The sequence below is a fragment of the Adiantum capillus-veneris genome, chromosome 12, assembly GCF_014529385.1.
Source record: "Adiantum capillus-veneris isolate H3 chromosome 12, ASM1452938v2, whole genome shotgun sequence".
Taxonomy (NCBI): Eukaryota; Viridiplantae; Streptophyta; class Polypodiopsida; order Polypodiales; family Pteridaceae; genus Adiantum; species Adiantum capillus-veneris.
In genome coordinates, this window is record NC_140942.1 from 142,035,645 (window position 1) to 142,324,002 (window position 288,358).

Consider the following 288,358-nt stretch of genomic DNA (forward strand, 5'->3'; position numbering starts at 1 on the left):
AAAATTTTGGAATTTGAACTGATTAAAAATACATCAAACCTTGTTTTCTTACAAACACTCTGCCGATGTGTGTGTTTGGGGGGGTAGGGGTGTGTGTGTGTGTGTGTGTGTGTGTGTGTGTGTGTGTGTGTGTGAGAGAGAGAGAGAGAGAGAGAGAGAAGACCGCATGACAATTTACATATTTTCTTTAAGGCAAGCTCAAAATCTATCCAAGATTTTGTAATTTTACTCTGTGTTGTGTGTGTGTGTGTGTGTGTGTGTGTGTGTGTGTGTGTGTGTGTGTGTGTGTGTGTGTGTGAGAGAGAGAGAGAGAGAGAGAGAGAGAGAGAGAGAGAGAAGAGAAAGAACACAACTTTTTGTATGCATCTGTGAGTATGCATTGGTCTCTGTTTGTAATGAGAGAGAGAGAGAGAGAACACAACTTTTTTATGCATTGGTCTCTGTTTGTAATGAGAGAGAGAGAGAGAGAGAGAGAGAGAGAGCGAGAGAGAGATTGTGTGTGTATTGGTTTGTGTGTGTGTGTGTGTGTGTGTGAGAGAGAGAGAGAGAGAGAGAGAGAAAGAGAGAGAGAGAGAGAGAGAGATTCTATTATCATCCTCAAAGGTACATATGACATATGGGACCGAGTGGTGGGAGAGGAAAGTTTGTAAGTCTAAGCCATGGTTGAAAGTATGAGGGAAGCAAGTTCAAATGTGAGCAAATTTTGATCACTCTAGTAGCATGCGGTACAAATACTCTCGAGCTTATAGTGCACATAATGTACATAATCGAGATGAATCTTCTCCATTGCCCCAATGCCCCATCCTGCATTGAACAAAGTGGGAGCTAATCCAAATGTTGCGATAGTGCATTTTGTCGACAAGGGGATAGGCTTAAGCATATAACGGTGAGTACGGTTTCCTTTTCTAGCAAAGAATATGGTTGTGTAGTTGGGGGAAATATGGGTGGTGTAATGCATGAAGTGTGAGCCATCGGATTCTTTCAAAGCTGGAATGCATTTGCAGGTGTGTGTGTGTGTGTGTGTGTGTGTGTGCGTGCGTGTGCCTGTTTTAACTTATATAATAAGACATAATTGAACTTTTACATTCAAAAGATAGCTGGCTTCAAAGAAAAGGCAAAAATTAGTACAAAAATAACTCAGTCTTAGAATTTTCTTTGTACATGGCATATGAGAGTGAAGCATCATTCTAGTATACAATGATAGTGATCCAATCTAGAATTACTTCCCAAGTGGTAATAGCAGGTGTATTATCTTGACTGACAATAGCTTTAAGACAAAAAAAAATCCAAGAAAGGATAGATTCCTCACCTGCATTCATCCAAACAAGACAACAAATTCGTTAGCCTTGGATGTGTATTACAGGTGTCAATGGACTATATCAGTTATTATCCATGTCCAACTTACAACCTTTTTAACCTAAAACCACTGTCAAAAAATGTTCATGTTTTTTAGTTCTATTCAAAATAACTTCTCAGAATTGTATGTCCTCTTTATATTCCAATGTTTCAAGAAAGATCCCATAAGTTAGTTTGTTTTTAGAAAATTGTTATGCCAATTTGTTTTTAGAACATTGTTATGCCAATTTGGTTTTAGGCCCAAAATTCCCAAGTATCATAAAGCATAAAGTAACATAATTATCAACTTGAGATATGTACCAATTCCAAAACATCCTTTGCCAATTTTGTCAAGCTCCGATTATACTAGCTTAAGTAACTACCATGAAGCCATAAAGTGTTTCTTAAAACCAACTCTGGATATCTTCAAAAAACCCTTTTAGCTTTTGTCGAGCCTTCTTAACAATCACATATTCATTTTCGACCGTCAACCTACCATAGTTTTTTTCATAAAAAACCCCACTAAAAGAGCCCAACTTAAGAGTATTAGTAAGGAGAAGAAACCCATATATGTTTCCAATATTGTCAACTTCATGCTATATAACTTACCATGCGGAATCCTTTGTAAGTGTATCCCAAGGAGAAAAAACCCATATATGTTACTAGTAATGTCAACTTTAAGCAATAGAACTTACTACACGGGATCCTTTGTAAGTGTAACAGACCCAAACGTGGCCTAAGGGAAAGAAACCCCTTTACACTACGTAGTAGTATGAAAAACTTTCTATGCATCTGATATAGAGTCTCAATAGTCCTAACTGCACGACAAAAAAAAAGACAGTATCAAGTAGAAGATCCCCCATTTCCCATTGTCCGAGTACTACCACATTGAAGCACCACTATACTGGTTGTGCATTGGTTACCATATCATCTAAGATAACTTATAGGTGTTGTTCAAGATGAAAAAACACCAACCTTTTGCTCAAAATAGACCAAACTCCTTTGCACTACCCAGTAGTATGCAAAAATTTCCATGTATCTGATACAGAGTCTTTACTAGCCTCGACTCTAGGCCAAAAAAAAAATGATAGTTTCAAGTATAAGGTCCCCCATTTTTTACTGCCCGAGTACTACCACATTAAAGCACCACTATACTAGTACTGCATTGGTTACCATACCATCTAAAAAGAGTTAATGGTGTTTGATTAAGCACAAAAAACCAACTTTTTGCTCAAAAGGAACCAAGCCCTTTCTTACTGCACAGTAATATTGCAAAAATTTCCATAAATCTAATAAAGTGACAAATAGCCTTGATACCGACAGTATCTCGTATAAGATACCCCATTTCCTTATCCAAAAATGCACCATCTATATATATAGGTTTAAACAAATACCCTTATCAAAAAAACGAATTATAGGTGCTTATACAAAGGTAGAAAGTAATTCCCCTTCCATGGTCAAGAAACCAAATAATACACAGGATGATCATTATGTATTTCAGGTCATCTTTTAATTACCTAGTTATGTAATCGCAAAAAAAATAAAAAAACCCAGGTGTCGTTAGTTGGTAACTACCTGTTTTAGCAAAAAAACACTAATGTATCTCATCAAGGTATCAAGGTGAGTACCAACCTGAGATGGTAGCTCAACAACTTCCATATCTTCTTAGTAAAAAAACACCCTCACACCTCTTCTTGGAAAACACATACAGAGGAGAATAAACCCATACGCTAAGTGAGGGGCTAGAGCACCCTCACCTTATATAGCACCTTCGGGAAATTTTAAGGTGAAGACACCCACGATCATGTACTTAGTAGCTATTGCTTCCCAAGCCACCTATGCGGCCACTCCTGCTTATATTCGGGGAGCTGAGAGGGAGAGAGAGACCCCGTGTAGGGGGTATCATATGCATTACAGTTTAGTTAAATGAGACAAACAGAGCCAGCGGGCATGAGGTTCAAGGTACTGAAAGACACTATCTCAAAATATCCCCCAAGGGGTGGGTTCCCATGTTGCGTTAAGGAGGAAGAAGGTTAACCCCCCGTTTTTATTTAAATCCTTTTCCAACAAGTACTACCATAAGGGAAAGAATACCTGCTTTTTTTGTTTCTATATAATCAAACTATTGTATAGGTAAACATGTGTGTGTGTGTGTGTGTGTGTGTGTGTGTGTGTGTGTGTGTGTGTGTGTGTGTGTGTGTGTGTGTGTGTGTGTGAGAGAGAGAGAGAGAGAGAGTTAAAATGTAAAGATTAAGGAAAGGGAGCTTTTGAATCTAAATGAGAACTTTTGAAGCTACTTTTAAAATAAAAAGTGAAAACTTTTGACATAGCACTAGTAGTAGCACACATAGCACTAGCAATAGCGCTAGTGCTATATCAAAAGATAACCACACAGCTTCATTGTTGGAACTAGAAACTACAACATATTCTGCCTTAGTGGTGGAAGACGAAGTGCAATTTTGGATACATGATTTCCAAGAAACTGTCGCTCCAGAAAACAAGAAAACTTAACCAGATGTGGATCTCCTAGTGTCCACACAACCCGCATAATCCGAATCAGTGTATCCAACTATGGATGCATCATTGTTCCCAAAGTGTAAGCACTTGCTAGCTGAGCCCTTGATGTATCTCAGGATGTGCTTCACTACTTCCCATGCTTTCTGCCTAGATTTACCGTGAACCTACTGACCACTCCCACTGCATATGCAATTTCTGGTCGTGTGCTAACCATGGCAAATATAAGACTGCCAACTGCCGAAGAATACGGCACCTATTCCATCTCTACCTTTTCAGCATCTGATATGGGACAATCATGCTTGCTAAGTTTTTCGTATGCTGCCATTGGGGTATTCAATGATTTCTCCCCTTGCATATTAAAACGTTGCAAGACCTTGTGAATATACTCTTCATGTGAAAGTTCAAGTATACCACGTTTGTGATTTCTCTTGATAAGCATACCAAAAAAGTGATGTGCATCACCCAAATCTTTTATAGCAAACTGCTTGCTTAAGGCATCTTTAAGAAGTGTAATCTCATATTTTGAATTCGTAGATATGCAGTGATCCCCTTGGCTCTGTATGTAACCCTGGGACTGAATGTACTTATCAAACTTGATGTATCATTGCCTTGAGCCTTGCTTTAATCCATAGAAAGCTTTCTTAAGTCTACACACCCGTTCTACCCGTGTTGGCTTCTCAGGCTTTATCGCAAAACCCTCTGGTTGTTTCATGTAAACATCCTCTTCAAGATCCCCATGAAGAAACAATGTCTTCACATCCATTTGGACCAATTCCAAGTCCTCGATGGCTACTATACCAAGCACAAGACACAATGTGGTCATCTTGAGCACTGGAGAAAAGATTTCATCAAAATTCACGCCTTTCATTTGCCAATATTACCTTATCCTTAGGCTCAAGATCATCTGTGATTATTCTTCTTGTACACCCATTTGCACAACAATGCCTGTTTACCCACTGGTAACTCTATCCATTCCCAAGTTTCAATTGCTAAGGTCGAGTTATACTCAGATTGCATAGCCTCCTCCCACTTCACGCTATCATCCATTTGAATGGCCTCTTTGTAGCAAGTGGGTTCACCGCAATCAGTGAGTAGCAAGTAGTCTAATCTTGGCTCAAAACACTCGGGTGCTTGAGATATACGAGTAGATGTATGAAATGCATGAGTGATGGGTTTCCCTCTCTCTCGAGCAACACGTGTGTGTGTGTGTGTGTGTGTGTGTGTGTGTGTGTGTGTGTGTGTGTGTGTGTGTGTGTGTGTACTTGTGGAAGGTGCATCACTAGCACGTCCAACATTCTCTGTAAACTGGTGGTGAGGAAACATCCTCAAACCGTACTCTGCAATACTCAATGTCTTTCACTGGCTTTTCATGCATCATAGACTCTTTGAATATCACCTATGAGCTGCGTATGACCTTGTTAGATTCCAGGTGCTAGAGATGATATCCCATCTCTCCATCTACACCATATCCAATGAAGATGCAGGGGTCCAGCTTTTGTCTAAGCGCTTTTGGCACATGTGAGAATCCCTCACACCCAAATACACATAATTTGTCATAATCGGGCTCTTTGCCTGTCCACATCTCCTGCAAAACCTTGTACTTTAGTGGTGTACTAGGTGACCGATTGATCAATTAAGCAGTCATCGTAACAGCTTCTCCCAAAAAGATTTGAGGTAAGTTGGTCGTAGACAACATAGAAGTGACCCGTTCCTGAATGGCTCTATTCATTCTCTCAGCCACACCATTGTGGGTGGGTGTGTAAGGCATGGTAAACTGTCTTCTAATGCCTCTTTTACTACAAAAGTCCTTGAACTATGAGGAAATGTACTTGTCTCCATTGTCACTGCGCAAAGCTTTGAGCTTTCTACCCAATTGGTTCTCTACCAATGCTAAGAACTTCTGAAAGACACTAAAGACGTCGCTCTGATGCTTCAAGATATAAACCCACACCTTTCTAGTAAAGTCATTTATGAATGTTACAAAGTATAACGCCCCCCCTAGAGACTTGACTGCCATGAATGAGACCTAGAGGACCCCCTAACTCCTTGTCCAAAGGCGTTGATGTCGACCTAGTCTGTTTTCCATAGATACAATGCTCACATAAAGAGAAGTTAGAGTAATCTAACACAGGGATATAACCAGAATGCTGCAAGACTTTCATTCCCTTTTGACTCATGTCCTAGTCCTGGGGGATTCACCATGGAAAACTTACTGCATCACGTAAGTGCAGGGGAGGGGGGGTTTTTTACAAGTTACATAAGCATATAAGTTAGGGGAAGGTCCCCAATATTTTATCTCCCAAGCTTAAAAATAAGGGAGGGGATATTATTTATTGGTTTGGGGGGGGGGGGGGGGAGTGAGAAAGAGAAAAAATGAGAGGAAGTTTTTGTGTTTCAAAATCATGGCTTTCCAAAAGAGTCTTCCCTCAAACTTGTGAGTCAATAGCTACAAAGATACATGAAAGAAATAACACTGCTTTGTATCGATTTCTTGTTTATAGTTCATTTGTTGAGGGATGAAAGCTATAAAGAGTTTGTATAGATGCAAACTTACATGCAGAACCTAGCACAACTTTCTAACCGTGTTTTTTGAGTAATTTAGATGGGTCAAAATTGGACAAGTAGCTAGATGGGCACATAGTTTGAAAGTCAAACTATGACACATTGAGGGTACATCTAGTTATATAAAAAAATTGGTTCCTTAGTACGTAACCAGTCACTATGCTACACGCTCTTTGACTAGTTTTACTTAGTTAGATCATGTGAGACCTAAATTTTATATGTAAGATAGGGGTATGATAGTTTTCTGCATTGATTGTCGTATAAGCATAGAAAGGGGGGTCATATTGTCCAATATGAGTTGTATATAGGGGTTTTATCAAATTTGTCTACTCACAAGTGGCGTCCCATTTTACATATAGAGTGAATCCCCGGGGTCCTAGTCGGCTATGCCACAACTCTGTAGACGGCAGCTTGGCTACACAAATAGAATTCTCTTTCAAAGGAGACATATAGTGAGTACAATGAGCAAAATTTTTGGCCTTTAAGCATGACTAGATTTCCCTTCTTGATAATCCAAGAACCATGAGCAAATATGGTAGTGAAACCCAAATCATCCAACTGTTCCCAGCTGACATCAAACTCTTTGTCAATTTGGGTACATGTCTGACATTGTGCAACATAAACTCAGTGCCATTACACATAGAAAACTTGATGTTGCCCACACCGCTAATATCACGCTCATAAGAATTGCATAGCTTCAATGTGCCATGTGTGGAAGTGTATGTAGAAAACCACTTTTTGTCACATGAAAGCTAGCACCTGAGTCCACAATCCAATTCTACTCATAACACTCATCATGAACTAACAATGCATCAAGACTCAAACCCGATGTGAAAATCAACACATCATTTGACACTTCAGAAAATTTTTCAATGGTTGGAGACTCAACCACATTACGCTCTTCAATGTTCACGTTGCTTTTAGGTTTGTCAGACTTCGCTTTCTTTTTGCCCTTATCACACTGCATTGTGCGGCAATCTTTCTTCAAGTGTCCCTTTTTATGGGAGTAGTAGCACTCTACATTTCACATGTCTTTTCCACAACTCTTGCTATGACCTTGCCTGCGATCCTGTGAACATCCGCGGTTATGACCACGTTGCCTTTGTTTGTCATGATTTCCACTATCCACATACACATCACCATGCCCACTCGTATCAAGAGATTGACATTGAATCTCCTCAGTGAGCAATGCACCAGCAACACTGCTGAAATCTAGCTTGCCATTGGGTGAAAAATTACTTATGGCTGTGTTGAAGGTATCCCATGGCAATGGTAGCGAGCATAGCAAGAAAATGGCCTTCATTTCATCATCAAAATTGAGACCTTCAATGAAGTAAGCTGTGAAAATACATTGTTGGACTTGTGCAAGTGAGAACTAACATTACTGCCTTCTTTCATGTTCATGCACATCAATTTCTTCATCAAGAAAACCTTCTTCGAGGCGTTGTTGCCATCCCAAGCCTGACATAGAGCATCCAAAAATCTTTAGCATACGTCTTATCCATTATGATAAAGTAAATGGATTCACCAAGGTGCAAGCAAATGGTCTCCATAGCACACTCATTGTAATGGGAATGGCCTATGAACTTTGAGAGTAGCGGAATTAAGAGAATTAGAGTGATCATTTTTGTGAGATTACTTTGAGAACATAGAGGGTGAACTTAATTGATAGTAGCAACATCAACATAGTACTTAATTAACTTGGCATGAACAATACTTTTACAAGAGAGAGAGAGAGTATTAGAGAACATGACAATAGTTGAGGACCCGATTTACTTAGAGCCAGTCCCCTCTCCAAAACTATTTGTATTATAGATTCTCTTATCAAGAGAGACTTTGTTACAATACAATCTTTGTGTTCTTTGTGACCTTGGTGATGCTATGAAGATGGAAAGCTTCATGCATCACAACCTTAACATAAACTTTGCAAAAAGCATTAACTATCCCAAGACTTGGTCCCAAGGCCTCAAACACCTTCGAAGGTGGAGAGAACTAGCGGGGAATGAGGGTAGGCAAGAGGAAGAAGAAACATTCCATAGGAGAAAGAAATAGTTCCTCACTTATCATCACTCTTCTTGCTTAGCATAGCATAATAGCATAGTAATGAAGATGAAGAAGATAGCAAGCTTAAGCATCGAAGCATGGCTCTTGGTTGGATTTGCATTCGTGTTGGTGTAGGCTCTCCACTTCTCAACGAGCTTAGAGAAGGAGATGGAGCTCTTGCACTTCACACTCCACACAATGAGAGAATGTGTGTGTGTGTGTGTGTGTGTGTATGAGAGAGAGAGAGAGAGTATACCCCACCTCTCTCTCTCTCTCTCTCTCTCTCTCTCTCTCTCTCTCTCTCTCTCTCTCTCTCTCTCTCTCTCTCTCTCTCTTATATTATTTTATTATTTCATTTGGACATGTGTCCTCTTTTTCCTCTTTGAGAGAAAGAACTTAATTATTTATTTTTATGTATCTAAATTCTCATTGGACCCCTTTAAAGCCTAACCAATAGCATTCAAGCACATCATGAGGGCCACATTTGGAGGATCATTTGAACATGTGTCTTTTATGCTTATTAAGTCATATGGTTGAATTGACTACTGCAAGGACTTAGTCAATCAAGCAAGCATGTGTCTTTTATGCTTCTTAACTCATTAATGTTGAATTCAATATCTCAAGCCTTAGTCAATCAAGCATGTACGTTCATTCCTCTTCAGAATTTATCTTTGAATTTTTAAGATTTCAAAAACCTTAGTCATTTAAGCATAAAAATCACCTCAAGCTTTGGGCAAGGTTTCCACAACCACTTTAAGTGTCTTAGCACCTCATGCTTGGGTACAATTTCCACCTTGAGATTATCCCTAGCTTGCGTAAGGTCAAAGGACTTTTTAACACTAACTTTTGGACGTCTTTAATGAAGCTAACCCTAAGGTCTTTTAAGCTCCATTAGATGCACGTTGCTCTTTGATATACTACCTCCATTTGGACCCCTTTTGAGATGTAACCATCTCTCATGTTGGTCCCTTGTTGAGGTAAATCTAGAAGTACTTATTGCACATTGCTCTTTTGGTAGACTGTCTCCTTTTGGACCCCTATTGAGATGCAACCATTTCTTCTATATATATATATATATATATATATATATATATATACTAACTCTTGTTCCCCTTTTATCTTCCCTTATTAAGTGATCAGTTTAATATGAGAAAATCATTTGGTAAAGTTAGACATTATATTTTATGACATTACCTCTCTCTTGAAATCATAGTCGTCCTCGACTATGAGGTAGAGAAGATAAAGCCTAGTCATTAGTCCATGTGTCTTAGCGGGTAGAGGATCCTTTTTACCCAACGACATCATTCCAGAATGGATGACTAATCCATTTGGTGCTCAAGAGACTTAGCTTCCGCAAACATGTCTACTCTTTTGTCCATGTCATACTTCCAAAGTAGAGTGACAAGTTCTACTTGGTGTTTGGGAGACGTCGTCACCACAAACATGATCCTAAGCATACATACTTCTTAAATTTTGTGCACAATAAAAGAAAGAGAATGAGTCTTATAAGACAAAAACATTGTTCATTTAAAACGCATTTTCATTTTCTTACTCTAGTTCAGCATTAAGCATTGACAAGGTTCATATTATGCTTAAGCTAGGTTCCTTGCATCCATCTAGCATCTTTAAAAGGATAATTCTTAAACTTAACAAGATATCATTGGATAATCTTACCGTCTCTTAGTACCTTGTCTTCGTGTGTCAAAGAATCGATTCAGGCTGCAACACCTCATCTTCATCCTCGATCTCTAGCGGGTCCTCCATTATTGGTTCTTTTTTTGGCTCTCCTTTGTAAGGCTTGAGTAGGCTCATATGGTTAACATTGTGAATGATCCAATGGTTGAAAAACTTTAATTGATAATCCATCTCATTGATTGGCTTAAGAATTGAAAAAGGACCATAGTATCTTTTTGCTAGTTTAGCAAAATACTCTTGGTGGCCCGTAAGAATCTTACCCCGTAGCATGCTGTTGGAATTAGGGTTGCAGAGAAACACACACAGCTTGGAGAAGACGAAGAAAGCTCAAGGCACACAATAGAGAGTGTATTACTTGGTGTGCAATGGAAAGATAGATAGCCCTAGAGTGATGGGCGTATATACAATGCACGGGAGAAAAAACCTCCTAAAGAGGAAAAAAATGCTCCGGCAGTCCTAGTGTGTTCACACACATCACTACCACATGTATATGGTAACAAATCCCCCCTGGAGTGATGCGGTGAACGAGAGTTGGCACATGAGTAAAGGGAAGTGCCATGCCCTGAGGACATGATCAGTCCACAAAGGGGAGTAAGCCCAAAGCTTTGCGAAATGCTTCAAGCTTTTCACAGACAATGCCTTTGTGAAAAGATCTGCAAGGTTGTCTTGTGTTGGCACATAAGCCAAGCTGATCTCTCCTGTTGAGAGCCTCTCCCTGACATAGTGGTAATGCACCTCAATATACTTTGTGCGAGCATGAAAAACTGGGTTTCTCGCAACTGCCAATGTGCTCTAATTTTCAGTGTAGATAGTGTTGGCATTGTCCTGTCCAACACCCAAATCAGCCATAAGGCGTCTGAGCCATACACACTCAACCGTAGCTGTGAAGACTGCCATGTACTCAGCCTCAGAACTCGAAGTGGCCACAGTAGGTTGCTTCTTGCTCAACCATGATATACATGAACTGCCAAGCATGAAACAAAAACCACTTGTGGACACTCGCGTGTCAAAACAACCAGCCCAATCTGAGTCCGAAAAAGCATGTAAGTCTGGTGGCAATGATCCCCCCTTGGGATAAAACAAGCGAAGATGTAAAGTGCCACTAAGGTAGCGGAAAATCTTCTTGACAGCCTGCCAATGCTTAGACCCTGGGCTATGCATAAATCTGTTGACCTGTGAGAATGCAAACTAAATATCTGGCCTCGTGTTCCATATATAAATGAGGTAGCCAATAGCAGTTTGGTAAAGAGTGACATCAGCAGGATCACCAGCATCATGTAGACTCAACTTCAAACCTGTTTCCATGGGAGTGGCAATAGGTTTGCAATCCTCAAGTCCAAAATTACATAGCAATGTCTCTATGTAACTTTTCTGACACAAGGCAATACCACCATCACACTGCTTAAACTGTATACCCAAGTAATGATGCAACATCCCCAAATCTTTCATCTTGAAAGTAGCATTCAAATCAGCCTTAAATTCAGCAATATGCCTCTCATTTGGTCCACTGATCAGCAAATCATCAACATAAAGAACCACAATGAGAAATACATCACCCTCACGCTTTACATACAATGTGCTTTCTGTTGGACTGTTAGGAAAGCCTTGTTTGACCAAATGAGTGTCAGCTTTCTCATACCAAGCACGAGGACATTGCTTCAACCCATACAAAGCCTTGTTACATTTGCACACTTTGTCTTCTTGTCCTTTTATGACAAAACCGCGAGGCTGCATTACATAAACTTCCTCAAATATGTCACCATTCAAGAAAGCAGTAACAATGTCTGATTGATGTACATCCCAACCAAAATGAGCTGCCAATGCACATAGACAACGCACAGTAGTCATAGGACAAGTAGGAGCAAAAGTCTCTTCATAATCTATGCCTTCTTGTTGTGCATAACCCTTTGCAACAAGTCTAGCCTTATGGCGATCGATCTAACCATCCGGCTTGCGTTTCAACTTGTAAACCCACTTCGTACCAATGGCCTTTTTGCCAGGAGGCAAATCACATAAATTCCATGTGTCATTTTCTATAAGTGCATCATATTCTGATTGCATGGCAGCCATCCAATTTTTTGAATTCTGTGCTTCATCAAAAGACAGAGGCTCCTCAACATCATGTAAGCTAGACACAACCAAAGCATAACAATCTGATGCATAAGATGCATGGCGAGAGCATGGACGAGTAGGACTAGACAAAGGTGCATCCAATTTACTGTCACGCAAAGTGTGCACCAACCATTTTGGCATACCTCTAGCCTGCTCATTTTCAGCCCTTTCCTCATTAAGTACATCATGTACATCTCCATCAGTAATAAGCTGATCTAGAACATTTTCAGAAACCCCCATAGGCTATACATTTGCCTCATTGGAACATACATTCGTATTTACACCACTGAAAAGAGGCAACAAAGTGTCATAAATGTCCTGTGAGCTTACATTACTGTCTCTAGTACATGACAGCAAGGGCTGAACAGAATCTTCCACAAACACTACATCCCGAGAAACTAAAATACGTTTTGTTTGCAGATGATACAACCTGTAACCTTTGCTTTCAGCACTATAACCAACAAAAATACATTGTACAGCCACATCATCCAATTTTCTACGTTGCACTTGTGGCACCAAAGCATATGCCAAACAGCCAAAAACACGCATGTGCTCAATAGAAGGCTTTCTATCATGCCATGCTTCATATGGAGTAATAGACTGCAAAGCTTTAGTAGGACACATGTTAAGTACATAAGTGGCACACATGATGGCCTCAAGCCAAAAAGAATGCAGCAAAGCTTGACTTTTGACCATACATCGTGCCATTTCCGTCAGTGACCTATTTTTCCTCTCAGCAACACCATTTTGTTGAGTTGTATAAGGCACTGTACATTGGTGTTTTATCCCACGACTAGCCAGAAATGCATTAAATTCATGAGACATATACTCCCCCCCTCGATCGGAACGGAGGGTGCCCATAGTACATTTCGAGACTTTTTCAGCCATAGCCAGAAATTGTTTGAAGCACATAAAAACTTCGGACTTCGCTTTAAGCGGAAATACCCATGCATGTCTGGAATAATCATCAATGAAAGTCACGAAGTACAGGTAATTGCCCAAGGACAGAGTTTGCATGGGCCCACAAACATCACTATGCACAAGCTGCAACCTGCATGTGGCCCGAACTGAACCATCCTTTGGAAACTTAGAACACTGCATCTTACCCAAAATACAGCCTTCACAAAAATGTTTGACAGGTGCTTCAAGAGGCGTCAAAGAAGCAACCATATCAGATTTTTGCAAACGCGGCAAACTGGAAAAATTGAGATGACCAAAACGTGCATGCCAAAGTTCTGCATCTAAAATAGCCCTTGAATCTGCAACAGTATTTGCAAAATTTTGTCCACACTTGCCATACAAATGGAGATTATACAGCCCACGGCACAAAAGGCCCGATGCAACAATTTCATCACCAAAACTGAGATCATGAATTGTACATCTATCATCCACAAATTTGACTACAAGTCCAAGTCTAGCAAGTGCGGATACAGACAAGAGATTCTTCTTGATCCTAGGTACATAAAGTGCATCAACAAGTGTGAAGGAACTGCCATTTGCAGCAGTAAGCACAATCTTTCCAACTCCCTGAACTGGATAAGAGGCATTGTTGGCACAAGTGACCAAATTCCCATGAGGGACAGACGAGAGAGAGGTAAATAATTCACGATGTGAGGTAATGTGCTTTGTAGCACCACTATCAAAATACCACACATGTGAATCTGCAACAACAACTGACAAGCATGCATCATGGACAGCAGGATTGTAAGTGCACTCTGTGCTAAAAACCTATTCTGCATCAACATCAGCATCACAGTCTTCTTTCACAGAAGACTCAACAATGGCTGCATTTGTAGTGGAACCATCATTTGCAGTGGAACCACCCTCTTTCTTCTTAGCCTCTTTTGCCTTCAACTTAGGACACTGCTTGATCAAGTGATCATTAGCTTTACAATAATGGCAACGCATCTTCTTTTTGCCCTTATCACCAGAATTTCCAGACGAAGTGTTGCCAGCAGAAGCATTAGGAACAGTATTTTTGCCACTCAAAGCAGAACCATAAGATGTGGCTGCATTGCTGTTACCACCCTTTCTTTGAGAAGCAATAAAAGCATGTTCAACTGCACGCTACCTAGTCCTGTTTTTTCTAGAAAGTGACTCTTGCAACAGAAATGTGCATGATGCATCAAACTTGACAACTTTTGGATTTCCTTGGGTCATAAGTCTCCAAGTACTAGCAAAAGTCTGGTAAGAATCTCGTAAGGCATCAAGAACAGTTTGCACAAGGGAACTATCTGAAATGACTTCTCCTGCAGAAATAAGTTGCTCATTGATATCCTTGACACTAGCAAGGAAAGTGTCCATATCATCTTCCTCATGCATAATCTTCGACTCGAGCTCTTTTCGTAGCAAAGCAATTTTAGCCTCATTGCGGCTTGCATAAAGACCTGCTAGAATATCCCAAGCCTGTTTTGCAGATTTTGCTGAACGGATGTGAGGAACAATGGTGCGTGCTTCACCAACAACGCAATCAATGCATGAGCCTGCGCATCCTTTACATCCCAACGAGCTTGTTCTGTCGTAGGCAAAACAACTCTAAGAGCAGTAATCCTTGCATTAAGACCTGCAACATCCTCAACATCGCCTACATCTTCAGAACCAAGACGTACATCAATGCCCTGCACAATGTTCCAGACGCCCTTGGACACAAGGACATGTTGCATCATATAAGCCCACATAGGGTAGTTGTCCCCATCCAACCTGTCCTCAGCAGAAAACATCTTGAACACATCTGTGTTGTTGTTGTTGTCAGCCATGGTAAAGGCTACACCTGATGTGAAAACTGCCCAAAAATAGGAGAAATGGAGTGGGAACAACACGTGCTATATAGCACAAACCTTAGAAGACTGTAAGGAACCTATTATGTAGAAAACGGCACTGACAGAAATTCTGCACAAAATGACGAAATAGCATGTGTAGTACTGCCTGTTGTGGAAACGGAGGCCGAAATGAGCCCAAATCAAAAATCTGAGCAGACCGAGCTCAACGATCCTCTCAAAGTATTTGTCGACCTGCGGCGAACGCTCTCCAAAGCTCACAAAAATTGGAGAAAGTGAGCACGCGTGTACTGGAGCAACTGGCGACTAAGCCCGGGAGAACGCAACCTGCTCTAATACCAATTGTTGGAATTAGGGTTGCAGAGAAACACACACAGCTTGGAGAAGATGAAGGAAGCTCAAGGCACACAATAGAGAGTGTATTACTTGGTGTGAAATGGAAAGATAGATAGCTCTAGAGTGATGGGCGTATATACAATGCACGGGGGAAAAAACCTCCTAAAGAGGGAAAAAATGCCCCGACGGTCCTAGTGTGTTCACACACATCACTACCACATGTATATGGTAACACATGCCTTAGATGAGCCTTGAGAAACTTTAGCAAGACCCAATCATTTTTCTTAAAGGCTAGGGCTCCTCTGTGCTTATTAGCAGCAGCCCTTTTTGCCTTTGCTGTAAGATGGATATAACCCTTTTTACTCTTTGGAAAATATTCTTGTAAGTCTCGGATACATTTATCAGCAGTGAAGATCTTCCCATATACCTTAAGTAGTAGGGGACTTTTGGATCTTCCCTCTTTAACCTCGAAAGGTGCTTTCCCCATAGAAGTATGTACAATTTCATTGTATGCATACTCTATAAGAAGTAGGTACTTCTCTCATTGAGAACGTTAATCTACTTCCATGACATAGGCTTTTAGTAGATTCAAGAATCATTAGATTAGTTATTTCAATTTGGTCATCCGTTTGTGGATAATAGGCCAAGAGAGAAATTTAATCAACTTCGTAGATTTTCAAAGAGACCCTTCTAGAAATTACTGGTCATTCTAGGATCTTTGTCCGACACTATGGATGTTGGTAAGCCATGATACTTGAAAATTTGAGATCAAGAGAGGGTTACCGTTTGATGTGCCTTAATAGTCTCTTTGACAGGCATAGAGTGTGTTTTCTTGCTAAGCATGTCGACTGAAACAACCCAATTTTCTTCCCTCGATCAAATTTCAATTTTTGGTATACCACGCATTTCGTGGTAGACCAATAGAAATACATTTCTACTCCTTGAAGAGTAGATTATGGAATCCCTCTTTGCTCCTCATAAGGAGAAGCATAGGATTCATGCATGACTTTCTTATTTTATTGGTGAGTAACACATAGCCTATTGCCGTTTGGAAGATAACCATCCTTCAAGGTGAATGGTTCTTTTTTTTTTCTTCCCTAATGCAAAGGCTGTAATTACCTACTTAAAGTCTTCGTCAGTAGCATACTCATCTATCATAAAAGATAGATCATTGTGAGTTGCTATAGACACCACATTTACCCTTGGCTGTTGTGAAAGTGCATCTACCACTTGATTGTGCTTGCCAGCAATGTGAGAAATATGAAATTTAAATTGCGAAAGAAAATTTTCCCACCTCATTTGTTTGTCGAAGAGCTTGGTTTGCGTCATGAAGTTCTTGAGGCTTTGTGATCCATTCGTAGGATGAATGGAGCCCCCAAGAGATAGTGCTTCCATGTCTCTAGGGCATGTAGAACAGCTAAAAGCTCTTTTTCGTATATGCCCAACACCCATTCATCGACATTGCGCCTTTGGCTCTCATATGCTATGGCATGCCCTTCTTGCAGCAAAACTACTCTAAGGCAATCACCACAAGCATCACATTGGACCTCAAATGGCTTTGAGATATCCAGAAGCATGAGGACTAGTTGAGAGATAAGCTTCTCTTTGAGCTTGTCAAAAGCATTTTGTTCTTTAGCAGTCCATGAGTACTTAACGTTATTCTTTATTAAGTCATGCAATGGTCCTGCTATTTGAGAGAATTTTGCTATGAAGCATCTATAGTATGCACACATACCAATAAAGCTTCTCAGCTCATGTAGATTCCTTGGATTAGGCCATGCTGTTATTACCTCCAACTTTGATGGATCCATACGGATACCATCTTGAGAGATAATGTAACCTAAATATTGAATCTCTTGTAGGAAAAATTTACTTTTCTTTTGATTAATGAAAATCTTATTCTCTCTCACAACTTGAAAGATTACCTGGAGGTGTCAATTGTACTCCTCAAGAGAATTTGAGTGGCCTGAAGATTTTTTTCCATCGTGAGTTTGAACGTGGCTAGGGCATTTTCCAGGCCAAAACTTATAACTTATCAAATAGATCTTCTACCCGCGGCACAGGAAATCTTTTTTTTATAGTGATCCTATTTAGTGCTCTATAGTCGACACACATGTGATATGTGCCACATTTATTTCGCACTAAAAGTACTGGTGAACAGAATGGAGAGGAGCTAGGCCTCACATCCCTTTTTCCACCAATTCATGCAATTGCCTCATGATTTCCTTTTGTTGAGTTTGTGAAGCTCAATAAGGAGGTTTATTAGCCGGTGATCTTCCTAGTAGAAGCTCTATTGCATGGTCATCATCCCCTCGTTTTGGAGGTAGCTCACTAGGGATGTCATCAATGAAAACATCTTGGAATCCATTTAGGAAATTAGACAACTCTAATTCCTCTTGATTCCCTTTATTGCTACTTGTGAAAACATTATAATCATTTACAAATTCTCTAACAAAAATCATATACACAAAAGTAGAGCTTTTCATTGACTTATCAAAAGCAAGCATATTTACTAGGAATATGGTGTTCCCCGAATCATTAGCATATATGTATATGCTCTTTTCTATGTAGGTGAAATAGATTTTCCTTTCAGGGAACTTCATGTTGGCAGCCATGCAATTTAACCATGGTGCCCTTAGGATAACATCCTCATGTTGGAGAGGAGAGATTAAAAAAAAGTCTTCTTTGTCGACGTAGCTTTGGACATGAAGCCTCAACTTCCCAATCAAGGGAGTAACGAAGGCTTGCTATCCCTTGGAAGTTGTGTCAATAGTTACAGTATCTCCCATCTCAAAAGCTTGAATGTCCAACTTGGTGGCCAACTCCGTTGATAAGAAGTTATGAGTAGAGCCGGGGTCAAACAAGATGAAGGCATCATGCTCCCTTGCTTTCCCCCATCATGCAGCTAGGTAGAGAGCGAGAGAGCAGGCGAGTCTCTTTTGCTTGTGGGTTGCAGGATGCTTTGCAGAATGAGCCTTTGCAATGAGTATCCTATTTTGGAGCTTTAACCATGGAATCTCTAGGAGTGTCATTGCAAACATTTCTTTTGGGGCAACACTTAAAACATTTATGGTCTTTACAAAAAAAAACCTCTAATTCCTTGGGAGAGAGCTTATTTTTACCTTTGTAAGCTCCTTTCTCCTTGGCCTTGTTGTTGTTGGTATTGGTGTTGCCTTGGAAAGAGTTGTGAGCATTGCTCTTTCCCTTAGCTTCATTTAGATCCTTGTTTTCCATGGGTTTGAAGTTTCTTCTCGCCCCTTGTTGGAAATTGATCCTTGAAGCAACCCTAGTGTGGTGGATTACTTCGGTGATAGTGCTAGGCCATTGTGAGTTGACATGCTCGGACATTTCTTTAGGTAATACCACACAAAATTGTTTCTTTTGTTCAGCGAAGTCTATCCTTTGAAAGACTGTACCTTTGAGATGTAAATCCCAAAACTTGTCTACATATTTGTGGATAGATTCATTGAAGATCAGCTTCAAACTTCGCCATTCGGTGAGCACTTTGTCCTTGGCATCGCTTGCAACAAGGAATTGCTTCATGATGAAAACTCGTACAGTTTTCCATTCTTTGGGGCCTCGCCATTGCCACGAAGGCTAGCCTATTCCACCATTGACGAGTAGATTTTTGGAAGTGTATAGCTACATGGTCTAGCTTGGAGGACTCCGTTAAGCTCTCATCTCCGCATCAAATCATTGGATGAAGGCCAATAATTTGTTTGTGGCCCCAAAGGTGCCATCACATAGGTGAGAAAAGAGATACTCTTTCATCCCTCTTTGAACTTCTTGAGCTTTTGGGACCTTCACCATACTGGATAAGTTTTTCAATGTCCTCTCCTCTTGTATTATCTAAGAGAATAACTATTTCTTTCGTCGAAAGAGGAGGGAGGTGAAGAAGAAGGAGAAGAGGGTGACCTCTTTCTTGCCTTTTTCTTCCTTTGTTTCCTCTCTTCCCTCTCGGAGTGACAAGGAGAAGGACTATGGGTTGATCGTTTCCTCTTGGGAGGAGTTGGCGATAGTCTAGACTGCCGTATTCACGGAGCCACATCTTTAGAGGAACTTAAGGATTCACTTCTTTCTCGTTTTTTAGATTCCTCCTCTCTTATGGGAAAGAGTCTTCTTTTGGGAGTCTCATAAATAGTCCTCTTAAACTCTCTCTCCTCTTGGAGAGGAAGTGAAATCCCATAAGCATGAAGTTATTGGGTAACTCCGGCTTGCAAAGTAGGGTTGCCCATAGCTTGATGCATCCTAGTAACAAGATAATTGATAAACATAGGGGCATCATCAGTAGCACCTTCATGTGCAAAATCAAAGTTATCATTTTACTCTCTTGGTTATTGTCAGCCATGCTAATTATACTTATGTGTTTACTTAGTGTATTCTTTGGCAATTCAAAACCTTAGTTGCTACTCCTCTTAGCCTTCGAAAATAAGAACTTAAGTATCTACACCCACGGTTCGAATTGGTTAATTATAGAGAGTAGTGGAGTGGGTTTAACATAGCAGAATTGCTGAGGGATAGCTCCTTTTGGAATTCTTATGGCTCAATAATGGTAAAGCCGTAGGCAAGTTTAAAACTATCCCATTATTAAGAACAAAGCTCCCGAGGTGTGCACCATATCCCACATAGTGGGCTCAATAAAATCGATAATAGATCTGAGTCCCACTTACCCTAATATAATTAACAAAATCAACCATTAAAAGGCTACTTAAGCACCTCTCTTATTAAGCAAGAAAAGAGAAACCAAATGCTCTGATACCAATGTAATGGGAATGTCCTATGAACTTTGAGAGTAGCGGAATTAAGAATATTAGAGTGAGCATTTTTGTGAGGTTACTTTGAGAACATTGTAAAAGGGGGAACCTTGACCACAAGTTACCTAGTTAAGTTAGTAAAGAAGGATATTTATGTAATGGGCAATCAGTAAACTGTAGTGATCAGGATGCATTCAGGGAACTGATGGAATAATCAGAGTTCTGATTGATGTCTGAAACTTTAAACGGCATGTTTTAAGGGATGCGACTTTTGTCTTGTAACTACTCTCATTTTTGGACGCCTTGTTGGGGCAAAATGTTGTTCTGTAACACGGGAATGATGAGGAAGATGAAGCAGGATGTTGGTTAATGCCCTGAATATTTCCTGTGTGTTACCTGTAATTCTGTTTACATTCTAAATGAGCCTGAAAGCGTTTTGAACATTGTTATGGAGGTTATCTTCATGTTTCATGGATGTTGTGGGTGAAGAATGTAATTGCAATGCTTTTAGATAACCCCTATAACAAACATAGAGGGTGAACTTAATTGATGGTAGCAACATGAGCATAGTACTTAATTAACTTGGTATGAACAATACTTTTGCAAGAGAGAGAGTATTAGAGAACATGACAATAGTTGAGGACCGGATTTATTTGGAGCCGGTCCCCCCTCCAGAAGATGTTTGTATTATAGATTCTCCCATCAAGAGAGACTTTGTTACAATACAATCTTTGTGTTCTTTGTGACCTTGGTGATGCTATGAAGATGGAAAGCTTCATGCATCACGACCTTAATAGGAACTTTGCAAAAAGCATTAACTATCCCAAGCCTCAATCCCAAGGTCTCAAACACCTTCGAAGGTGGAGAGAGCTACCGGGGATGAGGGTAGGGAAGAGGAAGAAGAAACATTCCATAGGAGAAAGAAATAGTTCCTCATTTATCATCACTCTTCTTGCTTAGCATATCATAATAGCATAGTAATGAAGATGAAGAAGATGGTAAGGTTAAGCATTGAAGCATGGCTCTTGGTTGGATTTGCATTCCATAGCCAAGAGTGTTGGTGTAGGCTCTCCACTTCTCAACCAGCTTAGAGAAAGAGATGGAGCTCCTGCACTTTGCACTCCACACAATGAGAGAATATGTGTCTGTGTGTGTGGAAAAGTATACCCCCCTCTCATGCTTGGTCTCTCTCTCTCTCTCTCTCTCTCTCTCTCTCTCTCTCGTATTATTTTATTATTTCATTTGGACGTGTCCTCTTTTTCCTCTTTGAGAGAAAGAACTTAATTGTTTATTTTTATGTATCTAAATTCTTATTGAACCCCTTTAAAACCTAACCAATAGCATTCAAGCACATCATGAGGGCCACATGTGGAGGATCATTTGAACAAGTGTCTTTTATGCTTATTAAGTCATATGGTTGAATTGACTACTGCAAGGACTTAGTCAATCAAGCAAGCATGTGTCTTTTATGCTTCTTAAGTCATTTATTTGAATTGAATACATCAAGCCTTAGTCAATAAAGCATGGATGCTCATGCCACTTGAGAATTTATCTTTGAATTCAAGATTTCAAAAACCTTAGTCATGTAAGCGTAAAATCACATCAAGCTTTGGGCAAGGTTTCCACAACCACTTTAAGCGTCTTAGCACCTCATGCTTGGGTACGATTCCCACCTCGAGGTTAGTCCTAGCTTGCGTAAGGTCAAAGGACTTTTTAACACTAACTTTTGGAGGTTTTTAATGAAGCTAACCCTAAGGTCTTTTAAGTTCCATTAGATGCACATTGATGTTTGATAGACTACCTCCATTTGGACCACTTTTGATATGTCACCATCTCTCATGTTGGTCCCTTGCTGAGGTAAATCTAGAAGCACTTATTGCACATTGAGCCTTTGGTAGACTGTTTCCTTTTGGACCCCTATTGAGATGCAACTATTTCTTCTTTCGGTGCCCTGTTGAAATAGGTTTAGAATCACATATATATATATACTAACTCTTGTTCCCCTTTTATCTTCCCATATTAAGTGATCAATTTAATATGAGAAAATCATTTGATAAAGTTAGATATTATATTTTATGACAATCATTCAAGTCATCCCACTCATCATTAGTGTACGCATTCTCTCTTCTTGCACGCAAGGGTGCTATCAAGCCTTTGTTGATCAAAATATCTTGCATACGCTGCCGCTAAATGACAAAGTTTGAGCCATCAAACTTTTTGATGTAATTCTATTCTTACAGAAGCACTAGTGGCAGCCATGATTGGCCAAAAACATTATGGTGAATTGCGTGGGACAATTTCAGCAGAGCTTTCCTGAACAAGAGCAAAAACGAAAATCAAAATGTAGTACAGTCACTGTGTAAGAATAGCTAGAACTTAGAAGTGTTAAGAACGCATAAAACAAACTGGCAGGAAAAATCCGACAGAGTTCCCTTTGTATGAGGAGTCAAGATTCAATTAAAAAACACATAAACTACTCCAAAGAAGAATCATTGGGTATATATTGCTCAAAACCATTGTTGTGTAATATCCAACTTGGTGTCAAAGGCACAAAAAACCGTATAGATACATGTCCTATGGTTAGGCTACCGTAAAGGGAAACTCCAACTACCTGTATCACCAAATGTATCTCAACATTCGAGCATACCACAGCTCAAAGAAAACCTCACGCTATTGACCCTCCAAAGGCTAAAGCAAACACAAAAGGACTAGCCACAGTCTCAGAAAACAGTCCGTGTCTAAAAAACGACCGAGAAAACTACCAAAATAGCCAGAAAATGGCTCCACACGTAATACAATGGAGAGTTTCCGCAACTCAACATACATGAGTGACTGCGCTCAAATAGACGCCAAGAACTAATGCGTGTAGTAAAAGTGATTATTGGGAGATATCTGCTCTCAAAAGAGCTCGCCCACACAAAAAATGTATCTGTCACACATCTGTCCGCAGAGAATCTGCTGTCAAAACGACTGCCAAAATCGCCTAAAAAAGCGATGTGTGTAAATGTCTAGAAACCTGGACTTCACAATGATGATACCAAAAAAGAGCATTTTGCTGCTACCCTCGAAGGGAAGGCCATGACGTGGTTTATGCAGTATGGAATCAATGCATTTGCGGATTATGCAAATCTGCAGAACAGGTTCCTGACACGATTTTGAACCGAGAAGACACCTGAAGATGTCCTGATTAAGATCAGAAAGATGAAGCAGAAAAAATTATTAGTGGAAGACTATGCTCAGAAATTCAAAAATCTAAACAATCGACTTCTTCCTGCTCAGAGACCATCTTGGGAACAGATGGGTGATTATTTCTGTCGTGGACTGAATTCTGAACTAAGGAGTTCGGTGGCAGGACGAGGAGTAATTGCAGGGGAAGCTGACTTTAATGAGTTGGTAGAAGCAGCTACTGGAGCAGAGCGGAGATACGAAAGTCTAGATAAGAAAAAGAAGACATCCAAGAAGGATGATTCAAATTCAGACAGTGATCAGGAAGAGGATGAGACTGATGACTCCTCTAACGATGATGAGTCAGAATCAGAACAGGATTCTGATGATGAGGACAATGATTGGTCAGAGCCAAAGAAGAAAAAGAAGAAGATTAAGAAACAGAAGAAGAAGGACTCCAAGAAGGAGAAAGATAAAGCAAAGAAAAGAAAAGGAAAGGACAAAGTTGATGCTGAACAGGATGAAATTGATCGACGGATTTCTGCCCAATTGAAAACTATGGGTTTGACAAAGTTGGGGATGCCAGAAAGGCCTTATTGTACAATTTGTCAGATATTTGGACATTTGGATGATAGGTGTTGGTATAACCCTAATTTTAGAGGATGGATACCCGAGCATGTGAAGAAAAAAATGCAAGCACCGGCAGTGAATGAAGTGGGCACAGGTGGCAATCAACCAAGGCCGATTAATTTTAGGAACTGGAATAATAGAGGACAAAACCAAAGATTTAGAAACTAAGGCGGTTGGATGAATCAGGGAAATCAGAATTTTCAGGCAATTGATGCAAATTCCCCATGTACTTATTGTGGAGTTTCATTGCACAGACAGGGTCCTGATTGCTCTTTGTGGTGCAAACATCGTACCAAAAGAGGTATTCCAATTATTCGATACCCCAATAAAGCGGAGCCTTCACAACAACCTCCTGGGTAGCTGAATGCAGTGATTTTGGAGGAAATGGATGTGGGGACATCAAAGAAATGGATGAATGAAGCAATACCTGAACGGAGTTCTGATAGCAATCTGCAAGCAAAAATTCCACGGGAAGGTCAGGTATATGATGTTCATCATTTTCAATGTGACTGTACAAAGTGTGTGAATGCAAATAATACATACCAAAAGGATAAAGCACCTGAGTCAATGGTGGTGACAAGATCGGGAGTAAAAGGAGAGACAACAAAACAGAGTGAGAAAGGAAAGGAAAAATACCCTATTAATTGGGGAGAACAGGATCAAGTAAGAAAAGGAGTGATGAAAGAAATTAACAGGGTACAGCAAAAACAAGGCGGTCCCAAGGTCCAGAAGCAAGCGGACACGGTTCAGAAAACAGATGTGATTGGACAAGATTCAGGTTCCTGCCAAGCTCCTGAACAAAGCCATTTTGTACCTGCAAAGGCGACGATTACTTTGACAGATGAATTCTTTGAAACTTTAATGGATGCTCCAAATCAACTGAGTTTGAGGCAAATATTAAGCTTGGTTCCCAATTTTGCCCATCAGTTTATGCAAAGGCTAGCTCAAGAGTATGGATTCTCTGTGGAGCAGAAGAAATCTTGGGGAGAAGAAATTTTGAGTCAAGAGGCTTAAGTTATCTCTAATGAACCTGCTGATGTGGATTATAAAGTGCCAGTGATTGGTGTGACTATGGAGCAATGTTTTATGTCTCGAGGACTTGTTGATGGAGGATCAAGAGTAAATGTGCTACCTGAAGCTACTTGCAAGCAACTTGGAATTGTGAAATGGGACCCGGCTCCTTTTCAAGTCAAGATGGCAGATCGGGCGAGTTCAGCCATTAGAAATTGTTCGAAATAAACGAATTGAGATAGGAGGTCTTCAATTCCCTGTTAATTTTGTGGTGCTCAGGTTGGAGGCATCGACTCAAAGCTATCCTATGATTCTAGGACGACCTTGGCTAAGGGCGGCCAAAGTGAAGCAACATTTGGGAGCTGATAGTATTGTGTTAAAGCAAGGAAAGAAGAAAGTTCGAATGAAGATGGTTGCTAATGAAGTTTTACCACCTAATTGCAGACCGTTACATGCAGAGAGTATTAATATGGCAACTGAAGTGGAGGAAGATGAACCGCAAGAGTTTTTGAGGATTAATGCATCAGTTATTCCAATCTTTGAGGTGGATGTGCAGCATATTGCAGAGCAGTATGTCAGGGATCCACAGGTTAAAATCAGAAAGAAATCAGATAGCAGTCAGAAGGTGGATACTGCCCTGAAGCTGGAAGAGGAGCAAAAACATGCAGAAATGAAAGCTGAAAAGGATTTTGAGCATTATTTGTCCCAAAGTTCAAGGGTAAAGCAAGATGATTTGGAAGACATGAATCTTGGTACAGAAATGGATCCAAAAATAATCAAAGTCATTGTGAATTTGGATCAGGAGTTTCGTACTACAAGTTTTATTGGCGGAATACAAGGATGTTTTTGCATGGCATTACAGTGATCTGAAGGGAGTGGATCCATCATTTTGTGAGCATAAAATCAATCTCAAGGCTGATGCAATACCCATTATTCAGCAACGGTATCGTTTGAATCCAACTTATGCGAAACAAGTGAAGGAGGAGATAGATAAGCTACTTGTTGTGGGATTCATATATCCAGTTGACAAAAGTGACATGGTTATCTCCTATTGTGGTTGTCCCGAAAAAGAATGGCAAGATCAGAGTTTGTGTAGATTGGAGAAAATTGAATGCTGCAACAATTACAAATCCTTTTCCGTTACCTTACTGCGATACAATGTTGGATTCAGTGGCTGGACATGAGATGTATAGTTTTTTGGATGGCTTCAGTGGCTACAATCAGATCCGTATGGTGCCTGAAGACAGGGACAAGATAGCATTTATTATTGAATGGGGAGTTTTTGCTTATAATGTGATCGGGTTTGGTTTGAAGAATGCTCCACCTAGCTTTTAGAAGTGGGTCCAGGCTATATTTGCACCCTTCCTCAACTTTTATGAAGGTATTTCTGGATGATTTCAGTGTTTTTGGCAAAAAAGAGGATCATTTGAAGCATTTGAGGCTTTGTTTGGAGAAATGTAGAGAAGCTCATCTTTCTCTTAACCCTGAGAAATGTGCATTTGCTGTTGGTTCTGGAATTCTTTTGGGACACATTGTTTCAAAAGAAGGGATAGCAATTGACCCCAGGAAGGTGGAAGTTTTCCTGAAGGCACCAGTTCCGAAAAATTTGAAGCAGTTAATGAGATTCTTGGGGCAAGTCAAGTGGCACAACCGATTTCTCAGGTATTTGGCTTATGTGTGTGTTCCTCTTACACAATTAACAAGGAAGGATGCAGTATTCAGTTGGGGTCCTGATCAGCAGAGAGCTTTTGAATTGTTGAAGAAGATGTTAGTGGTTGCTCCAATTTTGATATCTCCTGATTGGGAGAAGCCTTTTCATATTTTTGTGGATGCAAGTCATATTGCTATTGGAGCAGTATTGATGCAAGAATCCAAAAAAGGTTGGTTTAGACCCGTGTATTATGCTAGCAGGGTGCTGTCAGATGCGGAACGGAATTATGCAGTTACAGAAAGAGAAGGCTTGGGCATAGTCTATGCTCTCAAGAAGTTTCACCATTATTTTCTTGCAAACAAAGTTATGTTTCATGTGGATCATCAAGCTTTGATTTACTTGGTGAAGAAATCGCAGTTGTCAGGCAGACTTGCGAGATGGATTCTTTTACTTCAAGAATTTGATTACAGTGTGGTGCATACACCGGGAAAAGAACATGCCATTGCTGATTATCTAAGCAGAATTGAAAATGGAGAGTTGCCCACTGAAATTGATGAGTTTCCAGATGCAGGACTGTTTCAGGCAATTGTTGGCTTTCTGACAGTGGACTGGTATGATAATATTCTGCAGTTTTTAACTGAAGGGTTATTTCCAGAAGAGATGAGTTCTGAAAGAAGGCAGAAACTTGTGTTAAGAAGCAGACCATTCACAGTTATTGCAGGAGTGTTGTATAAACAAGGGATTGATCAGATACTTCGGAGATGTGTACAGAATCATGAAACAGCTGTAGTTATTGCAGAAGCTCATTTGGGGAATGCTGGAGGACATTTTCTTCAGAATTGACTACTAGAAAATTTTTGCAAGCTGGATTGTGGTGGCCGACTGTCTTCAGGGATTGTTATCATTATTGCAGGCAATGTTTGGTGTGCCAAAGAGATGGAAGACCTTTGGGGGCTGATCGGATGCCATTGCAACCAGTGTTGGCTTTGGAACCATTTCAAAAATGGGGTTTAGATTTTATGGGACCCATTAATCCCATAAAATTAATGGGACCCATTAATTTATGGGGTTTAGATTTTATGGGACCCATTAATCCTCCTGCTAAGTTCACACAAAAAAAATATATTTTGGTTGCTACAAATTATGCGACGAAGTGGGTGGAAGCTGTTGCTCTGAAGGATAATACAGCAGCGAGTGTGGCAAAGTTTTTGTACAAGAATATTATGACCAGGTTTGGATGCCCGATTGAAATGGTTTCTGATCAGGGAAAGCATTTTATCAACAAAGTAATCAAACAGTTGACTGAATTGCACCTCATTATCCATAAGAAGTCTATTGTCTACTATCCTCAAGCAAACGGACAAGCGGAGAGTACCAACAAAACCCTGATCAAGATTTTGAAGAAGATTGTTGAGGAGAACAGGACGGATTGGGATACTAAATTGGATTCTGCATTATGGGCCTATCGTACTGCTTTTAAAGTGACAACAGGTCAGACACCTTTTAGGTTGGTGTACGGATTGGAGGCTATTGTCCCGATGGAGTTTGTTGTGCAAAGTTTGAGAATAGCTATTGACCATAAGTTGTCAGATGAAGAGTCTTTGCCAAACAGATTGGAGGCACTTTTGAAGTTGGATGAAGATAGACTTTTGAGTGCTTACATGGCGGAGGCTGTGCAAAGACGTCGTCAAGAGTGGATGCAGAGGAACATTAAATACAAAACTTTCATAGAAAAGGATTGGGTGATGGTGTATAACAACAAATTGGGTCTTCGACCAAGCAAACTTAAATTGAGATATGTTGGGCCCTATCAGATTGCACATGTGATTGGGCGGTCGACTTATATTTTGTAGGATGCAAACGGAGCTTTGATCCCCAAACCTTTTAATGGATTCAGACTCAAACTATTTCAAGGAAATCCACCAAGCGATGGTCAATTGAGTCAAATTGGGATTTTTTCAATAGATTGCCGACCTTCTATCATGACTAATACAAATGGGGGTGATTTGATTACTTCGACGTGTGAGAAAACTTTACACGCAATATCATTAACTTGTGCTTTGCGAGGAGAGGTGAAGGAAATAAGTGCAGCATTTTCACCACAGGCGACCAAAACGCAGTCTTTCATTCGAAGTCAAGCTTTCTTTAATGCTACCAGAATGCAGACACGTACCAGCAATCGGTCTTGTAAGTCTACAAGTTCCACCGATGCGGATGTTCGCACTGATCAGGATGTGGAGGTTCTTATGCAGTCACTGATTAGTAGATAGCAGGGAGAACGCGTTACCATCGAGCATCAGTTCATTGATTTTAAGGTGGAAATTCCGCATTCGAAGGGCTTTCATGCACAATGGCTGCAATCAATCAATTTGTTGGAGTATGCAAGGTAGCCTTGGAGTAGGTGGAGGCACACGACAGAAGTTGGAATGCATGTAAGCAATCTTGTGGAGAACAATGGATTGGTTGGCTATGGAGTGTATTTATCTGCAGAGTTAGTGTCCAAAGTGTTTGGTTTGCAGCAAGGGGAAGAATATCACGTTGACAGGGCATCGGAGCAGGTTATGGATAGAGAATTTGGCAAGTGTGAGGGCACAAGAGGATACTACTTGATTAAAAATGTGACTAACCCGGATAGAGCTTTGCAAATCAAATGGTTTCTCGAGAGATTTTTGCTGTTGGTCAAGTTGGAATATGTATCTAGGGAGAACTATGCGATTATATCTGCGGCAGAGCAGGGCAGAAATTTTGGTTGGGCAAATATGTTGTATGACAGGTTACATTCGGAGGTTTTTTGCAAAGATAAGAGGAAGACTCAGAGGTCCACGAAGATTCGTCCATTAATCACAGCTATTTTCAGTTATGTCACAATTAACGCAGTGCTAAGGAGTTTGTCAGAGCGGGATGTACAGTCAGATCATCTTCAAGGGGCTACTGCCAGTGTTCAGGCTACTGTCAGACACCCAGCAGGAAGTTCTGAAACAAGAAAGAAGAAAAGGGAGGACATTAAGGAGGATGATGCACTAGACAGGGTCAAACAAATTTATGATGACTTACTGGCTGCAGGTTATTCACATGAAGTTTGCAGGGATACACTAAATTTAAAGAAGCCTGACCCAACAGATTTGCCACCATCAGGCTCCAAATCAATGAAAAAGGTGCTTAGGATCAGAAAGAGAAAAGTTGCAGAAATGGATTCAGAAGCAGATCAGGAACCAGTTGGACAACAGTCATAGGGGTTTCAGGCTGCTAATAGTAATTTTGAGGACATTCCTTATGCAAGATGCTTGGAATCTGTGAAGCTGATTGGAGATTATGTTGGAGAGCAAAAAATTAACTCTAATCTTTTGATTAGTGATAATCAAAAGTTGAAGCAAGAAGTTGCATATTTGAAGTTTGAGATGAAAAATAAAACAATGTCTGATCAGGAGGTGGATGCAATCAAGGGAAAGTTGAGATCCACAGAGTCTGACTTGGAGTGTGCTCTCAAGCAAGTGAACTTCTACAGTGAACAGGTTCATAGAAGGGAGAGCAGTGCAAGGATATATAAAGAATGGATGATGGAATGGGACAGTATATTCCATCAACAACTTGAAGTGTTGTCCACTGTGAATGTGACATTGGAAGCAGAAAATAAAGTTTTACTTGAAAGAGTTTCAGCATGCAAAGAGGTGGAAAAGAAGATTAAGGAGTGTGCAGAGGATGAGCTGGAAATTGAAGGTTGTTTTATGCCAGGGACAGATGTTGACGCCATGAAGATGGAGCTGCAGAAGCATTTGGAACCTATATGGGCTGAAATGAAGGAAAAAATTTTGGAGGTGTCTTCTAAGCCCTATAAAGAGTTTGCTGAAGAGGAAAACAAAGAGGAGTATATGCTACTGCAGACTTGGTATACAGATTTGCAAGAAAAATATAATCTGTTGTTGAAGAAACAGTTGAAAGCTGATCAGAGCACTGAAGATTTCAAAGTGCAAGAGGATAAGGAGGAGCCCTGTGAGGAGATGGACACAACCCCTGACAATAAAAATTTAAATGTTTTGTTTGCAGGGATTGAGCATACCTATGCGGAGGAGCTGAAGAGTGTTGAAGATGTTGCTGAGGAAAGTGTTCAGAGCCCTGAAGAGGAGACTGATCCTGACAGTCCAGTCAAGCAGGATTTTCAACCACCAAAACTTAACTTTGAGGATCAGGTATCTGAGGAGGGAGTAAATGAAAGTGCTGTTGCAGAGTGTACTGACAATAAGTTGCAGATTATAGTGAAGAAATCTGAGATGACTACCCAGGAGTTCTTAGCAGACATTGCTAAGAAAACTGGATAAAGATGCAGTGCAAAGAGTCAAGGGAACTGTGGGTTCAGGTCCTCAAAAAGTAACTTTTTGATGCCACCGGGTGTGCCAGGTGTAAAAGGTGGGACCTTGACCACAAGTTACCTAGTTAAGTTAGTAAAGAAGGATATTTATGTAATGGACAATCAGTAAACTGTAGTGATCAGGATGCATTCAGGGAACTGAATGAATAATCAGAGTTCTGATTGATATCTGAAACTTTAAACGGCATGTTTTAAGGGATGCGACTTTTGTCTTGTAACTACTCTCATTTTTGGACGCCTTGTTGGGGCGAAATGTTGTTCTGTAACACGGGAATGATGATGAAGATGAAGCAGGATGTTGGTTAATGCCCTGAATATTTCCTGTGTGTTACCTGTAATTCTGTTTACATTCTAAATGAGCCTGAAAGCGTTTTGAACATTGTTATGGAGGTTATCTTCATGTTTCATGGATGTTGTGGGTGAAGAATGTAATTGCAATGCTTTTAGATAACCCCTATAACAAACATAGAGGGTGAACTTAATTGATGGTAGCAACATGAGCATAGTACTTAATTAACTTGGTATGAACAATACTTTTGCAAGAGAGAGAGTATTAGAGAACATGACAATAGTTGAGGACCGGATTTATTTGGAGCCGGTCCCCCCTCCAAAAGATGTTTGTATTATAGATTCTCCCATCAAGAGAGACTTTGTAAGAATACAATCTTTGTGTTCTTTGTGACCTTGGTGATGCTATGAAGATGGAAAGCTTCATGCATCACAACCTTAATAGGAACTTTGCAAAAAGCATTAACTATCCCAAGCCTCAATCCCAAGGTCTCAAACACCTTCGAAGGTGGAGAGAGCTACCGGGGATGAGGGTAGGGAAGAGGAAGAAGAAACATTCCATAGGAGAAAGAAATAGTTCCTCATTTATCATCACTCTTCTTGCTTAGCATATCATAATAGCATAGTAATGAAGATGAAGAAGATGGTAAGGTTAAGCATTGAAGCATGGCTCTTGGTTGGATTTGCATTCCATAGCCAAGAGTGTTGGTGTAGGCTCTCCACTTCTCAACCAGCTTAGAGAAAGAGATGGAGCTCCTGCACTTTGCACTCCACACAATGAGAGAATATGTGTCTGTGTGTGTGGAAAAGTATACCCCCCTCTCATGCTTGGTCTCTCTCTCTCTCTCTCTCTCTCTCTCTCTCTCTCTCTCTCTCTCTCTCTCTCTCTCTCTCTCTCTCTCTCTCTCGTATTATTTTATTATTTCATTTGGACGTGTCCTCTTTTTCCTCTTTGAGAGAAAGAACTTAATTGTTTATTTTTATGTATCTAAATTCTTATTGAACCCCTTTAAAACCTAACCAATAGCATTCAAGCACATCATGAGGGCCACATGTGGAGGATCATTTGAACATGTGTCTTTTATGCTTATTAAGTCATATGGTTGAATTGACTACTGCAAGGACTTAGTCAATCAAGCAAGCATGTGTCTTTTATGCTTCTTAAGTCATTTATTTGAATTGAATACATCAAGCCTTAGTCAATAAAGCATGGACGTTCATGCCACTTGAGAATTTATCTTTGAATTCAAGATTTCAAAAACCTTAGTCATGTAAGCGTAAAATCACATCAAGCTTTGGGCAAGGTTTCCACAACCACTTTAAGCGTCTTAGCACCTCATGCTTGGGTACGATTTCCACCTCGAGGTTAGTCCTAGCTTGCGTAAGGTCAAAGGACTTTTTAACACTAACTTTTGGAGGTTTTTAATGAAGCTAACCCTAAGGTCTTTTAAGTTCCATTAGATGCACATTGATGTTTGATAGACTACCTCCATTTGGACCACTTTTGATATGTCACCATCTCTCATGTTGATCCCTTGCTGAGGTAAATCTAGAAGCACTTATTGCACATTGAGTCTTTGGTAGACTGTCTCCTTTTGGACCCCTATTGAGATGCAACTATTTCTTCTTTCGGTGCCCTGTTGAAATAGGTTTAGAATCACATATATATATATATACTAACTCTTGTTCCCCTTTTATCTTCCCATATTAAGTGATCAATTTAATATGAGAAAATCATTTGATAAAGTTAGATATTATATTTTATGACAATCATTCAAGTCATCCCACTCATCATTAGTGTACGCATTCTCTCTTCTTGCACGCAAGGGTGCTATCAAGCCTTTGTTGATCAAAATATCTTGCATACGCTGCCGCTAAATGACAAAGTTTGAGCCATCAAACTTTTTGATGTAATTCTATTCTTACAGAAGCACTAGTGGCAGCCATGATTGGCCAAAAACATTATGGTGAATTGCGTGGGACAATTTCAGCAGAGCTTTCCTGAACAAGAGCAAAAACGAAAATCAAAATGTAGTACAGTCACTGTGTAAGAATAGCTAGAACTTAGAAGTGTTAAGAACGCATAAAACAAACTGGCAGGAAAAATCCGACAGAGTTCCCTTTGTATGAGGAGTCAAGATTCAATTAAAAAACACATAAACTACTCAAAAGAAGAATCATTGGGTATATATTGCTCAAAACCATTGTTGTGTAATATCCAACTTGGTGTCAAAAGAACAAAAAATCGTATAGATACATGTCCTATGGTTAGGCTACCGTAAAGGGAAACTCCAGCTACCTGTATCACCAAATGTATCTCAACATTCGAGCATACCACAGCTCAAAGAAAACCTCACGCTATTGACCCTCCAAAGGCTAAAGCAAACACAAAAGGACTATCCACAGTCTCAGAAAACAGTCCGTGTCTAAAAAACGACCGAGAAAACTACCAAAATAGCCAGAAAATGGCTCCACACGTAAACAATGGGGAGTTTCCGCAACTCAACATACCTGAGTGACTGCGCTCAAATAGGCGCCAAGAACTGATACATGTAGTAAAAGTGATTATTGGGAGATATCTGCTCTCAAAAGAGCTCGCTCACAAAAAAAATGTATCTGTCACACATCTATCTGCAGAGAATCTGCTGTCAAAACGACTGCCAAAATCGCCTAAAAAAGCGATGTGTGTAAATGTCTAGAAACCTGGAAGATCTGTTTTTAAACGGGCTGAAAAGCCCCGTGTAACCTGCATGTCGGTGTTGATATGTGCCAATTTCCGTCGCCTAACAAAAATACGCTAGTCGAATAGCTGTCAAAGGTGCACGGAGTCGAAACAATTCCGTAGAGCACGATCAGTGCGCTCGGTACCGATTACGGGTGTCACTCCTCTATGGTAGAATTAGCACCTCACTCGTACGTGTAGCAAGCACGATCGTGCGCGAGAAAGCACTCGTCCAAGGGAACAGTCGATATGGGGGCCGGATGTCGAAAATCCGCCCGTGTAAAGAGTGTCGCCGAAATCTGTGTCGAACCAAGTCGAATCGGTGCAAGACTCTGAAGTCGCTGTCGAAAACAAAAAAATTACCGATGTTGGTGTCAAAGTCGGGGAGCCGGATCTCTCTCTCTCTCTCTTAATGCCTAAGATTGGTGTCGATATCGGAGCATCGATGTCGAGAAATCCGGAAAACCCTTCACTCTCTCTCTCTCTCTCTCTCTCTCTCTCTCTCTCTCTCTCTTGCACTCTTAGTTGTCTCTCAAGCTCTCAAGCACACTCTCGCTCAGTCTCAGCTGCCTATCTCTCAACATCTCAAATACTGTCAAGCTCGGCGATGTGGGAGAGCAGGGAATCAGAGAGTCGGGATGCTTGGCGAGAACAATCTCTTGCACACACTATTGTGTGTGAGCTTAATTTAGAAACAAATTGATTTCTTGTTGCGCTGTCAAATGCTGCCAAAGCTGACGATTTTGCAGTTCTGTCGAGCCAGAGAAACGAGCAAGGGTGACTGTGGGTCCTGTGTGTGCGCTCCCGGTCCTGCTGCCCGATTCTGTTGCTCGTTGAATGGCCTCAAATTCCCTATTTTCCGTGCAACACTGCCCTGATGTCAGACTATTGCAATTGAAAGGCTTGCTTGCCTTTGAATCCTTTCAATTTTGTTCCTTTCCTGCTCAATTTTGAAATCCAACACCTTTCCTTAGCTTTTACATTTTAATGTGTGTGTGCGCGCACACACACACACGCGCGCGCACACACACACGCACCATATATCCCTCTCATCACCTCCCCCTCCCCTCAATTTTTGGCCCCCTCCTTACCCACTACCCTCTTTCTCTTTGCCCCCCTCCCACTCCATATCCCCCCCCCTCTCTCTCTCTCTCTCTCTCTCTCTCTCTCTCTCTCTCCATCTCACACACACACACACACATATGACCGCCAATGTATTTTGGCTTCTATTCGTACATTACACCACCCATATTTCTCCCAACTATAAAACCATGTTTTTTGCTAAAAACAAAATTGTACTCGCCTTTATATGTTTAAATCTATCCCTTTGTTGATGGTATACACTATATCACCTATTTGGCTTAGCTTCCACTTCCCTCGATGTGAGACGTGGCACTGAAGCAATGTAAACTATGCCAGATAGGGCACTAGGGAAATGAGAGAATGAGAGAGAGAGAGAGAGATCAATTTCTTTGTACAATGTACTTGCCAATTCAAGCCATTATTTGTTGTGTAATAATTTCGTAATCATATAGCTCTTATGCATGCCGCAAAATGAGGCCTTAACCATTTGATTAAGCCTCCCTCATAAAATACGTGTGTACACTATTGTATTAAGCCCTTGCATAACAAAAAATAAAATCTTCTTGTTAGGTCCCTAACAACAAGCAAGCCTACTTCACTTGGTGGCTAGCTCAGGGCTCTTGTAAAGGGGAGGTTGTGGTGTCAATTCCTATTTAAGGAAGAGAGGAATGTGGGTGGAACTGAATTTGGGGCTTAAATTCGGCGCATAATTCTAGTTGGTGGGCACGTTGACTAGAGGATTGTTAGGTTATGTGGGCTTTAACATAATGTTACATACTTCTTGGTATGTACCACTACTTGTCTAGATGTATCCCGATTGATAGTCATGTGTTTATCATGTGCCTAGTTCTAGGTGTATTAGAGGACAAATAGGTTTTACATACAACCATATTTAGGGTCCACTCTTCTAGGGTTGATCCCACACTGCAGGGGCTAATATGAAGGTGATTTTGGACTCGCATGAACTTGTACTACTTTCTCTAGCCCTATATTTATAAGTGCTCTCATGTAGTATTTTCACTAGTTCAATAATCAAGTTCACTTTGTGTCCACTCTCTTTACTTTGGTGCTTGCTTTGATAAAGTGTGTAACTACTTGCTTACTTTTGTTATACATATAACAAACGATCTCATCAAATATCTTTTAGGGCATGGAATATGCCTAATATGTTTATCAATATGTTCTTGTTACAAAGTTGACAATTAAAAACCCTTCCTTTCTATCCTTGGGACTTTATTGTGATATGATGTTCCTATTGGGTTTTGGTCTTTGTGTGCAAAATATGGTTCATCAATTGTATGATCGTGATCTCACTGGAGGAATTATTGTTGGTGATCTATTGATGCTTGACCTCCATGGGTGCATCAATGTTGTCCGTTGAGTGCACTATTATATGCAATTTCTTGTCGCCCGATATTACATTACTATAATCACTTGACTCCTACAAATCCATTAGACAGGTTGATTTTACCCTCTTGTACTAATTTCGTGTGATGAGACAAACCTATGTTCATAACTCTATGTTTATATAAGCCTTGTAATGATCTCATATGCTATGGCATGCCCTTCTTGCAGCAAAACTACTCTAAGGCAATCACCACAAGCATCACATTGGACCTCAAATGGCTTTGAGATATCCAGAAGCATGAGGACTGGTTGAAAGATAAGCTTCTCTTTGAGCTTGTCAAAAGCATTTTGTTCTTTAGCAGTCCATGAGTACTTAACGTTCTTCTTTATTAAGTCATGCAATGGTCCTGCTATTTGAGAGAATTTTGCTATGAAGCATCTATAGTATGCACACATACCAATAAATCTTCTTAGCTCATGTAGATTCCTTGGATTAGGCCATGCTTTTATTACCTCCAACTTTGATGGATCCATACGGATACCATCTTGAGAGATAATGTAACCTAAATATTGAATCTCTTGTAGGAAAAATTTACTTTTCTTTTGATTAATGAAAATCTTATTCTCTCTCACAACTTGAAAGATTACCTGGAGGTGTCAATTGTACTCCTCAAGAGAATTTGAGTGGCCTGAAGATTTTTTTCCATCGTGAGTTTGAACGTGGCTAGGGTATTTTCTAGGCCAAAACTTATAACTTATCAAATAGATCTTCTACCCGCGGCACGGGAAATCTTTTTTTTATAGTGATCCTATTTAGTGCTCTATAGTCGACACACATGTGATATGTGCCACATTTATTTCGCACTAAAAGTACTGGTGAACAGAATGGAGAGAAGCTAGGCCTCACATCCCTTTTTCCACCAATTCATGCAATTGCCTCATGATTTCCTTTTGTTGAGTTTGTGAAGCTCAATAAGGAGGTTTATTAGCCGGTGATCTTCCTAGTAGAAGCTCTATTGCATGGTCATCATCCCCTCGTTTTGGAGGTAGCTCACTAGGGATGTCATCAATGAAAACATCTTGGAATCCATTTAGGAAATTAGACAACTCTAATTCCTCTTGATTCCCTTTATTGCTACTTGTGAAAACATTATAATCATTTACAAATTCTCTAACAAAAATCATATACACAAAAATAGAGCTTTTCATTGACTTATCAAAAGCAAGCATATTTACTAGGAATATGGTGTTCCCCGAATCATTAGCATATATGTATATGCTCTTTTCTATGTGGGTGAAATAGATTCTCCTTTCAAGGAACTTCATGTTGGTGGCCAACTCCTCTTAGCCTTTGAAAATAAGCACTTAAGTATCTACACCCACGGCTCGAATTGGTTAATTATAGAGAGTAGTGGAGTGGGTTTAACATAGCAGAATTTCCGAGGAATAGCTCCTTTTGGAATTCTTATGGCTCAATAATGGTAAAGCCGTAGGCAAGTTTAAAACTATCCCATTATTAAGAACAAAGCTCCCGAGGTGTGCACCATATCCCACATAGTGGGCTCAATAAAATCGAATAATAGATCCCAGTCCAACTTACCCTAATATAATTAACAAAATCAACCATTAATAGGCTACTTAAGCACCTCTCTTATTAAGCAAGAAAAGAGAAACCAAATGCTCTGATACCAATGTAATGGGAATGGCCTATGAGCTTTGAGAGTAGCGGAATTAAGAGAATTAGAGTGAGCATTTTTGTGAGGTTACTTTGAGAACATAGTGGGTGAACTTAATTGATGGTAGAAACATGAGCATAATACTTAATTAACTTGGTATGAACAATAATTTTGCAAAAGAGAGAGTATTAGAGAACATGATAATAGTTGAGGACCGGATTTATTTGGAGCCGGTCCCCCCTCCAAAAGATGTTTGTATTATAGATTCTCCCATCAAGAGAGACTTTGTTACAATACAATCTTTGTGTTCTTTGTGACCTTGGTGATGCTATGAAGATGGAAAGCTTCATGCATAATGATCTTAATATAAACTTTGCAAAAAGCATTAACTATCCCAAGCCTCAATCCCAAGGTCTCAAACACCTTCGAAGGTGGAGAGAGCTACCGGGAATGAGGATAGGGAAGAGGAAGAAGAAACATTCCATAGTAGAAAGAAATAGTTCCTCACTTATCATCACTCTTCTTGCTTAGCATTTCATAATAGCATAGTAATGAAGATGAAGAAGATGGTAAGGTTAAGCATTGAAGCATGGCTCTTGGTTGGATTTGCATTCCATAGCCAAGAGTGTTGGTGTAGGCTCTCCACTTCTCAACCAGCTTAGAGAAGGAGATGGAGCTCTTGCACTTTGCACTCCACACAATGAGAGAATATGTGTCTGTGTGTGTGGAAAAGTATACCCCCCTCTCATGCTTGGTCTCTCTCTCTCTCTCTCTCTCTCTCTCTCTCTCTCTCTCTCTCTCTCTCTCTCTCATTATTTTATTATTTCATTTGGACGTGTCCTCTTTTTTCTCTTTCAGAGAAAGACCTTAATTATTTATTTTTATGTATCTAAATTCTTATTGGACCCCTTTAAAACCTAACCAATAGCATTCAAGAACATCATGAGGGCCACATGTGGAGGATCATTTGAACATGTATCTTTTATGCTTATTAATTCATATGGTTGAATTGACTACTGCAAGGACTTAGTCAATCCAGCAAGCATGTGTCTTTTATGCTTCTTAAGTCATTTATTTTGAATTGAATACTTCAAGCCTTAGTCAATCAAGCATGGACGTTCATGCCACTTGAGAATTTATCTTTGAATTCAAGATTTCAAAAACCTTAGTCATTTAAGCGTAAAATCACATCAAGCTTTGGGCAAGGTTTCCACAACCACTTTAAGCGCCTTAGCACCTCATGCTTGGGTACGATTCCCACCTCGAGGTTAGTCCTAGCTTGCGTAAGGTCAAAGGACTTTTTAACACTAACTTTTGGAGGTTTTTAATGAAGCTAACCCTAAGGTCTTTTAAGTTCCATTAGATGCACGTTGCTCTTTTATAGACTACCTCCATTTGGACCACTTTTGATATGTCACCATCTCTCATGTTGGTCCCTTGCTAAGGTAAATCTAGAAGCACTTATTGCACATTGAGTCTTTGGTAGACCGTCTCCTTTTGGACCCCTATTGAGATGCAACTATTTCTTCTTTCGGTGCCCTGTTGAGATAGGTTTAGAATCACATATATATATACTAACTCTTGTTCCCCTTTTATCTTCCCATATTAAGTGATCAATTTAATATGAGAAAATCATTTGATAAAGTTAGATATTATATTTTATGACAATCATTCAAGTCATCCCACTCATCATTAGTGTACGCATTCTCTCTTCTTGCACGTAAGGGTGCTATCAAACCTTTGTTGATCAAAATATCTTGCATACGCTGCCGCTAAATGACAAAGTTTAAGCCATCAAACTTTTTGATGTAGTACTATTCTTACAAAATCACTAGTGGCAGCCATGATTAAGAGAATGTAGCCAAAAACATTATGGTGAATTGCGTGGGACAATTTCAGCAAAGTTTTCCTGAACAAGAGCAAAAACGAAAATCAAAATGTAGTACAGTCACTGTGTAAGAATAGCTAGAACTTAGAAGTGTTCAGAACGCATAAAACAAACTTGCAGGAAAAATCCGACAGAGTTCCCTTTGTATGAGGAGTCAAGATTCAATTAAAAAACACATAAACTACTCAAAAGAAGAATCATTGGGTATATATTGCTCAAAACCATTGTTGTGTAATATCCAACTTGGTGTCAAAAAGCACAAAGAACTGTATAGATACATGTCCTATGGTTAGGCTACCGTAAAGGGAAACTCCAGCTACCTGTATCACCAAATGTATCTCAACATTCGAGCATACCACAGCTCAAAGAAAACCTCACGCTATTGACCCTCCAAAGGCTAAAGCGAACACAAAAGGACTAGCCACAGTCTCAGAAAACAGTCCGTGTCTAAAAAACGACCGAGAAAACTACCAAAATAGCCAAAAAATGGCTCCACACGTAATACAATGGGGTGTGTCCGCAACTCAACATACATGAGTGACTGCGCTCAAATAGGCGCCAAGAACTGATACATGTAGTAAAAGCGATTATTGGGAGATATCTGCTCTCAAAAGAGCTCGGTCACACAAAAAATGTATCTGTCAACACGTCTATCCCTAGAGAATCTGCTGTCAAAATGACTGTCAAAACCCCCAGAAAAGCGATGTGTGTAAATGTCTAGAAACCTGGAGGATCTATTTGTAAACGGGCTGAAAAGCCCCGTGTAACCTGCATGTCGGTGTTGATATGTGCCAATTTTCATCGCCTAACAAAAATACGCTAGTCGAATACGCTAGTAAACTATGCCAGATAGGGCACTAGGGAAATGAGAGAGAGAGAGAGAGAGAGAGAGAGAGAGAGAGATCAATTTCTTTGTACAATGTACTTGCCAATTCAAGCCATTATTTGTTGTGTAATAATTTCGTAATCATATAGCTCTTATGCATGCCTCAAAATGAGCCCTTAACCATTTGATTAAGCCTCCCTCATAAAATACTAAGGTTAGGTTTGTACACTATTGTATTAAGGCCTTGCATAACAAAAAATAAAATCTTCTTGTTAGGTCCCTAACAACAAGCAAGCCTACTTCACTTGGTGGCTAGCTCAAGGCTCTTGTAAAGGGGAGGTTGTGGTGTCAATTCCTATTTAAGGAAGAGAGGAATGTGGGTGGAACTGAATTTGGGGCTTAAATTCGGCGCATAATTCTAGTTGGTGGGCACGTTGACTAGAGGATTGTTAGGTTATGTGGGCTTTAACATAATGTTACATACTTCTTGGTATGTACCACTACTTGTCTACATGGATCCCAATTCATAGTCATGTGTTTATCATGTGCCTAGTTCTAGGTGTATTAGAGGACAAATAGGTTTTACATACAACCATATTTAGGGTCCACTCTTCTAGGGTTGATCCCACACTGCAGGGGCTAATATGAAGGTGATTTTGGACTCGCATGAACTTGTACTACCTTCTCTAGCCCTATATTTATAAGTGCTCTCATGTAGTATTTTCACTAGTTCAATAATCAAGTTCACTTTGTGTCCACTCTCTTTACTTTGGTGCTTGCTTTGATAAAGTGTGTAACTACTTGCTTACTTTTGTTATACATATAACAAACGATCTCATCAAATATCTTTTAGGGAATGGAATATGCCTAATATGTTTATCAATATGTTCTTGTTACAAAGTTGACAATTAAAAACCCTTCCTTTCTATCCTTGGGACTTTATTGTGATATGATGTTCCTATTGGGTTTTGGTCTTTGTGTGAAAAATATGGTTCATCAATTGTATGATCGTGATCTCACTGGAGGAATTATTGTTGGTGATCTATTGATGCTTGACCTCCATGGGTGCATCAATGTTGTCCGTTGAGTGCACTATTATATGCAATTTCTTGTCACCCGATATTACATTACTATAATCACTTGACTCCTACAAATCCATTAGACGGGTTGATTTTACCCTCTTGCACTAATTTCGTGTGATGAGACAAACCTATGTTCATAACTCTATGTTTATATAAGCCTTGTAATGATCTCATATGCTATGGCATGCCCTTCTTGCAGCAAAACTACTCTAAGGCAATCACCACAAGCATCACATTGGACCTCAAATGGCTTTGAGATATCCAGAAGCATGAGGACTGGTTGAGAGATAAGCTTCTCTTTGAGCTTGTCAAAAGCATTTTGTTCTTTAGCAGTCCATGAGTACTTAACGTTCTTCTTTATTAAGTCATGCAATGGTCCTGCTATTTGAGAGAATTTTGCTATGAAGCATCTATAGTATGCACACATACCAATAAAGCTTCTTAGCTCATGTAGATTCCTTGGATTAGGCCATGCTTTTATTACCTCCAACTTTGATGGATCCATACGGATACCATCTTGAGAGATAATGTAACCTAAATATTGAATCTCTTGTAGGAAAAATTTACTTTTCTTTTGATTAATGAAAATCTTATTCTCTCTCACAACTTGAAAGATTACCTGGAGGTGTCAATTGTAATCCTCAAGAGAATTTGAGTGGCTTGAAGATTTTTTTCCATCGTGAGTTTGAACGTGGCTAGGGCATTTTCTAGGCCAAAACTTATAACTTATCAAATAGATCTTCTACCCGCGGCACGGGAAATCTTTTTTTTATAGTGATCCTATTTAGTGCTCTATAGTCGACACACATGTGATATGTGCCACATTTATTTCGCACTAAAAGTACTGGTGAACAGAATGGAGAGAAGCTAGGCCTCACATCCCTTTTTCCACCAATTCATGCAATTGCCTCATGATTTCCTTTTGTTGAGTTTGTGATGCTCAATAAGGAGGTTTATTAGCCGGTGATCTTCCTAGTAGAAGCTCTATTGCATGGTCATCATCCCCTCGTTTTGGAGGTAGCTCACTAGGGATGTCATCAATGAAAACATCTTGGAATCCATTTAGGAAATTAGAAAAATCTAATTCCTCTTGATTCCCTTTATTGCTACTTGTGAAAACATTATAATCATTTACAAATTCTCTAACAAAAATCATATACACAAAAATAGAGCTTTTCATTGACTTATCAAAAGCAAGCATATTTACTAGGAATATGGTGTTCCCCGAATCATTAGCATATATGTATATGCTCTTTTCTATGTGGGTGAAATAGATTCTCCTTTCAGGGAACTTCATGTTGGCAGCCATGCAATTGAACCATGGTGCCCTTAGGATAATATCCTCATGTTGGAGAGGAGTGATTAAAAAAAAGTCTTCTTTGTCAACGTAGCTTTGGACATGAAGCCTCAACTTCCCAATCAAGGGAGTAACGAAGGCTTGCTATCCCTTGGAAGTTGTGTCAACAGTTACAGTATCTCCCATCTCAAAAGCTTGAATGTCCAACTTGGTGGCCAACTCTGTCCGTTGAGTGCAATTTCTTGTCGCCTGATATTACATTACTATAATCACTTGACTCCTATAAATCCATTAGACGGGTTTATTTTACCCTCTTGCACTAATTTCGTGTGATGAGACAAACCTATGTTCATAACTCTATGTTTATGCCTTGTAATGCTCTCCTTAACGCTTTGCAAGGTGGAATATTTTGGATTTGCATATTCATGTGTTAATAAAGGGTACGTTATTGATTGACTTTACTGCTCAAAAGAAACCTTTGACTCAAATGTCTGCATTTCTGTGGGATAGATTGCAGTCCTTTGGCCATCTAACACATGACTAATTTTTGAAGGCTTCGACCCCCTTCGGAGGCACTTTTATCCTTCAGTGAAGGGCAAAAATATTTTTACCTTTCGAAAAAAGGATAGAATATTGAAAAATCTTTGAGTAGCCCTTCTAATTTTTGCCTAAATATAGCCTAATGAAGGATATGTAAAAATTTACCCTTCAAATGAATGATTAGGATCACCCTTCAAAAATGAGCCATGATCTAACATACCTTCTTCGATGACGTTGACTTTGGTCGGTTGTTTGAGTCCATATTCGCTTAGCATATTTGTGTGGCAGATTGCATTCCACCACAGTTCGCTTTGGTGTACATCCATCTGCGATGTGTCTTTTGGTGATTTTTTGCCTCCTTATTTGGCAATCCATGTACAATTCAATTCAACTTAGCTTTCCATTTATTCTGCATCTTGGAATACCTTTGGTTGGTAAATCTTTTTGTTTGGAAGTTATATTGGGGCATGACTTTTGTATATACATCAATTGATATTGCACCTTGTGTATGTGAACACCCTCCACCTATGTGGCAGCATTTGTAGACTTAACCAATGTGTGTGAAATTCCTCTCATGCCGTGTGTAAAGCATACCCTTTGAATTTTGCATGGGCAACCGCATGCATGACTTATGTGTGCATAGCCTACCTCTTTGTGTTTACTTATATATAGAGGCACTTTATGCTTAATGAATGAAATTTATTTTTGCAACCGTATCCTTTGTATAGTGAGCCTTTAATTAGTCTCTAGATTAACAATACATTAACTATGTACAAGCTTTGAATGGTTCAGTTGTGTACAGACCATAGCTATCCCCTCAAAATGCATATTTCTTGGTACAAAACGAATTGATATGTTGAATGATCTTGTAGATGACAATAAGAAAATTTTACGTCATATAACTCAATCTTTGTCAGGGTACACATTATCACTCATTTTGGTATCAAATTGTCAATTGGCCCCACTAGTTTCCCCTTTGAATGCTCAAGTAAGATTGTTTGATTGGCACCTTTGTGAGGTGTTCTTTTCTACCGTTTCATCTAAGCACATATATAGGCATTTGCCCTTTGAATGCTCAAGTAAGATTGTGTGATCGGCACCTTTGTGAGCTGTCCTTTTCTACCATCTAATCTAAGCACATATATACACAGTTACAATCACATTTCGAGGTATGCAGTTGTGTAGCAGGGCTACAGTGTCACTTCACGGAACAGGCAGACAATTGGACAATTAGTCACAGTTGGTCTGGTTCACACTGGACGGACCCTCTGGGCTGGGGGTGACACGTGGCAGGGTACCGACGGTGGTCTAGTGGACATCGTGGCCAAGTCACCGCCACCACACAGTTTGGAGATAGACTTAGCTAACTGGACATTTATGAGCCGTTGGTGGCTCTTTATGGTGGTACATATGAGTAGTCATTGGAGCCAGTGACATTATCTTATACGTAGTTGTCTAGAGTGAGTCTATGCACAGAGCACTACTTCACCATCCCTGCACATCTGAGCCTCGACACCCCCATTGTACATGTGAGTCCTAGGCTGGAGCTGAGTGTGATGCCATGCCAGAGTCTGTATCAGTCTTTGAGAGAGTCGAGTCATAAATTCTGGTCTGCTGTTGTGTCTTTGTGAGCTCTTTTGACGTCTATTGTTTCCTTTCTGTTCAGTCTATTTGAGTGAGATTGTCACGCACATTGCATTGAAGACCACCCACTGTAGAGAGCACGACACATTATCGGCGCTACAGGTGCTCCCATTTTGGCGATCACGGTGGGACCTCAACAGAAATCTTACTCTGTGAGGTGCAATCTTGAAGCTAGTTAGGTTTATCTAGCTTCGTCTACCTTGCCTCACCTATTCCCCTTTGGCCTGGTCCAACTGGTCTAGTCCTCTCTCACCCTGGTCCAACCTGTCCTCGTCATTGTCTAGACCTACTCGACCCTGGTCTAGTCCTCCTCCTCCCTGGTCCAGCCCGGTCTAGTCACTTGCCTGGTCTAGTAGAGTCTAGACCAGCCTTCAGCTAGTTCAAGGTTTTCTTGCCCGAAGGTTGGTTGGATTGGCTGTCACTGCATGACACATACAAGGAAGTCACTCGAGCGTCAAAGCGCACTACTGAGCCCTTTGAAGTCGTATAACAGAAGATGACCTTTGGTACCGAGTAGAAGTCCATCAACCTCATCACCTATCCCTCCACATACATCACCCATTCCTTCATCCGCTTCCACATCTTCGAGATCTCCTTCTCCAGTAAAGCTCTCTCCTATTCTGCTTACAGGCTACTGAGCTACAGGCTCAGCAAGGGGCCATGGAGCCGTTGGCTAGCGTTTTGGCTAAGGTAAACATCAAGTTCCGTACATTCAAAGGACTCTCTTCAGAAGATGCTGACGACCATGGAAGGAGATTTGTATCTCTCTGTAGGGGTCGGGGTCTTAACAGGGAAGATGCCTACTTGGTACTCTTTCCATCCACCTTGGATGGCTTAGCAGACAAATGGTACAACCAGTTTGCAACTTGGGTAGCCTTAAGGCAACAGTTCTGTGCAGCTTTCAGGCCCAGTGAGGAGAAGGTGTTGGATGAGTTAGCCAACATGGTGCTCCAGCCAGAGGAGACTTTTGCAGAGCTTATGACTAAGACCAAGTCTCTGGTTGCCAAGCTTCCTCAGCAACCCGGTGAATTCATGGTGAAGAAGTGGGTGGAGAAGGCGCTTCCCAAAACTTCTCAACAAAAACTCCGAGACAGTCTCCGGCCCGATGCCACTTTGGACGAGTTCATCGCAGCTGCTACTAGGATAGAAGGGGGCTAGCAAGCTATTCAACAACTCCCCTCACATAGAGACCTCCTCTGTGTGTCCGGAAAGTCCTGCTAATCCATTGACTTATTTACGGAGAGAACTTGAAGCCCTAAAACTACAACGCGCTCTTCAAGAAGAGAAAAATATCTCTCTTCGCCAAGAGAAACCCCCACATCTTGAGGCTTTTGATAAAATCAAGAGAGAGCTAGAAGAGCTTTGGTCTCAACAAGAGACTAAGGCTATGGTATGGTGCAGCTCGTGTCGCTCTCCAGGGCATCCTCCACAAGACTATCCCCTTCGGGCTTATTCCCACTTCTGCGAAAAATCTGGGCACGAAGACAAGGATTGCTACTATATCAAAGGGTTGCGGCAAATACAACAAAGTCTAGGTCCTTCTCTCCAACAAGGGCTAGCACCTGCATCGAACATGGTCTCACCCTATGGCCATCAAAATCCGTTGCCACCTCTGCTGACAACACCTCCTATCCAACAAGGTATGCACAATAACTTTGCATCTCCCAGCTTTTATCATGCTAGTACTCCTTCAGTTCCCCAAAGCTTCTACACGTCAACCTCTGGTCCCATGCAGCAAGGGTAGAGACCACCTCGCCCCTCAAATAGGCCAATTTTGTGCTACAGGTGCGGGGAGTATGGACACTATCAGAGCAAATTTCCCTTACCAGAAGGGTCTCCTCCTTGCCGACATTGCCTTGAAGCTAAGGATCACTATCGTAAGGATTTCCCAACACAACGAGCGTCCACATCTGCAAGCACAAGCCAACAGGAGTTTACATTTCCAAAGCTTAACCTCATCACAGTAAGCTCCATTCCACAGGCACCGCCTTCCACTCTTGTAGTTGCCTCTCAAGAAGGGTTGAAGCATGTGGAAGAACTGGCTGGGGTGCTCACAGGGGCACAGAGAGCTGCTCTTGGCCTTAGCCTCCCTGGTGGTCCAATCTTTCCATCTCCTGTCACACAAATGAGTCAACCGCCAGTAGTAGCTGACAAACCAGCAGGTAGTGTCAAGAGCCAGCCTACCTCGCTTCTCTCAGATATTGATGGTGCTTTCATCGAACCAGTAAAGGACTTGCAAAAGTTTAGCATACCAGAGCAAGCTCTAATCAAAGGAAACAAGCACACAACAGAGTCTATCTTGAAAAATACTTTTCAACAGGTGTCACTGTACGACATGCTTCGACTTGATACAAATTTTAGAAGTGACACCCTTTCCATCATCCAGTCTCTCTATGCTGTGCAGGGCTTAGTGGTGGGCACCTACCTGTGCAGCCCTTGGAGTCCTACATGATTTCATATCCAGCTGCTCCCCTCACCGACTGTAAAAGTCCTCGTCTCACTCTGTCTATTCTTGGACATCAATTCTCACGAGTCATAGTGGATGGTGGATCTGGGATCAATCTGATGCCAGAATTTACTATGTTGGCCTTAGGCCTGCAGCCTACCCGCCCTCCCCCATTCACTGTTACATTGGCAGACGAGAGGACAGTCTACCCTGTGGGCATAGTAGAGAGGGTGCCTCTGATGATACAAGACTTCACATTTAGCTTGGATTTTGTGATGGTCAGTCTTCCTCAAGTGGAGGGAGGATTTCCTTTGCTGATTGGTCGACCATGGTTGAGGCATACTAAGGCACTTCATGATTGGGGCAATGACGCCATGTGGATACATACTCCTGGCTCCACCATGCAACCAATTCGGCTCGAAGAAGGTATGGATCCATTGGTTCATCACCGCTTATTGTTACTACAGGTCCCAACCCTGACCCTGAGCAGCCCACCCCCCCTGACCGGTATGACGATGACCTGCTGCAGTGGTTGGAAGCTACCGCCTCGATGCCATGCTATATGGCCTCTATTCAAAACTCACATGTGCCGGTAACACTCTCTCTTCCAACTCCTCAGGCGGACACAGATGTCACAAATCCTACACTAGACAGTAGTCCTACAGCAGACAGTGGACCAGTCCAAGCAGTAAGTGGGTGAGCCCCAAATTCTCAAGAGTCAGATGATCCTCCTATGGAAGCCCTCGGCCTCGGGGAACCTATCACACATCACCTAAGGGGGAAAAAATCTCCTCTGCATGAACTCCCCAATGATTCCCCTCTTCCTCTAACATCTCCCAGGTTGGATGCCCCGCCCACTCTAAAGCACCCGGTTATGTCCGTGTCTGAAGATTTACCTTTCGATGAGCTTCCGCTTGGATAGTTACAAGAAGAGTATGCAGAGTTTCCAATCGATCAAATGCCAACACATAATGTCTCGAAGCTCCAAGAGGCAGCTCATGTTTCAACCTCTGAAGCACCCTCCACAGTTACACCTCCTGACCCGGTCAAAAATGTCAACCTGGGTGACCCTGACAACCCTCAGCACGTCCTCTTAGCAGCATGGTTATGGGAGCATCCCGCATTACTTGACCAAGTCGTTTCTTTCATTCACTCTTTTAAGGATGTTTTTGCTTGGTCCTACAAGGATTTGGAGGGGATCCCACCAGAATTGGGTCTCCACACAATCCCTCTCGTTGAAGGAGCTAAGCGTGTCAGAGGCCGAGCTTATAAGCTCAACCCAAAGTATGCCGAGGCTGTCAAGTCAGAGCTCGAAAAAATGCAAGAGGCAGGGATCATTGTACCTGTGGAGCACTCTGAGTGGTTGTCACCCATGGTGATAGCGCCTAAGAAGCAGTCCAACAAAATCCGGGTGTGCGTAGATTACCGTGCTCTGAATAAGGTAACTATCCCAGATGGTTTCCCAACACCTTTCACTGAGCGTATGCTCGAAGATGTAGCAAGGCATGTTTTCTACAGTTTCATCGATGGGTTTAGTGAATACAATCAGTTGGGCATCCATCCAGGTGATCAGCTGAAAACGGCTTTTATGACTCCCTGGGGTATTTTTATCTACACTAGAATGTCTTTTGGGTTGAAAAACGCTCCACCTTCCTTCAATCGAGCGGTGTATCTCATCTTTTGTCCTCTGCTTACGGATCATCTTCGCATCTTCATGGACGATTTTTCGACTTTCTCAGGTGCTCAGTGTTCAACCCTAGTGGAAAATTTAGAGGAACACCTGGCTCAGCTCTCGGCTGTCTTCCTCAGGTGCATAGAGGCACGGCTAAAACTCAATCCTAACAAATGTCACTTTTTGGTCCTTCAAGGCACACTTCTAGGCCATGTGGTGTCTGCCAAAGGTTTAGCACCAGACCCAGAGAAGATAGTGGCAATCTTGAAGTTACCACCTCCTATCAATCTGAAAGGTGTTCAAAGATTTGTAGGCCACACAGGATATCATCGTAGGTTCATAAGGATGTATGCATAGGTGGCTCAACCATTGACCCGACTGACTAGTGCTGCAGTACCCTTTAAATGGTCAAAACATGAGACTGAAGCATTTGAATACCTCAAAAAGCGTCTCACTGAACCACCTATTTTAGTGGCTCCAGATTGGTCTCTTCCTTTTCATGTGCATACGGATGCCAGTAACTTGGCTGTGGGATCTGTGTTGACTCAGCCTAGTAAAGAGTACAACCTGGATCGCCCTGTTCACTATGCAAGTCGCCTGCTCACCAAAGTAGAGCGCAACTACAGCACCACAGAAAGAGAAGGTTTGGCTATGGTGTATTCTTTACAAAAGTTTCGTCATTACTTATTAGGGGTTCACTTCACTATCATCACAGATCATCATGCGCTACGCTATCTTCTAAATAAACCCCAAGTTGCAGTAAGAGTGTGGAGATGGCTACTCATATTCCAGGAGTTCGACTTCGAAGTAGTTCTTAGTGCAGGCAAGCGGCACTTCATGGCCGACCATCTCTCTCGCATACACACAGGTGAGCCCAATACTGGGGTTGATGATGATTTTCCTGACAGTCATCTTTTTAAGGTGGACACAATCCCACAATGCTATGGAGATGTGTTACATATGCTCTCTACTGGCCTCTATCCTGAGAATGCTTCTCTCTTGCAAAAAAGAAGACTCTTGATGAAGTCTAGACCGTTCTATTTGATTGGTGGCCAGCTCTACAAATCCGGGCCACATAGTGTGCTACGCAGGTGCGTCTCCCCTCATGAAGTAGACCACATTCTGGAGGATGCACACAGTGGTCCTACAGGTGGACACTACCCTGGTCACATCACGGCACAAAAAATCTTACAGACGGGCTTGTGGTGGCCCTATATATTTCGAGATGCTAGTGCTCATGTCAAGAGTTCTGATGTCTGCCAGCGATGTGCACCTAAGCCTACCAAGCAATCAAATCACCCTCTCCAGATATCGATGGCGTGGTTGCCCTTTGAGAGATGGGGTTTGGACTTTGTTGGTCCAGTTACTCCATCTCCTCAACCAGGCAATCGTAAGTATCTCTTGGTAGCAACAGATCTTGCCCCTACCCTCCCTTCATCCCCTCGCCCCTACCCACTCTCTCTACCCTCTCCCCTACCCTACCCCACCCCCTCTCGCCCCTACCCTACCCCACACCCTTTCGCCCCTACCCTACCCACCCTCGCCCCTACCCTCTAACCACCCCCTCTCGCCCCTACCCTACCCACCCTCACCCCTACCCTCTACCCGCCCCTCGCCCCTATCCACTCTCTCCCCTCGCCCCTATCCTCTACCCACTCCCTCGCCCCTACCCTCTACCCACCCCCTCGCCCCTACCCTCCCATACTCTCCCCCTCGCCCTACTCTCTCCCTCGCCCCCTACCCTTTCTCTCTACCTGCCCTACCCTCTCTGCCCTGCGCACCTATTCAGAAGTCTCCAAAACGCACCTACCAAAAATCTCAAAAAAATAGCGTCTATAGAATCTCCTCTCTGCCCTGCGCACCTATCCATCAAAAGTCTCCAGAACGCAAATACCATAAGCAGAGAGGAAAAAGCGTCTACAGAATCTTCTGCTCTTCTAGTGTCGAGATCTCGTACTTGAACATTCTACCAACTGTACTCACTATGGTAGGAGGTCGCAAGAAACAGACATCAGAAGGTGGTAGCAACAAAAAAGAATTGTTGCGAAAGAATAAAATTGTGGCTGAGGAATCTGACGAATCAGAGAGTGAAGAGATGTCAGCAAGCAGTAGCCACGCCTTGGATGACATAACTTCAAGCGATCCAAGTGATGAAAGCTACAAAGCAGACTCGCCCTCTAGGTCAGAAGCACACTCCGAGTCAGATGCTTTGAGTGATCAAGAGGACAATACAAGAACAGCTCAAAAGAAAGGGAAACAGCCAATCATGAGTATAATCAAGACGCCTGCAACATCCAAGAATCGCACAGCGTTCTCTTTGGATTTTTATTTACAACAGCCTCGACCATCTCTGAGCGAGGTATTTTCCACTGCTCAGCTGCACACTCTAGGTCTCACAGCATTGGCTGATCCCAATCTACCTAACATTGTTCCTGTGGAGATGATACATCTAATGTTAAAAGATTTTCCCAAAGTAAGGGGTCACAAGTTGACAGCTGAGAGGCTCGGCCATGCCATGGAAATGACTAGCTTTCCACTGCTCAGTTGCACACTCTAGGTCTCACAGCATTGGCTGATGCCAATCTAACTAACATTGTTCCTGTGGAGATGATACATCTAATGTTAAAAGATTTTCCCAAAGTAAGGGGTCACAAGTTGGCAGTTGAGAGGCTTGGCCATGCCATGGAAATGACTAGCTTTCCATCTGTGAAGCCGGCTACACGCACTTTCTCTAAGCTGTCCAAGGATGCCACAATTCATGCATGTCAAGAATTTCTCAGTTCGTATCACCCAAACTATGAAAGAAACAAACGGATTCTGGCAATCTTCAGGTATTACTTTCTCGCTAGAGAAGCAAAAGAAGATAAAGAAAAAAGTGATCTTCCCACTATCTTTTCCCACTACGACGGCCTCTACTGTTTAATCCACACCATACCCTGTGGATTCCACCAGATTCTCTTCACCTCATTGTAGTCTAGGGCTAAAAGATTTCGGGCCCAAGTGCAATCTGTGCAGTTAAGCTTCAAATGTTTTGCAGCACCTCTTTTGGCATGGGTCATAAATATTGAAGATCCACAGGAACCCTCGAAAGGGAAAAGAAAATCGGTAAGCATTCAGGCTAACCCTACAGTTATCAAGAGAAAGAAGATAAAGGCAAAAGTGGCGAAGGATACAGTGCAGTCGTTACTCTCCTTGGCAGTTTCAGAGAGCCAGCAGACTACGGTGACGCGTCTTCCTCGTCACACTCCGTCTACTTCTACCCCTAGTTCTATTGTGCCAGGAGCACCAGTGTCTACAACACCAGCACTAATCTCTACTTCCGCCCCTCCTCCGAGCAGGGTGGCCGCTGCGACCTTACAGGATCCTCTCCCTTCTTCTCCCATCTTCACTTCTACTCAAGTCAACATATCTCACTCTCCATCTACAATAGCCATATCAAAGGTACCTACCACACCAGTTGTACCACCTCGCCGGCTGTTCCACTTACACGTCCTCCAGCATCCCATGCATCTGAGGGATCTTCAGTGATGCTCGACTCTACTTCTCTCTTTCAGCTTTCTGAGAAGTTACTTCAGGACTCACGAGCTGCTATTGCCACAATAGAACTAGGTGCAGAGCAGCTAGCTGCCACGCACCAACGTCACTCCGCCACATATGCAGCTATGGAAGGATCTCTGAGAGTCGTTGAGAGCGCCATTGCCGATAGGAATGCCACTATTTTCGCACTCCAACAAGCACTGAAGTTAAAGTCTCAAGTGATTAGTGACCTTCAAAATCAAGTACAAGGATCTAGAGAATTGCTCTTACATGAAAATAGGGCAACACAGCCTACGATGATGAGTATGGGATATGGGTGGACTGGAGCAGGTACACCAGTGCAACGTGCACCACCGGGTCCTTCTCAACAGTTTATGTGACTTTATTCACAAACTCCACTTCCTTTTCAATACTACAATCAACAACAACAGTATCCTTCTCAGGGATTTCAGTCGTCACCATTGCCTCAGATGCAAAATATGACTTCTTGTGACGGAGTTGCTAGAGCACATCGCCATGGCTGTGTTACTCGACGTCCTCAGTACACTACAGGACAGGTGCTACCATCTGCCCAGCAGCAACAGGTGGTTGGTCATTTTCCAGGAAGCACACTTATTGACATGAGAGCTCACATACAGCAGGGCCCCACAATCAATTTAATGGCTCCACCTCCAAAGGCTGATACTTCGAATGCAGCAGTGGCTACCACTCTATCTCTCGGATGATAGATTCAGGAGCTCACCATTGTACATACTAGTAGTTTTCTTTCACAATTTTAGTCTCCCTCTCAACGAGACGGTGAGCGGTCTTGTGGCAGGTAACCTGTAGAAGCAAGGGTACAGTGTCACTTCACAAGACAGACAGACAATTAGACAGTTAGGCACAGTTGGTCTGGTTCACACTGGACGGACCCTCTAGGCTGAGGGTGACACGTGGCAAGATACCGATGGTGGTCTAGTGGACATCGTGGCCAAGTCATCGCCACCACACAGTTTGGAGATAGACTTAGCTGACTGGACATTTATGAGCCGTTGGTCGCTCTTTATGGTGGTACATATGAGTAGTCGTTGGAGCCAGTGAGATTATCTTATACATAGTCGTCTAGAGTGAGTCTATGCACAGAGCACTCCTTCACCATCCCTCCACATATAAGCCTCGACACCTCCATTGTACCTATGGGTCCTGGGCTGGAGCTGAGTGTGCTACCATGCCAGAGTCTGCATCAGTCTTTGAGAGAGTCGAGTAATATGTTCTGGTTTGCTGTTGCGTCTCTGTGAGCTCTATTGACGTCTGTTGTTTCCTTTCTGTTCAGTCTATTTGAGTGAGATTGTCACGTACATTGCATTGAGGACCACCCACTGTAGAGAGCACAACACTTTATCCGCGCTACAAGTTGTTTCTAGAAAATATTAAAAGTTTCACAAATGCTCAACACCCATGCAAATTTCCTTTGGTTTTTTCTTCTAAGAAATTGCTTTTTAAAGGTTCGAGTTGCCTTTTTATGAGATTCCTGTATCTCTGCTTTAGTATGTAGTTTTAATTGTTTGCTATCATATCCCACCCATCTATCATATCCCATCCTCAGTCTTTGGCTGGCTCAACAATTCTCTATAGTTTTCTACCAAAAAGGTAGTCTCTTATTTTGGTATAAGACATGTCAAGGCTATCTTTTTCATGAATCTGTGAGGTGGAGAATGTTTTTAGCAGGACTGTTGGCAATGTTTTAACCTCCTTTACAACAGACTAAAAAACCATCACCATCAATGAAGCTCAGAACATTCATTGCAAATATAGGCTCAAATGAATATCTAGTTGGATGGTGAAGGGAAGAAAGAAGAGATAAGGTATCAAAGATAGACAATACACACATCAAAGCCACAAAAGGACTACATCTCAAACCACACTTTAATTGAGATTCCTTGCACAAAAACTAGGTACAACCAGTTTGACTAGCCGATCATTGTGTAGAGATGGTAGTTCTACATATGACACTCCAAATGCTGTATAATCTTGATCACCTATGGAGCCACTTTATGATAATGCCTTTGTTTAAAGCATTTGAGCAAACACGCCATTGACGAGATAAAAGAAATTCTCCACATTCAAGTTGAGAGTGAATTGGATACCAACAGTTTGCAAAGACTGCTATGCAATGTGAGATTTTACCCTTGTGGATGAAATTTATGAGCTTCCATGGGCTGAAATTTTATTCAAGGCTTGGCTAGTTAAAACACAAACAATGCAATGCTTCATTAAGCACTAGCTGATAAGAGACAGACTGCCAAATCTGATCGATTGGCAAAAATTGAGAATGAAAGGGCTTAATTGAAGCATAATGGACGGGAGATTTTATACATGATTGGATGTGTGATATGTTCAACCTTGCACTTCAATATGGTATGCCTTGTGATTATGACAGTGCAAGGAAGGCCAGTGCTGCTCTAAAGCACCTCTTCTTTGCCCTCCATGAGCATGCACCTTCTAGAGATTGTGCATGGTGCCAAGTCCAATCCAAGAGATAGTGCATGCTTGTCATTACCAATGCTCATCTTTAATAGTATTTCATAATCATAAGCCTGACGCAACATGGGAATACCATATGGAAAAAACCTGGAAGTCCATGTCTTACATGGAAGGGGAGAAAAAAAAAGAGAGGTGATGTGAAAGCCAGATTTTGGATAGCTATTGTTGTCATTAATGCCAACCCTTGGACAAGGCTACAGAGTTTAGTTACTTGCGGTACAACATTGCCTTGGCTTCTTCCGCAGGCTTCATACTCCACTACCTGTTCTGATGAGTTAGTAGATAGGCTAAGGTGCCAACCCTGCTTCTAGGGCTCCCTTCATGGGACTTGGGTTCATCTACATTGGCCTGCAATACATCAAACAGCATAGACACAAGATCAGTGACCATTGTTTTCCAAAGCTACAGCATTCACAAAGGGCCCTCCTTACATCTGCCAATGCCAAGTCAGCTCTCAAAGTGGGGCCGGCATGCAGTGACAGAGCTGAAAGTGGCTGAAGTCTTCTCCTGAACCAAGAGCGTAAAAGAGCAGTTAAATCTTACAATTTATCAATGCAATCCTTCCTTGTGCAAATGGGTATTTCAAGCAACTCTACACGCACTCTAGCAACATCCCCATGTGAATGATTATGTCATGTTGCCATATAATTCCACTAAAACAAACAGTTCATTGCAGGTTCACAAAGATCAGATAAATGGAACCACCTCTTTATAGCAGCATCTGGTTTGGCCAATTTTGTGGAGATAATGGCCGACGAACATGCATTCTCCTTGTTACCAGGAGCTTCAACGCCCGAATTCACATGAAATGTAGTTGGCTTTACAGCTCTGTCCACCTCTTTAGTTTCCATGAGATTTTCCTTTGAGAGAGCCTCTACTTGAAACCCAGCTTGAGCATGTCCCACAGCTTCAGCAACAGTGCCTGCTTGTATTACTCCATAGAAGTGCCTTTTCCTATCGGAAATCGTTCTTTTAGACAAAGGAACCCATATTCCATCCACATTCATTTTTCCAGAGACAACAGCCAAACAGTATCTGTCACAGAGGAAAGAGAAAACAAAAAGTTGTCATCTCTTGATCGTCTCTCTTTCCTACGGCTGCTAAATCTCTCTCTCTCTCTCTCTCTCTCTCTCTCTCTCTCTCTGAAAATGGTATAACCTTTCTATCACCCAAGTGTGGTAGATTGGTTATGCCATTTCCCTCTTGAATAACAGGTCTTGAGTTCAATTCTCCTCATCGGATAAATATTTAAGGTCTCTTGGGATAGTTTCCTACAACGTTAAAATTCTCTTCTTCTTCTTCTTCTTCTCTCTCTCTCTCTCTCTCTCTCTCTCTCTCTCTCTCTCTCTCTCTCTCTCTCTCTCTCTCTCTCTCCCTCTCTCTCTCTCTCTCTCTCTCTCTCTCTAGAGCTGCCACTCGACACCCGGAGGAGATACTACCACAGCAGAGCTCGTCGTCTCACACCAGAGGCACACTGGGCGACCGAGCGACTGAGCTGGGAAGATCCAGACGCCCACGACTGCGGAGGACTACATAGCATCGGCGGAGGCTGCATCAGAGGATTCGGATCACTTTGGCTCGACATGCACGACGCCCGGTCAGACTATTGACCATGGAGGAGATTGATGAGATCCGCCAGCGACCGATGCTGGATCTCTTGTGATCTAGCTATCCCAGCTAGCTGCTTAGTTCACACCTAGTAGTTTAGGATTCCATAGTATTTTATTGTGACATTTGTCATTTCATTTTTGTCATACTCTGACTTTGTATCAGATCCACCACATTGTAACTTTCTGGTCTCATAGGTCACTTTGGCCTTTTGAAGACGTTAATATAACATTTCATTTCATTTCTCTCTCTCTCTCTCTCTCTCTCTCTCTCTCTCTCTCTCTCTCTCTCTCTCTCTCTCTCTCTCTCTCTCTCTAACAGTTTTGCAGACAATAGCGGATTGTCTTTAAACCTAAGTAAAACCAAGGTTATGGTGTTTAACACCACACCATAGTGGATCAGGAGATCAGCACCGACTTTCACATATGAATAGGAGATTGTAGAGTATACAGATGCATACACTTACCTTGGGGTTGTCTTCATGGTTACAGTGAATGGCCATTTTCAGGTCTCAGTTCCCCGTTAACATATCCCCATTTCCCGTTCCGGATCCCTGTTCCGTGTTTCAGACGTGAGTATCTGAAACAGGGAATGGCATTTCATGCAGGTTGCCGTTCCGCGTTCCTCGTGCCAATTTCCTGTTCCAGGTAACTATGGTTGTCTTCACTGGGCCGAGGTTTTCTTTGGGCAGAGCAACAGACTAGACTGACAGAGCTTATGCGGCCTTGGGAGGCTTGGAGAGGATGTGTTCACAGTTCAGTTCCAAGAACCTCCGACAGAGTTATGGCTCTTTAATACTTTAGTAGCCTCAGCTATGTTGTATGGGGTGCAGATATGGAGACCTTCTGTAGGCTAAGATGGTTGGAGATGTATGGAGAGACCCTTGGTATCTATGATCTCTCGATTGATCAGAGCCAAGGCCTCCGTACCCCACGCTATCATTCGAGGAGAGCTAGCTGCCCCTCCTATAAAGATTGCTGCGCTTACCAGATCAGTCTCCTTTGTGTACAGCTACTACTACAGACAGATATGCTAGACTCGCCATTGCTCTTCAAGGGGACACTTCACGCCGGTATTCACAGATGACATCATGGTTTCAGATGCATGGCTTCACCATGGATAAGCTGCCCCCTTTCCAATACTCTCTTCAGACACCCTGAATGTCTCTTACACGGGTGGAGATTACTAGACTCATTTGTTAGGACCTGATCCAACTAGGTACAAGGAGGACATGGATACAGCCACCACAGAAGTTAGCGAAGATGGCTTTCTATCGAGAGCATCCTCTCCACCTCACAAGAGATGGGTTTGTGATTCGACTCAGCTACATGGATACACATGTCTCATGGTTTGCGGTGTGCCATTGGTCAATACGCACATACTCACATCAGATGGAGATTGAGAATGGTAGATTCAGAGGGATACCATCAGACAGCAGGATATGCCCCTTATGCCAGCTAGAGCCAGAGACAAAGCTACATTACATATGTCATTGCACAGTGTATTATGAGATTCCGGGCCGTTCCACTGCTTATTGCACATCCATACAGTCACAGCTTGTAGTAGTTGTATTTTTTGTTTCAGTTCTTTTGATTTCGGACATGGTATCGACAATAAGGTTAGTGGTTAGTAGTTAGTAATTATCACTAAGAAATATTTACAAAATCATTCACCAAATGGTGAGATATATGATGAGAAAAGTTAGAGAAGAGATGTGCTTGTAAAGAGAGGTTGAAGCTTTGGAGAAGTTGACATTCACCTCTTTACAGCACCGGTAGAAGAAGCGGTTAGTATGGCGAAGTAGCGCGTGTCGATGAAGCTATGTTATCTTCAAACCTTGGAAAATTCATGATAAAACCTTCATTTGCAGAGGTTAACCTTGGATTTTTGCTGATTTTTTGAAGTTCTTTACAAAGATGAATAGAGTATGGTAATATGGACATATATGTAGAGAGAAAGGGAGACACATAGGGTGTAGAAATGGAGGATGAAGGCTATGGAGGTGTGAGACATGTGGCAATGGTGAAGAGGGTGAATTAGGACATGGGAGTTGCATGTTTGGGAGTGGGAAGGAGAGGGAGGAGTGTGTGTGAAAGAGGAAAATGATAAAGTGGAAGAGGGAGTGTGGCTGCATAGCATGGACAAACTGGGGTCCACCAATAAAATCATAGCTCACAGCTCGTAGCTCAAAAAAATATGAAAAAATTTGAGATAAAAGTTAAACTCACGAGCTACAACTTTTGTTTGTATCACCTTGTGATCTTTAAAAATTCAACAAAACCGACTGTTTTTTCCACTGCACAAGGTCCTTGTGAGGTTCTTCTTTGGATGATTCTTTTGAATACCTCCAAGAGTGAGCTCCCCATGGTGCATGCATGCATTCCACATACCCTTGACGTTATTTGGTAAGTCTATAATTGAAGATATTGTTGAGATCATGATATAAGTGAATAGTACAACTAAAAAAATCAAACATTTAGGGGTCTTAAAAAATATGTACATGTCAAATATAAATAATATAGGTGGAAAAAATATAAAGGGATCAAAATAAATCTCTCTCACTATAAGTCTACCATAAAAAGATGAATATTTTTGGTGTTCTAATTTATGAGAGTAAAAGAGAATAGATGTAGGAAGGAAAAATCACAATAGTGAAAAAAATATACACATAAATAAAACTAGTTTTTTTGGATTTTTGTTGGGATGGAGTTACACCAAAAATAAAAGAAGCTTGCATGAAATTATTTTTAAATGGAATAAAGAGTATGCAAAATGATAAGAAAAAATATGTTAATGGTGAGTCAATGTACATAGCATAAATAACACACCATAGGTAGAAATATTTGAATAAATACCAAAATAATTATGAAAAATCATTTTATTTAGACCCTATATACAATGAAATATTTACAAACAAATGGGTCATAATATATTTTATTTTTTTGATTTTATTTATTTTTCTGGCTCAACTAACCCAGTGACTAGCTAATTAAGGGTTTTTAAGAAGATATGGGAAAAGTCTCTTAACTCACACACACCTATATACAGTGAAATGGTAGGGATAGCCACAGTGTTTGGATGATTTTGGTAGGGTGGGTTAACTCACTATGGCTATTACGGAGAGCCGAAAAACGGCTATCAATGCCTAGTTGTGGATTTGTTGCATCCTAGCTGCATACCTACTAGGTGGTGCCATGTTTTCTCTTTGGATGGAGCTTCTCTCCCTGAGGTGATAGGTGGCTCCAGGCATAGATGGAGGTGTAGAGGCCACCCCCACCCGGCTGCGATTTCCCGCCGTTACTCCGAACCATCATAGTCAAAGGCATGGCACTTTCCTAGCCCCACTGCGTACTTCTTGACAACGTGGGGGGTAGAGATGATGTGCTCACCAGTGCAGTTTCAAGAAGTGCAAAGAATTTGTGCTTTTTTAACGGTTTAGTCACATCTACTACAATATATGGCATAGAAGTATAAAACCCTAGTGTGGGTCATCACCAGTAAATAGGACCAGGCTAATGATGGATGGAGACCAATGGAGCAGCACTTTGTCACTATGATATTTAGGGTGATCCGGAGCAAAGGCTCTATGAGATTGGTAGAGTGGAGATTGGAGCAGCATCTATCATAGTGGAGACACCACCCATATCAATGTCAATTTCTTCTCTTATCGTGAGCCGATTCCAGATCAGCCACCTCCTCAAGCAGGATATTACACAGCTTGATATTAGCACGGCATGGCTCACACCTACACAATGAGCTAACTCGCTCCTCAAGAAGAATATTACACAACTTGATATTAAGGCATCGCTTACAAGTTACACCTACACGAGAGCTAGGTACCAAAATGTATTTCTGTAGAGGGCATCTTCTCCATACTACTAAGGATGGATTTATTCGCCTGTGAATCTGAGATATATAGACGCTTTTTTCTCACTTGGACTCAGATGTGCCATTGGTCGAATAGGCATTTCCTCACTACAGATGGAGACTTTAAAATTGTGTTTCTACCTTTGTTCTAAATTGGCACGTTCAACCACAATAAGTAAACGTTTAGATAGAGTAAGTAACAACTGAAACTTGTAATCTAGTTTCTATCCCACTCTAGAGATGCAACCATAATCAATACTAGCATTTACAGCATAAGCGATTGTTTGAGATGTAAACAGAAGAGCCGAATTATTATAAATGAGGCACTAAGCTAAATCAAAACCCATATCGAGAGTCAAAAGGCTTGAACTGACCATCAAGGAAAGATAAAGTTGTACAACATGCTGAAAGTCAACAACACTCAAGGTAGTAATCCACACAGCTAAAATATCATCACCTCCATCATAAATAGTATCCAGCTAATTCTGCATTCCTCATGCCATCAATGCCCCACATTAGATGAATAAATGCACAATGCCATAAGCAACAAAGTTCACACATAGACACAGGTAGCACATGCCTTTGAACAAATAACTACACCATGAGTTAGACCTTCAGTGATTCATCACAGACTAACAAACCTTAAACAGTTTTCTCGCTGATGCGTGTATTTTCTTGCGAAGTTGCTGATATCAAGTACCCCACAATATCTTGCAAGTAGTTCAGATAGCTTTGAGCCTTTCGGAACCTCCACAACCCACAAGTCTTGTACAAGATCTGTCAGAGAAACCTCCAACATCTCCTAAAGAATTTTAATCAATACAGCACATGAGTTCGCATAAACATTCTTACTATCAAGCATGTGTCAAGAACAACAAAACCAGAAAACCTATACAAAATTCAAAACATTCAAGAGACAATTGAGAGCGAGCTCTGAAGAAGCTTTGAGAGCTTGATGCGCATTAATCTAAGTTGTACTATCAAATGATTTGAGCTATACAATGCAATAGTCGTTCAAATAGAGGGTATAGCCAGCAGTTTCTTGTAGTCATCCACTTTTGTCACTTATAACAGCCTTCATGCACAGGGCATGTGTGTCTCACCAAGAAGAAAGGGATGCTGCTCACTATGGGCATATAGAGTTCACTAGGAAGCAAGGGATATTGGGGCAGATCTTCTTGGTTATTGAAATAATCTTCTCAGGAATGGAAACGGGTGTGTAGTTTAGTACCAAGACATTTCTTTCTCTGAAGAGGCCACTAGTAAACAGGCAATAACAAGAAGGGAGTCCTTCCATCTTTAAAATGCTCCAAAATTACATGAATGTTTACTGTACAAGTCCTATCTGCTCGACTTACTGTATCACAAAATTGTTTGATAAATATTTCCAACAAATCAGAAAACTATTAACATGACTACATGCTCTTGTGCAAGTATAAAAGCCTTACCTCTAAATCATGACCAATTGGCCCAAGTGTTCCAATGTGGCTAGGAGAACCGGACTGACAATCGACCTAAAGAAAAAATACATACTTTTCTCAGCTGTTAAGATGCAAATATTGTGTCGTGTGTTTCTTTAATCCAAAATCAAACATTCAATTAACCAACTTGTTGAAGAACATGGCCATTGTCTTCTTCACTGAATACTTTGCTTTCTTGGATCAAAGCAAGAGCTAGCAGTTTTCCTTTCTGGAAATTGGACGTTTCATCTTTATTAGTGCCTGAAGAGCAAGTAAACATCAAATGGCCAGAGGTAGAAAAAATGAAGAAAACAAACACATCCGGGAAAAACAAAGAATATCGCATTCAATAGACATAAACAGAAACAAATATGTCTGATTAATGCCAGAAAACATCTAGATTGGCCACTGAGACACGTTGGTGTACGATGTGCCATGTCTGTTTGCATCAAGGATACACAAGAACTAATACAAATTAATGCCATATGCAAATTATGATCAGCAAAAGAGGAGAATTATATCCATCTTCACTAGAGGAGAAAAAGTACATCATGCTTCTTTCTTTTGGGTGGTGATGGTGGGGCAACACAACTATGCCTATCTTTGAATTGTGGTGCCGGTGAACTAGCCACAGTGTCCGCTTGACCACCACTCCCTCTATCTGCCAAGTGTCCTGGACTACTAGTACCATTGTCCAGGCAAGAGCCCACTGATTGTGAACCGAAGGCCAACTGTAACTACTGTGCATGTCCTGTGATGTAGCCTGCTACAGGTTGCCCGCCACAAGACGCCTCACCATCCCAAAGAGTGGTGATATGTACATTGGGAAGTCGTAAAAAACTGTGGAAACTATTGATGCTATAAATACAATGGGGGCGGAAAGAAAGGCGGGTATGGGAATGGAGGCCATGTATATGGAGCTAGATAGGGGCCAAAGTCTAGATGAGGGTACATTTGATAATGCTCTCTTGCCCTGTGAGCAAATGGAGAGGAGGGAATATTAGAGACAATGGGAGCGGGTACCTGATAGCCTGGGAAACCATCAAGAGGAGAAGCATAAATTGACAAGGATCACTTTGTAAAAGAGGCGATACATGGCCCCACAAACTGAGAAGATGCCAAGGGCGAATGAAGAGACGCTCTAGTCACAAGCCTCTTTGCACCATGAGAAACAATAGTAGCATCGATGACATTCTATGCGGATATTGACACATCACCAACACTAGTAGCGACAATAGTAGGATGTGCATTGGAATGTAAGAGTGAAGACTATGAAACAGCAACAAACCGAATGTACATGAACGCATTTAGGACACACATAGCCACCACAAGAGTTTGGTCTTGGACAAAGGACAGTTCGTTGGCCTCTCTAAGCTGCATATTTAGAGTTTTGACTACATGTTTGAGATCCTTCACTTGTCTGTTCAGAATTCTCACTCTATCCTGTGACTATGCAATCAATGTATCTCTCTCCATGACGGTGACATAAAAGCACGTTTCGCAGCCTTGAAACCTTGAAACATGCAAGATGTTTGGACGAAACAACCGAAACACGGAACTTGTTTCAGGTCACACATTTCGCAGCCTTGAAACCCCGAAACCCCATTAACCCTTGAAACGTTTCGATGAAACAGCCGAAACACGAAACTTTTCAAAAAAATTCAGCTTGTGAGGTTTAAACCTTTCTACCAATTGAACCTTTGAGGTTTAAACCTTTCTAACAAGAGCTTGTATTCAACTAGTTTTGGGTAATATGTAGGTACATAATGATACAAAATACAAAGTGTTTGAAGACACAAACAAAAGATATATTTGGGCTTTTTCTCATGCAAGCAAATTAATATTTTGTTTTTTTGTTTTTTTTAAGCTTCCAACAAACAGGCCACTCGATCTCTCTATCACCACCTTCCTTTGTCTCTCTAAATGTACGTATGTGTGCACCTATACTTAAACATACATGCACACATCTAATATGTTTGTGCTTATGAATATAGATGTGAGTGTGCACTATTCACATACACATATGCGCGCGCACACACACATACATAGGTATACGTGTTTTCCTTTTTTCCTCCCCATAAACGAAAAGTTGTTAAGAAGTGCACAGTGCGACTACGAAAGCGACGGGTCTCTGACTGTAAGGATTCGTAGCAAAATCAAGCAACACGTTGATGATTCGAAGCCAAAAACACACTCAAATAGAACAAAACTCCAACCATGAAAGCTCCACTTTGAGAACGAACCAAGATTAACTCAAAACTCTTGTGTGTGAAGATTAGGTGTAGCCTCGCTCCCAATTGCACAGATGCAGTGCTCATTCGACCTATTAAAAACCCTAAATTTACGCTTCAATTCTTCGTCCTGCATTTCATGGAAGCTTCAGTACTTCATTGAAGAAGCCCAAATAGTTATTTAAGGAGGGGAAACCCTAATTGGAGGCCTTACAACCTCAACCATGTAGTGGAAGCAGCACGGGACTGCACTAGCTCCCTGTAAAGGAATGGTTGTATCTCCTTGCTTATATAACCAAATGAGCTCATTCTTGGCTCTAAAACTTCCCTCTCTACTTAGGCAACAACGGCACCATCGTTGATGTGGCATTTTGTAGCAGGCTACAGTGTCAGTGTCACTTTCACAGGACACACAGTTAGTACAGTTGGCCAAGGCTGGTTCACACTGGACGGACTCTCTTGCCTGGGCACTGACACGTGGCAGGGGATACGGACAGCGGTCTAGTGGACATCGTGGCCAGGTCACCACCGCTCAATTTGGGGATAGATTTAGATGGCTGACATTTATTAGCCGTTGGTGGCTCTTTATGGTTGTACATATGAGTAGTAGCTGTTGGGTCATCGGATCATCTTCTAGCTCTATGGTCCAGCGTCGTCGTTAGGAGTAGCGAGTCTATACACACAGCAAGTCTTCACCATCCCTGCACATCTGAGCCTCGACACCCCATCGTACCTGTGAGTCCGGGGCTGGAGGTGAGTGTGCTGTTACACCAGAGTCTGTATCAGTTCTTTGAGATAGTGGAGTCATATGTTGTAGTCTACTGATGTTGTGTCTCTATGAGCTCAGTTGTTGTCTATTGTTCCTTTGTTTCTAGTCTGTTTTGAGTGAGATTGTCACGCACATTGCACTGAGAAGCACCCACTCTAGAGAGCACGACACACTATTCGCGCTACAAGTACTCTCATTTTGGCGATCACGGTGGGACCTCAATTGAAGTCTCACTCTCTGTTGAGAATACAAACAGTGAAGCTAGTGGGTTTTTACCTAGCTTCGTCTACCTTGCCTTGCACTGTGTAGTCTGTTGGTCTGGTATCCTCTCGCCCTGGTCCCTCGTCCCTAGACTAGTCCTTCCTCGACCGTGGTCTAGTCCTCTAGTCACTTGCCTGGTCTAGTAGAGTCTAGACTTGTCTTCAGCCAGTTAAAGCAATTAAGGGTCTTGTATCTCTATGTAGGGGTCGTGGTCATAATAGTGAAGATGCTTATTTGGTACTCTTTCCATCTACCTTGGATGGCTTAGAAGAAAAATGGTACAGTGAGTTTGCACAGAACCAGTTTGCAAGTTGGGCAGCTCTAAGACAACAGTTATGTGTAGCATTCAGGCCAAGTGACTACCAGGACAAGGTTTTGGATGAGTTGGCCAACATGGTGCTCCAGCTAGAGGAGACTTTTGCAGAACTTATGACTAAAACCAAGTCTCTGGTTGCCAAGCTTCCCCAGCAACCCAGTGAATTTATGGTTAAGAGGTGGGTGAAGAGGACGCTTCCCAAAACTTCTCAGCAAAAACTCCGAGAGAGTCTCCGACCCGACGCCACTATGGAGGAGTTCGTCCCTGCTGCTACTAGGATAGAGGGGGCTAGGAAGTTGTTCAACAACTCCCCTCACATAGTGACCCCCTCTACCTTTTCGTAAAGTCCTACTGATCTATTGACTTCTTTACGTAGAAAACTTGAAGCTTAAAACTACAACACGCTCTTCAAGAGGAGAAATCAATCTCTCTTCGACAGGAGAAACCATCACATCTTAAGGCTGTGGATCAAATCAAGAGAGAGCTAGAAGAGCTTCGGTCTCAGCAGGAGACTAAGGCTATGGTATGGTGCAGCTCGTGTCGCTCTCCAGGACATCCTCCACAGGATTGTCCCCTCGGGCTTACTGCCACTTCTGCGAAAAGTCGGGGCAGGAAGACAAGGATTGCTACTATATCAAGGGATTGCGGCAAATACAACAAAGTCTAGGTCCTTCTCTCCAACAAGGGATCGTACCTGCATCCAACATGGTTTCACCCTATGGCCATCAAAACCCGATGCCACCTCTGCTGACAACACCTCCTATGCAAGCTATGCAAGGTATGCAAGACAACTTTGCATCCCCCAGCTTTTATCATGCTAGTACTCCTTCAGTTCCCCAAAGCTTCTACACTTCAGCATCCGGCCCCGTGCAGCAAGGGCCGAGACCACCTCGCCCCTCCAATAGACCAATTTTTTGGTACAGGTGCGGGGACTATGGACATTATCAGAGCAAATGTCCATTGCCAGAAGGGTCCCGTCCTTGCCGACACTGCCCTGAAGCTAAGGATCACTATAGTAAGGACTGCCCAAAACAACATGCATCCACATCTGCAAGCACAAGGGCGATCCAGCAGGAGTTTACATTCCCACAGGTTAACCTCATCATAGTAAGCACCATTCCACAGGCCCCGCCTTCCACTCTTGTAGTTGCCTGTCGCGACAGGTTGAAGCAGGTGGAAGAGCCGACTGGTGTGCTCACACGGACACAGAGACCTGCTCTTGGTCTCAGCCTCCCTGGGGGTCCAATTTTTTCATCTCCAGTCACACAAATGAGTCAAACTCCCTTAGTAGCCGACAAACCAGCAGGTAGTGCCAAGAGCCAACCTACCTCTCTTCTATGAGATATTGGTGGTGCTTTCATGGAAGCAATAAAGGACTTGCAGAAGCTTAAGATGCCAGAGCAAAATCTAATCAAAAGAGAGAAGCCTACATGAGAGTCTATCTTGAAAAATACCTTTCAACAAGTGTTACTGTACAACATGCTTCGACTTGATGCAAATTTGAGTAGCGACACCCTTTCCATCATCCAGTCTCTGTATCCTAGTGCAGGACCTAGTGGTAGGCACCTACCTGTGCATCCCTTAAAGTCCTACATGATTTCTTATCCAGCTGCTCCGCTCACCGACTACAACAGTCCTCGTCTCACTGTGTCTATTTATGGGCATCAGTTCTCAGGCGTCATAGTGGATGGTGGATCTGAGATCAATTTGATCTCATAATTTACTATGTTGGCCTTAGGTCTGCAGCCTACCCGCCTTACTCCATTCACTGTTACATTGGCAACCAGAGGACATTCTACCCTGTGGGCGTAGTAGAGAAGTCGCCTCTGATGGTACAAGACTTCACATTTAGCTTGGATTTTGTGGTAGTCAGTTTTCCTCAGGTAGAGGGAGGATTTCCTTTGCTTATTCGTAGACCATGGTTGCGGCATACTAAGGCACTTCACGATTGGGGAAACGACGCCATGTGGATACATACTCCTGGCTCCCCCATGCAACCAATTCTGCTTGAAGGAGGTATGGATCCAGTGGTTCATCACATCTCATTTTCAGTAGAGTAGAACCCCGACCTTGAGCAGCCCATCCCACCTGACGGGTCTGACGAAGACCTGTTGCAGTGGCTGGAAGCTACCACATCGATGTCGTGCTATGTAGTCTCTATTCAAGCCTCACCTGTGCATGTAACACTCTCTCTCCCAGCTCCTCAAGCCGATGCCAGTGTCCCAAGCCCTACAGCCGAAAGTGTGCCAGTCAAAGAAGTGGGTTAGTCCCTGACGACTATGATTCGAGTGTTCGTCTAATGGAAGCCGTCGGCCTTGGTGAACCTATAAAACATCACCGAAGGAGGAAGAAATCTCCTTTGCATGAGCTCGCCAATGTTCCACCACTTCCTCTAACATCTCCCAGGGCTGAATCCCCGCCCACTCAAAAGCACTCTACTATGTCTGTGTCTGAAGATGTACCTTTCGAGGAGCTTCCACCAGGATGGTTACATAAGGAGTATGCATAGTTTCCAATCGATCAAACACCAGCCTATGATGTCTCGAAGATCCAAGAGGCAGCCCAGTTTTCATCTTCCGAAGCACCCTTCCAGTTACACCTCTTGACCCGGTCAAAGAAGTCAACCTGGGCGACCCTGACAACCCTCAGTACGTCCTGTTAGCAGCCTATTTATGAGAGCATTCTGCACAACTTCATCAGGTAGTTTCTTTTATACACTCTTTCAAGGATGTTTTTGCTTGGTCCTACAAGGATTTGGAAGGGATCCCACGAGAATTAGGTGTCCACACTATCCCTCTGGTTGGAGGGGCTAAGCCTGTCAGAGGCCGAGCTTACAAGCTCAACCCAAAGTATGTAGAGGCTGTCAAGTCAAAGCTCGAAAAAATGCAAGAGGCAAGGATCATTATACCTGTGGAGCACTCTGAGTGGTTATCCCCCATGTTGATAGCGCCCAAGAAGCAGTCCAATAAAATCTGTGTGCGTAGATTACCGCGCTCTAAAAAAGGTAACTATCCCAGATGGTTTTCCCACACCTTTCACTGAGCCTGTGCTAGAAGATGTAGTAGGGCATGTATTGTACAGTTTCATGGATGGGTGAAGTGGATACAATCAGTTGGGCATCCATCTAGGTGATCAGCTTAAAATGGCCTTCATAACTCCCTGGGGTATTTTTATCTACACTAGAATGTCGTTTGCATTGAAAAACGCTCCATCTTCCTTCAATCAAGCAGTATATCTCGTAATCCTGTTCTTCACTTACGAATCATCTTCGCATCTTCATGGACGATTTTTCGACCTTCTCAAGTGCTCAATGTTCAACCCCAGTGGAAAATCTAGAGGAGCACCTCGCTCAACTCGCTGCTTTTTTCCTCAGGTGCAGAGAGGCACGCCTAAAGCTCAATCCTAACAAATGGCATTTTTTGGTCACGGAGGGCACACTGCTAGGCCAGAGAAGATCGTGGCCATCTTAAAGTTACCACCTCCCATCAACCCAAGAGGTGTTCAAAGCTTTGTAGGCCACACGGGCTATCATCACAGGTTTATACAAATGTATGCATAGGTGGCTGAACCATTGAACCGACTCACTAGTGCTACTGTACCCTTTCAATGGTCAAACCCTGAGGCTGAAGCATTTGAATATCTCAAAAAGCGCCTAACTGAAGCACCTATTTTAGTGGCTCCAAATTGGTCTCTCCCTTTTCATGTGCATACCGATGCTAGTCAACTATCTATGGGGACTGTGCTGACTCAACCTAGTAAGGAGTACAACCTGGATCGCACCACTGGAAGGCAAGGTTCGGCTATGGTGTATTCTTTATAGAAGTTGCGTCATTACTTGTTAGGGGTTCACTTCAGTATCATCACGGATCATCATGCGCTACGCTATCTTTTGAATAAACCCCAAGTTGCAGGAAGAGTCTGAAGGTGGCTACTGATATTCCAAGAATTCGATTTCAAAGTTGTTCTTAGGCCACGCAAGCGGCATGTCATGGCCGACCATCTCTCGCATACATACAGGTGAGCCCGATACTGGGGTTGATGATGACTTTCCGGATAGTCATCTGTTTAAGGTTGACACGACCCCGAATGGTACGGAGATGTTCTACATCTGCTCTCTACAGGCCTATATCCTGAGAATGCTTCTCCCTTGCAAAAAAGAAGACTATTGCTGAAGTCTAGACCCTTCTCTTTGATTGGCGGACAGCTCTACAAATCTGGGCCAGATGGTGTGCTACGCAGGTGCGTCTCCCCTCATGAAGTAGACCACATTCTGGAGGATGCACACAATGGTCCTACAGGTGGCCACTACCCTGGTCACATCACGGCACAAAAAATCTTACAGACCGGCTTATGGTGGCCCTATATATTTAGAGATACTATTGCTCATGTCAAGATTTGTGATATCTGTCAGCGATGTGCGCCCAAGACTAGCAAGCAACCCAATCGCCCTCTGCAGGTATCTATGGCGTGGTTGCCCTTTGAGCGATGGGGCTTGGACTTTGTTAGTCTAGTTACTCCACCTGCTCAACTTGGCAATCATAAGTATCTCCTGGTAGCAACGAATTATGCAACAAAGTGGGCAAAACTGGTGGCTACCATCGACTCTACAACCGCCACTGTCGCAAAATTTTTGTATAAAAATAATTTTTGCAGGTTTGGGTGCCCTCTGGAAATCACCAGTGATCGAGGTAGTAATTTCGTCAACGACCTGATCTCCACACTCCTCACGAACTACAAGATTTTTCATCGCAAATCTTGCCCTTACTATCCTAGAGCAAATGGCCAAGCTGAGAGCACTAACAAAGTGCTAATCGTGCTTCTCAGGAAAGCTTGTCACCTGCATCCAACGTCTTGGGCTCAGGCTATCCACGGCACAATTTGGGCTTATCGCGCCGCATTCAAGGCAACCACTAACTACACCCCCTTCCAGCTAACTTTCGGTCTAGAAGCGATTGCACCATATGAGTTCAACTCGGGTTCAGCAAGGGTGGGAAGTGTTCGCATCACAGCGAGGATTGCTTGCGCAAACTTCTCTCATCTCTCAATGTTAAAAGAAAGCAGAATGTTAGCTTCACATGCTCTCCAAGCCGAACAACTTCGTCGCAAAGAGTGGCATGATCGCCATCTTAGAAAGCCGAAAACAATGCAAGGTTCCCTGGTGCTACTCTATCAAGCGAAGTATGTGAAAAAAGCTAAGAAGCTGGTCCCAGCCTGGCAAGGGCCATTCATGGTACAAGAGATTTTGCCACAGGGGGCTGTCCACTTAGTCACTCTGACACACGTTCCTTTGCCACTGGTAAATGGATCAAGAATTAAGTGCTATCACTCACTTCCCTGACTCTTTAGAAATCTGGGTATTTTTTCCATCCCACCAACAACCTTATGACTATCCAGTCCTGAGCTCTCTCCGGCTTTCCCTTTTCCCTAGTCTCAAGTCTTCCTCATGTCAGTTGCATCTCAGTTGTAATCGGTGTTAGCTTTAAAATTCTCCTCGTTTGACTGAGTGCATCAATTCTCAAACGAGTGCATCAATTCTGCTCTCCTCTCATTGATAGAATTGGGCTTTTTCGAGTCCTACTACGATCCAACGTTATTGCCCTGTTTGTTTCTACTGCATCTCTCTCCTCATGGATTTGTTGAAGGTCCCAGGTTCAGCTCTCATCGATAGATCTTTGGTTTTGGCATTATTCCTAACACGTTGAAACTTGCTCTGCTGTATCTCCCTTCCCCTCTATCTTGTGGTAAGCTCTCACACACACAGATCTAGTTCCTTGCCTTTCTAGTGCGACCTCTTTCGTAGCTTCACTGCTGCTTTACTAGTTCATTGCTCTTCCCCTCGCTCTTACACTTAAATTCAAGTTTGCTAGAAGTGGGGAATGGTTGCTCTAGCCTTTCTGATTGCCAAATCCTAGTTATGGGAAGCATGCAAATTTTATGATGGCAGCACTTTACAACTGCTGTTATCTCCCTTTCTCCTTTCTCTCCTTCACATTACAACTTCAATTCTCTCCTATCTCTCTGGTGCACTATATATCTTCCTTACTTTTCCTGCTAATCACCCTACCCTCCAATTCCATCTAATTTCTCCCTCGCTCTACTCACTAATTCTCCCTCGTCCCTACCCTCTAAACCCCCTCTCACCCCTACCCACTAAAAAAAAAAACCTCGCCCTACCCTCTAGTGCCCTCGCCCCTACCCTAACCAACTCCCCCTCGCTCACCACACCCCCTCGCCCCTACCTTCTATTGCCCTCGCCCCTACCCTCTAAAACACCCCCCTCGCCCCTACCCTCTAAATTAACCCCCTCGCCCCATACCCAACCTCTCCCCCTCGCCCCTACCCTCTAAATTAACCCCCTCGCCCCATACCCAACCTCTCCCCCTCACCCCTATCCTAAACCCATTCGCCCCTACCCTCTAAAATACCCCTCGCCCCTCACCACCAAATTCCCCCTCGCCCCTACCCAACATTACCCCCTCCCCCTAACCACCTCCCCTCGTCCCTACCCATAGAATTCCCCCTCGCCCCTAACCACCTTCCCCTAGCCCCTCACCAATCCCCCTCGCCCCTACCCACCTCCCCCTCGCCCTCCACTCTAATTCCTTGCCCCTACCCTCTAATTTTCTCAACTGTCACCAATCCACCAACCCCTGCCCTCTAATTCCCTCGGCCCTACCTCGAATTTCCCAATCACCCCTATCCAATTGTCCAATCTCGCCTCCTATCTAATACTTGTCGCTACCCTAATCACCCTAGCGGCTACCCTCGTCCTCTCTGCTATCGCCCCTACCCTAACCCCATCCCCTCGCCCCTCCTGCAGGCTATCCCATCACGTTGGAGCTTTCCACGATTTTCAACCAGGCGTATTTCAAAAAAGAACAAGTGCTTTCATGATTTTCAACCAGGCCCTTTTCAGTTTTGCGCGTGCTTGAGGAACACAGCAACGAGTTCAAGCAGAGGCAAGAACAATCCACTATGGCGGGTACAAGCAAGAAGGCTAGGAAGTCTCGCCAGAGACCCATTGAAACATCTAGAAGTTCTACAGAAGAAGATGTGGAAACTTCCACCCATGGCCTCACCGATCTGTCCTCCACTGATCACAGTGATGCGAGTTACAAAGCGTCTGACTCCGGCTCTGTCTCTGACTCGGACTCAGAGTCTCCTAGCCAACAGGAAGATGATGTGAAAAAGAAAAAGAAGAAGTCAATCACGCAGGTGCTCAGGCATCAAATTCCTCAGCCTCCTTCCAAAACTCAAACCAAATTCACTTTGAACTTCCATCTGCAACAGCCTCATCCGTCTCTTCGAGAAGTTTTATCAAAATATCAGCTACATACGCTAGGTCTGTCAGCATTAGCAGAGGCCGATCTGCCTTCTGATGTTCCCATGGATATGGTGCATGAGGTTCTCAAGCTTTCTCCCAAAGTAAGAGGGCACCCACTAACTGCTACATGCGTTGGTCACGCTTTGGGGATAACCTTTCCTGCGGTAAAACCGGCTACGAGAACCTATTCACAACTTTCGAAAGATGCGACCATTGAGGCATGCAAAGAGCTATTTAGTACAAGTCATGCTGACTATGCAAGAAATAAAAAGCTCTAGGCCATTTTCGAGTACTATTTTTTGGTCAGAGCTGTTAAAGTAAGCAAGGGCAGATGTGACGTGCCTACTATATTCTCGCACTGCAAAGGCCTATACTGCCTCATCCACACCATCCCTTGTGGCTTTCATCAAATTCTATCTACCTCTTTACAATCGCGGACAAAACGATTCAGAGCTCAGGTGCAGTCTATGCAATCTAGCTTTCAATGCTTTGCAGCTCCCATGTTGGCCTGGGTCATTAACATATCTGTTAGTCCCATGGATGTGGATGTGGATGTGGATGCGGATATGCGGCGTAAAAGCTCTAGGGCAAAAGGGAAAGATATTGAACAGACAATGGATCTACCCGGGAAGCCTAAGAAAAAGAGGGCAAAGATAGTGAAGGACACAATAGAATCTTTAATATCACTGCCAGTTTCGGAACGCCAGCAGCTTCGAGTGAAGCAACCTATTCGAAGTTCCTCGCATACTCACGCTACTGGTTCGATGGTAAGTTGAGGCGCTGCAAATCACACTATGCATGTCACAGCTATGGCTTCTACAGTGTGTGTTCCTCTCTCTACTGCTGCTATTTTTACTCCTACCACGGTGACTAGCTCCCAAGCGCCAATGGGAGTTGCTTCTTCTCCTATGCCTAGTCCTGCTGCAACCACTCCCACCGTCTCTACTCAGCTAGAGAGGCATGCTCCCAATCCACCACCACGAGCAATGCCACTTGCCACCCCAGTGCCACCAATTGTACCATTTGCTAGCTCTCTTCCGCCGACACTGTTACAAGACCTTCCACAGTGTCGGACTCTACATCACTTTTTCGGCTATCTGAGGATATACTGTAGGAGTCCAAGTGAGTGTTACCAGGGAACGGACTTTTGAGGCCTTGGAACGCCGGAATAGCCTTCCGGCCGGCTTGGGGGGGGGGGGGGGGGCATGGAACGTTTGGGAACGGACAGAGTTCCGACAAGCGGGCTATGACCGGCGGAACGGCCGGGCAGGAACGGACGGGAACGCGCCGGAACAGCCTGAACGGACCGGAACGGCTATCGACGGCGGCTAGAAACGGCAGTTTTATTGAGTTTTAAAAAAAGTGACTATTTGGGACAGCGACGGCCATTTACACCTCCATAGCTTATATAATTGCCCCTTCTTCCCCAACTCTTCACAAATGCATCAAGGTTGAAGGCCCTCTCTCCCTTGCTCTCAACTCTCAAGCCATAGGGCCTCAAGGCTCAAGCTCTCCACCTCTATCTCTCTCTTGGGCTAACCCTCAAGGCTCAAGGCTCAAGCTCTCCTTCTCTCGGTCTCAACTTTCAAGAGGTGAAGCCTCTCTCTCAAGCTCTCTATCTCAACTTCTCATTGCTCAAGCTCTCACGGAATCAAGCCTCTCTCTCTCAAGCTCTCTCTCTCTCTCTCTCATGGATAATCCATGGCCTCTTCTTCTCGTACAACCCCCTCCGTTCATGCGTGCAACACTCAAAAGGCGAAGGAATGGTCGTGGTGGCGTGAAGTGACCTCGGAAGGCACCTTGTCGGCGGCGGGAGGTTCTCGTGCATGGGCATGCAAGCTATGCTCTTACACGCGGAAAGGGGGACATGACAAAGTGAGGGCACACTTTCTTCGAGTGCCGGGAGATAAGGTGAGATTTTGCACCAACGTAACTATCGCGAAGAGGAAGGAGCTCAAGGAAAAGGATCGGCAATTCAACCATAAAGCCAAGCCCGCACGCAAAGGTATTGATCCAAAGACCCTTATTTTCCCTTCTTCCTCTCTACCCGGTTTAGGTGTTGGTGCATCTTCATCGGGTCCAATTCGTCGCCAAAGGACCCTTGCCACCTCTTGGGACCCAAACAAGAAGGAAGAGGTGGATGCGACCGTGGCCCGATTCTTCTATCACGACCATATACCATTTGTCGCAGCGAGGTATGTTTTATGATTTATCAATCTTCCCTCTCATTTCTTCTGTTATCGTCGTTTCCGCCTTTTTGATACTAACCTCTTCTATGTTTGATCGAAATAGGTCGAAGTATTGGAAAGTCATGGTGCAACAGATAGGAGAGTATAGCACCGGCTATGTTCCGCCATCTTCAGAGGCTCTCCGAACCACTTTGCTCAATCGAGAGAAGGCTATCATGGAGCAAGCAACCCTCAATATTCAACGTCTTTGGGCAAAACATGGCGTTTCCCTCATTGCCGACGGGTGGAGCGATACAAGGAAGAGATATATCCACGGTCTCGTCGCATACTCGAGTGGAGAGATGTACTTTGTGCACTCTCATGATGCCACCGAGAGTGGCAAGTCCGCCAATGTCCTCTCTGCAGAGTGGACAGCGGCCATAGAAACAATCGGTGAGCAACACGTGGTGGCCTTTGTCACAGATGGGGAGGCATCAAACAGGGCAGCAGCAACTATTATAGAGGGACACTATCCGCATGTAACAGTGTGCTTTTGCATGGCACTCTACTTGAACAACCTTCTAAAAGACATCAGCAAGCTAGACTGGATCGCTCCAGTCATTGCTGATGCAGTGAAGATTGTTATTCGTCAACAATCACAACTTGGTTCAGAGTGAGTACCTCAAGAGGTCGGGCGGCAAAGTGCTTCTAAAGCATTCAGACACCCGCTTCGCATTCAACTTTCTTCTTGTGCACAGGCTGTCTGAATGTCAAAATGCGGTCCGACAGGTCTTCATCAGTGATGAGCTCACCACCTCCCCCTATACAAAGACAGTTGCATCCCCCTATACAAAGACAGTTGCAGGGATTTTGTGCAAGGATAAGGCAGAGGATCTTGAGTTCTGGAAGGAGCTCAAGAGTCTAGACGCACAGGTAAAACCGGTGCATAGTTGCCACAGAGTTTCGAAACGTTTCGTTTGATACAGTTTCAAAACGGTTTCGTCCGAGAAAGAAATGCCAAAACAGAAGTTTCGTGCAAACTAAAGAAATGTACGTAAGTTTAAGTGGTATAAGCTAAGATACAACAAACAGTATACAACAAACTGGGCCACACAAAACAAAATACATAACTTTTTTAAACGATAAAAAAATCAACACTACAGCTTGATTTGCGAAAACTTACGAACCTTGACTTTACCCTTGAAACGTCCAAACTCATACAGAAACGTTTCGTACGTTTCATGAGTGAAGAAACGCGTTTCTTGGCAACTATGAACCGTTGGTTCATTTGCTTCAAGTTCTGGATGGCATGGATCCTTGCATTGGCAAGATTTATGAGTCAATGGACTGCATGATTGAGCAGCTTGCACAGCTTGAGCCGAAAGTGGAGCGATATGAGGAGATCCATGCGCTTTGCAACTCGAGGTGGAATTCATATGCCTCTCCTTTACATGGGGCATCGTACATGGTGGATCCAGAGTTCCAAGGTGAGCAGACAGATAGGGAAGTCATGAACCAAATTACAGAGATCTTAAACAAGATGGTTCTAGACAGAGATGGGCGACGCATTGTCAGAGATCAGTTGATACAGTGCAGAGAGATGCGGGGGTCATTTGGCAGTCCAGCTGCTCAGATTGATCGTACGAAGATAGGTTCAATGCTATGGTGGGAGGACTATGGCTATGATGGCCCTGAGCTTCAGAGATTGGCGATCCGTAATCTCAGTCAGTCAATTAGTACCTCATGCTTGGAGCAATTGTGGAGTACCTTTAGCCACATTGCTTCCAAGAAGAGGAATCGGCTTGGAGTGGAGAAGGCTAATCTTCGTCAGCGCAAATTTGAAAATGCTTTGCAAGAGTACAGACAAACAAACAGATCCTTTTACACATTGGGAGATGGAGCAAGAGGCTCCTCAGGCAGGTGGAGATACACATACACCAACACCGGGTACTTCATCCGTGGTTGAGATCGAGCCGGGCCTAGGCCGTAGAGCTCAATGATGAGGAATGGGAGGATGTGCATGATTTACAGCGGGCTACTACGGATTGGGAGACCTCTCAGGCTAGTGGCTCTTGAGTCTCGAGTCTTTGCCATTTATCCTTACCTTTTTGTATGGCTGCTTGAGCCTTTCCCTCTTTGCCATTTGTAGCTACTACTAGAATCTTTATGGTATTTGTCACCTTCAGTCTTTTGGTATTGTGGTCATTGGTTTGCCCCCCTTTGGTTTTTTTGTAGCACCTTGGCGGCCCTTGAGGCTTGTTAGCCATAATTAATTCCAAAGTGTTATCTCTGACTACTACTCTTGCAATTATTTGAGATCATTGTGTATGGGCATTGTGTTTGCTCGATGTTGTATATGTGCTATGTACTCTGGGCGCTACACATCCCAATCAGGTCATAATAAAGTTGAATGGTCTTCGAATTGTGTTTTTTGTGGGTATTAGAGTCAAAGGACTCTAGTACTACTTGTATTCAAACACATAACGCTAAAAAAAACAATATTTGGGTGTTTTTTTAGCCTCCCGTTCCGGGCCCATTCCTGTTCCCCCGTTCCGTAGGGAGGCCCGTTGTCATTCCCGTTCCGCGTTCCGGGTAACTCTGATCCATGCAAGCCATTGCCACCATTGAGCTTGGAGCAGAGCGGTTGGCAGCTACACACCAGCGTCATGCAGCTACTTACGCAGCTATGGAGGGATCTCTGTGAGTCGCTGAGAGCGCCATCGCGGATCGGGATGCTACTATTTTCGCACTCCAACAAGCCTTGAAGTTAAAGTCTCAAGTGATTAATGACCTTCAAACTCAGGTACAAGGATTTAGAGAACTGCTCTTACATGAAAATAGGTCAACCCAACCTACGATGATGGGTATGCAGTATGGATGGATTGGAGCAGGTACACCAGTGCAAAATGCAGCAACGAGTCCTTCTCAGCAATTTATGGGACTCTATCCACAGACTCCGGTTCAGTACTACAATCAACAGTATCCTCAGGTTTTCAGTCATCACCATTGCCGCAGATGCAGAACGTTACTTGCTGCGACGATATTGCTGGAGCACACCGCCATGGCTGTGTTACTTGACGTCCTCAGTACACTACAGGACACGTGCTACCCTCTGCCCAACAGCAGGTGGCTGGTCCCTTCCCAGGTGGCCCAGTTACAGACAGGAGAGCTCACATACAGCAAGGCCCCACCATCGATTTGATGGCTCTACCTTCAAAGACTGATGCTTCTGGTGGTGTAGCGACTAATCTTTCTCTTGGGTGACTAGGCAGGTTTTAAAATGACAATGATGGGCAGTAGAGGTTTCTTTGCGGTCGACTAGCAGTTTCAGTTGTTTCTCTCACCCAGACGGTGAGCGGTCTTGTGACAGACAACTTGTAGCACGCTGCCGTGTCAGTGTCACTTTCACAGGACACACAGTTAGTACAATTGGTCGAGGCTGGTTCACACTGGACGGACTCTCTTGCCTGGGCAGTGACACATGGCAGGGGATACGGACAGTGGTCTAGTCGACATCGTGGCCAGGTCACCACCACTCAGCTTGGGGATAGATTTAGATGGCTGACATTTATGAGCCGTTGGTGGCTCTTTATGGTTGTACATATGAGTAGTAGTTGTTGGGTCAACGGATCATCTTCTAGCTCTATGGTCCAGCGTCGTTGTTAGGAGTAGCGAGTCTATACACACAGCACCTCTTCAATATCCCTGCACATCTGAGCCTCGACACCCCATTGTACATGTAAGTCCTTGGCTGGAGCTGAGTGTGCTATCATGCCAAAGTCTGTATCAGTTCTTTGAGATAGTCGAGTCATATGTTGTGGTCTACTATTGTTGTGTGTCTATGAGCTCAGTTGTTGTCTATTGTTCCTTTGTTTCCAGTCTGTTTTGAGTGAGATTGTCACACACATTGCACTGAGGAGCACCCACTGTAGAGAGCACGAGACACTATCCGCGCTATAGGTGCTCTCATTTTGGCAATCACGGTGGGACCTCAACTTAAGTCTCACTCTCTGTTGAGAATACAAACAGTGAAGCTAGTGGGTTTTTACCTCGCTTCGCCTACCTTGCCTTGCACTGTGTAGTCTGCTGGTCTGGTCTCCTCTCGCCTTGGTCCAACTGGTCTAGTCCTCTCTCGCCCTGGTCCAATCAACCCTCATCCCTGTACTTGTCCTTCCTCGACCCTGGTCTAGTCCTCTAGTCACTTGCCTGGTCTAGTAGAGTCTAGACATGTCTTCAGCCAATTAAAGCAATTAAGGGTCTTCTTGCCCTAAGCTGTGTTTGGTTGAGCTTTGGTTGGATTTGTGGTCGTTGCCTGACACATACAAGGCAGTCATTCGAGCGTCAAAGCGTGCTACTGAGTCCTCTATAGTACTACAACAGAAGACTACCGTTGGTATCTAATAGAAGTCATACACCAACACCCAATCACGTCCAACAATAGCTTTAGATCTACGCCTATGAGTCTTATCAAATCTATCCTTATTCTTCAACCTTGCATCTTTCAATCGTGCTACTGCAATCTCAATATCTTGGGACCTTCTTTCTAATTGTTGTATGAAAGTCTTCCCTACTCATTCCATCTTCCCAAGGCAATACATTACACGTGGGAGTTACATCCTCAATTGGCATTATAGGTATTTGACCATACATCAACTCAAAAGGAATATACCAGTAACTGAGCTATGAGTTGTACAATCAACCCATAAAGCATAAGGCAATGACCTAGGCCACTCTCCCATTTTATCTTTGCACGCCTTAGCCAAAGCTTTAATGATAGGAGGATGCCCACACTCCGATTTACCATTTCCCTCAGGATTATATGCAGTAGTGAGAGCACGTTTAATGCCCAACCTAGAGAAAACTCCCTTGCTTTTTCAGCATCCAACTCACCCCTGTCCGTTGTTATTTTCCCAACACAGCCATAACGGCTAATCACATCATCCAAGAGGAACTTACATACCCCTTATGTGTTTTTTGTTCTTAGAGCACGACCTTCAACTTGGTAGGTTAGGTCTTCTCGTGCAAGCACTATGTATCTCATTTGCCATAAGCCCAATGGCATTGTAACCAGATCTACTACCCACTTATAGTGCATGGCCAATGGGTAAGTAGGGTGCAACCCATCACGATGACGTACATTTGAATACATTTGACAGGTTTCACAAGACTCCACAAAGTGAGATACAACTTTATACATACCTTTCCACCAATACCTCTCTTTCATTTTAGTAAAGGTGGCCCATACGCCTCTATGTCCAGCCTAAAGACTCTCATGAAACTTTTTCATAAGCTCATTATGAGCATCCTTATCATTCACGACTCTCAACGGTATTCCATTTCTTAGTTTCGGATGCTTCCATAAGTACCCATCTTTTAAAAAGTATCCATAGACCTTTCTCCGTATTCTTTTAAACTCTTGATCAATCCACCCTTCTTGCCTTGTCAAAGTGCTCATATCGCGTCCAATGAGCAACCAGTCACCTTGATAAAGGTTCTCTATAAATGACTCGAGTGCATTTCACACGCAAACATGATCACTCTTGGCATGAGAGATACTATAGAACCTTGTGCCTACATCATCGCCCTGTCTTCTTCATTTTCATATCTTGCTCTTGAAAGCATATCCGCAATTGGATTATCTTTCCATGCAATATGCTTAAATTCTGGATTTAAGGACTTTATGTAGGCAAACCATCTCAACATAGCAATGTCGGGAGTTGAGCAGCTTGTGATCATTCCAAGAAGGGGTAGACAATCAGTCTCCACTATTACATTTGCTCCTATCAAATACTCTTTGTCACATTTCAAAGCTGTGACTACTCCCCATAACTCTCTTTTTACCTGTAGATAGTTGCGTTGACGAGCACTTGACACTTTTGCTCCAAATCTCACCACATATCTCTTGCCATCATCATCATCTTGCCCAATCGCCCATCCAATTCCTGTGGGGCTAGTATCCACTGCCACAATTGCATATCTTCCACATTCATAGTTTGCTTTCCTCAAAGTTGGAGACACAAGCAACAACTTCTTTAATTTTCTCATGGCATGAGTATGCATTTCTTCCCATTGAAACTTTTGATTCTTTCTCAAAAGTTGATACAAAGGTTCCGCCACATACACATAATGTAAAATCCAGATAACATTGAACACACATGCACCCAAGAACCTTCGAATCTCACTTACATTAATACACATCTCTTTCATTCTTTGAATTACATCAATCTTTGCAGGACAAGGCCTTCTAACATATGGCCCACACATATGTCCCACAATAAGAACTTCGCTCACACCAAACACTGACTTTTGCCCAGACAAGGTAAGGTTCACTTCTTCCAATCTTGACAAGATCTCATCACAATCATTGATATGATTTGCCACATACTTGCAACACCCCCTCGCGTCCAGAGCCACATCTATATCACTTACCTCACATCCTTTAATTGGCACTCATAAAAAAAGGGCATTGTAGTTTGCGGTATGAAGTCACGTAGGACTTTCTTCATACCATTTATCATATGTGCAACTGAATTAGTTGCTCCCTGAGATAAGGTGCACATCCTTACCAAACACAAAGGTGTCCTTGTTGACAAGTTGCATATCTTGGATAAAGCGTTGTGCTTGTGTCTTTAAATGTATTCCTTTTTCCAATTCCGGTTTCCTGCCAAACCGACGGAATATCCCCTTTCCGATGCTCTCGTCACCCATCATGGGACGCATCAAGAATATTCCTTTTCTCGGTCTCTCCTACCGAACTAACGGCACAACTCCTTCGCGATGCTTAATGTCACCCATCATATGACACATCAAGGTGTCCGTTCCTGATGGCTTTTTAATAATTCCAGTAGAACTATAGTTCCCAACCTTACGGTTCAAGTGCACACATTTAAATATCCTAGTTTCAATAAAAAGAAATTACTCGAGAAAATAAGAATATAAAAAAATAGTCAATTTAGCAACAGCTAGCTTAGGCTCCGATAAAGCCAACCCCCACCAAATGAAGGGGTCCTTGGCTTTTGTACTCCCTTTTGGCGTGTGCTTCCATGCTTGGCTTTTGGTTCCGAGGCTAGATTCTTGTTGTAACTTCAGTTGGTTGTCTCCAATTGGTTCTTGGTTGCTTCATTGGGTTCATAATTACCTAACACAAGCCCGCCCAATGACTCTGTCTTCATCAAAGGAAGACGCATAAAATGCACAACCTGACCTCAATACACAGCAAGCACCAAGATACAAGGCACTGGTTGGGAGCACGCTTAGTTCGAAACCAAGGACTATGTGACTTTGATACAAGGGAGTATCAAGGGTGAACAATGCATACAGCTTCTCTTTCAGAACCACCATACTCGAGGGTCATATATCCTCGGTGGGGGCAAATAAGGCGAGATGGTCAGGTCAATTGATAGAGCTTTTCTCGGGTAGGGTCTTTGTCTCAATCTCTATCTCTTCATCCCTCAATTCTACCATTTCATCCCCCTTAGCCTCTACACTCTCCTCTCTGACCTCCTCATTCAAGCCTATACGAGCACTGCCATCTCACTCACTCACACACCACACATATACTATGCACTCCACCCCCATCAATTGTTTACCGATATTCGCTTCTTCTATCGTAACATCAATTGTTGCCTCCTCTTCACAACATAACGTCCTCTATCGCTTCCTCCTCTCAACCACCCTCTTCCAATTCACATATTTTTGTTTCTTTAGATAAGACCCCTAGCCACGCCCAAGAGGTACATTACATGTTAAGGTTTGGAGATATGATCCTCCAAAGACGGAGATTCGCTTTGGATCACTTTACTAGTGGGCGGTTTAGCGAGATAAATAATGCTTTCATGTCTCATTCTTCTTACCATTATAACTTAGAGCACCACCTACGGGATACAATGAGGTTGATTAATTAGAAATAGGCTTAGCTTATGGGCTTCATGCTCACTAATCAACTACTCACACAAGAAAATAGCACTTTGAAAGAAAGTATAGAGAATGAAGAAACGTGCAGACCCAAATGCCAAACCATGCAGCCTCACAACTCAATCAGTTTCTATAGTACTAGGTTTTTCAATTAAGCTTATCACTCTGGGTTTTCATCTCATTTAGTTATGCAAAGTACTTGTCCAGACTCCAAAGTCCAGTGGCAACACTCCTCGAAACAATGAGACCTTGTAGCAGGCAATCTACAAGCTACACGGACTACCTATCGAGTCTAGACCAAGGCCCGCTGCTTGGGCTCACCCTTTGAGTCTAGACCTATGGGCCATCACCATAGGCTCAACCCACCTTTCTGGTCTACCTAACATGGAGTTTAGGCCAGTGGACTAACCCACTGGCTAGTGAACCATCTATGCAGTGCCATGTAGATGAGTGGTGGTAAGTTGGTCATGTGGAATCATAGACTACTTATCTTATCGGAGCAAATATTTTGCTTATGGATCTTTGCCATTGCTAATACAACTTAGTCTAGTTAACCTTCGCCCTTGACCAGCTTGGTCTAGTCACCCTTCACTCTCGTCTAGCTTGGTCTAGTCTATTTTCGCCTCGTCCAGCTTGGTCTAGCCAGTCTAGTCTTTCGTCCTTGTCTAGATGGAGTGGTCTAGCCACGTCTAGCTTGGTCTAGTAGAGTCGGTCCAATGGGTCTAGACTATCGAGCAAGTTCAAGGGTCTTCCAGTCGAGAGCTTGGTTGGGTCTATTGCTATTGCATGACACATACATGATACAAGGCAATCTATAGATCGACAACTCACAGTACGGAGCCTTTTGAAGTACTACCACAAAAAATCGCCAACCTTTCCTGCCGAGTAGAAGTCCCCCAGCCCCACTACCCCTACTGAAACCGGCCCGTAGGGCGGTAGACTTTGGCTTTCAACCGAAACTTTACTTTAAACTTTAGGACACAAAGGAACTTCACGAATAAACCTGTGGACTGGAATTCAACACTTCAAGACATTTCACGACTTGATAGCTAGAGTGCTACCAAGCAAACAATGACACCCTGTTGGCCCCAAAAGACTGGCACCCCTTTCGGTATTTTCTTTATTCAACACTTCAAGACATTTCACAACTTGGTAGCTAGAGTGCTACCAAGCAAACAATGACACCCTGTTGGCCCCAAAAGACTGGCGCCCCTTTCGGTATTTTCTTTATTCTTATTACACTTGAAAAAAACTTGTACACTTCTACAAGCTGTAACTATGTTAGACTTTCTAAATAATTAATCTATTTACAAGAAAAGAATTATCTAATTAGTTGTGTGCACATCAGAATAGATCTAGCCGTTATGAGGCCTTAGGTGCGCCCAAGTTTGGGCCAGAGCACCTCAGGGAGGCCCTAGCAGAAAATACCCTGAAGCCCTAGTGATTGGGAAATCGGGTCTTCAATAAAGAGGTAGATAGTAGCCTTAGATTTCAGGCTCAGAAAATTACGCACACTAGTGCAAGCACAGGAATAAGATGGGGTCCTTAGAACAACAGTACTCCTAAGGCCTAAATTATTTTTACGGCCTTAGGATAAGGCAATTATATTATTTTAAATTGTCTATGCTGGACCAAAGGGCACGACAAGTGCGAACAGGTAAATGCCAAAGCAGTGCTGGTACAGCATTGCGTTGGAGGCAACTAACATTGTCATTGGTTGCATCTATGTGTACAGTCGTGCACTTAATTGCACATTTCATTAATTAGCATAGGACTTCTAAAGCCAAAAGTTGAATGGTTTTAAATTATTAAGTAAGTGTGCCACTTGGCACACTTACCCATGCAATCTCTCTCTCTCTCTCTCTCTCTCTCTCTCTCTCTCTCTCTCTCTCTCTCTCTCTCTCTCTCTCAAATGCAAATGGTGGATCTCATGACACCTCCAATGCTTGAACATAATGAGATACTAGATCCCACATGGGAGAGATGTTCGAAAAATCTCATTACAAACCCGCAAGCTATTGCATTGCTCAGTGTGATGACATCCTTACAACTAATCGCCGTCAATGGAACAAGTTTGAAAAATCGGGAGAATGCACATGCTACACGGCCAACAAAGGCATCAGTGTTATTGATTATGTATTGATTGCATATGAGGCATCCCATATTGTAAGTAATTTTAGAATTGGGAAGAGGTCACCCAATTCGGACCACACCCCAATTCATGTATGGCTACAAGTTCCCACTCAAAAAGCACAAAAACAGCCCCATGCCCGATCATGGACATACAAAATGCAAGTGGACAAGAAAAGAATGTATGCAGAACATCTAGACAATGCACTTCCTCATGTACCCATGCCATCACACATTGAACAAACATGGCCAATTTTCAAACAAGCTCTATGTGATGCCGTGGAACAAACAATGGGAAAAACGCATCGGCGAGGAAATCATGTCAAAGGGCTACCGCATAACCCATGGTTTGATGAAGAGTGCAAGTATGTCAAAAAACAATTGCGGGCACTGTCAACGACGAACACGGAATGGGAAACTCTATCAAAAGACTACACAAATCTCAAGAGGCGGAAAAGAAGAAACTATGAGCTACGCACGGAGACACAAGCCATAGCCAACTTCAAGAAAAATCCCAAAAAGGAATGGCTGAAAATAAAAGGACGGAGACATGACATTATGGGGGACATAAGCTCAGATGACATGTACATGTATGTGGAACAACTATATGTGCATAATAATGCGGAAGAAATGCCACACATGCAAACCGATCTCCATGCCCAAGACTACTTTGATTCCGAAACGGTTAAAAAAAGCATACAAAAACTTGCAAATGGGAAAGCTCCGGACATACTACACTTGAACTCAGAAATACTTAAATGGTCAGGTATGAGAGCCAGAGAGTGGATACATAGAATGCTAAACCAAGCCATTGTTCAAGGGCTACCCGAGGATTGGCAAAAGAACTGGATCAAAGCACTTTACAAAAAAGGGGATGTAAATCAGCCTACCAACTACCGTACGATTATGGTAGGATCTTGCATGGCAAAGCTTTTGGGAAGAATCTTAGAACAAAGCATAAGCACATGGGCAGAGACAAATGGAAAACAAGCAAAAGAACAAGCAGGTTTTCGACCAAAACATAGCACCATTGATCACCTTGTTTCACTCGGGGTAGTAATGGAAGAGAGTCGGCTATAGGGGAAAACATTATACTGTTGCTTTGTAGATTTCACTAAAGCCTTTGACACGGTCCCGAGAATGGGTATATGGAAAAGGATGGAATGCATAAAAGTACCGATGCATCTCAGGAGTGCGGTAGCACGTCTCTATGACAGAGTCATATGTCAACTAAAAACGCACGAAGGGCTGTCCAAAGCTTTCTCGAGCAACATGGGGGTCAAACAAGGATGCCCTCTCTCCCCTACTCTTTTTGGATTGTGCATTGATCAAATAGAAAGCTTCCTCCCTCAACTAGAAGGGGATGAACCAGCCATCGGGATGCTAACACTTCTCATGCTCATCTATGCAGACGATGTGGCTCTTTTCGCCCATGACATTACAGCTTTACAGAAATTGGTCGATGCGTTACATGCTTTTTGTGAAAATGTGGGTCTATCAATCAATGTAGACAAAACAAAGGTCATGATTGTAAAGACTCGTAAGATGGATATCCACGCCCCCCTCATGTATCAAGGGAAGCAAATTGAGAAAGTCGACAGTTTCAAGTACTTGGGGATTGACATCCTGTGCAACTATGCTTGGGAACAATGCGCACATAATAGAATTGACATCGGCCATGCCAAGTACTATCAATTTGAAAACATGTGCACACAAAGGAGCATAAAAAGATGGGAGATAAAAGCGACCATTTTTGAGACATGCGTAGTGCAAGCCATCCTCTACGGAGTGGAAATCTGGGGAGCAAGCATTTCAGCCCACACATGGAATGAAATTGAAAAAATTCAGAAAAAGTTTCTATATCGACACATGGGGGTCAAAAAGACGACACCATACTCCGTGCTACTCTTGGAGACAGGCAAGAGACCACTAGAAATGAAAGCATTGCAAAAAATGTACACGTATATCATGAAGGTCAAAGCGATGCCTACTACTCGAATCCCCCGCATTGCATGGGAAACGGGATGTGCGCCGCAAAAGACAAAAAAAGAGCAAATTTCTATCATCGAGCCTCATACAAGACATTAAGAAATGGTTCGCTAAATGGAATGTAGAGACATATGTGGACATGCTTATTGAGGAGGGCAAGGAGGGAGAACACATACTCAATTTTGAAATTGTATTACTAAATAGCCTCCACACCAAGTGGAAGACAACGCAACACCGCTCGAAATTTGAATACTATTGCAAGCATGTCAAGTTTCAACACAAAGTATTGGGAAGGCTATAGCACATACCCAATGGAAGCCCAAGACCAAAATAGAAACAGAGCGTTGGCTGAAAATTGATGGTTCTAAACGGATATGCACATCATGTACAATGCAAGCTCCCGAAGATGAAGCACATGTGACATTGGAATGCCCAGAATACGCTCACATCCGGGCTAATTTTCAACCACTTCTAAGCGGTTGCTCTACCTTTGCGGACCTATTATCCAAGACAGACCCCTCCCCTACAACTCTTGAAACATACCTCACCCGCATACTTGAGCATCAAAAGACACTCATAGGAACACAAAAAGAGAATAACACACACCACACCATACACCCCCGTGAGGGGAGACTATGTATCACTTTGAGGTCCCATGGATCATTTCTGGCCCCCCGCGGACGTTAATACCAAATCAAATCAAATCTCTCTCTCACTCCCTCTCTTCTAGATAGCGCCCCCTCTTCTAGCTGGCTATATGAAAGCAGCCCCTCCCCCTCTTGCGAGGTTGGCAGTACACTACCCCCCTAAGTTGAACGTCCTCTACGCAGTGAAGCTCTCCATTGAAGCTTGAGAGAAGCACCTTGTGGTGTATGTGGAGCCTCTGAGCACCCATCACCTAGAACAAGGCTTCTCATGGTTGTAGGCAGCTGTGGGAGAAGTTTCATCGCATAAAGTAGTAGAAAACTCTCTTTCTCTCTCATCTAGCTGCTGCAAAAGCTATATGAAAGCAGCCCCTCCCCCTCTTGCGAGGTTGGCAGTACACTACCCCCCTAAGTTGAACGTCCTCTACGCAGTGAAGCTCTCCATTGAAGCTTGAGAGCAGCACCTTGTGGTGTATGTGGAGCCTCTGAGCACCCATCACCTAGAACAAGGCTTCTCATGGTTGTAGGCAGCTGTGGGAGAAGTTTCATCGCATAAAGTAGTAGAAAACTCTCTTTCTCTCTCGTCTAGCTACTGCAAATTCTTTGTTTTTCAGCCCCTAATCACTTGCATTAGGGTGAATTTCAGCAAAGTCTTAATAGAATCTTATTCCACTCTACCTACTCTACACATACACAAAGTTTGGAGCGTTTCCATCGCGAAAAGGACCTCTATTTCGACATTGGAACGCACTCAGGTAACAATTTCTAGTTATGTGCAGAAAATTACAACAAGCGTGTGCGTGCGTTTTGCATGTTTCTTTCGTGGGTTGACTGCAGGAATGATTATGTCCGAAGAGACACAGTTAGCGGAAGATAGACTCTCATTTATGAGAGCTTCCGATGAGTTTTGTGGAAGGTAGACTCTCGCCTATGAGAGCTTCCCAAAATCCCACACAAGAGGAAAGATCCTCTCTCTCACAATAGTTTGAGAGCAGTTCCTCTACTCTCTCAGTCCGAAGTAGAAAAAGGACAAGAAATAATAGAGGACAGGCTTTTGCCCCGTTCCTGTGCTTGTAAAGATTCTCCCTTAGTAATAAAGATATTCTCTCTATGGCGGGGAGGGACCAGCCCATCTTTTGGTCCCCAATGATGTGTCAAGCTTTCTCTCTTTCTCTCCAAAGTCTCTTGAGTATATAAATTGCATTTAACAATCACTTTTCACTTCTGTATTTTTGTGACGGTGGTATCAGAGCAAGGTCAATTCTCTCTTTCTTAAGGGATTGACAACTCTTGGCAGACTGCAGAAATGGGAGGACGCGAGATAGAGTTTTCTCTCCTTCAACAGCAAGTGGTAGAGTTGCAAGAAGCTCTCTCCCATCCAAAAGTCCAAAAGATTCTCCATACTCTTGAGAAAGGGAAGGAGAAAGTGCCGATGCGGTCGGAAGAAATCCCATAGAACCCAAGGGCGCCAGAATCAAAGAAAGATCCTTTAATTGGAGCCTCCCGCGTGCACGAGAGGCAGACGAAACCTCCAGAACGTCATGTGCGGTTTAATCCAAAGGTTCAAGAGCAGGATTCTCCTGATTCTCCTCAGTTTTCTTTAATGAAGGATCTGGATGACATAGTCGCTCCAGAAGACATGTTTCTTGACGATCCGTCGCAACAAGAAGTGCATTCAAGGGAAAGGACTCTAGGAGTCTAAGCATAGAAAGGAGGAGCACCATAAGAGGAAGCACCACAGGCAGAAAACTTTCAAGTCAGGAGACAAAGATGTAAAATTCGACACCTACAATGGACGGCGTGATAATGACAAAGCTTTGGCTTTCATCCGCCAATTTAAAGTTGCACTTGCAGAAGGGAACTTTAAAGAAAGATCCAAGCTTCGCCATGCCAGTATGTACTTGAAAGGCACCGCCAACAGTTGGTGGTTAACCCTAATCCTAGAAAATCGCAAACCCCAAGATTGGACTGTTTTCAAGAAAGAGTTCTACGCATAGTTCCTTCCTCCAGACTATGAGGAAGAGGTAAAGAAAGAATGGGATCGACTCTCACAGTCAAAGAACGAAACTGTTCCACGCTATGTGGATAGGTTTTGGGACGTTCTCTTGAAAGTCACTCCATTCAAGAAGATTGACGATTCGAAGAAGATGCGCAAGTTTGAAGCAGGATTGCATGAAGCCTTGCAAAAGGCTATGAAGCTTTATCCTCGAGGTAGCTTGCAGATACTTATGGAATCAACTCGCATAGTTGATGGAATACCTGACAAGGGTACTCCCAGAAAGATGGAGCAAAGCACCTATCATGACAAGCAGAAGGCTCTCCATGAGCAGCCTACCTCTACTTCTTCTTCTCAAAAGAAGAAAAGAACCGCCTCCGATGCAAAAGCAAAGCCAAATCAGCCCAAGGAAGCGAAATATCTCTCTTGCTGAATTGAGAACCTACATCAGCGAAGGAAGATGCTTCAAGTGTGGACAAATTGGACATATGAAGGGTGATTGTCCTACCAAAACCCCGCAACCACCCTCTTCTAATGCAGTCCCAGATGTATAGGGGAATACAACCATGGATAGAAAATAAAGAGCTCTTCTCAAAGCATGGGGTAGCATCAACAAGCAACGGGCTCTTATTCTGTTTGATCCTGGCAATACAGAAAACTTCATCTCTACAAAGCTAGCCGATGACTTGAATTTACAGCCCAACCGTTTTGGAGTTTCTATTCAAGCACAATCTGCTTTTAAAGGGCAGAACTCTAGCTCTACTCCAATCATAGGGAAGCTGAAATTAAAGGTCGACAACTACAAAGATCAAGAGTTTTTCTTACTAGCTTCACTTGAAGGGTGTGATGTTATCTTGGGAATGCCTTGGCACTACAAGATGAATCCCATTCCTAACTATGTTCAAAAAAATTTATCCTTTAATCATAAAGAGAAGGAATATCTTGTACTTGTGGATGCAGGTGATTGGAGTATCCCTATCGCCAATCACATTGCAATCAAAAAAGTAATGAAAAAGTGTGTTTCAACGTACTTGATTTTTGAGAGAGAGAGAGAGAGAGAGAGAGAGAGAGAGAGAGAGAGATGTGTCTGCTTCACAACTTTTTTCCTCTTTAGAGCAAAACAAACTTAAGTTATTAGAAAGTTTTAAAGATTGTTTTGCAGATGAACTTCCAAATGAACTCCCACCTCCTCAACCTCAGGATCATACAATTGATTTGATCCAAGGAAGTTCTCCTCCAAATCAGCCCCCTTATCGAGTTAGTCTAATGCAGCAAGAGGAAATCCTCAAGCAGGTTAACAAACTTTTGGAGAAGTGCTTAATAAGGCCTAGTACTTCTCCATATTGTTCACCTGCCTTGCTAGTACAGAAAGCATGTGCATAGACTATAGATCTCTAAACAAGATCACAATCAAGAATCGATTTCCAATCCCTCGGATTGATGACATTCTTAACAAGTTACAAGAAGCAAGTGTCTTTAGTCGTATAGACTTAAAGAGCGATTATCATCAAATCCGCATAGCTCCTCAGGATGTGCATAAAACTTCATTTAGAACAACCTTCAGGTTGTATAAATTCTTAGTGATGCCTTTTGAACTCACTAATGCACCAGCCCAAGGTGGAACCATATGTGTTGTACGGTACGTGGAAGAACGTACTGTACGTAGTCTCGTATGGGTAAATCTTTTATGTACGGAAAAATACGTGGCATTGGTAAAAACGAATAGAAACCACAAAAATAACTGTCAGTTTCAGAGACAAAGCTATAGAATTTGTCAATTTGATGTTTTACAACTTTGATTATGTCTAAATTCTATATACAACAGCTAGAGACTCAAGAATCGCACACCTGACGTGCGATATGCGCTTGCGGGCACTAGAGTTTGAACTTGTACGGTGTACCTGTTTACCTATTAGACTCATCACTTATAGACTCCTATCATGACTCATGACATCAATAGAGCAAGACAATTATGAGTTAAGGCAACTGGACAATCACAAGACAATGAACATTTAACAAACAAAGTCCATAATAATGTGAATGTTATAACTGACAACAGCTGTCAGGACTCGGCTACAAGTCACAAATCACAAATGTGGAGTCAATAGTCAAGATAGCTCCTAAAAGAGAATACATCAAATGAAAATAACTAGTTGGCTGCTGCCAACTAAAATGTCTAGCAAATGGTGACCTCAAAACTCATCATCAGAGGCAGAGGATGAAGAAACTGAAGAAGGCATGTCTCCATCAGTCAAGACATTGCCCTCCTCATCATACTCTCGCTCTACCATTGCAAGGCAAGGTGCCTGCAAGTCTGGATCAAAATCCTCCTCCTCCTCCTGAGTGTGAAGAAAGAGAAACTTCCTCATTCGCACGTCGCCGAGGTGTACGAATAGGCAATTTCCCCTTGCGAATCATCTGCCGCCGTGCAATCCATGGATCTGCAACTCTCTCACGGAGTGGAATACTGTAAGCAAAGCACGTGCGTGTGATCTAGTCACACGCATATCCACACTCTCCAACTCCCTGTGGAGCATGCGAAGAATATCTTCCTGCTCGTTCCGAATCTGCTGATCCAACGTCTCTGTAGTCAGATCATCCATCAGCTTCACTTTTGCAGGATCAGCCTATTTAACATTCAAACTTCAAAGTATAAACAACTGTGACCACTGACTTGTATACAACATTATACATACTAATACTACATTGAGCAATGAGAACAAAGCTCAACAAACCTGCTTGAGTGTCCCCAAAGCATGGTAGGAACGTACAAGCCTCATGTTGGCCCTACAATATACTAGCTTCTCTAGCTGTGAAGTGCTAAGCCGATTGCGGATTTTCGTATGAATCAAGGAATAGGCACTTCAATTGCGCTCACAAGCGCCTACTGAGCAATCCTACAATGACAAGTGCAATGGTAGCATCAATACCATGAAACTTGAAGTCAGTCAACAGTGACCTCTGTGTGTCAAAATCATACCTGTGAGAGCAAGCCTAGAGCAATAGTAGTGAGATGTGAAAGGCCCTATCTACCATAGTTTTGCGGCCTCTCGACGTAGCGCCACTGCTCGTGTGAATGACGGCCCCAAGTTATTCATGAAACTGCTCATCTCCGCATCTATCTGCAACTGCTCCTCAATGCTAAACATGTGGTTGATGTACTCGTCCTTCAGGGCCAAGAGACTTCTCTCACGAAACAACTCTGGGGTCTTGTAGAAAGGATACAGTATTGCAACCATCCCATGAATGGGACGACTCATAAACTCCCATCGACTCTCTACAAGAGCTAGGACATCATCTCGACTGCAAAAAACCCAAGCAAACATGTGTTACGACTCAGGAAATTACAAGTAGAGATTATGGGTATAATGTATTTAAAATTAAGCTAAGCTTACCGATCTTGTGACAAGGATTGGCAAGCCATGATATGCCCCTTCATTTGCATGAAGAGGTGATAAACCAAACCCAATGTGGATCCCTCCATGTCGGTGACCCGCAGCAACACGTAGATGGGCTGCAACGCCACTGTCAAACTCTGCACTTCAGTCCACAATGCATCATCTAGCACCCGTCTCTGAATGGCTTTGCATTTCTCATTTTGTGAGTCATGCATCTCTCTCCGCTTTGGGTCCACATTAACTTGGAGAAGTGGATCCCTCAACTTCAAGAGTCTCTGTAAAACTATGTACATGTATGCAAATCTAGTCTTGGATGGCCGCACCATGTCAAGAGCACTGTGGCTGCGAAATATGGCTAAAGCCTGATGCTTCTTTCGGAAAAATGTAGTAATCCGAGTAGTATCAGTCACTGTGGGCTGCACCCAAGGTAGTTTCCCTATATCCTCCATGAGCAAATCTAGACAATAGGCTGCACCAGGAGTCCAAACAATACCTGGAAACTCAGCCGACATCATTTTCCCCATTGCTACACAGTTGGATGCATTGTCTGTAACCACCTGTACCACATTATCTTTACCCACATCCTCAATGGCTTTCTTGATATGCTTGTAAATGAACTCTGCAGTAATCTTCTCTCCTGCTTTCCCTGCATCCACAGCGCGTAAGAAATAGGTACCAAGGCAGGAGGAGACAAGAATGTTGATGATATGGTGCTTGCGTATGTCACTCAAGCCATCGAAAATAATAGTGCAACCAAACTGCTGCCAACCTGCCTTTACTGGGACCAATGCCTTGTCTATCAAGGCTTTCTTCTCATCAAGCATAGTGGTGCGCATCTTCTTGTACTCAAGTCCTGACCAAGAATCTGTCGCACCAACCTGAGGGAAACGCGAGAGGGAAGCTCAGACGAGCGTAGGGTAGAGAGCAACACACACCAGAGAGGGAAAGAGGCACTTACCTTCCAAGAAAGAGGGATGTAACTATGTCAGACTTTGTAAACAATGCGTGTATTTATGAGAAAAGAATTATCTAATTAGTTATGCGCACATCAAAATAGATCTAGCAGTTATGGGGCCTTAGGTGCGCCCAAGTTTGGGCCAGAGCACCTCAGGGAGACCCTAGCAAAAAATACCTTGAAGCCCTAGTGATTGGGAAATCGGGTCTTCAATAAAGGGGTAGATAGTAGCCTCAGATTTCAGGCTCAAAAAGTTACGCGCGCTAGTGCAAGCACAGGAATGAGATGGGGTCCTTAGAACAACAGTAATCCTAAGGCCTAAATTATTTTTACGGCCTTAGGATAAGTCAACTAAATTATTTTAAATTGTCTATGCTTGACCAAATGGCCGGACAAGTGCAAACAGGAAATGCCAGAGCAGTGCTGGTACGGCACTGCGCTGGGGAGAAGCTAACATTGTCATTGGTTGCATCTATGTGTGCAGTTGTGCACTTGATTGCACATTTCATTAATTAGCATAGGACTTTAAAGTCAAAAGTTGAATGGTTTTTAAATTATTAAGTAAGTGTGCCGTGGCACACTTACCCATGCAATCTCTCTCTCTCTCTCTCTCTCTCTCTCTCTCTCTCTCTCTCTCTCTCTCTCTCTCTTCTAGCTAGCGCCCCCTCTTCTGGCTGGCTATATGAGAGCAGCCCCTCCCTCTCTTGCGAGGTTGGCAGTGTACTACCCCCCTAAGTTGAACACCCTCTACGCAATGAAGCTCTCCATTGAAGCTTGAGAGCAACACCTTGTGGTGTATGTGGAGCCTCTGAGCACATGGTTGTAAGCAGCTGTGGGAGAAGTTTCATCGTGTAAAGTAGTAGAAAACTCTCTATCTCTCTCGTCTAGCTGCTACAAATTCTCTGTTTTCAGCCCCTAATCACCTGCATTAGGGTGAATTTCAGCAAAGTCTTAATAGAATCTTATTCCACTCTACCTACTCTACACATACACAAAGTTCGGAGCGTTTCCATCACAAAAAGGACCTCCATTTCGGCATTGGAACCATAGTTACCCGGAACGCGGAATGGGAACGGCGACGAGATCCCCGCGGAACGGGGGAACGGCTAGGGGTCTGGAATGGGAACGGCGCGGAACGGAAGGTATAAAAAACACCCAAATAGTGCATTTTTTAGCTCCTTGTGTTTAAATACAAGGAGTATTAGAGTCCTTTGACTCTAATACTCACAAAAAACTCGTTTTGAAGACCATTCAACCTTACTATGACTAGATGATGAGAGAGAGAGAGAGAGAGAGAGAGAGAGAGAGAGAGAGGGAGAGACTCGAGAGGGAGGGAGAGCTTGAGAGAGAGAGGGAGAGACTCGAGAGAGTGAGAGGGAGAGGGAGAGATTTGAGAAAGTGGGAGAGAGAGGAAGAGAACTTGAAGACTTGAAGCCTCAATTGAGCCTTGAGAGAGTGAGTCTTGAGAGGGAGAGATCTTGAGAGTGAGGGGAGAGAGCTTGAGCCTTGAAGATTAGCTTGTGGAGAGAAAGGGAGAGGGGGGTGCGCACATGAGTCCTTGAGGCCTTGCACACTTCAAAAAGAAGCCCAAACATTTACTTCGATTTTTGCCAAATTTGTTTGTAGCCGTTGATTGTTCCAGGGGCGTTCCGGAACGTTCCGGAACGGCCGTTCCCGTTTGCATTGGCCACCCGGAACGTCCAGACGTTTCGGGACGTTCCGGAACGTTTGAGAAGGGAGCTGCCCCCCGGAACACTGAAACGTGGGCTAGGGGGCGTTCCCCGGTAACTCTGATTGGAACGCGCTCAGGTAACAATTTCTGGTTATGTGCAGAAAATTACAACAAGCGTGTGTGCGTGCGTTTTGCATGTTTCTTTCATGGATTGACTGTATGAATGATTATGTCCGAAGAGACACAGTTAGCGGAAGACAGACTCTCATTTATGAGAGCTTCCGATGAGTTTTGTGGAAGGTAGACTCTCGCCTATGAGAGATTCCCAAAATCTCGCAGAAGAGGAAAGATCCTCTCAGTAGTCAAAGAGCAGTTCCTCTACTCTCTCAGTTAGAAGTAGAAAAAGGACAAGAAAGAATAGAGGACGGGCTTTTGCCCCGTTCCTGTGCTTGTAAAGATTCTCCCTTAGTAATAAAGATATTCTCTTTATGGGGGGGATACCAGCCCATCTTCTCGTCCCCAATGATGTGTCAAGCTCTCTCTCTTTCTCTCCGACGTCTCTTGAGTATATAAATGGCATCTAAAAGTCAGTTTTCGCTTCCGTATTTTTGCGACACAAGTTGTCTCACTTTTATCGGGTTGAAATTCCTCTACTCTAACCCATCTTCGCAACATAACCACAGTAGAAGTCCCCACGGACAAAATCCCAAGTACACGGTGACTTTCCACGCACTTTAGAGCACTTCACAAAACCTGGCGAGAAATTGCAGCACGCTAAATTCTCTGTTTTGTGCTCTGATTCGCGTGCCGATCACTTTTGTGGACAGCCCTCGAGCTCTCACACTTGTAGGGTCACTTCCCCTTGAATTAGACAAGATTCCTTGCGGGAAATCTCTCTAAATTGTCCTGTACAAGCACCCAATTCTTTCTCGAGGCTCCCTTGGCAAATAAACGATCACCAAGTTGTCCATGGTGGTAATTGTAGGTTTGTGACCCAATTTCATCAACATAACGACGCAAATATCCCTATAGGTCAAAAGTACACGTCAAGGATACTTTCCCTTGCGGTATGGAAGCTTTCTAGTGAGCTGCAGGTCAATTTCAACATGTTGTAATTTTCTGTTTTACCATTGTTAGGTACCTACTTCCTTGTACACACATCCCAAGGCCTTTCCAAGGCTCCCTTGGCGATTCCCTGCAGTTTAGGTGCGAAACCCTAAACCTGTAGAAACACACAGCAGGCTGTAATTCTCTATTTTGGACCGTTTTGAGAGGAGTGAGCATGCCTACGCGTGTCTTAGGTGCTCCCGCACTCAATGGGACAGTTCCCATGAAAATCGAACAAGTTTTCACACGAGAAAAATCTCCGTTTTTGCACTCCTTCGCGATGGAATTGTGCGTACTTGAAGGGGGTTGGCAATTAGCTAATCTGGTTCCCATACAAAAGGCTCTTGCCTTGGCAACACGCATAAAACCCCCAGAACTGTACATGGTCATCTGAGAAGCCCAACTAGTGGGGCATTACCGTATGTGCAAAGGGGAGAGAGCGATGCGCGAGAGCAAATCATCGCGCTGCATAGAGCAAGGGAGAAGGCAAGCTTTCCATAAAAGATGTGAGCACGTACACCCACTACTCACACACACACTGTAGCACTCTCATCAAGTAAAATCAGCCCCCTCTCTTGAAATGGGCACGCTCTCTTGCTGATACTTCTGGCAGATGCATCTAGAGCCGCCATGTGTCCCTTATGCCTCTGTTGAGTTAATTTCCTAGTACCCACTGACCTATAAGTGTAGCGAGGGGCCTAAATGACTTTGAATTGAGCCTAGACACCCTTTTACTGCTCGGATTCCAGTGCCGATTGGCCCGACCAACTCGTGGTGACCTGTCCTTCCTGACTGCGGGTGAAACTCTCAGCCATCGACCGTTTCACACTGGCCATACAATGTCCGGCCATTTGAAACTTCAAAAAGAGGGTCCCAAAAATTAAACAAAAATCATCAGAAAGAAACCAACAACTCAAGTTAACAATTGCCACGTCCTCGTGACATACCGCCCTCTCAAGCATCTACCTCAACTCCCTCCACCAGCTCCTCACCACCCAGTCACCTTCCCCAATACACTTCCCACCAACTATGTTACAGTAGGCTCTTGAGCAACAAGCTAGCAATCATGGAAGAGCTGACAAGCGTTTTGGCTAAGGTGAACATAAAGTTTCTCACTTTCAAAGGACTCTCCACAAAGGATGCAGACGACCATGCTAGGAGATTTGTATCCCTCTGTAGGGATCGTGGCCTCAACAGAGAAGACACCTACCTAGTGCTCTTCCAATCAACCTTGGATAGCTTAGCAGATAAATGGTACAGCCAGTTTGCTGAGAACGCCTTTACTACTTGGGAAACACTAAGGCGACAGTTCTATGAACCTTTCTAGATGAGTCGGCAAACCTAGTACTACAGCCAAATGAGACTTTTGCAAAACTTTGGTCACTAAGCTTCCCTAGCAACCAGGAGAATTCATGATCAAGAAGTGGGTGGAGAAGACTCTCCCCAAGGCTTTTCAATAAAAAAACTCCGGAAGAGTCTCCCACCTGATGTCACGTGACACATCCAACCCTATGTGTCCGTGGACAAGCTACAGCATGACCAGGGTTCAGTTCAGTCAAGTCAATCTAGAATAGGAAGTGATCTGGCACTTTTGTGAGTCTATTCGCAAACCGTGCATGTCCAGACACTTAGATTAGCTGCATATCCTCTGGTTGCACACAGCATGATCATCAGCATTCCCATCAGAATCCATCAGGGGAATTTTTCCGTGCACTAAACCTATTTTCCCTATTTTTGACATTTTTCACTTATTTATTAAGTGACTTTTGTTTGAAAGTAGGTAGGGCAATTTTGCTAAGCTTGTATAAATAGAAACCTAGCGTTGGCACTTTCTGGCAGAAGAGGCAGCAGGAGCACACGCTCAACAGGCAACTTCTCAACAGAACCTGCAAGACATAGAAACAAGGGACGGGGGGACGCGGCCCTAAACAGGCGGGATGTGACGAGGGATGCGGGAACGGGGGACAGGACGCCTATTTGAGACGCATGGACGTCCCGCAAAAGGGACGGAGGCGGGACGCGGGTCCCCGGTGACGAGGCAGCATGGGACGCGGGCAGGGGACGTTTTGGGCCAGTTTTGGGGGCAATAGTTTGCTATTTAAGGGCACACAAGGGAAGGCCTTCGCAATCCTACCCTTCTACCTTCTAAGTGCTCCCAAGTCCCATGGGCGGCGGGCCATAATCCATGCCACATGGGCCATCTCTCTCTCTCTCTCTCTCTCTCTCTCTCTCTCTCTCTCTCTCTCTCTCTCTCTCTCTCTCTCTCTCTCTCTCTCTCTCTCTCTCTCTCTCTCTCTCTCTCTCTCTCTCGCGGGACTGTAGCAGCAGCCCAGCCTCCCTCTGTTCGCGCGGCACCACAGCAGGAGCATCGACAGGACTTTAATCTCTCTCAGCGCGCCCATCTTTGAACACATGGCGGATTGCAATGACTGAGGACGTACAGAGCGCGCAGCCCCAGCAGATCAAGTAGGGTCTCTCTCTCTCTCTCTCTCTCTCTCTCTCTCTCTCTCTCTCTCTCTCTCTCTCTCTCTCTCTCTCTCTCTCTCTCTCTCTCTCTCTCTCTCTCTCTCTCTCTCTCTCTCTCTCTCTCTCTCTCTCTCTCTCTCTCTCTCACGGCAGCCCTGCGCGTTCCTTCCTGACGGTTCCCTGCAGCCCTGCATGTCCAGCTTGAATTTTATAATGGAAAATGATTCTTTGAGCCACATCGTAATGGATCAACGTCAAGGCCATGAATGTTTGATGGATGTTGCACAAATTGTCACACTTGAAGAAGACCCTACACACGACACGGAAGCCGCCAATGTCTCACCTGTTTGCAAGCCAAGAGCGAAGGCAACCTTCATGCTCACGAATAAGCGGATGGCGAAGATGGAGAGGGAAATGAAGGAGTGGAAAACAGAGATGGAAGCATGGTGGAAGGAGAAGGCCAACCTCCTTCAGATGGTCTTCAATGAAGGCGCACAGTGGAAGAAGGAGAAAGAGAGCATTAACACAGAAATAAAGACACTCAAAGAAGAAGTCTTAGCCCTGAAACAGGAGAACCCAAACGCCGAGATACGGGCACTCAAAAAAGATGTCTCAGCCCTTAAACAGGAGCTTGCTGATAGAGTAAGCAATGGACTAGAGGAAGGTGAATTTCAACCCTCGGTAATAGATGAAATCAAGGAAATTAAGGAACATGTAAGGATGATCACCGAGGAAGAGAAACTGAGTGTGGCAAAGACATCTTCATGGGCGGAGATGATAACAAGGACACAGAAAAAGGCAAACGAGGCTGAAAAATGGATTGAGGTCGCCAAGAAAGGGAAAGGTCAAGAAACTCCTTGTACACCGACGCTTATCAACATGACTCTCGAAGAGGAACAAAGAAGGCGGATGCGAACATTGCATGTAAGAGTGACCGGTCTCAAGGACATAAACATTGTAGAAAAAGAGGTCACAAGCCTTACATCCATGATGGGGATGGAGAAGCCTTTGCACACAAAGGCATGGAGGGTAGGTAAGAAAAGTGATGGCACGGGAGAGTCTTCAAAGGGAAGAGCTCTCATACTACGCTTCCCCTCGTTGGAACAGAAGAAGGAATTCTTCAGGAAGAGGCCTACTCTCAAAAAGACAGGTATTTTCCTCGGCGATGATCTGACTCTCTCACAGCTCGCACATATGAGAGAGGTAATGCCAGAGATTACAGCGGCAAGGGAGAAGGGAAAGATAGCCTTCTACAGAGATGGAAGGGTGGTGATTTTAGAGCGGCGTACTGCATGACGGTGCGAGACATATGGGACCACACTGAAGATGGCTACATGGAATTGTAATGGGTCTATGAGATTGGACGTGGGTGCATTTGAGGAGAGTTTCAAAGACAAGGATATTGTGTTCTTCTCAGAGACTCATCAGGCCCCTGGACAGGTAATGCCACATGTGGTGGGATACAAATGGGAAACAGCTCACAAGACAAATGCAAGATCTGAGCATGGGAGTAGAGGCTCAGGAGGAGTAGCAATGCTATTCAGAGAGGAACTACAACCATTACTGCATATTGTACGAAGAGATGATCATGCTAGATATATGTGGGTGAGACTGAGAGCTGACACAGGCCGGTTCCTACATATTGCCATATGTTACTTTCCTCCAAGTACATGCCGCATCCAGAGGGCAGTCGCCTTTCTCTATCCTACATGATGACATTTGGGAGTTCTCTAGGGAGGGTGATATCATTCTCCTAGGGGACTTCAACGCCCGAACGGGCAACTCGCAGACAGTCTTCTACGACACTTCAGATGAGATGCTTAGAGAGCTGGATGTGGGTGAGTTGGGACTGGACAGATGCTCAGATGACAGAGAGCAAACAGAGTATGGGAGATACCTCATGGAAATGACGACTACACATGGATTAGCCATACTTAATGGCTTACAGCGATTTCCTGGAGCAGCTGGTTTCACATGCTTTCCACATAGACATGGGGCCAGTACAGTGGATTATGTTATGACACAACCGAGCTTTGTCCCCTGCATTCAAAATTTCATAGTGGGAGCCAGGCCAATGGGCATAGTAGTAGATCATGCTCTCTTGACACTATCCATTAAATTTCAGTATAGTACAACCCAGACATCAGGAGGCAGGTCACACACCCGCTATACATTCACACCAGAGACTGATCTCGTTTATTCAGAGGAGATCTGGGACCGTCTATCGGAAGGCACAACTGGCACAAATGGTACATGCCTCTCAGTGGAGGAGTGCACCACTCTATTGACTGAGACATTGCATCAGTGGCGTACCCACACACTCAGTCGGGCAAGAGACGACATTCTGGGAGCATGCCCCAAAATAGTTGGTATGATGAGGAGTGCAGAGAGATGAGAGCCCAACTTCAGAAGGATCTTCTTTTAGGAGTCATCACTTACAGACAGTCTCGGATTGCTTTCCAACGCCTTATGCAACGGAAGAAGCGAGCTTACCTAGCTCAAATGGAGTGAGACTTGTATCAGATGTTCTTGAGTAGGGACTCAGGAGAGGCATGGCGACTCTTCCATGAACACTCCCCTCCCCCAGTGATTACTTCACCTGAGGTGTGGAGCCAATATGCGACATCATTATATACGGTTCCTGGACAAGAACCCCTTCCAGACCCTACCAAGCCTTGCCCAGCTACAAGCACTTTCTTTACACCTGAGATGGTACAAAGGGCCATCGACAGGATGAAGACCGGGAAGGCATATGATCATGACGGTCTAGTAGCGGAGCACTCTATACATGCCAGGGATATGCTGATGGAGGTTCTCGCAGTGTTGTTCAATCGTGCTATGTGTGAGGGATTACCTGAGACTTGGAGGCTGTCTAATATTGTGCCTAACTTCAAGGCTGGTGACCCTACAGAGCCTGGGAACTACCGCACTATTATGGTTGGACACACATTGGCACGGTTGTATGCATCTATCCTGGAGCAACACTTGAGTAATTGGGCAGAGGGCGAGGGTGTACGAGCGAAGGGTCAAGCTGGCTTCAGGAGGGGTTTCTCCACTCTTGATCATATTCTGACACTCAAGGCCATCATTGAGGAGGGCAGAGCACATGGGAGACGGATCTATTGTAGCTTTGTGGATTTTCGTAAAGCATTTGACATGGTACCAAGAGCTCGATTGATGCGCACATTACAGGAGATGGGGATGCCCATAGAGGTGATTTTGGGGATTATGGCTTTGTACAGATCACTGATGGGGCATGTACGCACTCCGGAAGGGGTATCTGATTTAATTCACTCTACTATTGGAGTGAAACAGGGCTGCCCATTGTCTCCTACGCTATTTGGTATGTATGTTGATGAGGTGTCTCATTACATCGACAGAGAGGGTGACAAAGGTGCACAGCTGGCAGGGACGTGGATCCCATTGTTGCTTTATGCTGATGATATTGTGCTGATATCTGATTCACCAGAAGGTATGCAACGACAGTTGGATGCACTACGCAGTTTTGCACAAGATAGTGGATTGTGTGTAAACCTAGGTAAAACCAAGGTTATGGTGTTTAACACCACACCGCAATGGGTCAGGAGATCAGTACCTACTTTCAAGTATGGTCAAGAGACTCTGGAGTATACAGATGCATACACTTACCTGGGGGTAGTCTTTACTGGGCCGAGATTTTCCTTGAAAAGAGTGGCAAAGACTAGACTAACCAGAGCTGGTGCAGCTCTAGGAGGAATGGAGAAGATGTGTTCGCAAGTTCAGTTCCAGGAACCCAGGACAAAGTTATGGCTCTTTGATACTCTGGTTGCCTCTACTATGTTATATGGGTGCAGGTTTGGGGACCTTCTGTAGGCCAGGAGGGTTGGAGGCGTATGGAGAAGCCCCTGGTATCTATGATCTCTCGGCTGATTAGAGCCAAGGCTTCCGTACCGCAAGATATCATTCGAGCGGAATTAGCTGCTCCCCCTATGGTGATTGAGGCACTTACTAGATCAGTCTCCTTTGTTCACAGTCTGTGGGATACTACCAGAGACAGATATGCCAGGGTGGCTCTAGAGTCCTCCAGACAATTAGCCCTTAATGGGGATACATCATGCTGGTATGCACAGATGGCATCATGGTTTCAGACACATGGTTTCACCATGGACAAGTTGCCTCCTTTTCAATACTCTCTACAGGCACCCTTGAGGTCTTTGACGCGGGTAGAGATTAATAGACTCATTCATCAGGATCTGATTCAGCTGGACACGAGGAGGACATGGATAGAGCCGATACAGGAGTTGGGCACAAAGACAGCTTTCTATAGAGAGCATTTTCTCCACCTCACGGAGGATGGGTTTGTGATTCGACCTAGCAATATGGATAGGCATCTTTCTCATGGTATCCGATGTGCCATTGGCCAGATACGCACGTCCTCACATCAGCTCGAGATTGAGACTGGCAGATTCAGAGGGGCACCAGCAGATAGCAGGATATGCCGCTTATGCCATCTAGAGCCAGAGACAGAGGTAGACTACATATGTCATTGCACAGTGTACTATGAGATACAAGGCCGTTTTCATTGTCTATTCAGAGAAGGTTTCGGGCCACTATCTAGGGTCATGAGTTATGAGGATCAGAGATGTCTTGGGCTATATCTACTTGAGCTACACAGGCATAGAGAAACTTTACTGAGGAGAGCTGAAGAGAGACAACCCCAGAGACAGATCACAGATTTCTTTACACTAGATACTGTACACCCAGAAGAACAGACAGAGGAGCAACCAACAGTGGAGAGGTCTACCCGCACTATGGGCATTCTAATAGACCGTGCATTGGAGCTAGGGAGATCTAGACGACCCCGATGGAGAAGAGGAGCTACAAAGTTTCGAAGGAGGCTACAGCAAAGGATTCGAGCCATACTTTTTGGTCGTCCAGAGTGCAGATGAAGATGGATCTCTATGCAGATAGATTTCTACTTCCCTCCCAAATTGTCTACACATTGTATAGCTCAGTTCACACAATTCACGCCTTTCGCCTTTCACACCTATCCGCTTAGTTTAGGATTCCGCAGTATTTATATCTTGTTATCCCTAGTTTAATTTATTTTGTTAATCTGACTTGATATCAGATACACCGCATTGTAACTTCCTGGTCTCATAGGTCACTTTGGCCTTTTGAAGACGTTAATATTACATTTTATTTCATCTCTCTCTCTCTCTCTCTCTCTCTCTCTCTCTCTCTCTCTCTCTCTCTCTCTCTCTCTCTCTCTCATCATTATGTTTTTCCCTTTGGCGAGGACGATTGATGATTGATCACCACACCAACGATGTCACACACGCCACACGTCCTTTGTTATATTTTCGTATTATGTAATATGAGTGAAAAACCCACTTTTTCTTTGCAATCTTGTGCTCTTAGTGTTCACTATTATCTCAGTATTAAATTTGCAAAGAACTATTTTTTTTTAGAGGGCGTCCCATGTCGCGTCCCCCGTCCCCTGTTTTGCCACGTCCCCGTCCCCGGGACCCGCAACGTCCTCGAGACCCGTCCTTGTCCCCATGTGACCATGCCGCAAGATCTCTAGCGTTTGTGCCTCAAAACAGCTACCCTATTGTTTTTGCATCAGTAGACCAGCCTTGGCGGTTTTGTTCAGCAAATCAGCCCGGCGTCATCACTACACAGCAGATCAGCCTAGCGTTTTGCATTTGCAGAACAACCGGCAGCAACAGGACCAATTTCAACAGTAGCATTTTTGGGACAACCTAGACTTTTGTAGTTCCTCCGCGACGGAATCAGCAGAAGCATCAGCGTTTTCAGTTTTCAACCTTTAGCACTCGCAGAAGAACCCCAGAACATCGCAAATCTCACCTTCACGCAGTAGATCCTCGCCCCACGGTCAGATTCCACAAGGTTTACAGATTCAGCCCGGAAAACGCAGATTTCAGCATCTGCGTTTTCAGCACGTCGTCGTCGCATCCTTGTCATCGACATCGTCATCTACATAGAGTCAGAATTCAGCAGATAAAGATTTGCAGATTTCAGCCCTTAGCATTTTCAGATTTCAGACTATCTCGTTGTCATCCTCATCGTCATCGACATCGTCGGCAAGTCTAAGCATTGTAGAGATTTGTGCAATCAATAGTAGACCGCTCTCGCCATAGAGACTGGGGCCTTCGGAAGAGGGTCTTGACAACATTCTAGTGTCGTATTCTTCTCTCTATCTCTCAGTCTCAGCACCTCCATTCACAGTGTTTAGTAACTTTGTTTGTGTCCATTGCACTCTCTCACTAAAGGAACGGAAGGCTCTCCCTTCCCTAAGTAAAAGGAACCCTTGAGCATGATTCGGAGCACTCATCTTGAGCAAAGTTCAACATTCACTTCCGCTGCACCTTACATTGGTATCAGCGCTTTGGCAGTGTTTTGTATCACTCAAGGAAAGAACCACAAGAACCACATAATTTTTTTGCTTGTTGAGGTCGCACGAACTCAAGTTCACTTGGGCATGTCGATTCCTAATCGTGTTTTTGAAGAGTGACAAGAAACCCAAGAAAGAAGGGCTTGTCCAACCTCCCCTTGTGCCTCTTTTCACTCATTGAGAGCGGACCGTGCACTTAGAAGCCGCCCAATCGATGTGGTGGGAAAAAGCAACCTTGGTGTGAGCGCAAGGCCGCCAAGGAGTGCGCCCGCGGAAAAGAGCAGAACTCGGGTGAAGAGAAGATCCTTCTCTAACACAGATTGCAAGCAAAAGAAGACCCTCAAGAACCTCAAGAACTCAAGACCCTTAAGAACCCAAGAACCCAAGCTCCACAAGAACCTAAGTTCCTCGTGAACTTAAGAACCAAAGATCACAGTGCATGGTCATCACCCGAAGCGGAATGGATACTTCGCATGGAGGTGGTGAGCATAGGAGTGGCGAAGAATGGTTTTCCCCACCACGAGGCTTTCCCGATCCTCCCCCTTCCCCATCTACGCCACGAGTCGTACCAAATCCTATGGAGGCGATGGTCAAGTCGATGTTGTAGATGATGGCACAACAACAAGAAACGACTCGCGTTGCAATGGCACAACTAGAAAGAAAAGCAGAACAACAAGAAGCGACTCGCATTGCTTTGGAACGCAAGTGCGATGCACGAAAAGAAATAAAAGCACAAAGAAAGAAGGACGCCGAAGAAAGATGAGCGGCCTTCGAGGCCAATCGTGAGGCTCAGAGAGACCTACGCACGCAAGAATTCGTTCGACAGGTTCTTGCCTCGAAGTCAGAACCAGCCACAGATATTGGTAGTTCCTCAAGTGGTGCAAGCCGCGATTCGGACTCCAACAACCCAGACACAGAGAAGATCCAATTGAGTAAGTATGATGGTAATATGGATGCTACGGTTATTCATTCTTGGTTGCATCAATTTAATGCTTATTTTGCGACAACTAAGAAGACAAGAAATAGCAAGGTTTCGACCGCAGCTATGTACCTTGCCGGTGATGCCATCAATTGGTACCACGCATGGCAAGAGGCACAATTAGCCGCACATTTAGAGGAAGCCGACGAATTCACGCCCTTTCCTTCAATTGGGCTGATTTCCAAGACAAGCTCAAGGCGCGGTTTATACCACCTCAGTACCTCGCACGATTGAAGGACGATTGGCGAGCTCTCAAGCAAAATGGTATGCCAGTGATGTCTTTCTCTAATCGTGTTTTGCAGCTAGGTACCCAATTACGCAAGTCGGACGACGAGCGCAACGAGGCATTCTTTTATGGATTGGACGAGTATATCAAGTACGATGTCAAGTGCTCGATCATATCGATCTCAACAAGGCGGTAGCGATTGCTCTCGCACAAGAGATGAAGCACAAGGGAAAGCCTAAGGAGAACAAGACTTCGACAAGTACCTCTCAGACTTCTCAGAACCCTCAAAATGGTAAAAACGGTAAGAATGGTAAGAACGGCTCTTCTAACCAATCTTCCAACGGTCTCTCAGAAAAGAACTCTTCCAATGAACCTAAGGGTAAAGCTAAGACAATTGCTAGACCTAAGCTCACTCCAGATGAGAAGGTAGCACAAGGAATTCAAGGAGGATACATCACGTCAGAAGAGCAAAGCACTTATTCTAAGGAAGGTCGTTGTTTTCATTGTCACATTAAGGGTCACATAAAAAGAACAGGTCCTAAACTTGACTCTAATGAATCTAAAGAATCCATAGAGCCCACTTCCTTTGTCAATGCAATCAATAACAACACGAGTGTGTCCCAAGTTTCTCCTGACCCTCCCATTGATGAGTCTTTCATTAAATCTTATGGTCATATATCCAGGCAGCGTTTTGTCATATTGTTTGACCCAAGTAGTATGCATGATGTGATCGGTCCCTCTCTTGTTGAGAGAGCCGGCCTAGAGGTTAGTCAGAAATCTCCTCTCGAGGTCTCTGGCTTCACTCCAGTATGGACTCTCTCATCACGAAAGAGTGCCTTGATATGTTGTTTACAGTTCAACAAGCTGCTTTCCGTATTAAAAAAAATTGTCTCTCCTCTCTCAGGATGTGATATGATTTTGGGCATTCGATGGTTTCGTGAGCATAACCCTCTCATTGATCGGGCGGAAAATACGTTCTCTTTCAATGCCAAAAGTGACTCTCCCATTGTCATTCATGGAGAGCAAGTTGTTCATTCTCCATCTCTCATTTCTAATGTGCAGGCGAAGATTGAACGGATTCAGGAGAAGCAGACTCTCTCGGTCTCGTCTTCTCCAAAGCATGGTACACAGGATTTTCATGAGGATAAGCATGATGATTTGAATGATAATGATGAGCATGATGATTTGGATGACAATGACAAGCATGATGATTTGCATGATCAAGATGTGATTTCTCACAAGCATGATGATTTGCATGAAGAAGATGTGATTGTTCATAAGAAGGATGAGTTAGTGGATACTTTTTCTAGCGACGCTAACCTCATTGCAGATTCGATCAATCACGAAGAACCGATCTTGAGCCTAGGTGCAAAGAACCTTTACATGAAATACTATGTGTTCGAATGATTCGTCAGCACGCATTGTTCGAGTATTTCATTCGTGATCGTTTCTTGTATTTTAGTCAGCGTCTTTATGTGATCCCTTTTCCTAGGCATGACATATTGTACGTTGAGCACGTTTCACTCGTGAATGAGCACGGATGTATGCAAATTATTCATGAAAAGCTGAAAAGTACGCATTCAAGGAAGTCACATTCCATGTCTCATCCTTGGCATGACACAGTTGTAGAAAGAGCACAAGAAAGTATGAGCACCAAGCATGGGCATTTCCATTGTGAACTGCCACAGTTGATTGCTTTAGATCATAGGAGAAAGATTCGATCTCATTGTTTGCGTGTGTGTGGTGAACGGTTTGGCACTCCGTCTCTTTGTTCTTCTACATTGCATGCACAGTCTTTGAGGAAGACAAGATTTTTTCCATTTACTTCACATATAATGGGTATGTTCATGTTTTTGTGTTGGAAGTGGTTTCAGGAATTTTCAACCTTGGAGATTCTTGAAGAAGGTGGACGCGTGACTAAAGACGAAGTGGAAGCATTGAAGACGACTTTGTGTCGCTTTCGGCGCAGCCCAAAGAAGCAAGCATTGCAGACTTTTATGAAGTTCAAGTATCGCATGACCCACACATCAGAGTGAGCCGGCGAAGATTCTTTTCCAGGATTCCGGATGCTATTGGCGATCTCCCTGGATACCATACAGTTTGGTACCAGTACCTCACTTTGAAAAGGAGAGGATGTCACTTGACACATCCAACCCTATGTGTCCATGGACAAGCTACAACATGACCAGGGTTCAGTTCAGTCAAGTCAGTCTAGAATAGGAAGTGATCTGGCACTTTTGTGAGTCTATTCGCAGACCGTGCATGTCGAGACACTTAAATTAGATGCATATCCTCTAGTTGCACAGAACATGATCATCAGCATTCCCATCAAAATCCATCAAGGAAATTTTCCAGTGCATTAAACCTATTTTCCCTATTTTTGACATTTTTCACTTATTTATTAAGTGACTTTTGTTGGAAAGTAGGTAGGGCAATTTTGCTAAGTTTGCATAAATAGAAACCTAGTGCTAGCACTTTCTGGCAGAAGAGGCAACATGACCACTCGCTCAACAGGCAACTTCTTGACAGAACCCGCAAGATCCCTAGCGTTTTTGCCTCACAGTAGCTACCCTAGCATTTTTGCATCAATAGACCAGCCCTGGCGGTTTTGTTCAGCAAATCAGCCCAATGTCCTCACGACACAGGAAATCAGCCTAGTGTTTTGCATTTGCAGAACAATCGGCAGCAACAGGACGAATTTCAGCCCTAGCGTTTTTGGGACAACACAGCACCTAGCGTTTTGCAGTTCCTCCGAGACGAAATCAGCAGAAGCATCAGCGTTTTCAGTTTTCAGCCTTTAGCACTCGCAGAAGAACCCCCGGACCTTGCAGATATCACCTTCCCGCAGCCGATCCTCACTGCACGGTCAGATTCTGTAAGGTTTACAGATTCAGCCCAGAAAACGGAGATTTCAGCATCTGCGTTTTCAGCGCGTCGTCGTCGCATCGTCGTCATTGACATCGTCACCGACATAGAGTCAGAATTCAGCAGATAAAGATTGCAGATTTCAGCCCTTAGCATTTTCAGATTTCAGCCCATCTCGTCGTCGTCGACATCGTCGGCAAGTCCAAGCATTGTAGAGATTTGTGCAATCAATAGTAGACTGCTCTCACCATAGAGAGGGGGGCCTTCGGAGGAGGGTTTTAACAACATTCTAGTATCGTATTCTTCTCTCTCTATCTCTCAGTCTTAGCACCTTCATTCACAGTGTTCATCCACTTTGTTTGTGTCCATTGCCCTCTCTCACTAAAGGAACGAAAGACTCTCCCTTCCGTAAGTAAAAGGGACCCTTCAACACAGTTTGGAGCACACTCATCTTGAGCAAAGTTCAACATTCACTTTCGCTGCACCTTACATCTAAAGCAACTCTCGAGGAATTTGTCGCTACTTCTCCGAGGATCAGGGTGGTCTCGTACGGTCCCGTACGTTTTGTACACGTACGAAGATGTGCGGTACTAAACGAACTAAAAAAAAATTGGGATGTACAACTACAACATGTACGCTCAAAATTAAAAAACAAATAATTCTTAAGTCTAAGGGATAGGCTCTTGGGTTTAAACTTTACTCTTAAAGATGGAGAGGCATTGCTTAAATAGGAAGAGGCTACAGCATGAGAGAGGGAGAGCATGAAAGAAGTGGCATCCAATGTCACATGGGCTTCATGTGGAAGGGGGAGCATCCAAAGCTGAAGGAGCCCCAACAATGGATTATGGAATACAATGAGGACAAACTGCCTAAATTCGGGCCCCAAAACTACCTAAAAGATGTGTTCAACAGTCAATGGTCAACAGTCATCAAAAGGGCCAACTGCTAGAAACAGTCGCCAAAAAAACTGCCAATGTAGCATGCTACAGTCACTTTCACAGGACACACAATTAGTCAATTGATCTGGTTTGGTTCACACTGAACACTGTCTGGGCTGGGCAGTAACACGTGGCAGGGATACGGACAGGGATATGAACGGTGGTCTAGTGGACATCGTGGCCAGGTCACCACCACCACTCAGTTTGGAGATAGACTTAGATGGCTGACATTTATGAGCCGTTGGTGGCTCTTTATAGTGGGACATATGAGTAGTAGCTGTGGAACTTGCGTCATCATTATCATCTTCTTCATATATGGTCCAGCGTCGTCGTCGAGAATAGGGAGTCTATACACACAGCATGTCTGCACCATCCCTGCACATCTGAGAGCCTCGACACCCCCATTGTACCCGTGAGTTCTAGGCTGGAGCTGAGTGTGCTCCCACGCAAGAGTCTGTACTGGTTCCTTTGAGATAGTCGAGTCCACCTGTTCGGGTCTGCTGTTGTGTCTCTCTGTTGATTTGCTGTTATCTATTGTTTCCTGTGTTTTCATTCTATTTGAGTGAGATGTCTCTCACATTGCACTGAGGAGCACCCATTGTAGAGAGCACGACACACTATCCACGCTACAGGTGCTCTCATTTTTGGCACGCCCGATGGAACCTCAACTGAAGTCTCACTCTCTGTTGAGGTACAAATCGAGGAGTTAGCTGGGTTTTACCTAGCCTCACCTACTTCGCCTTACACAGTGCAACCTGCTGGTCTGGTCTAGTTTCAACCTAGACAGCTTAGTCTAGCTAACCTAGTCTATCGCCCTGCTGGTCTGGTCCTCTCTCGCCTTGGTCCAACCAGCTCTCGTCCTCGTCTAGTCCTTCCTCGTCCCTGGTCTAGTCCGTCCTCGTCCCTGGTCGAGCCAGGTGGTCTAGTCACTCGTCCTAGTCTAGTAGGGTCTAGACCGGTGTTTAGCCAATTAAAGGTATTCTTCCCCAAGGCTTGGTTGGGTTTATGGTAACTGCATGACACATACAAGGCGGTCATTAGAGAGTCAAAGCGCACTACTGAGTCCACTGAAGTCCCACAGAAGGCGTCAACCCTTGGTACCTAGTAGACGTCCACCAACCACATCACCCATACCTCCGCATACGGCATCATCCATTCCAGGTTCTACATCTTCCACGTCACCTTCCCCAGTAAAGCCCTCTCCCATTTTGTTACAGCAAGCTATTAAGCAACAGGCTCCTGAGCAAGAGGCCATGGAGGAGTTGACCAATGTTTTAGCCAAGGTAAAAATCAAGTTTCCTACTTTCAAGGGACTCTCCTCAGAAGATGCAGACGACCATGCAAGGAGGTTTGTTTCTCTCTGTAGAGGTCGTGGTCTTAATAGAGAAGATGCTTATTTGGTACTCTTTCCATCTACCTTGGATGGCTTAGCAGACAAGTGGTACAGTCAGTTTGCAGAGAACCACTTTGCAACTTGGGCCACTTTACGACAACATTTTTGTGAAGCTTTCAAAACAGGGGACTTCCAGGAGAAGGTCCTGGATGGGTTGGTAAACCTGATGCTCCAGCCAAATGAGACTTTTGCAAAGCTCATGACCATAACAAAGTCTCTGGTGGCCAAGCTTCCTCAGCAACCAGGTGAATTTATGGTTAAGAAGTGGGTGGAGAAGGCTCTTCCCAAAACTTCCCAGCAAAAACTCTGAGAGATTCTCCGACATGACGCCACTCTAGAGGAGTTTGTCGCGGTTGCTACTAGAAGAGAGGGAGCTAGCAGAGTAACTCGGAACGGGCGGAACGGACCCCTCCCGTTCCCGGAACGCGTTCCCAGGGGGGTCGGACACTCAGAACGGAAATGGGCAGTTTTCGGAACGCTTGCAGGAACGGAGGGCGGAACGGGCGGAATGCCGACGGAACGGCAGTTTTAAAAAAATTGTCCGTTGGTAAAAAAACAAACGTTTGGGTATTTTGAAATTTGAACGCCATGGGTTTTGGGGGGAGATCTTCCCTATATAATAAGCCAAGGCTCAAGGCAATGAAGCAAGCCAAGGCTCAAGGCATTGGGCAAGGTTGAAGGCACTCTAGTCTCTCTCTCTCTCCCAAGGCACTCTCTCGAGTCTCTCCCTGCCTTGGGCCTCAAGGCTTTAAGCCTCAAGGGCCAAGGCTCAAGTTTGACGCAACCTCTTCATCTCTCCATCTCTCCCTCAAGCTCCACCTCTCCATCTCTCTCATTCATCACCTCTCTCCTCTCCCTTGGGCCTCAAGGCTTTAAGCTTCAAGGCTCAAGCTTGAGATTCAAGAATCAAGACTCCACCTCTCCATCACTCTCTACCGCGCATCATCCCCTCTCTCTCTCTCTCTCTCTCTCTCTCTCTCTCTCTCTCTCTCTCTCTCTCTCTCTCTCTCTCTCTCTCTCTCTCTCTCTCTCTCTCTCTCCATCACTCTCGCCCGCGCATCATCCCTCAGAGTGGAGGTTGTCTATCTGTAGTAGGGAAAAAGGATAAATCTCAGCAAGGAGCCTGAATCAAAAGATGTTCCACCACAAGAGCCGTGGAAAACGTGAGGATATGCATTAGCTTTAACAAGTGCTTTGATATGATTTAGCACAATCTCTGGGTTAAGTAGGCAGCACGCGCAGGTTTGAGGAGCAGTACAGCAGTAAGGGCAGCATAGCAAGCAGACAAAGAAGCACACACAGCACTTTGTAGCAGCACAAAGAAAAGCTTCCCAGCGGCAGGGCAAGAAATACAAAGAACAGCGATTCGCTACACACACACACACAAAAACCTGCTTGCTGCCCAGCATTGCAGAAGGTGATAGCTCGGGGCAGGCGACCACAATAGGATAGGCAAGCGTGCAAAGGTAGTAGGGCACGGGCGCACAAGGTTGAAGGTCGAGCGGGGACTCGTGCAGAGCTTGCAGGGCTGAGGTCGCAATCTCTCTCTCTCTCTCTCTCTCTCTCTCTCTCTCTCTCTCTCTCTCTCTCTCTCTCTCTCTCTCTCTCTCTCTCTCTCTCTCTCTCTCTCTCTCTCCGTGTAGAAAGACTTCCTACACGTAGCAAGTCCCCGGCACCCATCCTTTACCTACGCGTAGAAGGACTTCCCATCTCCTACGTTAAAGTTTAAAGGTTTTTAAACTTTGAAATAAACTTTTAAAGTTTAAAGGTTTTTAAGCTTTAAAAATAAAAATAAAAAATAAACTCTTAAGTTTGCCTTATCCTCAGTCCCTCAACCTAATACCCTACCCCACATTTGTGGGGCGGGTTCGATGGATCCACCTACCGAAGGGGAAGGGCCGGATATAGATAGCTACACCACCCCAAAAAAAAACAACGTCTACTTTCAAACGGAGAAACAGAGATACTGTGCTATCACCAGGATCCTTACGGGAAAACCTCCAGGATACATGATGAGCTTCTGATGGAGAAGGTCCAGGTGATGCTCAAATCAGAGCTAAACTATATGAGGGATGACATCAGAAAGGAAATGCACGTGAACGTTGAGAGCTACAGGAACTCCATGTATGGAGACGTGATGAAAGAACTAAGGAGAGAGATCCGGGGGGTACAAAATGAGGAAATTCAGATCCTGAAAATGGAATTACGAAACCTAATCAAGGCCGAAGTAAATGTAACAGAATGTGTTATGCAAAAGAAACTCGATGAGGCAGTAGCAAGTTTTGAAGCATGGAGAACAAATATGGAAAAGCACATGGGGGAAAAAGATGCAATAATCGAGGAGCTAAAAGGAGAACTTGCGGCTTGCAAATCTGCAACTAAATAGAAGGGAGACAACCAACCTTCGGTGCTGAAGGAGCTCGAGGACGTGAAGGATCAGATGAAAGCTCTACGGGAAGGAGATGAACAGAAATCAAAAACGGAATCTTCATGGGCGGAACGTCTTGTTAAGACACAAGAAAAGGTTGATGAAGCAACGAAATGGATAGAGGATGCGAAGAAAGGGAAGGCCCAGATGCCTGAGACCACACCTACCTCCACCATTATTAATATGACCATTGAGGAAGAGCAGAAAAGGAAGAATCGGGCTCTGCATGTGCGGATCATAGGAGTCAAAGACAAAGAGAATGTAGATGAAGAAGTGAGGGAACTACTACAACGCATGGGCATCACAGAGCCTACTCACACAAGTGCATGGAGAGTGGGCAAGAAAGGAATCGACGAGACGGGAAACATAAAGGATAGGGCACTTATTCTCCGCTTCCCGAATATAGAAATAAGGAAAGAATTTCTACAGAAGAGGCCAACTCTTAAGAAAACCGGTATTTTCCTGGGAGATGACCTTACATTGGCAGAAGTGGCACACATGCAAGAGTTGATACCAGAGATCAGGGCAGCAAGAGAAAAGGGGAAAATCGCCTTTTATAGAAGAGGGAAAGTAGTGGTTCTGGAAAAGCGCTCATCATGACGGTGCAAGACCTATGGGGCGACACTCCAAATAGTGGCGTGGAATTGTAATGGATCATATAGACTAGATGTAGGTGCCTTTGAAGACAGCTTTAGGGACAGAGACATAGTTTTCTACTCAGAGACACACCAGATACCGGGACAGCTTATGCCACATGTGAAGGGATATTTATGGGAAATAGCTGGTCGACCAGACAAGAGATCTCTGCGAGGTAGCCGAGGTTCAAGAGGAGTAGCAGTCTTATTTAAAGAGGAGCTGAAACCACTACTACAGATTATCAGGAAAGATGAACAAGCAAGGTATATGTGGGTGAGAATGAGAGCCGAGACAGGTAGATTTCTATATATCGCTATATGCTACTTCCCTCCAAGTACATCAGTCTACTCCTCACCTAAAGGACAGTCCCCTTTCTCCATATTGAATAATGACATATGGGAGTTCTCTAGAGATGGAGACATCGTTCTCTTAGGAGACTTTAATGCCAGAACGGCCAACTCTCAAGCAGTATTCTATGATACTTCTGAGGAAATGCTCAGAGAAGTGGATTTATCACAGGAGAGGCTTACTAGAAACTCACAGGATAAAGAACACACAGAATATGGGAGACATCTCATGGAAATGGCAACTACACATGGTTTGGCCATACTTAATGGTCTAGAGAATTTCCCTTTATCTGGGGGATTCACATGCTTCCCGCACAGGCATGGAGCCAGTACAGTGGATTATGTCATGACTTCACCAAGCTTTATTTCTAGTATCAAAGACTTTAAGGTGGGACCCAGACCGGTTGGGATTGCAGTAGATCATGCTCTCTTGACCTTGTCAATCTCCTTCCAATACAATGCCTCTCAAGTACAAAGGAAGAAGACACACACAAGATATACTTTCACGCTAGAGACTGATTCAGTCTATGTGGAAAAGATCTATAATAGGATGTGGGCAGCCGAGCCAATATATACTGTAGAGGAGATTACTTCTCAGCTAACAGAGATACTAAATGGAGCAGCACAAGAGGCATACCCACATACTCAACCTGATCAGAAGAGAGGATCTGGGAACATGCCTCAAAACAGTTGGTACGACGAGGAATGCAGAGAGACGAGAACCGAGGTCCAGAAAAAGCTTACACTTGGGATTATCACATATAAGCAGTCTCGGATTGCTCTTCGGCGTATAGTACGTCGCAAGAAAAGGGCATTTTTAGCCAGACTGGAGAAAGATTTATATCAGCTCTTCTTGAGTCAGGACTCACATGAGGCCTGGTGTTTATTTCACGAGCACTCATCGCCTCCGACAATTACTTCTCCTGAGATTTGGGGTCAATATGTAACATCATTATATACGGTATCTGGACAGCCTCCATTACTAGATCCGCTCGAGCCATGAATTGCTACTAGTACTTTCTTTACTACGGAAATGGTGGAAAAAGCCATTGATAAGATGAAGACAAGAAGAGCATATGATCATGAGGATTTAGTAGTAGAACATCTGTTCCATGCAAGGGATCTACTTTCAGAAGTCCTTGCTCGTCTGTTTAATCGGGTCATGTGTGAAGGATTACCTGAATCTTGGAAATTATCTACTATTGTACCTATTTTCAAGTCAGGGGATCCTATGATACCCGGGAACTACCGTACCATTATGGTGGGTCACACATTGACCCGACTGTACGCATCCATTCTAGAACAAAAATTGAGTAGATGGGCAGAGAATGAGGGCATAAGGGCAACAGCACAAGCTGGATTCAGGAGGGGTTATTCCACTTTAGATCATATTCTTACGCTCAAAGCCATTATTGAGGAAGGAAGAGCAAGCGGGAGAAGGATGTATTGTTGCTTTGTGGATTTTCGGAAAGCTTTTGATACAGTACCAAGGGCCAAATTGATGCGCAGAATGCAAGAGTTAGGGGTCCCCAAAGAGATTATCTGGGGGATCATGGCCTTATACGGGTCAGTAATTGGTTATGTACGTACTCCAGAAGGGGATTCCGACATTGTTCATTCCATCGTTGGAGTAAAGCAAGGATGCCCACTATCCCCTACTTTATTTGGTATGTATATAGATGAGGTATCAGATTACATTGATAGAGAGGGTGACAGAGGTGCTCAACTTGCAGGGTCATGGATCCCTTTGTTGTTGTATGCAGATGATATTGTATTGATAGCAGAATCACCAGATGGAATGCAGAGGCAGCTAGATGCATTACATAAATTCGCGGAAGACAGCGGACAGTTGGTAAATTTGGGTAAAACCAAAGTTATGGTGTTTAACACCACACCGCAGTGGGTTAGGAGATCGGCACCTACATTTGCATATGGCCAGGATACAGTAGAGTACACAGATGCATACACATACCTTAGTGTGGTATTTACAGGACCGAAGTTTACTCTTAAGAAAGCAGCGGCTGCTAGATTGTCCAGAGCCTCTGCGGCCTTGGGAGGGTTGGAGAGGATGTGTTCACAAGTGCAGTTTCAGGAACCACGAACAAAACGTTGGCTCTTTGATACTGTGGTGGCTTCGGCTATGCTTTATGGGGTCCAGATTTGGGGACCATCTGTGGATCAGGATAATTGGAAGTCAATGGAGAGACCTTTGGTATCTATGATTTCCCAAATGATTAGAGCCAAGGCCTCCATACCACACGCGATTACCCGAGCGGAACTAGCTGCCCCTCCGATAGAAATTGAAGCTCTTGCCAGATCAGTGTCCTTTATACACGGTTTATGGAATACAAATAATTGTCGATATACTAGATTGGCCCTCGAATCCTCTCGACAATAAGCAATGAAGGGAGATACATCATGCTGGTATGCGCAAGTGTCCTCGTGGTTTCAGAGACACAGGTTCAGTACGGAAAGATTACCCCCCTTCCAATACTCTCTTGAGGCTCCATCACTGGCAATCACACGAACGGAGATTAATAAAATCATCCGCCAGGATCTTATACAATTGGACACTAAGAGGACATGGGTAGACCCTACACAAGAATTGGGCACGAAGATGGCCGACTACAAAGAAAACTTCCTACAGATATCTGAAGATGGTTTTGTGATTCGCCCGAGCTACATGGATACCCACCTGCCTCATGGTTTGAGATGTGCTATTGGTCAGATTCGTACATCCTCACACCAGCTGGAAATTGAATTTGGCAGATTTAGGGGAATCCCACATGAGAGCAGAATTTGCAAGTTATGCGGAATGGAGCCGGAGACAGAATTACACTACATATGTCATTGCACCGTATACTATGAGATACGCGGGCGTTTCCATTGCCTATTTAAAGAAGGATTTGGACCTCTAGATACAGTCATGCAATACCAGGATCAAAGGTGCTTAGGCCTGTACTTACTGGAACTACATCGGCACAGGGATAATCTGATGAGAAGACAAAGAGCACTACAGCCTCAGAGGCAGATCACAGATTTCTTCGGATCGAGAGAAGCAGGAATGGAAGGAGAAGCAAGAGGCCAACAGCGAGCACAAAGGAGTACCCACATTCAGACCAAAGGCACCCTCATTGACAGGGCGATTGAGCTTAGGAAATCGAGACGACCACGACCGAGATGCAGAAGCACACTTCACCGCAGGAGACACCCAGAATGCTCCTAAGAAGTTTATTTAATACTTTGTATTTAGTTTTTCGCATTTATTTTCACACTTTCACACTTTTCAGACATTGTAACAGATTCACCACTTTTGTATCAGTTTGGTCTCATAGGTCACTCTGGCCATTTGAAGACGTTAATATAACCTTTCATTTCATTTCATTTCTCTCTCTCTCTCTCTCTCTCTCTCTCTCTCTCTCTCTCTCTCTCTCTCTCTCTCTCTCTCTCTCTCTCTCTCTCTCTCTCTCTCTCTCTCTAGATTCCTTCCTCTATCGAGTCTCATCACTTATAGCACAAGCTTCCGCATCAAGTGAACGTGATCCCTTGGGTGCCAAGAAGAAGAAGGACGAAGCATCATGGTGGGATGAAGTGCATTCCCGAGTGTTGGGAAAGTCCGGTGGTGCACGCGCATGGAAGTGCAAACTATGCGGCTTCGAACGGCAATCCGGTACAACCAAAGTCCGTGCTCATCTCCTTACGCTTGAGGGACAACAAGTAGCAATATGCAAGGCCGTCAACGAGGAACGGTTGAAGGAATTTGAAGCCAAGGATGCCGCCATGAAAGCCAACAAAGGAGAGAAAGAATCGGCAAGGCCTAAGAGTTCCGCAATCGACCCCAACAACTTGGTTTTTCCCTCTTCTTCATCGGTTGGTGGTGATAGCAATGCAACGACACAGACGGCGGCGACTCTTTTCGCTCGGTATTTTCAATGCCTAATACTACTCCGGTCTCCACCCCCAACTCTCAACAACGCACCCTACATACCACTTGGGATCCAAAAAGGAAGGACGATGTGGATGCAAGTGTTGCCCGCTTTTTCTATCACGATCACATCCCCTTCATAAAGGCTCGGTAAGACTTACTATCATTTTCAATACAATCAAATAGTAAATTCTCAATTAAATAGTAAATACTAATACCTCTTGTGTGCAATGTCTAGGTCGGAGTACTTCAAGACCATGTGCACGAGGATTGGAGAGTATGGGGCACGGTACGTGCCACCCTCTTCCGAGGCCCTCCGCACTACTCTACTCGATAGAGAGAAAGCCGTAGTGGAGATGGCAACCCTCAACATGAAGAGGCAATGGACGAAGTATGGAGTGACCCTCATTGCGGATGGATGGAGCGACACTAGGAGGAGGTCCATCCATGGCATTGTTTCCTATTCCAAAGGGGAGATGTATTTTGCCCACTCCCATGACGCCACGGAGACGGGAAAATCAGCAGACGTCCTTGCGGGTGAGTGGGCCTCCGCTGTAGAGACCATTGGGTCGGACCTTGTGATAGGTTTGGTCACCGATGGCATCGAACAGGGCAGTCGGAGCTATTTTAGAAGGCACCTATCCTCACATCACGGTGTCTTTTTGCATGGCACATTGCCTTAACAACCTCTTGAAGGATTTCGGCAAACTACCTTGGATAGAGCCTCTCATTGCATCCACGTCCCAGGTGGGTTCTGTCATCAACAACGACAACATACTTCGAGCCGAGTTCTTGAAGCGGTCGGGAGGCAAAGGCTTCTAAAGTATTGTGAGACCCGCTTCACCTACAACTATCTTATGGTGAGCCGCTTTGTAGAGTGTCAAAGTGCAGTGCGGCAGCTCTTCATCAGTACAGAGTTTGCTCAGACTACCCATGCAAGTACAGTCGCAGGGATCATTTGTACAGGGAAGGTGGAGGATCCCGAGTTCTAGGAGTCCCTAAAGAGTATTGACAAAATGGTGAAACCAGCGATCCACTTGCTTAGAGTGATGGATGGTATGCAACCTTGCATTGGCAAGGTCTATGAAGCAGTGGATCGCATGGTCGAGGCCTTTGAAGAGTATGAGCAGGACCCAGATAGCCTCAAAGAAATCAAAGAGCTTTGCAGTAGCAAGTGGAATGCCTATAGTTCACCTCTTCATGGTGCAGCTTTTGTGTTGGACCCAGAGTTCCAGGTTGCAGGGCAGGAGCATGATTCGGAGGTAAATACACATTGGAACACCATCTTGAAGAAGCTTCACCCTCAACGCAAGATAAAGGATCAGCTTGCATTTTACAGGGATATGCGAGGATCATTTGGGACAGCCGATGCCCAAATTGATCGCACCAAGATTTCCTCCGTCTTGTGGTGGCAAGAAAATGGTTCAGATGGTCCCGATCTTCAACGACTTGCCATCCGCATTCTCAGCCAAGCGGTTAGCTCCTCTTGCTTGGAGCAATTGTGGAGTGTATATAGCCACATTGCATCTAGAAAGAGGAACCGACTTGGAGTGGAGAAAGCAAATGACCTTGTTTTTGTCAGTGCAAACTTAAGAATGCTTTGCAAGTCAGCATCCAAAGTGACAGATCCCTTTCTACAGTGGGAGATGGAGACAGAGGCAGAGGTGCTTGGAGAGGCAGGAGGATCTACGCATGAGGATGAGCCTATGCAGGAGGATTGGGATGATATTCACGACGTCCAGGACTCCACTACAAATTGGGAGGGGGGATGCTCTTCTGCCCCTACCTAGAGGTGAACTTCAAGCATGAGTCATGACTCATTGCTCATTGGTTTTTCATATTTGTTTCCTTTGTGGCCGCCGGCTTTGCCCCCTTTTTGTATTGCACTACCATATGAGTGATTGAGTCTTGACATGTCACCTCTATTGACTCATACAGTTGTTATTTAGCACTCTTAGCCTCTACATGTCTTTTTGTAGCGCCTTGGCTGGCCTTGTAAGCCATCTTTATAATCTATGATCTATCATCTTTTTCCTCCAAGCTTTTGTGTAGAGCATGGACTCTAGATTCTATTCTTCAACTCTGAGTTAATGTTCTTTCTATGAAGGATAAAGATTCAAGATGCTTTTGTGAAGGATGATCCCAATTCATGTATTGTGTATTGCACAATCGTGTGTAAGCCTTGGCCCTTAAGACTGAAGAATCATTGCAGAGCATGCCTGAATAGGATTCTACTTGGACTAATGGGTGTGTATGGCTCTCTACTAACATATAGGTCAAATCCAACCTAATTTAAGCATATTTTAAACTTACCGTTCTGGGCCCCGTTCCCGTTCCGCCTTTTTTTTTCGAGGGGGGGGGCGTTCCGAAAACGTTCTGGAGGCCTCCGTTCTCGTTCCCCATTCCTGTTCCGGGTAACTTTGGGAGCTAGGAAGCTGTTCATTAACTCCCCTCAAGTAGAGACCCCCTCAGTGTTTTCGGAAAGTCTTTCTGATCCGTTAACTTCTTTACGTAGGGAACTAGAAGCCCTAGAGTTACAGTGAGCTCTCCAAGAGGAGAGGTCCTTCTCTCTTAGACAGGAGAATCCTCCACATCACAAGGCATTAAAACAGATCAAGCGAGAGCTAGAAGAGCTCAAGTCTTAGCAGGAGACTAAGGCTATGGTTTGGTATAGCTCATGCCGCTCTCCAGGGCACCCTCCACATGAATGTCCCGTTCAAGTTTACTGCCACTTCTGTGAAAAGTCTGGACATGAGGACAAGGACTGCTACTACCTCAAGGGATTGCGACAAATACAACAAAGTCTTGGTCCTACTCTTCAACAAGGGCTAGCACCTACATCCAACATGGTTTCTCCCTATGGCCATCCACACCACATGCCACCTTTATTGACAACCCCTCCTATGCAAGGTATGCAAAGTATTTTTCTGTCTCAAAGCTTTTATTATACCCATGCTCCCTCATCACCTGAAAGCTTATATGCCTCGACCTCAAACTCCATGCACCAAGATCAAGGACCACCTCGCCCTTCGACTCGCCCATTGAATCGGCCGATTTTGTGCTACAGATGCAGGGAATATGGTCATTACCAAAGTAAATGCCTTTTGTCCGAAGGGTCCCCTCCCTTTCGTCATTGCCCTGAAACGAAGGATCACTACAATAAGGATTGCCCTAAACTTCGTGCGTTCACGGCTTCGAGCCCAAGTCAAAGCCAAAATGAGTTGACCTTTCCCAAGCTTAATCTAATAGCAATTAGCACCGTTCCTCAGCCGCCCCCTTCTACCCACGTGGTTACCCTCAAAATAAGCTGCAATAGGTAGAGGAGCCATCGGATGTCCTCACTCAGGCCCAACAAGCTGCTCTCGGTCTTAGCATTCCAGCAAGTTCAACTCCTCCACACATTCTCACAACAGTGGATACCCTGCCTTCAGCTGTTGACAAGTCATCTCCCACTGCCAAGAAAGAATTCAAGTCTTTGCTCTCCGATATTGATGAAGCTTTCTTGGAAGCAGTTTCCGATCTACAGAAGATCAAGGTACCAGAAAACTCACTGGTAGAAAAAGAAAAGCTTACAGCAGAGACAATCTTGAAGAACACCTTCCAACAAGTGCCCCTCTATGACATGCTACGCCTAGCTGCGAGTTTTAGAAGTGACACCCTTGTTGTTATTCAGTCATTTTACCCTCGAGCAAGTCCTAGTGGCGGACACCTCCCAGTGCGACCAATGACCATCAGAGTCCTAGATGATATCCCATCCCACTACTCCACTCATTGATTATAGAAGCCCTCGTCTCATCGTATTCGTATTCGGGCGGCAATTCTCAAGAGTGATAGTGGATGGTGGATCTGGCATCAACCTGATGCCCGAGTTCACTATGTTAGCTCTAGGTCTATAGCCTACTCGCCCTGCTCCCTTCACAGTTACATTGGCCGACCAGCGGACAGTCTACCTAGTGGGCATAGTGGACAATGTGCCTCTGCAGGTACAAGTACTTTTTTAACTTGGATTTTGTTGTGGTTCGTCTTCCCCAAGTTGAGGGCGAATTTCCCTTGCTCATTGGTAGACTATGGCTGCGACACACTAAAGCACTTCATGATTGGGGAAACGATGCCATGTGGATACATACTCTTCGCTCCTTGATGCAACCCATTCACTTAGGAGGCACGGATCCCGTTGTGCAACGAGTTTCTTTGTCAATGGAAACCAACCCTGAACAAGAACAACCTACTACACTTGAAAGGTCAGACGAAGATCTGCTAGATGGTTAGACACTACCAAATCTATGCCTTGTTATTGAGTCTCTATTCACTCTTTTCCTGTAGGAACATCCTCTTCAATGTTTCCACAATAACTAAACCTAATAGGCCGCCTGAGCCAGCACAAAGTTTGAAGGTCACTGAAGCTACTCCCCATGCGCCCTTGGTGGTAGCCTTTGGATTTGGTGAGCGTATAAAGGACATAGAAGCCGAAAGAAATCTCCTCTACAAGAGTTCACTCCCCTTCAACATCAGCCCCATCGGTGTCTGCTTCTCCCATTGGAACAAAGCTCTCCTCTGTGTCTAGAGAACTCCCTTCACAAAGCTTTCTCGAGACGGGATACAACAAAAACAATGTTGATTTCAAGCTTGATGAATTCCCTGATCATGATATCTCTCTGCTTGAGTGCCATCTCCCCTCACTACCCTCTCCCTCCCGCCTCGCCCTTACCCACCCCCTACGCGCCCCTCACACTCCCCTCGCCCCTACAATCTTTCTCTCGCCCCTACCCTCCCCTCACACTCACTCGCCTCCTACCCACCCCTCGCCCCCTACCCACCCCCCCAACCACCCCTCGCCCCCTACCCTCCCCTCACACTCACTCGCCCCCTACCCACCCCCCCTCCCCCCCAACCACCCTTCGGCCCCTACCCACTCACCCTTGTCCCCCTACCCACCCCTCACTCCCTACCAAGGAAATCGCCCTCACTCCCCCCTAACCACCCCTCGTGCCTGTTTGGATGAATCCTTCGCCTTGGCTTGGACTCCCTTGGCTCATGTAGAAGAACTTCTGCTCTTACATTGTGAAGGGAACTCTGTCTTTTCTGGAATTGACATAGAGAAACTTTTGGGTTAAGCTTATACTGACTTCAAAGAGCTTCTTGTTTAAGGTTGCTTTGGCCTGGTGAAGTTGCTTTTCTGAGCTTGCAACGGCTTGGATGAGGCCTTTGTCTTGGCAAGAGAGTCCTTACTTGCATTCACATTGCCGCTAGAATTCGAGCTGGGGCTGGGATTTGAGAGCATTCTTCTTTGGACATTTCTGAAGCCCCTTGCTGAGCTATAGCTAGGGTAGGCAGCTGCAGAAACCTAACAAATGGATGCAATCCAAACCTCAGAGGGATATTTTGATGTATGCTCTTATGCGGATTGACAGAACCTAGCTAGCTTGCAGTGAGGTAACTGTGTATGCTCTTGGGGTTTGAAAGTATACTGCTATAGCTAGTCCGTCAATCAGTGTCGGCAGGTGGTTGCTCCTTTCGCTGAGACTTAGTTTGTGGGTTTGTGGAGAGCACTCGTAGAGTCCAGAGTTTTCCCATCGATCTGATAACTCCACCCCCAAAGTCTGATACTTGGGGTGCAACAGTGGCCACAAGTCTATTTCTTGGATGATACGATCAAGAGCTCACCATTGTACACATGCAATACCTAGTGGTTTTATTTCACAGTTTTTCAGCATTCCTCTCACCGAGACAGTGAGCGGTTTTGTGGCTGGGAACCTGTAGCAGGCTACAGTGTCACTTTCACAGGACACACAGTTAGTACAGCTAGTCTGATCTGGTTCACACTGGACGGACTCTCTGGGCTGGGCAGTGACACGTGGCACGGATACGGACGATGGTCTAGTAGACATCATGGCCAGGTCACCACCACCACTCAGTTTGAAGATAGACTTAGATGGCTGACATTTATGCGCCATTGGTGGCTCTTTATGGTGGGACATATGAGTAGTGGTTGTTGGGTCATCATTATCATCTTCTTCATATATGGTCCAGCATCGTCGTCGAGAGTAGGGAGTCTATACACACAGCATGTCTGCACCATCCCTGCACATCTGAGAGCCTCGACACCCCCATTGTACCCGTGAGTTCTAGAGCTGAGTGTGTTGCCATGCAGGAGTCTGTACTGGTTCGTTTGAGATAGTCGAGTCCATCTATTCTGGTCTACTGTTGTGTCTCTGTGTTGATTTGCTGTTATCTATTGTTTCCTATGTTTTCATTCTGTTTGAATGGGATGTCTCGCACATTGCACTGAGGAGCACACCACTGTAGAGAGCACAACACACTATCCACGCTACAGCAAAACAGAACGTACTAGTCGTACGGAACAATATGGAACAAAATGAACCGAACAAGACATTCCGTTCAACGTACGAGAACTACCCTGACTACGATAGAAGGGGAAAGGAAGCTATTTAAGGACCCCTCCTCAAGTAGAGACTCCCTCAGTACTCACGGAAAGTCCATTCAACCCCTTGATTTCTTTACGTAGGGAACTAGAAGAGGTGAAGCTACAATGAGCTCTTCAAGAGGAGAGATCCTTCTCTCTTCGACAAGAGAAATCTCCACATCAAGAGGCTTTGGACCAAATCAAGCAGGAACTAGAAGAGCTCAGGACTCAGCAGGAGTCTAAGGTTGTGGTCTGGTGTAGCTCATATCGCTCTCCAAGGCATCCTCCACACGATTGCCCTCTTCGACTTATTGCCACTTCTATGAAAAGTCTGGACATGAGGACAAGGATTGCTACTACCTAAAGGGATTGCAACGAGTGCAGCAAAGTCTTGCTCCTACTCTATAACAAGGGTTGGTACCTGCATCCAACATGGTTTCCCCCTATGGGCATCAAAACTACATGCCACCTTTGCTACTTGTACACCTCCTATGCAAGGTATGCAAAGCACTTTTCCATCTCAAAGCTTTTATCATGCTAATGCTCCCTCAACTCCTCAAAGCTTCTACACCTCAGCATCCACCTCCATGCAGCATGAGCCAAGACCACCTCGTCCCTCGAGTCGCCCATCCAATCGGCCCATTTTGTGCTACAGATGCGGGGGATACAGGCATTACCAAAGCAAATGTCCTTTGCCAGAAAAGTCTCTTCCGTGCTAACGTTGCCCTAAGGCTCATGATCACTACAATAAGGACTGTCTAAAACAACGCACATCTACATCTTTGAGCCCAAGTCTGAGACAACCTGAATTCACCTTTCCCAAGATCAACCTAATAGCAATTAGCACCATTCCCCAAGGCCCAACTGCATGTCACAAACTGATGACATGGTACACCACCCGGAGCCGGGACCTCATGACGTGGTAGAACCGTACGCACAGTACGGAATCCCGCAATTCGCGCTAACAATGCTGACATGGCAGGCTGTACCGACTTTCGTGATTTCCACTGGCTGCTTTTTGGGCCAGTAGCTTTTGTGTTGGCAGCTTTTCATGTAACTGCTTTTGATTTTGACACCAAGGGCCTTTAAATAAGAACCCAAGGCCCCTCTTTCTCTTAGTGTGTGTTGAGCAATTGGGCAGAGAGGGCCTGCAGGAGTTGTAACTTTGCTCAAGCATGCACTGGCTGCTTGTTGGGCCAGTAGCTTTTGAGTTGGCAACTTTTCATGTTGCCTTTGATTTTGAGGCCAAAGGCCTTTAAATAAGAACCCAAGGCCCCTCTTTCCCTCAGTGTGTGCTCACGGGCAATTGAGCAGAGAGGGCCCATAGGAGTTGTAACTTTGCTCAAGCATTAATATAAAAATAAATACCGAAAGGGGCGCCAGATTTTGGGGCCAATACCATTATGCACGGAACTACGCCGAACCGTGTCGACTTTGTTATAAAAGTGTGAAGTATTTTAAGTGATTCTCGTATGTCGTGCTCAATTTCCGATTTGGGGTGTCTAAGTCTGTAACACTGCCACCTTCTATCCATGTGGCTGCCCCTCAAGACAAGTTGCGGCTGGTAGAGAAGCCCATTGGTGTCCTCGCTCCGGCTCAGAGGACAACCCTCTCCCTCAATCTTCCAACAGGTCCAACATTGGTGTGTGTCTGTGTGTGCGTGTGTGTGCGCACGCGCGCACTAATAAAAAGAGGAAAATGGTATAACCTTTCTATCACCCAAGTGTGTTAGATTGGTTATGCTATTTCCCTCTTGAATAACAGGTCTTGAGTTCAACTCTCCGCGTCAGATAGATCTCTAACGTCTCTTGGGATAGTTTCCCATGACGTTAAAATTAGCTTCTTCTTCTTCTTCTTCTTCTTCTCCCCAATGAATACACCTCTTCCAACAACTGACAAGCCATCCCCTAGTACGACATTATCTTCTATCTATCATTCCTACTCTCTTATAGCAATGCTTGTACTTTTGTGCTCTGCTTGTTATTTAAGAGGGCAATAATATCTGTTTCTTCAAGAAATCAATTCAAGATTCAAGAAACCAATTCGAGACATTCATTACTATTTTGTTTTTAAAAAAATCATGAAACTGGACTCAATAGAAAAAAGAAAACCACGTACTAAAACTTGCCTTGCATAGCTTCACCATTGAAAATTGGACTACCTTCCAGCCTTATGATATGATGCTTAAGGTCTTTATGCTGCTGTTTTAATTGTTGAACTTCCTTGAACAGATCAGAGGCATGTTGTTGCTCTTTTGAAAGGTTAGTGCGTAAGAAAGTAATTTCTGCTTGCTGTTCCTCCAATCTTCTTCCTAGATCCTGCAGCAATAGACAAGACCGATCAACAAATGCAACTTTTAGGATTGACTTTGATAAACAGAAAACTGTGAAGTCCCCATTGGCAATCAAAGGAGGACCAAAGGATCATGCCATGGCAAGCAAAATAGAATCACCAAGAGCTGAATAGTGCACACAAAACAAAGAAGAAAAGGAGCAGATTAATGTGTCAAAGGCAAAACAAATCTACCAAGTAAATTGTCACAACAAGATCCGCCAGGTAAGAACTATAACCTGGGTATGGAGTGAAGGCAAGGCTACAAGCAAGAAGGAATCCCTAGAGATTGAGGATGGCCTTACTGCCTAGGAATCTTTTCATTGGTGTTCAGGGCAAATGTCATAGCTTGAGGGATTTCAGCTGCTTCTAGATTCATTTGTAAGGTGCAGCGGAAGTGAATGTTGAACTTTGCTCAAGATGAGTTGCTCTGAACTGTGCTCAAGGATTTCTTTTACTTACGGAAGGGAGAGCCTTTCGTTCCTTTAGTGAGAGAGTGCAATGGACACAAACAAAGTGAACACTGTGAATGAAGGTACATGAGACTAAGAGATAGAGAGAGAAGAGAATACAACACCAGAATGTTGTCAAACCCTCCTCCGAAGGCCCCAGTCTCTATGGTGAGAGCGGTATACTTATGATTGCACAAATCTCTACAATGCTTGGACTTGCCGACGATGTCGACGACGATGAGGACGACGTCGAGACGGGCTGAAATCTGAGAATGCTAAGGGTTGAAATCTGCAAATCTTTATCTGCTGAATTCTGACTCTATGTCGGTGACGACGGCGATGACGACGATGCAACCACGACGCGCTAAAAACGCAGATGCTGAAATCTGTGTTTTCCGGGCTGAATCTGTAAACCTTGCGGAATCTGACCGTGCGGCGAGGAACTGCTGCGGGAAGGTGAGATCTACGAGGTTCGGGGGTTCTACTGTGGAGTCTGACTGCTGAAAACCGAAAACGCTGATGCTTGGGGGGACTCCGTCGCAAAGATCTGCAAAAACGCTGAAGTGCCTTGCAAATGCAAAAATGCTAGGGCTGATCTTTGTCGTCAATTGGTTCTACTGCGTCTGCTAATGCCAAAGCTCCTTTGCAATGCAAAATCTCCAAGGCTGATCTGTCCTTGCAAAAACGCTAGCTTGATGCTGAGTTGCAAAAACGCTAGGTCATGAAGTCGGGGGTCCTGCTGAGAAGGTGCCTGTTGAGCGGTGCTCCTGCTGCCTCTTCTGCCAGAAAGTGCTAGCGCTAGGTTTGCTTATATATAAACTTAACAAAATTGCCCTACCTACTTTCCAACAAAAGTCACTTAAAAATAATAAGTGAAAAATGTCAAAAATAGGAAAAAAGGATCTATGCACTGTAAAAATGCTATTGATGGGATTTGACTGGAATCTGATGGTCACGCTGTGTGCAACCAAAGGATATGCATCTAATCTAAGTGACTCGGTCATGCACCGTCTGCGCACAAACTCACAAAATTGCCAGATCACTTCCTATTCTAGACTGACTTGATTGAACTGAACCCTGGTCATGCTGTAGCTTGTCCACGGACACATGGGGTTGGATGTGTCACGTGGCATCCCCTCCGCTTCAAAGTGAGGTACTGGTACCGAACTGTATGGAGATCGCCAATAACATCCGGAATCCTGGAAAGGACTCGTCGCCGGCCCACTCTGATGCATGGGTCGTGCAATACTTCAACTTCATAAAGGTCTTCAACCATAGTTACCAGGAACGGGAAACCAGAACGGGAACGGGGAACGGGAACGCGGAACAAAATGCCATTCCCTGTTACGAGTACTCACGTTTCAAACACGGAACGGGGATTCGGAACAAGAACTTGGAATGGGAACGGGGAACAGAGACCTGATAACGGCCATTCCCTGTTACTATGTCTGCAACACTTGCTTCTCTGGGCCGCGCCGAAAGCGACACAAAGTTATTTGTAGCTCCTTCAATGCTTCAACATTGTCTATGGACATAGGTCCAACTTCTTCAAGAATCTCCAAGGTTGAAAGTTCCCGAAACCACTTCCAACACAAAAACATGAACATACATATTCCATGTAAAGTGAGTGGAGAAAATCTCGTCTTCCTAAAAGACTGTGTATGCAATGTAGACTGTGTATGCAATGTAGATGAACAACTAGACAGAGTGCCAACCCATTCATCCAAGACATGCAAACAATGAGATCGAATCTTGTCTTTCTGATCTAAATCAATCAACTGTGGCAAATCACAATGGAAATGCCGATGCTTAATCCTCAATCCTTCTTGTTCTCTTTTTGAAATTGTGTCATGCCAAGGAAGAGACATGAAATGTGAATACCTTGAATGCAAACATTTCATCTTTTCATGAAAAATCCACATACATCCGTGCTCATTCATGAGTGAATTGTGCTCATCGTGCAATATGTCATGCCTATGAAAAGGGATCACATAAAGACGATGACTAAAATACAAGAAACGATCACGAATGAAACACTCGAACAATGCGTGCTCACTAATCATTCGAACACATAGTACTTCCTGTAAAGGTTCTTTGGACCTAGGCTCGAGAGCCAAGATCGGTTCTTTCTGAGGGGGTTCTTTGGACCTCGACTCGAGAGCCAAGATTGGTTCTTCGTGATTGATCGAATCTGCAATGAGGTTAGCGTCACTAGAAACAGTATCAACTAACCCATCATTCTTGTGAGCAATCACATCGTGGTCATACAAATCATCATGCTCGTGAGAAATCACATCTTGATCATGCAAATCATCATGCTTCTCATTGTCATCCAAATCATCATGCTTGTCATTGTCATGTAATTCTTCATGCTTATCATCATGCAATTCCTCTGTGTCATGCTTTGGAGAAGAAGAGACTGAGAGAGTCTCCTTCTCTTGATCCTTTTCAATCTGTGCCTACACACTAGAAAAGAGTCGGAACAACTCTTGCATCTGTTGGGCTCTCTGTTCGGCCGCCAAGCGCGCTTGCTCATGCTCCCATTCCAATTCGGCTCTTCTTTCTTTGTGTTCACGATCCAATTCGGCCATTCTTTCTGCTTTTCTTGTTTCGCGTTCTAACTTCATGTCCATCATCATCTTTTCGAAAGCTGCCATAGGATCTGGTGCAATCTTTGGCGTAGATGGGTGTAGCACAGATAGTGTGTCGTGCTCTCTACAGTGGGTGCTCCTCAGTGCAATGTGCGTGACAATCTCACTCAAAACAGATTGAAAACAGGAAACAATAGACAACAACTGAGCTCACAGAGACACAACAGCAACAGTAGACCACAACAAATGACTCGACTATCTCAAAGAACTAATACAGACTCTCGCGTGGCAGCACACTCAACTCCAACCCAGGACTCTCACGTACAATGGGGTGTCGAGGCTCAAATGTGCAGGGATGGTGAAGACGTGCTCTCTGTATAGAATCACTCTAAACGACTACGTAAAGATAATACTAATGGCCCAAAACGACTACTCATATGTACAACCATAAAGAGCCACCCACGGCTCATAAATGTCTAGTCAGCTAAGTCTATCTCCAAACTGAGTGGTGGTGGTGACCTGGCCACGATGTCCACTAGACCACCGTCAGTACCTGCCACGTGTCACTCCCCAGCCAAGAGGATCCGTCCAATGTGAACCAGACCAACTGTAACTAACTGTCCAACTGTCTGTCTGTCCTGTGAAGTGACACTGTAGCCCTGCTACTACAGGTTGCCCGCCACAAGACTAGTCACCGTCTGGGTGAGCCAAACACTGAAAAACTGCAAAAAGTAACCATATGTACAATGAAAGGAGTAGCAAGTAGTGCAGTCCTGTCATCCAAGAGAAAGTGTCGTCGCCACTGCCGCACCAGAAGTCTCGACGTCCGGGGGAGCCATCAAATCGATCGTGTAACGCTGCGGCTGCTGGACTATGTTCTGAACAAACTAACTCCCTGTGGTTGGAGCAGCCACCTGCTGCACAGCGGATGGAAGCACCTTCCCTGAAGTGTACTCAAGACGCCTAGTGACACAACCATGGCGGTGTGCACCAGCAACACAGTCACAACAAGGAACGCTCTGCACCTGTGGTACCTGACCTTGAGGCCCCTGCGAAGTATAGTACTGGACTAGGGGTTGTGTGTACGATCCCAAGAACTGCTGAGAGGGACCTGCTGATGCTCCTGCATACCCTGCAGGTGTCTGGACCTGTGTCCCTGGCTGTGTGTACTATCCCAAGAACTACTGAGAGAGACCTGCTACTCCTGCATACCCATACCCTGCAGGAGTCTGGACCTATGTCCCTAGCCCAGTCCATCCGTATCCCACAGGAACCTATGTAGACCTATTACCATACAAAAGTGTCTCTTGAAATCCTGATAGCTGTGCTCTTAGGTCGTCAATGATCTTTGACTTAATCTCCAATGCTTGTTGTAATGCGAAAATCGTAGCATCTCTATCTGCAATGGCACTCTCAGCGACTCAGAGATCCTTCCATAGCTGCATATGTGGCAGACTGACGCTGGTGCATGGCAACTAGCTGCTATGTACCTAGTTCAATGGTGGTAATAGCAACACTTGAGTCCTGAAGTAACTTCTTAGAAAGCTGAAACAGAGAAGTAGAGTCGCACATCCCTGAAGATCCCTCAGATGCCTGGGATGCTAGAGGACGTGTAAGTGGCACAGCCGACGACCTAGGAGGCGGTACAACTGGTGTGGTAGGTACCTCTGAGATGGTTGTTGTAGATGGAGAGTGAGATATGTTGACTCGAGTATGAGTGAATATGGGAGAAGAAGGGAGAGGATCCTGTAAGGGCGAAGCGGCCATCCTGTCTTGAGGAGGGACAGAAGTAGAGAAGTAGATGGAAGTAGATGGAGTAGAAGTAGATGGAGTGTGACTCGGAAGACGCGTCACCTTAGTCTGCTGGCTCTCTGAAACTGGCAAGGAGAGTAAAGACTGCACTGTATCCTTCGCCACTTTTGCTTTTATCTTCTTTCTCTTAGTAACTGTAGGGTCAGCCTGAATACTTACAGATTTTCTTTTCCCTTTCGAGGTTTCCTATGGATCTTCATCCACTTCGTCGAGGCTAACATATATATTTATGACCCATGCCAAGAGAGGTGCTGCAAAACATTTGAAGCTTAACTGCACAGATTGCACTTGGGCCCGAAATCTTTTAGTCCTAGACTGTAAAGAGGTAAAGAGAATCTGGTGGAATCCACAGGGTATGGTGTGGATTAAACAGTAGAGGCCGTCGCATTGGGAGAAGATAGTGGGAATATCACCTTTTTCTTTATCTTCCTTGGCTTCTCTAGCGAGAAAGTAATACCTGAAGATTGCCAGAATTCGTTTGTTCCTTTCATAGTTTGGGTGATCTGAACTTAGCGGTTCTTGACATGCTTGAATTGTTGCATCCTTGGACAGCTTAGAAAAAGTGCGTGTAGCCGGCTTCACAGATGGAAAGCTAGTCATACTCATGGCATGGCCAAGCCTTGTAGCTATCAACTTGTGGCCCATTATTTTGGGAAAATCTTTTAACATTTGATGTATCATCTCCGCAGGAACAATGGTAGGTAGATCGGCATCGGCCAATGCTGTGAGACCCAGAGTTTTCATATGGGCATTGGAAAAGACCTCGCTCAGAGATGGTCGAGGCTGCTGTAAATAAAAATCCAAAGAGAACGCGGTGCGATTTTTGGATGTTGCAGGCCTCTTGATTATATGACTCATGATCAATTGTTTCCCTTTCTTTTGAGCTGATTTTGTATGGTCCTCTTGATCACTCGAAGCATCTGACTCAGAGTGTGCTTCTGACTCAGACAGCGAGTTTGCTTTGTAGCTTTCATCACACTGGGGTCGCTGGAAGTTATGTCATCCAAGCCGTGGCTACTGCTTGTTGACATCTCCTCACTCTCTGATTCTGCAGCCACAGCTTTCTTCTTTCGCAACAATTCTTTTTGTTTGCTACCACCTTCTGTCTGTTTCTTGCTACCTCCTGCCATAGTGAGTACAGTTAGAAGAGTGTTTCAGGTACGAGATCCCCGACACTAGCAGGAGGTTGATGTAGAGAGCATTATGTTCGATAGGCACGTTTTTGAGATTTCTGGTAGGGTCGAGTGGTGTTAGTTGCGGCGATCCAGTAGGGGCTAGGTACAGAGTGGTAGGAGGGTGAGGGTTCAGGCAACGAGCCAAGGAAATAAGGGCGAGGGGTGAGGTAGTGGTAGGGGTAAGGGGTCGATAGGTACGAAGGGCAGAGAGGATAGGGGCCAGGGAGAGAGAGGGTAGGGGCGAGGGGGTGGGTAGAGGGTAGGGGCGAGGGTTTAGGGAGAGAGTAGAGGCGAGAGGTGAGAGGGTAGGGGCGAGGGTTTAGGGAGAGAGTAGAGGCGAGAGGTGAGAGGGTAGGGGCGAGGGGGTGGGTATAGGGTAGGGGCGAGGGGTTGGGTAGAGGGTAGGGACGAGGGGGTGGGTAGAGGGTAGGGGCGAGAGGTGAGAGGGTAGGGGCGAGGGGGTGATAGAGAGTTTAGGGGCGAGGGGGTGGGTATGGGCGAGGGAGAGAGGGTAGGGACGAGGGGTTGGGATTGGGTAGGGGCGAGGGGGTGATAGAGAGGTTAGGGACGAGGGGGTGGGTATGGGCGAGGGAGAGAGGGTAGGGGCGAGGGGTTGGGATTAGGTATGGGCGAGGGGGTGAGAGAAGGTCAGGGTGAATTTGAGCAGGGGGCGAATTTGCAAAGGCAGGTCGAATAGGGACGGAAGGACTAATATGAGCAGGGGGGCGAATTTTTTTGCAAAGGGCGAATGGGGAGGGAGGTTCAAAATAGGATAGGAGAGGGGGGGACGAGATTGAAGAAGGTAGGGGGAATTTGATAGCAGAGCGAATTGGTAGGGAGGGAGGGATTGGGAGTGAGAAGGGGGTGAATGTTAGAGAAAGGGGAGGGGGACGAACTGGTAGGGGAGGGGGGACTATTTGGGAGGGCCCAACAGGTCACAATGGGAACAATGCCGCGCCATTTTTTATGAAGGCCAAGCAAAGTTAAGAATTTACTAATCAACTGTTTACAAGACAAACTTCTTAAATGTGGGAGACCTTGATCCCAAATCCAATGAAGCACAGTTGTATGACTTGATTACCAATGTCTGGCAAATGCTGTCTACTAGGGTTGGCTGTGTTAACAAAGAGATCCCTTGGTTATGCCTATACGAGAGTAGAGGTTGAATGGGTGATGCACTTGCAGGCGGGAGTCGGTTGGGATGGGACTGCAACCATAGCTCCTTAGAGTAAGTAGAGGTTAAGTTTGTCTCAAAGACAGCCGAGGATATGCTTGGAAATCACCAATGCCAAGGCACCTGATTAGCTTTAGAGAGTAGAGATGGTAAGGGTTGACCATAGAGACAGACAACTCTATGCTACAGACAAAAGCGTGTAAACTTAAAGAAATATCACAAAAGAGACTAGGAGCTTAACTGAAAATACCTTAGTGCTAAGGTCAAATAACACGGATGATAGAAACAATTAGAGAAAGAGTGATTGGATTGTAAGAAGTTCCAAGACAATACCCAATTACCGAGGCTGAGTGGAGAAAGGATATTTTAGGCAGAAAGATGGAAACTTCTACAAAACTAGCAGAGATTGAGACAATAACAGAACACCCGTTCTAGTGGAAAGGTAATTGGGAGGATAGAGATAGGACATTAGAACCTACATATGGCGAAGTCGCAGCAGACTGCTTACTCAGAGTAATAGCACTTGATTCTGGAGCCATTTACCAGTGGCAAAGGAACGCCTTCCAAAGTGACTAACTGGACAGTCCCCTGTGGCAAAATCTCTTGTACCCTGAATGGCCCTTGCCAGGTTGGGATCAACTTCTTAGCAGTCTTCAGATACTTAGCTTGATAGAGTAGCACCAGGGTGCCTTGCGTTATTTTTGGCTTTCGGAGACGGCAATCATGCCACGCTTTGCGACGAAGTTGCTCAGCTTGGAGAGCATGTGAAGCTAACCTCATGCTTTCTTCTAACATTGAGAGACGAGAGAGGTTTGCTGAAGCAATCCCAGCTGTGACATGAACACTTCCCACTCTTGCTGAACCTGAGTTGAACTCATATGGTGCAATTGCTTCTAAGCCAAAAGCTAGCTGGAATGGGGTGTAGTTAGTGGTTGCCATGAAGGAGGTGCGATAAGCCCAAACTGTGTCGAGGATAGCCTGAGCCCAAGATGTTGGATGCAGATGGCAAGCTTTCTTGAGGAGCGCGATTAGCACTTTGTTAGTGCTTTCAGCCTGCCCATTTGCTAGAGGATAGTAAGAGCAAGATTTGCGATGAAAGATCTTGTAATTCGTGAGAAAAGTGGAGATCAAGTCGTAGACAAAATGACTACCTCGATCACTAGTGACTTCCAGAGGACACCCAAACCTGCAAAGAATATTTTCATACAAAAATTTTGCAACATGGCGGCTGTACAATCGATGGTAACCACCACTTCGGCCCATTTTGTTGCATAATCTGTTGCTACCAAGAGATACTTACGATTCCCTGGTTGAGCAGATGGAGTAACTGGACCAACAAAGTCCAAGCCCCGTCTCTCAAAGGGCAACCACGCCAAAGATACCTGCAGAGGGCGATTTGATTGCTTGCTAGGCTTGGGCGCACATCGTTGGGGCAGACATTACAAATCTTGATATGAGCAATAGCATCTCTAAATATATAGGGCCACCATAAGCCTGTCTGTAAGATTTTTTGCGCCGTGATGTAACCAGCGTAGTGGCCACCTGTAGGACCACTATGTGCATCCTCTAGAATGTGGTCTACTTCATGAGGGGAGACGCACCTGCGCAGCACACCATCTGGCCCAGATTTGTAGAGTTGTCCACCAATCAAAGAGAACGGTCTAGACTTCAGCAAGAGTCTTCTTTTTTGCAAGGGAGAAGCATTCTCAGGATATAGGCCTGTAGAGAGCAGATGTAACACATCTGTTCCATACCATTCTAGGGTTGTGTCCACCTTAAAAAGACGACTATCAGGTAAATCATCATCAACCCCAGTATTGGGCTCACCTGTGTGTATGCGAGAGAGATGGTCAGCCATGACGTGCTGCTTGCCTGGACTGAGAATTACTTCGAAGTCGAACTCCTGGAATATGAGTAGCCATCTCCACACTCTTCCTGCAACTTGGGGTTTATTCAGAAGACAGCGTACCGCATAATGATCTGTGATGATAGTGAAGTGAACCCCTAACAAGTAATGACGAAACTTTTGTAAAGAATACACCATAGCCAAACCTTCCCTTTCTGTGGTGCTGTAGTTACGCTCTGCTTTGGTGAGCAGGCGACTTGCATAGTGAACAGGGCGATCCAGGTTGCACTCTTTACTAGGCTGAGTCAGCACAGCCCCCACAGCCAGTTGACTGGCATCCTTATGCACATGAAAAGGGAGAGACCAATCTGGAGCGACTAAAATAGGTACTTCAGTGAGGCGCTTTTTGAGGTATTCAAATGCTTCAGCCTCAGGTTTTGACCATTTAAAGGGTACTGTAGCACTAGTGAGTCGGGTCAATGGTTGAGCCACCCGTGCATACATTCGTATGAACCTACGATGATATCCTGTGGCCTACAAAGCTCTCAACACCTTTCGGATTGATAGGAGGTGGTAACTTCAAGATTGTCACGATCTTCTCTGGGTCACGTGCTAAATCTTTGGCAGACACCACATGGCTTAGAAGTGTGCCCTCAATGACCAAATAGTGACATTTGTTAGGATTGAGTTTTAGCCGTGCCTCTCTGCACCTGAGGAGGATAGCAGAGAGCTGAGCGAGGTGCTCCTCTAGATTTTCCAATGGGGTTGTGAACATTCGGCACCTGAGAAGGTCGAAAAATCGTCCATGAAGATGCGAAGATGATCCGTAAGTAAAGGACAAAATACAAGATATACCGCTCGATTGAACCAAGGTGGAGCGTTTTTCAACCCAAACAACATCCTAGTGTAGATAAAAATACCCCAAGGAGTCACAAAGGCCGTTTTCAGCTGATCACCTAGATGAATGCCCAACTGATTGTATCCACTAAACCCATCCATGAAACTGTACAAAACATGCCCTGCTACATCTTTGAGCACCCGCTCAGTGAAAGGTGTGGGAAAACCATCTGGGATAGTTACCTTATTCAGAACGCGGTAATATACGCACACCGGAATTTTATTGGATTGCTTCTTAGGCTCTATCACCATGGGTCATAACCACTCAGAGTGCTCCACAGGTACAATGATCCTTGCCTCTTGCATTTTTTCGAGCTCTGACTTGACAGCCTCTGCATACTTTGGGTTGAGCTTATAGGCTCGGCCTCTGACAGGCTTAGCCCCTTCAACTAGAGGGATAGTGTGGAGACCCAATTCTGGTGGGATCCCTTCCAAATCCTTGTAAGACCAAGCAAAAACATCCTTCAAAGAGTGAATAAAAGAAACTACCTGATCAAGTAATGTGGGATGCTCCCATAACCAAGCTGCTAAGAGGACGTGCTGAGGGTTGTCAGTGTTGCCCAGGTTGTCTTTTTTGACCGGGTCAGGGGATGTAACTGTGGAGGGCACTTCAGACGTTGAGAATTGAGCTACCTCTTGGAGCTTCGAGACATCATGTGCTGGCGTTTGATCGATTGGAAACTCCGCATACTCTTCTTGTAACCATCCTGGTGGAAGCTCATCGAAGGGTAAATCTTCAGACACAGACATAACAGAGTGCTTTTGAGTGGGCGGGGCATCCGACCTGGGAGATGTTCGAGGAAGGGGGGAATCATTGGCGAGTTCATGCAGAGGAGATTTTCTCCCCCTTCAGTGATGTGTTATAGGTTCCTCGAGGCCGAGGGCTTCCATAGGAGGATCATTTGAATCATGAGAATTTGGGGCTGACCCACTTACTTCTTCGATTGGTCCACTGTCTCGTGTAGGACTTGTGACATTTGTGTTCGCCGGAGGAGTTGGGAGAGAGAGTGTTACGGACACATGTGAGTTTTGAATAGAGACCACATAGCATGGCATCGAGGCGGTAGCTTCCAACCACTGCAGCAGGTCTTCGTCAGACCCGTCAAGTGGGATGGGCTGCTCAGGATCGGGGTTGGATTGTACTGACAATGAGCTGTGATGAACCACTGGATCCATACCTCCTTCGAGCAGAATTGGTTGCATGGGGGAGCCAGAGTATGTATCCACATGGCGTCGTTTCCCCAATCATGAAGTGCCTTAGTATGCCGCAACCATAGTCTACCAATCAGCAAAGGAAATCCTCCCTCCACCTGAGGAAGACTGACCACCATAAAATCCAAGCTAAATGTGAAGTCTTGTATCATCAGAGGCACCTTCTCTACTATGCCCACAGGGTAGACTATCCTCTCGTCTGCCAATGTAACAGTGAATGGAGCAGGGTAGGTAGGCTGCAGATCTAAGGACAACATAGTAAATTCTGGCATCAAATTGATCCCAGATCTACCATCCACTATGACGCCTGAGAATTGATGCCCAAGAATAGACACAGTGAGACGAGGACTTTTGTAGTCGGTGAGGGGAGCATCTGGATATGAAATCATGTAGGACTCCAAGGGCTGCACAGGTAGGTGCCCGCCACTAGGTCCTGCACCAAGGTACAGAGACTGGATGATGGAAAGGATGTCACTTCTAAAATTTGCATCAAGTCGAAGCATGTCGTACAGTGACACTTGCTGAAAAGTATTTTTCAAGATAGACTCTGTTGTGGATTTGTTTCCTTTGATTAGATCTTGCTCTGGTATCTTAAGCTTCTGCAAGTCCTCTACTGCTTCGATGATAGCACCATCAATATCTCATAGAAGCGAGGTAGGTTGGCTCTTGACACTACCTACTGGTTTGTTAGCTACTAATGGAGTTTGACTCATTTGTGAGACAGGAGATGGAAAGATTGGACCGCCAGGGAGGCCGAGGCCAAGTGCAGCTCTCTGTGCTCGTGTGAGCACACCGGCCGGCTCTTCCACTTGCTTCAACCCTTCTTGAGAGGCAACTACAAGAGTGGAAGGCGGTGCCTGTGGAATGGAGCTTACTGTGATGAGGTTAAGCTTTGGAAATGTAAACTCCTGTTGGTTCTGGCTTGTGCTTGCAGATGTGGACGCTCGTTGTTTTGGGCAATCCTTACTATAGTGATCCTTAGCTTCAGGGCAATGGCGGCAAGGAGGGGACCCTTCTGGTAAGAGACATTTGCTCTAATAGTGTCAATACTCCCCGCACCTGTAGCACAAAATTGGCCTATTTGAGGGGCGAGGTGGTCTCGGCCCTTGCTGCATTAGACCGGATGCTGACATGTAGAAGCTTTGGGGAATTGAAGGAGTACTAGCATGATAAAAGCTAGGGGATGTAAAGTTGTTGTGCATACCTTGCATAGGAGGTGTTGTCATCAGAGGTGGCATCGGGTTTTGATGGCCATAGGGTGAAACCATGTTGGATGCAGGTACGATCCCTTGTTGGAGAGAAGGACCTAGACTTTGTTGTATTTGCCGCAATCCCTTGATATAGTAGCAATCCTTGTCTTCATGCCCCGACTTTTCGCAGAAGTGGCAGTAAGCCCGAAGGGGACAATCCTGTGGAGGATGTCCTGGAGAGGGACACAAGCTGCACCATACCATAGCCTTAGTCTCCTGCTGAGACCGAAGCTCTTCTAGCTCTCTCTTGATTTGATCCACAACCTCAAGATGTGATGGTTTCTCCTGTCGAAGAGAGATTGATTTCTCCTCTTGAAGAGCGCGTTGTAGTTTTAGGCTTCAAGTTTTCTACGTAAAGAAGTCAATGGATCAGTAGGACTTTACGAAAAGGTAGAGGGGGTCACTATGTGAGGGGAGTTTTTGAACAACTTCCTAGCCCTCTCTATCCTAGTAGCAACAGCGATGAACTCCTCCAGAGTGGCGTCGGGTCGGAGACTCTCTCGGAGTTTTTGTTGAGAAGTTTTGGGTAGCGCCTTCTCCACCCACTTCTTAACCATGAATTCACCGGGTTGCTGAGGAAGCTTGGCAACCAGAGACTTGGTCTTAGTCATAAGCTCTGCAAAAGTCTCCTCTGGTTGGAGCACCATGTTGGCTAACTCATCCAACACCTTCTCCTGGTAGTCACCGGGCCAGAAAGCTGCACAGAACAGTTGCCTCAAGGCTGCCCAGGTTGCAAAATGGTTCTCTGCAAATTGACTTTACCATTTGTCTGCTAAGCCATCCAAGGTTGATGGAAAGAGTACCAAATAAGCATCTTCCCTGTTAAGACGACGACCCCTACAGAGAGATACAAACCTCCTGGCATGGTCGTCAGCATCTTCTGAAGAGAGTCCTTTGAATGTAGGCAACTTGATGTTTACCCTAGCCAAAACGCTAGCCAACGGCTCCATGGCCCGTTGCTGAGCCTATTGCTCAGTAGCCTGCTGTAGCAGAATAGGAGAGAGCTTTACTAGAGAAGGTGATCTGGAAGATGTGGAACTGGATGAAGGAATGGGTGATGTATGTGGAGGTATAGGTGATGAGGTTGATGGACTTCTACTAGGTACCAAAGGTCGTCTTCTGTTATAGTACTTCAGAGGGCTTAGTAGTGTGCTTTGACGCTCGACTGACCGCCTTGTATGTGTCATGCAATGACCACCAATCCAACCAAGCTTTGGGCAAGAAAACCTTGAACTGGCTGAAGATTGGTCTAGACTCTACTAGACCAGGCTAGTGACTAGACCTGGGTGGACCAGGGACGAGGAGGACTAGACCAGGACGAGGTCTAACTTTAACTCTTCACTGTTTTAACTTTTCATTCTGAAGGAGTGAGATTTCACGCACATTGCACTGAGAAGCACCCATTGTAGAGAGCACGACAAATTATCTCCGCTACAGGTGCTCTCGTTTTTGGCACCCCCAGTGGGACCTCAACTGAAGTCTCACTCCGTCGAGTGTCGAATCGAGGCGTCTCTGCTAATCTGCTCTTTCGACTCGTTTGATCCACCTTCAATTTCGCCCTAGCCGACTTGGTCTAGTCCAGATTCACCCTAGACCGGCTTGGTCTAGACCAACTTCTTCGCCCTAGACCAGCTTGTCTAGACCAGCTTGACTAGCGTCGTCCTAGACCAGCTTGGTCTAGGCCAGCTTAGCCTCGTCCAGCTTAGTCTAGCTGGTCTAGTCTCTCTCGCCCCTATTCAGCAAGAGTGGTCTAGGGTCTAGTGGGGTCTGGTCTAGCGGGTCTAGACTATCCAGCAAGTTTGAGGATCTTGACGCCCAGAGCTTGTTGGGTGGGTTATTGCTACTGCATGACACATAACAAGGCAGTCTATAGATCGACAAAGCCTACTACTGAACCCTCTGAAGTACTACCACAGAAGGCGTGAACCTTTCATGCCAAGTAGAAGCCCACTAGCCCCGTTACCCTTACCCTCATACGCAGTTCCCTCCATTCCCTCAACCAGTTCTTCACCTCCGAGGTCACCTTCCCCAGTACAGTTCTCAACCATTGTGTTACACGACCTCTTGAGCAGCAAGCTCAGGAGCAGATAGCCATGGAAGAGCTGACAAGCCTTCTGGCTAAGGTGACATCAAGTTTTTGACTTTCAACGGTCTCTCCACATAGGATGCAGACGACCTGCTCAGAGATTTGTATCCCTCTGCAAGGGTCGCGGCCTCAATAGAGAAAAAACCTACTTAGTACTCTTCTCATCAACCTTGGATGGCTTAGCAAATAAATGGTACAGTCAATTTGCAGAGAACCACTTTACGACTTGGGCCACATTACGTAAGCAGTCCTGTGAAGCCTTCAGGCCAAGTGTAAGGTGCAGCGGAATGAATGTTGTTCTTTCTCAAGATGAGTGCTCTATAATGTGCTCAAGGTTCCTTTTTGTTCTTATGGAAGGGAGAGCCTTCCGTCTTTAATGAGAGAGTGCAATGATCACGGACAAAGTGAGTGGACACTGTGCGTGCAAGTGTATGAGACTGAGAGATAGAGAGAGAAAAGAATTAAAACACCAGAGACGTAAAACCCTCCTCCGAAGACCCCACTCTCGTCGGCGAGAGTGGTCTACTATTGATTGCACAACTGGTACAATGAGGATGCATGTCACTATAGTAAGGACTGCCCAAAACAACGTGCATCTACGTCTTCGAGCCCACCCGAATTCACCTTTCCCAAAATCAATTTGATAACAATTGGCACCATCCCTCAACCATCACCTTCTACTCATGTGGTGGCCCCTCAGAACAAGTTCAAGTAGGTCCAGGAGCCCACTTGTGTCCTCACTCAAGCCCAAAGAGCATTCTTGGGTCTCAATCTTTCAACAAGTTCCACTCTTCCCCCCAGTATCCCGCCAATGGACACCCCGCTTCTAACTGTCGATCTTCTTTTTCCCTTGTGTCCTTGTTTGGTTTTTCTTTGTTGGCAACATTGGCATATTCACCATCTTCAAGCATGATGTGGGCATCTTTCGAGCATTCAATCCTTATTGGATAGTCAAGAATTTTCAAAGAAATCGGAAGCACAGATGGATCTCACTAGGTGGCACTGTTCTTGCTGTAACAGACGTGGACACTCCAAGTCAAGAATCAATCACAACAGCACCAAATAACCACTTCAAAACAGTTCACAATAGATTTTCACTGGCCGACGGAGTTCCGTGCCTAGAGATATTGGCCCCAAAGACTGGTGCCCCTTTCGGTATTTCTTTATGTATTAATCAGTTCAAAGTACAAGAGAGTGGTTAGGGTTTCACTCTCAGACTCTACGTCCAGATGCTCTGCAGAGTGTGTGCCCAAACCACTTATTTAAAGTTTACAAGGGATGCCGAAAGCAGAGCCCCAAAAGCTTAAAAATAAAGCAATACTCTTTTCTCTCACAAGCTATCTCTGTAGAGCTTTTTTTAATAAAAGCAAAAGTATTCTCTCTCTCTCTCTCTCTCTCTCTCTCTCTCTCTCTCTCTCTCTCTCTCTCTCTCTCTCTCTCTAGCTCACTTTGCGTAGAGAAAAAGCTAACGCAAAACAGCCCTAAATTAGCGCCGCAAATCCCGGGCTTGGCCGTACAATGCCACATCATCAAGTCAGCGCTTTTCAAGGGTTTTCAGCCTACTGCTAGGGTTAGGGTTAGGGCCTATGACAGTTTTTAGGGTTAGGGTTAGGATTTTTGGCAGATTTTAGGGTTGTACGTTTTAGGGTTAGGGTTTACAGAATTAGGGTTTTCAGCAACAATCATGGTTTCGGCTCTCCGACAGATACGTCATCACTTTGTGACATACCCCCCTCTTGAAAGCATTATAATCACCCTCGATTACACTTGCAAAACAGACAGAGGCCATAAACCGTCTTAGCAGACACTGACTGTTAGTACCTACATACTAGGAACACACATCTAGCACAAGTACCAATCAACAGTCACATCACACGACATCACAGGATATCACTAGACATCACAAGACATCACATGACATTCAATATTCATTCAGATCTTAGACCATGATTTATCGGCAATGTAGCTAGCAATCGCATCTAGATCCAATCGGGACCTCATCGATGTCCAATTGACTAACCCCTATTGCAACCATGTCTATTCGAGATCAGTCAGACCAAAATGCTACAGTGATTTCGTCTATCAATTCCTGCACTTAAAAGAAGTAAAGAACAAATCAGTATCATAATCGGGAATTCCATTTCATAAAGTCATACAGCAGAATACTGTCAGCTTTCAATATCCCTGAAGCTCAAAGAGACATCAGTGACTCTAGTATCTAAATCAAGGCATTTGTTGACAAAGGAGTGGAGTGACTCCCCTCTTGTGCATCCACTGCACCAGATCTCCGGCCAAGCTGAATTCTGGGTTCCATTTGGAGTAGACTATGCTAAACGAAAAGCATCGAGGTAAAGTTTCACAATCTGAGGCGTATATGCGAGGTCCTCCTCCATCCACTTCGCATCTAATGCTGGATAGTTCTTGAACTTAACCAAGAACCGCCTTCGAACTTTACCTTTATTCTTCGTATCCTTATGTGCCAAAATCTGTTCAGGAACAAGGATCTCCTCATTTTCTTCCACTTCGGGTTGCTCATCAGGCACATCACCTTTAAAAGGTTTCAAGAGACTCATATGGAATGCATTGTGAATCCTCCAAGTATCAAGCAGTTTCAGTCGAAAGAAGACATCATTTATCTTTTCAATGATCTGGAAAGGTCCGTAGTACTGCATACTAAGCTTTGAGAAAAGCCTCTCCTTTCCCTTTTTCTTTCTCAGGCATGCCTTCTCAAAACGTAAGAGCACCAAATCATCCTCCTTCAATTTCAAGTCGCGACGATGGCGATCCGCTGCCTTTTTCTGTCGTTATTGAGATTTCTGTAAAGTCTCACGAACCTTGGCAAAAGCCGTATCTAAGTCTCGCATATATTCATCCGCTTCAAAAATCTTATATTTCGTGCTTAGGAACGGTGGAACCTTCGCAACACCTTCAACAATCTCAAATGGCGTCTTCCCCGTCGAAGAGCGTATCGTGTTATTGTAGGCAAATTCCACCAAAGGTAGGTACTTCTCCCATTGAGTCTTCTGATCTGAGATATAAGACTTCAATAAATCTACAACCACTGAATTGGCAATCTCAGATTACCTATCAGTCCGCGGGTGGAACGATGACGAGAACTGCAACCGCGTACCAATGTTCTCCCAAATTGCCTTCCAAAACAAACTCGTAAATCTGGGGTCTCTGTCGGAGACAATCGTCTCAGGCATGCCATGTAATCTGAAGATCTGGGCCACAAACAATCTCGCTGAGTGATCCGGCTTGATTGTTTTCTTCACTGGAATGAAATGAGCCTGTTTGCTATATCTGTCAATAACAGTCCAGATACCATCGTTACCACTCTGTGTTCTCGAGAGATCAAAAATGAAATCCATTGCAATACTTTCCCAGGGGCGGGTGGGTATGGGTAAAGGCTGTAACAATCCCTGTGCTTTATGCCTGTCAAACTTGACCTTCTAGCATACTAAGCAACTACGCACAAACTCTTCCACATCCTTTTTGAGTCTCGACCAAAAGAAGTATCTCTCTACCCCTTTCATGGTGGTAGCAATGCCGCGGTGACCCGTAAAAGGTGGACAGTGGCATTCAATCATAACCTTTTCCCTCAACGGCTGTGTAACGCACAACATGGTTTTTCTCATCAAGTAGCCATCCCGAATGGAATATCCCGCTACTGTCTCCCCATCCCGTATCCGTGTGAAAACGTCTGCAAAATATGTATCTGTGCCATACTGGTCGACCATATCCTCGAAGCTCCTATGATGTATCGCGGAAATAGCCAGAACCAACGGCTTCCAAGACAAAGCATCTGCCACTACATTCTTCTGTCCCTGCACATGGACAATCTGGAAGTGAAACTGTGACAAGATGTTCGCCCACCGCATCTGCTTTTTCGAAAGCTGCTTCTGTGACAAGAAGTAGCGCAAACTCTGATGGTCTGTAAAGACAGTAAAATCCGCTCCGAGTAGGTAATGCCGCCACTGAGTAAGAGCATGGATAACCGCCAAAAGCTCTTTCTCATAAATCTGTGTTGTCATCTCCGGCCTTGAGAACAAGCGGCTCTCGTAAGCAATGACATGGCCTTCTTGCATTAAGACCGCACCCAGACTACGACCACAAGCATCACAATATACTTCAAATGACTTTTGCAAGTCCGGCAAAGTTAAAACTGGTCCCGTAGTCAATTTCCCTTTCAATGTCTGAAAGACAGTCACCTATGTGGATCCCCACGAGAAAGAGACTCCTTTCTGTGTCAAGATATGCAAAGGGGAAGCAACCTCTGCAAACTTTCAAATGAACCGCCTGTAGTACGAACACAGTCCCAAGAAGCTTCTAACTTCATGGACATTCTTCAAATTGGGCCAATCACAGATAGTCTCTATCTGACTGGATCCATTTGCACTCCTGCTACTGAGACAATGTGTCCCAAAAAGTGTATCTCTGGTAGGAAAAATTCACTTTTCTTTGCATTAATCACTAACTTGTGATCTCGTAATGCCTGAAAGACCTGAAGCAGATGATCTATGTGTTCTACCTCATTCTTGAAGAAAACAATGATATCGTCAAAGAAAGTGCCAACAAATAGCATGTACTCTCGAAAATCCTTGTCCATCATCCGGTTAAATGTCGCAGGAGCATTGGTTAAGCCAAAAGGCTTCACCAAAAACTCAAATAACCCAAAAGTCGTTCGAAAAGCTGTCTTGTAGACGTCTCCTGGCGTGATTCTGATCTTATGATCAATCTTGCTAAAGCACAAGGATCCCTGTAATCTGTCTAGTATATCATCGATCCTAGGAATCAAAAATCTGTTCTTGATGGTGATTTTGTTGAGAGCTCTATAATTGATGCACATTCTCCAAGATCCGTCTTTCTTCAAAACCAACACTGGAGAGGAATACGGTGGAGTACTAGGCTGGACAAGACCCTTTTCCAAGAGGTCTTTCACTTGGTTCATAATCTCTTCATTCTGTGCTCGGCTCACACGGTAAGGTGGCCGGTTCGGTGGTGTGCTTCCATGTATCAGATCAATGGTATGATCTTCAGGACGAGCAAGTGGTAACTCGCCTGGTAGGCCCTCTGAGAAGCAATCGACGTGAGAGTGGAGAAAATCTTGGCGTTCTTTATCAAGTTTAGACATATTTGTCATATCCTTATCGCTCAATTCTTTCATAAAGATCGAGTAAACAAACAGACTGGATTTCATTAATTTAGAAATGGCCGAAGCCGATAGAATAGGGACAAACTCGCCCTTCAGTTTAATATCAAGTACAATGGTTCTGCCCTTCTCTGTAGTTAATGTCGCTTTCCTCGCCCGATAATTGACCACGCCGTTGTTCTTGTGATACCGGGGAATCCCTAAGAGAACATCACAACCTTCCAAAGGCATTATGAAAAAGTCCTCATGGCCCAATTACCCCTGACAATGCAACCGAAGTTTGCCAATGAGACAAGTGTAATGGCTACGTCCCTGCTGGAGGCCGCTAGAACAGCCTCCGCAAGTGGTCCCATCCGATCGGGAGTGATCTCGAGCCGCGCTGCCAGTTCCGGTGAAATGAAATTGTGTCACGTGACACATCCAACCCTATGTGTCCGTGGACAAGCTACAACATGACCAGGGTTCCATTCAGTCAGTCTAGATTAGAAGTGATATGGCACTTTTGTGAGTCTGTTCGCAGACCGTGCATGCCCAGGCACTTAGTGTAGATGCATATCCTCTGGTTGCACACAGCATGATCATAAGCATTCGCGTCAGAATCCATCAGAATCCTTCAGGGGAATTTTCCAACGCATTTAGCCTATTTTCCCTATTTTTGACATTTTTCACTTATTATTTTTAAGTGACTTTTGTTGGAAAGTAGGTAGGGCAATTTTGCTAAGTTTGTACATAAGCAAACCAAAGCTAGCACTTTCTGGCAAAAGAGGCAGCAAGAGCACCTTGCTCGACAGGCAACTTCTCAGCAAGACCCCCCCCCCGGCAAGAGACTTAACGTTTTCAGCCAAGGACAGCCAGCATTTTTCTCCATTGCGGATCAGTCCCAACGTTTTGCATTGCAGATCAACCCGGCGACAGCAAGACACAGCAGAAGCCTAGCGTTTTTGCAGAAGCACAGAATTCAGCCCCTAGCGTTTTTGATTTGCAGACCAACCTCAGCGTTTTGCAGATTACCGCAACGGAACCTCAAGCAACACCAGCGTTTTCAGTTTTCAGCCTTTAGACATCGCAGAAGAATCCCCGAACCTCGCAGATCTCACCTTCCCGCAACAGTTCATCGCCGCACGGTCAGTTTCCACAAGGTTTACACTTTCAGCCTGGAAAACACAGATTTCAGCATCTGCGTTTTCAGCGCGTCGTTGTCGTACCGTCGTCATCGACATAGAGTCACAATTCAGCAGATACAAGATTTGCAGATTTCAGCCTGTAGAGTTTCCAAATTTCAGCCCTTCTCGTCGTCGTCCTCATCGTCGTCGACATCGTCGGCAAGTCCAAGCATTGTAGAGATTTGTGCAATCATAAGTAGACCACTCTTGCCATAGAGAGTGGGGCCTTCGGAGGAGGGTTTTACAACGTCTCTGGTGTCGTATTCTCTTCTCTATCTCTCAGTCTCATACACTTTCACGCACAGTGTCCATTCACTTTGTTTGTGTTCACTGCACTCTCTCATTAAGCACGGAAGGCTCTCCCTCCCATAAGAGAAAAGGGAACCTTGAGCACATTATGGAGCACTCATCTTGAGCAAAGTTCAAACATTCATTCTGCTACACCTAACAAGTTGGCCTTGGCTCCTCCATCAAAGAAGATCAAGGCCTCTTGATCTTTCACTTTACCCCAAGCTCGGCAAACTTTTGTACTCTCGTCCATGGTGTTGGGATCGGTACCCACACAATCTGGAACCAGTCCCGTTTTCATCTTGCCTTTTCTGCCATGTTCCTCAACTGCTCTCGAACTTTCAGGCATGTCGTCGTCCTTATCATTTTGTTCTTTGTGTGCCTTTTTAGGGCACTTCGCGGAGATATGTCTATGTTCCCCGCATCCAAAGCACTTCCCCTCTCTGATAAAGCGAGCTCTCTCCTGAGGAGTAAGCTTGGGTCATGCATCCTTCTTCTCTGGGTTGCTCTTTCTCTTTCTACTTTCATTCCCAGAAGTCTGTTCGGCTCGTTGTGTCATGACCTCATCGCTGGGGTAAGTCTGACTGCCAGAGTGAATGGCAAAGCTTCGCTTCGCATGACTCGTCAACTCCTGAAAAGAAGCTGACTTCTATTCCAAGCAGTGATCTCGGATCTCTGTAGGTAGACCCAAGGTGAACCGCTCAATCTGTTCTCTGAACGAAATCTTCTTGAATGAAGAGGCGAGTAGAAAAGAGCTCCAAAATCTCTCACAGTAAGCATCCACTGTATCTCTCTTGGTCATCCGAAGATGGTTCCAAGCAGCTCGTATATCGCGTTCATACTCTTGCGTCAGCCAAGAAGAAATAAAAAGCTTCTTAAATTTCAGTCATATAACTGGCGCAATCTTGTTTAAAAGAAGCGTGGACCACCAAGTTCGAGCATTCCCATTAAGTTAGAGGCATCTCTCCGAATCTTGGAGTGCTTTGAGTAGCGTCCTCCCGCGAAAGCGATGTCAAACTGTTGTATAAAAGACAAAGCTTTCAAAGCATCTTTGTATCCTGAAAAAGTGTCAAATTTAATCGATTGTCCACCTTCCTTAAACTCGCGGACTTTCTTGCTTTTATCTTCCAAAAAGTCATACTGGTTGGCTTTATAAATATTCTTCTTGTTCGCATAAAATTTTCCATCATCGGAGTCTGAACTGTCTGTAGACGAGTCCTCTGTAGAACTGTCACTCACTGGGCGAGATTTAGACTTCTTTGCCTTTTTCTTGCCCTTTCTGAAGCGTTGTTTCTTGCTTCACTTTTTGCCTTTTCTGTCTTCTTTGCTCGAATCTAAAGAGCTAGAAGAACTGTCAGAAGAAGAAGAAGAAGAACTGGGTACTTCTTCAAATCGGACACGCTTCCTCTATTTCTTTGCTTTGTCAAATGTCAATTGACGACCCAAATAACCCGGGAAGTCAATGCCTTTCTTCTGCTTTTTGCAGTGCTTTTTGACTTTCTTCTGCGCGTCAAAAAGTTGAGCAATCCTTGCATCAACCACCTCTTCTAATTCCTTCTCTGTATATGTCTTGTGAGCAAAAGGTTTCTTGAGAGCGGGTTTCGGGGGTGGTGTTGTGGTTTTCTGCCACTGCGCATGCACTTCCTGAAAAGAAGTCTCGCTCATATATTTTGCCAATTTTGGGTCCTTCGCAACACTGAGCATCATCTTTGTTGCATCGCCGATCAATTGACGACACTTCATCTCTGCCTGAGTAGGGCGAGGCGGGCCATACTCTGTCAGAATCTTCGTTGTGATCCCTGACCGCATCTCCGAATGCAGAGGGAGTCGACACCTTGCGTGAAGCCATTGGTGCCGCCGAAAAACAAATTGGGGATCGGATTTCCCATAGAAGAGAAATCGGCCGTGCTCTGATACCACTGTAACAGACTTGGACACTCCAAGTCAAGAATCAATCACAACAGCACCAAATAACCACTCCAAAACAGTTCACAATTCACAATAAATTTGCATTGGCCCGGTTCCCTGCCTAAAGATATTGGCCCCAAAGATTGGCACCCCTTTCGGTATTTCTTTATGTATTAATCAGTTCAAAGTACAAGAGAGTGGTTAGGGTTTTTTTTTTTTTTTTTGGGTGCTAGCCCCCGTTCCCCCCACTCATACTTATTCCCACCCCCCCCCCCCTCTCTCTCTCTCTCTCTCTCTCTCTCTCTCTCTCTCTCTCTCGTAACTATCGTTTTCACCCTCGGGCCGTATATATACCATACCCATTCCCAACCCCCCCCCCCCCTCTCTCGTAACTAACGTCTTCACCCCCGGGCCGTACCGCCTCCGCTCTACCACTCACCGAGACCGCTGCTAGTGTGGGTGCATACGTGCATCTAAACCCCCCCCCTTGCGGACAACGATCAAGCATGAGGAAGACAAACGATAAAGCCGACCCCCTAGAGGATGCCATTCGAAAATGTAAAGAGGAAATGACGGAGACCATCACCAAGGTGAACCGCAATCTCTGGGGCACAATAAACATTCTCGAAGGATGTGTGCTGATCCAAGAGAGCAAGATAAGCACGCTGGAAGACCGAGTAACGACCCAAGAGGAAGAGATCGCATAACTCAAGAAAGAACTCGCCGAAGCCCGATCAAGAAACACACTGGAAGAGGGCGAACTGCAACCCTCAGTAATTGAAGAAATCAACACGATCAAGGAACAAGTACGGGCCATCAAAGAGGGAGAAGAACAGCACAAAGAAATGACGACTTCTTGGGTGGATGTTCCTACCAAAACCCAACAGAAGGCGGACGAAGCCGAGAAATGGATCAAGGTGGCCAAGAAAGGGAAAGACAAGGAGATAACGCCCACGTCCACACCCAACATCATTAACCAGACACTAGAGGAGGAGCAGAGGAGAAGGGTGCGCGCTTTACATGTGAGAATCTGCGGTCTTAAAGACAAAGGCAATGTGGACGAAGAAGTAAAAGAACTCACAGCCCTGATGGGGATTCATGAGCCGACACACACAAGGGCATGGAGGGTAGGCAACATAAAGAAAAATGGCGACAGTGAAGAAACCTCAAAAGAAAGAGCACTCATCCTTCGTTTTCCCTCCATGGAAGCAAAGAAGTCTTTCTTGAAGAAAAGACCAACTCTTAAGGAGACTGGCATCTTTCTTGGGGACGATCTCACCCTCTCGCAGATAACCCATATGCAGGAAGTAATGCCGGAGATTAGAGCAGCAAGAGGGAAAGGCAAGATCGCTTTCTACCGAGACGGAAAAGTAGTAATACTGGAGCGACGCTCCACATGACGGTGCGAGACTTATGGGACCACACTCAAAGTAGCTGCCTGGAATTGCAATGGATCTATGCGTCTTGATGTGGATGCTTTTGAGGATAGCTTTACTGGAAGAGACATCATCTTCTACTCTGAGACACACCATGCCCCACATCAGTGGATATAGGTGGGAGACAGCATACAGACAAGAGACACACTCAGAGCACAGAGGGCGGGGCTCGGGAGGAGTGGCAGTGTTATTTAGAGAGGATTTGTAGCCACTGATACATATAGCCCGCAGGGACGAGCAGGCCAGGTACATGTGGGTCATACTGAAAGCAGAGACAGGCAGATACCTCTATCTAGCTATTTGTTACTTTCCCCCGAGTACATCAGTTTATGCACCACCTAGGGGACAATCCCCTTACTCTATTTTGGATGATGACATATGGGAGTTCTCTAGGGACGGTGACATTATCATCCTCGGGGACTTCAATGCTAGGACTGCCCATCACCAGGCAGTGTTCTATGATACTTCAGAGGAGATGCTAAGAGAGATAGATGTGGCAGATACGGGCCTTTCCAGACTATCACACGATATGGAATGTACTGAGTATGGGCGACACCTGACAGACATGGGCACTACACATGGATTGGCCATCTTGAACGGCCTACAGAGATTTCCTGTTGCGGGAGGTTTCACTTGCTTCCCACATAGACATGGAGCCAGCACCGTAGACTATGTCATGGCACAACCGAATCTCATCTCTAGTATCTAGGATCTCACAGTTGGGCCCAGACCGGTAGGGGTGGCAGTGGATCATGCTCTGGTGTCAATGACCATCTCTTTCCAATTCAGTGTAGCACACAGGCAACGAGTAGCAGCCCCCACTCGCTACACATTCACAAGGGAGACGGACTCTGTATACATGGACGGAATCTACAGACGCCTATGCACTGAGGACCCGGGGCGACCTCTGGAGGAGCTAACTACTATACTGACACAGACATTACATGAGGCAGCAGCGAAAGCATACCCACACACCCAGCCTGAGCAGAGCCGCCGATCTGGGAGCATGCCTCAGAACAGCTGGTACGATGAGGAGTGCCGCCAGACTAGAGCCAGACTTCAGAGGGAGGTGTTGTTGGGGGGCGTCACTCACAGACAGTCACAGATGGACTTTCGACACCTGGTGCGGCAGAAGACGAGGGCTTTTTTGGCCCGACTCGGGCAGGATCTATATCAGCTATTCATGAGTCAAGACTCGCGTGAGGCGTGGCGGATCTTTCACGAGCACTCCCCCCCCCCCCCCCCCCCCCCCCCGCTATTTCCTCCACAGAGACCTGGGGTCAGTACGCATCATCTCTGTACACAGTACCTGAACAGCCGCCCCTCCCCAACCCCCCCGACCCATGCCCACATACATGTGTCTTTTTCACCGCTGAGATGGTGAAGAAAGCTATTGACAGGATGAAGACTGGGAGAGCATATGATCATGAGGGCCTAGTAGCTGAGCATTTCATGCATGCCAAAGACCTACTAGCAGAGCTTCTAGCAGTTATGTTTAACCGTGCCATGTGTGAGGGCCTACCGAACACTTGGAGCCTATCTACGATCGTACCTATCTTCAAATCAGGAGACCCCATGGAGCCTGGGAATTATCGCACTATTATGATCGGGCACACATTGCCTTTGTCAGAACAAATTGAGTAGTACTGTTGCAGATTGCCCAAGAAAATCAGGGAGTACTGCACAAAGACTACTGTCATGAATATGTTTCAATTGATAGAGAATGCAAGAGTGGCCAACAATCTGTCGAAGGGAGATTCCGATGGATTTAATAGCCACAAGAAAGGGGCCCAGGGCAAACAGTTTTCAGCCAAGGGCAATGTTGCAGCAAAGCCTTCTGGGTCTCCTGCAAAGAAGCCCTCCACTGAAGAAGCTGATACGTCCAAGAAGCAATCTAAATCTTCTTCGAAACGAGGACAAGGACAAAAAAGGCATTTTTCTGGCAAAACTTTTCAAGAAAGGAAAGCTCTTAGGGAGGCCAAGAAATGCTACATTTGTGAACAAGAAGGACACTTTGCAAATGAGTGCCCACAGAAGAAATCACAGGATAAGGATGACAAGTCAGACCATAAAGGGAAGAAGCCAAAAGCCGAGTGCAGGACTTGTTCCAGATTTGGTTGGAGATCAGCCAAACACAGATGCCACGGAGCTGTGCAGAGCTTGGGGCAAAGTTAGAGACCAGACAGTGCTGGTTTTCTTTGATCCAGGAGCCCGTGCAAATTTCATATCACCAGAATTGGCATCAAAGTTGGGCATTCGTGCATAGGAGATGGGTATGACAGGTGAAGCAGGTTTGGCATGCCCAGGACATTCAGAGCCTGTTACTCCCATTCTGGGAAAGCTTCGTCTGCACATTCAGAGCTATGTGGATGCGGAAGAATTTCATATTATGCCGCTTGAGGGCTGTGATGTGTTATTGGGTATCCCATGGTGTTACAGGTTGCATGCTATGGTGGATACTTACAACAAAAATATTACCCTTGTACATAGAGGAAAGACTCATGTCCTTGATGTAAAGCTTAAAGGCGAGTCTGTTCCGGTTGTTTCTGCTTCTACTATTTCATCTATAATAAAGAATCATCTTTCTGCGTACTTGATCTTTGCAAAAGAAGTACCTCAAGTTGTATTTAATTTGTCTACCTTAGATAAAGACAGGTCAACTTTTTTGAGTGGTTTCAATGATTGTTTTTCGGACTCTTTGCCAGGGGAGTTACCTCCTGAGAGACCTGAGGATCATACTATAGATCTTGTGTCAGGTTCTAGTCCACCGAATAGACCACCATACAGGGTTAGTGCAGCCCAACAGAAAGAGATTATGGGTCAGGTCAACGAGCTTTTAGAGAAGGGGCTGATTCAGCCCAGTTCATTCCCTTTTTGTTCGCTTGTACTCTTAGTGTAGAAGAAGGATGCTTCATGGCGCATGTGCATTGACTATCGCGCCTTGAATAAGAATACCATCAAGAACAGGTTCCCCATACCGAGGATAGATGACATTCTTGATCGGCTTGAGGGAGCGTCATTGTTTACAAGAATAGACCTAAAGAGCGGGTATCATCAGATACGCATTAGACCAAAAGATGTCCATAAGACTGCATTCAGGACAACATTTGGTCTCTATGAGTTTCTTGTCATGCCATTTGGTCTCACAAATGCTCCTGCCACATTTAATAGAATGATGGACAGAATTTTTAGACCACATAGAAACTTCGTGGGTACCTTCTTTGATGACATGATTGTCTACTCAAAGTCTAAAGAGGAGCATAGGGATCACTTGACCGCAGTTTTCAATGAGCTACGCAAGAATAGGCTACTCATTAATGCGAAGAAAAGTGAGTTCTTTTTGCAAGAGATTCACTTCCTTGGGCGCATTGTTTCATAGGATGGGGTACGCATGGATCCCGCTAAAGTGGAAGGAAATAGGTCATGGCCAGACTTGAAGTCCGTACATGACATTCGAAGCTTTCTAGGCTTATGTTCCTATTACAGGAGGTTCATCCGAAATTTTGCTGAGATTGCTTCTCCACTCCATGCACTGCAAGGAAAAGGAGTTACTTTCAAGTGGACAGCCAAGGAAATTTTAGCGTTCAAACACTTGAAAGAGAAGCTGACTTCAGATCCGGTAATCATTTTGCCAAATCTTTCTAAACCTTTTGTGGTTCAATGTGATGCGTGTGGCCATAGTCTTGGTGCAGTTCTAATGCAGAATGGCCGAGTAGTCGCATATGAGAGCAGAATTCTTTTGAAGACTGAAAGGAACTTGCAAGTCTATGAGAAAGAATTGCTGACAGTAATTCATGCTCTCACACAGACGAAGTTGTCTGAGAAGCACATGCGATGGGCAAACATCTTGTCAATGTTCCATTTTCAGATTGTGCATGTGCAAGGGAAAAAGAACCTGGTGGCTGATGCGTTGTCACGAAAGCCCCAAATTTCAGCAGTGTCAATTCCGTACCATTGTGAACTAGACGAAATGAAGACACAATATGTTGAAGATTCAGATTTTGCAAGGATCTATGACCAGCTTGTTGATGGGCAACATCATGAGCACTATATGCTTAAGAATGACTTTCTCATGATACATGGAAAGTTATGCGTTACTAAACAGTTACGGCCAAAGATTTTGATGGAAAGTCATGCTCCACCTTATGCTGGACATCGTGGAATTGATGAGACAGTGAAAGGGGTTGAGGCATTCTTCTATTGGCCAACTTTGCGTCAAGATGTTGACACATTTGTAAGATCATGCTTAGTATGCCAAAAAGTCAAATTTGACAGACAAAAGCAACCGGGATTGTTGCAGCCATTGCCGATCCCTGATAGGCCATGGGAAAGTATAGCAATGGACTTTATCTTTGATCTTCCAAGGACGCAAACAGGAAATGATGGGATTTGGACTATCATTTGTAGGTTCAGAAAGCAGGCCCATTTCATTCCTGTTAGGAAGAAGATGAAGCCAGAACACATGGTCAAGATATTCATGAGCAATATCTTTAAATATCACGGGATGCCTCAGTCAATTGTCAGTGACAGGGATCCACGTATGACGAGTCTTTTCTGGAAGGCATTGTTTGAGAACATGGGCACTACGCTCAAGTTCTCTTCTTCGTTTCATCCGCAAACTGATGGACAGTCAGAAGAGGCAAATTCTATTGTCTTGGACCTGCTCAAATGTTATGTCTCAGAGCACAAAGCAACTTGGGAACACCATCTCCCATTGGTTGAATATGCTTACAATAACACTACGCATACGTCAACAGGTAAGGCACCATTTGAGATAGTGGAAGGAGGAAAGAAAGTCCCGCCCATTTTGCAGACTAAGGACAAGATATTTGAGGCAGATAAGTATGTGCAAGATATGGATGAAACATACAGGAAGATAAAGATTGCTCTTGAGAAGACTTAGGCTAAGCAAAAGAAAGCTGTTGATCGTCACCGTCGTGAACTTGTATTTTCACTTGGTGATTGGGTACTTTTGCGCTTTGAAAAGGCCAGGTTAAGGAAAAGGAAAGGCAAGGAACACTTGTTTCCTAAGCTCAGTATGCGATATTATGGTCCTTTTCAGATTTCAGAAAAGATAAGCGATGTAGCTTACAGGTTAAAGCTACCAGAAGGCTGGAAAATACATAATGCTTTTCATGTCAGCCTTCTAAGGCCCTTTGTTGGTGATGTGCCAGAGAATATGCTTGATGAGGAACAACCCGAAGTGGAAGAATTGGATGAAATCCTTGTTCTTGAACAGATATTGGCACATAAAGAAAGAAAGGTTAGAGGAAAAGTTGCAAGACGCTATTTGGTGAAATTCAAAAACTATCCATCGTTAGATGCCAAATGGATGGAAGACTCTGAATTGGTTGATTCACCTCAGCTATTGCAATTGTATCTTGAAGCCTTTCAGATGGAACCCACAGTGACTTGATGCAGCCTTTTTGGAGCAAGGCAAGAGCATGGTTCATGATGCTCAAGAGAGTAGTTAAGCAATTGTATCTACTCTTTCCATACAGAATTTAGCTAGAGAAGTTTGTGCTCAAGAGTACACTAGAAGAATTCTATGCTTGATATATGTGTCGTAGCCAGGTTGGTGGGATTGTTTAATCGCCCAACGCTACATTTCCGGAAGCATGTATATCTTGGATTCCCATCATAGAATATATGTGATATCAGGAGATGTGTACATGACACTAGAGTTCCAATTTTTATATTTTCTATCAAAAAGGTGCTTAATCTCTTAGTGGGTCTTGCATATCACTACTTCGATAAACAGATATCAGCTATGCCGAAGCTTTCAGATGTCTACACACAGCTTAGTTCCAATGTCAATTGTAATGTACGATAAAGAATCTTTCTATAGTCAAATTTATGAACCACAAAATCAACAGAATTTGATGCTTTATTGTTTTCTGGGTATCTATATATCATTGCCAAGGAACTGAATTCCATGCAGGTAGAAAGAAAGTACAGGTAACTGTATTCTTTTTTGGATTCTGATGCCCTGATTTGCTGTTGCACTCCTTCCATTACATCAGTCTTCATCCAAAAACGTCCTTCCGAAATAGAATGAGGTGGATAAGAGATGCCAACAAAAGGTCACATCCAGAAATTTATTTCTTCAGCCAACACGATGGGCACAAAAGTAGAGGGCACAGCTAAGAAGAAATTTTGCAGCTGCTAAGCTTTTTCAATCTAAGCATGCTCCGTCCTAGCAGCAAGAGCATGTGTCGCACATGGATTCACTGCTGGATACTAAATAGCAAAGTCAAGTAAGACAATAATTCCCGCAGGTCCACAAGCCTGCACTTCAAGGTATTGCAAAAAAATATACTCACATTTAATTGTATAACAATCAAGAACTCACTGATATAGGTTTCAGCTCAAAATCAGAGAAAATTACCTCTGAAGCATGCTCATGTCCTCCATTGTCTAAAACCCTTACAATTGCATGAGATACTCGATCGCAGTTTTTCACGCCTTCTTGGATAAGAATGTGGTTAATCTTGGTCACAAGGTTAGCTTTCCAAACTCCTAGTGTATTTGTAGGTGAAGCAACTTCCTTGCTTGTTGTAATAGCTTCCATGCTGTCATTGACACGAAGGTCTCCTCCTTCTCCTTGGCTAGTACATACTTCATTGAACTGCCCCTGCGAACAATTATCTGCGGCCCAAGTCCTTGCTTAAAATAACCTTTAGAGTGTCAATGGATAGCATTAAAATTTTAACGTCATACCTGACGAAACTCCTGTTGATTTCCCTATTTCAGAAAGATCATAGACGCCAATGCTTTTGATCATTAAACTATCCACCTGAGTTAAGAGTTACATATGCTCAATAATCAGAGTACACCAAACATTGCACATAGAAAATAAGACAATATTCAACCTTCCTTCGTTTCTTTGCAGGCTGTTGCCTCTCTGCACCAGAAGAACTCCTTTTCTCGACTTTCAATCCCTCACAATTTTCTTTGGTCAGCATTGAAACAACCCTATATATTAAAGGGAGACAATCAAGGAGGAATGATTAAATAAGCGTAAGGCTCTTTGCCTTCATAATAAACAGAAAGCAACAAGAGCAGCAGACAAAAGAGCCACAATAAAAGAGGCCAGAGAGGGCAAGTGTACCTGATTTTTGAATAAGGAGCAACCTGCCTCAGGACAAATGAAGTATCCAGATAGTCCTCCTCACATGGACTTACATTAACAATCTGAATTAATTAAAAACATCAGGGATTAGTTTAAAGCATACACTGAAAATAAATCATTGATTTCTATAAAATAAAAATCACTAAAGAGTCCATAATGACCTGGCATACAATAGAAACAAATTACACATTACGTTTTACCAGTGTCATGTTCCCATGGGCTTCCATGTAGGGCTTTAAATACCTTGTAAGCTGCAGCAGGAGACAAGACGCTGCATTTGTAAACAGGAGCACAAAGCCATCTCTGCACAAAAGTAGGTTTATCTACATACCATTGAGTATTGAAAGTGCCTTTCCATAGTCTTCTTTGGATTCTTCTGATGCTCGAGCAGAGCCTGTTGAATTCACAACAAAGTAAGAAGGGTGGTTTATAATTCAAGGGCTCCTCTTTATTTGTCATCAAGCACACTCTTAATTCAACAAAAAGCGAGTCTTTTGACCTGAAAGCATTTATAAAATCTTACTTCTGCTCAAAATATTTTCTATAATCTTGCCCAATATAATGGAATGAAAACTTACCCGCAGACACTGGCCAAAGACCATGGAGGTATTGTTGATAAAACTGCTTTCATTTAGGCGAACTCCCTGTATGTGTAGAAATGAAAAACATGAATGGCTTGCAAATTTTCATTGAAGGTAAAAGTAAAATGCCCATTTCTCCAATTTGCTGCATTATATCAGCAAGCGTACTCTATGAAGTAGATATAAAATTGTCACTCGTTGAAAACTGTTTACGGGTTGTGTTATCTTTCCATCCCATATCCAAACATCCCGCCTATTTATGGGTCCATCCATTCCATTGTATTCTATCATCCTAGTGGCGTCTCCATCATGAGCCTATTAAATTATGTTTGTCCTATCTTCATCCATCCAAATATTGGCTGGAATTATCCGGCCAATTAGAATTACCCAGGAATCATAAGTGTACTAGTCATCACTTTATCAAATTCCCATTTTCTAGCATCTGATTCTGTCAGGAGCCCCCTATTTTTTTTAAGTGTCAGTTTTTCTCTTTCCTTGTGAAGGGATGCAAGGGAAGGTATGTGGTTTTTCAAATGAAATCCTGACCAAAAAACTGCATCTTTTTCTACAGCCTTCCTTTTTAGAAACATGTACAAAATTGCATGTCCAGGATGTGGCTGATACAAGAATCAATCCATGTGTATAGCCATTAGGCTGTATAAGAAATTTGTAAAAATATGTGTGGTCACTAAATGGAACATACAAGGATTAATAAATGTATATCCATTTTAACATGATAAGATTATTCATCCATCAAGCAACTATGGATAAACAAATGTGCATGCAAACAAGATTATATGCTTTGTATCACTTCAGGAAAGAAACGTGAAAATAAAGATAAGCAAGTGAGCATGCCCAAAGAATTTTAAATAACACCTGCTTACCATAGCAATACAAACATAACTCTACACAGACCAAACGAGAATGAATGCAACACAGATGCATCTAAGCCATACAGAACAGAGCATTAAACCAGGAAATACACGTTCTTATTGGAGACTTATTTGTAATAGATGCGAAACGCCATTTTGACGGCGAACACGTTCCATATGTGTATGGAAAACAGTGTTTGCATGGCAACAATGTTGAAAATGTAACACAAGGCATTCCACAATGCAAAATTTTAATAACAAGCCATAAATTCAAAGTAAAAAGCTCTTTGAAAGCATTAGCCCAAAAGAAAAAAATGAAGGGTTGGAAACGTACTTGATTTTTTGTTTTCTTCTCCCTTTCAAACCCTGCCAAGTCTGCGATTGTTAGAGTGCCCCGCTTTAACTTTGTCGAAGCATTAGTTTGACAAATTGAGATATTGAAAATGCAATGTGATCGGCTGCAAAGGAAAAACAGGTATGCATGACTGATCAATACTGGAGTGAGAGTGTGACAATACTACTTTAACATCACTACAAAAAGGTTTAGCACCATCAGATGCATGTACTTAATTTACCAAAGAATTACTCTCAACCATATGTCAAGTACATTGTCTGATGCGATGGTGACATGGCAACAAGAAATGGGCTGCTTGCACGTCCCACTCATGATTTCTTCCTACTAAGACCCTCTCACCCATCAAAACTTCGCGACAGACATCGAGAAGTTCACCTATAAGTTTCGAAGCAATACGATTTGAGCCGGCAAGCCATGCTTCCCACCCATATGCCTTTCAACTTGCATAAGCTCTTCATTCATATTAAGTGGAGGAAACATGTTCCATGGTTCATGCTGCATTTGAACCACAATAACTTTGTCCACAAACCGCATTGACTTTACCCATCACTAACGTCGACCAACACTCATAAAGTAAAGCAACCACCCAAAATTCACAATCCCCACAAGCGGGACCCAAACCATCTTTTAATAATCCAAGCCCCAAATTGAGCTCATCCTCTCTAGCCTGGGGTTCCCACCAGAGTTATCTTCGTAAGGGGGCCTTAAGAGATGTAAGGTGCAACGGAAGTGAATGTTTAACTTTGCTCAAGATGAGTGCTCCGAACTGTGCTCAAGGGTTCCTTTTACTTACGGAAGGAAGAACCTTCCGTTCCTTTAGTGAGGGAGTGCAAATGATCATAAACAAAGTAAATGACACTATGAATGAAGGTGCTGAGACTGAGAGAGAAATGAAATGAAATGTTATATTAACGTCTTCAAAAGGCCAAAGTGACCTATGAGACAAGAAAGTTACAATGTGGTGGATCTGATACAAAGTCAAAGTAACAAAATAACAACATAACAAAACAAAAATACTATGGAATCCTAAGCTGCTCGATGTGAACTAAGCACAGTAAGCAGCTGGCTGGGATAGCTAAATAGCTAAATCACACGAGATCCAGCATCGGTCGCTGGTGGATCTCATCAATCTCCTCCATGGTCAGTAGTCTGACCGGGCGTCCTGCATCCCTGGCCAAAGTGATCCATCTTTTTATGCAACCTCCGTCGATGTTGTGTAGTCCTCCGCAATTGTGGGCGTCTAGATCTCCCTAGCTCAATCACTCGATCGATCAATGTGCCGTTGGTGTGAGATGAATGTGAGCTCTGCTGTGAGAGTAGCTCCTCCGGCTATCCAATGTCTGCTCTAAAGAAATTTGTGATCCGTCTCTAAGACTGGCTAGCCTCTCCACTCATCAGGCTATCTCTGTGTCTGCGCAGCTCGAGTAAGAACAAACCCAAGCATCTCTGATCCTCGTATCCCATGACTTTGGAGAGTGGTCCAAAACCCTCTCTAAACAAGCAATGGAAGCGGCCTCGTATCTCGTAGTAGACGGGGCAACGGCGTGTGTAATGCAACTCTGTCAAAAGCTCCATGTCACACAAGGGGCATGTCCTGGCCTTTGCTGGTACTCCGCTGTATCTCCCAGTCTCAATCCGCACTTGGTGAGAAGATGTGCTTATCTGGCCAATCGCACATCGTATCCCATGAGACAAGTGGGTGTCCATGTATCTGCATCTCGTCACAAAACCCTCCTCCGTAAGCTAGAGAAGATGCTCTCTATAGAAAGCCATCTTCGTGCCCAGCTCCTGTGCTGGCTGTATCCATGTCCTCCTCGTGTCTAGCTGAGTCAAGTCTTGGCCGATAAGCCTAGTGATCTCGGACTGTGCAAGAGTGAGAGATGGTGCATCCAGTGAGTACTGGAAGGGTGGCAACCTGTTTATGATGAACCCATGCGCCTGAAACCATGATGTCATCTCCCCATACCAGCATGTTGTATCTCCCTGCATGGCTAACTGTCGAGAGGACTCAAGTGCAAGGTGGGCATATCTGTCTCTGGGAAGTTCCCACATGTGGTGTATGAAGGAGATTGATATGGTGAGTGCCTCAACCACTAGTGGGGGGGGGGGGGGGGGGGGGGGGGGGGGGGGGGGGGGGACGCTAGCTCTGCTCGGATAATGGCACGTAAAGAGAGAGAAGAATATGACACCAGACAGTTGTCAAACCCTGCTCCAACGGCCCCCCTCTCTATGGCGAGAGGTTTATGCTTTTGATTGCACAAATCTGGTACAATGGTCTAGATGCAATGGACTTGCCGATGATGTCGACGACAATGAGACGGCCTGAAAATGATGCTAGGGGCTGAAATCTGCAAATCTGCTGAATTCTGACACTGTGTCGGCGAGGACGGCAATGGCGACGACGATGCACTGAAAACGCAGATGCTGAAATCTGCAAGCAGTGGGCTGAAACTGAAAACGCTGGCTGATCTCACCGTGCGGCAAGGATCTGTTGCGGGTAGATGAGATCTGCGAGGTTTAGGGCTGATCTTGCGGAGTCTAAGTGCTGAAAACTGAAAATGCTTATGCTAGGGACTGATCTATCGCCGGGAATCTGCAAAACGCTAATGTTGATCTACAAGTTGCAAAAATGCCAAGCTGATCTGGGATCTGCAAAACACCAGGCTGAAGCTAAAGCCAAAACGCTGGTCTTGATCTGTTGTTGGCTGGAAACGCTAGATCAGCTGCCAGTCTTGCTGAGAAAGTGCATTGTAAGTTGGTGAACTCCTACTGCCTCTTCTGCTAGGAAGTGCTAGCGCTAGGTTTCTTTTATAGAGCTTAGCAAATTTTCCCTACCCAGTTTTCCAACAAAGTCACTTATTAATAATAAGTGAAAAATGGATAAAATAGGGAAAATGGGTTCAGTGCACTGTTAAATGCTCATGATGGATACTGATTGTAATGCTGATGATCATGCTGTGTGCAACCATAGGATATGCAACTATTCTATGTGCCTGGACATGCAGGACCTGCGCACAGGCTCACAAAGGTGCCAGAACACTTCCTAAGCTGACCTGAACCTCGGACCTGAAGTAGCTTGTTGCATAGTTACCCGGAACGCGGAACGGGAACGGCGATGGGATCCCTGCGGAACGGGGGAACGGCTAGGGGTCCGGAACGGGAACGGCGCGGAACGGGAGGTATAAAAAACACCCAAATAGTGCATTTTTAGCTCCTTGTGTTTAAATACAAGGAGTATTAGAGTGCTTTGACTCTAATACTCACAAAAAACTCGTTTTGAAGACCATTCAACCTTGCTATGACTAGATGATGATGTGAGAGTGAGAGAGAGAGAGAGAGAGAGAGAGAGAGAGAGAGAGAGAGAGTGAGAGGGAGAGGGAGAGACTCGAGAGAGAGAGAGAGGGAGAGGGAGAGATTTGAGAGAGTGGGAGGGAGAGGAAGAGAGCTTGAAGGCGTGAAGCCTTGAGCCTTGAGAGAGTGAGTCTTGAGAGGGAGAGATCTTGAGAGTGTGAGAGGGAGAGAGCTTGAGCCTTGAGGATTAGCTTGTGGAGAGAAAGGGGGAGGGGGGTGCATTTTATGAGTCCTTGAGGCCTTGCACACTTCAAAACAAAGCCCAAACATTTACTTCAATTTTTTCAATTTTTGCCAAATTTGTTTGTAGCTGTCAACGCCTTTCCAGGGGCATTCCGGAACGTTCTGGGGGCGTTCCGAAACGTTCCGGAACGTCAAACGTTCCGGGACGTCTCGGAACGTTCGGGAAGGGAACTGCCCCCCAGAACGCCAGGACGGGGGCTAGGGGGCGTTCCTCGGTAACTCTGGCTTGTTGTCCACATGCACATAGGGTTAGATGTGCACGTGACAAAAGATGTGCAGCACATAACAATCGTTGGCAAAACGGAGAGATGGAGACCAACACTCCCCTCAAAGATCACCCAAAGATGTTCTATGTTCGGCAAGGGCCAACCCCCCCTCGATGAAGGTGTCGAAGTAGTTAGTCCTTCTCAAAAGCTTGAGTGAAGATTATTCACAATAACCTCATCGTCAATAAGCTCACGAGCATAATAGTATTCGTGGTGCGGATGTGTCACACCCCCTAGCAAGCCTCCCTGTGTGTGTCATAGTAGCACCCAAACAGTACAAAGTGTCCTCCCTTGGAGAAGTTAACAGCAGGGTGTAGGAACAAGTTACAAAATGCCTCTCCCTAGAGAATTTAACAGTAGGATATAGGCCAAAATACACCTTCCCTATAGAATGGTAGACAAGTAGGTGGTAGGTCAAATACAAATGGTGCTTCCTCCCATGTCGGAGGTCAAAACATGAATGCCTACTGCAAATCTTAAAACATTTTGTGTTGCCAGTGTCGACTACAAAGTGTTGGTGTTGTTGATGTTTATCCTCCCCTCAAAGTGTGTCGTCAAAGTCGTCAAAGTAAATGCCGATGAAGGCATGGCATACAAATCAAATTTTGTGCAAATGGTGTGTGTTAAAGATGGTCTTACCCACTATAGGGCAATGTTTGATCCTTGTACAAATATAATATTCATGAAGCCAAATGTGATCATGCTTGTGTCCATGTGTCAGGTACAGCGGAAGTGAATGTTGAACTTTTCTCAAGATGAGTGCTCCGAACTATGCTCAAGGTTCCTTTTACTTATGGAAGGGAGAGCCTTCTGTTCCTTTAGTGAGAGAGTGCAAGTGATCACAAACAAAGTGGATAAACACTGTGAATGAAGGTACTGAGACTGAGAGATAGAGAATGAAGAATACGACACCAGAATGTTGTCAAACCCTCCTCCGAAGGCCCATCTCTCTATGGCGAGAGCGGTCAACTATTGATTGCACAAATCTCTACAAAGCTATGCACTTGCCGACGATGTCGATGACGATGAGAACGACGACGAGACGGGCTGAAATCTGAAAACGCTAAGGACTGAAATCTGCAAATCTTTATCTATTGAATTCTGACTCTATGTGACGACGGCGATGACGACGATGCGACGACGACGCACTGAAAACGCGGATGCTGAAATCTGCATTTTCCGGGCTGAATCTGCAAACTCTTTCTGATCTGACCGTGCGGTGAGGGTCTACTACAAGAAGGTGAGATCTGCGAGGTTTGGGACTTGCGGTGCGGAGTCTTGACGCTGAAAACTGAAAACGCTGATGAAGGGGATGTCTTCATGCCGGAAATCTGCAAAAACACCATGCTGAAAATCTGCTGTAAAAACGCTAGGCTCAGAAAACGCTGGCCGATCTTGCTTGCTTGAAAACGCTAGGGTTTCTTTGTTGTTCTTGTTGAGAAGTTGCACATGACGGTGGTGATTGGTCCTCTACCTCTTCTGCAAGAAAGTGCTAGCGCTAGGGTTTCTTATATACTTGCTTGATTGAATTGCCCTACATAGTTTCCCAACAAAAGTCGCTTAAAAATAATAAGTGAAAAATGGCAAAAATAGGCAAAATAGATTTTCTGCACTGTAAAATGCTCTTGATGGAATCTAGTGGTAATGCCGATGATCATGTTGTGTTCGACCAGAGGATATGCATCTACTCTAAGTGACTGGGCATGCACGGTCTGTGAACAGACTCACAAAGGTGCCAGAACACCATCTAGGCTAGACTGACTGGACCCTTGTCATGAAGTAGCTTGTCCACATGCACATAGGGTTCGATGTGCACGTGACATCCCCTCCTTTTCAAAGTGAGGTACTAGTACCAAACTGTATGGCGTCAAGGGAGATCGCCAACAACGTCTGGAATCCTGGGAAGGACTCTTCTTCGGCCCACTCTGACGCGTGGTTCATGCGATACTTGAACTTCATAAAGGTATGCAACGCTTGCTTCTTTGGACCGCACTGAAAGCGACTCAAAGTCATATGCGGCTCCTTCAATGCTTCAACTTCGTCTATAGTCATGCGTCTACCTTCTTCAAGAATCTCCGAGGATGAAAATTCCTGAAACCACTTCCAACACAAAAACATGAACATACCCATTCCATGAAAAGTGACTGGAAAAATTCTAGTCTTTCGAAAAGACTGTGCATGCAATGGAGATGAACATAGAGACGGAGTGCCAAACCGTTCATCAAACACACACAAACAATGGGGTCGAATCTTGACTTTCTGATCTAAATCAATCAACTGTGGCAAATCACAATGGAAATGCCGATGCTTGATGCTCAATCCTTCTTGTGTTCATTCGGATATTGTGTCATGCCAAGGAAGAAACATGGAATGTGAATTCCTTGGGTGCAAACGTTTCATCTTTCCATGAGTAATCCGCATACATCCGTACTCATTCATGAGTGAATCGTGTTCATCGTACAATATGTCATGCCTATGAAAAGGGATCACATAAGGACGGTGACTAAAATACAAGAAAGCATCACGAATGAAACACTCGAACAATGCGTGCTGACTAATCATTCGAACACATAATACTTCCTGTGGGGGTTCTTGGGACCTCGACTCGAGAGCCAAGATCGGTTCTTCGTGATTGATCGAATCTGCAATGAGGTTAGCTTCACTAGAAAAAGCATCAACTAAACCATCTTCCTTGTGAACAATCACATCTTTATAATGCAAATCATCATGCTCGTGAATAATCACATCTTGATCATGCAAATCATCATGCTTATCATCTCGCTTATCATTATCATGCAAATCATGTGTGTCGTGCTTTGGAAAAGAAGAGATTGAGAGCGTCTCTTTCTCCTCATTCTTTCCAATCTTCGCCTGCACATTAGAAATGAGAGATCAAGATTGAACAACTTGCTCCCCACGAATGACAATGGGAGTCACTTATGGCATTGAAAGTGACGTATTTTCGGCCCAATCAATGAGAGGGTTATACTCACGAAACCATCGAATGCCCAAAAGCATATCACATCCTGAAAGAGAAGAGACTACAATTTTTTTGCGGAAGGACACTTGTTGAACAGTGAACAAAACATCAAGACACTCTTGCGTAATGAGAGAGTCCATACCGGGAGAGAAGCAGGACACCTCGAAAGGAGATGTCTTGCTAACCTCCAAGCGGGCTTTTTCGACAAGAGAGTCACTAATCAAATCATGCATACTGCATGGGTCAAACAATATGACAAAATGCTGACCCTTCACATGACCATAACACTTAATGAGAGACTCATCAATGGGAGGATCATGAGAAACTTGGGTCACACTCGTGTTCTCATTTATTGCATTGACAGAGGAAGTGGGTTCTTTAGATTCATTAGAGTCAAGCTTAGGACATGTTCTTTGTATGTGACCCTTGATATGACAATGAAAACAACGACCTTCCTTAGAATAAATGCTTTGTTCTTCCGACGTGATGTATCCTCCTAAAATTCCTTGTTTTGCCTTTTCCTCTGGAGTGAGCTTAGGTTAGCAATTGTGTTTGCTTTACCCTTTTAGGTTCATTGTTAGAGTTCTTTTCCCAAGAATTAGAGGAAGATTGGCTAGAAGAGTTACCGTGCTTACCATTCTGAGGGTTTTGAGAAGTCTAGGAGGTACTTTGAGACGACTTGTTCTGCTTAGGCTTGCCCTTGTTGTGCTTCATCTCTTGGGAGAGAGCAATTGCTACCGCCTTGTTGAGATCCGCGGGGTCGAAGACTTCTACATCAAACTTGATATATTCGTCCAATCCAAAAAGGAAAGCCTTTTTGCGCTCATTATCTGATTTGCGTAATTGGGTGCCGAGCTGCAAAACACGGTTAGAAAAGGACATGACTGGCATACCATTCTGCTTGAGGTTGCGCCAATCCTCCTTCAACCGCGCTAGGTATTGTGGTGGCATAAACCGCGCCTTGAGCTTGTCTTTAAAAAGTCGGCCCAATTGAAAGAAAGAGGCGTGCCTTCCTCGGCTTCCTCTAGGTGCACGGTTACCTGTGCTTCTTGCTATGCGTGGTACCAATTAATGGCATCACCGGCAAGGTACATAGCTGCCTTCAAAACCTTTCTATTTCCTGTCTTCTTTGTTGTCGCAAAATAAGCATTAAATTGATGCAACCAAGAATGAATAACACTAGCATCCATCTTACCGTCATACTTACTGAAAGTCAACTTCTCGGTGACGGGGTTGTTGGAGTCCGAATCTCGGCTTATGCCACTTGATCAACCACCAACTTCTTTGACCGGCTCGGACTTCGAGGTGAGTACCTGTCGGCAGTGTAACAAGGAATAGGCGGAACACAGCCCAAACGTTTCGAAACGGCGTTCCGGACGAGTCCCGTTCCTGGAATGGAGTCAGGAATGGAGCACCATTCCGGAACAGGGTGTAACCGGAACGGTGTTCCACAACAAGGGGGAATGGGACGGAACGTGACGCAGAATGGCGGAGCGCGGGGCGGGACGGGAAAAAGTAGGGATTTGGGGGCAGATTTGGGGCTGTTTCAGGGACATATTTGGGGTTGTTTGAAGGTAGATTTGGGGGCAGTTTCGGGGTTGTTAAAGAGTTGATTTGGGACTAAGTTGAATGGAGGTAATTCAAGCATTACTTTAGTTGACCGTTCCGGCCCTATTCTCATTCCGGTCCCCCCTTCTCCTCACCGTTCTCGTCCTATTCCGGACCCTCCCGTTCCCATTCCCATTCCCCATTCCGGGTAACTATGCTTGTTGGACCAACTCTTGTATGCGTTGGTCTCTCTGCACCTCACGCTCGGCCTCCAAGGCCGCTCGTCTCTCTTCGGCCGCCAAGCGCGCTTGCTCACGCTCACGCTCCAAGGCTGCACTTTGCTTCTAGGCCACCAAGCGTGCTTGCCCAAGCTCATGCTCCAAGACGGCCTTTCTTTCTGCTTTTCTTTCTTTTCGTTCCTCGACCACCAAGCGTGCTCGTTCACGCTCGCGATCCCAAGAATCGTGTCTTTCTTGGCACTCCGCTCCAAGGTAACGTGTTGCGCTTCTTGGTGTAACATCATGTCCATCATCGATTTGACCAAAGCCTCCATAGGATGTGGTGCAATCCTTGGCGTATATGGGGAAGGGGAGGGTCAGAAAACCTCCTGATGGGGAAAATTCTTCTTTGCCACTGCCATGCGCATCACCTCCATGCAAAGTATCCATTCCGCTTCGGGTAATGACCATACACTGGAGTCTTGGGTTCTTAAGTTCACGAGGAACTTGGGTTCTTGTGGTTCTTGGTTCTTGAGGTTCTTGAGGATCTTGAGTCCATAGTTTCTTGAGGGTCTTGAGATTCTTCTTTAGCTTGCAATCTGTGTTAGAGAAGGATCTTCTCTTACCCGAGCTCTTCACTTTCCTACGGGCGCACCCCTTAGCGGCCTTGCGCTCACACCAAGGTTGCTTTTTCCCACCTCACGTCGATTGGCCGGCCGCTAAGTGCACGGTCCACTCTCAATGAGTGAAAAGAGAAACAAGGGAGGTTGGACAAGCCCTTCTTTCTTGGGTTTCCTGTCACTCTTCAAAAACACGATTAGGAATCGACACACCCAAGAGAACTTGGGTTACGTGCGACCGCAACAAGCAAAAAAAAATTCTTGTGGTTCTTTCCTTGAGTGACACAGAGCACTGCCAAAGCTCTGATACCAATGTAAGGCGCAGCGGGAGTGAATGTTGAACTTTGCTCAAGATGAGTGCTCCGAACTGTGCTCAAGGTTCCTTTTACTTACGGAAGGGAGAGCCTTCCGTTCCTTTAGTGAGAGAGTGCAAGTGATCATAAACAAAGTGGATAAACATTGTGAATGAAGGTATTGAGACTGAGAGATAGAGAGAGAAGAATACGACACCAGAATGTTGTCAAACCCTCCTCCGAAGGCACTCTATGGCGAGAGCGGTCTACTATTGATTGCACAAATCTCTACAAAGCTATGGACTTGCCGACGATGTCGACGACGATGAGGACGACGACGAGACGGGCTGAAATCTGAAAATGCTAAGGACTAAAATCTGCAAATCTTTATCTGCTGAATTCTGACTCTATGTCGGTGACGACGGCGATGACGACGATGTGATGATGACGCGCTGAAAACGCAGATGCTGAAATCTGCATTTTCTGGGCTGAATCTACAAACTCTTTCTGACCTGACCGTGCGGCGAGGATCTGCTGCGGGAAGGTGAGATCTACGAGGTTTGGGACTTGCGGTGCGGAGTCTAGACGCTGAAAATTGAAAACGTTGATGCAGGGGATGTCTTCATGCCGGAAATTTGCAAAAATGCCATGCTGAAAATCTGATGTAAAAACGCTAGGCTGAATCTGAGGTCTATAGCAAAACACTAGGCTTCTACTGTGTTCTACTGTCGCCGGTTTGGATCTGCAAAAGTAAAACGCTGGCTGATTTGCTTGCAAATGAAAATGCAGGCTGATCTTGCTTGCTAAACTAACTGAACCCTTGTCATGAAGTAGCTTGTCCACATGCACATAGGGTTAGATGTGCATGTGACACCATGCAAGTGTGAATGCAGAGAGTTTGAGAAAAATATGGAAACAAGTTTGTATGAATGCATGGTTTGAAGCTATTAGAGTTTTCAAAATCTCTGGATTGAATTTTGCATACATTGCTTGGTCTTGTCTTGGCCATGCAACTCTATAAAGAACTTCCCTAGTGGTTCCGGGGCTGCTTGTGGGAAGAGTTCTTGATAAGAACTTGAGACAAGTGGTGTGGGAGCTTACTGAACTTTGGACTGTTTAAAATCTTCAAGCTTCTCTGCTCTGCAGTGCGAGACAACACCCTTAGAAACCTCTCTCCCTCGCCCCTATCCACCCCTCCCCCCTCGCCCCCATCCATTCCTCTCTCTCTCTCTCTCTCTCTCTCTCTCTCTCTCTCTCTCTCTCTCTCTCTCTCTCTCTCTCTCCCCCCTACCCACCCCCTCTCTCTCTCTCGTCCTTACCCACCCCCCCTCATCCCTAACCATCTCTCTATCTCTCTCTCGCCGTTACCCACCCCCCCTCTCTCTCTCTCCCCTACCCACCCCCCTCTCACCCTTATACACCCTCCACTCGCCCCTATGCTAAATCAATCCAGACTTGGTGACCTTACTTGTTCTAACTGAATTTCAAAAAAGGTCATGTACAGGATTTCGGAGCACGACAACAAGATTACACAATTTCTAAATCTCTCCACGTGTACTAATGCGGGGCTTTGATAGCATCTAAGAGTGTTGTATGTAAGCTTTTGTGGTCATGCTTGCACTAGATCCGTGTCTAAATGGCAAGCGGCAGCAGGCAGTCACGCAAGGAAGCCTTGAGGAAGACGCCTGCCCTGTTGAAAGGCATGTTAGTTACAGAGATGAAGAAGAATCGAACAACAATAGCCATGGCGTTACAGGCATGACTTCGAGTGCCCCAAGTGACGAAAGTTACAGGGCATAGGATTCGGATTTGAATTCGGGCTTAGGAGCAGGCAACTCCAGCACACAAGAAGAAGATCCCAAAGGTAAAAGGAAGAGCAATACTCAAGTTAGTGAGCCATGAGACCACCCTGCCTGCAAAAACAAAACGCCAGGCAAAGCTCTCCCTAAATTTTCATTGACAGCCACCTAGTCCATCTCTTCGCAACATCCTCTCTCGCGATCAACTACAGAAACTAGGTTTAACAGCATTGGTTGATGCTAACCTACCAGACGATGTACCTGTAGGTATGTTACATGAGCTTCTAAATGTCTTTCCAAAAGTACGACGCCACACTCTTACTACGACATGAATTGGTCATGTGATGGGGATGACAAGCGTCCAGTCTTTGAAGCCGACTACACATACATACTCGCAGCTCTCCAAGGATACTACAATACAGGCATGCCAAGACTTGTTTCTGCCCAATCACCCGAACTACAGAAGGGCTTTTGGCAGTTTTTAAATATTATTTTCTAGTTAGAGATGCCAAAGAGCCAAAAGGAAGATGTGATGTCCCCACTACCTTTCCACACTATGATGGTCTTTACTGCTTGATAAACACTTTGCCCTATGGATTTCACTAGATATTGTACGCATCACTATAGTCAAGGGCAAAGAGATTTAGGGCACAAGTGCAGTCTACTCATTCAAGCTTCCAATGCTTTGCAACCCCCATGTCATGGGTCGTCAATATCCATGTCAGCCCTGTAGACGTGGATGAGGGATCCGAACGGCCCACTTCAAAAACACTTTGATGGTCTCTACTGCTTGATAAACACTTTGCCCTATGGGTTTTGCTAGATATTGTACACATCACTACAATCAAGGGCAAAGAGATTTAGGGCACAAGTGCGGTCTACTCAATCAAGCTTCCAATGCTTTGCAACCCCCATGTTTGCATGAGTCATCAATATCCATGTCAGCCCTGTAGACGTGGATGAGGGATCCCAAAGGTCCACTTCAAAAACAAAACGAAAGTCTCTTGAAATACTCAAGATCATTCGACAAGAAAGCAAAGGGCCAAGGTCGTCAGGGACACGGCAAACTCCTCTACCCTTGCCATACTCGGAGAGGCAGGTGAGGTTGACACATTCCACGACAACCTCCTTCTACATCCACCCTTGGTTCTAATGTGCAGGTGGTCAGCTTTGCCATTCCCAACCCACCTCTTCTTGTTACATCTACGGCCTCTCCCTCACATGCACCTCTTCACTCATGTCACAGTTACTACTTCCCACACACCACCTGCACTTACCTCGTCATCTCTCTCTATCTCAAGTTCACCCAATGAGCATGTTCCTAGCTCACCTACAGTGCCCCTTGAGAGACCTACACTCCCGGGCACTATTGTTGGATCTTTGATTGTGACGAACTCTACTTTGTTGTTCCGGCTATCTAAGGAGATTCTGCAAAATTCAAAGAATGCTATCGTTACCATTGAGCTTGGAACAAAGCGGTTGGTTGCTACTCACTAATGCCACTCAGCCAGATATGCAACCATGGAGGGATGTCTGCATATCGCCCAGAGCACAATAGCAGACAGAGATGCTACAATTTTTGCTTTGCGCCAAGCCTTGAGAGTGAAATCCCAAATCATAGACGACCTAAAAGCTCAAGTTCAAGGATTTCGAGAGAGGGAGATATGGGGCTCAGCAACCCAGCACCAAAGATTACCATACCCAGGTTGCTATGGGGTATAGGTGGACTGGTCCAATGAGGCCGGTACAAACTCCTAAGGGTTATGGACAACCAAGTCATTCTACACAATTTATGGGAGGTGCTCAGTCTCAACAGTTCGACTACTATCCCCAAGGGTTTCAACAGCCCGCCCACATGACACTGATGCAGCCAACACAAAGAGTTCCTTGTGAGGATTTGTTGGTGCACATCACCATGGCTATGTCGGTCAGCGGCTTCAGTACCATCCAAGACAAGTGCTTCCATATGTCGCTCACTTTCACAGAGGGCCAATTCAAGAGGCGTTTTCATCTGGAACAAGTCCCCTCAACCAAAAGCTGGGAGTGTAGTCAATATATTTATTGTTTAATAGCTAAATGTCTTTACACAGCCACATTTAGTCTAACAGGCTCCTACAATCGATCTTATGGCTCCACCTCCGAAGGCAAAATCTTCGGGTGCTACAATGGCGATAGTAGCGACAACACTCTTTCTGGGTTGACACGATCAGGAGAGCGTAGCCCAACATAATTGTTGTTGGGTGGGCATGTCCTATTGCCCGATCCATTCTTAGCTATGGTGTATGCACCACCTCTTAGCCCTATTAGCCTGTGTGGCACAATATCTAGCCTAATAGCATGAGTGGCACTATGCTTGGAATAATATCTCAGATATTTCTATGATGTCACCCCGTATGTCACTATATGGCTCTTTTAGATAAGAGCACCATTTATACATTTCCCATAAGCAATATATTCTAGTCTTATTTGTATTGGTGCTTGCAATATCTTTACGCTCTCATTAAACTTATAATTAAGTACTAATATATGAATGCTTCGCTTATCAAGCGAAGCCGTAACGCCTTACAAGTGGTATCAGTGTAAGGTGCAGCGGAAGTGAATGTTGAACTTTGCTCAAGGTGAGTGCTCCGGACTGTGCTCGAGGGTTCCTTTTACTTACGGAAGGGAGAGTCTTCCGTTCCTTTAGTGAGAGAGTGCAAATGATCACAAAGTGAAAGACACTGTGAATAAAGGTATTGAGACTGAGAGATAGAGAGAAGAGAATACGACACCAGAATGTTGTCAAACCCTCCTCCAAGGGCCCCACTCTCTATGGCGAGAGAGGTCTATGCTATTGATTGCACAATCCTTGTACAATGGTCTAAATGCAATGGACTTGCAGACAGTGTCGACGACAATGATGACGGGCTGAAAACTGAAAACGCTAGGGGCTGAAATCTGCAAATCTTGTATCTGCTGAATTCTGACTCTATGTCGGTGGCAACGACGATGACGATGCGCTGAAAACACAGATGCTGAAATCTGCGAATAGCAAGCTGAATCTGCAAACGTTGGTTGATCTGTCGTGCGGCAAGGATCTGCTGCGGGAAGGTGAGATCTGCAAGGTTTGGGGGCTGCGGTGCGGAGTCTGACTACTGAAAGCTGAAAACATTGATGCAAAAATGGGTTCTGTCGCCAAGAAACTGCAAACGCCAAGGCTGATCTGCTATTCCAAAAACACTAGGGCTGTTGTGGTATCTGCTGCAAAAACGCTAGGCAATCTGCTGGAAATTGTTGACGCCACGCTGATCTGCAATCAGCAAAACTCTGGGGCTGATCTGCAATTGCTGAAAACGCTAGGCTGATCTTGATGGTTGAAAAACGCTAAGTCCTCCTTCCGGTCTTGCTAAGAAGGTGCACTGCCAAAACTTGGTTCCTTGCTGCCTCTTCTGCCAAAAAGTGCTAGCGCTAGTTTTCTTATATATATATATATATCCTTAGCCAATTTACCCTACCCAGTTTCCCAACAAAGTCACTTATTAATAATAAGTGAAAAATGGCTAAAATAGGAAAAATGGGTTCTGTGCATTGTAAAATGCTCCTGATGGGTACTGACTGTAATCTGATGATCATGTTGTGTGCAACCAAAAGAAATGCAACTACTCTAAGTGCCTAGACATGCACGACCTACGAACAGAGTCACAAAGGTGCCAGAACACTTCCTAAGCTGAACTAAACCCTAGACATGAAGTAGCTTGTCCACCTGCACATAAGGTTAGATGTGCATGTGACATCCCCTCCTTTTTAAAGTGAGGTGCCGATACCGAACTGTATGGCATCGAGGGAGATCGCCAACACGTCTCGATGGATCCTGGGAAGGACTCTTCGTCGGCCCACTCTGATGTGTGGGTCCTGCAATATTTGAACTTCATAAAGGTCTTCAAAGCTTGCTTCTTTGGGCCGCGCCGAAAGCGACACAAAGTCATCTATGGTTGCGTCCAAGCTCCAACTTCGGCTATAGTCGTAGATCTACCTTCTTCAAGAATCTCCGAGGAGGAAAATTTCTGAAACCACTTCCAACACAAAACATGAATATGCCCATTCCATGTAAAGTGACTGGAAAAATTTTAGTCTTCTGTAAAGACTGTGCATACAATGTAGATGAACAAAGAGATGGAGTGTCAAACCGTTCATCAAACGCACGCAAAAATTGGAATCGAACGCTATAAGACTCCAAGCCCTGCTCAAACTCAACCCCAAGGTGCTCTCCCTCTGTGTTCTCAGCACAACGACTCAAGGAATTGTTGCTCCCACTTGTCTCAACTACGCCCCACTACTCTATTTGAAGCCGACCAGTTGACGACCCACCTGTGCCTGGACCTTTGCTCATGTGCACGGCGTTCTCAGAGTTTCGAGCCAGCCTGCCATCGACAGCTTCTTGTTCATGCTTGCTTAAGGCCCTACACGCCATGACCTGCAAGACTCGTTATCACCAACTTTGCATGCTCGTCGTCCATCTCTGCGTGGTCCATTATCTTCAGACACGCTGTGAACTAACAAGGTTTTTTTTTCAATACCTTTAAAAGGTTATTGAAGTTTGTAACTTTCTCCAAGTGCTTATTCACACACAACATCCGCATCACTTCATGAATCCCTTTTATGGCTAGTAGCAATGTTGATTCGGATTCGAAAGCCAAGCAAGAAAATTCAATTGCATCCATTGCACGAAAGGCAAGAGTTTCAAGGCAAGAATATCGAGAGCATTGGCGCAAGAAATTTAGGCCGCAACAACCACTTCCTCAACATCAGCATGCAAAATTCAACCACAATTCACCCGTATTGAAGAAGTCAGCAAAAACGATCTACAAGAAGCTTTCGGCAATTACGCTCAAAGTCTGGTATAGAGTGCTTAATTTTTAAGATCTTGCAAGACTTCCGTAAAATTTGTATGCTATCACTTCGGTGATTATTCAGTTGTAAAGAGGCAGACAATGGCATTAGGAGAGTCTCCTAAAGCTCTTAGCTAAGACCCCTCTAGTTAAACAATGGGTGAGCAAGGAGTGAAAAAATTTAACGGTGAAGGCTTTCATATATGGCAAACGAAGTTGAGAGGGTATTTGATGAAAAAGAACTTATGGGTAATAGTCAAGGCACCTTTAGAGCAAACACGCCCAGAAGGGGTACAAACTAGGGCTACAGTTGCCATCGTGAGAGCACAACCCAAGCCAAAGACGAACAAGCTTTAGGCATCATAATCACTTCTCTGCATGATAATTACCTACATTTTTTAGATGAATGCCATCATGCAAATGAAGCTTGGGACATCTTTTAAAAAAAAAATTGGAGCAAAAACTAAGAAAAGCAAAATAAGTCTCAAAAAGCAACTCTACAAACAGGTGTCTGAGGGCTGAAATTGATTGCTAATGATGGGGACGGGGTGCTCAAGGCGATGACGAGACTGAAAAAAGTTGATCAAAGCTGAAGGGATGCTCGCGTTTTTGGCTACTAAAATCGATGATGCATGGCTGAAAAAACGCTAGTGTTGCTGGCAACACTAGGTGCTGGTCTTGTTGGTACTTGAGAGGCTCTCTTCACTGCTCCTCTGGCTTCTACTGGTGCCCCAAGGGTTGGTTATATAGGTGTCAATTGCTGGGTCGAGCAGGCTACCAATTAATCCCATGATTTGAAAGTTGGAAGGTCATTTATTAAATAAATGCCTAGTAAGAGTTGATTCACACGTAGTTAGCAAACGGTTCACATGCGGCAAGGTGGAAAGGTACAGAGTGTACGGTACGTAATCAGTACGTAAGGTACGTACTTCTATACGGATCGGCCTTTAAGGTACGTGACCAGTACGTAACATTTGTAACAACAAAAAGAATAGTGACTTTAGCCTTTTTCAGCCTATACATACTAGGAACTACATAAGAGTCTAGATATAGATACTACTTCAAACATCCATTAGATACTGCTTCAAATGTTATCCGTACTTAACTCTTAGAATACATCACTTAGTCAAAACTTAAAAACTTCAACATACTATGATACCGGAATCAAAATACATAAAACATCAAGAGTCAAGATTGAGAACTGATTATCAATCCTCATACAACGATGAATACATCATACTATAGTGACCAATCTAGACTTTACCATCAAAAAGATAGAAAACTGGGAATACACTATATAATACAAAAAACTTTAGTCCATTGCCCAATGGCAAGATGCCCCTAAAAAAACCCAAAAAAAAAGTGTATAAAAATAAAATTTTTTATTTTTTTTTTTTAAAAAAAACGTACACTATCTATCCGTAGCGTACGGCTATACCGTACTGTACGGATCCGTACGTACGTACAGATGGAACCTTGACATGCGATGAAAATGCTTATGCTTGGTGCTAGCTATTGATGCTAAATGCTTATGGGTGGTGCAATCAAAGGGTATGAAGCTACTCTAGGTGCTTGGACATGCATGTCCTGCGTACAGGCTCACAAGGTTGCCTGAACACTACCTAGGCTATCCTAAACCCTAGAAGTAGGAGTTGCAGCTTGTCCACATGCACATAGGGTTAGATGTGCACGTGACAAGTTTCCTTTCACAGTTTCGGTGTTTTCTCTCACCGAGACGGTGAATAGTCTTGTGACAAACAACCTATAGCACAACTACAATGTCACTCGCACAAGACAGGTAGTTACCGTTTACAGTTGGTCTTGGGTTCACACTGGACGAACTCTCACCTTGGCAGTGACACGTGGCAAACACAGGTGGTGGTCTAGTGGACACCATGGCCAATTCACCACTACTATAGTTTGGAGATAGACATAGTTGGATTGTCAAGGATATTTTGCTAGTCGTTGGTTGCTCTTTATAATTGTATATGTGTAGTTGGTTCTAGTCGTCGTTCGCTTCCTAGACTTTCTATGAGGCTCGAGTCTCGTGTCTTGTCTCTACCACCGCACATCTACACTCTCCCTGCACAGTGGAGCCTCGACACCCCCATTGTACCTGTGAGTCATGGGCTTGGAGCTCACTATGCTGCCAACCAGAGTCGGCACTAGTTCCATGAGTCAGTCAAGTTGCATTGTTACGCGACACATCCAACCCTATGTGTCCGTGGACAAGCTACAGCACGGCAAGGGTTCAGTCAATCCAGATTTAGGAGTGTTCTGGCACTTTTGTGAGTCTGTTCGCAGACCGTGCATGCCCAGGCACTTGAAGTAGATGCATATCCTCCGGTTGCACACAGCATGATCATAAGCATTTCCATCAGAATCCTTCAAGGGAATTTTCCAATGCATTTAACCTATTTTCCCTATTTTTGACATTTTTCACTTATTTATTAAGTGACTTTTGTTGGGAACTGAGTAGGGCAAATTGGGTAAGATAATATATAAGCAAACCTAGGCTAGCACTATTGGGCAGAAGAGCAAGGAGAACACAGGCCAAGGGTAGCAGGTTCCCCCTCTCTCTCTCAAGCAAGACTCCCCCTTTATTGGTGGCGATTTCCCCCAGCAAGACCCGCGACCTACACCGCATTCCCCCTAGCGTTTTCAGCCATTAGCCTCATCGCCATAGCCTCAGTAAATCAGCGTTTTAAGCTTCAGCAGAATAGCGTTTTAGATCCAGCAAGGAGCAGTATGGACCAACGTTTTTGACAAGCATAGCCAGCGTTTTTGGCAACAGCAATCAGCGTCTTCAGGGCTGCCTTGAAGCACCAGAAACTCAGCCAAAATCAGCGTTTTTCCCACAGCTTGATCAGCGTTTTTCTTGCAACCTAAACCAGCGTTTTGGAGAGCAGATCTCAGCCTAAAACCAGTGTTTTTGTATTCAGATTTCAGCCCTTTTGGCGCTTTTGGACAGCAAAGCAAGCACTCTGTGTTTCCGCCATAGAGTAGGTCTTGTCGTCCACGTCGTCGACATCGACATAGCCCCTAGACTTGCATCAGTTATCATTCATCCACTTTTGTACCAGATTGTGCAATCAATAGTAGACCACTCTCGCCAACGAAAGTGGGGCCTTCGGAGGAGGGTTTTAGAACGTCTCTGGTGTCGTATTCTCTTCTCTCTCTATCTCTCAGTCTCATGCACTTCCATTCACAGTGTCCATTTACTTTGTTTGTGTCCATTGCACTCTCTCACTAAAGGAACGGAAGGCTCTCCCTTTCATAACTAAAAGGAACCTTGAGCACAGTTCGGAGCACTCATCTTGAGCAAAGTTCAAACATTCATTCCGCTGCACCTTACATGCATTGAGCTCTGAGTCTGTTGTTGTGTCTTTGAGTTGCTTGTTCAATTGCTCTATTGTGTTTTCTTTCTATTGGAGTGAGGTGTCACGCATATTGCACTTAGGAGCACCCACAATAGAGAGCGCAACACACTTTTCCTACTACACAAGGCAACTAACAGCAACTCCCATTGATCTATGGCATGTACAACACAGTTACACAAAAGCAAGAGTTGTTTCTTCTCACCTATGGTTGCCCAAAAAGAACCCTTTGGCTGGACATTTAGCATGTATTCCAAACAATTACATGGATGGGTTCGAGCAAAAACTTTGAGGAAGTGTACCATTCTGCCTTCTTGGTCATGGGTCAAGATGCTCTATGATTTAAAACCATGAATTATCAGCAATAGCAGTTTGTGCTGATGCAAATACCTCCTCAATGGTGAGCCATAGCTCAAGCTGTGCCAGTACATTGTTGGCCGATTCCTTTAGGCTTTTAGGTTTCACGGTGGCGTTCTTCTCATCTACTTTCTTCTTTCTGCATTATTTTTCACAAGATGTTCTTTATTTTCACCATAGTGAGAACTACCATTGTCTAGCTACCAGCTTTTTGATATCTATGGTCTGAAGTTTTAATGTAGCAAAACAGAGATTAGAAAAAAAACACATATTTCCCGACCAGATCCAGTAGGCATCATTATTTACATGAAGGTTGTTGTAGCACACATGTTTGACATGATCAGGTGTTTGACACTGTAGACAGACATCAGGCACATGAACAGTAATCCTTGTTTCGGCAGTTGGGTATATTCCTTGCTGCAAGCTTCTATTCACAATCTCAAATGTGTTCTGGACCTTTCCTACGTACCTTTTCTGGACAGACAATGTAGACAGACATTAGGCACATCAACAGTAATCCTTGTTGCCGCAGTTGGGCATATTCCTTGCTGCAAGCTTCTATTCACAATCTCAGATGTGTTCTGGACCTTTCCTACCTGCCTTTTCCCAGCTATTACAACCTGGGCAGAGCGGCTACAAAGAAAACCTTGCACTTTATTGGACGACTGCTTTCCAGTTTTTCTCAAAGAGGAGGCCTCACACAAAAAATTTTATATTTCCAGCCCCACAATACCAGAAGTTGGGATCTGTTCGGCACTTCTCCTAATGCTGCATTGTTATTCAGCTGCATTTGTGAGGTTCAAAGCACTCAACAGGGAAGAGTGATACTGTTCATTGCTCTTCCTTCCACACACATGCATTATATGCACACAATCCGGGTACTGAAGACAACAAGGCATGCAATCGCCAATATCTGTAGGGTTTTCAGTGTCCCGTTGCAAGGGAGTACGCGCTTGAAGAGTCTCCATCCGGGAAGCTTCTACCATCAGTTTCAGCTTACTAAGAACCCCGGCCTTGCTTCTCCACTAACTATGGTTTGTACCAACCATCGTAAGGACTCAAGGATAATCCATGCAGTATGATTTAACTTTTAACCTTCAATGTTCCATTTTGACCCGTCTCTGCTTACATTTTCTTCAGCCATAAGGGTACTACCATCAAGATCCATAAAGGCTACCAGGTGGACAATCAAGGGCCAAGGTTTCCCAGCCATAGCTGATCCATTTATTGCAACCCTATCAGAACAACCCACAGCTGCAGCAAATCATTATATCATCCCAAAGAGGAAACTCCCCAGAAGAGTTGTCTGGTAACTGCAAACGAGACACGGTGATTGAAGTGGCCAGTTAAAGACATTCAAGGAGGTACATCTATTGCTAAAATCTCTTTCTTCTCATAATGGTGTGTTATCTCTCTCTATCTCGCTCTTCATCTGTGGATAACTCTCTTCATTCCTTTCCCTTAAGCAAAAGTAATGAGGATCAAGTGACAGGAACAAAGTTCAAGAAGTCTACAAATGTGGCAAGATAACTAGTTTTTGTCACGTCAACTAGCGACTGCAAGTGGCATGCAATTTTCACAGTGAAAAAACAATATATGTAGCTAGCAAAACTTAACTTCAACAATAAGAAGCAAAAAGTTTTTCTCTGTGGAAGCCAGTCCATACTATATTAGGAGGTGACCAATCATGTGAGTAATTAAGCATGCACACACATCAATTTCCAATGCACAGCATCCGAATGTGCATATATTGGCAAAAACCTCACACTCCCTTGGTTAATTACTGCTTGATGACAGTAAATGGCTAAAGATAAACATTAATCTAGACTCTAGCTATTTCTGCCCGGAACATTTGGCATCAATTGCCAAGATCACCAGGCCTTGGTCACCTGGGGTTAGAGCATCATTTTCATACAGTGAGATTTAATCCCACACATAACAGGCATGCGGGACTCAGCCCGCTCACCTATAGAAGTACCGCAGCCAATTTAGTTTTACGAAAATAAGCTGAAGCTGCAAAGAAACAGAATGCAAAATTGCTTGCGAATGTCACTCCGCTCATGGACAAAAACAAAAGAGGGGCGCAATAAAAGGGATCCCAGGCTAATGCATTCAAAAAGCATAAGCGATTGTTAACACATTATATCTGGTATTAACTTGTTGGTTGTTTACAGTCAAACCACCTCATGCAAAGCTAAAAGGTCTGAGTTACAGTTTCAGATTGATAAAACCAAAACAAGTTTACAAACACCTAGGTGAACATAGGTATCCCTTTTCTCCAAGAGCAGGGGGTTTGAACCTGCATCCTACTGGTTATGAGGAGGAAGTCCTGTCATCAAACTAATCATTTGAGACATTTCAAACCATTCTTAATTCTTGCCGAAACTTAACCTGTCTTATGCAAAAGGGATTGACCTTGATTGGTAATTGGCTGCTGTACTGGCTGTTGTCCTTCTTTGAAGACCAAGCGAAAAGATTTCGTCTGCTTCTTCTGCAGTGGAAGCCACAGCCTGCATCCTTGTCAGAGAAATGACATTCAGTAAGGAGAAAATGCCTAATGGAGAAGTTTTTGTACAAGCCCAGCTGAGCGTTCACCCCTTGGCTACTCACCCTACCAGACATAAAATAATAAGTTTATTCAATTGATGAATACAGAAAAAAGGGACGCAATAAAGAACGGGTGTAAACAGATTTACCCCTTGCACAACCAAAACAATTACAGCAAGTGTCACTCATCAATCACTACAAGGAAAAAAGGGAATACCACAGAACAAAAGACTAAAAGATTTATTATCTGTGGATGGTCATCTTCCCCGTACCTCATGCAGGCCCTTTATTCCAGACTGCTGCAAACTGAGCTCTGCTCCATCTTTTAGCAAATCAAAAATTTTTTCCGACCGTCCTCCTTGCTCCGAGTATATCTCAAACATAGAGATAATTAACTTCCTGGTCAAACATACCAAATAGAATTAAAAATCAAACGTCCACGAGGATGAAGCTCTTTTAGATCAAAAAGAGTTATGAGAATCTTTAGTACTAACATGGGTGTTGAGACGTTCTTTGATTTTTGAGAAGCAAACAGATATTGCAAACTTTGTGGAATTAATCCAGGATCTCTAAGAGAGCCAAGCATAGTATGGGTTTTTCCAGCACTGGTAGGCCCCATGGCAACTACTAAAGAGCTTTCCCCTTCAAATAAAGCAGCCAAGCGTGGAGCAAGAACTTCATTAAAGACATCCATCTGGAAATAGCAACAAAAGGGTTTAGTGATATCTGCATACATAATAGGCCCAATTTTAATGTCCTATGTGAAACACGGGCATTTATGTGTGCGCGCGCAAGATCATGCGCATGTTTTCTCCCGAACGAGAATGTTTGTCTTCCGAAGAAACGTGTTTCAGGAAATATCATACTTGAATGTGGGGTTTGTCTTCCGAAGAAAGGTGTTTCAGGAAATATCATACTTGCCACCCACAAAGGACTCTCTAAAGCAAAGAAAGAAGAGATGCTCCAGCATATCATAGCATATACTGTTAAGAATCTCCTAACAACCATGCTAATCGACACCACGTACATGTTCAGCCTTATGTACTCAGCATGTAAACCTGAGAGAGAGCCTACCTGCGTAGAATCATGATTGAAAATGCGTGAAAATCCATTAAATTCTTCTTCTTTGGGCTTGTGCAACCCTGAGTACATTGTGGGAGTGATGAGTGTGACACAATCAGGTGTTTGACACTGTAGACAGATATCAACAGTTGGGCATATTCCCTGCTGCAAGCTTGTATTCACAATCTGAGATGTGTTCTGAACCTTTCCTACGTGCCTTTTTCCAGCTGTTACAACTTGGGCAGGGCGGATACGAAGAAAAACTCGCACTTTATTGGACAACTGCTTTTCCCTTTTCCTCAAAGAAGACGCCTCACACTGAAAATGACTCGTCTGGGAAGAGTGACCCTGTTCATTGTTCTTCCTTCCACACGCATGCATTATATGCACAGAATCCGGGTACTGAAGATCATAAGGCATGCAATCGCCAATATCTGTAGGGTTTTCAGTGTCCCGTTGCAAGGGAGTACCTGCTTGAAGAGTCTCCATGCGGGAAGCTTCTACTGTCAGTTTTAGCTTAGTATCTCCATCCGCTGCTGTAAAAGAGGGCATAAGAGCCTTGCCCTCTGCAACATACCGCTTTCGTGCGGTGCGGTACTCCTTGACAGTGCTCTTCTCGGCAGAAGCCAATTTGGCCTTCCTGGGAGGATTTCTGCGTATGGTGGTAGGCGTCTCCATGTCCGATGTCTCAAATAAGACGCTAGTGCAGGAGCAATGAATTTGCAAGCAGCTACAGATGTAGCATGTCTCTGAATTTAAAGTTCAAACTGTGGCGGGTCGTTCTAGCAAAGAACGAATATTGGCAAATGTGAAGGTGCAAATAGCCAGGTTTTATTGAGAAAGTAATAAAGGCTGCTTACACACCGCAGGCAAGCGTTACACACCAGTATTTTCTATTTTTTTAAAGCGGGATTTCTGACAGCGAATGTCCGTAGCTTATTGGGTCATAGCCGCGTTGGCAAGAGCTCACGCCCCGCCCAAGCTTGGGCAAGGAGTCTTGGCTGCCCAAAACTTTTTTTCGTTGTCCATATCACGCCGTGAATGGCTTTTTGACAGTTGGCTTCTACGTTTGGGTGGTGTGTAGGCAACCTAGCTAGAAGGGTGTTTACACCACACCGGCTGCCCAATATAAGGGTGTTCACACATCCATGTTTGCATGCCCATGTGGATGATAAAGGATTGGGCCTACGAGCTAATGAAACAGACAAGCGCATGGTAGTCGAGATTGCCTGGTCCATAGTACCCAATAAGTTACACTAATAAGAGTGATAACAAGTTTTTTAAAGCGGTTATTTTTCTCAAAGTCATTGTATCTCTTAATTCCGCTATTCTCAAAGTTCATAGGCCATTTCCATTACAAAAGTCATAAAGGGAACATCTCGGCAAAATTCAAGAAGGGGTATGCATTGAGAAGGGAAAGAAGAGCAAGAAGTCATAGTTGATGGCATCGAATTTAAGGGCATCCACTGTTTGGGGATATTGGAGAAGGAGCTTGGAGCAAGAGAGGAAACTCAAAGTCAGCTTGTATATTTCAAGGGACATTAGTAAGTGAGGAAGTGTAAACCTGAGCAAGTAGTAATTAATTTTGCAATGTTAAAAGAAAGGAACGATGTTATATTAGTATTTTCATTGAATAAACTAGCACAATGTATTTTGGGTTTGAAAGTGAAAAACTCTTTATCAAAGTGTGAATTTCAATCAATTTCTCTCTCACAATTGTGTAGCCAGAGGTAAAGTTGCACAACTTCTTCAAGCAAGATCCATCTTAATCTGACATCTGGTGAACCTGACGTGAAACGATTGGAACATGAATTGGAAGAGATATGGCCGAGGCAGAGGTTCTACCTCAAATGATGGAAAATTTTATCACTTTTCTTCACACAACAAGGGAAACATGACTTGGTTGAGATGATGCAAAGTATTTTGACTGGAGCGAACAGTGAAACAAAAAGTCAAAAAGTGACGGATGATGCAATTGCAAAAGCACTAGATGCAATATATGCAGAGAGAAATATCTTTGATGGATAAGATGAAGAAGCATACAACGAGGGAGAGAATACATGGAGAGAGAGAGAGAGAGAGAGAGAGAGAGAGAGAGAGAGAGAGAGAGAGAGAGTTGAATGAACCAACTAGCTAATGAATTAGTGATTATACAAGGGGCACTTTGGGTTGCTTTTATGTTACCCTAAGTAATTTGCGCACCTAGAATCTTGTCACATAAGTAAAATAAATACCCAAAAGACAAATAATTAACTAGGATTGCATTGGGGATTCACTTGAGATGCATAAAATTTAATATCCTCTCGGCATGTCATAGTGGAGATATGTAGGAAGACCAAGTTGATGAAGAAGCTACCATGGACACCCCAATAGCCAGCTGGCTACTCGCACCTCAGATTTGCAATCAGTAGCATGTCCCTGAATAGAATTTCATCTTGAGCACCAATTTCCTCATAGAAAATCAAAGAGTAGACCACACTACGTCCAAAAATCCCCATTCGTGGATTGTAAATACATTACATACACATCCTCTCCGTAATCCGACCAACAACGATGGATTGTGCGCACATCCATAGTGTTTTGTATATGTTGCATTGGTTCGTTGACATATGCATGTACATTTAACTTAGGGATCTCCTTTTCCCCTCTCTGCCACTCACAATCCTCTCTCTAGATGAAGCATATTGCGGCAACGACCACCTGACTAGAAGGCTAGAGTTCTTGCCAATGTAGTCTACACCAAACCACCACACTCCGTCAAATCCTTTGTAGAATCACTATCACCATCATCCTCATTGGGCTTTCCTTTGCCTTCGTCCTTTGTTGATTCGTTCCCTTTGCCTTTGGATTTGCAATCTCAAGGAAAATGACCACGCTTTCCACAATTATAACAATAGCTCTTGGACTTATTTGTAGTTTTTAAACAAGTGCTTATGTGATAAGGGTGATATTTCTAGTCTATGTGAAGATGCAAATAAGGATGGTTGTTATGATAGCCTATCATATAGGATTTTAAGGGTTTGGGTTCTCTATGGGAATGTGACAAATATCTGGGGCATGAGGGTCTATGTCATAGGATAAATGCAAGCATGTTTATAAGCATCTATTTACTATGGATTGAAAGGGTATGCATTGGGATGACTTGAAGCGGGAAGAGATCTTCAACTCTAAGCCAAAGCCAAAGCTATGGGAATGGGAAGGTGTTTTTATCTTTGATCTAATTATTGAAGACAATATCCATGGATTTGTTCATTCAAAGGGGTGCAAGATGATTAGCAATCTTTTATTGGATCTTTTAGAGTGTTATGAAGCAGAGGTGCAAATATATTTAAAAGAAGGTGAGGATATTCAAGAGAGGTTTGTAGGAAGTCTGGTGCTTATGCTTGAGGGTGCTCTGAAATAGGAGAAGATTTAATTAAAGGATTCTTATAAGAATGAAGATGCGCATCTTACGGGTCTTCAAGATAAAGCTTTAGAAGAATCTTAAGCTACCAATGATCTGAATGGCTATGATGATAGTATTGATCAAGAAGTTGACAATATTTTCTAGAAGGATGCAAAGTACTATGATTCAAAGTTACAAAGACGGTGAGAAGGTTGAAGAGTGATTTAAGGGCTATATAGTCCTTATGCATGTTGTATGTGGCAAGGATGCTTCACATCATAATACATGTAGGTTCGAAAGGGTCTTTTGAGAAGGAATATGTGAAAGTTATGTCTCTTCCTAATGAAGGTTTTGTGCAAGATGGAAATGCTCTTCATGTTCACAGATTTTTTGATGAATCATATGATGACAAATATGCCATGAGGTTTTGAGTGAGGAGTAGAGGGTTTGCAATTGTTTCTATATTGCTTTTATTGTGTTATGGATATGGGTTTATTTAATGATGCCCTATGATCTAAGAGGGTTTGAAGGGTGCATCAAGTTGCAAATTGGTTTTCAGGGTTCCAAGGGTTCTTAGGGTTGTCGGGGTTTTCAAGATACAAAGGGTTCTAAGGGGTATGATCCAGGTAGTTGTGCTCAATGTAGACTAAGTTTTTGAGTTTCCCATATGATCTTGGATGAGGTTATGCAATGATAAAGGATTTTGTGGATGAAAGAGAGGTTGGAACATGCCAAATGATGGAGGCTCAAAGGGAGTGAATGTCGTGCAATTGTAAGTCTAAAATGAGAAAAGAGCCAAGAATTTGAGAAAGTGTGTCTCATCTTAGCCTTGAGCTGGTTAGAAATTCACGGCAACTGATCGAGAGGAGATTGAGACGGAGAAATTCATCTCAAAGACTCTTGGTTTAAATGTGTGCTCAAAATAAAGTTATTTTCAAAACATTACTTAGTTATGGATAGCTTGGGCCTATGAACACTCCACTTAAGCTTTGGGCACTTCTTTTGCTCTCATTGGGCCCCATTGGACAATGTTGTTGGTATTGGCATCGGGCTAAATAAATGGGTGCCCAACAATGGTCAAGGTCTTTGGGATTATTGGCCATAAAATGCCGCTAATAGTGTAAACAAGGGTGTGAATGAGTTAAATGAAAAGCAAAGCAAAACATGAGTTGGTGAGCAATAGTGAAAGTGGAGATGAGAAAAAGCTCTTGGGCTCATAGCACAAGCTATGGTGCTCAGATGATGGTGTCAACCATGAAACACAAAAGCATGGAAATACCCAGGTGCTTCTATTTAGAATAAAAGGCACCAATTTTTGTGAAGGTCGAGTGACAAGCTACCACACCATGACAAGGGGTTACCTATGGGATTGGCCATTAAAAAAGTTTAAGTTATATATTTAAAGGAGTTGCGACCTATCTTGATCAAGACTAAAACCTAATGAAGTTGCCATGGATTTGCAACTATAAAACCAAGGGAGAAGCAACGAGAAGGGCAATCATCAAGGCACTCATTCAAGAAGACATAAGCCGAGGACAGGGTCACCAAGCTAATCGAGGAGGAAAAGGAAGAAAGGGCTTCCAAGCTATTCCAAGGAGGAAGGGAAGGGATTTTATTAGGGGCATCAAGAAGATAAAGAAGAAGGGAAGACATCGCAAGCAGAGTTAATCACGAAGAAGTAGGGATTCAATGGGAGAAACTCACACGAGAAAGAAAAATCATAAAGGGAACATCTTGTTGGAATTAGGGTTGCAGGTATGCACACACAACTTAGAGAAGATGAAGAAGCTCAAAGCACACAACAGAGAGTGTATTGCCTGGTGCACAAATAGAAAGATAAGTTAGCTCGTGTGAGTGATGGGCGTCTATACAATGCACAAGGGAAAAACCTCCTAGTGAGGAAAAAAGTGCCCCCGTGGTCTTAAGTGTGTTCATACACATCACTACCACATATTTGGTAGCAAATCCCCCTTGGGAGTAATGTAATGAACTAGAGCTAGCACATAGTTTATATGGAAGAGCTATGCCCTAAGGACACGATTAATCCACAAAGGGAAGCAAGCCCAAAGCTTTGAACTTCCCACAAGGCAATGCCGTTGTGAACAAATTTGCAAGGTTGTCTTGTGTTGGCACATAAGCCAAGCTAACCTCTCCTATTGAAAGTCACTCCCTGGCATAGTGATAATGCACCTCAATGTGCTTTGAGTACTAGTGTATTGCTTGTGGACACTCATGTGTTATATCAAGTAGCCCAATTTAAGTTCAAAATGCATGCAAATATGGCAGCAAAAAATGGCACGAGGCTGCATTACATACACTTCCTCAAATATATTATCATGGATTGATGTACATTACATCCAAAATGAGCTACCAATGCATATAGAAAACAAATAGTAGTCATACAACAAGTGCAAGCAAAAGTCTCTTCATAGTCAAGGACTTTATGTTGTGCATAACCTTTTGTAACAAGTTTAGCCTTCTAGCGATCAATCTCACCATCCCCTTATGTTCCAACTTATAAACCCACTTCATACCACTGTCCTTTTTGCTAGGAGGAAAATCACATAAAGTCCACGTTTCATTCTCTATAATTGCGTCATATTCTGATTGCATTGCAACCATCCAATTTTTTTACTTCTATGTTTTATCAAAAGAAAGAGGTTCCTCTTCATCACATAAGCTAGAGACAACCAAAGCATAACAATGTGACACATATGATGCATGGCGAGAACCTGAACGAGTATGACCAGACATAAGTGCATCCAATTTACTGTCACACAAAGTATGCACCAGCCATTTCGGCATACCCCTAGCCTCTTGCCCTTTCCACATTAAGTACATCATGTTCATGTGCATCAGTATTAGGTTGATCTATAACATTTCAAAAAACCCCATAAGTTGCAAATTTGCCTCATTAGAATTTAGATTCAAGTTTCCACCATTACAAAGAGGTAACAAAGTATCATAAATGTCCTATGAGCTTATATTATTGTCTCTGGTGCATGATAACAAAGGTCGAATAGAATCTTCCACAAATACATCATCTCGTGAAACCAAGATACCTCTGTTTGGAGATGGTATAACTTGTAACCTTTGCTTTGAGGACTATAACAAACAAAAATGCATTTGAAAGCCTTATCATCCAATTTTTTGTGCTGCTTTTGTGGCAACAAATCATAAACTAAACAACCAAACGTGCATGTGATCATTAGATGGCTTCTTATCATCCCATGCTTCATAAGGAGGCATGGACTGCAAGGCTTTGGTAAGTACATAAGTAGCACACATGATAGCCTCAAGCCAAAACGAATGTGGTGAAAAGCTTAACTCTTGACCATAGATAGTGCCATCTACATAAGTGACTTGTTTTTTCTTTCGGAAACACCATTTTGTTGAGGTGTATACGGCAATGTACATTGGTGTTTTGTCCCATGATTAGCCAAAAATGTTTGTGGTACATTTAGAGGCATTTTCATCCATGATCAAAAATGACTTGAAACACATGAGCATGTCGAACTTAGATTTATGGGGAAAATACCCGTGCATGGAGTACTCATCAATGACACGAAGTACAGGTAATTAGCCAAGGTTACATAGGTCCATAAACATCACTATGCACAAGTTGTAACCTGCATGTAGCCCTTATTGAACCATTCTTTGGGAACTTTGAATGCTGCTTATTACCCAAAATACAACCTTCACAAACATGCTTAGAAGGTGCTTCAAGAGGCTAAAAAGAAGCAACCACATCAAATTTTTGCAAACACAACAAACTGACAAAGTTCAAATGCCCAAAACGTGCATGCCAAAATTTGGCATCTAAAACAACCTTTGAATCCACAACTACATTTGCAAAATTCTACCCACACTTGTCATATAAATTGAGCTTATACAACCCACGACACAAAATGCTAAATGCAACAATCTCATCACCAAAACTGATATCATGAACTATACATCTATCATCCACAAATTTGACAAGAAGACCAAGTCTTGCAAGTGCAAATACATGCGGTAGGTTATTTTTTACCCGTGGTACATAAAGTGCATCAGCATATGTTAAAGAACTTCCATTCACAACAGTTAACACAATCTTTCCAATTCCCTTGACCAGATAAGAGACATTGTTGGCACAAGTGATTGTATTCCTATGAGGGACAACCTTGAGAGAGGCAAACAAATGACGATGCGAAGTAACGTGCTTTGTAGCACCACTATTAAAGTACCAAACATGTGACCTTGCAACAACTGACATACATACATCATGGAAAAAAGGGTCATAAGTACACTCTGCACTAAACACTCTACATCAACATCACAATCTTCATTTTCAAAAAATTCTACAATAGTTGCACTCGTAGTAGATCCAGACTCTTTCTTCTTGGCTTCTTTTTCCTTTAACTTAGGAAATTTCTTTTTTAAGTGATCATTGGCCTTGTAATAATGGCAATACATCTTCTTCTTTCCTCTTTCACTAGAATTTATAGACAAGTTGTTGCAAATAGGAGCAATAGACACAGGTGATCTGCTACTCAAAGAAGAACCACAAGAAGTGACTGCATTGCTATTACCACCTCCCCTTTGAGCAACAACAAAAGCTTGTCCAAATACACACTGTTTAGACCTATTATTTCTTAAAGGTGACTCCTTTAATAACAATGTACATAATGCTCAAACTTGACACCTTGAGGGTTTTCATAGTTAAACTTGCACTTCTTCAAGCGTGATCCATCTCGACCAGAAAGCGGACTTCTATAATTAGAGAGGGGAGTAGTTGTGTAAGTGATCATCTATGACTCTAAAAGTTGCACCAAGAAATGCCTGCTAGTAGGACTTACTCTAGGGTATATCGATTGAATAATGGCAAGAATGTGTCTCTTGAATGTATAACATCTTGTAGAGAGAAACTTGTTGACATGTGTTCCTAATATTATTTTCCATGGTAGGCTTGTCTATTGGTGCCTTCTTCGGTGCCTTAAATTATTGCCGATCTGCTACTAATATTATTTTCCATGGTAGGCTTGTCTATTGGTGCCTTCTTCGGTGCCTTAAATTATTGCCGATCTGCTACTATCTCCAAGAATGTGCTAGAGAGGCTTATTCTCCCTACCCTAGTTGGTTCTTATGATTGTTGCAAGCTCTACCCTCGACTAGATGATGTTGATGCACATTTCTTTGGGCAGTCCTTGTTATAAGGATCTTTGGCATCAAAGCAATGTCAGCATGGTAGATGCCCTTCAAGGAGAGGACCCCTTGCTTTGATAGTACCCATACCCACCACATTTGCAACACAAAATCAGGTGATTTGGTGATCAAGAAGGCTCCTGTGATGGTTATTGTGTCTGCTCAAGGATTGACATGGTAAAAGCTCAGGGGTGGAAAAGGTATTGCATAGCTTGCATAGAAGGATGCAACAACAAAGGCTGGATGTGACTCGAGGTAGAGGAGAAGATGCAAGAGATTGTTCCTTCCATGAATTTTCCCTTGAGCGAATACTCTTTCTTTAAAGCCTCTTATTCTATCACCAACAAATCTAGCGAGCTCTCTCACTTTGGTGAGGTGTCTCCAATCTCGATTGTCATCTTTGGATTCACAATTTCAGGATTGTACAACCTTTTTGGTGATGTTGTCAGGAATCGAGTTCTTAAGCTAGTGGAGCTCTAATTGGCATATAGAGAAGTATCTAACTTGGATTAATTTTGCATTAGATTGAGGATCAATTAGGTGTTTTAGTTTTCTAATCTCAAATCGAATGTGTAATTGGTTGATTTTGCCCCCTTCTTGGTTGAGCATACTCCCAATTGTCATTGATTTAGGCATTGTAGACACTAAATTTGCTTATACACACACTAACTTTACACTAATTGCACTAATATTTGTGTGTAGCTTACTAATTTCACTAATTGTGACCTAATTTTTAGCTATTTTCACTAAGTCGTGTGTGTGTAGTGCTCAATTTGAAGGTGCACACTTACATAAACATGCACATCCTAATGTGTGTAATTTATCGTTGTCGTAAATTTTCATATCGTGGACATTGAGTCCTGCAAGAAAGTGAGTTTTGGTGTTTTATCACTTCTTTATTTGTTTATAGTGAGCAAATGGGCCTTTTAGACCCATAGGGACCCATAAACATAATCCAAGCATTTTCTTACAATGCAAGGCCTCTATTTTTGAAATCTTGATGAATTTGGCAAACATTTGGATAGATTTTTTAAGCATTTGGGATTGTGCCATGAATGCTTGCCCCGCCCCACTCCTTGTGTTCGCTTAACTATTTTTGAATTTGCTCATCGTAGGAAGAACAAGCCCTAACACACACTCTTGCATAAACTCCCCGTTGCACATACTCGTAACTCACCTCTCTTAACTCACTCCAATACATTTCCAATAACTAACGTCCCAAATAGGTGGGCCAAAATTTTGGAAGTTAGAGAATCTACAGAGATGCCCTGAGAGTTTTCAGGAGAAGAAAGGAGGGAGGGAGAGAGAGAGAGAGAGAGAGAGAGAGAGAGAGAGAGAGAGAGAGAGAGAGAGAGAGAGAGAGAGAGAGAGAGAGAGAGAGAGAGAGAGAGAGAGAGAGAGACCTTCAACCCGCTTCGCGATATCTACAACATCAAGAAACGAAGACCATCACAAGTTTTGTACAAAGATGTTGGCGTAGGGGTCTTTCTAGTTGGGGAAGCTGAGACATGTAGTGTTACCTTGGCATTGTCTACTCGCCACCACAATATCGCTACATGCGGGGTGCACCACCCCGACCAGAATCCTCATCCTCCTCCCCACCCATATTCAGCTTCTCTTCATCCATTCTCTTCTTCCCGAACAAATTGTTGTCTAGGCTCCCATTGGCCATGTACTCGTACACCATCAATGCCTTGCCTCCTTGGTAACCCCACTCTCTTCCTTTAACCACCACTAGTAGGCGGGTCTCGTGATTCTACTTGATGATGGAGAGATATTTAAAATTGAAAATTTTCAAAATGCCAATGGGTATTAAACATGGGTATCTACGTAGGGCCAACGGGAACATAACCCCGAATCTTGGCGAATGCTCGACTTCACTCTAGACTAGCATATAACTTCCATGTCTCTAATACCACCTCCGAGTGCGCCACCCCGACCAGAATCCGCATCCTCCTCCCCCCCCCCCCCACATTCAGCTCCTCTTCATCCATTCTCTTCTTCCCGGACAAATTGTTGTCTAGGCTCCCATTGGCCATGTACTCGTACACCATCAATGCCTTGCCTCTTTGGTAGCCCCACTCTCTTCCTTTAACCACCACTAGTAGGCGGGTCTCATGATTCTACTTGATGATGGAGAGAGATTTAAATTGAAAATTTTCAAAATGCCAACGGGTATTAAACATGGGTATTTACGCAGGGCCAACGGGAACATAACCTTGTTGTAAACGAAGAATCTTGGTGAATGTGCGACTTTACTCTAGGCTAGCATATAACTTCCATGTCTTGTGTCTGCAACTTAGCCTTTGGACAAAATAGTCTTTGATTCTTGTAATACGTTTAGAGTTTGAACTTCGAACAACAATACACAACAAAAGAACAATGGGAATTTTGAGGAGGACTTGTATTCAAGCCGACAAACATTTGATACCTATTGTATGATATACAATGCCTGCACATGACGGCAAGGAAGCATCATGTGTTGGCGGTGTCGTTGCCATCACAAGGCCACATCAACTCCATGATGTGCTTTTGTAGGATGCTGGCCAAGCAGGGCATCACCATCACTTTGTCAATATTGACCCTATCCACTACCACGCATTGAAGAACTTGAGCAGCAGCAATAGGATCATGATATTGTGGCTGGCTAGGTGAAGCTGGGCATTTGGCGTGCCCACGTGCCCATAGAGGGCCTTGATCTTAGGTAGAACTTTGCTCTCTATCATAAAATATAATATCTAACTTTACCAAATAATTTTCTCATATTAAACTGATAATTTAATGTGGGAAGATAAAAGGGGAACAAGAGTTAGGATATAGATATGTGCTTCTAGACCTATCTCAACAAGGGACCAAAAGGAGAAATGGTTGCATCTCAATAGGGGTCCAAAAGGTCTACCAAAGAGCAATATGCAATAAGTGCTTCTAGATTTACCTCAGCAAGGGACCGAGAGGAGAGATGGTTACATCTCAATAGGGGTCCAAAAGCAGGTAGTCTATCAAAGAGCAACATGCATCTAATGGAGCTTAAAAGACCTTAGGGTTAGCTTCATTAAAGACCTCCAAAAGTTAGTGTTAAAAAGTCCTTTGACCTTAGGCAAGCTAGGCCTGACCTTGAGGTGGGAATTCTACCCAAGCATGAGGTGCTTGTCATTGTCGTGCAACTCCACTCCCATGCTAATAAAGATTCCAAAAAAATGCACATCAAGCTTGTTTGAAGCTTACATGATTAATGAAGAGTGTTTAGGGTCTGGTAACAAGCCAAGCTTAATGTTGAATGCATGTCAAATGCGGCTAAAAGGCCCAAAAACATGCCTTAATGATGCTAAAAACGACTATGCTTGAAGTGAGCACATATGGGATATTATGATCTAAAACTGCAGTGCTTGAAGTACTCTATCAACTTGTCTTTACGGCTTGTCGATTGGAGCTATGGAGAAAAAGTTATGGCAGTTTGAAATTTGAGTCGATTGCAGATCTGTACCGGATTGGGCAACTGCAGCAGCTGAGGGGACAGAAATGAAATGAAATGAATGCATGGGCCTAAAGTGCTCACTTTGTGGAGCACGTTGGTCTTTTTAGATCAGTGATCGGAGTTCCAGTTGTTAAGTTATTGGCCGTTAAAGATTCATCGGGGGTCGGTTCTGTGCTAGTCTAGTCGCCTCGGCCGGAGTGCCATCTAGGAGTTTTTGGCTCTCGATCGAGTTTTGGAATCCAGTGATTGCGGGCAAATACCAACACGGCTGTGGCTTGCTGGAGAAAAATGAGCTGCTAGGCAATGCTTGGCTGATGTGTATACACAAGTGTGATGCCTAATGGACATGTTCTTCCAGCAATTTTGAGAGCATGCTACAACTTGTTGGACCTCGAGCAGGGAATGCACAACACACATTCTTGTATTCTCAAGTATGGTCTTGATCCTGATGTCTACCTTGGCAAAGACCTTGTTAGTATGTATGCCAAATGGGGTGTACCGAAGTTGTACAGCTTGGCATTGCTTGGTCGGCATGTATGTTCAATGTGGTGCCCACTATGAAGTTTAAGGGCCGCCCGCCCACTAAAATCGAATGGCCACCCAAAGGCATTTTAATAAGGGCTTAAATGTGGAGGAAAAGGACAAAAAAGGGCGCATGGCGTCGTGCAACAGGCAGCAGCAGTGAGTGGGGAAAGAAGCGCTCATAGGGAGTGCTACAGGTCTCGGGCGAGCTTGTGGCTGAAGCGAAATTTACTCAGTAGCTCAAAACGACAAGATTCGGAGCCATTTTGACCGGTTTTTGTGCGCGTCATTTTCGCCGCTGCCACGTCATAAGGGTGGATTTTTTTGGCCTCCCTAGCAACGACGGCGCTGTCGTTGCTAGGGAGAGAGGAGCTATTAATAGTGGGATTTTTTTGCATGCACGATGTGTGGTTATTGTGAAAAAGAGGGAAAACGTAGCAAGTAATAGGAGGTGAATGAGAGAAGAGGGAAGGGAGTGATGCGAGCTTGGGGAGGAACAGAGCTCTCTCTCTCTCTCTCTCTCTCTCTCTCTCTCTCTCTCTCTCTCTCTCTCTCGCTAGAATGAGAATTGCGCTCTCTTTTGCTCTCGGGCTTGCACAAGAAGCTTATCTCTCTCCGTGCTAGAGAAGGAGCAAGGAAGCGAATCGGTGCCTTGCTAGAGAAGAGGGCCGGCAAAGCAAGGGGAATTCAATAAGGCGAAGTGTGTTCTTTCTCTCGTGCTTGAGCAAGCAAGGCTCTCGGAGGAAGAGACAAGCACGGAGGGCAAGTGCATAACAGATACAAGGGAGCTCACAGGCAAGACGAGAGCCGAGCTCAGTAAGAAACAAAAGAAGGGAGTCGACAATGGTAATTGAAGACGTAAAGCTGAAGAAAAATCCATTTAGGGAAACCGGCACAGAAGGATTTTTGTTCATCAGCGACAACATAAGTTTAGTTAACCTTTTGATGAATCGCAGAGCTGTTAACGACCCGGGGTAATCTGTAAGGGGAGCTTAAACTCCTGAACCATCATTTGCATTAATTAATGGTTTTGTTAACAACATTACTTTGTAATTGTGCATCAATTTCGTCGGTGTTACCAATTTCCAAGCAATTTTTGCTTCGGTAGCATTACCAAGTAACTAATAACTACTGTATTGTGCGGTGCGGCAATTCTTGGCTCTCAATTTTTTCACAGCCACCAACAGCCCGGCACTGACCTGGCTCAAGTTTTGAACACATATCCCCCAACTCCTGGTGAACCCGCGACTCGAAACCCGAGCCGGGGTGGGAAGATAGTGGAAGCCTATGTCTACACCGCAAGAGGCAGCCATGCAACAAATGATGTAGCAGTTTGCAGCGTACATGCAACAGCAACAGGCTGCCCAACAGCAACATAATCTGCAAGAGCGGATATGTAAAGCCCGGCAAAATGTTACAGAGAAGTTGTAGCAATTTGAAGGCCGAGAGAATTCAAAATTTTTGCAATTTTTATGAGCAGTCTATGGAAGATAATGGAATTGAAGACCAGGATTCAATGGAAGGATCTCATCTAATTGCAGTGCCGGAACTTAGGACCCGGATTAAAGAAATTCAGGTGGCTCAAGGACCGAACTGGCAGGACTTTAAGAAGGTGCTGCAAGAGGAATATGTTTTTGGAAGATTCTTTGGAGAAGTTCTCGCAAAGAGAAACCTTCTCTTCAGGATTTTTGGGATTGACATCTAAGGCTTCAGTATCTTATAGAAAACTTAATGATTTCACTAAGTAAGAGAAACAATATGTTTCAAGCATTCAAAGTGAATTGCAGGGATGTGATGTGCTGGAACCAGATGATGTGATTTCAGGAATCTTCAAAGAGATTTCTTAGGTGATCAATTTACTCTATAGGTGATATTTACTGGATATGATCAATTTTAGTTAGCTTTGGAGAGTAGGGATCTTACTACAATGCGTACACCTCTCGGGTTGGTAAGGATGTGCACTCTGCCCACAGGGTGCTACTAATTCGGTGGCTCATATGATGAACGGCATGAATAAGGTATTATGGGACTTTATTCCCCATGTACTATGCCTTTCATTGATAATCTACCAATTAAAGGCTATGAGTAAGGCTCAAAAGATGAGGTAAAATATCAGTGGGGGTGCCGACAGTTTGTTGCTCAACATATTACTGACTGTGATGCTATTTTATCCAAACTTGAAGAAGTTAACACTTTTAGGGCAAAAATCAACTGTTGGTGCCAAAGAGGTTCTAATTGTGGGGCATATGTGCAATCAAGAAGGTAGAAGGCCAAGTCCGGCTAAAGTTGAAGCTATTCAAAAGATGAAGGAAACGTGCTCTTTGGTTATTGAAGTTAATCGGTTTCTGGGTGCATGTGTATTCTATCTTATTTGGTTGCCACATTGGATGATTGCGAATTGTATTACTCCGGATATTGCTATGCTACAATGGATAGCCTATATTAAGTCTCTTAACCCTAAATTTTGTCATACTGCAGCAGGTAGAGATAATCCTGTTGCAGATATGTTATCAAGAGCTAGGTTTGAAGATGAAGAAGAGAGGCTGGCCAAAAGTGATGATACTGGCTTGAAGTTATATACGTCTTCTTATCTACATGCAAATTGTGGTAATATTGCTCATATTTTTGAGGTATTTTATGAGGAGTTCTATGATGGAGAATGGCTTTTGATCAATCGCTACCTTAACACTCTTACTAAGCATGAAGGGTGGACGGATCAAGACTATAAAAAGATCAAAAGAAAGCTTACGGCTATTTCGTGAAGGATGAACATTTATGGAAGCAATCAAAACGCTCTAGAGGGGTACCGCAAGGGGTTGTTTGTGATAAAGCAACTCAACAGCAGGTTATCAGAGAATTTCATGAGAGCAACTTTTGTCAAGATTAAGGATCGTTACTGGTGGAAATGTATGTATAAAGATGTGGCTCAGTTTGTGGAGACATGCTCAATATGCCAACAATATTCTAATGTGCGACATCGAGATGGATTGCATCCCACCTATCCCACTGGCTATGCACTACAAGTGGGTGGTGGACCTGATTACCATGCCATTAGGTATTTGGCAGATGCGGTATATTGTTCTTGCCAGAGAAGATCTTACTAATCAGGTGGAAGGCAGAGCTTTGCGTACCAAAGCTACCAGTTCTATATGCAAGTTCTTGCTTGAGGATGTTATTTCTAGGTATGGATGTGTTGGTAGAATTACTGTTGATAAAGGAGAGTTGAATGCAGATGAAGCTCGGGATTTCTTTGCTCGCTTGTGCATTAAATTGGCTCTCACTACAACATATAATCCAGAGGGTAATGGCGAAAGTGAAAGAGGGCATCCGCCTATTGTTAAAGCTTTATCAAAGGCATTCCAGGGACATATTGGTGATTGGCCTAAACTCCTACCATTTGCTTTGTGGGCCGAACGAACTACTCATAGTTCAATTACAGGTTTTATGCCGTTTGAGCTAATGTACGGGAAAAAACCCATTATGCCTAGAGAGGAAGCGATTATTTCTTGGACCGCAATGCCATGGGAAGAAGGTATGTCTATAGAAGATTTTCTTGCCTTGCGCATTCGCCACCTTGAAAGGCGTCAAGAAGATATTGAACAGGCCAAAGTAATGCTTAAGGAAGTAAGGTTGAACAAGAAAGCAGCATTTGATGGCAAGCACAAACTATGACCTCATGCTATTAAGGATGGGGATTCGGTCCTTGTATGACAGTAGCCTGGAGAACCAGTACACTGCTATGCGGAAGATGGTTAAACGATGGTTTGGACCGTATGTAGTACTTCATGTTTATGATAATGGAACCTATAAGTTATGTGAGCTTGATGGCACTGAGCTCAAGGTGCCTATTGCAGGGAAAAGAGTTGAGTTGTTTAAGCAATGACATGGTGACATTAATATTGGAGATTTCAACACAGATCAACCTCCTGAAGATAGTGTTATGTATGCATCAAACGATGAGTCTGATGATGCTCTTGATGATGCTTCATAAGTGCAGGTGGCACAGACTAAAGGTTGTGTAGGTTCAGAGGGGGTGGATGTCATGCAGCTCTGCTCCCGTGCTAAGAAAGATGCCAAAAAAATGTACATCAAGCTTGTTTGAAGCTTATATGATTAATGAATGGTGTTTAGGGCGTGGTAACATGCGAAGTTTAATGTTGAATGTATGTCAAATGCGACTAAAATGGCCAAAATATACCTTAATGATGCTAAAACGGACTATGCTTGAAGTGAGCACAGATGGTATATTATGATCTAAAATTGCAGTGCTTGACGTGATTTATCGGCTTGTCTTTACGGCTCATCGATTGGAGCTATGGAAAAAAAGTTATGGCAGTTTGATATTTGAGTCGATTGTGCAGATCCGTACCGGATTGGGCAACTACAACTAAGGGGACATAAATGAAATGAATGCATGGGCCTGAAATGCTCACTTTGTGGAGCACATCGGTCTTTTCAAATCAGTGATCGGAGTTCCGATTGCCAAGTTATTGGCTGTTAAAGATTCACTAGGGGTCGGTTCCATGCCAGTCTAGTCGGCTCGATTGGAGTGCCATCTGGGAGTTTTTGGCTCTCGATCGGGATTTGGAATGTAGTGATTGCGGGGAAATGCCAACACAGCTATGGCTTGCTGGAGAAAAATGAGCTGCTAGGCAATGCTTGGCCGATGTGTATACACAAGTGTGATGCCTGATGGACACATTCTTGCAGCAAGTGTGATGCCTGATGGACACGTTCTTGCATCAATTTTGAGAGCATGCTCCAACTTATTGGACCTGGAGCAGGGAATGCACAACACACATTCTTGTATTCTCAAGTATGGTCTTGATTCTGATGTCTACCTTGGCAAATCCCTCGTTAGTATGTATGCCAAATGGGGTGTAGCGAAGTTGTATTGCCTTGCATTGCTTGGTTGGCATGTATGTTCAATGTGGTGCTCACTATGAAGTTTAAGGGCCGCCCGCCCACTAAAATCTAATGGTCACCCAAAGGCGTTTTAATAAGGGCTTAAGTGTGGAGGAAAAGGAAAAAAAAGGGCCACATCATAAGGGTGGATTTTTTTGGCCTCCTAGCAACGACAGCGCCGTCCTTGCTAAGGAAGAGAGGAGCTGTTAATAGTGGGATTTTTTTCCATTCACGGTGTGTGGTTATAGTGAAAAAGAGCGAAAACGTAGCAAGTAATAGGAGGTGAACGAGAGAAGAGGGAAGGGAGTGCTACAAGCTTGGGGAGGAACAAAGCTCTCTCTCTCTCTCTCTCTCTCTCTCTCTCTCTCTCTCTCTCTCTCTGTGTGTGTCTCGCTAGCACCAGAATTGTGCTCTCTTTCTCTCTTGGGCTTGCACAAGAAACCTATCTCTCTCCGTGCTAGAGAAGGAGCAAGGAAGTGAATTGGAGCCTTGCTAGAGAAGGAGGCCGGCAAAGCAAGGGGAATTCGATAAGGCGAAGTGTGTTCTTTCTCTCGTGCTTGAGCAAGCAAGGCTCTCGGAGGAAGAGACAAGCACGGAGGGCAAGTGCATAACAGATGCAAGGGAGCTCGTAGGCAAGAAGGGAGCCGAGCTCAGTAAGAAACAAAAGAAGGGAGTCAACAACGGTAATTGAAGACGTAAAGCTGAAGAGAAATCGATTTAGGGAAACCGGCACAGAAGGACATTTCTTCATCAGCGAGACAGCTTAAGTTTAGTTAATCTTTTGATGAATCGTGGAGCCGTTAACGACCCGCGGTAATCTGTAAGGGGAGCTTAAACTCCTAAACCATCATTTGCATTAATCAATGGTGTTGTTAATGACACTGCTTTGTAATTGTGCTTCAATTTCATCGGTGCTACCAGTTTCCAAGCAATTTTTGTGCATCGATAGCATTACCAAGTAACTAATAACTACTGTATTGTGCGGCGCAGCAATTCTTGGCTCTCAAATTTTCCACACGCAGTAGCCCGGTGCTGACTGGCTCAAGTTTTGACGAACACATATCCCCCAACACCTGGTGAACCCGACGCAAAACCTGAGCCGGGTGGGAAGATAGTGGAAGCCTATGTCTACACCGCAAGAGGCAGCCATGCAGCAAATGATGCAGTAGTTTGCAACGTATGTGCAACAACAACAGGCTGCCCAGTAGCAACATAATCTGCAAGAGTGAATTTGTAAAGCCTGGCAAAATGTTACAGAGAAGTTGCAGCGATTTGAAGGCCGAGATAATTCAAAATTTCACAATTTTTATGAGCAGTCTATGGAAGATAATGGAATTGAAGACCAAGATTCAGTGGAAGGATTTCATTTGATTGCAGGGCCGAAACTTAGGACCCGGATTAAAGAAATTTAGGCAGCTCAAGGACCAAACTGGCAGGACTTTAAGAAGGCGCTGCAAGAGGAATATTTTTTGGAAGATTCTCAGAGGGTGACCAAACAGAGTTTTATGAAGTGGGTGCAGAAGAAGGGTAAAAGTTTATCTGCACGAGAGCTTTTACAAGAGTTTGAAAAGAAGGTGGAATTGTTTATTCAAACTGCTGATCCACGATTTCAAAAGAGTTTGGTGCAATTATTGGAGGACCCTGTAGGAGAACTGGGATTGACATGAGATTGGAAAATAGTTTCTGAAGCGGTGAATATGATCGTAAAACGACAGAAGCGAGTTGACAAGGAGATCGTGATCAAGGTAATAGATGATGCTGAAGAAGAGATTAAAGAGAAATCACCTTTGACAGTACCCAAGGTGGAGGGGCCTGTTCTTGACGATTTGGTTAAAGGTATTCAAGAGTTGAATTTAATTTCAAAACTTTTAAATTTGAAGGGTTAGCTGCAAAAGCATCTACTTCTGAACCTAAGCAGCAGCATCCACCACGTAAAAGCTGGGATAATCGATGCATGTGATGTGATAGTGAAGACAATAGGTATGTGAAAGAGTGCAATGAGTTTGATGAAGCTTAGAAGAAGAATGTGGTTTTCTGCAAAGACAGGAAGATTCATCTCAGGGCAACAAGAGAGATGCTCCGCTTAAACTTTGGGAGGGGCGGTATGAAGAAGCTAGTGGAAGAAATAAATCATAATGTTGCTCTTGTGGAAGCAGCTACATATGGGCTGCAGGTTTGTATAAGGGAGATGATGAGGGTACAGGTGCAAAGAGCCAGTTGTGGCCATATGCTTTAAAGACAGCAGAAGCAGGTAAGGTAACGTATGGGAAGTTACGCCAGGTGAGGAATTCAATTCGGGAAACTACAAGGTGGACCGATCAAATAGATTCTCTTTCAGTATTTGCGTATATTGCCAAAGCTCAAGCCAATGAGGCTATGGTGGAAGAGAAGCGAAAAAGGGACGAAGAGGTTGCTGGGATGTCGAAAAGGCCAACGAGATTCAACAATAAGAAAGAAGAAGGGCATGCTCCTAAGCCTACTCCTGAAGTGGTTATGGAGGAGGATTTGAAGGACAAAAAGCAAGGTAAGCCTAAAGGGCCCTCACATAAACTCAATCTGATATTGAATTGGCTACAGATTTGAAGAAGGTTTTTGAAGAATGTATCCTGAATAGTAAAGTGGAGCTCATTGGGGGATATTTTGGGAATTGCCAAGCATGAGTTCCATGAGTAGATCAACGACATTATAAAAAGGAAGCGAAAGATACCGAGTGAGCAAGAGCCAGATCCAATTAAGAGCCAAGTGGTTCCTCACATTGAAGCAATTTTGGATGACTATGAAGAATATTTAGCAGATCTTGAAGAAGAAGAGTCAAAGCCTATGGTGGTTTCAAACCCGATTGTACCCGAGGTAAGAAACAAACATTTTAATGATGGGGAAGATGAAGAAACTATACCCAAGAGTCAAATTTCAAGGACTCATTGGGCAAGAGCAACGATAGAAACAGTGGTAAAGCTTGGCGACATTGAGGAGCCGGTCTTAGCCCTTATAGAGCATGGTTCATAGATCAATCTTATGGCAAAGAATTTGCACTAGAAGGGGAAGTGGCCTATTGATGTGGATCACGGGTGGCGAATTCGAGCTGCCAATTTGCTTCCTAGAGATCTTTACGGTGCATGTGCAAATGTTAAGGTAACTATTGGGGATGTCTGTGATGAGCAAAACTTTTTTATACAGAAGCATTCCTCCTACCCCCACTGATTTTGGGACAGCTCTACATTACGGCTGTGTGGATGGGAACTAAGGTGCTAGATGATGGCTCAGCCTATGCCAGGGTTCGGAGCCAAGATGGTAAGAAAGCGATTCAAATTTTAACTGTATGTGTTGACTATGCTAGAAACAAAGATAGTTTATGTGATCGTCCAATGCCAAAGATACACAAAGAGTTCAAAGAACAAAGATTTTCTCAGGATTTTCTTGGGGTGCCACTTTAAAGCGGGACTATGGTGGTACAAGTGAGGAGAAGTTCTTGCAAAGAGAAACCTTCTCTTCAGGATTTTTGGGATTGACATTTGAGGGTTCAGTATCTTATAGAAAATTTAATGATTTAACTAAGTGGGAGAAACAATATGTTTCATGCATTCAAAGTGAATTGCAAGGATGTGATGTGCTGGAACCAGATAATGTGATTTCAGGAATCTTCGAAGAGATTTCTTATGTTGACACTATGTCAAAGCTTGAGGATGTTAGGCAAAACAGGTTAGAAAGTGGAACTAAAGTTGTTAAGGTGCACTCAGTGGACATGTACCAAGAGCTAGACATATATGAGGTACTTATGCATATTGAGGATGAATTGGGTAAAGAAGTTGAAGCACCGGTAGAGACGAAGTACAAGATAGTTGAAAAGAAAGTGAGACCAGTGGCTATACCTCTACCAGAAGGAAGTGATGGGGTGAATAAAGAAGCTTCTCGATAGCCTATGCTCAGAAATCCTAAGGACATTGGGCATAAATTCACTAAAGAGACATTGTAGCAGCTGAAGGTTGGAGAAGATGGTTTTCTCAACGAAGAGGAAATCAAGTGCTTTCAAGGTATGCTCGAAAAACACGGTAAAGCTTTTGCTTTTGAGCCAAGTGAGATTGGGTGTGTGGATCCAAGTGTTGTTTCACCTATGGTTATATTCACTGTTCCTCACATGCCATGGAGCTTACGTCCCATTCCAATTCCTAAAGCTCACTTGCCAAAGATTATCAATTTGCTTAATGAGAAGATAGAAATGGGAATTTAGGAACCTTCATGTGCGCCATACTCTAACCGATGGTTCACTGTTCCAAAGAAAGATGGTACTTTAAGGTTCATACAGGAAATGTAGCCGGTTAACAAGGTCACAATCCGCAGTGTGGGTACTAGCCCAATTGTGGATGAATTTGCTGAAGCCTTTGTAGGTAGATCAATTTACTCTATGGGTGATATTTACACTGGATATGATCATTTTCAATTATCTTTGGAGAGCAAAGATCTTAGTACGATGCGTACACCTCTCGGGTTGGTAAGGATGTGCACTCTGCCACAGGGTGCTACTAATTCTATAGCTCATACGATGAACGACATGAATAAGGTATTAAGGGACTTTATTGCCCATGTTACTATTCCTTTCATTGATGATCTAGCAATTAAGGGTTGTGAGGAAGGCTCAAAAGATGAGGTAAAAGATCAGAGGGGGTGCCGACAGTTTGTTGCTCAACATATTGCTGACTGTGATGCTATTTTATTCAGGCTTGAAGAATTTAACTTAACACTTTTAGGGCAAAAATCAACTTTTGATGCCAAAGAGGTTTTGATTGTAGGGCATATGTGCAGTCCAGAAGGTAGAAGGCCAAGTCCGGCTAAAGTTGAAGCTATTCTAAAGATTAAGAAAACGTGCTCTTCGGTTACTGAAGTTCATCGTAACTTTCTGGGTGCATGTGTATTCTATCGTATTTGGTTGCCACATTGGATGATTGCGAATTGCTCTACTATGGATATTGCTATGCTATGATGGATAGCCCTATTAAGTCTCTTAACCCTGAATTTTGTCATATTGCAGGTAGAGATAATCCTATTGCAGATATGTTATCAAGAGCTAGGTTTGAAGATGAAGAAGAGATGCTGACCAGAAGTGATGATGCTGGCTTGAAGTTCTATACGTCTTCTTATCTACATGAAAATTGTGGTAATATTGCTCATATTTTTGAGGTATGTTTTGAGGAGTTCTATGATGGAGAATGGCTTTTGATCGGTTGCTACCTTAGCACTCTTACTAAGCATGAAGGGTGGACGAATCAAGAGTATAAAAAGATCAGAAAGAAAGCTTATGGCTATTTCCTGAAGGATGGACATTTATGGAAGCAACCAAAATGCTCTAGAGGGGTACCGCAAGGGGTTTTTTGTGATAAAGCAACTCAACAGCAGGTTATCAAAGAATTTCATGAGAGTTTATGGGTTGGACATAGAGGGGTCTGGGAAACTTTTGTCAAGATTAAGGATCGTTATTGGTGGAAAGGTATGTATAAAGATGTGGCTCAGTTTGTGGAGACATGCTCAATATGCCAACAGTATTCTAATGTGAGACATCAAGATGGATTGCATCCCACCTATCCACTGGCTATGCACTACAAGTGGGTGGTGAACTTGATTACCATGCCAGTAGATATTTGGCAGATACGGTATTTGTTCTTGCCAGAGAAGATCTTACTAATCAGGTGGAAGGCAGAGCTTTGCGTACCAAAGCTACCGATTCTATATGCAAGTTCTTGGTTGAGGATTTTTTTTCTAGCTATGGATGTGTTGGTAGAATTACTACTGATAGAGGAGAGCTGGATGCAGATGAAGCTCAGGATTTCTTTGCTCGCTTGGGCATTAAATTGGCTCTCACTAAAACATACAATCCAGAGGGTGATGGTAAAAGTGAAAGAGGGCATCCGCCTATTGTTAAAGCTTTATCAAAGGCATACCAGGGACATATTGGTGATTGCCCTAAACTCCTACCATTTGATTTATGGGCTGATCGAACTACTCATAGTTTAGTTAACAGGTTTTATGCCATTTGAGCTAATGTACAAGAAAAAACCCATTATGCCTACAGAGGAAGCGGTTATTTCTTGGACCGTAATGCCATGGGAAGAAGGTATGTCTACAGAAGATTTGCTGCCTTGCGCATTCGCTAGCTTGAAAAGTGTCAGGAAGATATTGAACAGGCTAAAGTGATGCGTAAGGAAGCACGGTTGAAGAATAAAGCAGTATTTGATGGAAAGCATAGACTACAGCCTCATGCTATTAAGGATGGGGATTGGGTCTTTGTATATGACAGTAGCCTGGAGAACCAGTACACTGCTATGCGGAAGATGGTTAAACGATGGTTTGGACCATATGTAGTACTTCATGTTTATGATAATGGGACCTATGTTATGTGAGCTTGATGGCACTGAGCTCAAGGTGCCTATTATAGGGAAAAGAGTTAAGTTGTTTAAGCAACGAGATGGTGAGATTAATATTGGATATTTCAACACAGATCAACCTTTTGAAGATAGTGTTATGTATGCATCAGATGATGAGTCTGATGATGCTCTTGATGATGCTTCATAAGTGCAGTTGGCACAGACTGGAGGCTGTGTAGGTTCAGAGGGGGTGGATGTCGTGCAGCTCCGCTCCCATGCTAAGAAAGATGCCAAAAAAATTCACATCAAGCTTGTTTGAAGCTTACATTATTAATGAATGGTGTTTAGGGCGTGGTAACAGGCCAAGTTTAATGTTGAATGTATGTCAAATGCGGCTAAAATGACCAAAACATACCTTAATGATGCTAAAACAGACTATGCTTGAAGTGAGCACAGATGGGATATTATGATCTAAAACTGCAGTGCTTGAAGTGCTCTACCAGCTTGTCTTTATGACTCATCGTGATTGGAGCTATGGAGAAAGAGTTATGGCACTTTGAAATTTGAGTTGATTGCAGATCTGTACCAGATTGGGAAACTGCAACTGAGGGGACAAAAATGAAATGAACGCATGAGCCTGAAGTGCTCACTTTGTGGAGCGCGTCGATCTTTACAAATCAGTGATCGGAGTTCCGGTTGCCAAGTTATTGGCCGTTAAAGATTCACCGGGGCCGGTTCCTTGCCAGTCTACTTGGCTTGACCGGAGTGCCATCTTGGATTTTTTGGCTCTTGATCGGGTTTTGGAATGTAGTGATTGCGAGGAAATGCCAACACGGCTGCGGCTTACTGGAGAAAAATGAGTTGCTACGCAATGCTTGACAGATGTGTATACACAAGTGCCATCTGGGAGTTTTTGGCTCTCGACCTGGTTTTGCAATGCAGTGATTGTGGGGAAATGCCAACACGGCTACGGCTTGTTGGAGAAAAATGAGCTGCGATGCAATGCTTGACCGATGCCTGATAGACATGTTCTTCCATCAATTTTGAGAGCATGCTCCAACTTGTTGGACTTGGACCAGGGAATGGACAACACACATTCTTGTATTCTCAAGTATGGTCTTGATTCTGATGTCTACCTTGGCAAAGTCCTTGTTAGTATGTATTCCAAATGGGGTGTATTGAAGTTGTACTGCTTGGCATTGCTTGGTCGGCATGTATGTTCAATGTGGTGCCCACTATAAAGTTTAAGGGCCGCCCGCCCACTAAACTCTAATGGCCACCCAAAGGCTTTTTAATAAGGGCTTAAGTGTGGAGGAAAAGGAAAAAAAAGGGGGCATGGCATCATGCAGCAAGCAGCGGCAGCGAGTGGGGAAAGAAGCGCTCATAGAGAGTGCTAAAGGCCACGGGCGAGCTCGTGGTGGCTGAAGTGAAATTTGCTCAGCAGCTCAAAACGACAAGATTCGGAGCCATTTCAATCGGTTTTTGCACGCGTCATTTCCACCACTGCCACATCATAAGGGTGGATTTTTTTGGCCTCCCTAGCAACGGCGACGCCGCCGTTGCTAAGGGAGAGAGGAGCAATTAATAGCGGGATTTTTTTGCATGCACGGTGTGTGGTTATTGTGAAAAAGAGGGAAAACGTAGAAAGTAATAGGAGGTGAACGAGAGAAGAGGGAAGGGAGTGCTGCGAGCTTGGGGAGGAACAGAGCTCTCTCTCTCTCTCTCTCTCTCTCTCTCTCTCTCTCTCTCGCTAGCACGAGAATTGTGCTCTCTTTCTCTCTCGGGCTTGCACAAGAAGCCTATCTCTCTCCGTGCTAGAGAAGCCTATCTCTCTCCGTGCTAGAGAAGGAGCAAGTAAGCGAATCAGAGCCTTGCTAGAGAAGGAGGCCGGAAAAGCAAGGGGGATTCGATAAGGCGAAGTGTGTTCTTTCTCTCGTGCTTGAGCAAGCAATGCTCTCAGAGGAAGAGACAAGCAAGGAGGGCAAGTGCATAACAGATAGAAGGGAGCTCGGAGTTACGTCTTTGAGCGAGCTTTGGAGTGAGCTTTTTTTTTTTTTGAGGACCGCCATCCCTACCTCCCCTTCCTCCTCTCGCCGCCCATGTGCTTCCTCCTTTTCCCTTGCTCCTACTCCTCAGCCTCCTCCTCCAACATCCTCCCTCTCCTCCACCTCCTCCCTCCATTTACTCCTCTAGCTGCCCTCACTTCCTCTCTTGTCCTCCAGCAACCCCCTCCCTTCCTCAAGGTCCTCCACTCCCTTCTTCCTCTGTCTTTTCCTATCACTTTATACCCATGTCCCCCCTTCACGCTCTCTCTCTCTCTCTCTCTCTCTCTCTCTCTCTCTCTCTCTCTCTCTCTCTCTCTCTCTCTCTCTCTCTCTCTCTCTCTCTCTCTCTCTCTCTTCTCCTTGGCCACCCCTCTCTCCCCCTCTCTCCTCTCTCTCTCTCTCTCTCTCCTCATCCTGTGTGTGTGTGTGTGTCCACTCCCTATCACTCCTCTCTCCCCCTGTCTTCCCGCCCCCCCCCCCTCTCTCTCTCTCCCTGTCCCCACCTCTCTCTCTCTCTCTCTCTCTCTCTCTCTCTCTCTCTCTCTCTCTCTCTCTCTCTCTCTCTCTCTCTCTCTCTCCCCCCCCCTTTTGACATGGATATATTACCCCCTTTCCAAGTATTCGATGGACGCACCCTCCTTGTCTCTCACACAGACCGAGATCACTCAGCTCATCGGACAGGACTTGATTCGATTAGACACTAGGAGGACATGGATACAGCCTATGCGTGTGCTTGGCATGAAAATGGTTTTCTACAGAGAGCATCTCCTTGAGCTTACAGAGGATAATTTTGTGACCAGACCCGTCTACATGAACACTCATCTATCCCATGGATTACGATGTGTTATTGGACAGATGCGCACATGATCACATCAGTGAGGGTGGCAGATTTGGAGGAGTACCATCAGAGGCTAGGGTTGAGAGAGACCGAGATGTGGCAGAGAGTGAGAGCACCCCCTTCCCCCACTCTTTCCCTCTGTAGAAAAAAAAGAAAACAAGAAGGCACTCCCCCCCCACCTCTCTCTCTCTCTCTCCCTCCCTCCATATCTTCCCTCTCTCTCTTTGCCTCCTGCTCTCTCTCTCTCTCTCTATCTCTCCAACACACCTTGCTCTCTCTCAACCCTAGCCACTTTTGGTAATCCTCTACATCTGTCAGCCTCAATCTCTAACTGATGTGATGATGTGCGCATCTGTCCAATAACACATCGTAATCCATGGGATAGATGAGTGTTCATGTAGGTGGGTTTGGTCACAAAACCATCCTCTGTAAGCTTAAGGAGATGCTCTCTGTAGAAAACCATCTTCGTTCCAAGCACACACATAGGGTGTATCCATGTCCTCCTAGTGCCTAACTGAATCAAGTCCTCTCTAATGAGCTGAGTGATCTTGGTCCCTGTGAGAGACAAGGAGGGTGCGTTCAACAAATACTGGAGAGGGGTAATTTATCCATGTCACACACACACACAAAGAGAGAGAGAGAGAGAGAGAGAGAGAGAGAGAGAGAGAGAGAGAGAGAGAGAGAGAGAAGATATGGAGGGAGGGAAAGAAAAAGAAGAAGAAGAAGAGGATTTTAACGTCATAGGAAACTATCCCAAGAGAACTCAACCGACGGGAGTTGAAATCAAGACCTTTTATTCAAGAGGGAAATGAAATAACCAATCTACCACACTTGGGTGATAGAAAGGTTATACCGTTTTCCTCTTTTTATTAGCACACTCCCACACACACACACACCCGAGAAAAAGAGGATTTTAACATCGTAGGAAACTATCCCAAGAGACCTCAAAGATACGGTAGTTGAACTCAAGACATGATATTCAAGAGGAAAATGGCATAACCAATCTACCACACTTGAGTGATAAAAAGGTTATACCGTTTTCCTCTTTTTATTACACACACAAACCCACACCCACACCCACACACACAACTGAGAGAGAGAGAGAGAGAGAGAGAGAGAGAGAGAGAGGGGGGGGGGGGGGGGGGGGGGAAGGGTAGGGGCTCACACACACACACACACAAAAGGAGGAGGAGGTTCATGGTTACTTTACCGGAGAGAGGGGCGGCAATGGGCTATGGTTGTAGGATTAGGGGCGGCACATGGTGGTAGTAAGCTAGCACTACTAACCACCATTGGTGGGCTAAGCTGGTGGTGGCAATGGGTGCTAAGGGGCGGCAATGGGAGGTAGTGGTGGTGGGATGAAAAAAAAAACTCGCTCCAAAGCTTGCTCCGTTGAGCTCTATCCATAACCGTCCCAGGGAGCTCGCAGGCAAGAAGGGAGCCGAACTGAGTAAGAAACAAAAGAAGGGAGTCAACGATGGCAATTGAAGACGTAAAGCTGAAGAAAAATTGATTTAGGGAAATCGGCACAGAAGGATTTTTTCTCATCAACGACAGCTTAAGTTTAGTTAATCTTTTGATGAATCGCGGAGCCGTTAACGACCCGGGGTAATCTATAAGGGGAGCTTAAACTCCTACACCATCATCTGCATTAATTAATGGTGTCGTTAACGGCGCTGCTTCGTAATTGTGCGTCAATTTCATTGGCGTTACCAGTTTTCAAGCAATTTTTGTGCGTCAGTAGCATTACCAAGTAAATAATAACTACTATATCGTGCCGTGCGGCAATTATTAGCTCTCAATTTTTCCACAACCAGCAGCCCGGCACTGACTTGGCTCAAGTTTCGAACACATATCCCCCGACACCTGGTGAACCCAACGCGAAACTCGAGCCGAGGTGGGAAGATAGTAGAAGCCTATGTCTACACCGCAAGAGGCAGCCATGCAACAAAAGATGCAGCAATTTGCAGTGTACATGCAATAGCAACAGGCTGCCCAACAACAACATAATCTGCAAGAGCGGATTCGTAAAGCCCGGAAAAATGTTATAGAGAAGTTGCAGTGATTTGAAGGCCAAGATATTTCAAAATTTTGCAATTTTTATGAGCAGTATATGGAAGATAATGGAATTGAAGACCATGATTTAGTGGAAGGATTTCATCTGATTGCAGTGCCGGAACTTAGGACCCGGATTAAAGAAATTCAGGCGGCTTAAGGACCAAACTGGCAGAACTTTAAGAAGGCGCTGCAAGAGGAATATTTTTTGGAAGATTCTCAGAGGGTGACCAGATAGAGTTTTATGAAGTGGGTGCAGAAGACGGGTAAAAATTTATCTGCACGAGAGCTGTTACGAGAGTTTGAAAAGAAGTTTGATCAGTTGTCATCAGCAGAACAATGTTCTCCGAAGGATCAGAAGGTGGATTTGTTTATTTAAACTATTGATCCATGACTTCAAAGAGTTTGGTGCAATTATTGGAGGACCCGACACGAGAACTGGGATTGACATCAGATTGGAAAAATAGCCTCTGAAGCAGTGAATATGATCGTAAAACGACAGAAGCGAGTTGACAAGTAGATCGTGATCGAGGTAATAGATGATGCTGAAAAAGAGATTAAAGAGAAGTCACCCTCGACAGTACCGAAGGTGGATGGGCCTGTTCTTGACGATCTGATTAAAGGTATTCAAGAGTTGAATTTGAATTTCAAAACTGTTAAATTTGAAGGGTTAGCTACAAAAGCATCTACTTTTGAACCTCAGCAGCAGCAGCAGCCACCACGTAAAAGCTGGGATAATTGATGCATGTGGTGCGATAGTGAAGACCACAGGGATGTGAAAGAGTGCAATGAGTTTGATGAAGGTTACAAGAAGAATGTGGTTTTCTGGAAGGACAGGAAGATTCATCGCAGGGCAATAGGAGAGATGCTCCGCTTAAACTTTGGGAGGGGTGGTATGAAGAAGCTAGTGGAAGAAATACAACATAATGTTGCTCTTGTGGAAGCAACTACATATGGGCTGCATGTTTGTGGTAAGGGAGATGATGAGGGTACACGTGCAAAGGGCCACTTGTGGCCGTATGCTTTAAAGACAGCAGAAGCAGGTAAGGTAACGTATGGGAAGTTACGCCAGCTGAATAATTCAACTTGGGAAACTACAGGGTGGACCGATTCAGTAGATTCTCTTTCAGTATATGCGTATATTGCCAAAGCTCAAGCCAATGAAGCTATGGTGGAAGAGAAGCGGAAAAGGGATGAAGAGGTTGCTGGGAAATCAAAAAGGCCAACGATCCAGCAAAGAAAGAAGAAGGGCCTGCTTCTAAGCCTGCTCCTAAAGTGGTTATGGAGGAGGCTTCGAAGGACAAAAAGCAAGGTAAGCCTAAAGGGCCCTCGTATAAACTCAAGTCTGATATTGAATTGGCTACGGATTTGAAGAAGGTTTTTGAAGAACGTATCTTGAATAGTAAAGCGGAGCTCACATTGAGGGATATTTTGGGAATTGCCAAGTGCAAGTTCCATGAGGAGATCATCAACATTATGAAAAGGAAGCGATAGATACAGAGTGAACAAGAGCCAAATCTAGTTAAGAGCCAAGTGGTTCGTCACATTGAAGCAATTTTGGATGACTATGAAGAATACTTAGTAGATCTTGAAGAAGAAGAGTTAAAGCCTGTGGTGGTTTCAAACCCAATTGTACCTGAGGTAAGAAACATGCATTTTAATGATGGGGAACATGAAGAAAAATACCCAAGAATCACTTTTCAAGGACTCATTGGGCAAGAGCAACGCTAGAAACAGTGGTAAAGCTTGGCAACATTGAGGAGCCGGTCTTAGCCCTTATAGACCATGGTTCAAAAAATCTTATGGCAAAGAAATTTCACCAGAAGGGGAAGTGGCCTATTGATGTGGATCACGGGTGGTAGATTCGAGCTGCCAACATGCTTCCTGGAGATCTTTACGGTGCATGTGCAAATGTTAAGGTAACTATTGGGGATGTTTGTGATGAGCAAAGCTTTTTTATACAGGAGCATTCCTCCTACCCACTGATTTTGGGACAGCCCTACATTACGGCTGTGCGAATGGAAACTAAGGTGCTAGATGATGGCTCAGCCTATGCCAGGGTTCAGAGCCGAGATGGTAAGAAAGCGATTCAAATTTTAAATGTATGTGTTGACCATGCTAGAAACAAAGACAGTTTACGTGATCGTCCAATGCCAAAGATACACAAAGAGTTCAAAGAAAAAATATTTGCTCAGGATTTTCTTGGGGTGCCACTATGAAGCGGGACTATGGTGGTACAACTGAGGAGAAGTTCTCGCAAAGAGAAACCTTCTCTTCAGGATTTTTGGGATTGACATCTGAGGGTTCAGTATCTTATAGAAAATTTAATGATTTAACTAAGTGGGAGAAACAATATGTTTCAAGCATTCATAGTGAATTGCAAGGATGTGATGTGCTGGAACCAGATGATGTGATTTCAGGAATCTTTGAAGAGATTTCTTATGTTGACACTATGTCAGAGCTTGAGGATATCACGCAAAACAGGTTAGAAAGTGGAACTGAAGTCGTTAAGGTGCACTCAATGGACATGTACAAAGAACTGGACAGATACGAGGCACTTATGCATATTGAGGATGACTTGGGTAAAGAAGTTGAAGCACATGTAGAGACGAAGTACAAGAAAATTGCAAAGAAGTGAGACCAGTGGCTACACCTCTACCAGACGGAAGTGATGGGGTGACTAAAGAAGCTTCTCGACAACCTATGCTCAGAAATCCTTATAACATTGGGCAGAAATTTACTAAAGAGACATTGCAGCAGTTGAAGGTTGGAGAAGATGGTTTTCTCAACGAAGAGGAAATCATGTGCTTTCAAAGTATGCTCAAAAAACACAGTAAAGCTTTTGCTTTTGAGCCAAGTGAGATTGGGTGTGCTGATTCAAGTGTTGTTTCACCTATGGTTATATTCACTGCTCCTCACATGCCATGGAGCTTACGTCCCATTCCAATTCCTAAAGCTCACTTGCAAAAGCTTATCAATTTGCTTAATGAGAAGATACAAATGGGAATTTTGGAAGCATCATGTGCACCATACTCTAACCGATGGTTCACTGTTCCAAAGAAAAATGGTACTTTAAGGTTCATACATGATATGCAGCCGGTTAACAAGGTCACAATTTGCAATGTGGGTACTGGCCCAATTGTGGATGAATTTGCTGAAGCATTTTTAGGTAGATCAAATTACTCTATGGGTGATATTTACTCTGGATATGATCAATTTCAGTTAGCTTTGGAGAGCAAGGATCTTACTACGATGCGTACACCTCTTGGTTTGGTAAGGATGTGCACTCTGCCACAGGGTGCTACTAATTCTGTAGCTCATATGATGAACAACATGAATAAGGTATTAAGGGACTTTATTCCCCATGCTACTATGCCTTTCATTGATGATCTACCAATTAAAGGCTGTGAGGAAGGCTCAAATATGAGGTAAAAGATCAGAGGGGGTGCCAACAGTTTGTTGCTCAACATATTGCTGACTGTGATGCTATTTTATCTAGGCTTGAAGAAGTTAACTTAACACTTTCAGGGCAAAAACCAGTTTTTGGTGCTAAAGAGGTTGTAATTGTGGGGCCTATGTGAAGTTCAGAAGGTAGAAGGCCAAGTCCGGCTAAAGTTGAAGCTATTCAAAAGATGAAGGAAATCTTCGGTTACTGAAGTTCGTCGGTTTTTGGGTGCATGTGTATTCTATCTTATTTGCCTGCCACATTGGATGATTGCGAATGCTCTACTCCGGATATTGCTATGCTACGATGGATAGCCTATATTAAGTCTCTTACGACTATTTGCTGAAGGATGGACATTTATGGAAGTAACCAAAATGCTCTAGAGGGATACTGCAAGAGGTTGTTTGTGATAAAGCAACTCAACAACAGGTTATCAAAGAATTTCATGAGAGTTTATGGGCTAGACATAGAGGGGTCTGGGCAACTTTTGTCAAGATTAAGGATCGTTACTGGTGGAAAGGTATGTATAAAGATGTGGCTCAGTTTGTGGAGACATGCTCAGTATGCCAACATTATTCTAATGTGCGACATCAAGATGGATTGCATCCCACCTATCCACTGGCTATGCACTACAAGTGGGTGGTGGACCTGATTACCATGCCAATAGGTGTTTGGAAGATGCAGTATATTGTTCTTGCCAGAGAAGATCTTACTAATTAGGTGGAAGGTAGAGCTTTGCGTACCAAAGCTACCAATTTTGTATGCAAGTTCTTGGTTGAGGATGTTATTTCTAGGTATGGATGTGTTGGTAGAATTACTACTGATAGAGGAGAGCTGGATGCAGATGAAGCTCGGGATTTCTTTGCTCGCTTGGGCATTAAATTGGCTCTCACTACAGCATACAATCCAGAGTGTAATGGTAAAAGTGAAAGAGGGCATCCGCCTATTGTTAAAGCTTTAGCAAAGGCATGCCACAAACATATTGGTGATTGGCCTAAACTCCTACCATTTGATATATGTGGTGATCGAACTACTCTTAGTTAAGTTACAGGTATTATTCCATTTGAGCTAATGTACGAGAAAAAACCCATTATGCCTAGTACAGAGGAAGTGGTTATTTCTTGGACCGTAATGCCATGGGAAGAAGGTATATCTACAGAAGATTTGCTTGCCTTGCGCATTTTCCAGCTTGAAAGGCATCAGGAAGATATTGAATAGGCTAAAGTGATGCTTAATGAAGCAAGGTTGAAGAATAAAGCAGCATTTAATGGCAAGCACAGACTACAACCTCATGCTAATAAGGATGGGGATTGGGTTATTGGAGATTTCAACACAGATCAACCTCCTTAAGATATTGTTATGTATGCATCAGACGATGAGTTTGATGATGCTTCATAAGTGCAGTTGGCACAGACCGGAGGCTGTGCAGGTTCAGAGGGGGTGGATGTCATGCAGCTCCGCTCCTATGCTAAGAAAGATGCCAAAAAATGCACATCAAGATCTTTTGAAGCTTACATGATTAATTAATAGTGTTTAGGACCTAGTAACAGTTCAAGTTTGATGCTGAATGTATGTCAAATGCGACTAAAACAGCCAAAACAAGCTTGTCTTTACAGCTTGTCGATTGGAGCTATGGAGAAAAAGTTATGGCAGTTTGAAATTTGAGTCAATTGCAGATCCGTACCAGATTGGGCAACTACAGCTGAGGGGATAGAAATGAAATGAATGCATGGGCATGAAGTGCTCACTTTGTGGAGCGCATCGGTCTTTTTAGATCAGTAATCGGAGTTCCAATTGCCAAGTTATTGGCCGTTAAAGATTCACCAGGGGCTGGTTCAGTGCCAGTCTAGTTGGCTCGGTCGGAGTGCCATCTGGGAGTTTTTGGCTCTCGACCGGGTTTTGGAATGCAGTGATTGCGGGGAAATGCCAACACGGCTGCGGCTTGCTAGAGAAAAATGAGCTGCTAGGCAATCTTGGCCGATGTGTATACACAAGTGTGATGCCTGATGGACATGTTCTTCCAGCAATTTTGAGAGCATGCTCCAACTTGGTGGACTTGGAGCAGGGAATGCACAACACACATTCTTGTATTCTCAAGTATGGTCTTGATTCTGATGTCTACCTTGGCAAAGCCCTTGTTAGTACTTATGCCAAATGGGGTGCAATGAAGTTGTACTGCTTGGCATTGCTTGGTCGGCATGTATGTTCAATGTGGTGCTCACTATGAAGTTTAAGGGCCACCCGCCCACTAAAATCTAATGGCTGCCCAAAGGTGTTTTAATAAGGACTTAAGTGTGGAGGAAAAGGAAAAAAAAAGGGGGCATGGCGTCGTGCAGTAGGCAGCGGCAACGAGTCGGGAAAGAACGGCTCATAGGGAGTGCTACAGGCCTCGGGTGAGCTCATGGCTGAAGCGAAATTTGCTCAGTAGCTCAAAACGACCAGATTCAGACCCATTTAGGTCGGTTTTCGTGTGTGTCATTTCCGCCACTGTCACATCATAAGAATGGATTTTTTTGACCTCCCTAGTAACGACGGCGCTGTAATTGCTAAGGGAGAGAGGAGCTATTAATAGCGGGATTTTTTCGCATGCAGGGTGTGTGGTTATTGTAAAAAAGAGGTAAAACATAGCAAGTAATAGGAGATGAACGAGAGAAGAGGGAAGGGAGCACTGCGAGCTTGGGGAGGAATGGAGCTCTCTCTCTCTCTCGCTAGCATTTCTCTCTTGAGCTTGCACAAGAAGCCTATCTCTATTCGTGCTAGAGAAGGAACAAGGAAGCAAATCGGAGCCTTGCTGGAGAAGGAGGCTGGCAAAGCAAGGGGAATTCGATAAGGCGAAGTGTGTTCTTTCTCTCGTGCTTGAGCAAGCAAGGCTCTCGGAGGAAGAGACAAGCAAAGAGGGCAAGTGCATAACAGATACAAGGGAGCTCGCAGGCAAGAAGGGAGCCAAGCTTAGTAAGAAACAAAAGAAGGGAGTTGACGACGGTAATTGAAGAGGTAAAGCTGAAGAAAAATCAATTTAGGAAAACCGGCACAGAAGGATTTTTGTTCATCAGCGACATCTTAAGTTTAGTTAATCTTTTGATGAATCACGGAGCCGTTAATGACACGAGGTAATTCGTAAGGGGAGCTTAAACTCCTAAACCATCATTTGCATTAATTAATGGTGTAGTTAACGGCACTAATTCGTGATTGTGCGTCAATTTCGTCGATGTTACCAGTTTCCAAGCAATTTTTGTGCGTGGGTAGCATTACCAACTACTGTATTGTGCGGTGCGGTAATTCTTGGCTCTCAATTTTTCCACAGCCAAAGCAGCTCGACGTTGAACTGGTGCAAGTTTCGAACACATATCCCCCAACATCATGCTTGCTAATTAAAGTGCTTAAAGTGTTTGTGGAAACCTTTCGCAAGCTGGAGGTGCTTCTCATGCTTAAATGTCTAAGGTTCTTGAAGTGTTCAATTCAAACATAAACTCTAAAGAGGCATAAACAATTTCCATGCTTAAATGACTAGGTGCTTGAAGTGTTCAATTCAAAGATGATATCTTAAGAAGCATAAAAAGTCCTTTGACCTTAGGGAAGCTAGGGCTGACCTTGAGGTGGGAATCCTACCCAAGCATGAGGTGCTTGTCGTACTTGCTAATAACTAAAGTGCTTAAAGTGTTTGTGGGAACCTTTCCAAAGCTTGAGGTGCTTCTCATGCTTAAATGACTAAGGTTCTTGAAGTGTTCAATTCCAACATAAACTCTCAAGAGGCATAAACGGTTTCCATGCTTAAATGACTAAGTGCTTGAATTGTTCAATTCAAAGATGAGATCTTAAAAAGCATAAAAGACACATGTCAAGATCCTCCGCATGTGGCCCTTATGATGTCCTTGAATCTTATTGGATAGGCTTTAAAGGGGTCCAATGAGTATTTAGATGCATAAAAATAAATAATTAATCTCTTTCTCTCAAAGAGGAAAAAGAGGACACATGTCAAAATGATATAATTAAATAAAAGAGAGGGAGGGAGGGAGGGAGAGGGGTGGACAAAGCATGAGAAGGGTATACTCTCCCAGACACACACACACACACACATAATCTCATTGTGTGGAGTGCAAAGTGCAAGATCTCCGCCTCCTTCTCCAAGCTTGTTGAGACGTTGAGAGCCTACAACAATACTCTTGGCTTAAGCTTGTCATCTTCTTCATCTTCATTACTATGCTATTATGCTATGCTAAGCAAGAAGAGTGATGATAAGTGAGAAACTATTTCTTTCTCCTATGAATGATTCTTTTTCCTCTTCCCTACCCTCATTCCCCGCTAGCTCTCTCCAGCTTCGAAGGTGTTTGAGGCCTTGGGACTAAGGCTTGGGATAGTTAATGCCTTTCGCAAAGTTTATGTTATGCTCATGATGCATGAAGGTTTCCATCTTCATTGCATCACCTAGGTCACAAGGAACACAAAGATTGTATTGTACCAAGTCTCTCTTGATGGGAGAATCTATAATACAAATGCCTTTTGGAGGGGGGACCGGCTCCAAGTAAATCCGGTCTTCAACTATCGTCACGTTCTCTAATAATCTCTCTGTTGCAAAAGTATTGTTCATGTCAAGTTAATTAAGTACTATGTTTATGTTGCTACCATCAATTAAGTTCACCCCCTATGTTCTCAAAGTAATCTCACAAAAATGCTCACTCTAATTCTCTTAATTCCACTATTCTCAAAGTTCATAGGCCATTTTCATTACATTGATATCAGAGCAATTGGTTTCTCTTTTCTTGCTTAAGAAGAGAGGTCGTTAAGTAGCCTATTAATGGTTGATTTTGTTAATTATATTAGGGTAAGTGGGTATGGGATCTATTATTGGTTTTTTTGAGCTCACTATGTGGGATATGGTGCACACCTCGGGAGCTTTGGTCTTGATAATGGGGTCTTTTTAGACTTGCCTATGGCTTTACCATTATTGAGCCATAAGAAGTCCGAAGGCAGCTATCCCTCGGAAATTCTGCTATGTTAGACCCACTCCACTAATCTACTCTCTATAATTAACCAATTCGAGCCGTGCGTGTAGATACTTAAGTGCTTATTTTCAAAGGCTAAGAGGAGTAGCAACTAAGGTTTTGAATTGCCAAAAGATACACTAAGTAAACAACTCATACATATAATTAGCATGGCTGACAATAACCAAGCAATTAGAATGAACATTGATAATTTTATTTTTGCACATGAAGGTGATAATGATGGTGCCCCCATGTTTGTTAATTATCTTTTTACTAGGTTGCATCAAGCTTTGCAAGCCGAAGTTACTCAACAACTTCGTGCTTATGGGATTTCCCTTCCTCTCCAAGAGGAGAGAGAGTTTAGGATGCCTCTTGATGAGACTCTCAAAAGAAGACTCTCTCCCATAAGAGAGGAGGAATCCAAAGAACGAGAAATAAGAAGATCCCTCCTTTCCTCTGAAGATGTGGCTCCACCGAAGACGGCGGTTTAGACTGTCGCCAACTCCTCTCAAGAGGAAACAATCAACCCATAGTCCTTCTCCTCGTCATTCCGAAAGTGAAGAGAGGAAAAAAAGGCAAGAAAGAGGTCACACGCTTCTCCTTCTTCTTCATCTTCCTCCTATTCTGATGAAAGCAACAACTATTCTCCTAGAGAATACAAGAGGAGAGGACATCGCAAAACTTACCCAACATGGAAAAGGTCCCAAAAGCTCAAGAAATTCAAACAGGAAGGAAAGAGTATCTCTTTTCTTACCTATGATGGCACCTTTGGTGCCACCAACAAAGTATTGGTCTTCATCCAACAATTTGATGCGACCTTTGGAGATGAGGACTTCATATAGTCCTCCAAGCTACACCATGTAGCTATGCACTTCTAGAAGTCTGCTCGTCAATGGTGGGCTAGCCTTCGTGGAAACGGCAAAGCCCCAAAGACATGGAAAACTCTACAAGTTTCCATAATGAAGCAATTCCGTGCAAGTGATGCCAAGGACAAAGTGCTCACTGAATGGCAAAGTTTGAAGCTACTCTTCGATGAGTCTATCCACAAATATGTAGACAATATCTGATGAAATGGCCGAGTATGTCAACTTGCAACACCCTAGCACTATCAGTGAAGTCATCCACCACACTATGGTTGCTTCAAGGATCAATTTCCAACAAGGGGCGAGAAGAAATTTCAAGCCCATGGAAAACAAGGATCAAAATGAAGCTAAAGGGAAGAGCAATGCTCAAAACTCCTCCCAAGGCTACACCAAAACCAACAACAATAAGGCCAAGGAGAAAGGAGCTTACAAAGGTAAAAATAAGCTCTCTCTCAAAGAATTAAGGCCTTTCGTAAAGACCATAAATTTTTTAAGTGTGGGGAGCAAGGACATGGTTATCATTCTTGCCCCAAAAGAAAAATGTACACAATGACACTCTTAGAGCTTCCATGGTTGAAGCTCCAAAAGAGGATACTCATTGCCAAGGCTTATCCCTCTCCTATGCTTGGGGAAAGGTAAGGGAACATGATGCCTTCATCTTGTTTGACCCTGGCTCTACTCACAACTTCATCTTAACGGAGATGGCCACTAAGTTGGGCATTCAAGCTTTTGAGATGGGAGATACTGTAACTGCCGATGGAGCTTTCAAGGGATAGCAAGCCTCCGTTACTCCCTTGATTGGGAAGTTGAGGCTTCATGTCCAAAGCTACCTCGACAAAGAAGACTTTTTTTAATCTCTCCTCTCCAATATGAGGATGTTATCCTAGGGGCACCATGGTTCAACCGCATGGTTGCCAACATGAAGTTCCTTGAAAGGAGAATCTACTTCACCTATAGGGAAAAGAGCATGTACATAGATGCTAACAAGTTGGGGAATGCCATATCCCTGGTAAATACGCTTTCTTTTGATAAGTCAATGCAAAGCTCTATTTTTGTGTATATGATTTTTGAGAATCTGTAAACGATTCTAATATTTTCACAAGTAGCAATAAAGGGAATCAAGAGGAATAGAGCTGTCTAATTTCCTAAATGGATTCCAAGATGTTTTAATTGATGAAATCCCTAGTGAGATACCTCCAAAATGAGGGGATGTTGACCATGCAATAGAGCTTCTATTAGGAATCTCACCACCTAATAAACCTCCTTATTGAGTTTCACAAGCTTAACAAGAGGAGATCATGAGGCAAGTGCATGAATTGGTGGAAAAAGGGATGGCGAGGCCTAGCTCCTCTCCATTCTGTTCACAACAAGTACTTTATGAAGGAGTACGAGCGGAAGTGCGACGCGAGAAAGAGTGCGAGAAGAAGAGCACGACGATATGGTGAACTCGCTCTACTGTAATGTGTAGAGCATAGTGAGTTCTTATTAGGTTTTTACAAAAGAATATGTGTACATACCTGGCGGCCCGCCCACTTACCTGGGCGACCACATTGGGCTTTATACCCCAACAACCTCCCACTTAAAGTCCAATGTGGTACTTTAAGTGTGAGAGAAGCTACTATACAAGCTAATATACAAGAGATGTAGAGAAGTGATGTACTACCCTACACCTAACTGCTTGCGAAAATGCGCAAAGCTCTCTGAGGGAAGTCCTTTTGTAAGTAGATCAGCAGGATTTTCTGTGGTGTGAAATTTGAAAAGCTGAAGTTGCTTATCCTCGAGCATTTCCCTGATGAAATGATACTTCACATCCACATGCTTTGTCTTTGAGTGATAAACTGGATTGCGAGCCAATTGTATAGCACTTTGACTATCACAATATAACACATGCATCTCTTCTTTGATTCCTAGATCTGTTACTAGTCAATTAAGCCAAATTGATTCTTTGCATGCCTTTGATACTGCAACATATTCAGCCTCTGTAGTAGACTGAGTAACACAATCTTGTAATCTAGAACGCCATGATACTGCTCCACCAGCCAATGTAAAGACATACCCTGACGTAGACCTTCGGTTGTCTAAGTCACCTGCATAATCTGAGTCTGTAAAACCCTTTACATTTAGCTCCTGACTCCCATAGCATATACGCATACTCTTTGTAGCTTTCAGGTATCTCAATATTCCTTTCACTGCCTCCCAATGTTTCTTGCCTGGGTTTGACATGTATCGACTTACTACTCCCACTGCAAATGCAATGTCTGGGCGAGTAGCAATCATTGCATACATCAAACTACCCACTGCAGACGCAAATGGAATCTTATCCATTTCAGCCTATTCTTCCTCAGACACAGGACAATCTTGTTTGCTAAGTTTCACATATGGTGGCAATGGAACACTCAGTGCCTTTCCCTTCTCCATATTAAACGTTGCAAAACCTTGTCAATATAGTCTGTTTGAGTTAACCAAATAAACTTCTTTGATCTGTCTCTCTCAATGCGCATACCAAGTATATGACTTGCCTCACCCATGTCTTTCATGTCAAACGATTTTGCCATCTTTGACTTCAAAGCTGAAATTTCTTCCAAGTGCTTGCCAGCAATCAACATGTCATCCACATACAAAATAAGGATCAACCAACTACCATCCTTAGCCTTCTTTGTATATAGACAGTGATCGAACTCACTACGTTTGTAGCCTTGAGAAAGCATAAACTTGTGGAATTTATGGTACCATGCCCTCGGTGATTGTTTTAAGCCATAAAGACTCTTTAACAACTGGCATACCCAATCTTCCTTGCCTTTCTCAACAAACCCTTCTGGCTGCTGCATGTAAATTTCCACATCTAAATCACCATGCAAGAACGCTGTCTTGACATCCATTTGGTGCAACACCAAATCTAATATGGCAACCAATGCAAGAAAGCATCTCAATGTAGTCATCTTGACCACCGGAGAGAAGACTTCATCAAAGTCAATGTCTTGTTCTTGCTTAAAGCCCTTGGCAACAAGCCTTGCTTTGTACTTTGGCTCACTATCATGAGCGGTGATCTTATACCTGTAAACCCATTTACAGGGTAGAGCCTTTTTGCCCCGTGGTAATTTAACTAGCTTCCATGTCTGGTTTTTATGCAGAGCTGTCATCTTTGACTGCATGGCCAATTGCCAATTCCCGGAGTCCTTCATTTGCACTGCTTCCTTGTAACATGAAGGCTCATTGCAATCAGTCAACATGACATAGTTCATAGATGGAACAAACCTATCAGGAGGTCGCGTGACACGTCCAGATCTACGCACAATAGGTGGCTCAGGCTCAGCCACAACCTGTGGTTCCACTCTATCCTGTCCTTGCTCCTCTTGAGCCCTGACATTATGTCTTGCACGTGCAGGTCCATCTTCTTGGAAGACAACTCTTCTAATCTCCTCAACCCTCTCTGGTTTAGAATGATATTTGGATTCATTAAAGTGAACATCATTGTTGCGGACAACCTTTCTGGATTCGGGATCCCAAAGTCTGTACCCCATCTCGCCAGAATTACCATAGCCTAGAAAGATGCACTTTCTACTCTTTGGCTCAAGTTTGTTCCTAAATTCCTTTGGAACGTGAGTATATGCCTCACAGCCAAAGACTTTGAGATGCTTGTATGAGGGCATTTTGCCTGACCATACCATCTCTGGCACTGAATCCTTCTGCAAAACCTTGCTAGGAGATCTATTTACAAGATGAACAGCTGTTGATACAGCTTCAGCCCAAAACCCATTTGGTAGCTGTGCATTAGACAACATACTTCTGACCTTCTCTTGTATGGTCCTATTCATCCTCTCAGCAACACCATTTTGAGGAGGATTGTAAGGAGCAGTAAGTTCACGTTTTATACCTTTTGACTCACAAAAGTCCTGAAAGGCCTTTGAAACATACTCTCCACCATTGTCAGTGCGTAAGCATTTAAGCTTCTTGCCACTCTGATTCTCCACAAGTGTCACAAACGTTTTGAAAACACTAAACGCTTCATCCTTGTGCTTGAGAAAGTAAACCCATACTTTCCTCGAGTAATCATCTACAAATGTCATAAAGTAAGAAGTTCCCCCTAGAGATAGGTTAGGCATAGGTCCACACAAATCACTATGAACAAGTGCCAACTGTGTATCTCTTCTACTGCTTCTATGCTTATGTGGTTGCTGTGTTTGCTTACCATACAGACAATGTTCACAGAATTCAAAATCATTAAATGAAAAGCCAGGCAAATAACCAGAACGAGACAAGATTTCCATTCCCTTCTTGGACATATGTCCTAATCGGCTATGCCACAAAGAAACGTTCGGCTGCTCGATTACATTGATTACATTTTTAGAGACATTTGATACATAGATCATGTAAAGTCCTCCAGACTTTACTCCATGTGCTACTGTCATAGAACCCTTGGATATCTTCCACATGTTCTGTCCAAAAGTGGTGACGTAGCCAACATCATCAAGTAAACCTGTGCTGATCAAGCTCTTTGTAATTGCGGGAACATGTCTCACATTCTTCAGCGTGAAAGAAGAGCCATTCTGAAACTTCAATTGTACATCTCCAACACCTAAGATCTCACATGTCTGCCCATTGCCTAGCCGAACATGATCTTTAGTGGTCACATAAGAGGTAAACCACTCCTTGTTTGGAGACACATGAAGTGATGCCCCTGAGTCTATAATCCAGTCACTCAGTGCATTTCCATCAGATGCTGTAAGAAGAGCTGAGTCCATTGTATTCTTCAAGAAGTAGATGTCTCCTGACACTAGACTGTCATCCTCTGCAACAGTGTTTGTCACATTTATTTCTTGAATCTTCACTGAGGACTTGTTCTTCTCACCATGGTCTTCAGCTTTCTCTTTTCCTTTTTCTGCTTTCCATTCTCTGCAGTCTCTTTTCATGTGACCCTTCTTGCCACAATGGTAGCATTCTATGTCACTCTTGCCTTTAGCACTGCGGGACTTGCTACGAGACTGATTCCTCTTTCCACCTTTGTGCTTTTCTTTGGTCCTTCCCCTGACAACTAAGGCTGTTCCTTTGCCTTTGTCCATTGTCTTTCTATTGGTTTCTTCAGTAAGCAGACTTCCTTCTACACTTGCTATGTTCAAACCATCTGGAGGTGCATAATTACTCAAAGTTGTGCGAAAAGTGTCCCAACTTTTCGGCAATGTGATCAACAGGAACATAGCTCTAACAGGTTCATCAAACTTGACACCTTGAGCTGACAACTGACTGTAGATTGTGTTGAATTCATTCAGATGATTGGACATAGGTGTCCCTTCTTTCATCTTCAAGTCAACAAGCTTCTTAAGCCAGTATACCTGTGAAGCTGCACTCTGCTTCTCATAAAGATCACTCAGCTTTAACCATGCTTGATAAGCCGACATCTCGTCTGCTACATTGAAGTAAACACTTTCTTCCAAAGTCAGCATAATGGTAGAAAGTGCCAATTCATCCATTTCGCTCCATTCATCTTCGTCCATATCTTCTGGTTTTATCCCCTTGAGATTTATAGGTTTTATCTGCTTCTTTTGTACCAACATGTGCCAAATCTGCTTCTTCCACAATGGGAAATTGGTTCCATCCAGCTTCTTGATATTGTAAAGAGCAGTGTCCTGTGATTCAGCCATAGCTACGCTTCACAGTAGTTTACTTTCCTGGGAAAAATTCGGCAGAGTTTCCCCTGTAAACTGACCTCTGAACCAATATCAACCTGTCAAATGAACGAAGAAAGCTTCAGATTCTGCAGAAATTTTGGCAGAGTCTCCTTTGTAAAATGGCTCTGGTGTACTAAAAAACAGACCAAAAAACAGCTCAAAAAACACTGTAAGCTGCGGGTAAACGTGTCCTGCACCTGTACTGTCTCTCACTGTCCTGTCACTATCCTGTAAGCATAGACTGCGACAATGCCTCAATGGCAGTAAAGCAAAGATGCAATCCCAACTGTCTAACTCACAGTCAATACATCCTAGCTGCCTATCTAAGGGTGCTCGAGGGATCGCTCCAAGACCTGTATCACCGAAAGGATCTCAACATTCGAGAATCCACCTCAATAAAACCTCACTCGACCCTCAACAAAGGCTGCAGTAAATCTGACAGTACATAGACTTCCCATAAAGTCATACATCCACAAATTTCCCACTGTATGCTGTAACCGCTGCGGCGGTTGTTTGCTGCGTGACTCACAGCCAGCAAACCCTCAACAGACATACATCATCTCTGACAATACATCCCATGTGGAAGTACCTGCAATGTCAGGATGAAATCTGGAATATCAAGCAGCAAACACAAGCTACCTGATGAACTAGTGGATGTCGCCTACAATCTGTGTGTAGATGCGCCCGTGTCGTATGTGACACGCCTCCAAGAACTGTGAGCCGTCCTTCGATGTGTAGACAGCCACAAATCAACACTCTGGGAGTGTCGATATCCTTAGCACCTACAGTCGTAGGCCAAAAACCCCAAATTTGCAGAGTCGGATCTGCACACGCTGAGACCGTGTAGTCGAAAATGGCCTGCGCAGACCTTTGTCAAAGCCGAACGGTGGCCGAGATGACCTCAGAATGAAATTCTGACAACACCAAGTCCCTCGAGCTTTCCCACGAGATTTGGGGCCGTGTCTTCGCCTGTCGAATTTCACTCCAATCTGAGTTGGTGACTCTAGCCTCCTGCAGTGCTGCCCCGAGCCTCGATCTGAGCTCTGATACCAGTTGAAGGAGTACGAGCGGAAGTGGGACGCGAGAAAGAGTGCGAGAAGAAGAGCACGACGATATGGTGAACTCGCTCTACTATAATGTGTAGAGCATAGTGAGTTCTTATTAGGTTTTTACAAAAGAATATGTGTACATACCTGGCGGCCCGCCCACTTACTTGGGCGACCACATTGGGCTTTATACCCGAACACTTTAGTGCAAAAGAAAGATGGCACATATCACATGTGTGTCAACATAGAGCACTAAATAGGATCACTATAGAAAAATTTCCTGTGCCACGGGTAGAAGATCTATTTGATAAGTTACAAGTTTTGGCCTGACAAATGCTCCAAGCGCATTCAAACTCACGATGGACAAAAATCTTCACGCCACTCAAATTCTCTTGAAGAGTACAAGTGACACCTCCAGGTAATCTTTCAAGTTGTGAGAGAGAATAAGCTTTTCATTAATAAAAAGAAAAGTGATTTTTTCCTACAAGAGATTTAATAATTAGATCACATTATCTCTCAAGATGGTATATGTATGAATCCATCAAAGTTGGAGGTAATAAAAGCATAACCTAATCCAAGGAATCAACATGAGCTAAGAAGATTTATTGGTATGTGTGCATACTATAGATGCTTCATAGAAAAATTCTCTCAAATAGCAGGACCATTGCATGACTTAACAAGGAAGAACATTAAGTAATTATGAACTGCTAAAGAACAAAATGCTTTTGACAAGCTCAAAGAGAAGCTTACCTCCCAACCAATCCTTATGCTGTCGGATCTCTCAAAGCCATTTGACGTCCAATGTGATGCTTGTGGTGATTGCCTTGGAGCATTTTTGCTTCAAGAAGGGCATGCCATAGCATATGAGAGCCAAAGGCTCAATGCCGATTAACGGATCTTGGGCATATACGAAAAAGAGCTTTTAGCTATTCTACGTGCCCTAGACACATGGAAGCACTATCTCTTGGGGGCTCCATTCATCCTACGAATGGATCACAAAGCCTCAAGGAATTCATGACGCAAACCAAGCTCTCCAACAAACAAATGAGGTGGGAAAATTTTCTTTTGCAAGTTAAATTTCATATTGCTCACATTGTTGGCAAGCACAATCAAGTGGTTGATGCACTTTCACAACGGCCAAGGGTAAATGTGGTGTCTATAGCAACTCAGAATGATCTATTGTAGTGGGGATAATGAGTCATGCCCTCTATAGTGGGTGCTCCTCAATGCAATGTGCATGATGTCTCACTCCATTGAATGCGAACACAGAAGACAATGAGAAACATAGCAATAACAGTAAGACTCGGCCAAACCTGAACATGAATAGCATGAACATCGACAAAATCAAAGAAACCAATATAGACTCTAGAATGGCAGCACACTTAGCTCCAACCCAAATCTCATAGGTACAATGGGGGTGTCAAAGTTCAACTGTGCAGGGATGGTGCAGATGTATTGTGTATAATTGAAGATAATGGACTCTAGATAACTGACCACACAAAAGTAGATGATGATGCGTACCACCCGTTGGAACCAACCACTCATATGTATCTCCTAAAATCCACCAATAGTTGGCATATATCCCAATCCAGCTAAGCCTATCTCCTAAACTGAGGTGGTGGTGACCTAGCCACGGTGTCCACCCACTGGACCACCATCCGTAACACTTGCCACATGTCACAGCCCAGGCGAGAGTCTGCCCACTCAAGCCCAACTGCTTGTCCCATGCCAGTGACACTGTAGCCCTGCTTAGGTTACCTGCCACAAGATCACTCACCGTCTTGGTGAGAGAGAACAACAAAAAACTCGTAGAGAATATCGAAACTAGAGAGGATGCTGACCGACTATACTGAAGAAAGTGTGTGTAGAGAAGATTCTAATCGAGAGGTATACTTTTGAGATATGTATGTTACTGATGAAGAGATATAATTTATCCAGAACTAGAAAGAACCAAAAATTGAAAATTGTCCCATGATGAACAAAAGCCCCAGAAAAGTCACAAAGTGATGGTAAACAAAAATGCGTGAAGATTTGCTGATTCTAAGCAGTTAAAAAGTAACAGAGGATCTTGCAGGAGAACATTGGATAGGTTGTAGGGGAGGGTTTAGGAGGTGGGTATTAGATTGGGAGGGGAATCGGGGGAGGGAAGAGGGGAGGGGGTGGGTAAAGGCGAGGGGAGAGGAGATGAGTTGGCGAGGGGCTAGAGGTGGGTAGAGAGGACTAGGGGGGAAAGGGGTGGGACAAATTGGGATAGGGGATGGATTTGGAAAGGGGGGCCGAGTTTGGGAGGGGGAAGATTTGGGGAGGGAGGGGGGTGAGTTGGGGAGGGGGACAAATTGGGAAGAGGCGACTTGATAAGGGGGGGGACGAGTTGCGGAGGGGACGAATTGGGGATAGGGGGTCGGTAGGGGACTTTGGTGAGAGTGAAGGTCTTTTGGATGCACAAGCACTGATGGCCTCCCATCCAAGCTCCAAGTCTGTTATCAAATTCCCTTATCTTCTATGACACATACCATAGCCATCTGCTATGCAGCTTGTTACAAGTGTCGTAGAAGTTTCTTCCTTTTATTGGGTCTAGAGATGCCACTACTAAGCAATTCCTTGGAGGTGAAGAGGTTGTTGAGTCAAGGAGCGGAGAGACATCATGAGTAGGGGACTCATCAAGCTTGAAATCAACATTTTGTTGTTGCATCCCACCTTGAGGAAGCTCGGTGAAGGGGAGTTTGCTAGACACAAAGGTGACCTTGCGTAGCAAGGGCTACCATAAACTTGGCACATTGGGCCTATACATGAGTGCTAGCGTTAAGGATCCCAACCCTCCTTGCTCCACAGGTCTTGCAATCATATCCCATTTCACCCACTGCCAGGGTGTTGCACCTTTAGTGTTTTTCTTCCACAAAAATCTCTTTATTGGTTTTAGGAACTCTTTTTGGTTGCATTTAGCTAGCTTGAGCAATGGACCGTTAAAGGCTATATAAGGCATCATATAGAATTGATAACCTTTATTTTTCTTGAAAAGGGGAGAAGAAAAAACTCCCATCTTCGCATCTTAGTCTTGACTTTCTCCATAACAAGAACCTTTGCTTATAAGTAATGTGCATCCCCAAAGGGGCTCCCAAGTGCCTGAATATCTTCCCTTTTGACACTATCTCCCCGGTCCACATAGACGAATCAAACGAGTCGTTCTTGGAGAGAGAGATCAATCTCAATTTTTCAATAGTACATTGACCTGAGGCTAAGGCAAATGTTTGCACAATTTCTAGAGCCTTCTTGATAACCTCAGGGAAAGCCTTGAGGAAGAGCAGGGAATCATCCGCAAAAAGACTTGCCAGCAATTGGTCTTTATTAGGTAGAGCCAATCCTTGAATCTCTCCTTTAGCGGCACTGTCTTCTAGTAATGTGACTAGAGGGTGGGATCCAATGGCGAACATTAGAGGGGCAAGTGGGCATCCTTGTTTAATTCATATTTTAACCTCAAAGGCACCCACAATTCTCTCATTGAATAGGAGCTTTGATTGGCTACCAACACCAAGGGTCTTGACCAGGCGGCACATCTGTGGCCCGAAGCCTAGTTCCTTCATAACATCTTCTATGAACGACCGTGTTATTCTGTTGTATTCTTTATCAAGATCCAATTGAAGCATAATAAAATCTTGCTTATTGAAAGGGGCCTATTCAATGCCGCCCATTGCTGCCAAAATGTTATCATAGACAGACCTTCCCTTAGATGAATCCATGTTGGTGGGGGTGAGTACTTTGTTGATGCGGGTGAGAGCCGAAGGGTAATAGTTTTGGCAATAACTTTATATGCAACATACAACATCGTTATGGGGCACAAATGATTTAGTTGGGAGTAGAAAACTTGTTTGGATAATGAGACCTCTTTTGATGCTTAAGTCCATGACTCCATCACCGAGGGCTTGGTTATCCATTCTCGCGTTGGAAGACTTAAGATCATCCCAAAATTTTAAAAAGAACTCAACATAACCTATCCCATCCAGGGGATCTCTCTTCCCAGAGCATGCAGCACAAGGGAGCATTCATCCTCGGGGAACACCTTCTCTAATAGATTGGCTTTAACGTTCCCAAGGAGAGTCGATCTAACATCATCTATGCAAGGGAGCATGCCTTGAGCTGGCCTATGATTTGTTGTAGGTGGTTGAACATTAACAAGGCCATTTCATCAAGATTTTCAATATCATTTCCATCCATGTTTGTGAGTGAGTGGACCAAGCGCCGATTTATTTTGACTTTTAGGCCCCTAAAGAAGTGTGTATGGTTAGCCTCCTCCGGTTGGAGGAATGTCTCTCTAGAGAGGATTCTGGCCTTCCTCACCTCCTCTAGTTGGAGATCGATTAACTCTGCTTTATCCTCTAGCCATCTTCTGTGCTCCGCTTCTGAAGCGGAGCCTACCTATTTTTGGTGGTTAAGATCTCCACTTCGTCAGTCATCTGATAAAGCCGTTCCTCTTGATTTTTTATTTCTTCTAGGTTCTGCGGTTTTGATGGCTTTTTGAATACTCTTAGTCGTTCCTCTTGATTTTTTATTTCTTCTGTGCTCCGCTTCTGAAGCGGAGCCTACCTATTTTTGGTGGTTAAGATCTCCACTTCGTCAGTCATCTGATAAAGCCGTTCCTCTTGATTTTTTATTTCTTCTAGGTTCTGCGGTTTTGATGGCTTTTTGAATACTCTTAGCAAAGATATCAGAGGCCCTAGGGATTTTATAGTCCACATCTTTCTGAAGCTTGTTGAGAGCTTTGAGGACCAATCTTCTAAAGAGAGGGTCTTTGAATAGGTGGGCCCCTATTGAGAGATCCTTGAGAGAAATGTTGTACTCTTTTGGTTTTTTTAAACGTATGCTTTAAGAAAGGTGATCTAATAGGTATTGTGCAATTATCACCTTCATTTCCATCCATGAAGGTATCCAATCAGCTTGATGAGAGCAGTAGTAGCGGTCCAATCCAGAAGCCATACCGGCATATTGCAGGCTAGTGTATGTAAACCCTTGCATGTTGTTGTTAGGAAATATGACGTAGATAAGTAGATAATTGAGTAGTTTACTTAATGGAGAGAGATAATTTTCACACATGAGAGATTATAGAGTAGAGAGAGAGAGAGAGAGAGAGAGAGAGAGAGAGAGAGAGAGAGAGAGAGAGAGAGAGAGAGAGAGAGAGAGCACACAATATACATGGTTCACCCCTTGTGGGCTACGTCCACGAGAAAGCAGCCACTCAATGTCTTTAGTACTTTAAAACAAGAAGTAGATTACAAAGGGAATATACCCTTTTGGAGCTCACGCCTTGCTTCACTCTCACCACCTCACATCAACTTCACAATGCACCACAATGCTTCACAATCCGTTTTTGTATGTGGAAGAGGCCTCCTTTTATAGGCCAAAAGGGCAGTCCTCTCTTATGAGAGGCAGCCGTGTGTAGCCGCCCTTGTGTTGACAAGTCTGACTTGGAATCTCCAATGAGTCCATCTGTGGCTGCCCTTGAGAAGACAACTCCATCTCGAAATTGGTCACCGGCCATTGAATTCGGCCACCGCCCATCGGCTATTGACTTTCGAGCACTAGCCATCGGCCATTGACTATCAATCACTAGCCAACCGACCGGCCATTTTTCGACCAGTTTTTGATCACTTGATCACCATCCGGCCATAATATTATGACAAAAAGGAATATTCTAGTGCAAAGTTTGAGACTAGCCATGAAACATTAGGAGAAAGTTGGACTCACTTTGGGGCCTTTCAGTTCTAGAGAGAGAGTGGCACTCGACCAATGAGGAAGAGGCTAACATCACATTGAGAATCGACATTTTGGAGCCAAGCTCTTTTAGAAAAAAGGGAGAAAATATTATTTTTGTTCATCAAATTGCACAATTTCACGCTTTCAAGGCATAAATGCCATAAGTCGTAATAACTCTGTATCGACAAATTCAGAACTTTCATTGAAGACTCTATCTAGTATCTATGTTCCCGCCCAAATATGACTTTGAGTAGCTCTACTTCCCTCTCAAAACTTCTTCCCTTTTTCATATTTGTGCTAACATTTCTGTGTATTGTAGTGCACACCATGACTACTTCTCAAAGGCCTAGCACTACCATTGACTCTGTTAGCATTTTTAACAGCATGGATACCATCTTGAATAACTATCGAAAGTTGGGTTCTATTGCAAACTAGGAGGAGGAAGAGGAGGCAACGCAATGATTTCGTGGAGGATTTCAAGGGACAAGTTAAAGAGTTTCAAGTGTGTGCACGAAGCAAGCGGGTGAAAGAGGTCCTCATACGACCCATATCTTAGCGGTAGTGAGCCATCTAATGAACCAAGCGTGACTTATAAAGAAAAACTTGAGACGTAACACAACAACGTTGACAACTGCCGCAAAGACATGGGTCAATACCGAGCGAGTGGTATCACTATCCAATTCCATAAGCCACTCACTCGCTTGGTATTGACCCATGTCTTGGTAGTGAGCCATTTAATGAACCAACCATGACTTATAAAGAGCTTGAGAAGTACCACAAAGCAATGTTGATGACCGCATCCGTTGCGTTGGAGTTGGAGAAACTGTGCATGCACAGGAAGTCTTGTTGATCAAGGTTGAAAATGCAAGCCTCCTCTGACCTTCTAGGTAGCAATATCTATGCATGTAGAGGCGCTGACCTGATCAGAAGTTGCAACTCCTCTTCGTTCTCTTCGTTGATTTGCTCTAAAATAATCGGCTCATCTGGTAAAGGCTCCTCGTTGGATGGCCCTTGTGAAGTAGAGCCTTTCCCTTGACTTTCTTGACACAGGCTCCTCTCTAACAGGCACAGGGTCCTCCCTTATAGGCACCTTTGTGGAAAATAGTTTTGAATTTGCACTTCTAATTTGTACTCAAATTGTAAGATACTACTTCTTTAGTAATATCTGGAAGGCCAAGTCTTTGATAGCAACCTCTTTGGGCTGTTCGCAATAGTAGGTACTTGTAATTAAGCTCAAATGTAACGCTCTGTCTAATTTTAATACCTATTGGTGACTTTATAATACTATCACTCACAATTGTGAGTTTTGCAAAAAAGAAAAAAACAAATCGTCTTTATCATTATTGCTAATGTTACCCAAAATTATCAAAAATTTACCACAATTGAATTTTTTTTCAATTTTATATTTCAATGTGGAAAGCACATTGTGCATGTGTTGTTTGTTAGGAATACGGGCTATATGTGTATCAAATTTAAAGCCAAGTTGAGCCGAAAAAGTGAATTACATGATTCATCTGTCCCTATAGTTAATGTTGGTATTTGATATTACATCCTACTCACATGGGGCTTCTGGGAAAGCCCCCTCTTTGTGTCACTTAGTGTCGTGGTATTGCTTGTCTTAAAGAACCTACAGTTTCTAACATAAAAAGTAGGCAAAGGTAATTGTGAGGTCATTGTTGTCTAGACATATCTTCATGTAATTACTAATTAGTGACATCATTGTGACACCCAAGGTCATATTGGGATTAAAAACCCGAGCAGCATGTTGTATCCATGTGCAAATTTACAACCTTTTATTATTAATTTATAGACATTGCCCGGGTTTAATTCGTGGCCAGGTTAAGTTTTTAAGTGTGCATCGATTCCTTGTACTTGATCCCCTTAACCAGTCCAAGGCAGGATCCCGAGGCAAAATAGAACCCGGACAAAACAAAAAATCGTGCTGCTCGTCGCTCGGTTTTGAACCCAGCACCATGCTGTCCGAGTTTTGTGACGCATGGGCAAGCCATTTCACCCCTTTTCCCCTTGCCCTCGACCGACATTTTTGAAATTGAAAATGGCATGATATTAAGTTGATACACAATTTTCCGGAATAGGGTTCCCAGTAGTCTTCCATGTTCCAAGATAGTACGATGATGATACTTCCTGTGTTACACATCAACAAAGACAAACTAAAGGACAAGAGCATATTGATGTTTGCAAATGAAACTCGGAAGACTTTTGCCTACACAATTTTGCAAAAGGAATTCTAGCCGGCCGATGCAGATCCAAATATCTAACACCTTAGTCAAAGCATATGCTTTGATAGGTGAAGACAATCAAAGTCAACTATAAGAAAACCATGCAAATGCTGTAAAGTTTGAATGATGAGGGATGTGTAGTAGTTGATGACAAAGATATAAGCCCAATCAAAATATGTATTTTAGAGGAGCCGTGTAGATGCATTAAAGTTTTGCAATGAGGGCTATGACCTACAAAAATGGATTCCAGGTGGAATGTCAAGCACCATCCTTTCAAGATATAGCTAGGATAGGAGCACACATACAAAGACATTCAATAGCCCTTTGACTGGGGACTCCGATTGACAAGTTGTAGTGATAGTATTCAAAAGCACTCTAAAATCTATTCCAATTATAGCAAGTTGGGTTATAAAAACCCAAATCTCAATTTGTAAATAGGCCAAAACCCGAACACTTCTAGGAGCACATCATTCTATGTATTTGGGGTTAGGTAACGTTGTAAACTTGGGGCTAGGTAGTGTGAGTGACACTATTGCCAAATTTTCTTCTAAAGAGAGCATCACACAAGGAGTGGGGCTAGAAACCACCATGGAAGATACCTAAGAGACACTCTCTTACACTACTTCTAGCATGGCATTTGAGGGATCATATCCTTCTTCTTTTCCAAGATCATGCCTGAAATTTAATGTGACTCTAAGAATACTAGACAAAGAATGAACATGGAGCTAAGATATACATAGACCCACTTGATCGTTATCCAGTGTGCATTGATGATCATGAGATTGAGTTTGTAAAGGAGACACCATTGAATTTGCAAGGGGATGGGTACATGGACCCCCATAGTACCTTACATATGATCATAGACGAACATTCATGGTGGATAGATGGGGATTGTCATAGGAGAATGACACCAAAACTGCTCTAGCTTTTGATAGACAACTCCAAATTGAGTCAAATATAGCCAAGAGAAGATTTTGCGGGCAATAGGACAAGGAGCTTCCTAGGTTCCCTAAATCCAAACTTTAAGGGTACCCAAAATCAGTATCCAGAGGCCAAAAGAGTCACAAATTCTAGAGTTTTGAGAGACCTGATCAAGGGCAAAAAAGGATAAGTTTCACTAAACCAAGGTGGGTTTGCTAAGGACTATCTTGAGAGTATTGAGTGGGCCTGACATTAAGAAAGCTAAGATCATCCATATGGAAATACATTCTACCAATCCTTTGATAGATATGACCAGAGGTATGGCAAGCAGAGTTAGAATGTTCAAATACCAATCCATCCACATTTTGATACAAGCCCACCTACATTGCCACCATGGTTGTACCCAGATGCAGCCATATAACATGACTTTTATAGAGGTGGACATTTGGTCAATGCAGGACCATAGATACCTCCACCAAACATGAAAATTACACAAAGGGAGCCACCTGGATTCCTTTCCAGAGCGATAACGAGAGAAGGATTTGGAGAGTCTATGGTTAGACTTGTAGACAATCAACAAGTTACACCATCCCAAGTCCAAAAATGGGTAAACAAGAAATACATCGGAGATAAAGATCCGAGAGACCACATAGAGGCTTTCAGAAGAGTAATTAGAGCAGAGGAGGTTTCAGATTTTGGGATATAGTCTATAGGATTTGGACTAACTCTGGAACATGACGCGGCTACATGGTTTGACTCAGTGGAAAGAGGTGATTTTGCAACAGTAGATGAGCTGTTTAACGAATTCATCAAAGAATTCTTGCAAAAAGACATAGCTCACAATACGGTCTCACAAATTCACAGATTCAAACAAAAAGAGGGTGAATATATACGCAAAGCTGTTGGAAATAGGGTTGCAGAGAAACACACACAGCTTGGAGAAGAGGAAGGAAGCTCAAGGCACACAATAGAGAGTGTGTTACTTAGTGTGCAATGAAAAGATGGATAGCCCTAGAGTGATGGGCGTATATACAATGCACGGGGGAAAAAACCTCTTAAAGAGGGAAAAAATGCCCCGGCAGTCCTAGTGTGTTCACACACATCACTACCACATGTATATGGTAACAAATCCCCCCTGGAGTGATGCGGTGAACGAGAGCTGGCACATGAGTAAAGGGAAGTGCCATGCCCTGAGGACAGGATCAGTCCACAAAGGGGAGTAAGCCCAAAGCTTTGCGGAAAGCTTCAAGCTTCTCACGAGACAATGCCTTTGTGAAAAGATCTGCAAGATTGTCTTGTGTTGGCACATAAGCCAAGCTGATCTCTCCTGCTGAGAGCCTCTCCCTGACATAGTGGTAATGCACCTCAATGTGCTTTGTGCGAGCATGAAAACCTGGGTTCCTCGCAACTGCCAATGCGCTCTGACTGTCAGTGTAGATAGTGTTGGCAGTGTCCTGTCCAACACCCAAATCAGCCATAAGGCATCTGAGCCATACACACTCAACCGTAGCTGTGAAGACTGCCCTGTACTCAGCCTCACAACTCGAAGTGGCCACAGTAGGTTGCTTCTTGATCAACCATGATATACATGAACTACTAAGCATGAAACAAAAACCACTTGTGGACACTCGCGTGTCAAAACAACCAGCCCAATCTGAGTCCGAAAAAGCATGTAAGTCTGGCGGCAATGATCCCCCCTTGGGATAAAACAAGCCAAGATGTAAAGTGCCACTAAGGTAGCGGAAAATCCTCTTGAGAGCCTGCCAATGCTTAGACCCTGGGCTATGCATAAATATGCTGACCTGTGAGACTGCAAACTGAATATCCGGCCTCGTGTTGCATACATAAATGAGGCAGCCAACAGCAGTTTGGTAAAGAGTGACATTAGCAGGATCGCCAGCATCATGTAGAATCAACTTCAAACCTGTTTCCATGGGAGTGGCAATAGGTTTGCAATCCTCAAGTCCAAACTTACATAGCAATGTCTCTATGTAAATTTTCTGACACAAGGCAATACCACCATCACACTGCTTAAACTGTATACCCAAGTAATGATGCAACAGCCCCAAATCTTTCATCTTGAAAGTAGCATTCAAATCAGCCTTAAATTCAGCAATATGTCTCTCATTTGGTCCAGTGATCAGCAAATCATCAACATAAAGAACCACGATGAGAAATACATCACCCTCACGCTTTACATACAATGTGCTTTCTGTTGGACTGTTACGAAAGCCTTGTTTGACCAAATGAGTGTCAGCTTTCTCATACCAAGCACGAGGAGATTGCTTCAACCCATACAAAGCCTTGTTACATTTGCACACTTTGTCCTCTTGTCCTTTTATGACAAAACCGCGAGGCTGCGTCACATAAACTTCCTCAAATATGTCACCATTCAAGAAAGTAGTAACAATGTCTGATTGATGTACATCCCAACCTAAATGAGCTGCCAATGCACATAGACAACGCACAGTAGTCATACGACAAGTGGGAGCAAAAGTCTCTTCATAATCTATGCCTTTTTGCTGTGCATAACCCTTTGCAACAAGTCGAGCCTTATGGCGATCGATCTCACCATCCGGTTTGCGTTTCAACTTGTAAACCCACTTTGTACCAATGGCCTTTTTGCCAGGAGGCAAATCACATAAAGTCCATGTGTCATTTTCTATAAGTGCATCATATTCTGATTGCATGGCAACCATCCAATTTTCTGAATTCTGTGCTTCATCAAAAGACAGAGGCTCCTCAACATCATGTAAACTAGACACAGCCAAAGCATAACAATCTGATGCATAAGATGCATGGCGGGAGCCTGTATGAGTACGACTAGACAAAGGTGCATCCAATTCACTGTCACGCAAAGTGTGCACCAACCATTTTGGCATACCTCTAGCCTGATCATTTTCAGCCCTTTCCTCATCAAGTACATCATGTACATCTGCATCAGTAATAGGCTGATCTAAAACATTTTCAGAAACCCCCATAGGCTGTACATTTGCCTCATTGGAACTTACATTCGTATTTCCACCACTGAAAAGAGGCAACAAAGTGTCATAAATGTCCTGTGAGCTTACATTATTGTCTCTAGTACATGAGAGCAAGGGCTGAACAGAATCTTCCACAAACACTACATCCCGAGAAACCAGAATACGTTTTGTTTGCAGATGATACAACCTGTAACCTTTGATTTCAGCACTATAACCAACAAAAATACATTTGACAGCCTTATCATCCAATTTTCTACGTACACTTGTGGCACCAAAGCATATGCCAAACAGCCAAAAACACGCATGTGCTCAATAGAAGGTTTTCTATCATGCCATGCTTCATATGGAGTAATAGACTGCAAAGCTTTCGTAGGACACCTGTTAAGTACATAAGTGGCACACATGATGGCCTCAAGCCAAAAAGAATGCGGTAAAGCTTGACTTTTGACTATACATCGTGCCATTTCCGTCAGTGACTTGTTTTTCCTCTCAGCAACACCATTTTTCTGAGGTGTATAAGGCACTGTACATTGGTGTTTTATCCCATGACTAGCCAGAAATGCATTAAATTCATGAGACATATACTCCCCCCCTCGATCTGAGCGGAGGGTGCCCATAGTACATTTCGAGACATTTTCAGCCATAGCCAGAAATTGTTTGAAGCACATAAAGACTTCGGACTTCACTTTAAGCGGAAATACCCATGCATGCCTGGAGTAATCATCAACGAAAGTCACGAAGAACAGGTACTTGCCCAAGGACGGAGTTTGCATGGGCCCACAAACATCACTATGCACAAGCTGCAAATTGCATGTGGCCCAAACTGAACCATCCTTTGGAAACTTAGAACGCTGCATCTTACCCAAAATACAGCCTTCACAAACATGTTTGACAGGTGCTTCAAGAGGTGGCAAAGAAGCAACCATGTTAGATTTCTGTAAACGCAGCAAACTGGCAAAATTCAGATGACCAAAACGTGCATGCCAAAGTTTTGCATCTGAAATAGCCCTTGAATCTGCAACAGCATTTGCAAAATTTTGTCCACACTTTTCATACAAAGTGAGCTTATACAGCCCACGGCACAAAAGCGCAGATGCAACAATTTCATCACCAAAACTGAGATCATGAATTGTACATCTGTCTTCCACAAATTTGACTACAAGTCCAAGTCTAGCAAGTGCGGATACAGACAAGAGATTCTTCTTGATCCCAGGTACATAAAGTGCATCAACAAGTGTGAAAGAACTGCCATTGGCAAGAGTAAGCACAATCTTTCCAACTCCCTGAACTGGATAAGAGGCGTTGTTGGCACAAGTGACAGAATTCCCATGAGGGATAGACTCGAGAGAGGTAAACAATTCACGATGTGAGGTAATGTGCTTTGTAGCACCACTGTCGAAATACCACACATGTGAATCTGCAGCAACTGACAAGCATGCATCATGGACAGCACGATTGTAAGTGCACTCTGCGCTAAAAGCCCATTCTACATCAACATCAGCGACACAGTCTCCTTTCACAGAAGACTCAACAATGGCTGCATTTGTAGTGGAACCAGCATTTGCAGTGGAACCACGCTCTTTCTTCTTAGCCTCTTTGGCCTTCAACTTAGGACACGACTTGATCAAGTGATCATTGGCTTTACAATAATGGCAACGCATCTTCTTTTTGCCCTTATCACCAGAATTGCCAGATGAAGTACTGCCAGCAGAAGCATTAGGAACATAATTTTTGCCACTCGCAGCCGAACCATAAGAAGTGGCTGCATTGCTGTTACCACCCTTTCTTTGAGAAGCAATAAAAGCCTGTTCAACTGCACGCTGTCTAGTCCTGTTTTTTCTGGATAGTGACTCTTGCAACAGCAATGTGCATAATGCATCAAACTTGACAACTTCTAGATTTCCTTGGGTCATCAGTCTCCAAGTACTAGCAAAAGTTTGGTAGGAATCTGGTAAGGCATCAAGAACAGTATGCACAAGGAAACTGTCTGAAATGACTTCACCTGCAGAAATAAGCTGCTCATTGATATCCATGACACTAGCAAGGAAAGTGTCCATATCATCTTCCTCATGCATAATCTTCGACTCCAGCTCTTTACGCAGCAAAGCAATTTTAGCCTCATTGCGGCTTGCATAAAGACCTGCTAGAATATCCCAAGCCTGTTTTCAGATTTTGCTGATCGGATGTGAGGAACAATGGTGCGCTTCACAGACAACGCAATCAATGCATGAGCCTGTGCATCCTTAACATCCCAACGAGCTTGTTCTGCTGTAGGCAAAACAACTCTAACAGCTGCAACCCTTGCAGCAAGACCTGCAACATCCTCAACATCGCCTACATCCTCAGAACTAGGACGTACATCAATGCCCTGCAGAATGTTCCAGACACCCTTTGACACAAGAACATGTTGCATCATATAAGCCCACATAGGGTAGTTGTCCCCATCCAACCTGTCCTCAACAGCAAACATCTTGAACACATCTGTGTTGTTGTTGTCAGCCATGGTAAATGCTGCGTGTGAAAACTGCCCGAAAATAGGAGAAATGGAGCGGGAACAACCTGTGCTATATAGCACAAACCGTAGAAGACTATAAGGCACATGTTATGCAGAAAACGGCACTGACAGAAATTTTGCACAAAATGACGAAATAGCCTGTGTAGTACTGCCTGTAGTGGAAACGGAGGGCGAAATGAGCCCAAATCAAAATTCTGAGCAGACCGAGCTCTTCAAGTGTTCCCAAAATATTTGTCGACCTGCGAACGCTCACCAAAGCTCACTGAAATCGGAGAAAGTGAGCAGGCGTGTGCTGGAGCAGCTGGCGACTAACCCCGGGAGGACGTGACCTGCTCTGATACCAATTGTTGGAAATAGGGTTGCAGAGAAACACACACAGCTTGGAGAAGAGGAAGGAAGCTCAAGGCACACAATAGAGAGTGTGTTACTTAGTGTGCAATGAAAAGATGGATAGTCCTAGAGTGATGGGCGTATATACAATGCACGGGGGAAAAAACCTCTTAAAGAGGGAAAAAATGCCCTGACGGTCCTAGTGTGTTCACACACATCACTACCACATGTATATGGTAACAAAAGCAGCATTACGCCTCAAAAGATATGTCAAGTTTTATCCAAGAGCGGAACTTCCTACACAAGCACGGTTAATGATGATCTTTATCCAGGCAATGAGGCATGCGGGTCTTCAAAAGGATCTGCATATGATAAGGAGTCTGATGCTGAATGAATTGATCAAAGAAGCTTTTTATCTGGTGGATAACTCTGAAAAATATAAAAAAACCAATTGTAAGAGTCAAGAGGATGACACATCCTCTCAACACAATGATTCACAAATGAGTGATTCCATTGCAAAACCAGCAGCACCTACCGATCAAGAAAATTTTATCAACAAAATGGTCAAGAGGTTAGCTCCTCTTGTAAATATTGATCCAAGGGAGCTTAAGTGGTGCGAAATCGAAAGAAAATAGACAAACCATACAAGGGAAGAGTGTTACTATAGCATGTAATATGCCAAGGAGATGTATGTACAAACTATTTCGGTAGCACCTCCTCCACCTAGATACCCTATGGGGAATGCTCCACGACCAGTAGGAGTTGCAAGAACAAAGCTTCTCTTTGGACAACACCCTCCAGAACCACGTGCTAGAATGCCTATAGACATGAGATACACGCCGATGATAGAAGCATCTAAAAAACAAGCTATAGTATCAACCAGAATGTATTATAACAACCAAAGCGGGTATTGCCCTTCAAAGCGAGAGAAGATGAGAGAAAGGTGTGGACTAGTGAGGCTGATACAACCTCCACCTCTTGCGTTTTGATGTAAAGAAGGAAGATACGAGATGGAAGAAAGAACATTGAGGTTCATTTCTAATAGAGGCTTAGCAGGGTCAAAGCCTGTTTACAACCAAGAGAAATTGGAAGAAGAAGATCCTCAACCAGAGGTAGATTATCACAAAAGTTGTGACAACCACTTGGTCAAACAATGTCCTCAAACGACAATCACCCGAGTAAATGCCTATTGTCTTGATTCTGTCATCATTCAATTGATCCCTGACTGTCCAAAAAATCGAAACAAAGTCAGAAAGATCACAACAAATGTCTCAAGAAATGTTCAGCTACCCAATAGCTCAGAAAATGAAAACATTGTACTAGTTAATGTAGTTACGAGAGCGCAAGCTCAGAAGAAATATGTTGAGAACCAAGAGATAGAGAAGATAAAACTTGACGCGAGTCTAGAGACGAGTGAGCCAAAGACCGACACATCTAGTCAAAAGACCAAGAGAAAATGGAATAGCTAGAAGGCTAGAAAGTCTAGGATGAAATCATGTAGGAAACAAGAACAAAAATCCCTGGCTAAGAAGCTTACACAAGTTGAAGAGAAGATAAGACAACATGAGGAAAGGGTTGCACCTTCTCTTATGGAAGTGATTGAACCTCCAATAGAATCATCTATAGATGAGAAACCGATAAGTGCTAGTTCAAGAGGATCAATATTGGTAGAAAAGGTTAATGAGTATTTAGATGCTCTCCAAAAAGCCTATGAAACATCGCTGCTCAAAAACAACCAAATCCGAGATTAGAGGTGGATGACATATCCATATGCAAAACTAGAAAAGGACATGCTTGAAATGTGTAAGAAAATGATTCAAACAACCCAAGAGTTATCCCGATTTACTAGAACCACAAATTGAAAAACCTGAGGTTGTATTCCATGTCCCACCTACACAAGTAATCCAACCAAACCAGGAACAAAAAGAGATAGATTCCATTCACAAGAGCACAGACAAAAGCTCAAGGATCCCACATTAGGACCAAGGATAGTGTCGAATACCACAAATAACTCTTTTGAAGGATTTCACATAGCTATACCTGACAGCTGTAAAGAAATAGATGGTCTTGATGAATTGTGGAAACAAGTTAGTGAGGCCAATGAATCAAGTGAGCTAAGCAGACGAGTAAACCAGACGGGTGATGGAAGAGGAGCGTCTCTTCCACCAATAGAGGAATTTAAGGTTGGATCTCAAATGAATCTAGAAGTGGAATCATATTGGGGAGACAAAGGATATGTATAGTCTATGGACAATCAACCCCATTTGCTAAGAACACTACCATCCTATACGGGAGAGTATGAGGAAAAGTCAAATGTTGTTGCAGTCCCATCACAGAGACTGTCTTCTAAGAAGGTCATTGCTTTCAAAGGACTAATAGACATTTTGTCAACATCAGTCACTTGTACGATAACGTTAGCCGGGTTGCTCAAAATACGACCAAACATGTGGGCTACTATGGAAAATTCTTAGAAAACTTTGGTGTTAATAAAACAATGACTCGAATCAAGGAAGGGATCAAAGAGCTAGAAATGGCTCAGCTAACACTTGGCCAATGCCGTTAAATAAGGTCAAAGAGTACTATGAGGGAGAATATGGGAAAACCACTCTTCCTATGGAATTCCAAGGTGTAAAAACCATGGCAATCCTTGTCAGTGAATTTGGTGTTGCCATTGCAACGAAAGAGGTCTGAAGAAAATGGGGAAAACCAACAGTGAGGGCTACAAGGATGAAACTGCAGTTTGCCAACGTACACATGGAAAGGCCCATAGGACTGCTAGAGAAAGCAGTTGCTACTTCTTGTGGAACTAAATATGAGCAACCCTTTGCTATTGTTGATTTTGGCAAGAAGAACAACTATGATATAGTTCTAGGAAGACCATTCATGCGACAATTGAAAATGGTCCAAGATTGGGTTATGACCATGTCTACTTGAGACATATGGAAACCACAACAAAGATAAACTTGAAAGACCATAGCTACAGGGATGTGACGAGAACACCTATAGAGGAGTTTGATTCGGCTACTATAGTAGGATTAGAACTTCCAACTTGGTTGGGTAAGCCTAAACAATTGTGGATGTGTGGAGCTTCGCAATGCGGAAGCTAAAAGCAAGAGAAAGACATCCTAGAAAGGGAAATTGAAGATAAGGATTATATCCCTAAACCCTTTCCTGAGGAAGAATTAGAGCCACTTGAATGGGATCACATCTTGGCTACTTTGGATGTGTGTGTTATTCAAGAGGATCCAACAACAAAGTTTTGTGATGAAAATGGCTATGATGTTGTTCCTTACTTTGCAGTGAGTGTGATCCAGGAAAACAAAGACGAAGAAGAAGACGAGTTCTACAACTCTGTAGAACACTTAGAGCTTCAAGAAGATACCGACAACAAAAATCTAGATGAACCAGCAGGTGACATGCACAAAACTTTAACAAATTCATGGTTTTATGATTGTCCAGATCAAAAACCCAGGAACCAATGTCACCACTACAAGAATAAAGTGCATCAGAAGTGGATTTTAAAATTTATGGTGGAAATGCAACTGCAACAAGCATCCTCATACATGGCTCCCATACATGAAGAAAAGATTGAGCCAAAAAGAACACAGCCATGTCAACAAGCTACCAACACTCTAATCAAGTGGATACCCAAGTCATCCCAGAAACAAAAACCCAAGAGCAAGAAAACAGTAACTTTCCATAACTAGCCAAACCACAAAGGGAAAGTGCTAGAATGTAACCTTGTTGAGGATAGCAGCGATAGTGATGATTCTTATGACCTTCCTTACCAGCAACTTAGGTCATCACCATCACTAGAAGCTTTAGTGACAACCAAGGAAGGTCAAAAGCAAAGAACAACAAGTGAGATTTAAAACGTTTGACAAATCAGGATACCAAAGAGCGAGATTGACCCAAAATAGGTATGGATCAAGAAGACAAAGATCTTTGATGAAAAATTGCAAGATCCAATGCCATCAAAAAAGCAATCGAAGCCTGCAAGAGCATCTATTAAAAACACAAAGTCGCAAGCTTTTGCAACTCAGATTGGGGTTCCTAAAAAGTTGATTCAAGCACAAAGAAGTCAAGAATTTATTTGGATTCCAAAATAGTGAAAGGATCAAATCTCAAAGCCTGAGTCTTGTCGCCAACCAAGAATACAAGGACTGAAGCAAAGAACGCTGCTGACTCACACAAAGAAGTGGATCCCAAAAAAGTCTCTTCAAACAAAAACAAAGCAAGGACAAGTATGAGTTCCCAAATGAGCAGCATCAACAAAGCAGCCAGTAATCACAAAGAAGTGGGTCTCAAAGGGAACCAATAACACTGTTGTTATTGCACCGCCACTTGAATTCTTCAACTCCTCGTATGATTACATTACAGTTAGAAGAGAACCCACTCTAAGGAACAATGCCAAATACAGCATCCAACCACAAGGCTAAAATGGCTTTCAAAGAAGCATCGAACAAATAAGTAAGCCTTCAAAAAAAAAAAACTCTACAACCTTGCATCAAGGAAACGACACATGAGCTTCAATGATCACCACATTGCTTATAGTAGGAAGCTTCGTCAAAAAATGTGAATAAGAAAATTTCTTATACCCACATCTTGCACAACATAAATTTTTCCATGCATTGACTGTGTATGCATAATGTTAGGAAATATTACATAGCTAAGTAGATAATTGAGTAGATTACTTAATGGAGAGAGATAATTTTCACACAAGAGATTATAGAGAGAGAGAGAGAGAGAGAGAGAGAGAGAGAGAGAGAGAGAGAGAGTACACACAATATACGTGGTTCACCCAATGTGGGCTACATCCACGGAAAAGTAGCCACTTAATGGCTTTAGTACTTCGAACAAGAAGTAGGTTACAAAGGCATTATACCCTTAATAGAGCTCCTACCTTGTTTCACTCTCACCACCTCACACCCACCTTGTTGAATCAACTTCACACTGTGAAATGTGTGTAGAAATGGCCTCCTTTTATAGGCCAAAAGGTCTTCTCTTTCTCATGCGAGGCAATCATGTGTAGCTGCCCCTGTGTAGATAAGTTCCGCCTTTGAAATTGGCCATCAGCCATTGAATTCAACCACCAGCCACCAACCATTGACTTCCAACCACCGGCCACTGGCCATTGACTATCGGCCACCGGCCAACCATCCAAACAACCGGTCATTTTTTGACCACCTCTCGGTCGTCGTCCCGCCATAATATTCTGGCAAAAAGAAATATTCTGGTGGTAGAAAGTGAGACCACTTTCTATAGCTGTTAAGCCCAGCTTACTACTGTGCCTCCAACCGTGAAGACATAGCTAGTAGTGCTCCTTCGAGTATCTTTGTCACCTTCCATATCTGTATCAGCATACCCTTCTAGAAAAATATTAGTTCCTCCAAAATACAAAGCATTTGCTGTTGTCACTTTTAGATACCTAAGTATCCACTTCACAAATTGCCAATGCTCTTTACCTGGGTTTTCCATGAACCTCCTTACAACTTCCACTGCATGTGCAATGTCTGGCCTTGTTCAAGCCATAGCATACATAAGAGAACCTACCACTACAGCATATATATGGAACTTTAGACATATAGGCTATCTCCTCTTGTGTCTTTGGACACATATCCTTGGTTAGTTTAAAGTGAACAGCCAAAGGTGTAGAAACCGTTTTTGCATTTTGCATTGCAAACCTTTTTAGTACCTTCTTGATGTAATCCTCTTGAGATAGATTTATTGTCTTCTTCGTCTTGTCCCTTGATATCTTCATACCAAGTATCCTCTTTGCAGCACTTTAATCTTTCATTGAAAATGATTTATAGAGATCCTCTTTTAGGTCTTTGATGTACTACATGTTAGCACTTGCAATCAGCATGTCATCAACATAAAACATTAGGATCATGAACTTTCCATCTCCCAAATTCTTTGTGTAGACGCAATGATCCGACTTGCATCCTGTGAATCCATGATCCATCATCCATCACTCAAACTTCAAGTACCATTGTCTTGATGCTCGCTTTAAACCATACAAGCTCTTCTTTAATCTGCAAACCATTTTCTCCTTACCTTTTACTTCATACCCTTTTGGTTGAAGCATGTAAATTTCCTCCTCTAGATCACTGTGAGGGAATGCCGTATTTACATCCATTTGCTCAAGATTTAGATCATGGGTAGCCACAAGGCTTAAGACAAGCCTAATTGAGTTCATTTTTACAACAAGAGAAAATATTTCATTGAAGTCAATACCTTTCTTTTGAAGAAAACCCTTTTACCACAAGCCTAGACTTGTACCTTTTCTTTGCACCTTCTTCTTCCTTCAGCTTATACACCCATTTGTTATGAAGTGCCCACTTACCTTTAGGGAGCTCAACCAATTACTCCCATGTTTGGTTGCAATGTAATGAGTCCATCTCCACTTGCATTCTCTTCATCCATTCTTCTTCGGATTCGTGTTGCATAGCTTCTTTGTATGATTCCGGCTCTCCAAAATCTGAGATCAAGAGATGGTTGAAGGAAGGAACGAACCTTTTTGGAGGTCTACTTGCTCTTGTAGATCTTCAAGGAATAGGTTGAAGCTCCTCATTTGGTTGACGTTGTTGCACATTGTCACCATTTGCAGTGCTTGAGTCTTCACCATGCTCAAGCTCCATGTACTTATCACTTGTTTCCTTTGTTTGTTTTCTTTCCAAGTAATCTTTGTACATATTTTGCTCGTTAAAAATTACATCCCTACTCCTAAAGATTTACCATCTTCAGGATTCCATAGGCGATACCCAAAGTCACCTTCTCCATAGTAGCCAATGAAGAAACACTTTTTGGACTTTGCATCTAGCTTTGATCTTAGGCTTATATCTATGTGCATGAAAGCCTCATACTCAAACATTTTGAGAAATGCATAATGCACCGGTTTACCTGTCCATGCCTCTTCCGGAACTCCCCCATCCAATTTCGTTGAGGTTGACCGGTTGATTAAGTACACAGACATACTTACAGCTTCTGTCCAAAGCTCAAGCGGTAGGCGTGCATGTAGCCGCTTGCTTCATGCTTGCTCCATGATTGTCCTATTTATCCTTTCTGAAATCCCATTTTTTTGAGGTTTCCTTGGGGTTGTCTTTTGCCTTGGAATGCCATTGCTAGCACAAAAGATTTCAAAAGCTTGGCTGCAATATTCACCTCCATTGTTTGATTTGAGACATTTAACCTTGGTACCTACTTCATTATCCACAAAGGATTTCCACCTTTGAAATATGGAAAACACATCGGATTTATTCTTCATGACATGAACTTATGTTTTCCTAGTCGCATCGTCTATGAATGTTACATAATACAAGGAGCCACCAAATGATGGTGTACTTGCAGGACCCCAAATATCAGAATGAACCAACTCAAGTTTTTAAATTTTTCTTTATTTTTTGATTTTTGAAATTTACCCTCTTTGTTTATTGTAAGCACAATCTTCACAGAACCCTAAGTCCACTTCTTTCAAACCTGGTAGAAGCTTATTTGTTTGAAAAATTTGCATTCCTTTGGCACTCATATGCCCAAGCCGATAGTGCCACACCGCACTGTGTTGACTTTTGCGGCTATTGCACAAGTTGAAGATTGTGTGCTAATAGTACACAAGTAAAGTGTACTGAACTTTTCTCCCTTGGCAACCACCAAAGATCCCTTTGAGATCTTCCACTGTTTGCTTCCGAATGCAATGTTGTGACCTTTATCATCCAATTGTCCTATAGAGATCAAAATATTTAAGATTCCTTCATTTTCGTTGCGGTTTTGACACAAATTGTACCTTTACCGACATTTTCACAAGCTTCATCATCTCCCAAGTGTACATACCCAAAATTACCTTTGGTGTAATCTTGGAAATGTTGCTTGTGTGGTGTCGTATGGAATGAAGCGCCGGAATCTACTATCTAGGAATTAGATACATTGTCTAATGAGAGGATTAGAGCATCTTGCTCTACTTTACCTGCACATTGGCCTCTGATGTTGGCTTGTTGTCTTGAGACTCCAAATTATTCTTCTTCTTGGACAAGCAATCCTTCTTGACGTGGCCCTTCTTGCCGTAGTTCCAGCATTCAAGAATTGGCTTTGTGTGTGACTTGCTCCGTCTTGAGTGATCACGACCCTTTTGGTTTTTGAACCTCTCCTTAGGCCTTCCTCTTGTTTCCACTGACAGTGCAACACTTGATGATTCTCCCGCGCTTCTCCTTTGCATTTTCTCGCTTAGGCGAATGCACACAACATCATCAAACATAAGAGTATTTTTGCCAAGAATGGAATTACTTACAACCATCACAAGGATGTGCCAACTATCTGGTAGAGATGATAGTATAAGGAGAGATTGCACTTCATCATCGAAATTTATCTTCTCCGATCGAAGTTGACTTATGTTGGTGTTAAATTCATTTAGGTGTTCTGCAACTGAACCACTCTCTGTCATCTTTAGATTGAACAAGTGCTTCATGAGAAATACCTTACTGGATGCCGATGGTTTCTTGTAGAAGTCATCAAGTGACTTCATCAAGTCTCCATGGTATTCATCTCCAAAACGTTGAAGGCCACCGTTGACTCCAAGCTTAACCGGATTGTTCCGAGTGCCTTCCAATCAAGGACAATCCATGCTTCATGTGCCATTGTTGTGGGCTTCTTTGCAAGACCGCCTAGTGGAAAATAGAGTTCCTTCTAGTAGAGATAGTCTTCAATCTGCATCTTCCAATGTTGGTAGTTTTCCGTTGAACCTTTTGATCTTGAGCTTCCCTTCCTCCACCATTACTCCCACTCAATTCAAGGAATCCTTTCCTTGAGATAATTTAGCTACGAGCAAACCTTACTGATACCAATTGTTAGGAAATATGACGTATCTAAATAGATAATTGAGTAGATTACCTAATGGAGAGAGATAATTTTCACACACAAGAGATTATAGAGTAGAGAGAGAGAGAGAGAGAGAGAGAGAGAGAGAGAGAGAGAGAGAGAGAGAGAGAGAGAGAGAGAGAGAGAGTACACACGATATACGTGGCTCACCCAATGTCGGCTACATCCACGGAAAAGCAACCACTTAATGGCTTTAGTATTTCAAACAAAAAGTAGGTTACAAAGGGATTATACCCTTAATAGAGCTCCCGCCTTCCTTCACTCTCTCCATCTCACACCCACCTTGTTGCATCAACTTCATACTGTGAAATGTGTGTAGAAATGGCCATCTTTTATAGGCCAAAAGGAGTGTCCTCTCTCATGAGAGGCAGCCAAGTGTAGCCACCCTTGTGTACATAAGTGCAAATCAGACCCTCCAATCCACCCATGCGTGGTTGCCCTTGAGAAGACAATTCCTTCTTTGAAGTCAAACACTGGCCATTGACTACCGGCCAAATAAACAACCGGTTTTCGACCACTTTTCGGCCGCCGTTTGGCCATAATATTTCGGCAAAAAAGAATATTTTGGTGAAGCCTGTCTTGAGCTTTGCTCGAGACTAGCCGTGAAAATTTTGGTTTCCCGTGAGTGATTTTTCTTCACACACGATGGCTTCTCCTCATAATGGGGGCCTTACAAATGTGCATTTTTAAGATAGAAAGTTACAAGGGGTAAATCAAGCTCCATACTAAACACATAATAGGGCTACGGTACAAGGCCTACATAGACACAATTTTTGATTGCCCAAGCACAACACATACCCTTGGTGATACCCTGTCATCAAGGAGGAGTCCAAATAGGAGGAGGGGAGGCATTCTAAATGCGGACCTAATATCTAAATATTAGAGGGCAATGTTTTGTGAGTTATTTTGAATTTTTGCACTTGACTGTGATATTTTTTGACAAAATTCAAATTATATGCCCTCATAATAGCGTTACAGAAGAAGTATGGGGACAAAATCCATATATGAGCCCCTAGGGACATGTGTACAATTTACATAGAGTTTAGAATTTTTGCACTTGACTGTGATAATTTTTACAAAATTCAAATTATATGCCCTCAGAATAGCGCTACGGGAGAAGTATGGGGACAAAATCCATATATGAGCCCCTAGGGACATGTGTACAATGTACATAGAGTTTTGAATTCTACTAGAATGATTTTTCTTTTTGGGTTGAGTTGATTTTTTGTTTTATTTAGTTATTTTGAGATTTTCATAAGTAAAAAAAAGGCTTAAAAAGTCCATAATCCAGTTGAAGAAAATATTGAAGAGATGTCGAGCCGTACAAAGCAAAGAAGGTCCAAGAAAATGATGAAACTTCATGAGTTATGTCTCAAAAGTCATATGCACAAGGCTAGAATGTCAGAGGCAAGAAAGAATGTTGATCAACCTTTGACAACAACATGAGGCCAAACATGAATGAGAATAGTCATAAAAATCCGGGCCAAACTACAAGGACAAAGGAAGTTAGTGATGCGACTACACAAAAGTAGCCATCAAGTGTAAAGTTGCTCATTGGACACTTCACACAAGGACAAGGCCGCATACAGGAAGTAGATCTTTATACTCTATTCTTCTATATTGTATATGACCTAACAAAGCCTAGCAAAAAAAAGGGACTAACAATACTGTCCAGAGTAGAAGGTGCTAGAGAAGCCCATCAGTCATTTTTGAGACTAAAGTCCAAAAAGTACCAAATACAAGTCTAAATCAAGCTAAACTTTATCACGAGGCTATGCATAGAGAGTATAAGCTAAGGGTTTTGTCCAGAAAAATAAGAAAGGCATAACCCTTAGCTAGCCAAAGATGCAAATTTTTCAAATATGAGGGCATGATAGCCATCTACATACCTTGTAAATCATGTATATGAATTTTGGGGACAAATGGACCATGACAGCTCATTGATGGTCGTCTATTGCAAATGATGTCGGATAAAGACCTTCTTGATGCAAGTTACTAACTTGGGGAATTAACTGGGGTTTGTCAAGCTAAAATTAAGCCATGTATCAAGTAGAAGCAATATAATGATTTACAGAGCACACAAAAGCTAACAGTGGCAAAAGCAACATTGATCACCTTGATGCAAGAACAAAGGAGTCACAAACAAAGAAGAGCACACACAAATGGTAGACAAAACAGACCTTCATAGGGTTACATATCTTCTCCTTGCGGAGGGAGATGAAATGTTGAACCTGGGTTTTGAACCTCAAATCAGGAAACTTATCTCCCAGATTCCACCAGACAGACAGACTTTGCATTGGAGTGCAACTTGGCCTAAAGAAGTTGAAGGTTTAGCCAAAAAAATTCTACATAATTCTTACAAAGCTGGACCATGGGTTCATAAGATCTGAAAGTAAATCACTCAATTCTATAGATTGTAGAAGCTGAAAATGAAAAAGACACAAAACTGGAAATTGTTCGTCATCAATTATGATTTTCTTGAATCATGTGAAGACTATGTACATCAGATTGGACAAACAGGACAAGCTCATGCAAAGGCTACAACCCCTATACTTTCTTTACATCATCCAAACGACAACAACGACCGAATCGACATAGATAACCAAGTCATGTCAGGGATGACATGAACATGGAGGAAGGGAGTGTTGATCGGCGGGTCAATAGCACGACATAACTCAATTTTCGTACCAAAGTCTTGCCTTCTGAGAGTTATGAAAGGCTATGGATTATGGTTAAAACATCATTTGTAATAAGTAGCTAGTCTAGTTGCAAAAGCCGGGGTGCAATGGCACTTCTAGATTGTAAATACCAATCCATTTGACCCCTCAAACTCTATTTTTGGTTAACCTAAGGAAACCTTAATATGTGAGGTACCTATGTCACTTCTGTAACAACTTAATCATAATCAAAGTTTTAAGTTGCCATCGATTGTGTGTGAGAGAGAAAGAGAGAGAGTGTAAGCTTTATCCTAGCGCTACTCCATGTTCGTTCATCACATTGTAGATCTGATTTCACCATTATTGTAGCCTCAGCAAGAGCCACGCGACAATGCCAAGCATTCCTCGCGGAACAAAGAAAACACACTCGCACATCTAGGAGCTATCTGCGGCTCTAAGTATATCAAACGATGTCTATTTTCTACCTACAAGTATCCATAGAATCATAGCGACATAAGCTACTCATAAGTTCTCATAGATTTCAATTTTGGGCATTTTTGGAATTCGGCTCTGTCTTTTTACGCGTCGAGAAGTTTGCGGTCTTACGAGGAAAGCACGGGATTTTGGCTATGAGAGTTTGTGAGAGAACTCCAGAAACTATATGAAGGAGTTATACCATAGATTTCATGAAGTCTAGGGTTTGTAAGGAAGTGAAATCAAAGAAACCCCAGTCTTTCTCTCTTGCACTCACACACACACACACACAGTTTTAGGGCTTAACTACTCCCCTGTTCATACTCACGAGCACGACACAGACAACATACTTTTCATCCGATGACACGACTAACCTGTAGGTGCACGTAGGCAATCTCGTTAGCTTGTTAGGCTAAGACCAATCTACACATACACACTTTTATGATGCATCAATCACTAACCCTGGTAGAATGCAACCCACCCTATCCTTTAACTCTCACAACACAGTTTACACGTCCAATGAACTCATAATCGCATCAAACTTACTAGGCACCATCCTCTCACTAGGGCATACTTACCTATAAGTCTAATCTCACCAGATTTGAACCCTAGCTATCTCGAATGCTGTCACGATAGACCAACATGTCATAATCCAGAAGTGGGCGAAACTTAAGTTTATCAGTATCTATGTGTAGCTAATCTCTTTCTCATTCCATGAAGCACTTGATTATTGAAAACAGACACCATTTGTGCTACTTACAAGCAAAACAAGCTCGAGGAAGAATCGATCGCGATCAACTCGAAACGGCGAATGCGTGGCATGGGCGCGTAGCTCTCGGAGAGACTATCGCGCTGGTGTGGTCGCATCGTGAATCCGGTGAGGGAGAAGCGCGTAGCGAAGAGGATAAGACACACTCACTCACTCTCTCTCTCTCTCTCTCTCTCTCTCTCTCTCTCTCTGACTCGTACGACACAAGATTAATTCAAATGTTATTCAAAAAATGGTTCTAAGGTGACTTTTATACTTTAGTCACCTTAGCTCAAAAAATGTACATGGGGTTCTCTTGCTCATGATTACAAAAGTGGGAATAATTCTGAGTGCGGACTAACTGACTAATATTTACATAATCCAGACGAATGGATCAAACTGATAAGACGTCTTTGACATAAAAAATGGAATTTGATATGCTTTACAAATGGGCTCATTACAACAGTTGGACCAATGGGGCTCCAACACTCCCCCCCTCCTAGTTCATGTCTACCATGACATGATCGTCTTTGTCTTTATTGTCGTTGTCACCTTTCTTGAGTGATTTGCTGTAGAAACGCATCATAGCGCATAGAGTCACTTGCCATTAATGGGCCAATTTTTTTTGACTTATACATGAAGAAGCTCGTGTAAAATGCTTCTTCAAATGTCTGGAGATGGTAGCTTGGCAGAAACATCAGCCGTTTGAAATAAGCATACAATACTGGCTCTGTCGGTGGCCCACTTAGATCGTATGACAATTCTGAGATGCTTCTTTCAATATTCATATACTCTGATGTCCAGCTTTCTGAGAAGGTTGTGAGACAGGCCAAAAATGTGCGAGCTATTTTACATAGCATCTTGCAGGATAGGTCAGGAGAGCCTCCGAATTCTGCTATGGCGCCCTGCAGGGTTTTCACCATGTAAGAACCGGATATTCTCTCTCCCTCTGCTGGCCCTGGCATTACTGGATAATTGAGCCATGTCAGATTTCTGCTCTGTAGTGCTTTATGTTGGCAGTAGGTGTATGTTCGGGGAGTTGGGCAAATTTTTCTGTCATTCCTTAGCTTAGGCTGTGCGTTGACTAAGTGGATCAAGTTATGAGGATGGTCCAATAGCCATTGATGCCTCCACTTTGGCTGGCTGTCCACTATTCTGTTTTGCCGTTCCCTATCTTGTACTTCTCCTTCAAATACTGGCACTTGTTCTTCTTTTTCGAGCTGCCGTTGATGTGTTAGAGTCTCATACTTCAGTAGAGCATAAGGTAACATAGGCGCATTCCATTCTTGCCGTAGCGCTGCTGCTATTCTACCCGATTTGGAAAGCCCTTGTAGCAACTCCTTTTCGAGTTGCATAGCCTTGTACCATATCATTTTTGTTTGCTTTTCCATCTGCTCGGCTAGCCTCTGCTCTTCCATCTTCGTGACTGAATCTTCTTCTGTCTCTTGGTCTTTGGAGCCGGTTTGATCAGTCTGCGTATGTGCCTCCTTTTCATCTGAATCTTCGTCGTACTCATCTTGACCCCCATAAACATCGGCGAGTCCAGCCAAATTCATTGTTACTGGCTCCATGTGCACTCGTCCCTGTCCTTGGTGCTGCCCTGCACTTTGTAGACTTGCGATTTGTGCAGTCATTGTTCTACTATTGATTTGTAGAGCTTGAAATTCCATGCCTTTTTTAGCGGCCGACTCCTCTAACTATTTTATCCTGATATGCAGGTTTTCATTTTCTTCCCTGAGTGATTTGGAAACAATGCTTTCCATTTCAGTGTCAGGAGCTGGTCCTTGTTGGTGTTCACTTTGCAAATCTGAAATTTGTCTTTGTAGTTCACCTTCTGCTCTAAGCGCACTTTCAGCAATCATTAAACGCTGTTTTCTTTCTAACTCCAACTCCCTCTTTAGTGCAACCACTTCTTCTTCTGGATGGACTACTGGTGTTGTTGGTAGCGACGTTTTTTGCTTTTTAGTGCGTTCGATTTCTCTTGCTTGGATATCTGTTACTGCTCTTAAATCTTTGACTTCAATTTGTAAGTCATCGATGACGACTTGCAAACTTGTGATGGCCTCTAACGCATCTTGCTTTTCCTTTTCCAACTGTTGGATGTGTTCGTCTCTTTCACTGACATCTTCAAGGAACACGTTTATTGTATCTTCACATATGGCATTGAAGTCTTCGGATTCCTGTAAATTGTCCTCGAGAAGATTTACTGTGCCTTTGAGCCCCAATATTTCAGTATCTCTGATGCTGATAAGCTTTAGAGTGTCTTCCCTTTGCTCTTGCAGTCTCTGAACTTTCTCATCATTTTTTTGTAGCTTCATTTTGTTGGACCGGTTCTGATCAGCTAACCATTGACTGTGCAGTCTTGTTTGGTTTAGTATTCTCGCCATTGACTGCAAATCTTCATCTATAGTAGCTTCCAGCTCAATTTCTTGAGAGGAGGAAGCTTTATCTTTAGACTGATCCACCACCTTTTGCTTGCCTTTATCACTTTGTGATATGGTTCCAGTGTTTTGGCATCTATCTGTTCCTTCTTCTTCTTCCTATTCACTGGGCGGTGTGTGAACTCTGTCATCTCGATGTGAGCTTTCTGAATGCGAAGTAGATTCAGCAGGTGGGCTAGATTGCCTCTCACTTGTATCTGGACTTGGAGATGGCGGCGGTGTCTCCTGATCACGTGAAGTCGGCCTCAGCTGATCTCTCAAAGTTTGGAGATCCTCCTCTTCTAGTAGTAGTTCTGGCTCATCCCTTGCATTTCTTTCTTGGATGTATTTCTCAAACCAGTCCAGCTCAAAAGCTGGGTTGTTTCTATTCTTCGTTCTCAGTGTGAAAGTGCTACTAGACGGTTTCCAAGTGGCGCCTACATCGTCTCGTAGAGATCTTTCTAGAGCAAACCCTTCTAGCATCCTTTCCATCTTTGCTATCTTCTGCAACCTGGTGTTGTTTTCCATTTCTGCTCTTCGCTTCTTTAGTCGGGCATCTTCCTCTTCAGTTCTTTTTTCTTCAGCCAGCTTTTCTTGTGTACTCCTTGTCACTCTTTCCAGCTTGCGTCCTCGAATGGTATTAATAGATGCCGGTACTTTCCTTTGTGATCCGTCTTCGCTATTTTCCCTTAATATCAGCCAGTCGTTCTGATGAGGGGCAGGTGGCAACTGATCTGCCGCGCCTATGGCATGGTATATTACTCTGGTTAGGACTTCTCCTCCTGCAATGTAATTGGGTTTGTCCTGCCTTAGCTTTGTCATTTCTTCAAATAGATATGACGCGTGATCTATGTAGAACTCACGGGTCATTCCCATAGCCCATGTCAATGTGGTTGAGATGTTCCAGTGCGGTGTAGTGTATCTTGGCGGCCTTTTGCTATAGCTCAACAAACACTGACTGTAGCTCTGTGTCAGCTCTCTTACTTCTGGGTTTGCTATGAGTTTGAAAGAAGGTAGTTTGGACTTTTGCAAGTAAACTGTGAGATTTTTCCTTCTTTCTCTCATGTTTGCTCCTTGATCTGACAGTTTCAATGCCTCTTTGATGATCTCTTTGGTGATCTGGATCTCCATCACTTCATTATCCATGCCTGCCACTCTGAAAGTTCCATCTTCTTGGATAGTCTCTATTAGATACTGTACCCTCTTGAAATCTATCCCTACTGGTGGTAGTGACACAAAGTTCCACAAGACGACTTTTTTGAGCCATGACCTTTGCGGTGATCTTTTCAAGTAATTCTCTGCCTCCTTGGGAATCATCACCGTATCCACTAAGTTTCTTTTGTCATCCACATATGAACCTTGATATATGTGAAAGGCCGCTGCTTGTTGCACATTTGCAGGTATCCATGTGGCTGCTGGCTTTAAAGAATTGGGTAGAAGTGCATAGGGTGCTGCACCTTCCGTTGCCAAGTTCTTGCCTTTTCTTTTTCCCTGAGAAGCCTCCATAGATCCTGTCATCACAATTATCAGTTAATGCACAAACATAGTACTACTCTCCTAAATTGATTACCACTTAATCATGCATCTAGATGAGCCTTCTTAATCCCAAGATTAGTTAAGATAAAATGTTAGCAGATAGACAAGTTCTTCCATTGTGCGACTTTGGCGGCTTTAAATTGATGTTGTTAGTGGAGGAGAACAAGTCCAAATTCCTTGAAACTTTGTGTGGTGTATTCTCTCATGGCATGTAAGGTCACTCCATAAGCTAAAGCTCAAAATCTGTCCCTTTGCTACTTTTTCTTAGTCTATCGCGATAGACTGGCATTTTTTTGATCTAGGTCCTTTTTTGCAGTTGTGACTCCACCACTTGGTTTCCCATACCTTGCACATGGTCTAATCCCCTTTTCACCTCAAATGAATGTCAAGTGACCCCTTTTTGGATCAACTCCCAATTTTTCAGATTCCCTTCAGAGAGATGTTGGTCTATCTCCTTCATTTTGTGTTTTTTTGGGCTCAAACTTAGTGGGTGGTCATCTTGCATCATGTTGAAGACAGATGCTAATTCAGATTTTTGATAAGATGTTCAGTATCCCTCTGCTTGGTCTATCGCGATAGACTGGGACTTAGTGCCAGTTTGTCATTTTCTGGCTTTGTGACCATCTGTCTGCCTTCTCCCAGTTGATGCAAGGTTTCTTGACCCCTTACATGTAAATTTTACTTGTCTGCCCTTGAGAATTTCTGTTCTGACTCTGAGTTGTCTGCATGTCTTTCTCAGCTTGCTATATGAGTCCATCTTGGCACCAAATTTGGTGTATTGCCTTCATTTGCTTCCCCAAGTCTAGCTTATAAAAATTTGAAAAGTCTTTCCCCCCAAAAATTGTTGCAGCAAGTCTATCGCGATAGACTGAGCTTTTTGGCCAAAATAGATTTTTCTGGCACTTTGACTTGATATTGGTGGTTAACATTCCTTGTTAGCACCCCTCATGAAGCCAAAGTCAAAGTTTCCCTTATCTAAGTGCAAGTTCAAGTCTATCGCGATAGACTGGGCACTTTGTCATTTTTACCAGTTTTTTGATGTTAGTTGACATTCATGGTGTTAATAGGCCCTCCTAGACACACACGTCAAGTTTTAATCAATTTAGCAGAATGTACTCCGTGTTTGCAGCACTTAGCTGGTCCTAAAGTCGAAGTAGACCACTTAGGTGATAGTCGTGGTTCCTTTTGGTCTTTGTATGATTCCGGCTGTCTTCTACTTCCTTTTGACCTTCCATCCAAGCAGTCGATTGTTGTTTTGGTGTTTGAAACACCAAGAACGACCATTTGGACGTCTTTCTGGCCTGTTGCCGGCATTTGCCCTAGTGGAAGAACTTTTTTTCCTGAGTGGACACATTCCATCTCATAGTTGACCTCCTTTGGATGTTCCTTGTTGAATTTGGTGTAATTTTGTCACTTGGTCGGCCCGTTAGAGCATCGTGACGCTTTGTGCGGTTTTTGTCAGATAGGGACTTTAGGCTCCGTTTTGACGAACTTTTTCATAATCTAACCCTTCAGTCGGTTTGTCGAGGTCATTGGCTTACTGTCTATGAATTTTGGCTCATTTCCGATCACCTTGGTTTTGTCGTCCATTTGCAGGTCCTGCTAAATTAGGGTTTTTTGAGCGGCTTCCTTCACGCTTACCGAGGTCATAGGCTTGATCCCTAAGCTATTAGCATTGTGCCTTTCACTTTTGGTCCCATTTGGTGGCCTCTAGGTCTCCCTAACAACCATTCTACCGTATGTGTGCACAGGTTGTGATTGTGATGCCGGCTAGGTTTTGCGACTAACTGAAGTAAACAACACTTAGAGTCAGTGTTGACGAGCATACCTCTCATATCTGATGTCGATCTGGCGACCGTGCGCGATGGATGAGCTCCTGGAATTCTCAACTGCTGTTGGGAGCTCTCTCTCTCTCACTATGGAAAATGACTCAAATGAGGGATTTCTAGCATAGTCTCTCTATATGTAATCGAGACTCCGACACCAAATTTTCCCATCTTTTACATGTGGCCATAACTTTTTGCGAGATGTGGTTTAGGCTCGCAAATTTCCTGATTTAGACTTCGGTTGCTCCAATTTTACCATTTTTGTAGATTTCTCCTTTTGGAGGTCCCTTCATGACGGTGGTCATTTTGCTCTGTCACCTTTGCAGTCCTTATTTTTTCTGTGTCTTCTTTACCTTGCTCTGATCAGGCGTCTCTTCTTTTGTGTTTCCATCTGGATTGCGGATTTTTTTCTATAATTTTTGCTAGAAAATGGCTAAAATAAAGCAAATAAATCCCAAAATAACCCGAAAATAGCAATTCTAACCTAGAAAAATACCAATGAGAAGAAAAACACTTTGTAGCTCACTTTTCTCTCGTCTATGTACAATCTCGCTCACTATCGTCAACCTTGGCCTATTTTTTGCCGTTTTTAGACAGTTTTTGGCCAGATTTGACTCTCTTTATAGTCTATACACATCCCTAGGGGCACATGAATGATGATTTGGTCCCCGATTCTGATTAATTACGAGGGCATATTCTTTTTCCAAAAATCACACAATAAAATGCAAAAAATGGTTGAAAAATTGCTCGCAAACATTGCCCTCTAATATATGACATGATGAGTCCGCATTTGGAATGCCTCCCCCCCTCCTAGTCGGAGTCCTCCCGGACGACAGGGTATCGTCAAGGGTATGTGTTGTGCATGGGTTTGAACTCATGCTAATGCAGGCCTTGTAATATAGCCCTATATACATGTACGGTCAATGCATGTAGAAAGAATGTATGCAGTGCAAGAGGAAGGTATAAGCGATTCGCTTATTGGCATTTGTCGTCGAGGTTTCCTGTGGTATCTTGAAGTGGCTGGCAGATTTTTTTTGCAAGTAGTAGTTGTAACTCCGTCGCCCGTTGTTTGATTGTTTTCCACTGGTTTTGAATTGGCGTATGTGGTTCCTTTGAAATCGCTATTGTCGTATCTGGTGGAACATTCTCTCTTGCCGCCTTGATGATTTGTGTCTGATACATCCTTGTAGTTTTCGTTGTTGATTTTGTTTGTTTTCTCATGCTGTTTGTATGATGTTGCTTGACCTTGATGGTTGTAGATAGTTGCACGATTGTCATCTTTGTCCGCCCTTCTTTTGTTGTTGGCTCGTTTTGAATTGGCACTTTTGGCCTCCATACCAATATAGTCCGTTGCGTATTTGACAGATTGACTATGTTTCTTTGAAGATTTGCTGGCTTTCGGTGTTGTGTCTATTCTTCAAACTCCTCTTTTATAGGAATTAGGCTGTTGCGCCTTATCCACACTTTGTATTGCCACTTTTGATATAATTGTGCCTCGGTCAGCTCTGTACGCCGTACCCAAACTTGCCTGGTTCCCTGCATGGTGGCTGATTTTTGATAAGACGTTGCTGGACTTGTAAACTTTGTTTGTTGTTGGACAGATTTTTGCGATTGTATTGACTTTTTTTCCCTCCTTGATATGAATTGGTTATATGATAAGAAGGGTTCTGAAAAGTTTTCCTTTCTGAACAGTGCCTCATTTGTATCCAAATCAATGAATACCCTGTTAGCTTTCATCCATGACACTGCTAAGATACACGGAGTTGCTGACCTACTTGGTGGCAGTACATGGAATTTTGTAGTGTACAGGTGTGCCTGCACTGTGATTGGTATTATAATAGACCACATCGTGGTCACCTCATCACCCGACGCTACTTTCAACCTGTGTGTCTCTGGAATCGTCTTCATTGGTCCAAGTTTCTGAAAGAGCTCAAAGATGATGACATTCATTTTTGCTCCAGTGTCAAGCAATGCATAGATTCCAACTTGTTTTGTGCCTGCATAAGCTTTTATGTAAGGACTACACCATGTATCTTCCAAGTTGTTGATGATGCTATCCTCCTGAGCCCTAAGGTCTGTCATGGTCTTTTCTAATTTGTCGCTTTGTATATCCGCTTCGATTGTTTGGGATGTTGAAAGAGGATATTTGTCAGTCATAATTGGGGTGACCATGTTTATTGTCCTGAGAAACTGCTTTCATTTAGCAATCCGTTCCTTTGCTTCTTGTTGTGCCTGGTCTTGAATTCGTTGTTGTTCCTGTCTATATGTTTTTCCATAATGCAGTTGAAACAACATTTCCGGTGTTAAAGGGAGATGATATTTTTTTAAACGACACCCACTAATCCAGTTCGGCATTTCTTTTCCATCTAGTGTCGACAGTTTTACTGCTCCGCTGGACGATATTTCCTGGATCAAATAAGGTCCCATGCCCCTTTTCTTTATCCTTTTGGCATGCTGTTTAAGGGTGTATACTAAGACATAGTCGCCCGTTTTAAAGTCCTTTTTCTTGTAATGTTTGTCAAAAAACTCTTTCTGTTGTCTTTTTTTTTGCATAGATGGCCGCTACAACGTTGAGTCGTAACTCATCTAATTTTTCAAGGTCCTCTAACCGCTTTGAAAGTTCATGCCCCGTCTAGTCCAACTGTTTTGCTACCCTTAGTGTGGGTGTCAAAAAGTCAATAGGCAACATTGCATTTAACCCATATACCATATTAAATGGTGTAGCATTGAGTGTTGTTTTATATGCAACTCGATAAGCCCACAATGCCGAATAGAGCATCTGATTCCAATCTGTTCTTGTTTCACTAACTAGTTTCGTGAGAACCGTGCACAATACTTTGTTGGTCGCTTCCGCTTGGCCATTGGCTTGTGGATGATAGGGTGCAGATTTGCGATGAATTACCATAAACTCATTTAAGAGATGTTGGATAACTTCATTTACAAAGTGTGTCCCTCTATCACTTACCAGCTCAATTGGAAGGCCATAACGTGTAAACACATATTCATATAAGAATTGTGCCGTGGTTCTAGTGTCTGCTTTCGTTGTGGCTTTTGCTTCCACCCATTTGGTCATGCAGTTCGTGGCCACTATGATATATTGTTCTTGTGAACGATACGCTGGTGGAGAGATAGGACCAACAAAGTCCAACCCCCATTTAGCGAATGCTCGAGCACTCATCATTGGTCTTAAAGGCATTTCGTCTCTTTTAACTGGTACCTTAGTGCGTTGACATTCATCACACCTTTTCACGAATTTTGCTGCGTCTTGAATCATGGTCGGCCACCAAATCCCTACAACCATAATGATTTTTACAGTTCTCTCTGTTGAAAAATGACCACCTGCTATGCTTGCATGAGCCTATTCCAATAATGGAAAGTAGTCATTTTCATGAGGAACTAACCTCAGCTGGTCATCAGTTCCTCTTTTATACAATTGGTCACTAATGATGGTATACCTAGTCGCTTCGATTTGTAAAGCCTTTTGTCTGGCTTTAGAACAATCTCCTGGCAGCTCCTTATTAGTCAAATAATCCACAATAGCATGACTCCATGAGGGTGCTACTGTCACTTGGTATAATGTGGCATAATCCACAGTGGTATTGGATGTGCAAAAGTCGCATTTCTTGATGTAATTGGCTACATCGCCTACCATTCCAGGCCAATACACTCCAAGTCTTCTTAATTGTGCATACATCATTTGATTTCCTCTATGGAATCCCCCTGTTTGTGTGTGGGCCTCCTCTATATACGCTTTGTACTCCTCTGGGCCTATACACAATCTTAGAATCCCATCGTTTCCATGATGGTACATTCGTCCCGCAAGCATTGTGTAATTTTGTGCTTGTCTAATGTCTTCCACTGTGTGTTTGTCGTCAAGATTCATTCCATATGTCAGCAACATAATAATTTGCTATGAACATTTCGGTACCATCTCTATATTAAACAGGTATGCGTCTGGGAGATCATCATCTACTCCGGTAGCTTTTTTGCCATGTAGGAATTGAGAAAGGTGGTCTGCTCTTTGATGAGTTTTTCCTATCTTAACCACTACCGTAAAACCAAACTCCAGCAACACAATGAACCATCTTACAATTCGTTCCGTGTTGCAAGGTTTGTTTACTAAGTATAAGAGTGCCTGATGATCCACAAAGAATGTGAATTTGTTCGCGAGTAAGTAATGCCGAAATTTCTTTACGGCATATATCATACCCAATCCTTCTCTTTTAGTGGTAGTATAATTCTTTTCTGCAATGTTGAGTTGTCTACTAGCATAACTGATTGGAAAGTCCGTCTTTCCCTCATCTGGTTGTGCTAGTATACAGCCTATTGCAAATGCCGAAGCATCTGCATGTACATGGAAGATCTTTGACCAATCTGGTGCTTTTAGAATTGGTGCAGATACCAATGCATCTTTTAATTTCTGGAATGGCTCCTCACATTCATTTGTCCAAATGAAGAGCGTGATTAGACTATACAAAGGTTTTGCTATTACAACGTACATGTAGATAAAACGTCGATAGTATCCACAATGTCCCATAAATGATTGTACCTCTCGTACAATGTTTGGTCTTGGCAATTCTATGATCACCTTCACCTTGTCTTCATCAGTGGTAATTCCATTAGCCGACACTATGTGGCCTAAGATTTTACCTTGTCGTACCATGAATACACATTTTTCTGGGTTGAGGCAAACCCTATACGTTCTGCATTTTTCGAATACCTTTCTCAGATGATCTATATGGTCTTCTCTCAATAGCGAATAGACACACAAGTCGTCCATGTAAATATCCAAGAATTTTCGCAAGTATTCTTTAAAAGAGTGTGTCATTAATCTCTGAAATGTGGCTGGAGCATTGGTCAAGCCAAATGGCATTACCCTAAACGCATATATGCCCCATTCTGTTGCAAATGCGGTTTTGTATTGATCTTCTAGTTTGACCCCCAATTGGTTATAACCAGAGAATCCGTCCATAAAGCTATAGGCTTGCTTGCCAGCCACTCGTTCCAGGACGTGTTCAATGATAGGTAGAGGGTAGTTGTCTCTTATAGTTGCTGCGTTTACCTTCTTGAGATTTACAAACACTCGTAATTTCTCGTTTTTCTTAGGTACCACCACTATCGGGGACACCCAGTCCGTGTGTTCTATCTCATAAATAAATTTAGCCTCCATAAGTTTGTCTATCTCCTCTTTTATCCTTTTGGCGAATGTCTCATTGTACGTGTATGGACGTTGTTTGCTTGGCTTTGCATCAGACTTCAGAGGGATTGAATGTTCACAAATGTTAGGATCCACTCCCTTCAAATCTCTGTACGACCAGGCAAATACATCTCGAAATTCTTTAAGTGTTTTGATCAGTAAGTCCTCCTCTTCTCGACCTAGATCTGTGGCAATGTAAGCAGATCGAGGATTTTCTCCTGGCTCTGCTAAGTCTATTTTCTTGGCGTTCTCTGGCCCATCGTAGGACTCGTTTGATTTAGGCTCCCTCATTGGTTGCTGAACCACCAATCTTCTTTCCTGAATGGTGTACTTACAATAGTGAGGAGGTACATCTATCTTTTTACTCCCATCACTAGCGTTCGTTCCATCGCTACTTTCCATTTCAGTTGTCCATACATTTTTAATTTTTTGTTTCCACTCATTGTATCTCGTTTTCCGTTCAATTTTTGTCATAATTGGACTACCATAGACATTCAGTTTTTCTGTTGGAACTCTTTTTTTTGGTTTGCTGGTTTTCTTAGGTTTCAACAGTCTGGACTTAAATCCTGAGTCTTCAACAACCTTAAGAAATCTTCCTGACACTTTATCCTTAGCACAATCAACAACATGAATGTTCATAAGGAAATGTGTCTTACCCTCAAACTCCGGCATGGGTCTCAACCTGGTTGGTGTACTGATGTGGTGTTGTTTACTCTTGTATCTTTTTTGACGTCTCTCATTTTGGTTTGGGAAATTGTAGAAGACGTCATTGTCTTGATCTTGATTGTCGTCTCCCTCTGTATTTTCCGACTTCTCGTCATCCGCGTTATCCTTGTTTTCACTTTGATCAGAAGAATCATAAAATTCTTCTCCTTCCTGCTTGATTTCTTTAGTGGGGATGTCCACATAGCCCACTATCTTAATCTCAAGTTTTGTTTCTGTTTTATGGATCCTCGTATTCTCAGTATCTACCTCGTCCTTGTCCTCCTCCACAATTTTGCTCAACATGTAGTATGGTATGATATCGTAGGCATTCTCATCACAAAATTTGGTGGGAGTGACTTCATTGACGCATACATCCAATGTAGCTAAAATTTAAGACCATTCTAGGGGTTCGAGCTTCTCTTCAAGAAAAGGTTCTCGTATATAGGCATCGTCTTCCAAGACCCTCTCTAGTGTCCTTTCATCGTGGTCAAATTCACTACATTGAGATGCCCCACACATCCATATGTCTTTTTTCTTACAAATCCACACTGGGACTTCTGATCCACTAATGGTGGTTGAGTCAAATTCTTCCACAGGGGTTCTCGTGACATCATGGTAGCTATGATTTTTCATGTTTACGCGTGTAGTAGTTTCAGCATGTCTTAGATACAAATAATCATACCCTCAGTCCTGCACCATTTTGAGTTGCCTCATGAACGGCCTACCAAGGATAATTTCATAGTTGTTCTTCTTGCCGAAATCTACTATGGCAAAGGTATGTTCGTAATCTATACCACATGAAGATACCACGATTGCCTCAAGCAATCCTATAGGCCTTTCTATGTGCCCATCCGCCAGTTGCAATTTCATTCTAGTTGTACGTATTGCTGGTTTTCCCCATTTTTCCCATAGCAATTTGGTTGCAATGGCAATGCCAGCTCCACTATCAAGTATTGCCTTAGTTTCTATGCCATTATACTCAACTGGTAGGGTCGTGTTGCCATCTTCACCCTCACAATACTCTCCTACCTTGTTGAGTGGCACTGGTCTAGTGTTGACTTTCTTCGGTTCTGTGTCATTAAGCTCGGTTTCGAAGAACTTAAGAGGCGTCCTTATGCCAAATTTTTCAAGACATTTGCCCACTTCCATCCACATGCTTGGCCTAATTTTTAACAATTCTGCCAATGTGATTGTACACTTGACCGAAGTGGTCAACAAGTCTGTCAGGATTTTAGTGTCCAATTGATTTGAACCGCCTATTATCTGAGAAGGTACTCTTTGAATTTCTGATCTTGCCACATAGTCCCCCATATATGATGGCAAAGTTCTGAGAGATTGTGGCCTGCTATCTTCGGATGCAACTGAACCATTATCCCCTTGAAATGATTTAACGTCCAAATCCCACGGAGTCTTATTCAAGTTCAGCTCCGAGAAAGGCGCTGACTCGACTGTTTTTGTCTCATATTTTTCTTGAGCTTTTCTCACCGTTTCCCATAGATCTTCAGGCCAATTTACTTTTACAATAGGCAAATATGGTGGAAAATCTTTCAGTGATTCATCAGTGCTATTAGGTACGTCTTTTGCATCCTCTAAATCCGGCAAGGATTTAATGTTTTCTATCTTGTCGGGTATCCTTTGTTCGGTTTTGTGAGGTGTTTCATGGTTTGGTGGTTTGATTACTCTATCTCCCGCTTCCATAGGTGGAGGTGATGGGAGCAAAGCGAACCCCAAACCCCCGACGGCCTCTAAAACACCGGGGACCGAATGGCGCGCCTCGAGCCTGTCATGGTAAAGCAAACAGGGGGCACCACCTAGCTTCAGCGGCTAGGACGCAAACAACACACCACCATAACAAAGTTTTCATCCAAGAGAGATGGATGCTTGGGAGTAATGATGAAGAGGAAAGGGAATGAGATCAAGAGAGAGAGAGAGAGAGAGAGAGAGAGAGAGAGAGAGAGTGAGGGAGGGGGTATAGTGGCTTAGTACTTAGGCACCACAAAAGGATGGCGAATCCGCACACCCTTCACACATACACAAGCTCACTCCAAACACAAGACTAGGTGGCGATTCCGCACACCTCACATGGGCAAAACATTGCAAGAAAACATACTCACAAAACCTCAAGCTTTATTTAGAGAATAAGGCGATGAAATGGGGAGCATAGGGTAGGGGAATGAGAAGGGAGAGCGTGGTAGAGCACATGGCGGATAGGTGGGAGTTGATGGGGAAGACTCGCACGAGGGTTATGGCCATCATCCTTCATTTAGTTTCCCTTCATCTTCCATAGCCCAAGGGTGTAGAGGTCATGCTCAAGACGAGCATGGTGATTGCGGTGATGGTGATGGTGTGGGTGTGTGTGTGTGTGCACTAAGCACACACAGTGCATAGTGTACTCTTTGGTGATGGTGTGTGTGTTTAGTGTGATGGTGACCCCTCTTTATATAGGGGAGGAGGGGGGAGAAATTCTAGAATTTAGAAATGAAGAAATCATTATCTACATAGGCCATGTGGCTGTGGGCCCCACTTGTCTGGTTGTGTGTATATGTGCCAGAACAGCAGTCTCATGAGAGAGAGACTAAGAGAGAGAGATGGGTGGATGAAAAAAAGTGAGAGGTGACATGGAGAATAAATTAATTACAAGAGGGGAGAGAGGGGAGTGTGTTCAGAGGTGAATCTGTGTGCAGATGTGTGTGAACACAAGAAAAATCAGGTAACCACCGGGTGGGGATGGGTCTGTGGGCACCTTTTTTAGTGAAACTGAGTGTGTGTGAGTGTGCGGAAGGTTATTTAGCTACAAGACAAGAGACATGGCACCCTTTAGAGAGAGAGGGGGGTATTTGGGTCATGGGATATGATAGGAGAGAGAAAGAGGGGGTGGGGTATACTATTTTGGAAGATAGGGTAAGTTGCATGTGAGTTAGGGTGCATTATTGGTGAGTTATAATGCATTATTGGTGAGAGGTGGGGTAGCTTGAGGGGAGAGAGAAAGGAGAAAGGACAAGGGGAAGAGAGAGGGGGTTGACCTTTTGAGTGGAGGAGAGGAAAAGGGGCATACGGCGGGGCAACAGTGAAGAAAAAAGGAGGCAAGGTGGGGATGGGCTACCCCGCAGGCATGAGGTGGCCTATTTTACCTTTCTTATATATTTACATAATCATACTTTATTTTTTTCTTACTTTTTCCAATGCCTTTTATCACTCCCTCCCTAAGAGGGGGTTTTCATGGGGTGGGGACGAGAGAAGAGGGGTATGGGAGCTTGGCTTGTGAAAAGCCCCCATCATTAGCCCTCCCCTTTTGGCTAGAGGCATTCATGTCTCTAGCTCATCTGTTTGATCATTATCGTCGGAGGTGGCGGCTGATGGTGTGTCCTCATCTGGAATGTCAATTGGTGGAGCTTGGTCAAATCGAAGAAAATAAGGTTTAAGTCGCCAACCATTTACCCTCGTTTTATGAAGTTTTCCATCAACCTCCATAAGCTGGTAGCTTCCATTGGCGTACTTTTTCCTAATGATGAAAGGACCTTCCCATCGGAGCAGGAGTTTCTTATCCTTGCGCGTGTCGAAGGGATTGTCGTAGCGGAGCACCAACATTCCTTTCTTCAATTGTTTTTTTCGGAGATGCTCGTTAAAGCTAAGCCGTCTATGCTCTGCTTGTGCTGCATAATAATTTATTTCTTCTTCTCTGTCTAGCTGCAGTCTTTCCAAGTTGATGATGTGATCTCTCAAATGCATGTTGGGTTGTTGAAGTTGGCTTGCCATTACTCTGAGACTTTGTAGTTGCACTTCAATGGGCAAGATTGCTTCCTTACCAAATACTAGATGATACGGTGTGAATCCCAAGGATGTATGAAATGAAGTTCTGTAGGCCCATAAAGCTGGTAGTAGATACTTATCCCAGTCTCCAGGATGATTGTTTACTTGCTTGGTAATAATTTTAGAAACCATTCCATTTACCTTTTCAACTAGGCCATTACATTGAGGGTAATATGGTGAAGAGTGCCTCCTTGTAATGCCCAGTTTCTGCATTAATTCTCCTACCAAGTCTGCTCTGAAACCTGGCCCTCTATCAGAGATGATCTCTAAAGGTGTGCCAAACCTACAACATATGTGCTTGTAGATAAATTTAGCTACCTCTACCGCTGTGATTCTAGTGGTAGATGTAGCCTCTGCCCATCTAGTCATGTAGTCGACCCCCATGATAATGTAGAATTTTCCTGAGTTGGCCCTAGGTAATGGCCCAATGGCATCGATACCCCATTTTTCAAATGGGCCATATGAGAGAATAGGTGTCTATGGTTCAGGCATAAGTGACCTAGTGCCGGCCTTTTGACATAACTTACACGTTTTGCACCAATGGTGTACATCACGGTTGAGGCTAGGCCATATGAAGCCTGCCTGCAAGATTTTCCTACTTGTTATGTCTAGGACAAAGTGACCACCACAAACCCCGTCGTGATAGTTAGCAATTACTCCCGTGATTTCGTGAGAGAGAGGGACCTTCCTGAGTATTTGGTCCTTACCCTTACAGTACAAACCATCATTGATGAGTCGATACCTTGTGGCCTTCCGCGTCAGCCATTGCTTCTGTCCCTTTGTTAAATCTGATGGGCATTCCCCTGTTTCCAAAAAATGCATGATGTCAGGCAAGGCATCACTGCCTTGAAATAGAGGGAGCTTTAGTTTTATTGCTCCAACCACCACTTCCTGTAGTCTTTCACTTGCTAGGGCATCTGCTTCTTGGTTTTGAGCCCTTGGGATATGGTGTATTTGAACTTCTTCAAACTTACCCAACAAGGTTTTTACAACACTTAAGTGATTCCTTAAACTAGGATTCTTGCATGTCCATGCTCCATTTACTTGCCTTACCAGAAGTAGAGCATCCCCAAATACATGAAGGCATTGTACACCTTGCGAGACGCACCATTGTAGACCCTTGGTTAGTGCTGCATACTCAGCTTCATTATTAGAATGTGAATGTAACAATTGGCCCAACGAAAGTACCTTTGTCCCTTTGTCATCAAAGACCACTATGCCTGCAGCTGCTTTGTCGGACGCTCGCTTGTAGGCTCCATCAAAGTAGAGAGAGTATGCTCCTTCTACCATCGGTGGTACTGGAGGTAATCAGACTTCTCCTTCCTTTCAAAGACTTTGTAGGTCATGAGTCCCCCCAAACTTGCTCTTGTCGTGCTTTCTACCTGTACCGTGTAGTCAAACTCTTGCAGACGAACTAGCCATTTAGTAATTCTAGCAGACACATCCATGTGTTGTACAACATAGGGAAATATTTCATCCGTGGTTAGAATCACAAATTGCTTAGGCAGAAAATATGACCTAAACTTTGTAGTTGCAAATCTAAGAGCTAGGACTAAGTGTTCCACATGGGTGAAACCTTTCTCTCCTGCTGTCATCATTCGACTAGAGAAGTAGATTGGCCTCATGAAAGATGTCGTCGTATCCTTTTGGAGTAGAACAGCCCCCAATGAGTCATCACCAACACTTGAGGTGACATAGAATTTTTCATCCCACTTAGGTGGTGAGATAGTTGGCAAAGTGGCTAAGACCTCCTTTACCTTGTTGTAGTGATGTTCGCTTTCCTCGTCCCAAGTGAAAGTTGATCTTTGAGTGAGTTGTTGCAGTGGTAGAACAAGTTGTGATAGTAGATGTATGAATCTACTTAAGTACCTCACCTTCTGTAGAAAAGAGACCAGTTGACGTGCGGTCGTTGGTGAAGGTAGGGCTATGAGTGTGGACACCTTACTTGGGTTGGCATTGATACCTCTTGCTGAAATTTCATGGCCTAGTAGAATGACTTTACTCTCCCCAATGTGACATTTATCCACATTTAATTGCCCACCTAGGCTCTGCAACCTGGCCAAACCTTCAGTTACCTTTTCTAAATGTCAAATACGGGAGCTATATATACAAAAATCATCAATGAACACTCTCATGGATGTTCCAAAGAACGGTTGAAAAACATATGTGACATATCTTTGGAATGTGGCAGGTGCATTTGTGAGACCAAATGGCATAACCCTGCATGCAAAACAACCCCATGGCGTGATAAAAGTGGTTTTTAGCTGATCTTCCAAGGCTATGCGTATTTGAAAGTATCCTGAATAACCATCACAGACGGTATAGCATTCAAAACCCGCTACTTCATTCAGAATTTCATCCAAGAAAGGGAGAGGAAAGTGGTCTCTCTTTGTAGCTGCATTTAGTGGTTTGTAGTCAACACAGACCCTCCACTTACCATTCTTTTTAGGTGTCACCACTACGGGTGACACCCATTCTGAGTTTTCTACAGGATAGATGAATCCCGCCTCCAGCAGTTTCCTTACCTCGGCCAAGAGTGCCTTTTCTTGTATGACCCCCCAGTCGTCGTAGCTTTTGCACAACTGGTTTTACCCCTTCCTTCAGCTTAATATGATGTTCCACCACTGTAATGCCTGTGATTCTTTCATAGTTGTCAATGAACAGGTTAGGAAATCCCATCAACATTTGCAAAAAACTATCTTTCTCCTCAAGTGTTAATTCCGTAGACAACATACCCTTCAACCTACTTCCTCTTTTTAGGATTCCTCAAACTTGGTTGCAAAGCAGCTAGCTCAATATTTCCCTGTTGTTGGGTGGTAAGGGTGAAGCTACTGGTTTCACCTTCTCTGATACACTCTTGTATTTAGTTTCAACAAGGACTTTTGGGCCAGCTGTTTGCTTGAAACATTGGTTTTCTTTAAAGGCTTATATGAATTGATACATTTCCATAGAGCATACTTCCACAAATTCATTTTCAAGATGCAAACTAGACTCCATCATAGCATCATGCTCACCCTTAGTATCTACAAAGGAAACTTTCTCACATGTAACATTTAATGGCCTAGTAACTCGTGTGTAGCGGAAAATAACATGAACATAATGATCATTTCATTAGAATAGATTCCTAATGAGCATAGCAAGAGTGCTTTGATGGAGAGAGTAACAAAAAGCATAACAACTAGTTAGATAGGCATGAACAATACTTCAAAGGAGAGAGAAATTAAACTATTAACAACAGTTGAGGACCGGATCTACATGGAGCCAATCCCCCCCTCCAAAAGGCTTTGTACTATAGGTTTCCCCCATCAAGGGAGACATTTTACAATACAATTATTTGGGTTTCTTCAATAACTAGCTAGTGCAATGAAGATGGAATCTTTGAGCACTAAGAAAACACTTTAAAATACAACATCAATTCCCTCATGGTCTCAGACCCAAGACCTCACACACCTTCAAAGATGGTGAGAGCTAGCGCGGTATGAGGGTAGATTGAGGGGAAGAAGAAGTAGTCTTACAAGAAAGAAGTGTATCTCCTCACATAATCACTCATAATAGCTTAGTGTAGCTTACTAATTAGCATGGTAGAGGAGATGAGCATGCATTGAATCTTGGATCTTGGTTGGATTTGCATCACAAAGACAAGAGTTGTTGGTGTAGGCCTCCCTTCTCACAAGCTTGGAGTAGATGATGAGCTTTCTATTAAAGCTTGAGAAGGAGAGAGAGAGTCTTCTTGCTTCACACATGAGATTGTGTGAGAGTGTGTGTGTGATAATACCTTGCCAAAATCAGCCCCCCCCCCTCTCTCTCTCTCTCTCTCTCTCTCTCTCTCTCTCTCTCTCTCTCTCTCTCTCTCTCTCTCTCTCTCTCTCTCTCTCTCTCTCTCTCTCTCTCTCTCTCGGTCGACCCCTCTTGAAATTTACTCTTGCTGGCACCCCATTGGACCCTGCAAAGCTTAGCCAATCATAATTGAGAAGCCTAAGTGACAGAGCCTTGTGACATGTGTCCCTATTTCCCCTTTTATGAGAGCTTTAGGTAATTGAATAATGCAATTAAACTTTCATTGGACCCCTTTGTCTTCTGGCCAATAGGAGGCAGGCAAGCCATTGGGCTGCTGAATGCTCATTGGACCCCTTGGGAGATTGTCGAATAGTGTTTTAGAAATCTTAATTATTATTGTTTCTTTTATCAAGTGTTTTTAAATGAACTAAACTAGATTTACTCTATCATAATTCTCATTTGTCCACCTCTATGGTCATCCAATAGGATTTTAGTGCACCTTGTGAGCTGACATGTGTCCCCTACTCCCTTTGTGTAAAGGGATCATGTGAGTGTGTGTGTGTGTTTCTCTCCAATCCCTACTTATAGGGCTGGCCCCCTCCTATGTACGAGTCTTGAAGACTTTTGTGTACACTCACAAAGCATTCAATTTCCCTAAGGTTTGATTATTCGACACAAACTTTGAATTTTGGACCGTTTGACGAATTTTCCTAAGGTTTGACCATTGGACACAACCTTTGAATTTTGGAACCTTAGCATTTTGGAAGTCTTAGTGGGCTGAACCTTAGGGTCTTTAAAGCTCATTGTTGCACATGCTCTTTTGCAGATGGCCCCCTCTTTGGATCCCTATTTTCCCTCCTTTGGATCTCTACTGTGGTCGGTCTGCCATCTTAACCAATATTCTAGCTTTTTCTCCCCTGGTACTTCCCCATATTAAATGATCAATTTAACATGAGAAAATCCCTTAGGAGAATTAGATATTAGTTATTATGACATTACCTCTCTTTTGAAATCATAGTCGTCCTTGACTATGGGGTAGAGAAGATAAAGCCTATTCATTATTCCTTTTTCTAGCAGGTAGAAAATCCCTATCTTACCCTACGACATCGTTCCAGAATGGATGACTAATCCATTTGGCGCTTGAGAACCTAAGGCTGCCGCAAGCATGTCTGTGCATTAGTCCTATCAATCTTCCATATTAGAGTGACAAGCTCTACTTGGTGTTTGGAAGACGTCGTTTACACAAACTTTATTCTAAGCATGCATACTACTTAAAATTTGTGCACAATAAAGAAAAAGAGAGTCTTATAAGACAACAAATTTGTTTATTTTAAACATTTTACATTTGCTTACTCTAGGGAGGCATTGTAAGCATTGACAAGATTTAGGTTATCCTTTAATTGTATGTCTTGCATCCATCTAGCATCTTCAAAAGGATAATTCTTAAACTTAATAAGATACCGCCGGATAGTCTTACCCGTCTCTTAATACCTTGTCTTCATGTCAGAGAATGGACTCGGGTTGCAACACCTCTTCTTGGTCCTTGATCTCCGTTGGTTCTTCCATAGTTGGTTCTTGAGGTTGGTCTCCTTTGTAAGGCTTTAGTAGGCTCACATGGAAAGCATTGTGTATGAGCCAATGAATGGAAAACTTGATGTAAAGTGTGAGCTTTGTCCTAAGGTGTGAGTCAAGGAGAGGAGAGTGGATTTATCCCACATACTATGGAGCAAGGCTGTAGAGCTACTTAAAGCTCATTTTTTGAATGAATAAACAAAAACTTCATTTGGCACTACATGCTTGTCTATGGTGAGCTTGTGCTAAGCTAAGTCAATACTCAAGATTGTGTTTATGAGTCCAAGCTAATTCTATCTTGGAACCTAATTCACTTGAGTGATAACCTTGCTTACACACACTCACACACTTGCACCATGTTTCTCTTTCATCCACCATAGCTAGCACGATCCAATTCCTAACATTTGGTATCAGAGCCATGGTGTGCTAGCTAGGATTTTCATTATGCATTAGTGTGTGTTAATCATTAGCATCTCTATTAAATCGATTAGCATTTCATTGTCACGGCCCATTAACATTTTTCATAACTAGTTGCATCTCACTAATTAGGCCCTAATGTAGCTATGTGTGGGCATGTCCTTGGCACACCCAAGAGGCCACTACCCTCCATGGGTAGATAGGCTTGATTAGGGAAAAGATTAGCATCCAATTTTTGCATTTCTAGTCATTTTTTGTGTCAAATTTCTAGTGGCTTGCACCTCTAATTAATCTCTCCACCTTTGCAATCACCTAACAACATTGACCTCATCTCGAAGTGCTTGACGCAAGCTCTCCGTAGAGCCTTCAAGCTCTACAATCCGAGCTCAAGAACATCCCAAACTCCATCCTTAAAATTTCCTAAAAATAGGTGTGTGTGTGTGAGTTTGTGTGGGAAAGGGCCTGCCGAGTTGAGCTTAACAGCTTGATTTTTGGAGTCTCTTCACAACCAAGTACATTGGCTTGTTGTCTAGCCTAATTTAACCACACTATTCTTGGCATTAAGATCGTGGGGTCAAATTCCATTGCCTAAAGTGGGGGAGAGTGGGTGGACCCAAAATTGGACTCTACTTGGATTTTTCGACCTAGCGGGTCCGCTGGGGTAAGTTCCCACAGGCGTCGCGCGCCTATCCCTTTTTTTTGCCCGCCGCCCGGAGTTCGATTGGCTGTTGCTCGCTGCATCGAGTCCGACCGGCTGCTGCTGCTCGTGCTCCTACCCGCGCCTTGCCCAGCCTGACTGCCCAAAAGCAATGCGCCCTGGTTGCCATCCGAACTGTAAAACCCTTTCCCACGCGGACTCATTGGCTTCAACCTCACCTCGTCCCCTCAGCAAGCTTGCCGTCCCACAAAGCTTTTCAAATGCCACTAGTGTCTTACAACCTCATTCCCACGGACTGACTACCAGCAGCATCGAGCACTCCAAGAGGCCCAAAGTCCCCCTTCCCGCGCTGACTCAAGAGCTCCAAGGTAGGTACACCAAAGCTACATCAACGCTTTCAAAGCCTCAAAGGCATTGATAGCCGTTTTTCGGCTCTCTGTAATTGCCATAGTGAGTTATCTCACCCTATCAAATCACTCAAACATTGTGGTTACCCTCACCCTTTCACTGTATATAGGCGCGTGTGAGTTGGGGAACTTTTTCCATATCTCCTTATTGAAATAAAAAAACTCTAAATTAGCTAGTCATTGGGCTAGTTGAGCCAAAAAAATAAAAAATATAAAAATTATAAGTATATTATGGCCCATGCGTATGTGAATATTTCTTTGTATATAGGGCCTAAATAAAAGATTTTTTCATAATTATTTTGGTATTTATTTAAATATTTCTACCTAGGTGTGTGTTATTTATGCTCTGTACATTGCCTCACCATTACCACAATTTTTCTTACCATTTTTCATACTCTTTATTCCACATAGAAATATTTTCATGTAAGCTTCTCTTATATTTGGTGTAACTCCACCCCAACAAAAATCCAAAAAAACTAGTTTTATTTATGTGTATATTTTTTCACTATTGTGATTTTTCCCTTCCTACATCTATTTTGTTTATATTTGACATGTACATATTTTTTAGACCCCTCAATATTTGATTTTCTTAGTTGTACTATTCACTTATATCATGATCTCAACAATATCTTCAATTATAGACCTACCAAATAAGGTCAAGGGTAGGTGGCATGCATACATGCATTATGGAGGGCTCACTCTTGGAGGTATTCAAAAGAATCATCCAAAGAAGGACCCCACAAGGACTTTGTGCAGTGGAAAAAAACAGTCGATTTTGCTGAATTTTTAAAGTTCACTTGCTCTCTGAATTTGAAAAGATGATACAAACAAAAGTTGTAGCTCGTGGGCTGAACTTTTGCCTCAAATTTTTTCATATTTTTTTGAGCTACGAGCTGTGAGCTATGATTTTATTAGTGGACCCCAGTTTTCCCATGCTATGCAGCCACACTCTCTCTTCCACTTTATCATTTTCCTCTTTCACACACACTTCTCCACTCATCATCCCCACCTCTCTCACCACTCCTCTCTGCACCCTACTCACCTTCTCCTCAACCTTGAAGAATAAGAGAAACCATGGTGAACTCATACCTCCCACACACAATTCCATTCCAAAATTGATCACCTAGTCTCATTTTTCCTCCTCCAAATTACCCATATCTATCAAAAAACCACAAAATTCAGCCTCTTCTCTTAAAAGACAGCATCATGGTGGTTGATTACTCAGCTTCAATTACCTTGTTTTCAAGGAAGGTCAAGAGTGGAGAAAAAATGTACCGTCAAAGCTAGTGGACCGTCAACAAGCGTCAAAATTGGCCCTACTGAAGACACTTGGAGCATCAACCTTGTAAGAAATCCACCTTTTCTTACCTCTTAAGAGTTTTTCTTCCTTATTTGTATCCTACATGGATACTCCCATTGTAAATATCCAATTCCATTTGTAAATTAATACTAACTCTACTAACACTAACCCACTATGAAAAGTCCTATCACCTCCATTTCTCTCCTCTCTCTTTCCCCACCAACTTCTTGATAATTCCAAGCAAAAGAAATTAGATAAATTGCTGAAAATCTAACCCAACCATGGTTAGAGGAGTAACCCTATCCTTCAAAATTGCTATAAAAGGAGGGTGTAGCTAGCACAAAAAGGGGGGAGAAGAAAGAGCACTATGCTATAGCTTGAGAAGCCAAGCTCAACCTCTTGAGAAGGAGCTCTTGACTGGAATCTCATTGGCATTAGGCATATGTATGTGTTGTATTAGGGGTGATTAGCAAGGGAACTCTATGCCATTGTAAGAGAGAGGGATCATTAAATTGAGGGTAGGAAATCTATCATTTCTCCTACTAGTGTAAGCCCAACATTTGCTGAATCAAGGAGGGTGAATTTCGACTGAGCATGGATACCTTGTGTCCCTTCCAACGTGAAGTCATGGACAATAATGATGTGTAAGTGTCTTGGTGTTTTATTTAAGTTCTTGATAGCTTGTCTCCGGGTATTGTTATCAATTTAGCCATAAATCCCACATGCTGTAAGAGGGCGACAGGGTGGAGAGGACTCCCTTGGCCTTAAGACAGTGATTGGGGTGGCTTTTGTCTTGTGATGTGTTGTGGTGTAATGTACTCAGGCTATGTTGAACAAATACTAATCTCACTTTGATTGGTCATGACAGATTTGTAAGAAGGCATTAGTGCAACAAGCACCCCCTTCCCCCTTCTCTCTCTTTCTTACATATATATATTTATGGTTGCTTGATCATTAACGATACACTTCAAAGCAGCCCGAGCACCATCTTTCTCTCTCTCTCTGTCTCTCTCTCCCTCTCTCTCTCTCTCTCTCTCTCTCTCTCATGTTTTAGTGTGTGAGAGTGTTCCATTGGTGTTAGGATTAGTGTAAATTCCTTGCTTGTTTGTGGGTTGCTCTAACGATTCTCCTCTTTTGCGTCCTAGTTCGCTCTTAAACTAGGTGGTGCCCCTTGTGTAGTTGGGATTTGGCTGGGGGTTTGTTGTTTTGGTTTGTGTTGTGTTGTACCCCAGCCCCATTGAGCAGCACGGGAGCCTTGAAGGGTGTCTAGAGGTTGCTCTTCTTGTTGCCCGCCCCGGACCGCTTCAAATTGGTGCCCCCACTGAGGAAAACAACTCGTGTATGTTTTTGTGTAGGATCAACTTTTAGCATAGTCAAGTAGTTTGCATGAATCACGAGAGTTTGTATGATTCTTTCATTCCCATTGCAAGGCAAAAGATACACATAATTGTTAGTAATAAGTTGCAATTTCAACGGGTAATTCGTAGGATTTTAGGTCCTCTTAGGTTAGCCGAGATAAACACTTCGGTAAATTCTTTTATTTTGCCTCTCATTAGGTACGATATTAGCTTGGACGTCTATATTTTTGTGTTATTTTAAGAATTAGGACATGCATAGGCCATGGATAATGGCCCAGGAATAGAGGTTTTTCCCTTTCATTTTACTCAACACATTAGAATAAACGTTGCAATTAGTAGAAAGATTCATTTTCAACAACGAATGGTGTTCATGTTTGGTGCCCAAAGAGTAGGAGAAATTCTTGCATCACCAAACCCTGTCATTCTACCTCTCATCAACTACCACACTTCTTTTGATGTACATGTGTTCATTTTATTTTAAAATGAAGTGCAGCCCGGCAAAATAGTGTGTATGTTTGTTTTTTCTTTGTCCAAGTTGTTACAAGAAACAAAAAAAGATCATTTGTTCTAACAGGGAATGTGTGTGCAGTGAAAGTTCAATCCTTAGAGATCTAGCTCTATTACCAATTGAGTTGCAGGAGCAAGTAGTAAGGCGTCTCCCTCATAACAAGAGGGTGGTGAAGCTTAGACGAAAGGTCCTACGCGTGGATTCCATTTTCCTCTTGTTGTTGGGCACTAAAGAAGACCGCGCATTCATCCAACTAGTGTGTGCCCTAAGATTGGTAAATAGAGTGAAATTTGGCGTTTGGCGAGTGCATTTCACCATTGAGGAAGACTCTTCAGGAAACTTGCGGCGAGAGTTTATGCTTCATAGACTCACATTTGGTGAATTTTTCCCTCATTTGCGTCTTATTAATAGTCTTCCTTTCGCTTTCAACAAAGGAGATAGGGAGCTATTCAGAGATTGTCTTAATAAAGAGAGCATAGAGAAGATTGCAAATTTGTATAAATTCTCATCCTTCTCTACTTTCTATGACACTTTGTTCATAGAGACATTGTAAATCTCTTTATGCTTTTGAATGATTTAACTATAATCCTAAGGAGTTTTTGTCCAGGAATTTTGTAGCACAAGTGGAGTCTTTAAATCTTGCAAACTTGATTGGACTTGATGAGGATGTTCTTTATGAAATTGTGAGAAGGTTGCCTCACTCCGACTGTATGGAACTCGAAGGAAAGGAGCTCCTAGTCAATTGCTACTTTCTCACGGCCTTCGACGAGCATGAAGATCTAGTTTTTATACAAACCGCTTGTGCGTTGGGAATTGTAGAGCAAGTGCAATTTATCACTTGGGACGTGGTTGCTCTTTTGGATCCAGAAAATGAAGTTCTAGAGATTTCTGTTTATCGCCTTAGCTTTGAAGAATTTCAACCCTTCTTAGAGCTCATCAATAGTCTACCTTTTTGTTTTGATCAAACAAATCGAGACCTCATTGAAGCTTGGATAGCTGAAGAAGAAAACCTAGAGTGGTATTTTCTTACTTCTTCATTTGCAGGCGAGTGGTTCTAAATCTCTATTGTATCCCTTATTGTAACTCGTGTTGTAATCTTTCATAATAATGGAGAGCCAACGCCAAATGTCTAGATATCCTCTTTTCTTTGGAGAGCCTGGAGAGGATGCAGAATTATTTTTAGCAAATTTCAAGATGTCTTGCCGTATCAAGAGGATAGTAACCGATCAAGAACGCGTAGAAATGTTTGAGGTGGTCCTTAGGAAAGATGCTAGTACTTGGTTTGACTCTTTGCCTGAGGAAGTTAAAGGGAATTACACAGAAGTTTTGAATCGTTTTAAGAGATACTTCTTTGATTCCCAAAACACTCAAAAACTATGGCAAGACATTGTTTCTCATAAGCAAAAAGACTTAGATGACTACTACTTGTACAAGCAAGAGTTTCTACGTCTTTGGGCTCTATGGATACGAAATGTTGCTAACCCTGGTGATGGTGCAGAATTTTTAAAGAAGGAGAGGTTCATAGCCGGACTCTTTCCTGACCTTAAGGTAAAAGTTGAGGCGGGTGCACCTGCTACTTTTGATGCAGCTGAAACTAGGGCTGCTGAGAAGTATAGGAAACTCAAGTGCTTAAGGGGAGAGGTTCCAATAGAAGGTCTTAGACCCAAAGGTAAGTCACAAGCATCTACATCTAGGGAGCTTACTGAGGTAACAGCTGAAGTGATTGAGAAGTTAAATGAATCTTTAAGCAGCCTGTCAATTCACCTTGCACAAGCTGTAGGTCCAAAGGGACAAGCAAAGAAGTCAGAAGAGAGAGAGCCACGAACTAGGAGAGTCTTGCAATGTTGGAATTGCGGAGAGTCTGGACATGGGATGTATAATTGTCCTTGGCCCCATGGAGAGACAGGGAGACCTAACTTGAATTACCCAGTGATGAATGCAGGAGAAGGAGCTGGTCAACAACCAAGGCTTCTACAAAGGCCAAATGGACCAAGACCACCTCCACAAGGAGTGGAAGGAGTTCCACCTTTGCCAGACCCAAACGTGCATGTGGTAGAGGTGACAAATTCAAGAGAGGTTGACATGGAAGCAAATGGCATTAAGCGTGGCCAAGGGAAAGGTAAGGAGAAAGAAGGAGTTACATCACAAAGTGACCATGGACGAGAAAAGAAGGCAAAGGAGACCAAGGAAGCTAAGAGGACTCGACGTCGTATCAACCTCCAAGACTTTCCTCTTGGACATGGAATGGCTCCATACAACCTGTTAGAAGACATGAGAGGTAAGGGTCCTGATATCTCATGGCCTCAATTTCTTGCATTATGTCCACAAGTTAGGAGGGATTTAACAAGGGCAATTAGCACTAGGAGAAAGGTAAAAGAGAGTGTGCCTGTTGTAAAAATTGCACAAGCTGAAATGAATGAGGACATTACACCTGTGCTAGATTGTTACATAAAAGGGAGATTGGTTAGGAAAGGTCTAGTGGATGGGGGTGCACAAATTTGCATCATGACAGAGGGACTCATGCAAAAACTAGACATGCACATCCATGAGACACCTGAAATTAAGGTCAAGATGGCAAACAATAGCAAGGCTAGGTGCGTAGGCATTTGTAAAAATGTTTTTGTGGAGGCCTTTGGCATTAAGAAAGCGGTGGATTTTTATGTTATGTCGACCAAGGGAAGTGGTTATCCATTTATCCTAGGAAGACCATGGCTAATGAAAATGCGAGCTTTGCAGGATTGGGAGAGTGGGAAATTAATTTGCAGGAATGACAATCATAAGAAGGTTGTCTTTGACATGAAGGAGCAACGCCAAGAGGAGCTCCATGAAGAATCATCTCAAAGTGAGACGGAAGAAGGTTGGAACGATAGCACTTCAGAAGAAGAAAGTAGCGGCAGCATTACTGAAGAGGAGTCTTCCATCGAAGTCATGGGGGTAAGGTTTAAGCCAAGCAACCAAGAGACCTCTTGTCAAGGCTTGGAGGAGGTAGGTCTTCAAGAGAACGAAGGTGTTCAAGATGAAGGGATGCTGGAAGGTATGCTATCAACAACACTTACAAAGGATGAAAGAGAGGAGTTCAAATGTGTGCTAAGGAAGTTTCCTAGGCTTTTTGCTAACGACTACACTGACGTGCGTGGGGTAGATGTTGTTCAACACAAGATTGAGTTAAAGCCTGAGGCCACACCTAAAGCTCAAAAGCTACGAAGGCTAGGAGTTATAAAGGAGCAAGCTCTACTCAAGGAGGTAAGAAAGCTTCTAGCAGCAGGTTTCATTTATCCAGTGGAGAATTCAGAGTGGGTCTCTCCTGTTGTTTTCACTCCTAAGAAAAATGGCAAGTGGAGGGTGTGTGTGGATTACCGTCCCCTCAATGAGGCAACAAAAAGAGATCACTTTCCCCTCCCATTCCAGGATGAGATACTAAATGAGGTAGCTGGTCATGAGAAGTACACTGTGTGCGATGGTTACTCAGGTTACTTTCAAATAGGGATTGCATTGGAGGATCAATTGAAAACAACCTTTATCACTCCTTGGGGTTGTTATGCTTTTAGAGTCATGCCATTTGGTCTGACAAATGCTCCTGCAACATTCCAACGTTTCATGAATATGGTGTTTCAAGCATTCTTTGGAAAGTCAATTAGGGTGTTCATTGATGATTTCTGTATTTATAGCTCAAAATCATTGCATCTACAAAGGGTAGAAGAAGGTTTAAAGAAGCTCTACGACATGGGAGGTCAACTCAATCCCGACAAGTGCCATATAGGTGAGGATGAAGTAATCGTGCTTGGTCATAAAGTTTCTTACAAAGGCATTGAAGTGGATCCTTCAAAGGCAAAGGCTCTTATTGAGCTACCATCACCCAAGAGTCTTAAGGAGGTCATCTCATTCATTCAAAAGGTGAAGTATATGTCACGATTCATTCACTTAGCCTCGGAGTTACTTCACCCTTTGCAAAAGTTGACACAACAAGTAGAATTTGCATGGTCTGATGAGCTTGAAGAGTACTTTTGTAACATTAAAGCCATTTTGTCAGAGCTACCAACACTCATGCCTCCTTGTTGGGAGTACACATTCTTTGTTAGCTCTAGTGCTGGGAAAGAAACAATTGGTGCAGTTTTGCTACAACAAGATCCCTATAGTACCAGGATGCGGCCCATCTACTTTGCTAGTAGGGTCATGAATGCTTTAGAGAGAGGCTACACAGAGGCAGAACTCATGATGCTTTCTCTCATGTTTGCGATAAGGAAGTTTAGATCCTACTTGCTCCCAAAACCTTTTGTAATCCTCACCGCAGAGAATTTGTTCCCTTGGGTGTCATCTCAAATGAATCTTAGTACTAGGATCTCAAAGTGGATTATGGAGTTGCAAGAGTTTTAATACTCTTTCAAGGTAGAAGATAGTGTGCGTGCACAATTGGCAGGGATTCTCACTTATAGGGTGCATGAAAAGGAGATTAAGGTGCCTGAAGTAAAGACCCTACCATTGCCACCACCAAAAAGTATTCCTAATGCTTTTACCTTGTTCTTTGATGGAGCTTTTCGTCGAGCCACAGGAAAAGTAGGGGGAGGGCTAGTGTTGCTCAACCCAAGTGGAGAGGTGGTCATAAAAGAGAAGTTCAATCTACCAAGTTCAGCTAGCAACAATGAAGCAGAATATGACACACTACTTCATGGTTTAAAAATATGCATTGGCCATGGTATACAACGTCTCATGGTAAAAGGGGATGCACTTCTCATTGTGAAGCAGATTTAAGGCATTTGGGCATGCAAAAATGAAAGACTAAGGGCCAAAGTTCATACCATCCGTAGGCTATTTAATCAATTTGAGGAGGTGCAATTATATCATATTCCTAGGAAACAAAATGAAGATGCTGATTTACTTGCACAACAAGCCGTTGCATGTGTAAAGAAAGAAGTGCAGGTCATCATGGTGGCGGCTACTGTGAAGCAACCGAGGTACCAGGGATTGGAGGCATTGGCTCCCATCATTGGCTACATTTTGGAGGGTGAGTTTCC

General features: G+C 43.5%; 2 protein-coding genes across 4 annotated transcripts; one reads left to right on the forward strand and one right to left on the reverse strand.

Moving 5' to 3' along the window:
- Positions 1–24,310: 24,310 nt before the first annotated feature.
- LOC147446616 (uncharacterized) lies at positions 24,311–24,940 on the forward strand. The gene is made up of 2 exons (XM_086526263.1): positions 24,311–24,406; positions 24,584–24,940. The coding sequence occupies exons 1-2, from the start codon at positions 24,311–24,313 to the stop codon at positions 24,938–24,940; spliced, it is 453 nt and encodes a 150-aa protein (XP_086382389.1).
- Positions 24,941–55,307: 30,367 nt separating this feature from the next.
- On the reverse strand, positions 55,308–186,428 carry LOC147446617 (ATP binding microtubule motor family protein). Of its 3 annotated transcripts, XM_086525818.1 has the most exons (20): positions 185,613–186,427; positions 185,033–185,232; positions 184,811–184,937; positions 184,407–184,501; positions 162,051–162,174; positions 160,842–160,907; positions 160,595–160,657; positions 160,464–160,514; positions 160,243–160,325; positions 160,004–160,106; positions 159,852–159,927; positions 159,520–159,779; positions 128,487–128,676; positions 62,609–62,721; positions 62,449–62,514; positions 61,642–61,802; positions 56,231–56,560; positions 55,957–56,032; positions 55,788–55,873; positions 55,308–55,612 (listed from the first exon to the last, which is right to left on the reverse strand). In XM_086525818.1, exons 1-20 carry the CDS (start codon positions 186,276–186,278, stop codon positions 55,444–55,446), a joined length of 3,105 nt encoding a protein of 1,034 aa, XP_086381944.1. In that variant the 5' UTR covers positions 186,279–186,427; the 3' UTR covers positions 55,308–55,443. The 3 variants fall into 3 exon arrangements, 2 of the variants coding, with proteins under 2 accessions (XP_086381944.1, XP_086381943.1); XM_086525817.1 differs by having other exon boundaries at positions 55,308–55,873; positions 128,520–128,676; positions 185,613–186,426; XR_015189898.1 differs by lacking the exons at positions 55,308–55,612; positions 55,788–55,873; positions 55,957–56,032 and adding an exon at positions 61,375–61,485 and having other exon boundaries at positions 56,424–56,560; positions 185,613–186,428.
- Positions 186,429–288,358: the final 101,930 nt, after the last annotated feature.

Coding starts and splice junctions, on each gene's coding strand:
- LOC147446617 (XM_086525818.1), bottom strand. CDS start 186,278: ATGGAGACGCCTACCACCATACGCAGAAATCCTCCCAGGAAGGCCAAA. Junction 185,233..185,612: donor TCAATCATGATTCTACGCAG/GTAGGCTCTCTC, acceptor TGCTATTTCCAG/ATGGATGTCTTTAATGAAGT. Junction 55,874..55,956: donor CTGACTTGGCATTGGCAGAT/GTAAGGAGGGCC, acceptor GATGTATTGCAG/GCCAATGTAGATGAACCCAA.
- LOC147446616 (XM_086526263.1), top strand. CDS start 24,311: ATGGATGTGGGGACATCAAAGAAATGGATGAATGAAGCAATACCTGAA. Junction 24,407..24,583: donor AAATTCCACGGGAAGGTCAG/GTATATGATGTT, acceptor TGGGGAGAACAG/GATCAAGTAAGAAAAGGAGT.